Raw genomic sequence first — 268,868 nt, 5'->3', positions numbered from 1 at the left:
ATATATAAGGTGGCACAGCAGCTTGCAAAGTAAAAAAATATATATTTTGTTTATAATTGCAGTTGCCTGGGTGCCAGTGACTGTCAGGTCCACAGAGAGTGTACTGTGCCACTGCCCACCCACCACTGATATATAAGGTGGCACAGCAGCTTGCAAAGTAAAAAAATATATATTTTGTTTATAATTGCAGTTGCCTGGGTGCCAGTGACTGTCAGGTCCACAGAGAGTGTACTGTGCCACTGCCCACCCACCACTGATATATAAGGTGGCACAGCAGCTTGCAAAGTAAAAAAAAATATATTTTTTTTATAATTGCAGTTGCCTGGGTGCCAGTGACTGTCAGGCCCACAGAGTGTACTATACCCACTGCCCAACACTCCTATAGGGTGACACAGCACCTTGCACTCATAGTACAACACATTTAAAAAAAAAATGACAGGCAGAGGCAGGCCACCCCGCAAGGGCCGTCGTGGTCGTGGTGCTGTGATTTCCTTAGGCCGTAGAATAATGCCCAGTGTTCAGAGGCCACCACAGACCCTGAACTCAAAAAATTCTGAGGACATAGTTGACTGGCTTACACAGGACACCCAATCGTCTACAGCTTCCGCTCGGAACCTTAATGCACCATCCTCCTCCAGCTCAGCTTCGGGCACCTCTCAATTTACCACTCGCCAGCCCGCCGGCACCACCACCAACACTAGCACCACAGCCGCTTCACTTGATCCGTCAGAGGAGTTATTTTCACATCAGTTGGAAGAAATAAGTGATGCGCAACTATTAGTGTCAGAGGATGTAGATAACGGGGATATGTCTCAGTCAGGCAGCATTATACACATGGACGTACATTGTGATGATGATGGTGATGATGTTGTACCTGCTGCTGCTGCCTTTGCTGAGTTGTCAAGTGAAGCGGCTGATGATGACGATGTGTCTGTGGATGTCACCTGGGTGCCTGCTCGAAGAGCAGAAGAAGAGGGGGAAAGTTCAGATGGGGAGACAGAGAGGAGGAGGAGGAGACGAGTTGGAAGCAGGGGGAGGAGGTCATCGCAAGGAGCTAGTGGCGCAGTCAGACAGCATGTAGATTCGGCACCCGGGGTCAGCCAGACAGCACGCCAATCAACGCAAGCTGTTGCCACCACCAGAATGCCGTCCTTGCAAAGCTCAGCAGTGTGGCATTTTTTTTGTGTGTCTGCCTCTGATATCAGCGATGCCATTTGTAACCTGTGCCAAAAGAAACTGAGTCGTGGGAAGTCCAACACCCACCTAGATACAACTGCTTTGCGAAGGCACATGATCTCACATCACAAACGCCTATGGGATCAACACATGAGTAAAAGCAGCACACAAACTGAATGCCACCATCCTCCTCCTGGTCCAGCATCTTCAGCCACGTCAACCACTGCTGTCCTCCATGCCCCCTATCAACAACCCGCCCCTCCGCCTCTCACCTTCAGCAGTTCCTGCTCACCTGCCCACAGTCAGGTGTCTGTCAAGGAAATGTTTGAGCGTAAGAAGCCAATCTCACAGAGTCACCCCCTTGCCCGGCGTCTGACAGCTGGCTTGTCGGAACTCTTAGCCCGCCAGCTTTTACCATACAAGCTGGTGGAGTCTGAGGCCTTCAAAAAATTTGTCGCTATTGGGACACCGCAGTGGAAGGTACCCGGCCGAAATTATTTTTCACAAAAGGCAATCCCCAACCTGTACTCTATTGTGGAAAAGGAAATCATGTCACGTCTGGCACACAGTGTTGGGGCAAGGGTCCATCTGACCACTGATAGCTAGTCTGCAAAGCACGGTCAGGGCAGGTATATCACTTACACTGCGCATTGGGTAAACCTGCTGGCGGCTGCCAAGCATGGAATGCGTGGCTCTGCTGCAGAGGAGTTGGTGACACCGCCACGACTTGCAGGCAGGCCTGCTGCCACCTCCTCTACTCCTCCTACTCCATCCTCTTTGCTAACCTCCTCGGCTGAGTCCTCTTCTGCTGTTGCATCTTGCTCCGCACCAACTGCACCCCCCCAGCTCCCCAGGGGCTATTCCACATGCCGGATATGACAGTGTCACGCTGTCTTGGGGTTGACTTGCCTGAAAGCAGAGAGTCACACCGGACCAGCACTACTGTCCGCCCTGAACGCACAGGTGGATCAGTGGCTGACCCCGCACCAACTGGAGATCGGCAAAGTGGTGTGTGACAACGGAAGCAATTTGTTGGCGGCATTGAATTTGGGCAAGTTGACACATGTGCCGTGCATGGCACATGTGTTGAATCTGATTGTGCAACACTTTGTGCAGAAGTACCCAGGCTTACAGGACGTCCTCAAGCAGGCCAGGAAGGTGTGTGGCCATTTCAGGCGTTCCTACACAGCCATGGCGCACTTTGCAGATATTCAGCGGCGAAACAACATGCCAGTGAGGCGCTTGATTTGCGACAGCCCGACACGTTGGGATTCAACACTGCTAATGTTCGACCGCCTGCTCCAACAAGAAAAAGCGGTCAGCGAGTATTTGTATGACCGGGGTGCTAGGACAGCCTCTGCGGAGCTGGGTATTTTTTTCCACGTTACTGGACGCTCATGCGCAATGCCTGTAGGCTCATGCGTCCTTTTGAGGAGGTGACAAACCTAGTCAGTCGCACCGAAGGCACCATCAGCGACATCATCCCATATGTTTTTTTCCTGGAGCGTGCCCTGCGAAGAGTGCTGGATCAGGCCATAGATGAGCGTGAAGAGGAAGAGGAAGAGTTGTGGTCACCATCACCACCACCAGAAACAGCCTTACCATCGCTTGCTGGACCTGCGGCATAACTGGAAGAGGAGTCTGAGGAAGAGGAGTCAGAGGAGGAATGTGGCTTTGAGGAGGAGGAACACCAACCACAGCAGGCATCCCAGGGTGCTCGTTGTCACCTATCTGGTACCCGTGGCGTTGTACGTGGCTGGGGGGGAGAACACACCTTCAATGACATCAGTGAGGATGAGGAATTGGACATGAGTAGCTCGGCATCCAACCTTGTGCAAATGGGGTCTTTCATGCTGTCATGCCTGTTGAGGGACCCTCGTATAAAAAGGCTGAAGGAGAACTGGGTGGCCACGCTACTAGACCCCCGGTATAAGCAGAAAGTCTCTGATATGTTACCCAATTACAGGCAGTCGCAAAGGATGCAGAAGCTACAAAATAAGTTGAAAAGTATGCTTTACACAGCATATAAGGGTGATGTCACAGCACAACGGGAATCCAACAGGGGAAGAGGTGAAAGTAATCCTCCTCCTACCACCACAACCACGCCGGCAAGGACAGGACGCTTTACAGACGTCTTGTTGATGGAGGACATGCGGAGCTTTTTTAGTCCTACGCATCGCCACAGCCCTTCGGGGTCCACCCTGAGAGAACGACTCGACCGACAAGTAGCAGACTACCTTGCCTTAACTGCAGATATCGACACTCTGAGGAGCGATGAACCCCTTGACTACTGGGTGTGCAGGCTTGACCTGTGGCCTGAGCTATCCCAATTTGCCATTGAACTTCTGGCCTGCCCCGCTTCAAGTGTGCTGTCAGAAAGGACCTTCAGCGCAGCAGGAGGTATTGTCACTGAGAAGAGAAGTCGCCTAGGTCAAAAAAGTCTTGATTACCTCACGTTTATTAAGATGAATGAGGCATGGATCCCGAAGGGACTGACAGTGGGGGATGCATTTGACTAAAAAAGGCCTGGTGATGACTGAGATGCCTTGGGCTAAAAATGGTCCACACGCTGCTGTATTTAATCATTCTCTGCATGCCGGATGACTTACGTGACGTCTCCGCCACCAACTACGGTTCAAGCCGCAATGTTTTAGTTCACTTTCTGCCTTGAAAACCTCAATTTTTCAGGCCGCTGCTACAGCAGCGGCTGCAACAATACCTACTTTTTCATGCATGTGTACATGCCTAATTTTTCTGGCCTCTGGTGCTACACTGTGGCTGCAAAAAAACAAAAAAAAAGGCACATACATGTGTCAATTCCCCTTTGTGATCGTTACCTTGCCGTGGTGAAGGGGCTTGCGTATCACAATGAAGCGATCACCTCTAGGAGTGTGTTGGCACACCCCAGATGATAAGGTCGTTGCTTCATTGTGAACAGACCAAAAGCGATCTGCGGGATAATTTTTCATAGAAAAAACATTCATTTTCTTTCATTCTTTCTGCGGAGCTGGGTATTTTTTGGCCGCGTTACTAAATGCTCATGAACAATGGCTGTAGGCTCATGCGTCCTTTTGCGGAGGTGACAAACCTGGTGGTCAGTCGAACCCAAGGCAACATCATCGACCTCATCCCATATGCGTTTTTTCTGGAGCGTGCCCTGCGAAGAGTACTGGATCAGGCTGTAGATGAGCATGAAGAGGAAGAGTTGTGGTCCCCATCACCACCAGAAGCAGCCTTGTCGTTGTCAATTGCTGGACCTGTGGCAACGCAGAGAGAGGAGTCTGAAGAAGAGAAGTCAGAGGAGGAAGGTGGCTTTGAGGAGGTGGAATACCAGCCACAGCAGGCGTCCCAGGGGGCTTGTTCTCACCTTTCGGGGACCCTTGGTGTTGTACGTGGCTGGGTGGAGGAAGAGACCTTCAATGATGTCAGTGAGGACAAGGAACGGGACATGGCTAGCTTGGTTTTCCATCCGTCCAGCAGATCGGATCGGATGGGATTGGATGAGAACGGACAGACAGTCCATTCCCATCCAATTCCCCTATAGAGAACAGTGTGGAGACAGAGCAGCCATCCACCTCCTCAGCAGTGGCGGCCCGTGCATAGGGGGCACCAGGGCGCCGCCCCCCTGCCCCTAAAAAAAAGAAAAAAAAATTACAAAAAGAACAAATAAAGTTGGGAAAAAAAAATTGGGTTCGCAGGCATATGCGGTGGCACTGTTGGCTATGGGGGGGGGGGTGGGGTTTACATCCCAGAAGAGGCGCTGATTGACTGCCTTCTGGGGGCGTAACCTGGGCGCAAGTCATTGCGATTGGTCACCCCCACTTTCCTGATATCCTGGCTGTGATTGGTCCAGGCTCCAGCCTGGACCAATCATCATCCAGGACATCCGATTGCGACGCCGCTGACGTCGCAATGGGGGCGGTGCCGGTGCGTGCATCAGTCACTCACCGTCACCGCCCGGTCAGCTTCCCGCCGCCGAAGAGGAGTCCAGTCCTGAGAAGAAGCCGGCACCGGTGACCCGCCGCAGAAGAGGCCGAGAGGGAGAAGCGCCGGTTACCTTCCTGCCGCCCGAACGAAGAAGAGGAGAGGGAGAAGCCGCCGTGACTCACAGGTAAGTGCACTCTCAGTCGGGCACGCACGCATAGCTCTGCATTGGGGTACAGTACATGTATACTGGTGGTCACTGGAGGCACGCACGCATAGCTCTGCATTGGGGTACAGTACATGTATACTGGTGGTCACTGGAGGCACGCACGCATAGCTCTGCATTGGGGTACATGTATACTGGTGGTCACTGGAGGCACGCACGCATAGCTCTGCATTGGGGTACATGTATACTGGTGGTCACTGGAGGCACGCACGCATAGCTCTGCATTGGGGTACATGTATACTGGTGGTCACTGGAGGCACGCACGCATAGCTCTGCATTGGGGTACATGTATACTGGTGGTCACTGGAGGCACGCACGCATAGCTCTGCATTGGGGTACATGTATACTGGCTGCACTGGAGGCACACACGCATAGCTCTGCATTGGGGTACATGTATACTGGTGGTCACTGGAGGCACGCACGCATAGCTCTGCATTGGGGTACATGTATACTGGTGGTCACTGGAGGCACGCACGCATAGCTCTGCATTGGGGTACATGTATACTGGTGGTCACTGGAGGCACGCACGCATAGCTCTGCATTGGGGGACATGTATACTGGTGGTCACTGGAGGCACGCACGCATAGCTCTGCATTTGGGTACATGTATACTGGCTGCACTGGAGGCACGCACGCATAGCTCTGCATTGGGGTACATGTATACTGGTGGTCACTGGAGGCACGCACACATAGCTCTGCATTGGGGTACATGTATACTGGTGGTCACTGGAGGAACGCACGCATAGCTCTGCATTGGGGTACATGTATACTGGTGGTCACTGGAGGCACGCATGCATAGCTCTGCATTGGGGTACATGTATACTGGTGGTCACTGGAGGCACGCACGCATAGCTCTGCATTGGGGTACATGTATACTGGTGGTCACTGGAGGCACGCACGCATAGCTCTGCATTGGGGGACATGTATACTGGTGGTCACTGGAGGCACGCACGCATAGCTCTGCATTGGGGTACATGTATACTGGCTGCACTGGAGGCACGCACGCATAGCTCTGCATTGGGGTACATGTATAATGGTGGTCACTGGAGGCACGCACGCATAGCTCTGCATTGGGGTACATGTATACTGGTGATCACTGGAGGCACGCACGCATAGCTCTGCATTGGGGTACATGTATACTGGTGGTCACTGGAGGTACGCACGCATAGCTCTGCATTGGGGGACATGTATACTGGTGGTCACTGGAGGCACGCACGCATAGCTCTGCATTGGGGTACATATATACTGGCTGCACTTAAGGCACGCACGCATAGCTCTGCATTGGGGTACATGTATACTGGTGGTCACTGGAAGCACGCACGCATAGCTCTGCATTGGGGACATGTATACTGGAGGCACGCACGCATAGCTCTGCATTGGGGGCATGTATACTGGCTGCACTGGAGGCACGCACGCATAGCTCTGCATTTGGGGACATGTATACTGGTGGTCACTGGAGGCACGCACGCATAGCTCTGCATTGGGGGACATGTATACTAGCTGCACTAGAGGCACGCACGCATAGCTCTGCATTGGGGGACATGTATACTGGCTGCACTGGAGGCACACACGCATAGCTCTGCATTGGGGGACATGTATACTGGTGGTCACTGGCTGCACTGGAGGCACGCATGCATAGCTCTGCATTGGGGACATGTACGCTGGTGGTCACTGCATTGGAGGCACGCACGCATAGCTCTGCATTGGGGACATGTACACTGGTGGTCACTGCATTGGAGGCACGCACGCATAGCTCTGCATTGGGGACATGTACACTGGTCACTGCATTGGGGGGACATGTATGCTGGTCACTACATTGAAAGGGGGCATTTATATTGGTCACTATATTGAAGGGGGCATGTACTGTGGGGTTTGTGCTAGGGGCCTGTACTGTGGGGTTTGTGCTAGAGGGCCTGTACTGTGGGGTTTGTGCTAGAGGGCCTGTACTGTGGGGTTTATGCTAGAGGGCCTGTACTGTGGGGTTTATGCTAGAGGGCCTGTACTGTGGGGTATATGCTAGAGGGCCTGTACTGTGGGGTTTGTGCTTGAGTTGTTTGTGCTTGAGGGGTTTGTACTGTGGGGTTTGTGCCACTCTCAGTCCATGTATCCCATAATAGGATGTCTCTCACAGTATATCCCATAATAGGGACCCTGTTCCCTATTATGGGATATACTAGCACTGATGGACCCCTTAATATGTGATATATTGGGAGAATTGGTTCACGCAAGCAAAATACAGGGGACAAAATGGGTGGAGTCTACAAGGGGTGGGGCTTCTGAGAAATGGGAGGGGTCAAAATGGAAGGGTGGGGTCTTGCGCCCCCCCATCTTAAAACTTCACCAGCCGCCACTGCTCCTCAGCGGGGGATTGGCGGATCGATCCCCCGCTGAGATAAACGGAGTCCGCCGAAGGACTCCCTTGTGTGAAAGTGGCCTTAACCTGTATTGCTGGGTTCTCTTCAAAACACATATTCACCTGCACAGCGAACCCACTGTGATCTGCTGTTTGGGTGACATACATTGGGTCCTGTACCTCCATCTTGGTCTTTAGCTGGATGAGTGGGGGAGAGTTTAAATTGAAATAACTCTAAAGCAACAAAAATCAATGAAGATTTTAAAAGCAAGATAAAATAAAGGCAGATATTAGCCTTCTGAGATCTCTGTAAGTCAGGAGTGTGACCTGATATGCTTTTGTAAAACGTCTTTTCCCTTGGGGCGGTTCACACCACAAAAACGTCCTCAAGATCAGTTCCAGATTAGTTTCTGCATGCACGTTCTTGGCGCGTTTTGTTGCGTTTTTCATGCGTTTCCAGTTGCATTCCAGATGTTTTTTTTCTTCTTTTTACCTTTTTTTTCTCACTGTACAGGGGTCTGGTGCATTTGTGATGTGCTTGTGATGCATGTAGCTGAATTCCGATGTGTTTTGATGCATTTTACCTCATTATAGTACAGTTGCGTTGCAGTTACAATACGTGCAGAAAAAATGCAGCATGTTCTACTTTTTGTTTTGGAAGCGGAATGCACTGGAACTGCAAGCACTGGTGTGAACTATGCCATTAAATAACATATAACCTACTTTCTATGCGTTTTGGACTGGCCCGGTCATGCACTTCCACCTCGGAGGATGTATCTCCTGTTCTTCAGAATTATAGTCATAGCCCAAAATTGCGTTTTATCAGTTTCTTAGTGACCAATGATGTATGTCACTACAGTTTCTATACTGTATTGTATGGTTTTATATCTGTATCAATTACAACCTTAATAAAAACAATTGGAGAAGAAAAAAAATAAAAAGCACTGGAACGCATGTGGTGTGAATTAGCCCTAGACGCACTTCTCAGCAACCTAGAGGAGAGAACCAAATATGGAATGACTTACTTTATCTAGGTATATCCTAATCAATATTTACAAATATGAATACTCTTCACACCTTCTCCCCTAACCTGACGTGCTTCCATCCTAATATTCACCTAGGTACCACACTCCCTCTCTATTGACGGAGAATCAGAAATACGTTCCCTGCCAGAAAATCTTTCTTGAACATATACACCAACAAATTAAGGTATGAATATATACATTCTCCTTGTTAAAATTTCTGACACGATCCAACCTCAATATATAACAAGAAACATATACATATATATATATCTTTTTCAGAAGACCATACCAGTTACCCTTTGAACTTCAGTGCAACAGGCACATCTCCAACTATATATGCTGAGACAATTGCCATAAGGTAATTCTTTCTCGTACCTCTGCACTTTTCTCAAGATCATATCATCTATCCTTTTGAGTACATTAAAAATACTGATTCTCCCACATATACGTTCACACAGAGACAAGTGCGACCCCCCTTTGGGCATCCTCGCTGGGGCCACATTTGGGAAGACCCACACCCCCAGGGACCAAGAGGTGCATACATCGGCACTCAACACAGCGGAACCCCTTTTTCCTCTTTTTCTCTTTAGCAGCAGTGACTCACTTGTCACACCCCCAATAACCCACAGGTATAAAAAACTTTTATATCCAAATCTTATCTACAGGTATAACATTGAATGTTTGAGATCTATCTATATTGAAATTGACATAATCCTCTATGCAATTAATTTATACAATATCTATTATGTTATATAGGAAATCACAAATCTCCCCACTTTCAGACCTCTGAAGAAAGGCCTGCATGCCTGAAACGCGTCGGGTGGGAGGATTTCCTTCAAGTAACCAACATATACCCCTGAGTATATGCATCACCATTTTTTTCAGTTATTTATATATATTCTTTGAATATCACATCATTTATGCTTTCTGTACAAACTTATGCAACACTTCAGATCTATGTAAGATCTATTTTACTATTTGTTAATAAAATTATTTAACTTTTATACATTTGTGGAAGTGTATTTGCCGGTAAAGTCCCACACCCTAGGGGGACCCCCCATTCTGTTTGAATTAGCCCTAAGGTTAGGTTCATACAGATGGCAGTTTATATTGGTCTATGAAAAGTGATTCACAGTGGATCCATTTTCAGAAAGTAGTATAGCAGTGGCTTTTCGGGTGTTCAGGAAACAATGCTTGTCACATTTTCTTGCTTTTCTTTTTTTAGCCATACGGTGATATTGCATGCTTTGCTATTGACTTCAGGTGGTGAGTTAAATTTGCTGCCACTGTGAAGCAAGGCATCATGACTGTCACATGTGTGCAACCTCCTCTGGCTGGTTAGGCTTGTGGTGGGTGACACAGGGGAGTGGTAAAAATGTGGCCAACCTGCTCATTTTTCCTCCTGTGTAATGAGGCCTTGGTAGATACTAAGGAGTTAAACCCACTGACAATGATTTATATCATGGGAGTTCTATTGGTGGGAAATCTGTGTTTGAGATCCTGGGACAGCACACTTAGCTGTTCCTAAAAAACGAATGCTAGTAAGTAATGTGTAAGCCCATCCAAAACATTTCCCTTAATTTATATAGAGTTGGGAAGAATTAGAACCCCTGTCAGGTTTTACTACTTTCAAGGAGTCTTTTACAGAGATATCCCCTCACTTACTGTCATGGTGACAATGATTTCATCAGACAGGAAGTGATAGAAAGTCTGCATTTTATGAACACGATAAGGTGTCAGAACATGCAAAAGGGTATTTCAATTCTGGGTGTGTCCGCTGGACTACATCACCTGCTGGATTCTTATATCTCTTTGGGTTCCAGTAGCACCACCTGTCAAAATCACCCACTGAGTTCCATGGGGCTGCACCAAAACTGCAAGCCAAACTTGGTTCACAGTTGTGCAACAATCCCGCAATATAAAATTATGGCGAGGCTGCTGTTGCTTTGCCCTGCATTGATGGACACTGCGCTGGCGAGGCTGCATTAGGGGACACTGTGCTGGTGAGGCTGCATTGGGGGACATTGCGCTGGAGAGCCTGCAATGGGGAACACTGCGCTGGCGAGGCTGCATTGGGGGACACTGCGCTGGTGAGGTTGCATTGGGGGACACTGCGCTGGTGAGGCTGCATTGATGGACACTGCGCTGGCGAGGCTGCATTGGTGGACACTGCGCTGGCGAGGCTGCATTTATGAACACTGCGCTGATGAGACTGCATTTACGGGTACTGGTAAGACTGCATTTGATTAAAAATAAAAGTTCAATGCTGTTTATATTAATTTTAAGCTTTTTTCCTAAAATTTCCCTCCTAAATTTGAGGTGTGTGGTATACGCCGGTGCGTGTTATATGCCGATAAATACGGTAATTGGTATTGCTGAATCTTGGCCTCATTCCTCACATGACTGGGCTATTAATATTCCTGGCTCTGCTTTCTTTCAGAAAGACAGGGTAAAACGGAGGGGTGGTGATGTTTGTCTCTATGTGAGAAGTGATCTCAAAGCGAGTGTGAAAGATGACCTAGTTGATGGAGAGTGTGATGAGCAGTGGCGGCATGTGCATAGGGGGCGCCAGGGCGCTGCCCCCCCTAAAAAAAAGGAAAAGAAATTACAAAAAGAGCAATAAAGTTTTAAAAAAAAAATCGCGTTCGCCGGCCTATGTGGAGGCTGTGGGGGGGGGTGGGGTTTATGACCCAGAAGAGGCGCCGATTGGCTGCCTTCTGGGGGCGTAACCTGGGCGCAGGTCATAGCGCTAGGACACCCCCACTTTCGTGATATCCTGGCTGTGATTGGTCCAGTCTCCAGCCTGGACCAATCATAGAGGACATCCCGGGTGACGTTGCGTGGGGGGCGGTGCGTGCGTTAGTCACGCACCGCCCCGACGTCAGAGAAGAGGGCAGCGGGCGGCGGAGGAAGAACTGGAGAGGACGTCCGGTCTGGCGGAGCGCCAGGGAGTCGGGACGGTAACGAGCGGCGCGCATGGAGGACTCAGACTCGGAAGACAGCACCAGAGGTAAGTGAAGTCTCAGGGAGGAGGGGCATGCATGCACGCACACTGGTCTCTGCTGCATTGAAGGGGGCATATATACTGGTCTCTGCTGCATTGAAGGGGGGATATGTACTGGTCTCTGCTGCATTTAAGGGGGCATATATACTGGTCTCTGCTGCATTGAAGTGGGCATATATACTGGTCACTGTGCATTGAAGGGGGCATATATACTGGTCTCTGCTGCATTGAAGGGGGCATATATACTGGTCTCTGCTGCATTGAAGTGGGCATATATACTGGTCTCTGCTGCATTGAAGGGGGCATATATACTGGTCTCTGCTGCATTGAAGTGGGCATATATACTGGTCTCTGCTGCATTGAAGTGGGCATATATACTGGTCACTGCATTGAAGTGGGCATGTATACTGGTCACTGCATTGAAGGGGGCATGTATGTTGGTCACTACATTGAAGGGGGCATGTATACTGGTCACTACATTGAAGGGGGCATGTATACTGGTCACTGCATTGAAGGGGGCATGTACGCTGGTCACTGCATTGAAAGGGGGTCTGTACTGTGGGGTTTGTGCTAGGGGGCCTGTACTGTGGGGTTTGTGCTCGGGGGCCTGTACTGTGGGGTTTGTGCTAGGGGGCCTGTACTGTGGGGTTTGTGCTAGGGGGTTTGTGCTTGAGGGATTTGTGCTGGGGGGTCTGTACTGTGGGGTTTGTGCCACTCTCAGTCAGTGTATCCCATAATGGGGTGTCTCTCACAGTATATCCCATAATAGGGCCCCTGCTCCTTATTATGGGATATACTAGTACTGATGGACCCCTTAATATGTGATATATTGGGAGAATTTGTTCACACAAGCAAAATACAGGGGACAAAATGGGTGGAGTCTATAAGGGGTGGGGCTTCTTAGAAATGGGATGGGTCAAAATGGAAGGGCGGGTCTTGCGCCCCACCATCTTAAAACTTCACCAGCCGCCACTGGTGATGAGTCTGAAGCAGTATGGGTGAAAATGTACATGGGTGTGCATAATACAAAGATTATCATTGGAGTTTGTTATGGACCTCTCAGTATTAATGAGGAGGTGGAGACGCAGCTCTTGGCACAGATAGAAAGGGCTGCAAGGGCTGGGACAGTGATAATAATGAGGGATTTTAGCTACAAAGACATTGTCTGGAGTAATGGCACTGCTGGAACATTTAAAGGGCAAAAAATTATAAACCTATTACAGGACAATTTTATGGTACAGTTTATTGAGGCCCCCACTAGAAATGATGCTCTGTCTGACCTGGTAATCTCAAACCATGCAGAGCTTATTAACAATGTTCATATAAAAGAACATCTGGGTAGCAGTGACCATAATATGATTTATTTTAATGTTAGCTGTAAGCAAAAAATGCATACAGGAAATACAAAAACACTTAACTATAAGAGAGCAAATTTTCCAAGGATGAGGGCTGCTCCCCAGGATTTAGACTGGGAGGGAATATTGGCATCGATGAGCACAGAACAGAAATGTGAATTTTTCAAAAAGACTTTATGTAAACTCACTGCAAAGTATATTCCCATGGGTAATACGTTTAAAAGGCTAAAAATAAAACCTATGTGGCTCTCGGCCAAAGTTAAAAAAGATATAAATAAAAAGAAAAGAGCTTTTAAAAAATATACAAATGAGGGAACACCATCATTGTTTAATTGTTACAAAGAATATAACAGAATATGTAAAAAGGAAATCAGGGACGCAAAAATTCAAAATGAACGACAGATTGCAAAAGATAGTAGGACAAACCCCAAAATATTCCTCAAATATATTAACAGTAAAAAGGTTAGGTCTGAGCATGTAGGCCCTTTACAAAATAATCGAGAGTGGGTGACTGGGGACAAAGAAAAGGCAAATGTATTAAATACTTTCTTCAGCTCTGTGTATACAAAGGAGCATGGGGGAGCTCATGACCATAATGAGGATGGTATTGACACAGCCCCAAATGATCCACAATGGCTCAAAAGTGATATGGTCCAGAAATATTTAGACAGAATAAGGGTGGATAAAGCACCTGGACCAGATGGCATCCACCCACACATCGTAAAAGAATTGAGCGCTGTAATTTCTAAGCCTTTGTTTCTCATTTTTAGGGACACGTTAAGGACTGGAATAGTACCACTGGATTGGCGTAGGGCCAATGTGGTGCCTATATTTAAAAAGGGTTTGCCAAGTAACTATAGACCTGTTAGTTTAACTTCTATAGTCGGGAAGATATTGGAGAGTTTAATAAAAGACCACATAGATGAGTTCTTGCTGGAAAAAAAAATATTTTAAACAACAGACAGGATGGATTCATGAAAGACAGAAGTTGTCAAAGAAACCTGATTTCTTTTTATGAGGAGGTAAGTAAAACCTTGGACAGTGGCGTGGCTGTGGACGTACTATACTTGGATTTTGCAAAAGCATTTGACTCAGTTCTCCACACACGGCTAATGTGTAAGGTAAAGTCTACAGGCTTGGAAAGATCAGTTTGTAAATGGATAGAAAATTGGCTAAAAGATAGAATTCAGATAGTAGTGGTTAATGATTCTTGCTCTGAATGGTCTAAGGTTATCAGTGGTGTACCCCAAGGTTCAGTGTTGGGACCCTTACTTTTTAATATCTTTATAAATTATATATGGTCTGGGATTAAAAGTAGCATTTCAGTCTTTGCAGATGACACCAAGCTTTGCAGTGGAATAACTTCCTTACAGGATGTCTCCAATTTACAATCTGACCTCAATGCACTGTTTCATTGGGCAACTATGTGGCAAATGAGGTTTCTTGTATTAACAGAGGCATGGACTCCAGAGAGAGAGATGTAATTTTGCCCCTGTACAAATCATTAGGATATCGGGGAATTGTAGAAAGTGCAGAGAAGGGCAACCAAACTGATAGGAGGCATGGAGGACCTCAGCTATGAGGAAAGATTAGAGGAATTTAATTTATTCTCTCTTGAGAAGAGGAGATTAACCACTTCTGGACCGGAAGATTTTCCCCCTTAATGACCAGGCCATATTTTGCGATTCGGCACTGTGATACTTCAATGGACAATTGCGCGGTCGTGCGACGCTGTACTCAAATAAAACTGATGTCTATTTTTTTCCACAAATAGAGCTTTCTTTTGGTGGTACTTTGATCACCTCTGCAATTTTTATTTTTTGCGCTATAAACAAAAAATGAGCAACAATTCTGAAAAAAAAAACAACAATATTTAGAGGCTCTGTGATCATTCCAGAGAGAAGAACGGTCAGCTGTGTTTACAACAGCTGACCGTTCTTCTATCTCAGCCGGGAATGATCGATCGCGGATGGCAGGCGTCAATCGGAGCCACCTGCCCAGTGCATCTGAGTCCCCGCTGCCGAATGGGGGCGGGAGCACGCCGCCGGGAGCATGCGCGCTCGCCCCCTAGCTGCAGGCGCGCGACTGACGTAGGTCTACGTCAGTTCGCGCAGGAGAGCCGCACTGCCGCAGTAAAAAGGCGGCAGGCAGTCAGGAACTGGTTAAGGTGGGATATGATCAACATGTATAAATACATAAGAGGTCCATATAGTGAACTTGGTGTTGAGTTATTTACTTTAAGGCCAACGCAGAGGACAAGGGGGCACTCTTTACGTCTAGAGGAAAACAGATTTCGTCTCCAAATATGGAAAGATTTCTTCACCGTAAGAGCTGTGAAAATGTGGAATAGACTCCCTCCAGAGGTGGTTCTGGCTAGCTCACTAGATTGCTTTAAAAAAGGCCTGCATTCTTTCCTGGGTGTACATAATATAAATGGGTACTAATATTTATAGGTAAAGTTGATCCAGGGAATATCCCATTGCCTCTTGGGGGATCAGGGAGGATTTTTTCCCCTGCTGTAGCAAATTGGATCATGTTTTGCTGGTGTTTTTTCACCTTCCTCTGGATCAACAGCGGGTATAGGATTGTGTATATGGGATTGTATGGTTGGGTTTTCTTTCCAGTTTTTGGTTGAGCCAGATGGACTTGTGTCTTTTTTCAACCTGACTAACTTTGTAACCTACATGACTCTTATGCCTAGTACACACGCTGAGAAAATCAGAAGTAAAATACCACTTTCAAAGCGATCGTACGATAATCTAATCATTATTACACAGCACTTGAGAGGCGTTCACGGCATTTCATACAGAATTATCTGAAGGGACAAACATGTAAATTGTTCTCGTACGATACCAGAACGAACAATTTTCGTTTTTTCGGTATAGTATTCGTCCAAAACAATCAGAAGACCAAGACTTGAAAGTTAAAGAATAAATTAGAATACAATACAACACATTACATCACTTCCGAAGTTGTTACGAGTTTTTTTTTTGTACCTATAGTAACCTATTGGTTTTCGATTTGAGACTAGCATGCAAAAGAAAAAAAAAAAAAAACATGGACATTTGTCTGATATTCTTATTGTGTGTATGAGGCCATGTTACCTAAATGTGTTTAAAGCTGTTGCCTCAGTGTCAGGTGACAGTCATTTGCATTCACTGATGGAAAAGTGACTATCCAGGATCACGTCATTGTTTGCACTTATCGTCAGACAAGCAGGAAATTCCTTCTTTTAAGGTGTCTAACGTAGCATGCAGCATATGCAAAGAAGAGTAAGGGTGCACAATTTAGTGTTATTTTAGATACTGAAAAAATAAACAATTCATATTTGTTTCCATTGCTAGGAAGCATGATTGTAACCACCAATAAATATAATTTGATTTCAGCATTGAAGAATTGAAGTTGTGGACTCGTACCCATGGTGACTTTCTAACAGGTTGCATACTTCCCCAACAATTCAGTTGAAACATTTTTAAATTGTTCTATTCAGCGTGGGTTGGAGCGGTGCTTTGTTGTTAGAAAAAGGAATGGCATACACACTGCAGAAGATTAAAACATCTTAAAACCAGTTAAGCTCCAAAACTTTTTACACCCTTCATGACCAGGTCATTTTTGCTATTCAACACTGCTCTACTTTAACTGGCAACATTCATTCATGCAAAATTCTACTTAAATTAAATGTATATCTTTTTTTTTCACACAAATAGAGCTTTCTTTTTGTGGTATTTGATCACCACATTTTTTAATTATCATTACTTTCTGCTATAAAACATATCAAATTAAAAAAAAACAAAATGTCTTCATAAATTTTGACCAAAATGTATTCAGCTACATGTCTTTGCTTAAAAAAAAAAAAAAGAAATCCCAATAACTGCACATTAATTGGTTTGTGTGAAAGTTATAACGTCTACAAACTATGGGATATATACTGGAATTTTTATACTTGTAATAGTGGAGATCAAAGACTTATAGTGGGACTGTGATATTGCATCTGACAATCTGACACTAACTGACGCTGGGTGGGGAACTGACTAACTAGTGAAACTAATACAGTGATCAGTGATAATACTTTGCACTGTCACTGTAATAATGACACTGGCTGAGAAGGGGTTAACATCTCAAAGTAATTAAGGGGTTAAATATGTGCCTAATAAGTGTCAATGTGTGTAATGTGTGTAGCTTTTTACTAAAAATCTATTTGTTCCTTCTGTCTGCTTTACAGGGAGTGGAAACAAAAAGATTGTTCCCTCTGTACAGAGCCCTGTGTTGTTTGTCAATACAGGGCTGTGAGCTGTGATTGGACACAGCCCATCAGCAGGTCTCGCCATGAGTGATTGGCTGGGACCTGCTGACAAAATCCTGCTGTGTCCAATCACAATAGGATTTAGCGAGGGGGAGCCCTGAACCTGGTAGCAGGGAGCAACGTATAGGTACGTCACTGTGCCTGTAAGAGCCACCTATCTGCAGTACAATACGGGGGTGGTTAAACACTAAACTCTGATTTGAAAAATAAAATCCTATTGAAGTATGTATTCATAACTCAGAAAGGAACACCCTATTGCTCTCAGCCTCATTCATATCTCTGAATCCGAGTTCCCTTTTTTTTGCTGCTGTGATCCAACTTCCTGCTAGAGGGTGGCTACATATATTCTCTATATTCCCACTGTATGTAGGAACGTAGCCCTCTCTTGCTTGTACCTGAGATGGACTGTGGGATTTGCATACCTCCCAACTTTCTGAGATGGGAACATGGGACACCTTATAGCAAAATAATGTAGGCATAGAACACACCCCCTGCCATGCCACCCTAAAAAAATGATTAGTTAAACCAACAAGTTTTTGCCACTACTATTCCTTTATATTGGCTTTTGAAATTTACAAATGCAGCAATGTAGAAATTGGATGAAAGGTTTAGCACTGGGAAACACTTTTTGAAGGATAAACAGTGCATTTTATATACAATTATATAGATAAAACCATAATGAGGCACAAATGAGGAGGAAAGCGCGACAGAGGGACTTTGTTCTAAAAGCAAAGAAAACAAAAAAAGGGCGCACCGACCTAGCGCATTATCCTCAATAACAGGCTTTATTTGTGTAACATTAAAAAATGGCTACTCACAGACATAGATGAAAGTATATCATATCAAGCTGAATTGCTCAAATGTCCGGGTTAGTCCATGTAATCGTCCATAACCGATGAGATGACGTCTGACGCGTTTCGAGGCCTAGCCTCTTCCTCAGGTGGCTCTGAGGAAGAGGCTAGGCCTCGAAACGCGTCAGCCGTCATCTCATCGGTTATGGACGATTACATGGACTAACCCGGACATTTGAGCAATTCAGCTTGATATGATATACTTTCATCTATGTCTGTGAGTAGCCATTTTTTAATGTTACACAAATAAAGCCTGTTATTGAGGATATTGCGCTAGGTCGGTGCGCCCTTTTTTTGTTTTCTTTGCTTTTAGTACCGGTGGACTACCCCAGTCCGATATGGGCAGCAAGACCTTAGCCATCTGAGAAGCCAGGTGTGAGTCCCGTGAGGAGTGTGGTCGAGGGGCTTGGATACCAAGCGCAGGAGAAGGGTGGTCACACCTTATTGTTTTTTGGGACTTTGTTCTAAATCAGGGACAGTCCCTCAAAATCAGGGACAGTTGGGATTTATGGATTTGTAGTGTGCATATAGAAGTGAACGTGATCACAACTAACATGTACTTCTCTTTCCAAACAAACAGAATTGATGCGGGAAAAGGAGAGGAGTCTATGGAGGATGTTACAAAGAGTCAGAAAAACACAGTAAGAAATGATTTATGAACAATGGATTACAGGACCAATAAAAGCAATTTTAAACCCAAAAGCAAACATTTAGCATATTGGCCCAATTAGAGGGCGTAACATGTATAGGTGGGAGGAGCCGAAGCCTGTGACATCATATATCCATTTTTGTGTCAGCATGGTGAACTGATGTTTCTTACATGTCTGTTATCCCGTTTTTCCTGTGTTTTTAATTCAGTTTTTTTCTGCAATAAATGTGAAAAAAATGGAGAGCACTATGGTTTTCTGCTTTGTTTTATGATAACTTATGCGGAGGAATTAAAGTGTGAAGAGGGAAAGGTGGATATTTCACCCTTTGATGGGAGATAGAGAGATCTTGCTACATTCCCTATAGGAGGATTTTATTAAAGGCATATTTGACTCTGTATTAGGCTCAGATATTTGAAGTGAGAGAGCACTTCGCCTGTTGGTGGTGGTTCACCCAAAGCACAGCGAAGATAGAAGAATCGTCACGATTTCACAAGTGTTTTCACTATTCTTATGAAACTTTTTATAATTTTTGTTTTAATTATGTGCACAATATTTTGAGGTGTTTGAGAGTGTATATAATTGGGAGTGACACCAGAGTATAGTGATTACTTCATATTTAAAGTAATTATTGGTATTCATTTATTTGCATCTAAATACATATTTGTTGCCCTGCACTTTTTTATGTAATTTTGCAGCTTACATAATTCCTATATGTGATGGCTGCATTAGGCTGGCCATACATGGTTCAAATCTTGGACTGTTTAGCAGGAACCAGCCGAGATTCAAACTGTTAACCACTTTAGCCCCAGCCCTATTTCGGACACTTTTTGTTCACAAGTTAAAACCAGTATTTTTTCCTAGAAAACTACTTAGAACCCCCAAACATTATATATATTTTTTTAGCAAAGACTCTGGAGAATAAAATGTCGGTCATTGCAAAATTTTTTGTCACGCGGTATTTGCGCAGCGGTCTTTAAAACGCCATTTTTTTGGAAAAAATTTGAAAAATCACATTTCACTGCATTTAAAAAATACTAAACAGTAAAGTTAGCCCATTTTTTTTGTATATTGTGAAAGATGATGTCACGCCGAGTAAATAGATACCAAACATGTTACGGTTTAAAATTGCGCCCCCCCGTGGGATGGCGACAAACTACGGTCAATAGAGATCTCAATCTGCGACGCTTTAAATTTATTTAACGGTTACCAGTTTAGAGTTAGAGTGTAGCTCTTTTTTTTTAATTATTGCCCACGCTCTGGCGATCGCGGCGATACCTCACATGTGTGGTTTGAACAGCGATTTCATTTGCGGCTCGACTTGCGTATACGTTTTTTTTTGTGCGCGAGCTAACGGTGACGGGGACGGCTAAATTTTTTTTTTTTTCCTATTTATTTTTTCTTTTTTTTTAAACTTTATTACAGGTTTTTAAAAAAAAAAAAATCTGATCACTTTTATTGCTGTCACAAGCAATGTAAACATCCCTGGTGACAGCAATATGTCGTGACAGGTACTCTTTATGGAGGGATCGAGGGTCTAAAAGACCCTCGACCCCTCCACTACACTTCCCTGTATGCAAAACGCCGAAAACGGCATTTTTGCATACAGCCGTTTTTCAAATCTGCCGCCTTTTGCAGCACAGTAACCCGGACGTGACGTCATGGACGCCGCCTCCGGGTTACGTCATCGGAGACCCGATCGATGCCGTTTCCGGCATTCATCGGGACTCCATCCAGCCGGCGGACGTGCCGGCTGGGTGCTCGGGGCTCCCGGTGGGACGGTAGCCCCGAGCAAAGCCGCGGAAGGCGGCGGGAGGGGGGGGACGTCCCCTCCCGCCCCCCCGGGTAACGATCGAGCGGCTCCCGAGCCGCATCGATCGTTACCGACGGAAAGCCGACCGTCGGCTTCAAACAACGGTACCGGGATGATGCCTCTAGCTAGAGGCATCATCCCGGTATAACCCCGCAAAGTCTGATGACGTAGAGGTTACGTGACTGGTAGTAAAGTGGTTAATGGGCAGGCTGAATGTACCAAGCTTATTGATCGATCAACTTGGGTACAACCAGCCTGCTGAGTTCACTTCCGATTATTGCAAGGAGCTGTTATAGCCTCTAGCAATAATCACTGTCCTCTCCCGGCTGGGACAGCTTCCCCCACCCACCACCCTGCCAGGAGAAGACAATTGCCGATTCCCCTGTCAGCACTGTCTGTGTTGATGGGGGAATCCTGCTAATATCTTTTGTTGCAGGAAAGAAATTTGCACCGTGTATGAGCGGCCTTAGTTTACTTTTTTAGGCTTTCTTTTATGTTAACCTGGTAATCTGGCCAGTAAGTCTGCTGTTTTTTAGCAGAACAAGCTGTCCTGCAGAAGTAGCTATTTGAGAGTTGAGACAAACCATTTACTGCCCACAGGGTTACTTACAATGATGACCTTTTATTTATTTATGGAAAACCTTTATCCCAAAAGGAACAAAACTGTTGCTGTAACTGATTATAAAGTATTAGCTGGAGTTTGGCTTCAATTTAATGGTGTATCTAAATCTGCTAGTACATCTAACACTCCCCTCTCCCCAGATTAACAATGCTGCTGTCCAAAGATGTCTTCTTCATCCAGAGTTGGGGCACTCTAATACAGGAGGTGTGTTACTGCCAGATCACCAGGTTAGTAAAACGGAGTGAAAAAAGCCGAAAAACAAATGCATAGTTGCCAACACCAACATTTGAAAAAAAAATCCAGGGACACTTTGCAGCACAGCTATCAATTACTTACCACACCCACTTCACTGAAGCTCCGCCCACTCTGCATAATATATCTCCGCCTACTTAATATCAGACGATTGGGTCTACTCAATAAAGAGGGAATTACAGGAAATTGAAAAGGGAATTTTAAACCTAATGCCAAAGTAGCAGAGTTGGAATAATTCTCCCATTCAGCTGCACTACTTCTGCCTAAAGTTTAAAATTCTCATCACAATTCCCTGCAATTCTAAAGTGTGAAATGTGCTCAGGTGTGACCATACAAAAAAATGTAATATGTACTGTAAATATAAATAAAGTGCAAGGTGAAAAAAAGGATGATAAAACCTAATTATACTATCTGGTATAATTAGGTTTTAATGGCCCCAGACGGTGCCATTACGTAACTGCACATGCGCTCGCCCGGCCGAGCTTGTATGAGCTTTCCTGAGCCCGGCAGGCATCGGAATGGTGCATGCGCAGTTACGATGTCGGCCCGCAACAATTTTTTTTATGGGCAGCCCGATTGACGGGCGCTTGCAGGGACAATATAAATTACCCGGGACAGGCTCCTATTTGCAGAGACTGTCCCTGCAAAAACGGGACAGTTGGCAAGTATGCAAATGCGGCCAACACATCTAATGATTGGTAAGCTACGCTACAACATAATAAATTTTTGGTTTGGGGTTTAATACTGCTTTAAGTAGTGGATGTATATGGAAAAAAGGATATTGATTAGTGTCACTTATCATAAAGAAAAATTCACTCCAAAGGGCAAATATGTCCCCAGAAGCCAATATATACAGTCTCTCAGTTGGAAGTCACTTGAAGTGGAAAAGGCAGTTTTTTGTTTACTTAAAACATTTTTAAAGGCATTTTTTAATTAAAATAACAAACATACTCACCTGCTCTGTGTAATGGTATTTGCACAGATCATCTCTGAACCACCTTTCCTCGGGTCCCCATTCTGGTTCTTCTTCTGTGTCTGTCTCAACAGCAAGCCCTTGCTATGGGGGCAATCGTGTGGGCTTGATCCTGAGCCGGGCTGTGTTCGTCCATTGACACACACAACGTAGCTTGGCCCTGCCCCTGCACTTTGCTCACAGGGTTTGACTGACAGCAGTGGGAGCCAGTGGCTCCTGCTGCTCTCAGCCAAGCTTGTGAGAGTGGAGAGAGGGGAGAGAAAAACTGAAGCCAGGCACAGCGCTGGATCAATAAAGGACTCGGGTAAGCATTTGTGCGTGTGTTTTTTGTGGGGGGGGGGGGGGGGGTCACAGAAAAAGGCTAAATGTTTTCTTTACCTTAATGAAGGGAATGCATTAGGGTTAAAAAACATTTTATCTTTAGCACCAGATTTTCCTACTTAATGACCAGGCCATATTTAGCGATTTGGCACTACGTTATGTTAACGGACAATTGCGCTGTTGTGCGATGCTGTACCCAAAAAAAATCGCTGTCCTTTTTTTCCTTCAAATAGAGATTTCTTTTGATGGTATTTGATGACCTGTGTGATTTTTAATTTTTTTTTTGCGCTATAAACAAAAAAAGAGCGACAATTCTGGAAAAAAAACGAAAATTTAAATCAAATACCGTAATTTTCCTTTCCTGATGGACTCCATTGTAGCCTACGTGTGGGTTAGTCCCGCCTCCTCCTACCTCATAGGACCCCACTCCCATAAATTTCACTCTGCCCCAGAGACCATGTTCCATAAAAATAGCCTCCTCCGGCAGATGGGTGGGGACTCCAGCTGCCATGGAGTCCATCAGGAAAGGAAAATTACGGTAAGTATTTGATATAAATTTTCCGTTTTCCTGACAGACTCCATGGCAGCCTACGTGTGGGAAATAACTAGCCAAACACACCAGGGTGGGCAATCTGCTGTTCAAAAGAAATTTAATTTGCACCATCAACTGATAGTATCCGCAAACCAAAATCAACAGATGATAAAGAAGCTGGCTCGACACAATAATGAGCCATGTAAGTGTGAACTGAGGACCATGAGGCCGCTTTGCATACAACTTCAGGAGCCACATGACGAAACGCTGCCCAAGAAGTCGACATTCCTCTTGTAGAATGCGCTGTCACCGCCTCCGGGGGAGCCAACCCTTTAGCTCTATAGGCCCACTGAATGAACTGGACAATCCAAGATGCGATTGTTCTAGACAAAGCACGCAAGCCTTTATTCTTCCCATAGAACAGGACAAACAAATAATCCGAATGGCGGAAATGAGATGTGGCTTCCATATAGTTTCAGAATTTTCCCTACATCCAGTGGATGAGTCGCAGAGTCAGAGGATTTGAATGCTGGCAAGACAATTTACTGATTTTCATGAAAAATAGAGGATACTTTTGGATGCGAATCCAACATGGGAATACGAACCCCCCGATCCGGGAAAAACGTCAAAAAGGGTTCTTTGCATACCAAAGCTCCTAGCTCAGAGACCCTTTTTGCTGAGGTGACTGCCACCAGGAACACTACTATAAGAGACAATTCTTTGATGGAGAGCTGAACCAGGTTATCTTTTCTGAGGTCTGCAAAGAAATCCAGAACAAGTGGAAGATCCCACTTAGGGAATCTGGGCTTCCTTTGTGGTCTGAGCCTAGAAGCTCCTCTGAAAAATTGCCTCACTAGAGGATGCTTTGCCCAGGATGTTCCTGTGAAAGCCGAGATAGCTGACACTTGAACTCGAAGAGAACTGACTGATAAAGGCAGATCCAGGCCAGATTGTAGAAAACTCAAAATGTGTTGAACCTTTGGAGTGCCTTGCACATCCATATTTCCGGAGATATGAGACATGAACTTCTTCCATATCCTTTCGTAGACTCTATTTGTTCCAGCTCTTCTCGCATTCAACAGTGGGGAGATAGCTCCACTTGGACACCCTAATGCCTCCAGCCTTTCCCTTTCAAAAACCAGGCCATCAGGTGCAGATGGGCCGGGCAAGGGTGTAGCACCGTTCGCTGAGACAGGAGATCCTGCCTGGAAGGTAGTGGAACTGGCTCGCGAAAGCTCAGCTGTAGTAGCATCGGAAACCAGGGCCTGTTCGGCCAATATGGGGCTATCACAAGAGCCTCCACTTCTTCCGACCTGAGTCTCGTCAGGAATCGAAGGAGGACTGGAACTGGTGGGAAGGCGTAAGCCTTGTGAAACCTCCACTGCTCTGTTAGGGCATCCACCCCGAAAGCTTGTGGGCATTTAAATCTCGTGTAGTACTTCTCCAACTTGAAGTTGCATGGGGAAGCGAACAGATACACTTCCGGAAGGAACCCTAGGGATTTTAGCCACTGAAACACATTGGCATGAAGACTCCACTCATTGTTGTCCATGGAGACTCGTGATAGAAAATCCGCCTGGATGTTCTGTGTCCCTGGCAGATAAACCGCAGTGAGGTTGGATAAGTATTTCTGAGCCCAGACCATTATTGGCTCCACTTCTCTCAATAAAGAGTGACTGCGAGTTCCCCCTTGACGCTTTATATATGACACTGCCGTCGTATTGTCCAGCCTCAGGAGGACAGATGTTCCTACTGTAAGGTGATGAAATGCTTGGAGAGCTTGAAACGCTGCTCGAAGCTCCAGGATGTTCAAAACTTCCCTGTGTAACCGAGGATTCCATTTGCCCTGGGCTATCTCTGAGAGGCAATGAGCGCCCCAACCTGTGTTGCTTGCGTCCGTGGTTATCGTGACCCAAGAGATGGGAAGGATAGAATGGCAATTGAGTAGATTCCTCTTCTGCAACCACCACAGGAGACTGTCCCGCATTACTGGGGAAATCCAAATCAGATGATTCATGTCGCCTGAGCACCATTGGCGAAGAAATCCTGTTTGAAAAGGACGCATCCTCCATTGAGCCCATTTCACCATAGGTGTCGTGGCCACCATAGTACCTATTATTTTGAGGCACTGTGAGACCCGGAGATGAGATGATGACATGGCCAGCTGTACTCTGTCTCTGATAATGGGGATTTTCTCTAGAGGCAAGGAGATGGTGCCCTTTACTGTATTGAATTGAGCCCCGAGAAAGATAAGTGCCTGTGTGGGCTCCAGATGGCTCTTTCCAAGTTTAGCAACCAGCCGAACTCGAGAAGAGGCGCCGTGACTAGATCTCTGTGAACCAGGAGTTGCTCTCGATCTTGCGACAGAAGTAGTAAGCCGTCTAAATAATGGTGAAGACGCATTCCCTTGATTCTGATCAGGGCTACCACAGCCAATAAGAGTTTTGAAAATACTCGAGGAGATGTTGTGAGCCCGAATGGGAGACATGTAAACTGGAGATGGTGTTGATTCACAGCAAACCGCAGGTATTTCTGGAACTCTGTTGCTATAGGCACATGGAAATATGCATCCTTCAAGTCTATTGACACAAGCCAATCTCCTGGCTGTACCGCCTGGCGGATTGTCAATAGTGTCTCCATTTTGAATTTTTCCTTTTTTATAAAGGAGTTTAGATGTGTGAGGTCTATGACCGGTCTCCAGGAGCCGTTCTTCTTCATTACTAAGAAGAGTGAAGAATAGAGGCCTTGAAACCTTTCTTTGGCTGGTACTGGAACTACTGCGCCTTGAAGCAGCAGCACATCTACGTATGCCGAAAGGATTTGCCTTTTTTCTTCCGACCGTGGAAGAGCTGTGGGAACGAACTTGAGGATAGGTGGACTGCAGAACGACCAAGTGTGGCCTGTGGAGATTGTCCTGATGACCCAAAAATCTTTTATCGAGGCTGCCCAGGCGTGTTGAAACCAGAGAAGGCGAGCACCGACCTGAACCGTCTGGACAGGCCCAACATCAAAAGGACTTAGCCGCTTCCCGGCTACTAGAAGAGGCTCCTTTGGAAGCCTTTTGGTTTGAAGATGGATTTTTCCTCCATGTTTTCCGGAATTCATGACCAGGTCTGTAACTTCGAGCATCCTTCGCTCTATCCGAAGATTGTCTGGACTGTGTCCTTCTCTGACCCAGCAGGCGACGATCCTGCGGGAGGAACCCCGACTTACCGCCCGTGGCCCCCGAAATAGCGCTCTCCAGCTTGTTCCCGAACAAGGAAGACCCTTCGAATGGAATACGGCACCAAGCCTGCTTGGAGGAAGGATCAGCCAGCCAGGGGCGCAGCCATAGAGCCAATTTAGCTGTCACTGAAGAGAGCATGACCCGGGCCACCAGACGAATAATATCTAGGGAAGCCTCCCCCAGAAAAGAAGCCACCAGTCTGAGCTTATTCACTGCTGAAGCTCTGGCTACTTCTTCTGATACGGACCTTAGATCCGAATCCACCTCTATTGTCCAGGCCTCCATGGCCTTGGATAAAGCCGCAATGGCTAGGGCTGGCTCACAAGCCATTCCAGCAGACACATAAATCTTCTTAAGGTCAGTGTCGATTCTTCTTTCCAGCCCATCTTTAAAAGAAACTGTGTCTTTGAGTGGAAGAGTGACGTGCCTCGCTAATCTCATGAGGGCGGCGTCCACTAGGGGCGCTGACTCCAGGTGTTTCACATCCTCACTCTTGAATGGGTACATCCTGGAAACTTTGGATACCAGAGAATTTTTCCTCTCTGCACATCCCCACTCATCCGAGATAATTTCGCCCAGTTCACCTAAAAAGGGAAAGTTATGGCGCTCTTTCTTTACGTGCTTGAAGTACCTTCTTTGTTTAGATGGTGACTCTACTGGCTCCTCCCACTTTAGGGCTCCCTTAACTGCCTTAACCAGGGTAGGGGCCAAGGCAAAATCAAAGCCTGTGCCAGGAGTATCCGATTCTTCCTCACTATCCGAGGAGTTGAAGCCGGAAATGCTCTGCTGAGAAGGGCCGGGAGTACTGAGGCTATCCCTAACAGGGATGTCTGCCATACCAGCCGAGGGGCTACAGGTGCGGTCACCCTCCAGGTTTTGTAGGGATTCTTGGACCACCCGTCTAACCAGGGATTCCACCTGCTGGTTATCATTCCCCCTTTCTCTAGAGGCATGGGCAAAACATGCATCGCATATTGATTTGCCATCAGAAACACGTGCTGCACAACCCCAGCAAGATCTTCTATCAGGGTGTCCTTTGTGCTGATGCAACCGTGGAGCCTTCCCTGTGATGTTTGGTAGAAGACTTGTGGCGACTAGTGCCAGGAGATGTGTGATGACGTTGTGACCTGGTAAGGTCCTTATCTTTGCGTGCTTTAGTTTGTTTATCAGACCTAGAAGGGCTAAGAGACAGGGAAGAATTACCCCTTCTGCCCTAAATCCGAACCGTACAGGGATAGGTAAAAATAATACCACTCTTACCTGTAGAGTAAGGGTTGGCCACTGGGGGGCGATGAAGTATCCATACTGCTCTTAACAGGAAGACTGTAATAAACACAAGTTTAAGGAAGTGCTGCACACACCAGACAGCACACAGACATCCAGCAGGATTAAGCTTACCACTAGCAGAGACCGATCAAACACAGGGAAGCCGCCACATATGCCCGCAGTACAATCCCAATGTGATCCACTGTGACAGCAGTTTAAATCTGCCGCCAGATGATGACGTCACCGCCCCCCCCCCCCCTCGTGACAGACAGCATCCGTGCGCATGTGCGAGCACGAACAGCCACTCCACTGCGCCGGCACCGCCCCCAGACACCCAGCGGTGACCCGAAAGCTGCACTGGGACACAGGAAGAGTCGGGGCCTTAAGATGAAACGCACCTGTGTTCCAAAACACCGCAAGACAAAATACAAATACAAAAAAATGGCTGCCATACGTTACCAAGCACACTCCAAACCATGGTCAGACCTGGGACACCAAAACCTCCAGCGCATCGATTCGGGGTGTATTAATGGGCCTCCCGCTAGTAGCTAGGACGATTGGCCGTATTCAGCTTGCCCGCCAGTGGCCAGGCTTTATGCTTCTCCAATGCATGGGATTGCACACCCGTGTCCTACCCCGCTAGTAGCTAGGGCATACTGGACTCTTCAGGAATTCAGCCTGGAATCAATCGTGTAAATCACCAGGAAATAGACCGCAAAATCTTCATGAGGTAAGACTTGATATCCATCCAACAGGAGGAGGACAAAAAAGGAACATGGTCTCTGGGGCAGAGTGAAATTTATGGGAGTGGGGTCCTATGAGGTAGGAGGAGGCGGGACAAACCCACACGTAGGCTGCCATGGAGTCTGTCAGGAAAAAACAGTATTTTTCACGTTCTGCTATATGACATTCCCAAAAAAAAATTCAAAATCAAAATTTTTTAACATTGTAGGCCAATTTGTTTTCTGCTACATATTTTTGGTAAAAAAAAAAAATCGCAATCAGCGTATTCTGATTGGTTTGCGCAAAAGTTATCTCGTCTACTAACTACGGGAAAAAATTGTCATTTTTATTGTTTTTTTTTTTTTTTTTACTAGTAATGGCGGCGATCTGCAATTTTTATCAGGACTGCGACACAGATCGGACCCCTAACTGACATTTTTGACACATTTGGGGGTACCATTGACATTACTACAGTAATCAGTGCTAAACATATGCACTGTTACTGTAATAATGACACTGGCAGGGAAGGGGTTAGCACTCTAGGTGATCAAGGGGTTAAATGTGAGCCTAGGGGAGTGATTCTAACTGTGGGGGGGCCTGGCTTGTGAAATCACCATAGAGACCTGTAATCCTATATAGAAGGATCACAGTAGCTCTATGATCATTCCAGGCAGAAGAACGGCCAGCTGTGTTTACAACAGCTGACCGTTCTTCTCTCTCAGCGGTGGAACGATCGTGGGTGTCAGGCGGCCAATCTGAGCCGCCTGCCCCGTGCATCGGAGTCCCCTAGCTGCAGGCGCGCGACCGATGTAGGTCTACGTCGGTTTGCGCAGGAGAGCCACACTGCCACAGTAAAAAGGCGGCGAGCGGTCAGGAAGAGGTTAAATATATAAAGCATGTGTGGACACAATGCAAACAACAAGTTAAGTCTGTCAGTGACTTTAAAGCTATGCTTCAGTTCCTTTTACTGGAAATAAGGTGTTGGGAAATTCTGCTGTGAGGGTGACGCTTCCAGTTCACAGAGTTTACATCCTTGTCTCAGGTGACTGCGGACGTCTCCTCCCCTGAACACCACCAGTCAAAATTTTCCACTTCACATTAACAAAAGAACATTTTTTTTACTGGAAAATAAATTCCTGACAACAGGTGACAGTTTCATTATAACTAAACTGACAAAAAAAATCCTTTTTTTTCTTCATGAAAAAGATGTTAACCTGCTTCACTCTTCTGAAGAAAACATTAGCACACCCGCATGTGAAATCTACATTTTATGAATAATACTAATGCAAATATTGTAAAGAGGCCCGCAACTGTTTCAGGACAGGATCAGAGCTGCTTGTCATGTTAGGCCCCATCATGCACACGCCGACACGCAATGGGCAGGCCGCTATCCCAGCACTGTATATGCGTTTTTACAACATTTTTGCAACAGAGCAGTGTGAAAGCTGCCTAAAGGGCGATCGGCCAGGTATGGTATACAGGTGCGTCTCATAAAATTAGAATATCATTAAAAAGTAATTTATTTCAGTAATTCTATTCAAAAAGTGAAAATCATATATTTTATATACTAGATGCGTTACACACAGAGTGAAATATATTTTAGGCATTTTTCTTTTAACGACTTCAGGCCTGGAAGGTTTTACTCCCTTAATGACCAGGCCATTTTTTGCAAATCGGCACTGCGTTGTTTAGCTAACAATTACGCGGCCATGTGACGCTGTACCCAAATAAAATTAATGTCCTTTTTCTTTCACAAATAAAGCTTTCGTTTGGTGGTATTTGATCACCTCTGCGTTTTTAGATTTTGCGCTATAAACAAAAAAAAGCGTAAATTTTGAAAAAAAATTATTTTTCACTTTCTGCTATAAAACATTTCCAAAATAAATTAATAAATCTACATTTTTTTCGCAGTTTAAACCAATTTGTATTCTGCTACATATTTTTGATAAACAAAAATCCCAAAAGAGTGTATATTGTTGGTTTGCTCAAAAGTAATAGCAGTTACAAACTATGGGATAGATTTTTGGACTTTTTATGTTTTTTGCTGTTTTTATTAGTAATGGCGGCAATCAGCGATTTTTAGCGGGACTGCGACATTGCGGCGGACAAATCTGACACTTAGTGACACCTATAAAGTGATCAGTGCTAAATAATATGCACTGTAACTGTATAAATGACACTGCAGGGAAGGGGTTATCAAGGGGTAAGTGTGTGCCTAAATTGTGCTTACTAACTGTGGGGGGGGCTTTATGACAGGCACACAGAGATCGGTGTTTCAGCTTAGCTGAGACACACGACCTCACTGTGCCTGTGTGACAGGAGAGTCGCCTGCCTTTTTTACATAGGCAGACGGCTCTCCTGTCAGGTTCCCTAAAGATCGCAGGAGGCCGGCGGCAAACGCGCCCGCTTCTCCCGCGGTCTGGCTCCCGCTGTGTCTTATTAGACCACATGTCGGCAAGTGGTGAATTTTGATGATTATTGCTTACAGCTAGTGAAAATCCAAAATACAGTATCTCAGAAAACTAGAATATTACATAAGACCAATAAAAACAAGTATTTTAATACAGAAATGTTGGCTTTCTGAAAAGTATGTCCATGTACAGTATAGTATGCACTCATTACTTGGGTGGGGCTCCTTTAACATGAATTTCTGCTTAAATGCTGCGTGGTATGGAGGCGATCAGCCTGTGGCACTGCTGAGGTGGTATGGAAGCCCAAGTTGCTTTGATAGTGGGCTTCAGCTCATCTTCATTGTTGGGTCTGGTGTCTCTCATCTTCCTCTTGACAATACTCTACAGATTCTCTATGAGGTTTAGGTCAGGCTAGTTTGCTGGCCAATCAAGTGAAGTGATACCATGATTATTAAACCAGGTATTGGTTTACTTGGTAAAACTGTCTGTAAGCCATAATCATCAAAATTAAAAGAAATCATAAGCTGGAAATGTATCACTCTGTGTGTAGCACATCTATATATAGAATATATGAGTTTCACTTTTTGAATAGAATTACTGAAAATAAATTTACTTTTTGTGGTATTTTAATTTTCTGAGATGCATCTGTATATAGTACATCGTTATATTGGTCCAAGCTGAATCAATATGTAGCAGGTTTTCCAGGCATTGGGCCTGATGTGGGTCTGCCATTGTTACTGGTCTCACACCGAGGGTCGCAGCCCATGTGAGCTGCGACCCTCGGTGTGAGAACTGAGACATGGACAACTCCGGCATCTTTGTTTTGTTGTTTTAAGGGAATGGGAGAAGAGAATGAGTGGGATACTCCTTTAGGCTCAACTAAATACAACTTGGGACTTTCTCCGAAAAATGTCTGTTAACGCTGTCTTGAAGCCAGCCAATGCTCACTGACGCTCAGAACACACTGTGACTTGAAAGAAGTGGTAGATCCTCGACCTTGAGTCCAGAAGATCCAGGACTGTAGAACAATGAGCTACGAACACTGCTATACTGCAAAGTCACTAACTTCTTCCTCCAGCCTTGCACTGGCTTGAGGTAGACTGTTGTGGAATCCTGTATGGCTGCAACTCTCAACTAAGACACTGCACACTGTCTCTTCAGGACCAAAACTGCACGTGCCCCCTTTAACTCTTTAGGGTCCCCTGACTAGGTATCCCCTCTGTCACTTCAGGTTCCTCAACCCAGGTACCCCCTTTACAGCTAGCTGATATCTGGATCCTAGAACCTCTTCCGGAGTGGTCCCCTCTAACACTTCAGGCAGACCCCCAGGGGCAATCCTCAGTACTCACGACCTGTGTAGGCTTTCCTGGGACTGGACCCCTCTCGCTCCCTCTGCTGGTTCTCGGCGCACCGGATCCCCCCTCAGCTCAACTCAGCATTCTCTGGATTCTCAGGCAGCACCCGAGACATCCTCTTCCTCAAACAGGAGAAGAGACAGCAGTTCTCTCCCTCCTGGGACTCTGCTCCCACCAAAGACACCCAGTCACGCACTTCCCACAAACTTATACCCACTCCCAGAATCCCTTGCGGCATAATCTGCCTTCTGGGGTAGTTACAAGCCTGAATGTGTCCCCTGATTGGGTTTCCTCCACCGCCCTATGAGAAGCTTCTCACAGGGAACAGTCAGGAGACTCCCTTTTTAGCAGGCACACCTGGAAGCCATGACACCCTGGCAAAAACAAATCATGGCCCTGCTGTTAGGCAGACAAGGCCCACTATACATTTGCCTAGCAACTACCTGTAGGATGCTACAAATATAACTATGAAAAAATATACTATGCCAGGAATTCTCCTTGAATTTGTTAGTCAAGGCCAGTGGTCTCCAAACTGTGGCCCTGGCCAGATGCAGCCCCTTGCTTGTTCTTAAAGTGATCTTAAAGCCTTGTTTTTTTTTTTAATTTTAAAAATAACAAACATGTTATACTTACTATTTCTGTGCAGTAGTTTTGCAGGTCCCACGCCGGCGCTACTGGCTTCACCCTCCTGCCAGGTGCCTCTGACCCATGGCCCCATGGTTCTGTGTAACTATTCACACACGGAGCTGCAGCTCGGCCCTACCCCTCCATCTCCTGATTGGCTCACTGGCTGTGATAGACAGCAGCGGGAGCCAATAGCTTACTCGCTGTGATTGGCAGCAATGGAAGCCAATGGCTACTGCTGCTGCCAAAAGCCAATCAGGAGTGAGAGGCCCCGGAGAGGCAAGGCTGGCGAGAGGGGACTCAGGTAAATAATAGGGAGGTCTGGGGCACACAGAAGGTTTTTTACCTTCATGCGTAAAACCGGCCATTGGGGCGCTATTCCTTCCACTGGCACAAGACACTATTATGCCATCTGACACCAGCAATGGGGCTCCATTTCTCCCACTGACACTAACATTGAGGGATCATTTTTCCCACTGACACCAATAATGGGGCCTATAATACCAATGATGGGGCATTTTTCCTCCTCCTAATACTAAATGTGGCAATGTTTACTCCCACTGATGCCAGGAATATTTCCACTCACACTGGCCACAGTTGTTTAAAAAATTTGGAGACCCCTGGTCAAGACCATCTAAAACTGCTGGTCTAAGACTTCCCTCTCCCCAGACTGACAATGCGGTTGTCCAAAAGAGTCTGCTTTACTACTTCATCCAAAATGCAGACACCTTCATGCACACTAGCCTTAAAAAAACCTTTGACGTGCTTTTTTTCAACCTGTAAAAGCACCTCTATGTCCATGCACACATACTGTAGGCGTTTACAGGTATATTATAAATGAAGCATTTACAGGATGAAAAAAAACGCCATTACCAACTCGTTCAGGAGAGAAGCTTTTGAGCAGAAATAAAGGCTTGATGCACCTATAAGCATGTAAACACTTATAAACACGTCTTTAGGCATATTTGGGTGTTAGTGCATTCCAATGGCCAGAACAAATTATTATTCCCCACCTTATGGGAAACCGGGTACTCAGCCAAAAAATGCTGCTAAAAATACGAAAAAAACTGAACAGCATACACAATCCATTTTTTCCAATGTGATTGTGCCCGATCTACATTCAATTGGTCTGGAATAGCTCTCCTCTTCTCATCCACTAAAATCCATCTCCAGCTCACCTGTATTTACCATAAAAGAAAGAGAGGAAAGTGCCACATCGCATAAAACCATCAATATTTTATTATGGAAACAGTAAAAATACAATGTTATGTGCCTTGCCCAACACAAAGGATTACACGTTTCTATATACAGCAAACGCCTGCTCCAGCTGCGACCTCAGACTACAAATGGGGCATGCTAGTGCGGGATGATGTCACTCAATGGCTCCACCCTTGAGAGGAAGCTATTAGGTGGAGCCATTGTGTGACGTCATCCCGCACAAGCATTCCCCAATCCCAGGCTGAGGTCGCAGCTGGACCATATACACTATATTACCAGAAATAGTAGGATGCCTGCCTTCACACGCACATGACCTTTAACCCCTTGGGGCCTAAGCCTTTTTCTGACATATGTTCCTTACAAGTTAAAATCAGTATTTTGTGCTAAAAAATTACTTAGAAACCCCAAACATTATATATATATATATATATATATATATATATGTATTTTTAGCAGAGACCCTAGAGAATAAAATGGCAAACATTGCAATATTTTATGTCACACGGCATTTGCGTAGCAGTCTTTCAAATGCAATTTTATTGGAAGAAATACACTTTCATGAATTAAAAAAAATAGTAAACTTAGCCAAATTTTTTTTTGTATATTGTGAAAGATGGTGTTACCCCAAGTAAATAGATACCTAACATGTCATGCTTTAAAATTGCGCACACTCGTGGAATGGCGACAAACTACGGTACTTAAAAATCTGCATAGGCGATGAACACCGTTTACATATGCGAGCACGACTTGAGGGATTTTTTAGCAACTGCCGCTGCATTTGTCTTGTATTTGTTGTGCGAGGCTTTTCCACACTAAATAATATTTTGGTGAATAAAATCCATTAATGCCCAAATGCTTGACGTGTCTAAACGCGCCTAAAAAAAAGTGTGCAACATATGGCTTTAAGCATGTTTTTTAAGCTTCTTTCTCCTGACAGGAGTAAAAGGTGTTCAGAGGAGAAAATCAAACTCCCTGTATGCATGAGGCCTAAGACAGGATGTGTGTTACTGGCAGTATCACCAGGTGAAAAACCCTAAAAAAAAAACAAACAAAAGCAGACACCAAATCTGAGGATTGGTAAACTGCAATATTACAGAAAATTTCCTATCAAATACTTGCTGTCATTTTCCTTTCTTGATGGACTCCATGGCAGCATACGTTTGGGTTTAGTCCCGCCTCCTCTCCTACCCTATAGGACCATATGGCCACACTCCTATAATTTTTTGCTCAGAGTCAGAGGCCGTGTTCCATAACTAGCCTTCTCATGACACTGGGAGGGAACTCCTGCTGCCATGGAGTTCATTAGGAAAGGAAAATTATGGTAAGTACAGGTCCCTCTCAAAAAATTAGCATATTGTGATAAAGTTCATTATTTTCTGTAATGTACTGATAAACATTAGACTTTCATATATTTTAGATTCATTACACACAACTGAAGTAGCGCAAGCCTTTTATTGTTTTAATATTGATGATTTTGGCATACAGTTCATGAAAAAACAAAATTCCTATCTCAAGAAATTAGCATATTTCATCCGACCAATAAAAAAAAAGTTTTTTTAATACAAAAAAAGTCAACCTTCAAAAAATTATGTTCAGTTATGCACTCAATACTTGGTCGGGAATCCTTTTGCAGAAATTACTGTTTCAATGCGGCGTGGCATGGAGGCAATCAGCCTGTGGCACTGCTGAGGTGTTATGGAGGCCCAGGATGCTTCAATAGCGGCCTTGAGCTCATCCAGAGTGTTGGGTCTTGCGTCTCTCAACTTTCTCTTCACAACATCCCACAGATTCTCTATGGGGTTCAGGTCAGGACAGTTGGCAGGCCAATTGAGCACAGTAATACCATGGTCAGTAAACCATTTACCAGTGGTTTTGGCACTGTGAGCAGTTGCCAGGTCGTGCTGAAAAATGAAATCTTCATCTCCATAAAGCTTTTCAGCAGATGGAAGCATGAAGTGCTCCAAAATCGCCTCATAGCTAGCTGCATTGACCCTGCCCTTGATAAAACACAGTGGACCAACACCAGCAGCTGACATGGCACCCCAGACTATCACTGACTGTGGGTACTTGACACTGGACTTCAGGCATTTTAGCATTTCCCTCTCCCCAGTCTTCCTCCAGACTCTGGCACCTTGATTTCCGAATGACATGCAAAATTTGCTTTCATCCGAAAAAATTACTTTGGACCACTGAGCAACAGTCCAGTGCTGCTTCTCTGTAGCCCAGGTCAGGCGCTTCTGCCGCTGTTTCTGGTTCAAAAGTGGCTTGACCTGGGGAATGCGGCACCTGTAGCCCATTTCCTGCACACGCCTGTACACGGTGGCTCTAGATGTTTCTACTCCAGACTCAGTCCACTGATTCCGCAGGTCCCCCAAGGTCTGGAATTGGTCCTTCTCCACAATCTTCCTCAGGGTCCGGTCACCTCTTCTCGTTGCGCAGCGTTTTCTGCCACACTTTTTCCTTCCCACAGACTTCCCACTGAGGTGCCTTGATACAGCACTCTTTGAACAGCCTATTCGTTCAGAAATTTCTTTCTGTGTCTTACCCTCTTGCTTGAGGGTGTCAATGATGGCCTTCTGGACAGCAGTCAGGTTGGCAGTCTTACCCATCATTGCGGTTTTGAGTAATGAACCAGGCTGGGAGTTTTTAAAAGCCTCAGGAATCTTTTGCAGGTGTTTAGAGTTAATTAGTTGATTCAGATGATTAGGTCAATAGCTCGTTTAGAGAACCTTTTCATGATATACTAATTTTTTGAGATAGGAATTTTGGTTTTTCATGAGCTGTATGCCAAAATCATCAATATTAAAAAAATAAAAGGCTTGCACTACTTCAGTTGTGTGTAATGAATCTAAAATATATGAAAGTCTAATGTTTATCAGTACATTACAGAAAATAATGAATTTTATCACAATATGCTAATTTTTTGAGAGGGACCTGTATTTTATAGGAAATTCTCAGTTTTCCTGACAGACTCCATGGCAGCATAGGTATGGGAAATAACTAGCCATACACACCCGGGTGGGAAATTGCTGAACAAAAGAAAGGTTTAATTTACACCATCAACCAACAGGATTCGTAAACCAAAATTAACAGAAGATAAAGAAGCCGGCTCAACACAGTAATGGGCCATAAAGGTGTTAAAGCGGTAGTATCCCGCTTTTTTTTACTTTTACCTACAGGTAAGCCTATAATAAGGCTCAAGAAATGGGCAATTTTGGGACTTTAAGTGAGACACTGGCGAGCACTGCTCAGTGTCTCCATCCCTGTATGTAGTCAATTGAAAAGCAAGGGGGATAAATTAAGGTGTGTGGAAAACAGCCAGTCCCTAGTTTGAAGTACTTACCCACCAGTCTGCTAACAAACCAAATAAACCTGTCTAACAATATGGGTTAAAAACAGAAGTTTAGTTAACACACATTTGCAAATGCATGCGGAAGCTGCAAGGCCAACAACAAGGCATCCTGTGTATCTTGCAGAACCTAACACTAAATAACACTGCTCAACCTGAGTGTCTGAGTGTCTTCACAAAAGGAAGTACATGCTGCTAATAGATGGATGGGAAACAGATGGGATTGGAGACCACCCAATCCTCCCCCATCTGCTCCAATCCATGACTGGCAATGGAAAACGAATGGCTGTATAATAGCCATAGGGTGCAAACTAGATGTGATCAGCTGGGAAACACACACCCCCATCCCTTTGGTAAAGATGTTAAAGGCAAATGGGGACTTTGAGTGAGACACCCGCCTGTAAAGCAAGCGTCTCCATCCCTAGTAAGATACAAGAAATGGGCAATTTTGGGACTTTAAGTGAGACACTGGCGATCACTGCTCAGTGTCTCCATCCCTGTATGTAGTCAATTGAAAAGCAAGGGGGATAAATGAAGGTGTGTGGAAAACAGCCAGTCCCTAGTTTGAAGTACTTACTTGGTTTGTTAGCAGACTGGTGGGTAAGTACTTCAAACTAGGGACTGGCTGTTTTCCACACACCTTCATTTATCCCCTTGCTTTTCAAGAGCCTATAATAAGGCTTACCTGTAGGTACAATTAATATCTCCTAAACCGGCACGGTTTAGGAGATATTTGCAGTGCATGCAGCCGCTCACGAGAGCGGCGCATGCGCTCTGAAGGTCCGGCGGACCTTCAGCTTCCCTTGCTGGGAGCTTGCCGGAAAATCACTCCCGCACGCATGCGCCGGAGTGACGTCATCGCGGCTCCGGCCAATCACAGCGCCGGAGCCGCCGAACCCGGAAGAGACGGCAAGGGATCATGGCAGCGCCCGCAGCGATGTCCGGGGGTCCGTGTCGGGGCTTCGTTCTGAGGTAAGTAATACATAATGAGCTAGTATGCTATGCATACTAGCTCCTTATGCCTTTGTCTTGCAGGTTTTTTTTTTTTTGTTTGTGTTTTTGGGTTTACAACCGCTTTAATTGAAGATGAAGAGGCCGCTCTGCAAATCATTTCGGGAGCAACGTGCTGTGAGGCCGCCCATGATGTAGAAACACTTCTAGTTGAGTGTGCGGTCACCACCTCCAGAAACGCCAAGCCCTTCCCTTTATAGGCCCACTGAATAGACTGAACAATCCATGCTGCGATGGATCTGGATGAGGCACGCATTTCCCTGTTCTTCCCAAAAAAGAGCACAAACAGATGGTCAGACCCACGGAAGGAAGCTGTGGCTTACAGATACAGATATAGATGTTGGAATTAGCAAAAGACCTGAACGTAGGCAGGACAATCTCCTGGTTCTTGTGGAAGATGGATGTTACCTTAGGGTTCGAACCTAGCATAGAAATTAGCACTATCCAATTAGGGAAAAAGGTAAGGAATGGTTCTTTACATTCCAGGGCTCCTGTTTCAGAGACCCTGTTCGCTGACGTGCTGGCCACTAGGAGGACAGACTTAAGAGAGAGCTCTTTGGTAGAGATCCGCTTTACATGATCCAGCCCGATTTCTGAGAGAAAGTCTAGAACGAGTGGCAGGTCCCATTTGGGACACCTTGGCTTCCTCTAAGGCCTGAGATTAACTGTCCCCTTGAAGAACTAGCGGACGAGAGGATGTCTAGCTCAGGACACTCCAGTGAAGGCTGAAATAGCGGAGACCTGTACCCAGAGGGAGCTTACTGCCAAGGCCAAGTCAAGGCCTGATTGTAGGAAACCCAGGATATTCTGGACTGCCGGGTCGCTGCATGAACTAGCAGTGGCAGACATATATTCCGTAAACTTTGACCCTATCTTCTCATGGACCTTGTCCGTGCTTGCTCGCCTGGTGTTTATTAACATAGAGATACCCCATCTGGACAGCCCAGGGCCTCCAGCCTTCCCCTTTCAAGAAGCAGATGAGCCAGGCAGAGATGTAGCGCAGCCCCCTGAGACAGAAGGTCCGGCCTAAGAGGCAGAAGAACTGGATCCCGAAAGCTGAGCTGTCAGCAGGGGAAACCATGGCCTTTTTAGCCAGTATGGGATTTTTGCCACTATTTCCACTTCTTCTATCCTGAGTCTCAGCAGGAACCTGAGAATGACTGGAACTGGTGGAAAGGGGTAGGCCCTGTGAAACCTCCACTAATCCATCAGGGCATCTACCCCGAGGGCCTGGGAATACCGACACCTTGAGTAGTACCTCTCCAGTTTGTTGTTGAATAGGGAGGGGAACAGGTCGACCCCTGGGATGATTCCCAGGGACAGAACACACTCAAAGACTTCTAAATGGAGAACCCGCTCGTTGTTGTCCAACTGGATTCTGGACAGGAAGTCTGCTTGAATATTCTGGACTCCAGGGAGATAGACTGCCGATATGTTGGCCAGGTTCTTCTGAGCCCATGCAATAATTGGCTCCACTTCCCGTAACATAGAAAAGCTGCTGGTTCCCCCCTGCCTCTTTATGTAAAGAGTTAGGCTTGTAGTGCATTGAGTGCTGCTCGAAGCTCAAGAACGTTTGAGACTGCCATGGATGAAGAAACAGAAGGATACATCACCAAGGAGCACAGCACCTTCCTACGACCACATCTGGAAATGGGTAAATATTTTTGTGTGTGCGTTCAGGGCATTCTTGGGCCTCCTGCTAATAGCTGGGATATCCGGCCGGACTGCCGCTTCCATGCCAATGGCTAGGCTCCAGCTCTTCATGGCACCGCATCTATTGCCCTAGAACACCTTGCTAATAGCTAGGATTTGCTGGGCTCCAGGAGGGACATCTCCACTGGTGTCTGTCACCTGGTTGCGCATCAGTCGCTAGGATTGAGTCATGGACATCTTAAACAGAGGTAAAACCTCAACTGCTTGATCCTAGGAGAAGGACAAAAAAGGAACACGTCCTCTGACTCTGAGCAAAAATTTATGGGAGTGGGATCCTATAGAGTAGAAGAGGAGGCAGAGCTAAACCAATACATATGCTGCCATAGAGTATGTCAGGAAATTACATTTTTATTTTGGTTTTAATTTTGCCATTAACGCTGCTGCCAGACTCATCCACCTTACCAATTGCTCAGTGTCCGCTACTCCTCTCTGTCAAGCCCTCCACTGGCTTCCGCTCTACCCGCAAATTAAATTCAAAATACTAACAACATCTTACAAAGCCATCCACAGCTTAGCCCCCAGCTACATCACTAGCCTAGTCTCCCTCGTCACCTCCTCCCATGCTCGCCTCCAGGACTTTTCCAGAGCCTCTCCAATCCTATGGAACTCCTTACCCCAATCTGTCCGATTATCTCCTGCTATATTAGCTTTTAGACCAGCCTTTTTCAACCAGGGTGCCTTGAGGTTTCTTAAGGGGTGCCTTGGCAAAATACCTAAAAATTACCCAAAAATTGTATACAAGCCTGCAAGTGGATGAAGCCTGCGTTTTAGTTACACAAAGCCACCGGTTTTCATTGTGCACCATTACAACCTTCTAGCTGCATCCTAACGACTAATGACATCATCAGTCAATATGGAGGATGTCAGTCGACTACATAGCATCCTTGTTTGACCCTCCACTGCCCCTCTCCATCAGCCTCGGGGTCAGATTAGCTGAGTGATGGAGACAAATTAAGGGAGAAGAGAAACATTTTTATACTAGTCAGTATCAGTTTGCAAAAGTGTATTTGCTTTGGAAGAATAAATCCCCTCTAACGTTGGATGTCCAACTTGCTGCATTATGTAAAACTATCAGAATTGTTTTTACATTTTAGAATAGGGTGCCATGAGACTATCCATAATTTTTAAAGGGTACCTCGAGATTGTCCATAGTTTTTAAAGTGTGCCTCGAGATTGTCCATAATTTTTAAAGGGTGCCTTGACTGAAAAAAAGGTTGAGAAACACTGTTTTAGACGATCCCTGAAAACCCTCCTCTTCAGAGAAGCCTATCCTACCCACACCTAACAACTATACTTCCATTTTCTCCATCAGCCTATCTCCCACAGTAATTGCCCTTTGTTTCACTTCACCCCCCCTTCTAGATTGTAAGCTCTAACGAGCAGGGCCCTCTAGTTCCCCCTGTATTGAATTGTGTTGTAACTGTATTGTCTTCCCTCACATTGTAAAGCGCTGCGCAAACTTTTGGCGCTATATAAACCCTGTATAATAATAACCTGAATTCCAAGCACAAGATCTTTCTTTAAAAATATTACTCAAAACCTATAAACAGTATAAAGCCTCTTCTTATGCAATATGCACCTAATGCCTTTGCCGACCCAGATGGTTTTACAGTCGACCATTCCTTTCACTATAAATCAGTGTGCATGTTAGTATGAAAACATCTTTAATTCTATAGTTAAATATTTTTTTCTTTTACTTACTAGGGCTTGGCTGGATTTTCATTTTAGCTGTTGATTCAATATCTAAGTGGAAAATATGTAGCAATGTTGTCCCAATGTAATGTTATACCAATGTCAGCTTTTTTGCTTTTACGTTACAATATACAGTAGTAAAACACACCTAGCAAGGAAACCTTGTAAATGCTTATCTCAGCAAATCATAGTATGCGAAAGGTTCACTCGCGCTATAATACAAGGGTAGTCAGACGATGGACTGCCGCATGCACTGATCAGCAAATCCTAAGCCGAAAGACAACAGACAATAAAATAATGATGCCGCGCTGTGAAATGACAACTAATAACTGTTTTCCCAGGCTGGTTTGGGCACTTTAGTCCAAATTTTTTCTTGCATAATAAAGGTGATAAATAAATAAATTAATCCGTGACATAATGTACATATGACAATAAAGAAGTGTAAAAAACTAAATTTGAATAAACATCAAATAGTATACATCGAAATATATAAAAGTGCAATTAATCAAAAAGGCAAAAGATTGCAGTAAATTTGTAAACCATAAGCCAACACTCCAATCATCCATCCAGATTCAGGGGTGGGGAACCATTTTTCTGCCAAGGGCCATTTGGGTATTTTATAAAATCATTCGGGGGCCGTACAAAATTATCAACTTAAAAATGTGCATGTTATATTTGGTCAAACATTTAATTAAATCACCCCTAATGTGATGGCTGCAACTGCTTCTCTTTGGTGAGGTGTGTGATGTTAGCTGGTATTGATGATGTTGCTACTCGCAACTGGTTTTCCAGGTTTGCGTCGGTCAGTCTGGAGCGCACTCGACTTTGTGGTGGTAAGTTTTGAAAAGAACTGCTGGCGGGTACTGCTGGTGGGTACGTCTGGCTGGTACTGCTGTGGGTACTGTTGGCCCAGGCTGGTACTGCTGGCTTGTACTGTGCTGTGGGTACTGCTGGCTGGTACTGCTGTGGGTTCTGCTGGCTCAGGCTGGTACTGCTGTGGGTATTGCTGATTCAGGCTGGTACTGTGCTGTAGGTACTGCTGGCTGGTACTGCCTTGGGTGCTGCTGGCTCAGGCTGGTACTGCTTGCTTGTACTGTGCTGTGGGTACTGCTGGCTGGTACTGCTGTGGATCCTGCTGGCTCAGGCTGGTACTGCTGTGGGTATTGCTGATTCAGGCTGGTACTGTGCTATAGGTACTGCTGGCTGGTACTGCCTTGGGTACTGCTGGCTCAGGCTGGTACTGCTGGCTGGTACTGTGCTGTGGGTACTGCTGGCTGGTACTGCTGGCTCAGGCTGGTACTACTGGCTAGTACTGCTGGCTGGTACTGCTGGCTCAGGGTGGTACTGCTGGCTGGTACTGCTGTGGGTACTGCTCACTCAGGCTGGTACTGCTGGCTGGTACTGTTGTGGGTACTGCTGACTCTGGCTGGTACTGCTGTGGGTACTACTGGCTCTGGCTGGTTCTGCTGTGGGTACTGCTGGCTCTAGCTGGTACTGCTGTGGGTACTGCTGGTTCTGACTGCTACTGCTGGTTCTGGCTTATACTGCTGTGAGTACTGCTGGCTCTGGCTGGTACTGCTGTGAGTACTGCTGGCTCTGGCTGGTACTGCTGGTTCTGGCTGGTACTGCTGGCTCTGGCTGGTATTGCTAGTTCTGGCTGGTACTGCTGGCTCTGGCTGGTACTGCTGGCTCTGGCTGATACTGCTGTTTCTGGCAGGTACTGCTGGCTCTTGCTGGTACTGGCTGGTACTGCTGGCTCTGGCTGGTACTGCTGGTTCTGGCTGGTACTGCTGGTTCTGCCTGGTACTGCTGTGAGTACTGCTGGCTCTGGCTGGTACTGCTGGTTCTGGCTGGTATGCTGACTCTGGCTGGTACTGCTGGTTCTGGCTGGTACTGCTGTGTGTGTTGCTGGCGGGAAATGCTGGCTAGCAGTGGAGCCGCGCTGGAGGAAGAGGTGATGTTTCCTGTATTGGTCACAGGCGGAGTGCATTTAAAAATCACTCCGCCTGTGACTCACTCAGACTGTCAGAACGGAGCTGGAACTATACAGGAAGCATTGGCTCCGTTCTGACAGATCAGCTGAGAGACACAGACTCAGCTGCACGGGGGGCCGGACCAAATGACTTTGAGGGCCGCATACGGCCCCCGGGCCATAGGTTCCCCACCCCTGATCCAGAATCATGTAGAAACCATTAGGTGATCAATATGTGTCCATCAATTAAAGCATAAAAAGTGTATAAAAATGTCCATATAAAAAACAGTGGAATAGAGACTCTAGATGCAAGTCTGTGTAGAATCCAAACACCAAATAGAAAAGTGACTGATGTCTCAATTATCCAATGTGATGACACCTCTGTGTGTACTATTCCCTCACCTTACAGCTGTAAGGTTACAGCATAGGTAGATAATTTTTTAGCTGGATGGAGTTAACTCTCCAAGTGCCTCCAGGGGGGGCTGGGTTTCCTGGGGCGGCCTCGGCAGATGACCCTCTATGGTGGATGAAGCTTGGTCAACAGTGATCCGGTAGATAATCCGGATATCACCTCAATATGGATGGTGTAAAAAAAAAAAAAAAGGAAAGAAGGTTCCACATATTGTAATACTGTTTCCAGATTAATTTATTGTTTAAAGCAGCTAAAAACACTCACTTTTTGCAAGAGTAATACAGACATAAAATCCACGAGCTGCAAGCTCGTCCTCCAGCAACACTTCCAGTTTAGCCTATCAATCGGTCCTGACACATAGCGTCACGCCCACGTGACTTCACCAGGGAACCCAATATGCTTTTATTGATGGACACATATTGATCCCCTAATGGTTTCTACATGATTCTGGATGGATGATTGGAGTGTTGGCTTATGGTTTACCAATTTTTGATTTATTGCACTCACTTAGTGCACTTTATATATTTCGATGTATACTATTTGATGTTTATCAAATCATTTTTTACACTTTTTTTTTGCCCATATGTACATTATGTCACGGATGAATTTATTTATTTATCACCTTTATTATGCAAGAAAAAATTGGGACTAAAGTGCCCAAACCAGCCTGGGAAAACAACGGGGGGGCTAGGAAAGGGGGGAGGGGACTAAAGGGATTTTGGTGGTACCGTACAAATCACTGTAGATATTGATTAAAACATTATTTTATTAGAAAAAATATGAGGACATATTAAAATAATTATTGTATAAAAGATCTCTACATAGATAGGCCAGATAAAACAGAAAACTGTATTGGGGCCTTGCCCGACATGCTTCGCGGTTCAAATGCTGCTTCTTCAGGAGAGGAAGTTGGAGGAGAGATCAGAATCCCCCTATTAGGGATATATATATACAAAAAACAAACAAATCATCAAAAGATACAAATTTTCTACATTGCGAGCTCTTTAAATGGCGCGCAGTGTGACAGAAGAGCACCAGAAAAGCACCCATACCAAGTGTGACATGCAAGAGGGCGTGGGCAGAAAGTGTTCCCCCGGGGACGAATGCGGGAGTGAAACAAAAATTCAAAAATGACAAAGATGTTAGAAAAAATAATCACAAGATTATGTGTGTTTAAAGGGAATAATATAAAATAAAATAAAATAAATAAAATAAACATTTAGCTGTGTTGGCTCAGCCTGTTTCATTTACAGGTTTAGCCAACACAGCTAGATTTTTATTTTCTCTACTATAAAAAGTATATAGCTATATTATTTTTATATCTTTCAAACCCAGGAACAGCTCATTTGTTGAGCAATTATTTTTAATCACTGGATTACCCATTTACTGTGCTGAGGCTTTTTATCAAATCTCTGGCCGATACTACTTACCTCTGTGGTATTTGTGGTATGTATATAACAAGTGTAGTCCCACTATAGGAGTATAACACTGAGCACTTTATATTTAATCTAATCTGATTTTTTCCTGGTGTTTTCCTGATTTGGGGTTTGTTCCCTTTAAACACACATAATCTTATGATTATTATTTCTAACATCTTTGTCATTTTTGAATCTTTGTTTTACTCCCGCATTCATCCCCGGGGGAACACTTTCTGTCCATGCCCTCTTTCTAATAAAATAATGTTTTAATCAATATCTCCAGTGATTTGTACGGTACCAACAAAATCCCTTTAGCCCCCCCCCCTTTTCCAAACCCCCCTCCCCCTTCCCCCCCTGTTGTTTTCTTAGGCTGGTTTGGGCCCTTAAAGCCCCGTACACACGTACCGATCGTCGGCCGAACGATCGGCCGTCTTTTGTCCAGGGCTGTCGTGTCTGTTGAAAACTGCAAAAGACTGCACACGAATTTTGTCGGCCAACAACAGCCGACTGCAGAAGTGATGTCATGTGATGGTTAACTTTCCTTGTCTTTTTTCTTTTCTGAGCATGCCCAGTCTTGCTAATCGGCTGTCTGTCGGCCGAAATCTGTACTGACTGGCGAACAATCGGCCGTTCTGGTGTTGGCCAACAAAAATTGTAATGCCTGCACGACAGATTCTGTTCGGCCGAAAATGCGCTGTCGGCTGTCGGAAGCATCATACTAACAAGCCTTCAATCGGCCGATCGGTCGTCGGACGAATATTTACGGCCGACAATCGGTACGTGTGTACGGGGCATTAGTCCCAATTTTTTCTTGCATATTACCTTGGGATGAAGGTACCACTTTGCATAATTTTTCTATACTAAGACACAATCAAATTCCCTATCACCTTTACTAGTTGTCATTTGACAGCGCAGCACCATTATTTTATTTTCTGTTATCTCAACACAATTACCTTAACACACTTGACAAACATTTTAAAATATCTTTAATAAAATGAAAATTTCACTAAACGAGTGTTTTGTGGAAGAGATAAGGTAATCCTGGCATTACAATATAACTCAATACAGTGTAAGGGTTCCAGCACTCGACAAGGGGAAATGTTGGAAAATGTTCTGTAAATCAATGGTTGCAGACAATTAATGGGACCTGCTATCAGAATACAATGTCTTGGTGGAAATAATAAATAAAATAAAATAAAATTAACTGATTTCTTTATCCACAAACAAAGGAGGTGGATGGATGAATCCTCCCATCCACCTCCTTTGTTTGTGGATAGAAAAATCAGTTAATTTTTTTTAAAATTTTAGTCTGCCGCTGAATGGAAAAAATAACTTTAAGGCTCAGTTCACCATAGTGTGATTACTGATGTGATTTAAATCACACAGAATCACATAACAATGGAAGTCACATTGTTTTCAATGGTGCCCGGTCACATCAATGCAATTTAGCATGGTGCAAATTTTTAAAATGGTTTCTGTTCTTTTTTTTTTTCTTTTTTCAAATATGAATTTTATTCAGGATTTTCCAACAATGCATACATGTAACATTTCAGCATAAAAAGCCATCTCTATTACAATAATTATCATTACTTCCTTTTTTTTAATATCTTATTTATCCTATAATTCTGTATTTTTTCCCACTTTTTTTCCCCTTTCCCGTCCCACCCAAAAAAAAAAAAAAAAAATTCTGAACCCCTATGAACCACGGCTGTCGATTAGGAGAAGTCATCTTCTCCTCAGATCTATTCCTCCTAACTTATCCTATAACATATTATTACCCTCTTCAGAAACCATAAAGTGGTTCCATGGATCCCAAATTTTTTTGTGTTTCTCCTGTCTATTTTGTGAAAAAGCCATTAACTCTTCCATTCTTCTCATTTCTTCTACTCTATTTATCCATTCTGCTAATGCGGGTGGTTGTGTTTTCTTCCAGTTGCCTGGAATGCATGCTTTAGCCGCATTAACCAGGAAGGGGATGATAGAACTTTCATATCTCTTTACCGGTATATCTGATAGATGTAGCAAAAAAAAACCCGGGTCCTCCTCCACCCCATGTTCCGTGAATTTCTGTATAATATTCCTGACTCCCGCCCAGAATGGCTTTATTTCAGGACAGGACCAGAAGACATGGAACACCGTGCCTATTTCTTTCCTACATCTCCAGCAATTATTTGTTTCTCTCGGAAACCAAGTATGTATTTTCTTGGGTGTGATGTACCATCTTGTTATGACCTTATAATTTAGCTCCTGAATCTTCGTACATCTAGCTGTCTTAAAAGCAAGTTTCAATATCCTCTGGACCTGGTCCCCCGACAAATCGATTGCCAAATCTCTTGCCCACTTTCCCACCCACGGGAGCTGCGGTTGTTCCTCTGGATTTATTAACATATCATAGGCAACCGATAGTGTGCGTGATATATTCCCTGATTTTACACAGTAATTTTCAAATCTCGTTAGTTTTCTACCATAGCTACCCGGGTTTGATATTGAGACCAAGTAATGATGTAATTGGACCGCTTGCCAAAAGGATATATCAAATGGTCCGTTTCTATCCACCAATTGGTTTACTGTGGGCCATTTATTTTGTATTACAAAAGACGAGGCTTGTTCCTGCTTCATTTTCCTCAATGTTGGGAACTGTCTAGTATCTAGACCTGGGGTAAACTGGGGATTCCCCAGAATCGGGAACAAAGGTGACTCTTTCTCTGTCAATTTATTATATGTGCTTGGTTGTGTACATACTCGAAGTGTGTTGCCAATTATTGGGTGTTGTTTCAGGTCCTTAGGCAGGGATTCATAACACCACAAAGCCCTTTTTAGGTCTACTTCCGTTTGTGCCTGTTCAATTTGTATCCATACTTTATTTTCTGATTGATGCCACCAGTCTAGTACTCTGCTCACCTGAGCTGCCTGATAATATATGTAAACGTCAGGGATTGCCAACCCGCCCCTCTCCTTTGGCAAGGATAAAATTCTACGCGCTATTCTAGGTTTTTTATAAGACCATATATATTTCAGAAATAGGGAATGTGTTGCCTTAAAAAAGGCCCTTGGGACTTTCACTGGTAATGCTCTTATCAGGTAGAGGAATTTTGGTAAGATCATCATCTTTAATAGGTTACATTTACCAAACCAGGAATGCAACCCTCCCTGCCATTGTTCCAATAATTTCCTGGTCATATTCAACAAGGGTGGAAAATTTAAATCATAAACTTGTGATAACTTTGCCGGTATATATGTACCTAAATACTTTACTGCTTTGTCTTTCCATTTAAAGCAAAAATTGCTTTTCAACAGGTTAACTTGGGTCGCTGGCATCCCCACCCCCATTGCCTCTGATTTTCCATAATTAATCTTTAGATACGACATGGTCCTAAATTTTTTGAACTCCTGAATCAGGTTTGGCAACGAGATTCCCGGATTCGACAAAGAAAATAGAAGATCATCTGCATATGCAGCTATCTTGTATTGCCTTCCCTTTATTTTTATTCCTTCGATATCTTGGTTAAGTCTAACCCTACACAAGAAAGGTTCCACTGTCAGAGCAAATAGTAAGGGCGACAATGGGCAGCCCTGTCTTGTACCATTGCTTACCGGAAAAGCTTCTGACAGGAGCCCGTTAACTTTCACCCTTGCCGTTGGTTCTGTGTATACTCTCGCTATTCTATCCAGCATGACCTTTCCTAAGCCAATGTAACCAAGCACCGAGAACAAGAAGGGCCATCCCACTCGATCGAATGCCTTCTCGGCGTCCGTGCTCAGGACTACACAAGGGATTTTTTTTTCCTTCACTACTTGTAATATATTCAATATTCTTGTAGTATTATCTCTTGCTTCCCTCGATCTTAAGAAGCCAACCTGGTCTAGCTGCACTATGCTCGGGAGGGATCTTGCTAGTCTATTTGCTAAGATTTTAGTATACAGCCTTAGATCTACATTTAACAAAGATATGGGTCTATAACTACTACATTGTGCTGGGTCCTTCCCTTCTTTTAATATTAGTGAAATGTGAGCTGTAAGAGTGTCCCTGGACAGCTTACCCTCTACATCTGTTGCATTATACAATTTTTCCAAATAGGGACCTAAGATATGGATCAACGTCTGATAATAGCTTGTTGTCAGGCCATCCGGGCCAGGAGCCTTCCCCTGTTTCATTGTTTTTAGTGTTTGTTGTATCTCCTCAATGGTGATCTTAGTGTCTAGATATTCTCTATCTTCCTCCTTTAATTTGGGAAGTTGTGATTGAGCTAAATGACTTTCCATATCTTTTTGCCTAGGTGACGTTTCTTTTAAATTGTATAATGCAGTATAATAGTTTTCAAATTCCCCCAGTATTTGTGCTGGTAAGGATTTCTTAATACCTTTTGCTGTAGTTATATGGGGAATATATGACCTTGATTTCTGTCTTTGTATGGATCTAGCCAACACTTTTCCACATTTGTTACCAGATTCATAATTTAGCTTATGCCCTCTTTGTATTGCGGCCTTCGCTTTAAACTGCAGTAAGTCTGTAATTTGCCTTCTGACTGATTTTAATTCTGCTATTGTTTTGTCTACTGCGCTTTGTTTATGCTCTATCTCTAGGGTCGTAAGTTTTTCCACAAGTTGTGACAGCTGTTTATTCCTTTCCCTCTTAATACGTGAGCCGTGTTTAATAAGAATGCCTCTAACCACTGTCTTATGAGTCTCCCATAACGTTCCTATGCTACAACTAGGCAGATCATTTATCTCAAAAAAGGCTTTCATCTCTTCCTCTACTTCTTTTAATATCTCCTCTTTCTGTAATAAGCTCTCATTCAGCCTCCACATATTCCCCCTCTGAGTAGGGTTTATTCCTAGGCTATATATTAGCGTTATAGGTGCGTGATCGGACCACGTGATACTTTCTATTCCGGTTTCTTTCACTGCCTGAAGTTGCCCATGTGGTATAACAAAAAAAATCAATTCTGGAGTAATTCTTGTGTGGTATAGAGAAAAATGTGTAATCCTTTTCGGATGGATGTTGCAGGCGCCAAACCTCAATCAATTGGGCCTCATGTAAAGCTTTTAAAATCCTTTTATTCATTCCCCCTGTAAGTGTTGAGGACCCTGATGAAGTATCCATTTTTGGTGACATAGGAACATTAAAATCCCCACCTATAATTAGTTGGCCTTCCGTAAAATTTACCAGTTCACCTAAAGTTCTATATATGAACCTATCTTGTCGGTTATTCGGTGCGTACACCGTTGCCATTGTTACTTGTATATCGCCAAATAATCCTTTGACAAATAGGAACCTCCCCTCAGGGTCCCGAACACTATCTTGAAGGGTCCATGGAATCTCTTTTGCTATTAATATGGATACCCCCCTTGACTTCGATTTTGAATACGTAGAATGATATACATATGGGAAATGTTTATTTTTTAAAAAAGGTAGTTTATCTGTCCTGAAATGTGTCTCCTGTATGAAAGCCACACTGGTGCGCAAACGTCTCAAATCTGTCACTAGCATATGTCTTTTCTCTGGTACATTTAACCCTTTAACGTTATATGACACAATTTTTAAATCCTCCATCGACAGCCGTGGATCACTAAATACTCAAATAAAAAAAAAAAAAAAAAAAAAAAAGGAAAAACAAAAACCACCCCTCCCCTCTCCCTCTAATGACGTGTAAGAGATACCGGTCCTACCCTAAGGACCGCTTCTCTCACCCGTCACCTTGGATAAATATTTTATCCCTATTTCACACGGCACTTTATGGGTGCCCCCTGTGTGACTTTCTCCGTGGGTCGATATGCCCCGGAGTGTTCCCCTGCGGGCTCTCCCGCGCCCCCTCCCGCTCGATCTATCTTCGATCTTTTAATTTGTAAAGCCCAAGCCAATTTCCCCTCTCTCCAAGTAAAGCCTCCCCCTACCCCCGTCTCCCGCCTAGGGATACAAGCTATAATTACAACCTAGAGGGGGGGGGTAGAGAGCAGAGGAGTGGAGAGAGCAGAAGAAAGTAAAAAAAAAAAAAAAAGGGACTTAATATTCTAGGTCTGTGCAATCAAAATATAAGGGAGGTCCAAAAAAAAAAAAAAGGAACCATCCTTAAAGTGAGAAAAAAAAAAAAAAGGGACTTAATATTCTAGGTCTGTGCAATCAAAATATAAGGGAGGTCCAAAAAAAGGAACCATCCTTAAAGTGAGAGAAAAAAAAAAAAAAACCCCTCAACAAAAACGCAAAAAAGCAAAAAAAAAAAAAAAAAAAAAAATTTTTTCCTCCTCTCTCCCCCACCCTCCCCCCCCACCCATGGCAGGCAGAGGGCGGGGACACTTAACTGCCTCCCCCCTCTCTCTCCGCCCCCCCATACTATCTCCTCGTCCCCTCAATGTCCCCAAATCCCGATAAGTAACAGTTCATTTTACTCTCTTCCTCTTATTATCCTATATATAGGGGTTTCCCCCAGATCTCATCACATTTCCTCACCCCGCCCCCCCCCCCCTCCGTTAGGTGAGGGCAGTGGGAAATAGGCGAGAGTTGGTGGTGGAAAGGGGAGGGACCCCAGTGCCCGGCTAGAGCCGAGCCCGGGCTAGCCTTATAGCCTCAGGTGAAACCACCCTATACTTATGTCCGCCTCTGGTTTCCCTCTCCCTCTCCCTCCCACCCCCACCCACGTCCAACCCCCCTTCCCACTCCCTAAAAAGAAAAAGAAAACAGCAAAAAAGAAATACCACTAGATAAAAACATGACTATACAGCAGAATCTCTCAAGGCTCTTGCGCCAGCTGTTTAAAACAATATACTACAGATATTCAGAATATGTTAAATAATACAAATGTGCTAAGTCGCAGAGGGGGGGAAAGAGAAAAAAAAAAAAAAAAAGGGGGGAAAATTTTTATCTTATGTGATCAAAACACAGGGGAGGATCTAAAAAACCCCTCCTTCAAGTGCAGAAAAAAAAAAAAGGGGGGAAAATTTTTATCTTATGTGATCAAAACACAGGGGAGGATCTAAAAAACCCCTCCTTCAAGTGCAAAAAAAAAAAAAAAAAAAAAAGGAAAAATTTTTATCTTATGTGATCAAAACACAGGGGGGGATCTAAAAAAAACCCTCCTTCAAGTGCAAAAAAAAAAAGAAAAAAGGGAAAAATTTTTATCTTATGTGATCAAAACACAGGGGAGGATCTAAAAAACCCCTCCTTCAAGTGCAGAAAAAAAAAAAGGGAAAAATTTTTATCTTATGTGATCAAAACACAGGGGAGGATCTAAAAAACCCCTCCTTCAAGTGCAAAAAAAAAAAAAAAAAAAACAAAAAAAAAAGGGAAAAATTTTTATCTTATGTGATCAAAACACAGGGGAGGATCTAAAAAACCCCTCCTTCAAGTGCAAAAAAAAAAAAAAAAAACAAAGGGAGAAATTTTTATCTTATGTGATCCAAACACAGGGGAGGATCTAAAAAACCCCTCCTTCAAGTGCAAAAAAAAAAAAAAAAAGGGAAAAAAAAAAAAAAAGGGGGGGGGGGGAGGAAGTACAATTTTAAAGGGACATTGATCCTCCGAACATTCGGACAAAAATGAGGGACAAACCATAGTACTTAGAACACTCAGAGGAGTTCCCTAATTATTACAGTTATTCAGGGTCTACTCCTCTCTTTCTTATTCTCTCTTCTTGCTGTTGTGAAGACTCCGTGCCTCTTTCCCCCGGGATTCGACCTAACCAGTTTATCACCTCTATCGGGTCCGACTCTATGAATCGGAAAAAAGCCCCTCTATCTTGATAAGTTTTAAGGTTAAAGTAACGGCCATTTCTACTAAATGTCACGGAAAAGGGGAAACCCCATCTATATGTACCTTCCTCGCCAAATCTAGTAGGGGTCTTATAAGAGCTCTTCTCCGTAGCGTTCCTTTGGATAAGTCTGAATATATTTTCACTGGCATTCCTTCCACCAATAAATCCCTAGTTTCCCATGCTGCTCTCGATAAAAGTTCCTTATGCATATAGCGGTGTATCCTGCAAATCACATCTCTTGGTCTCATTAGATCTGTTCTTCTGGGGCCGGGGGCTCTGTGAATCCTCTCAATTTCAAAGTTTTCCGGGTATTTTTCCTTCAAAACTTGTTTAAAGATCCCTGTCGCTATTCCTTCCAGTTTTTCACTACTCACCGACTCCGGTATCTCCCGCAATCGCAGGTTACTGCGACGACTCCTATTCTCTATGTCCTCAAGTTGCAGTTGTATTATATCTTCCATTTCTCTCTGGATGTCACTTTTTGCCTCTAATGCTACAAGTCTTTCTTTTATCTGGCTTGTGGAGGCCTCCTGTTCTGCTAAATGAGTTTTAATTTTTTGTAAATCTTTTTTGACTCCTTGTAGTTCCTGACGCTGTTTTTCCTCCAGCCTAGTTATCATTTTTTCAATGTCAGCTTTTGTTGGTAAAACTTGTAGCATTTTTTTAAGTTCAGACATCTGTGTGGAAGTCTGTGTAGGGGTACTTGGAGCTGACGACTCTCCTTTTCTAGATCCTGGGCTATTTACACTATTCTCTGAATTCGGGGAAGTAAGCAAAGAGTTAGGCCGGTCGCTAGCTTCTGGGCTTACTGATGCCATTTTTGGGCCTTCGGCCGATTTCTGGCTGTTGGTAAAGAAACGACCAATTTCACCTTCCAGCTTGCTAGTATTTGTCTTTTCTGTATTTTTCCTTCCTTTCCTTCTCTTAGTGAGGGTCATCCTTTCCTTTCCTGTCTTTCTCTTATACTAGCCGTGTGAGGGCCTTTATTCTCTTGATATACCACCAAATAATTCTAGAAAGATCAATTTCTAGCCGCTAGAGTTTTAACCAGACTCTTTCAGATATTAGCCTATGTTGATTCATTCCCCTTCCATTTAAAGTGTAAAGCCCTTAACCGCAGTGACACTTAACATATTACTTTGCCTTAATTTCCACAGTACACAGATCACAGTACTCACGGGACCCGATCCCTCCCGAGGATCCAATTTTGCCAGCCGACTTTCTCCTGTCTGTTTTACTTATCCTCTTAGTGCTGCAGCTTTTAAAACGAGCTTGCCAGGGTTTTTAGAGGGGTCGTGTCTACCAGGGCACTGCAGCTCCTCTTGTGGTCCCTTCCAAGGTCCTCCTGGGGTCCGCCGCTGTAGATAGCCTCGAAGTTCCCCTTCCCTCCACTCTGCTGATAGTACCTGGCTGATCTGCCGGCGAGACCTTCCCGGTCTAGAGCCTTCCGTTTTGCGCCTCTAGGTCCCTTCACTACCAGGGCGGAGCTTGGTGGAAGCAGCAGGCGGATGACGGTGCCGTTCAGGGTTTACCGAACCCGCGGGGAAGCCCGCCGATCCGTTCCTCTTGACCCGCCCTCCACCGCTACCTCCTTTCTCCACTCGCTCCGTGGGACCTTCCTAGGAGAGCGGCTTGTCCGTGGCTTAGTAGACCGCTATCCCTCCTTGGCTGGCTGGCTTGGATTCAACCTCCATGTAAGATCGAGCAGGGAGAGGTGCACGCCACCGCTGAGAGCCTAGCTGAGCACACTCACATGGCTACTTCCGGGCACGCCCCATGGTTTCTGTTCTACTTTGATGCAAACCACTTTAAAGTAGCATCCAAGTTACACTACAAAATAGCACCGAAAGTGTCGGATCACAGCAGTGTAATCCTAGTCTTAACAAGTATTTCACTTCCTACACAGTGCTATTGTTAAAGTCTTGTACCAGCTGGCTCGGACACCAGATCTCCTCAATAGAGCTTGTAATGTGCTTGAGTTCAGGACTCATGTATGGGCATCAAATAAAAATGAGTGATGAATGCCAGGTTAATGACAGCCTTTGTTTGTATTTAGTGCATGTGCTGAGGAGAGTGGCAGGGGTAATAATAGTGTTGCACCAATACCTGCATTAGTGCTAATACTAAGCATTTGCACGCGTACTTGTACTTGTGCAAATGCTCCGATACTAAAACCGATTCCTTCGGGATGATGTGTGGGATTTCCCTTTCAAAATCCTGGTCTCGTTAAGGGATTGTCTGGTACAATATAAAATCGTTCACAGGGCCTATGTTACCCCCTCCCGCCTGCATAAAATGAATGCATCGCTTTCCCCAAAATGCTGGAGGTGTGATTATGATCCTGGAGATTTTATACATATCTTTTGGTCTTGCCCTGCTATCAGTAGTTATTGGTCATGTGTACTAGACATTATTGCTAATATTTTTGACATCCCCGTTCCCCTCTCTCCAAAAATGTGCTTACTGGGTCTGGTGGAAGACTTGATGCCGAGGGTGGCGGAGCGGACCCTGCTGGGTCTTTTACTGTTCTATGCCAGGAAAGCTATAGCCCTATGCTGGAAGAAATCGACTCCCCCCTACCCTACATTATGGAAGAAACCGGTTAATGCGGTACTCCCCCTCTATAAAGAAACCTATCTGCATAGGAGCTGCCCAAAGAAATATAACAGAGTCTGGGCTAAATGGTTAGCCAAACCCTCTACGGCGACCAAGGACTAACACAGGTTTGTCTTATCCGTAGACCAGGCCTCACAACCGTCTGCTTCTCCCATGTCGCTGTCTGACCCTGTTCGGCTGCTGCCTGACCACTTGCTTTCCCATGGAACATGAACCATAATCAGGTTTTTCCCTTTTTCTCTTATTTCATCACAAATTTTAAAAATGTGTGCATTATCCTTTTATTTTCTCACCTGATGCATACTTTTTGCAGCATTGCATTGTTTTCCTCAAATGTACCAATGTCAAAATATTTTTTTCCTTTGGTTGTGTGTATGTTTGTGTTAGTTTTGTTTCTTTTTGAAAACTTAATAAACAGAATTTGAAAAAAAAAAAAAAAAAAAAAACGATTTCTTCAGCCCCAGGTCAGATATACATGAATTGGGTGCATTTTGAACCACATTTAATTCTCATGACATGCGAACCTAAAGGGTTTTCTATAAAGCTGGTTCACATGCGTGCAGGCTGGCCGCAGTGCGATTTTAAAAAGAGTCTGGTATGATTTTCACCCTGTTAGGTGCGATTTCCAATGTCATTCACACAATGCGCATCTGAATTGCACCTAAACCTGAATGAAATTGCACTGTATGGGGCTTGAAATAGTGCTTGAAAAAGTATTGGTACTCGTCTTAAAAAACTGGTATCAGTGCAACCTCAGTTAAAAATACAGTAAAACCTTGGTTTGAGAGTAACTTGGTTTGAGAGCGCTTTGCAAGACAAGCACATTTTTTAAATAAATTTTGACTTGATATACAAGCGATGTCTTGATATACAAGTAGCGTCATGTCACAACTGGGTATAAAAGAGAAGAGAGGCGCCTCTAAGTGTTGCAATATGGTTACATTTAATGAAGGTTCAACATTTAGCAGCTCACATGGTTGATGATTAAAACAGGCACATCTAAGAATGCAGGCATCCGGGGTAAAGCTGTCCACATAGACCATCCTCCTCACTGCCATCTTCATCACACCCTTCCACGCTGCGCTCCACGAGCGATTCAAAGTCTCGCTTTCAGATCACTCTACTGCAGGGTAGTCTTCCAAATCACAATTGCAGACTGACATCGGTGAGAGCCAGTGGTTCAGAAGGTGGTTTATGTGGACAACTTTACCCCGGATGCCTGCATCCTTAGATGTGCCTCTTTAATCATCAACCATGTGAGTTGCTATATGTTGTACCTTCATTAAATGTCCCCATACTGCTACACTTAGAGGTGCCTCTCTTCTATTTTATACTCTGTAGCCCCTGCTGGATTTAGCTTCTAATCCCCTTCTGGAGGCGCCATTTGTGGATGGACATTTTATGATGACACAACCTATCACAATCTTTGTATATAGACTATAAACTGAAAGACTTATGAATAAATGGTTGTGGAACAAATCATCTGAGTTTCCATTATTTCTTATGGGAAAATTTGCTTTGATATAAGAGTGCTTTGGATTACAAGCATGTTTCCGGAACGAATTACGCTCGCAATCCAAGGTTTTACTGTATTCTTTTTATAATTTTCTGGTTTTGGCAACAGGACCTCTGTACTGGAAATCTTCAGCATAAGATTAAAAACAAGTCAAAAACGTGGCATTCCCTTTGGTTTGCCCAAAACAAATGATCTACTACACCAAAGCACCTCCCCTAAACCTGCAACCACTGCCTTGCTGCTATTTGTCTCTTAGTTGTACCTAAGGGATTTATATAAGGCTATGACTAATGGCCTAAACCTGAATGCCTAAGCTTGAGTGGCCAATCAGAACCTCTGCACACCCAGACCTGCCTTCACCTGCTACTGACACAACACAAGTTTTGCTGACTGCACTGCTCTTGCTCAGACTCAGTGGGGGGGCGTGTAAGAGCACTACAGAGAGGCCGCTGCTTACGTACAGATAGCAGATATCTTCTCTGCAGCAAGCTGGTGGGGGATAGACTGATTTATTCTGACTGTGGCTGAAGAACAACACCAAGCAGTAAGATTTCGCACACTATTTTTGTTTTATTTAAGTGATTTATTCAATTGGGCTTCAAAACATAAAACCAATAAAAGCATATCATCTAATTTCCAACATAATCAGTCACACAACAATAAAGTATAAAATTCATTACTGCATTAAAATATCTTAGTTTACAGGCAGTTGGCTATTAAGAGAAAATGTAAAAGTGTAGAAGTACATGATGTAATAAAAGGACATAAAGATTCCTTCCCATGAAAATGTAAATTGTATAATGCCCAGCAGGAAAAATGGGATATGGCTACACAAATATACAATAGCATGATCGTCTGATTTAGGAAAAAAAAATAATATATGCATATTAAAAGATTTGAAAATATTATATTACTTGATTGTCAAAGGTAAATGTCACTTTATGTGGGACTTGTGTATGCACTTTATTAAAAATCAGCCATAAAACACACATAAAATGTGACATCTCAGAACAAAACCGGTGTAAGCAGAAATGTGTCATCTTTCTGGACAAGACCGGTATAAGCAGAATTAGCAGCAGCATCAGTCTATGTGGATCTCCCAGTCAGCACAGACTTGCAGGGACAAGTTCTCCAGGCTCAGAAGACAGAGATGATTGTTGTACGTGAATTCCACCGTTTTCTTTCCTCCTAGATGGGAGCAAAAAAAGACATATGTAGACGTATGTAGACCCTTTGGAGGTATCTCACCAAAAATAAAAAAAATTTTGTTGCTAAGGATGCCTATAATCTGACTTGTATCTCAGTGCAGACCTCTGGGAAAATCAGTGAGCCAATCACACAAGCAGAAAATGATATCTCTGGGGGTGTTCCATACACCAGTGGTGCACAGAATGCCTCCAGGTTGCCATATTGCAATGTATACTACAGAAAATCACAGCACTACCGATTCAAAAAGGAAATCAATTGTATATGCTATATACCATATATATAAATTGGAGTCTTGGGTGGTCCTGTAGCACCACCCAGCTTGAAAAAAATTGGATTTTTGACTTACCATAAAATCCATTTCATTGACGGACACAGCTCCTGATATTCATAACCATTGGGTTATACTGCCCGCTTCGGGAGTAGGACACTAGGCAAAAAAGAATTCTGGCTACACCCAAAGGCAGTCTCAGGGGGCATATGTCCTCTCTCTGCTATAGCCACTCAGTTTTGTTACAAGCAGTGTAAGGCGAATTATAACTCCACAGAGAGGCGGGTGCTGTGTCTGTCAATGAACATCAGAGAAATGGATTTTTTCGGTAAGTCAAAAATCCCATTTCCTTTTTCGTTCATTGATGGACACAGCTCCCGATATTCATAACTATTGGGATGTCCCAAAGCAATGTTAAACATGAGGGGTAGGAACAATAAAAACATTCCCAAGTCTAAACATTAGCCAACCAGGCAACAGGAGCTCAACCAAACAACTGAAGTCCACCTGAAAAAAACAACTCAAAGAGGATCAGGTCCTCTTAAACAGTAACCTGCAAAACCTTGCGGCCAAAAGAAGCATCCGCAGATGTCAAAACATCCACTTTATAAAACTTTGTAAAAGTGTGCACCGGCAACCAGGTGGCCACCTTTGCAAACCTGCATCATTGACGCCTGATGATGGAAAGCCCCACAGGCATTAAGCGCCCTAGTAGAGTGCGCCTTGACAGGGAAAGGAGGAACCTGACCCCTGATGGAAAAGGCCTGAACCACTGTCTGTCTGATCCATCTGAAAATGTTTGTGGAGGAAATGGACAAACCTTTTCGAGGTCCATCCGTGAGCACAAAGAGAAAGTCTGAAAGAGAAAGTCTTAATGAAAAACTCCATAGCTGCCAGGTACACCCTAATTGCCCAGACCACATCCAAGGCATGCAAGGCAATTTCCTTCGGATGTTTAGGCCTGGGACACAGGGAAGCAACACAATGTTTTCATTAAAATGAAAATCAGAGACAACCTTTGGAAGGAAAGATGGACAGGGGCGAAGAACCACCTTATCCCTGTGAATCACCAGGTAAGGTGAACAACAGGATAACGCCCCCAGTTCCGACACCCTGTGTGCAGAGGTGATACCCACTAAAAAGGCCACCTCCTGGGACAGCGTAAGCAGGGGAATCTCCTGAATATAAGGGAGGCTTCTGTAGAGCTGAAAGTACCAAATTAGGATCCCAAGGCAGCAATGGAGCCCGCACTGGAAGAACCAAATGTTGGACACCCTGAAGAAAGGTACGCACCAGGGAGTGTGTGGCCAAATGTCGTTGTAAGAAGACGGCAAAAGCCAACACCTGGTCCTTGACGGTACTTAAGGCCAATTTCTGTTCAACCCCCAGTTGAAGGAAGGTCAAGATAAGAGCTACTGAGAAGGAGCGAGGAAGAACCCCAAGAGACTCACGCCACGCAATGTACGTCTTCCACATACGATGGTAGAGGTAGATTTCCTAGCTTCCAACAATGTAGGAATCAGCGACTCAGATAATCCTCTATCCTTCAGCACCTAGCGTTGAACAGCCAAGCGGTCAAAGCCAACGACTGTAAAGCAGGTTGGAAGATCGGTCCTAGGGACAGCAAATCCTCCATGAGAGGAAGCTGCCAAGTAATGTTGCACCAGATCAGCGTACGAGCGAGGCCAGTCAGGAGCGAAACAAGATGCCTGGAATCCCTTCTTCCTTGATCCTGTGTAGAAGTCTTGGCAGAAGCTTGAGAGGGGGGGTGTAAATCAGACAATACTGACCCCACAGGGCCACCAGCGCATCGGTGGCGTCCGCCAGAGGATCCCTTGACTGCTCCACAAACCTTTGCACCTTTCTATTGAGACAAGATGCCAACAGATCCACCTCAGGAATGCCCCACTGGAGACACAGCTGATGAAACACCTCCGGATGAAGGGAACACTCCCCATGGTCCAACGCTTGCTGACTAAGGTAACCCGCCTGACAATTTTCCACCCCAGGAATGTGTACGGGCAGACAGAGCTTTAACAAACTGTTCTGCCCACCTTAGCATGCCGGCTACCTCCAGAGCCACTAGGACACTTCTTGTGCCCCCTTGGTGATTAACATAAGCCACAGCCATGGCATTGCCTGATTGAATGCGCTCTGGTAAACCCTGAAGACGATCCATCCAAAGATCCAGACACAGTCTGATCACTCAGAGGTCCAAGACATTGATCGGAAGTCTGGACTCTTCCAGTGTCCAGATTCCCCTGAGCAGAATGCTTGCCGAGGACACCTCCCCAGCCGGACAGGCTGGCATCCATGGTGACCCCTGTCCAATACAAAGGAAGGAAGGAATTTCCCAGCCTAAGCGCCAAAGAACTAAGCCACCATATCATGGACTCCTTCGTGCCTTGACTCAGCCAGGTCTGATTGTCCAGAGACTGCGGAGTCTTGTCCCATTTTGTCAGAATTTCCCTTTGCAGGGACCTCGTATGGAACTGTGCAACGGAACCACCAACAGGCCCAGCACCCATATGCAAGTCCGGAGGGATGACCATTTGTTGTACAGCAGGAGGCGAATTACAGCCTGCAATTTCTGGAGTTTTTCCAGAGGAAGGAGCACTCTGGCTAAGGCCGAGTCCAGAGTCAGGACCAGATAGTCCAGCTTTGTGTACAGAACCAGAGCAGACTTCTGAAAATTCAGAAATCAGTCGAACTTCCACAGAGTTTGTATTGTGATCTCCAGGTTTTCCACCAGAGCAGAGGAAGACTCCACTCACAGAAGGAGATCGTCCAAGTGGCCCAGTACCGCGATCCCCTGTTGGTGTAGCAAAGCTAGCAGTGGAACTAACCCTTTTGTGGAGACCTGAGGAGCAATTGCGAGACCAAAGGGTAACGCCACAAACTGATAATGCTCCTCTCCCACAGCAAGACGGAGAAAACGTGACTGGCACATAATGCAATGTGAAAGTAGGCATCCTTGATATCAATAGAGGTGAGGAAATCCCCCTGACGCAGGGATGCCACCATCGTTCAAAGGGACTCCATTCTGAACATCTATACCCGCACAAAGCAATTTAGCGCCTTGAGGTCCAGGATTGAATGCACTTTTCTTTCATTCCTTGGAACTGTGAAGAGGTTTGAGTAAAAACCCTGAAAACATTCCGAAGTCAGAACCGGACACTCACTCCTTGAAGGAACAAGTCTTGTACTGCCCCAAGCAGTCCCTGGACCAGCTGGTCCACCAGCTAGGCAAAGGCAGAGGGCATCTGTTCCCTCTCTAGGTCACGGTGTAGGAGCTTAGCCCACTCGGTCAGAGTTTGCGACACTAGGGCAATAGTGACACCGGCCTAATTGCCGAACCAGCCAGAGTATACATAGTGTGAACCACAGCCTCCGCCTTCCAGTCAGCAGGATGCCCTAAAGGCCAGGGACTCTTCAACCGGAATCATGGTTGGCTTATTTAATCTGGAAACCAGGGTGTCCACCACCGGTGGCACATTCTACTTCTTAAGAGGGACTCCTCAAAGGGGTAACACCTATAAATGCGCTTAGGGACCCCACGGGGGCTCTTTGGTCATCCCCACTCTTTAGCGACAATTCTGTCAAAATCGGCAGGGAAAGGAAACACCTTTGAATGACGCCTCTTTGAATGGCTTGTGAGTATTTTTTTTTTAAAGTCTTTTAAAGTTTTTATTGTATTATGAACTTATTCACTTTTATTAATTTTTATTGGATATGTACAATTCATGGATATATATGAATGTTTGGATATTATTGCCCCTGATTACAGGCTCTCTATTGTCATGTCCCTTTAAGAAATAGTGAGGGGAGGAGCCGCTATATTGTTATATAAATGAGGGCAAAAGATCTCTGGGGTGTTGAGATCTGAAGAAGGAGGCTACGCCTCCGAAACGTTGTCCTTAGCAACCCCATGCAAGTCATGCTCTGGGTCCCGATCAGGGAGTCTCCCTCTGCTTAACCGCATTGTCATTTTCTCTGAGCGGCTACAGCATCCGGCTCCTGGAGGGTGTGTGGTGGCGGCTGGACCGTGCGCAGGCGCACCACATCAAGTCTCCTTGAGTAATCCGAGGCGGTTGGCTTAGCCATAGGATACTCACTGATCAGTGCAGGACGAACAGCTGAGCCACCGAGTCTAGGAGGAGAGAGCCCTGTAAACATCATCGGGGGATATTTATTTCCATGCATGACTTCCTATCTGTTTGTGAGTACCTGTTTTTTATGGCTTCTATTAACTTCAAATAAATGGTGTTACACTAGGGCGGTGTGCGCTCTGTTCCTTTATTTTTTGTATGACTTTAAAGCAGAGTTCCAGCCTGTACAAAAATCATTTAACCTCCCTGGCGGTATTCTCGAGTGTGGTTTGGGGTTAATTTTCAGTACCAAAAGTGGTAACCCCGAGCCACACTCGGGATTACCCCAGAATCACACTCACCTTCCCTGGGATTCCCCGCCGTCCTGCCGCTGTCCTGCCGCCGTCATCACACTCTCTCCCCGCTCTGTGCTCGGCCGATGCTGGCACCTGTCTTCTGGTTCCCTTCCCTGCGAGCGTTGCGACGCAGGGGGGGGGGGTGAAACCGGCAGCAAATTCAAAAAAGTAAATACACAAATGACATGATACAAAGCTGTGATCCTAACGGATTACACTGTATCATGCCATTTCACCACAGGATTTCCCCTGGTGACTTTTCCAGTGCCCTGTCTGTGCTTTTCCAGTGCTTTGTGCCTGGAAAATAGAGTATGACCATGGCGTCCAAAAAGCGTTTTTTTTTTGCACAAAAGCGCTTTTAGATGAACTGGAAAACAGCGACAGCGAAACTGAGTTACTTGAAGAACTGAGCGATAGCGATTCGTGGGAAAATTCGCCATCAGGTACAGAAAGTGATGACAGCGACAATTCTGAGAGTAACTCTTATTCGCTGTTTTCCAGTTTGTCTAAAATCGCTTTTGCGAAAAAAGAATGCTTTTTGGATGCCATGGTCGTTCTCAATTTTCCAGGCACAAAGAACTGGAAAAGCACAGGCAGGGCACTGGAAAAGTAAAAAATTGGGGGAGCAAACCCTGAACATGTATATCTAAAGCAGGTGCAGCTATGGACCAAGCGACATGTATATTAAAAAAGAATAGCGCAACCATGCAAAAGAAATGACTATCAAATATGGAGACAATCCATAAATAAAAATGGGGATTTAGTCCCACCATATGGCCATATCGTGCTCAAGCCCACCACTGCGTCAAAGTACCCCATTATCAGTGGGTCCTACACTATCCATAAAAAAGGGGTGAATCCAGCCTCTCTTACCCTTGGAGACAACACTCCTTGTTGGGAAGGTGTGCTAATGCACTACAGGGGACTCCTCCTATATCTACTTGATAGTGGACACCAATAGAGTACAGGTGTGTGTGGGGGATGGGATGCTCAACCTCAGAAGTCTGGTCAGACCGAATACATAATAAACAAGGAAAAAATTGGGGGAGCAAACCCTGAACATGTATATCTAAAGCCGGTGCAGCTATGGACCTCTCCAAGGGTAAGAGAGGCTGGATTCACCCCTTTTTTATGGATAGTGTAGGACCCACTGATAAATGGGGTACTTTGACACAATGGTGGGCTTGTGCACGATATGGCCATATGGTGGGACTAAATCCCCATTTTTATTTATGGATTGTCTCCATATTTGATAGTAATTTCTTTTGCATGGTTGCGCTATTCTTTTTTAATACACTGGAAAAGTCACCAGGTGAAATCCTGTGGTGAAATGGCATGATACAGTGTAATCTGTTAGGATCACAGCTTTGTATCATGTCATTTGGTGTATTTACATTTTTGAATTTGCTGCCGGTTCCACCCCCCTGCGTCGCAACGCTCGCAGGGAAGGGAACCGGAAGACAGGTGCCGGCATCAGCTGGGAGGACAGCGGGAGGATGGCTGGAGGACGGCGGGGGAGGACTGCGGGGATCGCAGGAGAAGGTGAGTTTTAAAATATAAAACAACAGATTTCCATGCAAAACAATGTACCGCTTTTAGCACAGAAATCTGTACAGAATCAGACCGCCAGGGAGGTTAAAGTCAGCAGCTACAAATACTTTAGCTGCTGACTTTTAATATAAGGACACTTACCTGTCCAGGGATCCCGCAATGTCGCACCCCAATCCGATCCTTCTATCGGCTCCGGGTGTAGGTCACCGCCATCTTCACTAAGGGAAACAGGAAGTGAAGCCTTTTTCCTACTGCGCATAAGCTTTCTGTCTTCTGGAACCTGTGTGTCTCCCAGAAGGCAGCGGGGGGGGGGGGGGGATAGTCACACAACGACGGGTATCAGCTCCCCCTGGAAAGGTGCCAAATGTGGCAGCGGGGGGGGGGGGGAGGAAGCAAACAAGCAGAGCTCTTCCTTTTGGGTGAGGTTCCCCTTTAAGTTCCATAGACATTAGGTATCCACTGTTCAATGCTTGTACTTTGGCAGCTATGATGGAAAGATTTGGGACTATTCCTGTTCCAGTGCAGGAGCTGCCTAGAACAATATAATAGACACGGGCATATTGTCTTTATACATCTGGTACAAAAACTTTTAATAACAAGGAAATGTTGTTCTATCATTACCAAGGGTTATGATTTATCTAATCAATAAATGTGGCATTTATGCTTGTTATTATGCATACAGGCGGTCCCCGGGTTACAAACAAGATAGGTTCTATAGGTTTGATCTTTGTATATAAGTTGAATTTGTTTGTAAGTCGGAACAGGTACATTTTTTAAGCGTAACTCCGGCCAAAAAATATTTTTTACGTTTTTTGGATAGCATAGGGAAGGGTTAACACCCCTGTAACATTTGTTGTGCTGTTTTTGCCCCTGTTCAGAAGGTTTCACCTCACTTTCTGTCCCTGTGACAATTGGAATTTTGAAAATTTTGGGTTGTCATGGAAACAAGGATTAGTGATAAAGCTTCAGTGAAAACACCTTTTTTCCCCATGAGAACTCTTACAGGAGTGAATTTCCCTTCCTATGGGTAGATTTTCTCTCACTTCCTGATGTCTCCCTCCATTTGTAAGTATGAGTTGTATGTAAGTTGGATGTATGTAACTCGGGGACTATCTGTACTGTCGGGGTTATTGGGGGTTGATTAAAATAATAATAGGTAAAAAGAAAAATGATTTTAAAAGCCTTGTATATTTCATATTATGCATAAGAGATTCTGAATGGTGCTGCCTGGCGTCCATCTTGTTTTCAGGGTGAAACAAAGTTCATATATACTTGTTAAACAAAATGTCTCTCACAGGCTTACAAAGGGTCTATGGTTTCAACAGAGATCTTTGTATTTCTATGTAATCGTAAATAAGATCCCTTTTGACATCTCGATCAGATAAAACTTAGTCAGTCTGACGCTATGTTAAGGGGGGATATCTCAGTCTGTCTATAAGTATATAACAATGGACAATACCCCAGTATATTCTAGCAGACATTTAAAGATGAACCATATAAGTTTTTATAGATACATTATCATATGTGAGAAGATATTAGCCATAATTATGTCATTATATTATGTAAGGCATATACATATATATTTAGGAATGTTATATCACATTTTGGGTTTATATTCTCAGTAATAATCTTACTTAGAATTCTTTTTCTAATAAGTGTAAGGACATATGTATCTCGTTACTAATTACCTCATTTCAGAGAAGTTTGTGTGTAGGTCTGGTGTAAGTTTTTATGACACTATAGATCTTCCTATCCTAGTCTGGATGTCTGACAGTTGTGTCACAAGTCAAATAAGTAATTGCTTTTCACTAGCCGACAGGTCAATAGGTCATCAGATAACAAATTGTTTTAATTATATTAAATACAAAATCTAATGAACGGTACAATACTGCCCTCTGGAGACGAAATACCAGGTGCAGTCTTGAGATAATTTGAGATATTCCAATATAAAAATATTATATTGTGTTAAATAATATAATTATTGAAATGGCATTACTTGCCAAGATGAATAATGGAAATACAGGTGGACATTTATGTATGTACTGGGAGTCTGGAGAAAGTTTTATGTTGTGTTATATGATTAATCTCACATATAGAGAAATCATTTAACTTTATTATCCAGTATGGGGTTAATTATCAAAAGAGGTGTGTCTCTGACCTCATCAGTTTAGGTATAGAATATCCCAACCAATTGGGATAATGTTTCATCCCTCTGGGTTTTACTTATGGTAATTTTTATAGCTCTTTGTTCTTACCATATAAAAGACCAACCCAGATATGAGAGAGGGGACACTTTACACTACTGACAACACACCTCACACTTACACCACACACGCTATTACATTTTTCAATAGACTCATGCAGACATACTCCCTGATCCACATCATTCATCTGAAACTTGAAGGGAATCCACCATCTTAAGAAAGGCATCCATCTTAGGACTCTGGTAACGATTTGAAGCTAGCGGCTATCTTAAGTGTGGTAATTATGCCTTGCTATGTTATTTGATTTTATTCAACAATTGTTTATTCCTTCCTTATATGTTTTATATTGCATACTTAAGGGTAATAAGATTACAATCCCAGTCGTATAATCCATAGTAGATTTTTCTCTAAAAAGCTGATTTTTGTTTTTATACATTTTTAGTAATATCAGATTCAGTGCATTATTTGCAATTTTAAGTCTTCCGTTTTGCATGGCTTATTCTCATTCCTTCTGCAGTGGAATGACTTTGGGCCGTGTGATTCGCAGACCATTGTAGTCTGTTTATATAGAACATTAATTTATGGCTTATACTATACCTGGGAAGAAATGGTAATCTTGCTTTTGTTTTGGTTTCACTTTCACTTTGTTTTAGTTTCACTTTCATTATTGAGCTAAACATGACATTGCATTGATTATTTGAAGTTAGTATTTTTCTGTAGAGTTATCTTTTTATGTCACTTCTTGTTTGATCATATATCGTGTTTGCATGTCTTGAGAATAAATATTTTTATATATATTCCACGCTGTAGACTGTACTCACTAAGATTGGTATATGCTTTTAAAAAGAAATTAATCAATTAAAAAGAATTCACGACATTGATTTATGGCAATAGGTGAAGACTCTCCTTTTTCACAGATCTTTGCTTATTAACCATAAATAAATACACTGCTATATTCAGAGCAGTATAAATATTCTGACATAAGTACGAGCGCAAGATATTTATTATTAAATATTCTTACATATAATGGAGGCCCCAGTGAGATAATTATTGATTTCTTACATATGCCAATCATAAATATTGATCAGGTGACATAATCAATAACTTTGAAAAAAAAAAATTTTTTTTTTTTTTTTTTTTTTGAATTTTTTTTTATTAATTATGAATGTAATAGAAATGCCTTATAATGCCTACAGCAGGTAATGTTCACACTGCAAACTCTGGCAAGGTGTGAGTCCCTAGTGGTAATGCCACAACCCCAGTGGATTTGGCACAGATTAGAAATGTGTGGAAACACCTCTCTGAGTCTGAAATGGTGGAATATGTAAATGCTTGTTAGAGTCATATATCAAAATCCTCAAACGTCGGGCCAATAAGGGCATCTGACATGGGTAGAGGACAACCTGTATGTATGAACTCACCAATAAGCTTATCTAACACCAAAGACATCAGGAAGTGTTATCACATACCTTTTGGTCATGGCTAATCTTACTGTATCTTTATGAGGAACTGCACCAGAAGGCTCAGCAAAAGGGAGTTTAGTAAAGTTTCAATCTCCACTCCAAATAAATGAGAGTATGAGATTAGGAACCTCCTTGAGCAGGTGAAAGTAACCTCTATTGGGACACATCAGTTAAGAGAATGTAGCGTGAAACTGCAAAATGAAGTAGAATTGTGGCAGAAGTTTTATCAAGTAAACTGTAATGGAAGTAACCATTTGAAAGTGAAATGTAAATGATTAATGCAATAATTAGGAAGTTTTGAGCAAGGAAAAATGTTTTCTAGCAAAAAGTTGCCGAGTAATCAGCAGTGGAAAATTTTGAAATTAAAAAAAAAAAAAAGTGTAACAGTTCAATTCATGACAGGAACTCATCAGTAAATACATAGCAGAGTTCCAAAAGGTCATGGTGTACATGCATAAGGGTAATGCTTAATTAGTCTTGCATTATAAAAATATGAAATAATTATTCATAGACCCAGGTATGATTCCCAGTCTGTTGATCATGACCCAGACAAGGGGGGGAATCAGGCAAAGAGTCCATGTCCTACCCCAGCCATATTCCTAATATAGGAGGGCAGAAATTGGGCAGCCATGCATAAATAGGTATGAGTCATATCAGGTCACTGCAAAAAGTCTAGCACCCCTAAAAAGACACCATACACCTCCAGAATTTAAAAAGTTTTAAAAAGAGTACTGTCCTGATTTTTGCTAATAAAAAAGGTCCTTAGACATTATTGATAATCTTGAGGTCTATGAAAACAACTTTCTGTGTTGTGCCTGCAGGATGTCATTTAAAAGTCAGCCCATAACAAAACTTTACTGCTGCTAGAGCTGTTATCTACAATTTAAAATGTACACAGCACCAAAGCCCCATTGAATTTTTTTTTCTGCTGTACTCAAAAGTGCTTAACACCCTTCAATGAAGGTCTGAGTACAACCATCTGAAATTTAAATCCCTATGTTTTGAGGCATTGCCCATGCACATAAAAATAATGTTTGGCAAAGGAGCAAGATATGCCACCTAGGCCCCAAGGGGAACACCGGATACCTTAAGGAGGACACCGGACATCCCATCAACAAGGGGGGGGGGGGACACCCACAAATAAATAGAGATTTGCCCCATCCTAGGGTTCCCCAAAATCCTCGGGAAGTTAGAGTGACATTAAGGCCCAGACCTCACGCCAGAACCGCGTAACTGGTTCTGATGGGGATCTGTCCCATCTGTCTGAACCCGAGAGACATAGGCACCGCAGGAGGCGGAGCCAATAATTTAACTCTGTAAAGGTTTTCAGCTGAGTAGAGGCCAAATTGAGCAGCTGATCACTTGATTCACTTTGGGCACTGCAGCCCAGAATTAAAATAAATTCCTTTTCAGGAACAAATCCTATGGCCAGCCAAGGGCCACAAAATCCTTAAATGCCCAAGTGGTAAGGAATCAGAAGGGATACACTGAATAGAGGCATAGGATACAGAGGTTCTAACACCTTTTTATCCCAGGTCACAGCATTGAGGATCCTGAAATCCCTGTCAGGGGGGATCTTGGTTGTGAGATACTAACTACCCTCCTATTTTTCAGTGGTCACTTCATCCCTCTGACTCAAACAGGTCGCTTAAAGCGGGCACATTTTGAAAAATCGCCAATGACGGTGATACCAAGGAGGATCAAAACCGTAATGACGTAATGCAGTCAAAAGGTTAAAGGTTGTATACGGTAACCAAGAAGGAATCCTCAATGCCAGGTAGTTTTATTGCCTACAATAAATTGCATTGATGCCCCATAGGGGGAGATATATATATATTTTTTTTTTTCCTAAGTAGTAGGTAAATTTTAACAAAATATTGTATCAATGTACAATTGTCCAATGTGTAGTATCCATGGCGATGAATACATCACCAGGTTAATGAGCCCCAGAAGTCAGTCGCCCTAGGAAAGGTCGCATATATAGTCTCACCTTCCCTGGTGGTCATATAAAGGACTGATCACACGGTGGATTAAAGGAGAACTCTGAGAAAGCTTAGGGTACCAACATCGCATTGAAATGTCAATTGATAAGAATGTATATTCATACTGTATGTTTCATCCAATAGGAGGAGATTAACCTCCCATGCCAGGTCGTTGATTGGTACAGACGGTGATGTTTGCCAAAGACACAGCGATCGGATGGGTCATCTCTCCCTAGAGCACAGCTCAGGACGGAACCCCTCATTGAATCGGATCCCTCTTCAGGAATCATGCTGCGAGATGCCCCAGATTCTTGTTGATGGAGAGGAAGATTGTTTCTACAGATCTTTGTGCATTTGATCCGAGGAAATCCCTTAAGAGGAATCACATTACCTCCTGTTTTCAGTTGAAGGTGATGTGAGAATGGTGCATTGCGCATGTGAGCAAAACCTCAGTCTAGGTGTATGACACTCTAGGCCATGCTGAAACCATTCATTATCCAACCAACATCCAAGGTTGAACGTCCAAACAGATTTCTCTGATTCCTGATTGCCAACATTGTTTTACTGCGCTTTGAATGGTAGTTGCCAATGCCATTGCAGCAGTTAATTTCTGTCTCCATTAACACTTTGCAAGCTGGAGATGCAGATTTCAAGGAACATTTGAGTTTCTTTACTAGGAGATCAGAAGTCAAAGAGACTAACAAGGAACAGTTGGTGACATAGCTAACATTGCAAAATCGCTACGAACTGATATTTTGAACTGATTTTTTTTTCTCAAATTTTTTTTTTACCGCTGTACTTAAGAGTTATGAACAATTCCCAATATGAACTATTCTCTTAAAAAAAAAAAGAGAACAAGACATTTTTTTTTTTCTTTTACTACTCCTTAAAAAGCTTTCTTTCCAGATAGGCCTAAGTTGCTCACTTGTCTACTGGGAAGAAAGGGGGGGGATATGTCGGGGTTATTGGGGGTTGATTAAAATAATAATAGGTAAAAAGAAAAATGATTTTAAAAGCCTTGTATATTTCATATTATGCATAAGAGATTCTGAATGGTGCTGCCTGGCGTCCATCTTGTTTTCAGGGTGAAACAAAGTTCATATATACTTGTTAAACAAAATGTCTCTCACAGGCTTACAAAGGGTCTATGGTTTCAACAGAGATCTTTGTATTTCTATGTAATCGTAAATAAGATCCCTTTTGACATCTCGATCAGATAAAACTTAGTCAGTCTGACGCTATGTTAAGGGGGGATATCTCAGTCTGTCTATAAGTATATAACAATGGACAATACCCCAGTATATTCTAGCAGACATTTAAAGATGAACCATATAAGTTTTTATAGATACATTATCATATGTGAGAAGATATTAGCCATAATTATGTCATTATATTATGTAAGGCATATACATATATATTTAGGAATGTTATATCACATTTTGGGTTTATATTCTCAGTAATAATCTTACTTAGAATTCTTTTTCTAATAAGTGTAAGGACATATGTATCTCGTTACTAATTACCTCATTTCAGAGAAGTTTGTGTGTAGGTCTGGTGTAAGTTTTTATGACACTATAGATCTTCCTATCCTAGTCTGGATGTCTGACAGTTGTGTCACAAGTCAAATAAGTAATTGCTTTTCACTAGCCGACAGGTCAATAGGTCATCAGATAACAAATTGTTTTAATTATATTAAATACAAAATCTAATGAACGGTACAATACTGCCCTCTGGAGACGAAATACCAGGTGCAGTCTTGAGATAATTTGAGATATTCCAATATAAAAATATTATATTGTGTTAAATAATATAATTATTGAAATGGCATTACTTGCCAAGATGAATAATGGAAATACAGGTGGACATTTATGTATGTACTGGGAGTCTGGAGAAAGTTTTATGTTGTGTTATATGATTAATCTCACATATAGAGAAATCATTTAACTTTATTATCCAGTATGGGGTTAATTATCAAAAGAGGTGTGTCTCTGACCTCATCAGTTTAGGTATAGAATATCCCAACCAATTGGGATAATGTTTCATCCCTCTGGGTTTTACTTATGGTAATTTTTATAGCTCTTTGTTCTTACCATATAAAAGACCAACCCAGATATGAGAGAGGGGACACTTTACACTACTGACAACACACCTCACACTTACACCACACACGCTATTACATTTTTCAATAGACTCATGCAGACATACTCCCTGATCCACATCATTCATCTGAAACTTGAAGGGAATCCACCATCTTAAGAAAGGCATCCATCTTAGGACTCTGGTAACGATTTGAAGCTAGCGGCTATCTTAAGTGTGGTAATTATGCCTTGCTATGTTATTTGATTTTATTCAACAATTGTTTATTCCTTCCTTATATGTTTTATATTGCATACTTAAGGGTAATAAGATTACAATCCCAGTCGTATAATCCATAGTAGATTTTTCTCTAAAAAGCTGATTTTTGTTTTTATACATTTTTAGTAATATCAGATTCAGTGCATTATTTGCAATTTTAAGTCTTCCGTTTTGCATGGCTTATTCTCATTCCTTCTGCAGTGGAATGACTTTGGGCCGTGTGATTCGCAGACCATTGTAGTCTGTTTATATAGAACATTAATTTATGGCTTATACTATACCTGGGAAGAAATGGTAATCTTGCTTTTGTTTTGGTTTCACTTTCACTTTGTTTTAGTTTCACTTTCATTATTGAGCTAAACATGACATTGCATTGATTATTTGAAGTTAGTATTTTTCTGTAGAGTTATCTTTTTATGTCACTTCTTGTTTGATCATATATCGTGTTTGCATGTCTTGAGAATAAATATTTTTATATATATTCCACGCTGTAGACTGTACTCACTAAGATTGGTATATGCTTTTAAAAAGAAATTAATCAATTAAAAAGAATTCACGACATTGATTTATGGCAATAGGTGAAGACTCTCCTTTTTCACAGATCTTTGCTTATTAACCATAAATAAATACACTGCTATATTCAGAGCAGTATAAATATTCTGACATAAGTACGAGCGCAAGATATTTATTATTAAATATTCTTACAGTACATATTTTAGACACCTGCCTCAGAATCCTGGGAAAACAGTTGGCGTGAAGTGGGATTTGCTAATGATTTGAGCTGGTAAATGACTAAATGGGATGTAGCCAGGTGAAGAAATCAATTCCGGCATGATTAAGGCTGATGGACTATCTCTTTAATTCCTGGATCTCTGTCAAGAGGATGGTGTGTAGGACTGTGGGAAATGTAGTCCCGAAGCGGGTGAAGACTGTGGATGACAGATTGGATTGAACTATACTCCCAGGGGGCTGTGAGTTCCGCGGGGACTGATGGGAAAGCCTATAAATTAGAGACGGGACCCAAGGTTCACTCTCTTACCTCGAGGACAGCATGCTGTGCGGACTGAGGGAAGAGCTGCTGCAGAGTGCAGAAAAGAAGAGGCCGCGGGCCTAGCAGGAGACACCTTGGAGAGGTGGCGTGTGTCACGGAGGAAGGTGACGGACTGAGCGCAGAGACACCGGAGAGAGGCGGCGTGTGTTACCGGGGGTAACCGGCCTGGTGTGGAGGACTGCTGAGCAAGGACACCAACGGATTGGGTGAGAGACATCTGATTACAGCAAACACTATAGTTTATAAATACAGTATCAGGCCTGTGACGCAGTATGAATACTGAGGGAACTTTTCTACTATACAACGGTTGCCAAAGGACGCCGCAGTTTGTAATAGTGCGTGGCGAACCAGAAGGCCTCAACTAAACACACGTCAGCCCTTAAACTGCATACATCTTAGACAGAGCCTGGATATTAATATTTCCTTTTCTCTGTTGGATTACAAATATTTCCCTTTCTCATACTGGATTACAAATATCATCCTTGGAATGATTAAAGAGTTTCACTGCCGGCGAAGATAAGCAAGGCCTTACTCAGGAGGAGACTCATATAATCCACAGAGAAGGGGGCCCCCTATAGGTGACAGAGTGTATTTTATTAGATTGTATTGCAATATAGTGTTAGAGCAGCTGAGCTAATTTATACTGAGTACATTATTCTTCAATAACCTGAGGATATTTGTTCATACCTGTTTGGTCACTCTCACATCTCTGAAGGAGGAATGATCTATTGTAGTAGCAACTAGTATATTATTCCTCAATCAAAGCAGTAATATATTTACATTTGTTTATTTGGGACTCTGAGTCTTGAGTCCCCTTTTTACATTGGGGTTTTGGGACTCAGAGGCTTAGTTTGGTTATCTTTACCTATATTTCCTGTTTGTGTTGAACTCACAATTGTTCATTTTCTGCTAAAAGACAGTAAAACTGATCTTTCATTAGTGAACCTTTGTTGTTGACTCACTATGTCAGAACCCATAGTGTCAGTCGGGTCGGAAGGGGCTCAGGGTCCAGGAAGTGAGGAGGATCTGAACACACTCAGCAACCCCTGTGGGGGTAGTGCTACAGGTAGACTTTAAAGCTGAACTCTGGGATCAGCAACTTTTGTCTAAATACAAGTCATGTGTATTATTTTTAAATTTTGGTGTGCTTTATATATTTCTTCCAGATCTGTACAATACAGTGCAAAGCCTTGCCTCTGTGTGAGAGCCTTCTGTAATAAAGACTCGAAATGCTGCTCTCCCTCCTAAAGCAGGGTGACTGGTCTTGGCTCCACCCCCTCCTGTAGGTATCTGCAGACAGCCTGTGGTGGGGCCTACTGGGCCCCTCCCTCAGCTCAGGCTTTGTACAGCACAGTAATGATGTCACTGCTACATTTACAAAGTAATATCTGGGTTTATAAAAGCATTTGATGCACACAAAATCATTTTATAGTCTTAGTAGCTATTGAGGAAAATATTTAATGAAAAGTTTTTGTTCCCATAGTTCAGTTTTAAGCCAAACAGTCAGAGGGCAAATATATAGTTTGGCTTTAAACTGAACTTTGGGAACAAAAACTTTCAATTAAATATTTTCCTCAATAGCTACTAAGAATATAAAAATAGTTTGTGTGCATCAAATGCTTTTATAAACCCAGTATATATATAGTTACAATATATTTTTATGAGATCTAGCCAACAGTAGGCTGTGATTCTGTATGTTGTTCTTGCACAGTCACATTGTATTATAGCATCACACAGCTCCACATGGTCTACCTTATGGTGTATTATATAACACAATATAAGAATAGCAGGCAGTCTTTGTTTTCAAAAAGTAGTATAAAACAACACATACACTATATTGTCGAAAGCATTGGTACGCCTGCTTTTACACGCACATGAATTATAATGGAATCCCAGTCTTAGTCCGTAGGATTCAATATTGAGTTGACCCACCCTTTGCAGCTATAACAGCTTCAACTCTTCCGGGAAGGCTGTCCACAATGTTTAGGAGTGTGTCTATGGGAATGTTTGACCATTCTTCCAGAAGTGCATTTGTGAGGCACTGATGTGGACGAGAAGGCCTGGCTCGCTGTCTCCACTTTGATAAATCTAAAAGGCGTTCTATCGGGTTGAGATCAAGACACTGTGCAGGCCAGTCAAGTTCCTCCACCCCAAACTTGCTCATCCATGTCTTTATGGACCTTGCTTTGTGCACTGGTCAAAGCCATTTGGTGTAGAGGGGATTATGGTGTGGGGTTATTTTTCAGGGGTTGGGCTTGGCCCCTTAGTTCCAGTGAAGGGAACATTTCAATCTCCCAACTTTGTGGAAACAGTTTGGGGATGGTCCCTTCCTGTTCCAACACGACTGCGCACCAGTGCACAAAGCAAGGTCCATAAAGACGCGAATGAGGGAGTTTGGGATGGAGGAACTTGACCAGCCCGATAGAACACCTTTGGGATGAATTAAAGGGGAGACTGCGAGCCAGGCCTTCTCGTCCAACATCAGTGCTTGACCTCACAGATGTGCTTCTGGAAGAATATACAAACATTCCCATAAACACACTCCTAAACTGTGTGGACAGCCTTACCAGAAGAGTTGAAGCTGTAGGGTGGGCCACTCAATATTGAAGTAAGACTGTGACGCCATTAAAGTTCATGTGTGTGTAAAGGCAGGCATCCCAATACTTTTTGATAAAATAGTGTACATGGCATCTAGTGGTATCATAAAATAGTAAAGAATAGAGTATGCAACACTAGAGATGCTTTGCAAGTAGTCACTAAATCCTTAAGCTGGTCATACATAGCTCCGTTTTTTTGTTCAGCCATTAGGCTGAATGAAAAAGATGTAATGGATTTCCCCATCCACACATTCGAGGTTAAATGGGGGAATCTTCCTTGCCTGCACAATTGCCTGCAACACTGATCAAGCGGCTTTTATTCAAAAGGGTGGTTGAACAGAAGTCGGTCAGTAGATCTTCTATTCAACTGCAGTGGCCATACATGGATCGAAATTTGGCAGGTCCCTGCTGAACCGGATGCATTTCCATTTATCTATGGCCACCTTTACACTGGATGTATCTGCTGTCTTTGCTTTTGATAAGATTGAGCATGTAAAAAGAAAGTGTGGCTGGAGTGTAAAGTAATATAGTGCCAATGCAAGTGCTGACTCCTCAAGTATGACACTGGGTTATGGGAGTGGAAATATTAAAAAAAAAAACAGGAGGGCACAGACAAGTCAAATTTCTAATCATAGAATCAATCAGAAGACTCTGTATTCATTCAACTTCAGATTTCTCATATACTTCCCAGCCCTGCCTGGCCTGTCCCTCTCCAGATGTGTATAACTCTAATGAAAGGTATCAATTTTAGACTGAAACTAGGTGGAGTGCAGAGGATTCCCTGCTTGGCATAAAGATTGAAGATTGCTGAGCTATATTTGTGACTCCCTGTATTGTCGTAATAGTGTGCTCACGTTGCATCCTCTTCCCTAAAGCCAAACTGAACTTTCAGCTTCAGTGTACTACATACATTCCAGTTGTATCATAACAAAATGTGTTCAATGTCCCTGCTGATCAAAGAGCTCTAGCTTTGACTTTAGCAGGGGGCTTGTGGGACCTTTTTATAGAGCCCACTGCTTCCATATAGAAAGCAAGGCTCCTTCTCTGCTGCATGCTTTTCTACTCAGAGGGCTGTGTATGTTTTCTGTTTCAATACATTTTTATTGAGCAATTACAAATAAGTACAGGCAATTGCCCTTCATACCTAAACCTTTTTCTGACGTTTGTTGCCTACAAGTTAAAATCCGTATTTTTTGCTAGAGAATTACTTAGAACTCCTAAACATTATATATATATATATATATATATATATATATATATATATATATATATATATATATATATATTTTAGCAGAAACCCTAGAGAATAAAATTGCGATTGGTGTAATATTTTGACTCACACAGTATTTGTGCAGCGGTCTTTCAAACTATTTTTTTGGAAAAGAAAATACTTTCATGAATGAGGAAAAAAAACAAAACAGTAAAATTAGCCCAATTTTTTGTATAATGTGAAAGATGCTGTTACACAGAGTAAATAAATACTTAACATGTCATGCTTTAAAATTGCGCACACAAGCACAAATTGCGTACATGCTTTAAAATTGGCGACAAACTACGGTACATAAAAATCTCCATAGGTGACGCTTTAAAATTTTCTACAGGTTATCAGTTTACAGTTACAGAGGAGGTCTTGTGCTAGAATTATTGCTCCCACTCTAACGATTGCGGTGATACCGCAAATGTGTGGTTTGAACACTATTTGCATTGCCGCAAACTTAGATGGGGCACTTTACATTTTTTTTTTGTTTGTTTTTTTACACTGTGCCAAATAAAAAAATTCGAATCACTTTCATTGCTGTCAGAAGAAATGTAAACACCTCTTGTGACAGTAATATACAGTGAAAGGTACTCTTTATGAAGGGATCTGGGGTCTATAAGACCCCAAATGCCTCCTTTGCACTTAAAAGCATTCAAAATGCCAAGTTTGGCTGCTTTGAATGCTGTCCTTTTTAAAATTTTGGTGCCTTTAGGTCTTCTGTAAACCAAAAGCGATGTCATGACATCACTTCCGGGTTACTAGATCCAAGACCAGATCGAAGCTGATTTCGACTTCTTTTGGGTCCCTGGCCAGCCGGCGGACGTACCAGCTGGTTGCTCGGGCCTCGGGGCAGGAGAGCCCGGCCAAGCTGCGAAAGGCGGCGGGAGGGGATACACCCTCTCATGCTGCTTGCGATAACAGCCGAGCGGCTTCATAGACACATCAGTTGTTATCCCAAAAAAGCCAACCTGGTTGATCCAAGCAAATTATAAATTCCTGAAAAGGTGGTACATGCTTCCGGTGAGAGTGGCGGCGTATTTTAGAGGGGCCTCTTCCTCTTGTTTTTGTATGTTTGTCCTGTGAATAGGAGGTTATGAGTAAGCACTAACTATAGCACGAAACTGTGATGATTTTATGGAACATTCAATAAAGGTTGAAGAAGTGCAGTGGATTCTGGATCCTCTGCAGATGTTTCCTATACTCGACTGAAAGGCTGTTTCCAACAAACCTTTGAGAAAAAGTAATAAATGTACATATTTTTGCAGGAAAAAAAATGTGCATTTATTATTTTTCCCCTCAGGAGCCTGCAAATAATTGCACCCCTTAACAATGGATCAGGGGTGCAATGTGAGGATCCTGCAGGCAAGCCTTGAAATGTTCAGGCTGTACCTCTGACGCAGGCTGACTGTTTACAAGCTGCAGGGCTTATGAATGAACTACAAGAGCGCTCATCAGTGCCATTGCAGTCCATTAAAAATTGCAAGCCGTCAGTCACAATGGCTGACGGTACTTATAGTCCTCTTATTCACATCACTATGAATGTACGAAGCAGCTGTGTTAGCAGAGCCCCCACAGCAGCGCTATTTTCAAAACGTGACAGTGAATGCAGGAAGAAGAACCCCCATCAGCTGTCATAGGGAGGGGGGGGGGGCGGATCAGGGGTGCAGGGGCAGGTCTGGAGCATGTTTAACAGGTAACATGCAATAAAAGGTGAGCTCATCCTTTGAAAAAAAAAAAGGAAAGATGCACAGCCACAAGTAGCATGTTGGGAGATGTAGAACTGTAGGAGGGCAGTTGTACTGTGTTAAAGCAGCGAAAGACTGCAAGTCCCAGGAGGCAACGAGAGGAGGAAGAGCAAAAGGAATTCAGACTGCCAGGGAAAATAAGGGCAGTTGGTGTTGGGATGAAGGAGAGAGCAGTCCTCTGTGACAGTGTGTCCAGCAGTCTGGGGCACCAGTCAGAGGTACAGTCTGTGCTTCACAATTGGGAACCAGAGTACAGCCGTGTCTTTTATGCTGTTGTGTGCTGCCAGAGAGAAAGGTAGCGAGTCTGTTCGCCACCATGAAAGAAAGTCGAGGGGCCCCTCCTGCACCTGCAACTAATGCTGTGTCACTGGATTGGTGAGGTGATTATTCACCTGCTATCTTTGCTGTGTGGCAAGAACTAAGTCTCCTAGAAACTAGCAAATCCCCATAGCCTCCATAGGTACACCTAAATTCTTCACAAATAGTTTGAAATAGAACTTCACGTTGCCTTCACATCCAAGGCAAACTTGCTTCCTTTGATTTAATATATGACCAAAGATCCACCTACCTTTGACTTCCTTATTACTCTACAGCCAATTCAAGGCCTATTTCTGTACTTTGCTAGATCTTCACTGGATGCAGGCTCATTACAAACTTGCATAAGTCCACCAACGTCATTGGGCCCCAGCAATAGCCAGTGAAACAAACAGCTCAAAGTACTTCCCTTTTTCTCATGCCCTATTTGCCCACGAACCACCTCCTGTGACCTATCTTCTGTCAGTCTGGCCTGTGGAGTTCTCCAGCAAGCCTTAGGCCTAGCATTGCCACCCATCTGCTTCTTAGTGCAGTATAGTTCTGGGGGTTTAGACATATTTATTACTTACTGCTAGTTGTTGCACCTCTGAAGACATCTTGCCGATGATGAAATGCGTTAGCTGGAATGCACGTCGTGACGTCACATGAGCTGGGTGGAACGCAAGCCGGAAGTGCCGCTCTCCACACCGTAGCTCACATATTTGACGGCGGTTTATCCGTTTTTACTTTTTTGTACTCGGTTTTACTTGTATTTGGACCCTGTAATGGCTTATTTGGATATTGTGCAATAAAATTACCTGTTTAAAAAAGGTTACTGCACTATCTGGACCTTCCCCTTCTTTTTGTATACATCCTTGATTGGAGGTGGATGGCAGGAGGAGCGTTGCTATAGGAGAAGGTATCCATCTGGAGAGAACGTATCCCGGCCCTGGGGGTCACCAAAGCTTTTATGGTCTTAGTGTCGTAAGGCACATAGGACCCAAGTGATCTGGTGAGTGTGAAATTCTTCTATTTTCTCACGGTGGAGCACAAGGAGTGACACCAGTGATAGAGTGGAAAACCTATCACGGAGCACCAAGCACTACTCACTGTGCAAATTATTTTGAACTTTTATCACTAAGAAGTCACATTATAAAATTTTTTTGCACATGAACTTTATGAAAATTTTGTGAGAGTATCTATATACCTCATGCACTGTCTATGAACTTGTATTTTTCCGTTAATAATTTATAACATTTTTGGTATTTATATGAATTTATATTTAAAGTGTATCATCTCTTAATATACCACTTATAATAGATCACAGGGATTTTTACACATTTTTTACATTTTTATGCACTTTAACAATTTTGATTATTTATAACGGTGTTAGGACTGTTATTTTCTGTATTATTTATTCAAGCAAGCGATATAGGTAATCCTATAATAACAGATTACTTCACATTTGAGCATGTGCACTTTACTATAGCAGCTTCAAACCACTTTTTATCTATTTATTTATTTAATTGATTAATTTCTAAATTATAGGTTTCTCCATTTGGCACGGGAGATATACTTAGTATATTGCATCCTTCAATTATAAGAATTGCATTGACCAATTGTATGGCAAAATAGTCTACTGAATATACAATAGTATATAACAATATGTACAAAACATGCATGACCCTGATTATGGTATTCTGCACTGATTTTTAACATGAAATTGTTTAAAGAGTATGCCCAGCCAAAAATCTCCCCTCACTTACTTTCACAGTGACAATGGTTTTACCAGACAGAAAGTGAAGAAAAATCTGCAACTGGAAAGCAGACAGCAATACAAAAGTGACAGAAATTCCAACTTTACCCTAATCCACTGAAAAAGGTTTTATTTCTCTCTATGTTGCTGTTGCAGACTTTCCCTTACTTCCTGTCCGGCACAACTGTTGCTATAGGCCAACAAGTGAGGGGAAATCGCTCTAATGCTGGCCATACAAATTTATATTTTTTATTCTGCCTTCAGGCTAAATTAAAAAAAAAAAAAAAAATCAGATTCCTCCATCCATGCTATACAACACTTCAACTCTGCCAGCTGCCAAAATACCAGAACAGCGGCTGCACCGGATTGGATACTGTTGCGGTTCGATTGACAATTTTCTACCCAGCTCCTTGGATTTTTCAATTAAAGGATTTCAGGCAACAGGGTGGCGACAGGGCTCCCCACTAAGCCACCCACCATACAAGTCTATAAGAATACAAAACCAGCAGAAACATGTCAAATGCAGGTGAGAAGGAGGTAAAATTCAGATCAAATGTACCTGTCAATCAATTCTGAAAGTGTCTCAAACTGATGTCAAATTGATGCCATCAACACAAGCCCAAATTAAGGCCCTAACAGAACCACAGAAAGCAGTAAAACCTGACAGAAGTTCTAACCCTTTCCCACCCTATCCAAAACTAAAAATGTAATTTATCAATATATCAATATTTAGGGTAAACATAAAGCATGGTCACAGAAAGAGAGTAAGATGTAGGACTTTTGAGGTGCTATTTCTTACTAAGTAATGTCATTATTACAGCTCTAGTAAAATATAGATATTTATTTATTAAAAATACACAAATCTGTAAAAACATCAAATTGTCACCATACAGAAACTGTAGAATTTTGAAATTGTTTTGAGTGTTTCAGCGCTTTTGTTTCAACATGTTTTGCCATACAGGCTTCTTCAGGAAAGAGTGTGGTACATTTAAGCTTCTCTTGAAAGTACGAAGCCTTCTAACAGATTTGGTGTAGAGCGTCTGTTTGTATGACTTGGTATGCCTGTCAAAGGGGGAACACCCCCATACGCTGAATCTCCCACAGGGAGAAGTATGAAAAACCAGACTTTATATTAGAATAAAGCTACACATAAGGGGAGGAAGGTTGTACGCTGAAGGCTTTAGATATCTCATAGAGATTTCTTGGAAACTTTAATGGGTTGAAGCTGAGCTTGATCTGTCCGAGGCACCAACATCCTCAAACATCCAGCCGGTCCCAAGGTCCCATTGAACCCAATTGATTCGCTGCAGACAGAATCCATTGGGTCCAATGGGACCTTGGGACCGGCTGGCTGTTTGAGGATGTTGGTGCCTCAGGCAGATCAAGCGCAGCACTGACCTATTAAAGTTTCCAAGAACTCTCTATGAGATATCTAAAGCCTCCAGCGGACACCCTTGCTCCCCTTATGTGTAGCTTTATTTGAATATAAAGTCTGGTTTTTCATACTCCTCCCTGTGGGAAATTTGGCATATGGGGTTTTTTTCCCCATTTGACAGACATACCAAGTCACACAAATAGAGGCTCTACACCTCACCTGTTAGAAGGCTTCGTCCTTTCAAGAGAAACTTGTACTGCGCGCTTTCCTGAAGAAGCCTGTATGGCGAAGCATGTAGAAACAAAAGCGCAGAAACACGCAAAACAACTTAAAAATACTAGTTTCTGTATGGTGGCAATTTAATGTGCTAATGTTTTTATTGATTTGTGTATTTTTGATAAGTAAATATCTATATTTAAAATAGCACCTCAAAAGCCCCGCATCTCACTCTCTTTCTGTTTCCAGTATAATGGGATGTTGGTGCCATGCTCCTAGTTAATAGTTTAATCCTGGCTTTGCCCTCATAACCAACAAAAATAAAGCATGATCACATTGCAACCCCCCGAATCATGGGGTGCGTGCGTCTTTTGCCAGAATGTTGTAAGAATTTGAATTTAGCATAGCTGTGTGTGTGCCCACACAGCCACATCATTCAGGACTGGGATTGTGTCCCTCGGGGCCAGCGGAGGAACTGTTTAAAACACAGCAGTGATCCCTCCTCCCTCTCCCTCCTGTAGTCCAGCCTCACTTCCTCCAGCACTACAACAGCAGGTCTAAATCTGAAATTGGTGGAAGATATTGAAGGAACCTGTGCAATGCATTTGAGACACACTGATTATGGGTGCAGTGCTCTGCAGACTGTAATGCAAAAAGTTAGTACATGAACATGAGATCAGTGTTGTTGCATTTATGTGAAAGACCAACTAAGTCTTTCATTTTGTTTGTGGTGGTCTGCCCTTTTTAATGATATAAGACTAGTGTATGCAGAAAGTGGTTTGTTTGTTGTTGAACTATTAATATAATTGTGATAAGAAAAAAAACTGCAGCCATTTAAAAAAAACAAAACAAAGCATCAGTAAATCCTTATTAATAGTACAGCGTTCTTACCGGAGCCATGTGCAGTGACTTTAGAAGGTGATTTCTTCAAACCTATTATATAAACTTTTTCCAGGATGCAATCCACTGTGTAATGGCCTTCTTTATCTGCAGAACTAAATAAAAATAAACATTCTAAGTCAGTTATAAGGTTTCTCAAACAAAAGGGCATTTGGCGGTTGTCTCCAGCAGTCCATTTAATACTGATCATTGAACCATTTCGTTGTCATTTTCCATTGTGAGTACACATACTAAAATGCACATTTTTAACATGAAAACACACTTTAAACCCCAATACAGTATATTTTTTCTGAAAGCAGAGACCCTGTAGAAATAAATGGCGGTAGCTGCAATTTCCTATGTCACATGATATTTCCACTCCTGAAATTCAAAACTACATATATACAAAAGCCTGTGATATTGATAACACTTAACTGTGGCAAAAATAAACTAGAACTAGACGAGGGTGCACTTCCCTATGCACCAAAAGGCCACTTAACTAGAACTTAATCTTTATTGTAAATCATAAAAAGGTATGTAATTGATCAATACCTATAGGATGAGGTCAACATGTATAAATACATAAGTGGTTCATATAGTGAACTTGGTGTTGAGTTATTTATTTTAAGGTCAACACAGAGGACAAGGGGGCACTCTTTACGTCTAGAGGAAAACAGATTTCGTCTCCAAATACGGAAACGTTTCTTCACCGTAAGAGCTGTGAAAATGTAGAATAGACTCCCTCCAGAGGTGGTTCTGGCTAGCTCACTAGATTGCTTTAAAAAAGGCCTGGATTCTTTCCTGGGCATACATAATATAAATGGGTGCTAATATTTATAGGTAAAGTTGATCCAGGGAATATCCGATTGTCTCTCGGGGGATCAGGAAGGAATTTTTTTTCCCCTGCTGTAGCAATTTTGATCATGCTTTGCTGGGGTTTTTTCGCCTTCATCTGGATCAACTGCGGGTATAGGATTGTGTATATGGGATTGTATGGTTGGGTTTTCTTTACTGTTTTTTTTGTTTTTTATTGGTTGAGCCACATGGACTTGTGTCTTTTCTTTTCATATATCATGGGACACAGAGCCATAAATCATAAAATATGGGTTACATAACCACCTATAGGTGAAGGACACTGGCAACTAATCAGAATTCATTACCCCCTATATAACCCCTCCCATACAGGAAGTTTTGTTTTTTCACCATTGTCTAAAAGGTGAAGATCACTGTGGAGAGGTGCTCCACATGTTTTTTATGTTTCAAGGAAAAAGAAAGAAGATTATGCTATCATACCCCAAACAAAGATCACTGGATCTAAGGGGTTAGCTATGGGATCCATCTAAAACAGTTAATGGACTAAAAGGATGGAACCCGAGCCTCGGGAAGCAGATACAAGGTTTTAGCAGATACGCTGTCCTTTTTAGGTGCTGGACTCTGGGATCCGGACCCTTGGAATACCAAACCCCAAAGGCGCTCCATGCAGGGTGCTCTTCAGGTCCAAGGCCGTGGCCCCTTTTATATAGGGGACCCAGTCCTTGAAGGTCTCTAAGACAATGCTCACCGTGAAGGGTGAAGATTGGATTCTTTCTTATAGCAGTTTTCTGCGGCAGGACTGGTGAGTCAATTTTATATTTTTACACAGCAAACAAAAACCTTAAAAGGTTAAAAATTGTAAATATTTTATGCACTGTTCCCTTTAATAAGATTACAGAGACGTGTGCCAAGTGTAATTCTGCTTGTAATTACATTGTAACAGGTTTATGCAAAGTATGTTTAAAGTATGTTTATTGTTACACTGTTTCTTATACTGAGCTGATCACCTGAAAAGTATTAGCTGTGACAAACAAGATTCAGCCTAAAATGCTCTCACCCCTATTTGTTTGTTGTGTTCACCCTGGCGCATAAGCGTTCGCACGGTCGCCTCTGCTGGATCGCCTGTCTATGGCATACGCCTATTCGCGCATGCGGGGGAATCTCTGCATTTAAGTACAGGCATACACAGTGTGGTGGGCGTGTTCTAACGCGATTTGGCGTGCACATGGACGCCATGCACCATGCCACACATGCATAAAAGGGCACGTTCTGCAAGCAATGTCTGCCCAAAAGAGGGTTGGAGGGAGCACAGTTGAAAAGGGCACAATGATGCCACCATCAGGCCCTGAAAGTCCTAGTCGTGCTTCCACTGTGTCTACTCCTCCTGATAAGCCAGAGGCAATTAGCCAATCTGAGCCATTACGGTTGTCAGGCATAGTAGCTACTCCGTGTACTTCTGCCACAGCCTATGTTACCAAGGACGATTTGGCATCAGCATTAGCCAGCTTAGAGGGTAGGATTGCTGACATGATTGCAGCACCACATGGAGGAAAGAAGCGGGTTAGATCCCCCTCTCCTGTGCCGCCCCCTGAAACAGTTCAGGATTGGGCAGAGGATGTGGAAGATGTAGTTGAGGGTGACCCTATAAAAGTCAAGCTGAAATTTCCACTTCCGGGGAGTCAGAGAAATCTCTATCAGCCTCTCAATCCCAGAGATTATTTATCCAGTCTCCGCTGAGATGGTCTGGGCTGAGTTTAAACTCCCGCCCTTAGAGACAACTGAAAACTCTTTCTCCTCCGTAGGCTCATTGCACCCTCCTCAGAGTCCTTGGTCATTTCCCATGCATCCACTCTTGGCTCAAGAAGTGTATAATGACTGGGATCATCCGGATAGGCTGTTTGTTCCTCCTAAAAGGTTTTCATTGTTATATCCTACGGAGGATAATTTTTCTAAGAGATGGAATGTTCCCACTGTGGATGCAGCCATTTCTTCGGTTAACAAGAATTTAACCTGTCCTGTGGATAATGCCAAGGTTTTTAAAGATCCAGCGGATAAAAAGTTGGAGTCTTTATTGAAAGTCTCCTTTGCAGTTGCAGGTTCTGCAGTACAACCAGCAGTAGCAGCCATAGGAGTGTGTCAGTCTTTGAAAGACCGCATAAAGCGAGTGGCCAAGCCAGTTTCTTCACAAGGAGAGTCTGTGGAAGATCTGTCAGATCTACCTCGCACTTTGTGTTTTGCAGTAGATGCTCTTACAGGCTCCATAAGACAAGAGTCTTTGCTCTGATGATAGAGCATATGCGCAGAATCCTTTGGTTAAAAAGCTGGTCTGCGGAATTACTATATAAAAAATTACTGGTTAGCTTCCCCTTCAGGGAGAACGCCTTTTTGGTGATGATCTGGATAAGTATATCCAAAAGATCTTGGGGGGGGGGGAGAGTATGTTGCTACCTGTAAAGAGGAAGAGCAGGCATCCTTCCTTTAAGACCCCAGCACACATAATACCAGTGCTTCTAGTTCCAGGCAGCGGCGATGGCCTCAACCGTCTGCATCCGGACCCAAGCCTTCGGGGCAAGGTCAAAAAAAGCCCTGGGCCCAGAGATCAGCCAAGTCTTCCTCAAAGCCCTCTTAGTGAAGGGGTGCCATCACTAGCCTGGGTGGGGGGAAGGCTCCTGCAGTTCTCAGGGGCATGGGTGGAGTAAATTCAAGACAACTGGGTTGTCGCCACCATTTCACAGGGATATAAGCTGGAATTTCGGGTGTTCCCGCATCTTCGGTTTGTGAGGTCAAGTATACCAACAGATCCCCTAAAAGAAAGATCTCTCTTTCAGGCATTGGACCAGCTGAGAACTCAGAGGGTGATAACTGAGGTTCCAGAAAACAAAAGGTTCAAGGGTTTTTACTCAAACCTATTTATAATGCCCAAACCAAACGGGGATTTGAGACCTATTTTGGATCTCAAGGCGCTGAATCAGTTTCTGAACGTTCATTCTTTCCACATGGAATCAATTCTTTCAGTCGTAGCCTCCCTGCAGGGAGAGGAATTTCTAGCATCCAAAGACATCAAGAATGCATATCTTCTTGGGAGGAATATTCCCTGATCTATGCCTTTCCTCCGGTACAGCTGATATCGCATTTGTTGCGCAGGATCCAGCTGGAGGGGAAACCAGTAATTCTGGTAGCTCCAGCTTGGCCGAGGAGGATTTGGTATGCACAAATCCAGAGGTTGGCAGTGACGAGGCCCTGGGTCCTTCCACTGCGTCCGGACTTGCTCTTTCAAGGTCCGATTTTACACCCTGCTATACAGTCTCTAAATTTGATGGCTTGGCTATTGAAGCCTTAATCTTGGAAGAGCAGGGTGTGTCTGGTCCCGCAGTTCATACACTGATAAAAGCCAGGAAGCCAGTCTCTAGAAATATTTATTACAGGGTCTGGAAATCCTACATTGCCTGGTGTGAAGCCAGGAAATGGCATCCCCGCACATATATTATCTGGAGAATCCTATCCTTCCTGCAAGCAGGGGTAGATATAAAATTAGCCCTGAACATAATTAAAGGGCAGATTTCAGCTTTTCCTGGAACTGATCACTTTCCATTTGTTGGTTCAAACCATCGTCTAATATTGTGTTTGCTTCCACCAGTGAAGCCACCATTGTGTCCTTGGGACTTAAATTTGGTGTGGGCAGTTTTGCAAAAACAGCCTTTTGAACCTCTGATTCTTTTGACCAAGAAACTGGTCTTTTTGATTGCGATACTTTGGCTAGAAGGGTGTCGGAACTAGCAGCACTTTCTTGTAAAGAGCCATTCTTGATATTTTATCAAGATAGGGTGATTTTACGTCCTCACCCAGATTTTTTGCTCAAGGTAGTGTCTGCCTTTCATTTGAATCAGGACATTATACTACCTTCTTTTTTTCCAGATCCTCACTCAGAAGAGGAAAAGGTATTGCATTCTCTTGATGTAATGCGTGCACTTCATTTTTTTGCAGGAAACAGCTCAGATTCGTCGGACAGAGAGCTTGTTTATGCTGCCAGAAGGGCCCAGAAAGGGGTTGGCAGCATCTAAATCTACAACTTCCTGTTGGATTCGCTAGGTTATTACCCAGGCGTATGGTTTAGTAGGAAAGGTTCCACCTTTTCCTGTAAATGCAGATTCTACTAGAGGAGTAGGTGCCTCTTGGGCACATCGTATATCAAGCCTCTATGGCTCATATTTGTGAGGCTGCGACCTGGTCGTCAGTGCATACGTTCACTCGTTTCTATAGAGTGGATGTTGGGACCAAGGAGGAGTCTGCTTTTGGCCGCACTGTACTGTGTAATCCTTCTGTTAAGGGTCAGATGGCGGTATTTTTTGGTGTCCCCCTCCCCTCAGATGCATTGCTTTGGGACGTCCCATATGTTATGATCGGGTCTCTGTGTCCCGCGATGTACGAAAAGAAAAATGAATTTTTAATCCATACTTACCTGTAAAATCCATTTCTTGAAGTACATCACGGGACACAGAGGTCCCTCCCCTCTTCTATGGGGTCTTTTATTGCTTGCTACAAAACGGAGGTACTTCCGGTGTGGGAAGGGTTATATAGGCGGTCATCAATTCTGATTGGTTGCCAGGGTCCTTCACCTTTAGGTGGCTATATAACCCACATGTTATGGTTTATGGCTCTGTGTCCAGTGATGTACTTCAAGAAATTGATTTTTCAGGTAAGTATGAATTAAAAATCAATTCATTTTTTTCAACCTGACTATGTAACTATATGTAATGCCATTGTATATGAATCAACGTTTTATCTCTATGTGGTAATATTAACATCTACCAAGTTTAAATGGTGAAACTTCTCTTGATATATACATATAGACAATATGAGGGTTATAATTTCCTCCTACATTCAATACAAAGGCTACAGACTGTTTAGAGGATAAATAAATATATATAGAGGTCTAATCACCAACTCCAACTGGTATAAAGAGATGGGGGTATATTTGTCTCTCCTCCCATCTACTGGCCATATATACAAATGAAATGAACAGAAAAAGAGAAAGTATACTAGTAAATATTGTCTTACTGAAGATGTGGGTTATCTGTCTTCCACCCTATGAAATTATCCATCTCTCAGATATGTAATACGGGTACTCTTATCCATGTGGACACAATTAACCACTGATGGACGAGCTCCATATATCACCAAATCCACAAAAAAGCTTCTCTCTTATTCAAGACTGCATTGCACAAGGTATATCTCACCCCACAAAAAAATAAAAATGGTGTGGAGGGGGAAAAGAACATGTCAGGACAAAAAATTAAATCTTGTAAACCTAAATGAAAATAAAGTCAGAAGGTGCTCCCAAAATCAAACCACCCAAACCTAACATGTTTCACTCTTCAAATAGTGCTTAGTCGGAGGTACAAAAAATACCATGTGACAGTCAGCTACTCTTGGTTGCTCATTTTCTTCACATTTCCTTGTTTTGTTTACCTCTGATGAAGCTCTATTTGAAGAGTGAAACATGTTAGGTTTGGGTGATTTGATTGTGGGAGCACCTTCTGACTTTATTTTCATTTAGGTTTACATGATTTAATTTTTGTCCTGACACGTTCTTTCCCCCTCCACACCATTTTTCTTTTTTGTGGGGTGAGATATGCCTTGTTTCAATGCAGTCTTCATTAAGAGAGAAGCATTTTTGTGGATATGGTGATATGTGGGGCTCATCTACAGTGGTTAATTGTGCCCACATGGATGAGTGTATCTGTATTACATATCATAGAGATAGCCCACATCTTTATTACTGTATATAGTCGAGTATAAGCCGACTTTTTCAGCATGTTTTTTATGCTGAAAAAGACCCCCTCGGCTTATACTCGAGTCACGGTCTCACTTACCTTCTCCCCGGTCAGTGTGCATGCGCCGCCACCGCTCGGTAAAGCCCGTACACGTTTGGCTATTCCCGGGCATTTTTAAATGTAAGGCAAAAAGGTAAGTAAGATTCCTCCGCAGCCCCTGCATCTCCTCAGGAGATGCAGTGCTGCGGGCATGGTACAGGAGATTTTCTTGTACCATGCCCGCAGCACTGCATCTCTTGTACCATGCCTGTACCATCTGTTTTGGGTCTCGTGGTGGTCCAGTTGGGTCCAGTAGCTGCTATATTTCCCACCCTAGGCTTATACTGGAGTCAATACTTTTTGTGGTAAAACTAGGTGCCTCGGCTTATATTCGGGTCAGCTTATACTCAAGTATATATGGTAAGACAGTATTTACTTGTATACTTTCTCTTTTTCAGTTCATCTCATTTGTAGATATGACCAATAGATGGGAGGAGTTACAAATATACCCCCATCTCTTTATACCAGTTGGTGTTGGTAAGTAAACCTTGAGTTTATATATCCTCTAAACCGATCTTTCTCAATCTTTTCAACACAGAGGAACCCTTGAAATACATTTCCGGTTTCAGGGACCCCCTGCTAAAAATGCTATATCTGCAACTCATGATACATTAGTGTGATGGTCTGTGGGAAGAATGCTCCTTACACTTGTGGTTATTGGGAAAATTTCTCCCCTACAGATAGCTAAAACGATGAATGGTGTCAGTGCGAACTTATCTGAGAAGCAAAAATTGCTCATTGTTCAAGGAATCCCCACAAACTTCTGGAGGAACCCTGGTTGAGAAACCCTCCTCTAAACAGTCTGGAGCCTTTGTATTGAATGTGGGAGGAGATTATAGCCCTCATATTGTCTATATGTATATATCAAGAGAAGTTTCACCATTTAAACTTGGTAGATGTTAATATTACCACATAATTGTTATGATTAATTACATACCTTTTATAATTTACAAAAAAGGTTAAGTTTTAGTTAAGTGGCCTTATGGTGCACAGGGAAGCGCACCCTCGTCTAGTTCTAGTATAATTCAAAACTGAGCCTGCGAAAGGATGCTTTTAAAGCCTTTACTGTGCACAAATTTAGAAATAATCATGAATGATGGTGCTAGAATTATTGCTCTCACTTCAGCATGAACAAAGATATCCAAAATGTGGGGCACAATCATAATTTTTGTATCATGCACACCAAACGTGTTTATAATTGTATGTGCGTGTAGGAGGCTTTAAAAAAAATGCTGGGAGTATTTAAAGTAGGTGTAAACCATATTCATGAAATTTTACCTGGGCACATATATTTGTACTGTTTACTTATCTCTCTCCAAAGCCCTAAGTCCAGTGTCTTTCTACTGCTCTGTGCCTCAATTATTAGCATGAAAACTTCAGAAAAGTTCTCCGCCACAGGAGATATAAGCAGCTGTGAATTTGTTTTGGGGTAGGTGCATAGAGATAGATTAGCAGAGGGCTGATCTATTTACAGCACAGCTCTGCATGTTTGTTTCTTCCTCTACCTATGTGGGGGGGGGGGCGAGTGACTTGCCTCCAATCAGCTGTCACACAGTGTATGCCAGGAATCCACACCCAGTGCTGGAACAGGAAGAAAAAAATTCTACCAAGATGTTCACTTTCTAAACAGCGCAGAAAGCTGAAGACAGTAGATATACAAAAAAAAATTGTGTTGGGCGATTTCTTACATCCCTGTGTATCATTTGAGGCTGTTCATATCACTGGGTATATGTGAGGGTTTACATCCACTTTAACCACTTGCCAACCAGCTGCTGTAGTTTTACTGCAGTAGGTCGGCTCTATTATGCAAAACTAAGTACCTGTACATCGCTTTGTGTAATAGACAGTGAAAGAGCCACTGGAGGCACGCACACATGCCAATTGGCCAGAGGGGGAGCCAGTCAGTGGGTCCGGCGGACGCGTTGTCTGCGGCCACCCGGAATCGCTCCCCATATAGACAGAACGGCGGTCTGCCTATGTAAACAAGGCAGACCACCATTCTGTCACAGATGAACACAGGGATCCTGTGTTCCATCTATTTAGGAACACAGGTCTCTGTTTTCATCTATCGAGTACATCCCCCACACAGATAGAAAGCACTCCCTAGGCGCACACTTAACCCTTTGATCGCCCCTGGTGTTAACTCCTTCCTTGCCAGTGTCATTAGTACAGTAACAGTGCATATTTTTAGCACTGATTACTGTAGTAATGTCACCGGTCTACCCAAAAGTGTCAGTTAGGTGTCCAATCTGTCGCGGCAATGTCGCAGTCCCGCTAAAAATCGCTACATATATCCCTATATATCCGTATATGTAGTTAACAAAATTCCAGTTAAATTGATACACTGCTTTGGGTGTAAAGCAATGAATGCACTCTTCAAATCCCTAAAGTCTTGCAGGCTTTTTAATAATAATTCACAAAGTAATAAAGCAGCCTTTACTTACAACCTTTACTTTTAACTTTGTGAATGCTGGTATACATGCACACACTGGATCTCCTTGCTGTTCTAGCCTACTGTAGTTAGTGGGACTTGTTGTCATTATGGAAATATGGAAACTTCCATTACTGAGGCCATCAAATGTCACCTGACAACTGCTGGCCTGTTAGCTCCCTGACCTGCCATAATGTCTTCCATTACTTTGGGGCCTACCAAAGTCACAAGACCAGTTCTCCTCCAATCATAGAGCTCCCTCTGCTACAATTAGTTGCGAAAACTCTGTAGGGCGCAGGCTCCACAGCACGGACTGCATTTTATGAACAGGCAAAATAATGTGGGCGGCAATGCATCTACCACAGCAAATTAAAAAGGAGAGCAAATAATATTATCTGCTTTCCATTATAAAAGGACAACTTAGTGTCAGGAAGTTAGCAGATAGCAACCGCAATGATGCTCAGACACAGCAAGCAAAAACACGTAACATATAAACACTATAAAAGCAAGTCTGCACAGTTATAATAATTAAAGACTGTACATTTTAGAATCCTGCAATAACTCAATGGTAATAAAAGTTCCCTTTAAAATAAACCTGTCACAATCCCAAGTCAAATCAAATGAGCTCTGTCCAACCCAGGTCAATTCCATGAACAAAACATAAATGAAGGAAAAATATTTTCAGTGAGGTTTTAAATCAAAATTATTGGAAAAACCAGAGATACAGGCAGGTGGATTTACAATATATGCACATTTCAAAATTTCCTGTAAAAGTCAAGCATCTGTCATCTCCATACTGGTCAGCAAGGCCACTCAATATATTGTAGATCTAACAGGAAGGGGTGCTGGAGATGGTATACAATGAAGCCAAGCTCAGCTTCCCTGGAAAAGTTGAGATTTGAATATATCTTCAGGTATAGATAAATCTGAATCTACCAATAGAATTGAAATGCAGTTTCAGCATATGAATTTATTTTAAACATATGTTCAGACTGATTTTCCCACATCTGTGACAAGTTTACTTAAACCTGTCGGTTAGCATTTAGTGAACACACCTCCCACAAGGGAACACTGGGATTAGTAATGAAACAGTTTGAAAGCTTTATTGAATACTTCAGTAAAGCAAATATTTAAAGTGCAAGTTCAGCAATAGATTACAAAAACTCTTTATGTTCAGCTTGTCAAAAAGATGTCTTAAAGGTGACTCAGTTACAGTGTTTAAATATATCCAACGCCAAACTGCTATTTGTCACATTAATGCTTTATCCTGAGGACTGTACAAAGGACATCAGCTGTATAAGGCAGAAAGAGGATTTTAACTTTCTGCCTTATACCTCATTTTTGGTGGGGGGTGGATGTAGCACCCTCCTAGGTAGGTGCTAGGAAAAAGCATATGGGTGGCCCTGTCTGTATATCAGTGGGGCCTGATTATTTAACTAGGCTGTCACATGCTTCCAGGTGTGACCTGTTGTGCCTAGGGAGTCTCCCCACTGTTTCCAATGAGGGCTCTTATTGGACAGTGGAGGAAACCTAGCCAATAGCACACCAGGGCTTATGGCTATCTCAGTGGGCAGAGTTTGTCGCAATGCACCCTGGGATGGGCCAGCATTAACCAGCGTCAACCGGCGTTGACTGGCATCTAGCCAGCGTCAAGCCAGTGCCAATCGGCATTTCTCAGTTGTCCCTAGCAAATTGTGTATAGTTGAGCCAAAGGAGTATCCCACTCATTCTCTTCTCCCATCCCAAGTTCTCAATAAATACAAAAAACCCCAAAGATACTGGACTGGTCATTGTCTCAGTGCTCACACTTGGAGAAACATGCACAAAGGTACTTTTGTTGCACCCGGTGGCAAAGGGGGACCCATATCCAGCAAAACAGCTGGGAATCCTGCTACATTTGGGGGCTCATGCAGGATTTCACCCTGGGTTACCAGGCTGGTTGCTAACGGCAATGGCCCCAACAGAAAGTCAAAACCTCAATTTTTGTGCCTGGGACTTTACTCCAAAACCCAAGACAAGTGTGAGGTCAGCTCTGCAGGAGACAGGGAGAGTGGGATGAAGATTGATGTGCACATGGAAGGTTGCCTGTGGCAATGGAAATGTTCCAGTCAAAACTGAAAAATGGCAGGAACCTTCCACTTCAGTTATGAGATGTACTCTGCTATCAAGTATTGGAGAGCAGGGAAGAGATGTATGTCAGTGAATAAAAGCTGCAGCTGCTTAACAGAGAAAGGTCCAGGAGTGGATGAAGAAAATGGCAGCCAGGGGCACGAAGAGCAAGGTGCCAGGGGCCAGGTGTGTGTGCAGGCTATATGAACTGATGTTGACCGTGCTTATGACAGCGGGACATTTGTTCTATACAGCAATTGTAGTGATACTGTGAAGATTGCAGTCGGCCATGCCAGGAGGGGCAGTGGGACTATCTTCGGAGACAGTATGATGGGCCTTACTTGCGCATGTTTCGGGGAGAGGACTGTTGACCGTGCATGTGACAGCGGGACAATTCTCTTGCCTGGCAAAGAGGGACAGCTGGCTACAGGAGAGGGAGGCGCAGCTGGGGCCCTATTGCAAGTAAGAAAAGTGGATGCATGTCTGGCAAGGGACATGGTCCGCTTTGCAGCAACTTCCCTGTGGGCTAGAGAGAGAGAGCATGGCATGGGAGGAGTTGCTGCAATGCGCGAGAAAGCGCGATCCAGAAGGCACTGCCTAGCAGGAGGAGCCACTGCCAAACAAGGAGTATGGGTGGAGATGTTGGTCGCGCCCAGCCAATCAGGAGTGACTAGGGGAGCCCATATAATACTCCCCCCCTTCGGGTGTGGCCGAGAGGGAGACACGTGCGAGGAGAAGCACCATGGAGTTTGGAGAGAAAAAGTGCGCAGCCATGATCGCTTCACCCACTGGCAAAGAACCTGCTGGGCAGATCCAGGAGCAGACCAGGAAGCCGAGCCCCACTTTCGTATAGGACACAGGCATACGGTTGGTGCCTGAAGGAAGACTGGCGCTGTGCACAGGAGGCGATTGGGATTACCTTAGCATGGTATGTCCTCAGTGTGAGAGAATCACTATGAAGGTGCAAGCGTGGAGTCAGTGTGGGCATTGCGGCTACCTGCTGCTGCTGGCGGAGAAGAGTGAAGGCCGGCCCAGGCAGATGTGTGTGGCTTGGGAGTCAGGGCTCACTCGGGAAGTGACAGGCACGGAGTCCAGGTTCCTCCGCGGAGCCGGGAGGGGCATGATAAGAGTGCTGATGAGGTTGGAGATCATGCAGACTGACAGTGGTCTAGCTTTGTCAGTACAGGGGACTCAGTCACTGGGAAGAGGGTGCATGCTAGCTCAGCAGGCCGGAAGGTGGCCAGAGGATGCACCGGAATCCACCGCAGGAGAAACGTCTGCCCCTGTTCTTATATCTCAGCAAAAAATGGCCCGCGGCCATCAAGGCCTCACTGACCAGTCGGAGTAGTGAGGAAGAAGCTGGGGTAATTAATGTGGGGTCTCCCTCCTTTCAGTATAAGTATGGATCTGTCGAGGAAGGGATTGATGATTGGAGATCCGAGGATGAAACGGAATGGGATTGGGGTTTTGAAGCTGGGAGCAGCTCACCAGGCCCTGTAACCAGTATTGTGCCTGATAAAGAGACTCAGGAGTCCATTGAAAGAGGGGAGCTGGCAGAAAAGTTAGGGTTTTGTGAGGCCTACACTAAAAGGGTCCCAGACCTCCCCCTCCTACAAACTATGCCCAGGCTCGGGGCCGAAATGAGGCATATAGCTCCCTGATCAAAAGAGAGGAGACCCCCTTTTAATTGCCTGGGAAAGGTAACAAGAAGGCCCTCCCCAGGCTTTCGCGAATGCAGCGATGGATGTAACGCAAGGTAGCTATGGAATATGGCTCTGATTATCCATACGCTCCTAGGAAGGTCATGTTGAACATAGAGGCCAAGATAGACTTCTGGTGTGATGAGGCCATTTGGGATTTTCTCTTTGTCCCTAAACCTTTTCGGGATTCATCCAGGACTGACCTCAAAGAGAAATTTGACACAGTAAAGATTCAGTGGCTGTATGGACAGTCAATATACATCGACCGGGTGGAAGTTCTTCGCCCTGATGGGTCGGGCCAGGCTTGGTCCATCTGAGCGGGACAGCCAGGGAGCCCTTGCCAGGGTCCCTCACCCAGAGTATTATATTTGGAAAAAGTTCAAAAAAATTGTACAACTGCAAGACTGAGCAAAGTAAGGCTGGCTAGCCATCATTTAAAAAAAAGTGTAATGCTGAAGTTCACAGTTATGGTTGCTGTTCAAGTATGGTTGGAATAAAATGTTGTTCTACAGACCGCTTGGGCCGTTGGGCCAGGGTCATAAAGAGGAACTCCAACTTCACAAGATCCGTTGGGCCAACGGGCCAGGATCTCTGGATTACAATTGTTGCTTAAGAAAGAACTGAATTAAAGCGGGTGACTGTCGCAGTGATGGGCGGTGCATCCAGGATGTTTGGTGGGGGGTGCTCTGAAAGACCCCTTACATTTCCCTGACTCAGCAGGACTGCAGGCCACTCAGACTCCAGTGGTTTGCCCTGTTTCCATCAGGAGAAGTATCGTGAGAGACAGCAGCAAGATGCTGTAATTGTCTTCTCCAAAGGACTCTGCAACTAGGTAGTCAGTGATAGGATACAGATTCCCCCAGGAGGAGGGGGACATTGGACCAGGCGTGTCAAGCACTGAATCGCAGAGGAGTCAGGGAATGGATTAAGAAGGATGCCCTTGCGAGGAGGGTCTTCTTACTCAACGGTTCAGGCAGATAGTCATGTGATGATATGTTTTGTGACATGTGACTAACTTTAATGTTTCCTTTACAGGTGGGCTCGCATTAGAGATAGCCAGTTAAGATGTGTAAATATGTTCCATCCTCACCAACGAAGTCAGGGGGGCCTGATCATTTAATTAGGCTGTCACATGCTTCCAGGTGTGACCTGTTGTGTCTAGGGAGTCTCCCCACTGTTTCCAATGAGGGCTCTTATTGGACAGTGGAGAAAACCTAGCCAATAGCACACCAGGGCTTATGGCTATCTCAGTGGGAGGAGTTTGCCGCAATGCACCCTGGGATGGCCTATAAGTCTGAGGGGAGCATGTGACAGGGCGTCTTTGGCGGGAAGCAGAGTCCCAGGAGGAGGGTGCCGGCTGTCTCTACTCCTGTCAGCGATAGTGAAGGTGTCCTGGGCAGTCGGCCTAGAGGACGAAGGTTGAGCTGGGCTGCAGAGAGGGATCCAGAGTGCTGTGAACCGAGTGGAGCTGCTGGGCAGAAGTTTTGGGGAAAAAAAGTGTAGTGAGTACTCAAGACCACCCAGGGGTCTGCCTAGGAGAGGGGACTACTCCAGAAGGTCAGAGGGATCCGGGAGCCAGCTAACCTGTGGAGAAGGCTTAAAGAAAGGGGGTGCCAGTGTCGAAGCCCTGAAGTTAAGTGAGAGAAAGAGGGTGCTGGTATGGGCCCTGAAGTGTTTAGCAGCACAGCAGTAGTACAAGTAGCTACCTCAGCAACGAGTGCTTAAAGGAGCTCAAAGAGGACTTCTTTATGCAAGAAAGCAGTCCAAAGTCAGTTTGGAGTCAACAGGCATCTAGCCAGCGTCAAGTCAGCGCCAATCGGCATTTCTCAGTTGTCCCTAGCAAATTGTGTATACTTGAGCCAAAGGAGTATGCCACGCATTCCCTTCTCCCATTCAAGTTCTCAATTAATACAAAAAAAAAACAAAGATACTGGACTGGTCATTGGCTCAGTGCTCACACTTGGAGTAACATACACAAAGGTACTTTTAATGCAACCGGTGACCCAGGGGGGCCCATATCCAGCAAAACGGCTGGGAATCCTCCTACATTAACATAAATTAAGAATGGTGTTTTTTGAAGTCAGTATTATGTGAAATCATATAAACCCTATACCACAGCGCAAAGACAGTGTTGATTACAATAAAATTGCAATAAGTATACCTCCATTACAATACAATAATGTGCACAAAACAATATCAGTGATGAGCATGTCTCTGTTAAATTGTCTATGTTTAAAATAGTGTCAAATCCCTCCAGTCAAACACCTTCAACGCCACCATTAAATGAGTGCAAATAAATCATGTAAAATCTCAAAATATTAAATAAATTGTCCATATATCAAAAAACAAGTGTCCAGTAAAAGTCAGTGAATATATATTAAACATGTATTACACTTTATATACTCTAATTAAGCATACTCTAGTAGAGTATATAAAATGTAATGAGGGGATTCTAAATATTTGGCTCTAAAGAAAAGCGTTTGCCCTTGAAACACCTAAGCCAATTTGGATCCTAGACGGCTTCTCTTTGGTCTTGGAACACTTTGGATTGAACTTCTCACTGTGCCTGGATCTAGTGGCTTGATGTGCTGTGAACCTACATGGTTTGTGAGTATATACATTTTTTATTGACTTGTAATAAAGTATCCATGGGATAATGCACTAGGCCTGTGTGCTTGTGGTGTTTGTCATTCTTGAAGTATTTAGGGAGGGCTGGAAAGAATGCATTAAAGAAAAAGTCCAGTCAAAGCCTAACTAATGTTAAACCTGCTCTTTGCCCCATTCTAAGACTATTCAGTCTAACTTTGTAAAGAAAAAATCAGTGTACTTACCTTTTCTACACCCAATCCGGTCCAGGCCCACACTAAGCTATCAGCTGCAGCTTCAGCGTGGAGGTGGGTGCAGGAGAGGCACTCGACAACGGAAGCCCCATAGTAAGTCTATGGGTGACATCACTTTCCAGGCATTTCTCAGGCATTGTTGGTCCTCTACTGCACAGAGCTTTCATCGCTGGAGACCGGATCGGGTGTCAAAAAGGTAAGTACAGCAATTTTTGCTTCACAGGGTTAGATAGAATAGTCTTACAATGTGGCAAAGAGCAGGTTTAGCATTAGTTAGCTTCTGACTGGACTTATCCTTTAAGGTAAAAAAACCTTTAAGCCCCGTACACACGTACCGATTGTCGGCCGACCGATCGGCTGTTTTTTGTCCAGTGTCATTTTGTAAAAGTGCTCAAGACTGCACACGAATTTTGTCAGCCAACGACAACCAACTTCAGAAGTGATGTCATGTGATGGTTTACTTTCCGTGTGTTTTTTCTTCTCTGAGCATGCCCAGTCTTGCTCATCTGGCTTTTGTCGGCCGAAATCTGTACTGACTGACGAACAATCGGCCGTTCTGGTGACGGGCAACAAAAATTTTATAGCATGCACACCAGGTTTTGTTCGGCCGAAAAGTCACAGTCGCTTGTCGGAAGCATCATACTAACAAGCCGACAATCGGCCGATCGGACGTTGGCCGAATATTTACGGCCGACAATCGGTACGTGTGTATGGGGCTTTAGTCTTTACAACCACTTGAACTGTCAAACTGACAGCTCAGTCCAGTGGATTGCACAGGAGGAGCACAAATCTCCCTGTTCAGCAAAGCTCTGCTATCAGTGACAGGTGCCTACTCCGCATCAGGTTAAACAGAAGGGAAAAAAAGGGGTAGGAGAAGAAAAGCAGCGCCACCTCAGTGTAGATTAAAAGGTTATTTATTACATAAAAACAACGTAGTAACTCACACAGAGGAAATCGTTGATCAGCAAATGGTAATAGTTCTTCTGCAACACTGCAGGGATGTTCGGGAAGTACACTGTGGCGGCCGTGGTCCTGGCTGTGCCGGTGGAGTCCGACACTTTCTGTGGTTCTGGCAGCGTTCAGTATCCAGGCTTACATCCAATAGTGGCAGGGGGGTGCTCGCGTTCGGAGCATGCGTGCTCCTTCCTCAGGCGATCAGGCGAGTGTTGCAGAAGAACTATTACCATTTGCTGATCAACGATTTCCTCTGTGTGAGTTACTACGTTGTTTTTATGTAATAAATAACCTTTTAATCTACACTGAGGTGGCGCTGCTTTTCTTCTCCTACCCCTTTTTGTCTGTTGCAGAGTCCCTCTAGCTCTGTATGAAGCCTGCAGCCACCTCCACCATCCATCTCCACTAACCCCAGGGATTGAACTATCCTGCATACTTCCTAAAAAGACTAACTACAGCCACAGTTGAAACTTTTTTCATAAGATCGAATGTACTTAACTCTTTCACTGGCGCAGGTCGAACATTGTGTATATGTACCTGTAAACAGAAGGGAAAACTGCTTTCATGGGCCTCTTCTGATTACATTGGAAGAGCTGCTCTCTCTATGTAAACTATAGAATAGAGCTGTTAGTCCGAATTACAAAAACAATTTGTACCAGAAACATAATTCTAGTGTCTTTATAATGAGGGAAAATTGCAGTATAAAAGTTTTACTAAGGCTGGCCATACATTATCCAATTTTCTTATTCAATTTCCTATAGATTTACCTTCAATTATGTAGTGCTTAGGTTTGACATCATATTCTATGGTATTGGTAAATTTAAAGGAAAATTGTACAAGAAAATGGTATAATGTATGGCCAGCCTTACTCTAAGACTTGTAGTTAATTTTTTAGTTAATCCAAATGAGTTTTTATTAACCCCTTCACTTTTAAAAATTGTGTTATTTGTAGATTTATTTATTTAATGTATTTGTAGAATTTCTTTATATAGTAAAGGGTTGTTTTGTGGCCTTTGGGGCCTTTTGAGTTGGAATTTAATACTCTAGATAAAACTGCTGGAGTTGGGAGAGACTGGTTATCAGTGTTATTTTCATTTTTTTAAGGTCACCACCTCATATGCAAGTATTGTTACCTTGAGCGCAGAACATTTCTTGAAAATGTAAATCTTCTATGACTGTACATGTGTTCATGCAGATACTGCAAGGAGTAGCCATCATCAATATACAGTTCCCCCACAGCTAATCCCTAAGAGTAAATGATAACCGAAAATTAGATTTCAGCTATTGTTAAGAAATAAAGCTGAGCATACCTGCAAAATAGTTAATATGTATGAAGCAGCAACAAACATGGAAGCCATTTTATTATAAGAAATCAAAAATCACTTTTTATATCTATTGGGTTCTAGCAGACTGAACAATATACAGTATATTACTCTACAGTGTTTATTTTAGCACAGTTAAAATCGTAACTGCCAAAATAAGTGTTTGTTACCCCAACATTTCATATTCCTGATATGTGTCTGCTGTGCCATGAGCTTGTATTAACAAGTATCCTGTTCTCTTTACATTGCTTCCTTTGTGTGAAATCTCTGGTGTTCCTGCCAGTCACTCTGCTTTCCTATTAAAAACTGACCACACTAAGCAGGAGGACACACCGTGGTAAGTTCCCTAGCTATGCTGGAAACTCAGCGTGCATTCCTCTGATTAGACTTGTTCTGACAAGCCCCCCCCCCCGCCCTGCACAGCCATTCACTAGAGGCTCAATGTACAGTTGCATCTTGTCCCCCAACTCTTATACAGCTGAGAGCAAATGGAATGTGATCATTTATTTAAAAGGGGAAAAGGGTATTTATATATATATTTTTTTTAAATCTATACACAGATGTTTTGCCTTTCATTCCTATTTTAAACTGAATGGGTTGTTTTACAAGGTGATCGAATACAACCATTTTATTTTACTTGCCAGGTATTTGTGAATAAAGGAAAATGATTAGAAAAAACACAAAGTCTGTCATCCTGCTATTATTTTAAATCCCTATTTTAAAAGTAAAAGCCTTATGACTGATACCCGTTTAAATGAAATATAGTTAAAATAAGTTATCCTAACTTGGTTTAAAACAAATTCTGCATATGCATTTTTTCTGCCCAAAACTCTATAAACAAAACCTGTTACAGGAAAATACCAGTTACTGTCTAAAAAAAAAACCCATATCACTGCAAATGACTCATGACAAATGAACATACTTTGCGATCCAGTGCAACGTGCAACTCATATGGAGAGCCCCCCATCCAAGCTGTGGATTTGCCAACTGTTGTGTGCATAGGGATAATGGAGCCGCCCCTCTGAAATACTGGAATCTGCAGATTTTGAAACAAAATTATGTACTCAATCTTTGGCATACATCATAATGGAAACCCATAACCACCATATGACCAATATGACTACAGTATATGCACAATATATTTTTCTATATCACTGACTCTTGAACATAATATAAATGTTTTATATATTATTACAATGTTTTCAAAGTGTCATCTATACTCACCTCTTCCAAAGTAACTGTCACTTTCTGTCTGTGAGACCCCTTAACAAGTGTGTATTTCCTGAAGTCATACCAGTACTGCAGAAAATAGAGAGTTAGCTAAAGAGAGGGCAGTGTCCAGGAAAAAATATTCAAGTATCCTAAATGAAAGTAAATTTGCCAATTCTTCCCATTCTAGGATATTTGGTTATTTGAACAAAATCTCTTTATCAATGTGAACACACAGTATATATGATTTATTGATTAGATCCAGTAAGAATTTACACTATACCTCCCTTGTGCCAGGAAAGAAAACATCAACGGACTTAACACCAGAGTCTAACACTGGGGCAACCAGTAGAGCATTACCTGGGAAAGAAAAAAAAAAATATATATATGGTATTTGTCTAATGCATAAATAGTTTATAGGACCTATGATTTGGTGCATTTTGAAAAAGTGAAATTGAATTTGAACAATATAAAGTCTTTCTGACTACCAGGTGTTTTATTCATAATATATTCATATCTTTACGTGAGCAGGCATTAACATTATAGCTATAAAGGATAAAATGTAATTTTTAACCATGGTATATTTCAAGTAGTCAAAGTGACCAGTTGGGAGAGTCCTTACATACACTGTATGTCCTAATATATACTGTATGTTCCATGGTGGGGAACCTGGAACTTGTATTATGCTGTCCTGTTCTTTACTTAGCCCTGGAGTTTTGAAGTGCCATCAGAGGTCATGGTTTCTGGCAGGGGGACCAGTACTAGTTAATCATATTGCTGACATTTGGGGGAAAATTTTCTAAAACCGGAGAGAGCAAAATCTGGAGAAGCTGTGCATGGTAGTCAATCAGCTCCTAATTTTAGCTTGTTCAATTAAGCTTTGACAAAAAAAAATGGTTCATAAGGTTACAACTGTGGAGGATGAGCTAATGGAAGAGTTAAAAGTTCAGTTGTTAGTTGGTAGTAGGATAGGCTTCCCTGAAGACCTGAGTTTTCAGGGATCGCCTAAGGGTGGCCAGAGAAGAAGATGGATTGACAAATTAAGCTAGAGAGTTCCACAGGATGGGAGAGGCTCTGGAAAAGTCCTAGAGACAAGCATGGAAGGAGGAGACTAGAGAGCTAGAGAACAGGAGGTCATGGGAGGCAAGGACAGTTTGGGTGATATTTAAACACAAGCTTGGTGGTGTAGCCTGGACAGAGTTGTGGGTGGCTTTGTATGTTGTTAGTATTTTGAATTTACCTGGGGAATCTGAAGCTAGTTGAGGGATTGGCAGAGAGGGGTGGTGGACACTGAGTGGTTGGTAAGGTAGAGGAGTTTGGCAGCAGAATTCATGATAGTATGAAGAGGGGTAGCCTATGTAGAGGTAGGCCTATGAGAAGGGAGTTGTAATAGTCATGGCCGGAGATAACAACGGACTGTATGAGTAGTTTGGTGGTTTCATTAATTAAAAAGAGATTTTAAAGAGGTGAAACCTACAAGGTTTTGACACAGATTGGATTTGGAGCAAAAAGGACAGGTTACAGTCTATGACTACACCGAGTACCATGGCGTAAGGGCAGCTACTGATAGTTGTATTACTGATCTTTATAGAAAAGTCAGAAAGGAGGGCATGACCCGGAGCCTTCAAGCAAGTTCCGGGCCAAGGATTTAGGGACAGAATTTGCTAATCGGTTTGGTGCATTCACAGCCGAGAGTTCTGTCTTGAAATGCAATACAGAGCTCTGTACACAGGGAGGGATCTGTCAGTTTCTCATCCCTGCAAAGGGACGTGACCAAGAAGCCGATTGTCACTCTGACAGAGCTTCAGCCTTTCTCTGTGGAGAAAGGAGAACCTTCCAGAAAAACAACCATCCATCTCTGCAGCACTCCACCAATCAGGGCTGTATGGTAGAGTGGCCAGACGGAAGACACTCTTCAGTAAAAGGCACATGACAGGCACTCCCGCCTGGAGTTTGCCAAAAGGCACCTGAAGGACTCTCAGACCAAGAGAAACAAAATTCTCTGGTCTGATGAAACAAAGATTGAACTCTTTGGCCTGAATGGCAAGCGTCATATCTGGAGGAAACCAGGCACCACTCGTCACCTGGCTAATACCATACATACAGTGAAGCATGGTGGTGGCAGCACCATGCTGCTGAGATTTTTTTAGCAGCAGGAACTGGAAGACTAGTCAGGATCGAGGGAAAATACTGCTCCAGAGCGCTCTGGACCTCACACTGAGGCGAAGGCTCATCTTTCAACAGGACAACGACCCTAAGCACACAGCCAAGATTACAAGGGAGTGGCTACTGGACAACTCTGATAATGTCCTTGAGTGGCCCAGACAGAGCCCAGACTTTAACCCGATTGAACATCCCTGGAGAGACCTGAAAATGACACAGACGCCAACCAACCTGATGGAGCTTAAGAGGTCTTGCAAAGAATGGGAGAAACTGTACATGGGATTTTTTAACTTTTTTATTTTTAATAAATTTGCAAGATTTCAAACACACTTCTTTAACATTGTCATTATGGGATATGGTTTGTAGAATTTTGAGGAAAATAATGAATTTAATTCATTTTGGAAAAAGGCTGTAACATAACAAAATGAAAAAAAAAGTGAATACTTTCCGGAAGCACCGTGTTTCCTATAACTAACTACTTCCACTTATCAATGAATAACATGTGCCAAATCGAGGCGTGTAGAAAACTTCCTAAAATAACCCCCCGTGTGTTTTTTCACAAAAAATTTGGCTTTGTCAGGGGTACTTTAAAGTGCACACCCAAAATACATTCCTCTATCATTTATCGATGATGCTCCACCCCGTCCATGCATGCACATTAGCATGGTACATGCTGGACGCATTTGCATTATTTGTTTTTGCCTAGCGGCAACCTCCCTTTTTCTTCTCTTTACATCCGCTATATAGGGGCTAGTTCTGAGGACAAATTCGCTTATATATAACTCCATATCCACTAACTATTCAAAGGGGTAAAAAATCCCATCACAAATTATTGTGAAGACCTAACACCTGATTGAAATGACTAGAGTTTTCACAAAAAATACATCTTTATCGTTTTACACATTTCCTTTCTATATTTACAATATCTTTTTTTTTTTTTTAGCATATGGGATCATGTAAAGAAAAAAAAATACCGGTATATTGTTTACTTGTTTTTTTGCCTTTTAAATTGTCAGGTAATATCCATTTGTTTATTTTTCTCAAAATAAATCTTTATGGGAAAAGGAAAGGCAAGGTAGCCCTTCATCCAGACCATTTAGGTTCTTGGAGTTTAGACAAATAATACCAATTCAAATCTGATTATATATTTTTTCAGGTTCCCTATCCTGGGTCCCAGCTTATGTTATTGCACTAGCCAAAATGTAAAACATCTGGGATCTTCTTGATGTATCTCTCGAACATAGTAAGCTACTGTATGTATTTATCCCTATTTTTGGAAACATCACTTACATGTTTCAATGCTCTGCGTCAAAATTGTCTCTAATTGTCAGTGGGAGGAAAAATAATGAGGGGGTGGCAAGCAGGCACGTATTGCGCTGCTCTGGAATTTAGGAATTACCTTAATTTCATCCACAATAATTTCCCAAAAATAGTTAAGTGTGATGGTGCTTTAAAAAGCATATTTTTTGTCCAGAAATAAAAGTAAAACTTGCTTTGGCCAGCAAAAGTAAATGGACAAGCTTTATAGGAAGTAGATATGAAGGGATTTAATGTAAGCAGATATTTCCTGAGAACCAGGCTCAATACAGTGAGTGCGGAGAGGAGGTGCATCATGTCGCCAATAGCCTTAGACAACTGATGCAAACATGTCTCGCGCACACCACGCACACTTGTGTGTTTGGAGAGACCAAACATCATTTGTAACTAATAGAGGATATTTTGTACTGATCCTTTCACTAATACACTTGCATATGGTTTGCCAGGGTCATGCTCAGATATGGGTCAGGTATGGATTTTTAGGGGGACCCCATGCCATTGTTTTTAAATTTTGGCATTGGGTTCCCCTCTAAAGCTATACCTGGTAATATACTCCTAAATTGTTTACCTTTGCTTTTACCTAATAGTTTCTGGAAATGATCATTTGGTGTTGATGGTTGAAAGTCAAATGCAGAGCAACTAATGCATAAATATGCAAAGAAAACTTTTAGACAAGGCTGTATTTTTATGTTTATGCACTAAACAGACATTCCCTTAGCCAGCCTCAAGGTGTGGCGCTATGTACAAAACAATTATGTCCATGGAACGGGGGATATAGTTGGTCCTAGAGGGTACAAAGAGTATAAATCCAGCCCTACTTGTACAAGGACCAGGAATGGTAAATGCTTAATTTGATATAAATTCCATTATAACATTTTTTAGAAATCTTACCTAGCATGTACTGACTTTCCACTGCAAAGACGTCTTGGTTTTTAAAAAATTCAACCCACAAAGGCCTGTTTGTAATTAAAGAAAAACAGAAATATTATTAACAGTCATTGTTGCTAGAAGAGAATTAAAGTCATTGTACTAGTATGCTTCCTCACCTCATTACAAGTTCAGCTGTGCGGTATGCCCTATAAAACAGCAGGTACCAATATGGAAGGAGAGTATAACGTTCCTGTATTGCTTTCCTGATTAAGAGAGTATTTTCTTCACCAAACAGCCAAGGCTCTCTGCGCTTGGTACCCTGCATAGCATGACCACGAAAGAAAGGCTGGAATGAGCCAGCCTGGTACCAACGGACCAGTAGTTCAGGATCTGGGTCTCCAACAAAACCGCCAACATCAGCTGTCAATTTAGCAAAGCAATACATTTTACATAATCCATTCTAAAAAGGATTATTACCCATAGGCTTCTCCATCTGCAAGCAGACTACAGAATGCCATGTACGTTACCTCCACAGAAGGCTATTCCTGTCACACTGAGACTGAGTAACATTGGTACAGAGATTTTTAAATACTCCCACTCTGCTTTGTTATCTCCTGTCCATACCGCACCTAAAGAAGATGAGGACATTTAAAAACTTTATTGATATTTAAATCAAATCTTTAACATGCTATCTAAAAAGATTTTAAGCATCTAAAAACACTGCAAAAGTATAAAGAATGTTCAATAATTGAATTCCAACTGCTCATTTTCAGTCCTCTGATGCCAGCACAATATTATAGTAACTCTTTTTTTAATCCAAATAACTCAATCACAATAACAGCAACATATAAATTACAAAATTCGGACATTATTACTGGTAGAAAGATGCTGAAACACAGGCACATTATTTAAGACATTTTCGCTGTCAAACATTGAGGAGCACATGAAGTTTTAAGCTGGGTATTCTACTGCCTCTAGGAGGATTGGACACTGGAAAACAAAAAAAGGAGGCCAGCCCAGGATAACTCCTCCAACTACCAGCATGCCTCAGTTATTTTGTTAGTGTCCTAGGAGAATGGATGGCTTTTTTTCAGCAACATATTTTTTACTATCACTCTTTTCTACTTTTATTTTTTTCCTAATTATGACTCTATATCTTTTCTCGAGCTTTGTCTTTAAATTGTAGCTATCCAGAGCAGTCATTTTTAACCTGGAATTTGGGGTACTGTATCTGGGCCCCACTGGACTGGAGGTTGCAGGGATAGCCTGTTAGTGATCTTCAGGCACTAGGTACCACATGGAATGCTTTCCAGACTTCGTCCTGGTAATAGCTGCAGAGCATTTTCCTGGTCCAGACCCACTGGCATTACCTTAGCGCTTGTCCTGTTTCTGAAGATTCACTTAGTGACTGGACCTGACAAGCTGAGCACCTTAAAATACCGTATTTGCATAGTTCGATGGGCACTCTTATTCCCTGTTCCTGATGGTTTTTGCCACAGAAGGGTTAATGCTGTGGGACTAAATGCTGACATCATCTTGTGGGTGGAATGTCATGCATGCATTGCCATAAGGGTTGAGGAGGCATGCCCCCACTGCTGCTCCTGCTGGCATAAGCTAAATTAAACTTTGATCTTTGATTTATTCCTACTACACACCTACAACCTACATTGACATTGGTCACCTCCTGCCATCCAACTGTCATTTGGCTGCTCAAAGACCAGGCCCCTTTTTTCAACTTGGCACTGCATGACTTTAAATGACAATTGCGCGGTCATGCAATGCTGTACCCAAACAATTTACGTCCTTTTTTTCCCCACAAACAGAGCTTTCTTTTGGTGGTATTTGATCACCTCTGCGCTTTTTATTTTTTGCGATATTAATAAAAAAAGAGCAAAAATTTTGAGAAGAAATGACAATGTCCCCAATGTCTGCAAAACACTCAACATGCCTCTCAGCAAATAGCTTGGAGTGTCTACTTTGCAAAATAGGGTCACTTGGGGGGGTTTTGTGCTATCTTGGCATTTCATGGCCTTCAAAACTGTGATAGTAGTAAAGAGTGAATTCAACAATTTACGCACTTGAAAGCCTGAAGGTGGTGATTGATTTTCGGGGTCCTGTACGTGGCTAGACTGCAAAATAGTCTCACACATGGGGTATCCCCATACTCAGGAGAAGCAGCAGAATGTATTTTGGGGTTTCATTTCACATATACCCATGGCATGTGTGAGCAATATATCATTTAGTGACAACTTTGTGTAAAAAAACAAAAAAAAAAATTTCCCGAAACTTGTGGCAAAATATTAAATATTCCATAGACTCACCATGCCTCTCAGCAAATAGCTTGGAGTGTCTACTATGCAAAATGGGGTCATTTGGGGGGGTTTTGTACTATCTTGAACTTTCAGGGCCTCTGAAACTGTGACAGGTAGTGCGGAGGTGAAATGCACAATTTTTTCGCCATTAGAAAACCTGAAGGTGGTGATTGGCTTTCGGGGTTCCGTACACAGCTAGGCTCCCAAAACATCTCACACATGGTATCCCTGTACCCAGGAGAAGCAGCAGAATGTATTTTGGGGTGTCATTTCAGATATACCCATGGCACGCGTGAGCAATATATCATTTAGTGACAAGTTTGTTTAAAAAAGATATATAAAATACTCCATGGACTCAGCAAATAGTTTTGGGTGTCTACTTTTAAAAAGGGGGTCATTTGGGGGGGTGTTTGAACTGTCCCGGCATTTTATGCTCAATCTTATCCACACATCACCCACTCTTCTAACCACTTGAAAACCAAGCCTTTTCTGTGACTTTTTGTTTACACGAAAAAATAAATTTTTTTTTACTAGAAAATTACTTTGAACCCCCAAACATTAGATATTTTTTTAAAGCAGAGGCCCTATAGAACAAAACGGTGGATGTTGCAAATTTTTTTGTCACACGGTATTTGCGCACAGATTTTCCAAACGCAATTTCTGTGGAAAAAATAATTTTTTTTAAAATTGAATGCACAAATACACTATATAATTCCAAATTGTTTGGTAAAATTTAAAAGATGATCTTATGCCGAGTACATAGATACCAAACATGACATGCTTTAAAAATTGCGCACGCCTGTGCAGCCGCAACAAACTATGTACATTTTTAAAAGCCTTTAAAAGTCTTTACAGGTTACCACTTTAGACTTACAGAGGAGGTCTACTGCAAGAATTACTGCCCTCGACCTGGCGTTCACGGCGATACCTCACATGCATGCTGCAATTGCGGTTTACATATGACACTAGACCAACGCTTGCGTGCGCCTTTGTGCACAAACACGGGGGAACAGGAGGGCTTATTTTTTTTTTTTTTTTGCTTTTTTATGTTATTTTGACACCTTTGCTTTAATTTTTTCTTTTTTTATCATTTTTATTGTTATCACAGTGAGTTTAAATATCCCCTATAATAGCAATCTGTAGTGACAGGTACTCATTTTAAAAAAAATTGGGGTATTTTAGACTCTAGATCTCTCCTCTGGCCTTAACGCATCTGACCACACCAAAATTGGTGTGATAAAATGCTTTCCCATTTTCCCAATGACGCTGTTTATTTCTGGCGAAACAGAAGTCATGAAATGCTTGTAGCTTCCGGTATCTTAGGCCATAGAGATGATTGGAGCCATTCTAGTCTCCAATCAGCTCTATGGTTAGATAATTGAACCACCGGCTGCACTCTCTGGTTAACCGGTGGTAAAGGAGAGCTTGAGAAAAATCAGGGAAGGCAGCGGAAGGTGGCGGAGTCCCCTCCCACTGCTTGTAAAAGCAGTCTAGCGGCCAATCATCTGCTAGGATTGCTTTTACATGTAAGCCGACCACTGGCTATAAAAAAAACGATACCTAGATGATGCCTAAATCTGCAGGCATCATCCTGGTATAACCACTCAAAGTCCAGCAACGTACCAGTACATTGCTGGTCCTTGTTTGGCATATAGTGTAGTTTTTTTTTTTTCATGCAGCCTGTGGGCTGAACAAAAATAAAAGAACCTATCAGAAATCTCTGCAAGAAAATTGTGTAGTATACCCACCATTAACCACCCAAACATCCAAACCCACTTCTTAATGGCGGGTATACATGCCAAAATTCCATGTATACCTAATGGTATTTTAACTGTGGTAGTGAAATCACCTACAAAAATAATAGGGTATGTGGTAATCCGTTATGGGCCTCAGAGATGCCGAAGCAGATATTATGTCTAGCTACACAATTGTGTATGATAACACAATTAGAAGGCTAGAGAAAAAAGCATGGAGTAACCGTTGGGTGAGTATACAGATACGAAAAAACAAAAATTGTGGGAGTGGCCCAAAATGGAGCACTCCCACGGAAAACCAACTAAGGATACTCGAGCAAAAAATATAATGTAAAAAATTAAATTTTATTTAGGCACTTATGCCTGTGAGAATACGAAAATAGGACTCAATACAGGGCAATGGAGGAACACACTGCTTAGACACTTGTTAAAAAACATACAATAAAAAGTGGCATGAAACACATGTAAAGAATGGGACTGGAGCGTGTCAAATCGTTAATGAGAAAGAAAACCAATGGATTATCTGGAGTAGTGGATACACCTAAATGAGAAAATAACAATCAGATAATGGTTCCAATAACTCGTGTATGACCTAACATACCAACAGACATGTATCGAACATGTGGTCGGTACACTTGCCAGGTGGTATGTAATGACCTCTATGGATGCATCCGATAGCACAGTAAATGAACGTACTCCTGTGTAAATTAATGGGAATTAATAGCTCACTAGTGCTAAATGAACCTCACGGTGTGTCCGTGTAGGTGTATGTATGAGGCACAAGGAAGTCCTGCAGTCCTCTCAAAGGGAAGGAATAAGCTTCACTGCAAAAAAAGGGGACAAAGGGTAGGTCTCAAGGAGTTGATGGAGGAGTGTGCTACTCGGCTGCTGGAGTCCAGTAGAGCTCCGGATCCGCTGCTGCATGTACCGATTAAGTGACGATGTCCTCATGCAGAAAACTGAGGTACAGCCAACACGGGGAAATGTTCCACTGGTATAACAGTAAAGGCAGCTTTACCTGCAGATGTTGTGGGGGTATGCGGTCCGGCTGTGCTCTAGATGGGATCCATGGAGGTATAGAGCTCCGTCCCAGTCCTGTTGTACTGTGCAGACCGGTCCGCTGTCTTCTCCGGAGCGGCGTTCAACCCGGTTATCGGCTACCACGGCATAGAGGATCCAGTTGCTTCCTGGTATGAGTGAAAGACGTCACTTCCGGTAGGTACGATCCGCCGGGTGCCTAGTAAGGGGAACAGCCGCTGACAGTAGCCAAAGAGATGGCGAGCAATATGGACTATGCTGCACAGGGGGACACAGTGTAAGATGCCACAACGCCAACGCTGACGCGTTTCACCGACGAGCAGTCGGTTTCTTCAGAGCTCAGTACATTGCTGGTCCTTGTTTGGCATATAGTGTAGTTTTTTTTTTTTTCATGCAGCCTGTGGGCTGAACAAAAATAAAAGAACCTATCAGAAATCTCTGCAAGAAAATTGTGTAGTATACCCACCATTAACCACCCAAACATCCAAACCCACTTCTTAATGGCGGGTATACATGCCAAAATTCCATGTATACCTAATGGTATTTTAACTGTGGTAGTGAAATCACCTACAACAGCGCTGCCATCAGAGGTATCCATATATGCTGAGCGCAAACGCTGTTTGTGTCAGAATATATAAAATCAGTGTGGTAGCCGATGAGTGTAACTGCAAAGCAAACTGGTTAACAATAGAATGAAAAACAAACAAAGTCCTTTAAAAGTACAGTAGGAAGAGTAGAAGAACAGAAAAATAACTCAAACGACAACTGTTTTTGGCTTGTGTCGTGCTGTACCCTACACTAAAACTCCACCAGTGTGTGGTAGCGACGGAAACAGTCCCCGATGCAGAGACCGGACAGTCGGGACAATAATAGCGGGTGTCACGCCTAAATCCGCGCCTGCTACAGAAACAACATCTTCTTTGGGGGTATCTTTGGGTAGGGGTACTCGGGAGGACTTGTGGAAAGTGCCTCTCATGCAGCCGGCTCACTGCATCTGGAAGGGGAAGTTGGGCAGGAGCACCTCCTGGATACAGGTTGGCTCCGATGATCTCTTCCTGGAATTCTCTGAAGGATCAAGTTCATCCTCATTCTTTGTATAGCACAAAGGCGTTCAGCATAGCCAATTGGAATAAATAAACAGGCACTTTTTTGTACCAGCGTCTGGCTTTACGGGCTACTAAGTATGGCGCCAAAAGCTGGTCATTAAGGTCCACCCCTCCCATATTAAGATTATAGTCGTGGACACAGAGGGGTTTCTCCATAACACCAGTTGCCGTAGTAATTTCAAATGTCGTGTCTGCGTGAAGGGAGGACAGAACGAAAACATTCCGTGTATCCCTCCACTTCACTGCAAGCAATTTGGCCATTTTCAAGTAGGCTCTCTCCCCAAGATTAAGACGGGAATTTACAAGCCGTTGGGGGAAGCCCCGGCGATTAGGTCACACGGTGCTACATGCTCCAATTTGTAATTCGAGCAGGTGAATAAATAGTGACACGCTTGAATAAAAATTATCCACGTACAAATGGTACCCCTTTCCGAATAAGGGTGATACCAAGTCCCATACTATCTTGCCGCTGCTCCCTATGTAGTCTGGGCAGTTGGGGGGCTCCATAGTGCTATCTTTTCCCTTGTAAACCTGGAAACTAACTGTATAGCCTGTGGCCCTGTCACAGAGCTTATACAGCTTGACCCTGTATCTGGCACGCTTGCTGGGGAAATACTGTTTCATAGCAAGGCGGCCAGCTTCAACAGCACTTATGGGAATCGCCACGTCACCAAGTGATACTGCAGTGCTGGTTGTTCTAGGTCCAGGTGTACTAGGCCGCTGGTGCTCGCCAGATCACCAGAAGGCTGAGTGGCACTAGTACCGACACTCTGCTCCATACGAGCACGCTGCTATCTCTGCACCTCTTCAACTCCAGAATGGGGTCGGGTACGCCTGGTTCTAACAGGGACCCATCCGTCGTCGGAGCTGTCTGTCAGGGAGCCACTGCTTTCTTCAGGTTCGTATATTGACCCTGATTCTGCCAGTGATGCTTCCCCATCGCTTTCATCTGACATGGTCAATATACTGTAGGCCTCTGCACTACTGTACCACTGTTTGGTCATTTTAGCAACTAAATTTACTGGTACAGTAGTGTGACTCACAGGTAAAAAAGCATCTGGTTGTCAAGGACTATTTCAACTGCTAGTGCTAGCAGGGATCATGCCTGACTCTGCTAACACAGCGGTTTTGTGTGATTTGTGTTTATTGGAAGTGACAGTAATCTATTGATTACTACACTTGCCTGGGTGGGGTGGGCGGAGGGGCTAAATGCAGGTGCTGGCAGGAATCAGTGCTGATCGTGCAAACACCGCGTTTTGGGAACCCTAAACTATTGGGAACGCTAGTATAGTTCTGATCAGATCAGATATTAATCTGTTCAAACACTATACTAGTAATGGAGGTGTATGTATGTGTGTGTGTATGTGGTACTCAAGGGGTTAACTAATATTTCTAAATATGCGCCGGGGATCTGCGCTATCCTAGACTGACGCTAACTAATGTCACCTGTGACACTAATAATAGTGATCAGAAAAAAAACTGTACACTATAAAAGTGACACGGTGACAGGGCAATGAAGGGGTTAACTGGAGGTGATCAGGGGGTTTATCTTTATTGGGGGGGGGGGGGTGGCGGGCACCCTAAACCTACTTGGGACAGAAATGTACTCGCTAGCGCTAACTCAAGTCACAATCACACTAATACAAAATACATTAAAACACTATATTACCTGTATATTAGTGTGCAATGTGACAGAAGGGAAGGGGTTAACTGGGGGTGATCAGAGGGGGATCAGGGGGTTAAATCTTTATTGGTATATAGGTATATAGGAATACAGGTATATAGGAAACTGCTATATACTGTATACAGTGTGTGTTGTGACAGGGGGTGTAGGGGTTAACTGGGGGTGATCAGGGGTTAAATGTGCCTAGCTTATGTGTGTGTGGGTGTGTTGGTGCAGTACTCACAGTTCAGATCCGCTCTCTCCTCTCGATGAATCCAAAAAGGATTTGGGGAGGAGAGAGAAGGTCTATTCTGTGCCTGTGTTTACATTGCACAGGCACTGACAGTATCTGATTGGGCAGGACCGATCAACAGGTCCAGGCCAAAAATCATTGGCCTGGACCTGATGAGTGATGACTGATCAGTTCTGAACCCAATCAGATAATCAGCGGGGCCAGGGGCGCGCGCCCCAGAGCGGCAGGGGCGAGCGACGTAGGTCTACGTTACTTTGCCTGCAAGCAGCTGAGTGCCGCAGTAAATCAACGTTAAGTGGTCTGAAAAAAGGGGACAGCTAACAAATTGAGAATAGATCGAGAGGTACAAGTATCCACGTCCCAATTAAATGTAGAAAGGGAAGACGAATGGGCCAGGGGGACTTTTAAAGGGATACTGTCATCAGGACAAATAGCAAAAAATCAAACATATATGTAAAAAATGAACAAATTTTATTATACAAAACCAAAAAGAAGAAGGAAGGGAAACATTAAAAGTAATTATTATCGTGTTGACAAAACACCAATAATATTACAGCATACAGAGCAATTGAAAATAGTCATACAGTACATACAACATAAAGGCTCAGGAGAGCCAAATATCCACAGAGGGCTGGTGTAGATCACGCTGTCCACTGCAGACCTGTGCCAGAGATGGTAAGACTGGTGGGTCTGGTGTGTTGGACCCGGGTGTCTATACCTAAACCCAGCCCGACATGTTTCGCGGGTAACCGCTTCCTCAGGGGCAAATAACGTGGGTATGTATATCAACAATTGCTACTACAATATTAAGAAAGAACAAAATCAGTACATATCTATTTAGAAAACATATCGCACAATAAATCTGATAATAGTAGGTCAAAACAAAGGTGAGCGCCAACTAACATATAACCCACCTGTGTATAGCCGGTTCTAAAAGCAAATGGAGACCTAGGGGATCATGACTGGGACAAGTACCCCCACGGCGGACATGGGAGCAGTCCAAGCCAGATAGGGGTCCAAACCAAGACGTTTGAGATGACTGTATTCTGGATAATGAAAATATATAATCAAAATTGGATAATTGGATTAGATGCTTGTATATGTCAACTCCATGGTGGGAGGAGGACTTACCAAAATAACAGTATACTTATGTACGTCCCCTGTAATGTCTCATGACAGAGCTAGGGGGTGGCTGCTGGAATAGCCAGGACTGGTGAATGGAAGATTGGGTCGATATCAGGACCAACAGACCCTGTGTCCATAAGGAAAACAGAAAACGCAGTGTTTAAGTGTTTAGTTAAGAACCAATGCGTGAACGCAAAAGAGGAAATAGAAAGAAGGATGAACCCATCTCTGTGATTAGAGGATATCATATAAGCACGTCATGCTGCAAGTAGGCCAGCAAACAAACACCAAAACCAAGTGCACACATCACCAAAAGTGAATAAATGAGAAAAGGAAGTGAGGGCAAAATGGTTACAAAAAAGTGGCATGAAGCAGTGATGGAAGTCAGAAAATGGAAAATTGTACTCATTAAGCTCTATTTTGCTCTACTCATTGCACTCTCCATTGCCTAATTGATTCAACTACCACTACCCTTTGAGATGTCCAGGCTCTTGGTATTCACCCCTCTGGTTTGTCTTCGCTGTCCATACTCCTCTCTCACATTTCCATTTTCTGACTTCCATCACTGCTTCATGCCACTTTTTTGTAACCATTTTGCCCTCACTTCCTTTTCTCATTTATTCACTTTTGGTGATGTGTGCACTTGGTTTTGGTGTTTGTTTGCTGGCCTACTTGCAGCATGACGTGCTTATATGATATCCTCTAATCACCGAGATGGGTTCATCCTTCTTTCTATTTCCTCTTTTGCGTTCACGCATTGGTTCTTAACTAAACACTTAAACACTGCGTTTTCTGTTTTCCTTATGGACACAGGGTCTGTTGGTCCTGATATCGACCCAATCTTCCATTCACCAGTCCTGGCTATTCCAGCAGCCACCCCCTAGCTCTGTCATGAGACATTACAGGGGACGTACATAAGTATACTGTTATTTTGGTAAGTCCTCCTCCCACCATGGAGTTGACATATACAAGCATCTAATCCAATTATCCAATTTTGATTATATATTTTCATTATCCAGAATACAGTCATCTCAAACGTCTTGGTTTGGACCCCTATCTGGCTTGGACTGCTCCCATGTCCGCCGTGGGGGTACTTGTCCCAGTCGTGATCCCCTAGGTCTCCATTTGCTTTTAGAACCGGCTATACACAGGTGGGTTATATGTTAGTTGGCGCTCACCTTTGTTTTGACCTACTATTATCAGATTTATTGTGTGATATGTTTTCTAAATAGATATGTACTGATTTTGTTCTTTCTTAATATTGTAGTAGCAATTGTTGATATACATACCCACGTTATTTGCCCCTGAGGAAGCGGTTACCCGCGAAACATGTCGGGCTGGGTTTAGGTATAGACACCCGGGTCCAACACACCAGACCCACCAGTCTTACCATCTCTGGCACAGGTCTGCAGTGGACAGCGTGATCTACACCAGCCCTCTGTGGATATTTGGCTCTCCTGAGCCTTTATGTTGTATGTACTGTATGACTATTTTCAATTGCTCTGTATGCTGTAATATTATTGGTGTTTTGTCAACACGATAATAATTACTTTTAATGTTTCCCTTCCTTCTTCTTTTTGGTTTTGTATAATAAAATTTGTTCATTTTTTACATATATGTTTGATTTTTTGCTATTTGTCCTGATGACAGTATCCCTTTAAAAGTCCCCCTGGCCCATTCGTCTTCCCTTTCTAACGTTAGGTGGTCGGCAAGTGGTTAAGGACCCAACCAAAAAGCAGTTGGAAACCCTTTTTACAGACAGAGCTGTGTTCTCATTGGCAGGCCCTGCCTTGTACCTAATATTGGCTTTGAATTTACTTTCTCAAACCATGTCTAACTGGTTGAAATCCTTTAAAAAAGAGATAGTCACTGCTGCCATTGACTCCTTGCTTACTGAACATGTGGAACAGATGGGTGTATTGGGAAACATCAGCTGAAATTTAATAGGTTTGCTGAAAGTCTTCTGTATCATTTCCCACTATGACAGACATGTTCTTGACTGTCCAGACATTACAATAATTTGGATGTAATATAAAGCTAGGTTGCGCTAAATTGTGATATAGTGACAGAGAATGTCAAAAAACACAATGACTGATGTTATAACCACAAATGAATGTCCTCATAAATATCAAGGGTAATGTCCAAATATCAGACGTAGTCCAAAATCCGGAATCCCAAAGTCAAAGATAGAATAGGCCACCAATTATGTAGTCTCCTTACCAGATAAAGAGAAAGAATTCGCCCAAAAAATCCCAGAAGTGTATTGAATCCAACAGCCTCAGATCAGCGAGCTCATGGTTGTCTCAATGTTGGGTGGCAATTACATGTAGAAAGAAATTAAAGGCTTCCATAGCATAATACTGTTTGGCATTGATACAAATCACCCTAAGGAGTGCACACCATCACCAAAGCCAACCAGACACAAGATTGAAAGTGAAGGCACCGACACCCTTAAGTCCCAAATGCTTACCAGATATCAGGTATGAAGGGCAAAAGAAAGAATGACACACGGAAGCCAACAGAAGTCAGAAGAACCACTCCCAACACCACTGCCTCTTACCAAATATTGATAAAGTGTGAGCCAAAAATCCCATGGATGATCCTCAAGACGCTATGATAGCGGCTTCTCCCGACTCTCCACTGCACGCTGTGGCATTGTACTAAGAGGGACTTGGAGTGATTGTTTATGCCAGCTGTCCGTCTTGAGGATCATCCATGGGATTTTGGACTACGTCTGATATTTGGACATTACCCTTGATATTTATGAGGACATTCATTTGTGGTTATAACATCAGTCATTGTGTTTTTTGACATTCTCTGTCACTATATCACAATTTAGCGCAACTTAGCTTTATATTACGTTTTTTTGTTGTTTGTCACAATTTAAGTTGCTGCTGGATCTCATTAGTTAGCGCAGTTATATTCTTTTGTATAATAATTTGGATGGATTCTGACGCTTCAGAAATTATCACTGAAACTAACTTACTATTTTGAGTATTGAGGTTTCAAGCTTATGGTCTCAAAGATTGGGTTCTACTCTTTTCTGTAATTGTCCACTCTACTAGATCTAGATTTTTTTAAATCAAGCAGCTATTTCTCAGGTTTGCGAGGCTACTACCTGGTTTTCGGTTCACGTTCTTTAAAGAGGAACTTTACCCATAACAACTTGAAAAAAATAATGTTCTTTTGCAAGGAACATACATTCCACATTAACCACTTAAGCCCCGGAGGATTTGGCTGCTAAAAGACCAGGGGGTATTTTGCGATTCGGCACTGCGTGACTTTAACAGACAATTGCGCGGTCGTGCGACGCTGTACCTAAACGAATTTGACGTCCTTTTTTTCCCACAAACAGAGCTTTCTTTTGGTGGTATTTGATCACCTATGCGATTTTTTGATCACGCGCTATAAACAAAAAAAGAGCGTCAATTTTGCAAAAATAACAATATTTTTCAAATTTTTTTATATGAAATTCCCCCCAAAAAAAAAAGTAAAAATCAAAATTTTTAACATTTTCGGCCAATTTGTTTTATGCTACCTATGTTTGGTAAAAAAAATCGCAAAAAGCGTATTTTGATTGGTTGGCGCAAAAGTTATCGCGTTTACTAACAAAGGGAAAGATTTTTGTCATTTTTGTTGTTTTTTTTTAACGCGTAATGGCGGCGATCTGCGATTTTTTTGCGGTACTGCGACATTGCGGCGGACAGATCGGACCCTTGACTGACATTTTTGACACTTTTGGGGTTACCAGTGACATTTCTACAGTAATCAGTGTTATACATATGCACTGTTACTGTAAAAATACACTGGCAGTGAAGGGGTTAACTTTATTTGAGAGGGAGGGGTTGTGTGTGTCCCTAGGGGCGTGATTCTAACTGTGATTGGCTGTGGCTTGAGGTGTAGGGACACTGATCAACGGTCCTACATAGTAGAACCGTATGATCAGGGTTTCTACACAGGGAGAACTGACAGGCAGCTTGTTTACACAAGCTGCCTGCCTTTCTCCCTCTCCCCCGCCGATCACCGAGTGACCGATGTCCGCCGGTCACACGCGCGGGGGGGCCCGTGACCACGCTTGCTCCCCAGACCCTCCCAGGCTAGTGACGTTTATATACGTCACTTTGCCTTTGAGGGGCTGACCGCCGCAGTATATTTACTTGCGGCGGTCAGCAAGTGGTTAATAATTATGCTACAAAAATGAGTGTGTGCTGTAGATTGCATCCAGCATTGTTCCTGTTTCTTCTTGCTAGAGGCTGCCATTTTACTGAAGCCCTGAGCAGCAGTAAATCTTTGGGCAGTTAGCTGATCAGCCTCTACATTTTCGGCACAGTGCCAAATAATAGAAAGCAATTGAGCATGTGCAGAGCAGGGTAAGATAGTGTATTACTGGATTTTAATTAGTATAGGCACTTATTTTTACTGTTTTGCGTAGCTATACCTACAAGGGCCAGCATAAAGTAATCTAAGTTAATTTTCTCATTAAAGTGCCACTTTATGTTTTACCAGGTAGACATTCTGGCCTCATCTGATGCTATCTTAGGGCGTAAAGTCTTTTTTAGGCATTTCTTGGTGCTTCAGACAGTTACCAGACCTGTTTTTTTTTTTATTAGCATGTGTTTTCTGTGTCACCTACCCCTCAATTGGGCTACTTTTAGATGTTCCAAAGGTATAAGACTTAATAGACAAGAAAGGTAATGGGATTTTTATACTCTCTGTAAAGTCTTTTTTCATGGAGTGCATTGATAGACACAGGTGCCATCCCTCTGTGCTTATGTCCATGCTCTAGGTTCTGCTTTTCTACAAAACTGTGGCATGCTGGTAGTGGGAGTTGTTATCCTGGGCTGACTTACAGTTTATTTTGTCTGTGTCCGATCCCCTGAAGGCATCATTATAAATTAAGATCCTAAAGGTTTAATACTTCCTGTGACCTTCAAAGGACTCCATAAAACAGGATTTTAGCCTATTTAACCACTTGCCTACTGGGCACTTTTACCCCATTCCTGCCCAGGCCAATTTTCAGCTTTCAGCGCTCTCACGCTTTGAATGACAATTGCGCGGTCATGCTACACTGTACCCATATGAAATTTTTATCATTTTTTTCACACAAATAGAGCTTTCTTTTGGTGGTATTTAATAACCTCTGGGTTTTTTATTTCTTACAAAAAAAAAGAAAAAAGACAGAAAATTTTGAAAAAAAAAAGTTTTTCTTACCCTGATTACCCTGATTACATTCCTCTGTGTCCCCTTACCGCTGATCGGCTCTCCTCTTCCTCACACTGCAGTCTCTGTGTGAGGAAGGAGAGCTGGCGATGAGAGATGATCTCATATGTTTACATTTGAGATCATCTCTCATTGCATGGTCCGATCACGTGGTAAATGGCCGCTGTGATTGGCCATTCACCACGATCTGTGATTGGCTGTGTCCAAGGGACACAGCCGACACAGATTTTCCCCAATGCGCGCTCGCGGGGGCTAGCGGGGAGCCTGTTACTGGGAGGCCGTATAAAGACGGCCTCCCGGAAATTAGAGCCCGCGCTGTAGCCGTGTTTCGGCTATAGCGTGGGCGGAAGGTGGTTAAGGGCCAGCATAATATTCAAAACTAAGAAGCTGTGTTTGAGCATTGCACAACCATAAATAAATTCTCATTTTGTATTTAATATGCCTGGTAGAGACATAGCCAAAAAGACTTGCAGCTGTAATTGCAGCAAAAGGTGGTTTTACAAAGTATTGACTCGGGGGGGGGGGGGGGGGCTGAATACAAATGTACGCCATACTTTTCACATATTTATTTGTAAAAAAATTTTAAAAACATTTATCATTTTCCTTCCACTACACAATTTTGTTTCACTTTGTGTTGGTCTATCACAGCCCTTTTCAACCAGGGTGCCTTGAGGTTTCTTCAGGATTGCCGTAGCAAAATGCCTAAAAATTTCCCAAAAAATGTATACAAGGCAGCGGGTGGATGAAGCCTGTCTTTTAGTTACACAAAGCCACAGGTTTTCATTATGCACCATTACAACCTGCCTGCATATCATCCTTGTTTGACCCTCCCCTGCCCCTCTCCATCAGCATTGGGGTCACATTAGCTGAGTGATGGAGAAAAACTGAGGGAGAAGAGAAACATTGGAACACTAGTCAGTACCAATTTGCAAAAGTGTATTTGCTTTGGAAGAATAAATCCCCTCTATAACATTGGGTGTCCTACTTGTGAATGTTGCTGCATTATGTAAAACAATTAGAATAGGTTTTAAATTGTAGAATGGGGTGCCTCAAGACTATCCATTATTTTTAAAGGGTGCTTTGACCGAAAAAAAGGTGAGAAACACTGGTCTATCACACAAAATCCCAAAAAATAAATTTATGTTTTTGGTTGTAACTAGTGTTGAGCGAACACGGACTGTATTATTCGTGTTCGTACCGAATAATTGGATTTTTTGTACCCGAACACGGACACGGACACTTTACTGTATGTTCGGGTAAAAATCCGTGTTCGGTCGTTTTATTTCCGGGTTTTGCATGCTTTGGCGCTCTTTTCATGGCGGGCTTTCAACAGCCAATCAACAATCGTTTAACTGGTGTGCCTTAAGCCATCCCAGCCATGCCTGCAAATGTCTTAGTAGCTGTGATTGGCCGTCTGAAGCATGTGACCAAGTCTTTATAAGTTCGAGGCAGCCGCCGCAGCAGCGTCATTCTGCTGCTTAGCTAAGGGACAGAGCACACATCAATGTGCTGGCTGCTGATTAGGGAAAGATAGGCAGGAAAAAACCATTTGTGTCCGGATAGAATTGAGGGACAGGTCGGAGTGTTTAGGCAGGGCGAGTTGTAGGCATTTTAGGGATAGAGTCTGCTGAATTATAGGGTCAGTGTCTTCTACAAACTACAATCGATATTGCTGTGTGGGGGGTGGGGTGAATCTGCACTCAATCCTGATCTACGATCTCTTCTCAATCCTGTTAGGGACAGAGTCTGCTGAATTTTAGGGAAACTGTGTTCTACAAACTACAATCGATATTGCTGTGTGGTGTGGGATTGGAGATAGGCAGGTGTCAGTGATCCACATCCATTTTTCTGTGTGTGAGCTGCAGTGAACACAATCTTTTTGGGCTGCAGTGAACACAATCTTTTTGGGCTGCAGTGAACACAATCTTTTTGGGCTGCAGTGAACACAATCTTTTTGGGCTGCAGTGAACACAATCTTTTTGGGGTGCAGTGAACAAAATCTTTTTGGGGTGCAGTGAACACAATCCTTTTTGGTGTGCAGTGAACACAATCTTTGTGGGGTGCAGTGAACAAAATCCTTTGTGGGGTGCAGTGAACACAATCTTTTTGGGGTGCAGTGAACAAAATCCTTTTTGGGGTGCAGTGAACAACATCCTTTTTGGGGTGCAGTGAACACAATCTTTTTGGGGTGCAGTGAACAAAATCCTTTGTGGGGTGCAGTGAACACAATCTTTTTGGGGTGCAGTGAACACAATCTTTTTGGGGTGGAGTGAACAACATCCTTTTTGGGGTGCAGTGAACAAAATCCTTTTTGGGGTGCAGTGAACAAAATCATTTTTGGGGTGCAGTGAACACAATCTTTTTGGGGTGCAGTGAACACAATCTTTGTGGGGTGCAGTGAACACAATCTTTTTGGGGTGGAGTGAACAACATCCTTTTTGGGGTGCAGTGAACAACATCCTTTTTGGGGTGCAGTGAACACAATCTTTGTGGGGTGCAGTGAACACAATCTTTTTGGGGTGGAGTGAACAAAATCATTTTTGGGGTGCAGTGAACAACATCCTTTTTGGGGTGCAGTGATCAAAATCCTTTTTGGGGTGCAGTGAACACAATCTTTTTGGGGTGCAGTGAACAAAATCCTTTGTGGGGTGCAGTGAACAGAATCTTTGTGGGGTGCAGTGAACACAATCTTTGGGGGGGGTACAGTGAACACAATCTTTTTGGGGTGCAGTGAACACAATCTTTGTGGGGTACAGTGAACAGAATCTTTGTGGGGTGCAGTGAACACAATCTTTGGGGGGTACAGTGAACACAATCTTTTTGGGGTGCAGTGAACACAATCTTTGGGGGGTACAGTGAACACAATCTTTTTGGGGTGCAGTGAACACAATCTTTGTGGGGTGCAGTGAACACAATCTTTGGGGGGGTACAGTGAACACAATCTTTTTGGGGTGCAGTGAACAACATCCTTTTAGGGTGCAGTGAACACAATCTTTGTGGGGTGCAGTGAACAACATCCTTTTAGGGTGCAGTGAACACAATCTTTGTGGGGTACAGTGAACAGAATCTTTGTGGGGTGCAGTGAACACAATCTTTGGGGGGTACAGTGAACACAATCTTTGTGAGGTGCAGTGAACACAATCTTTGTGGGGTGCAGTGAACACAATCATTGTGGGGTGCAGTGAACTCAATCTTTGTGGGGTACAGTGAACACAATCTCATACTTCTGAAGATTTGAGGGTGCTGCCTGTTCCATACTCCCCCTACTCCTCATCTAGCCTTTTAGGGGTACAAACAATAGTAATTGGGGCCTAGTGTGGTTGTGTACGTGTGATATACATACACTTTTTTTGGATCATATTTTCTATTCCGCTATTTAATCAAAAACCTTTGGGGATCAGTTAAATTGGGGGATAGTCTGTGTTGGTACGTGTGAGAGAGATCCACCTTTCCAAGTTGTTGGGGTTCATCTCATACTTCTGAAGGTTTGAGGGTGCTGCCTGTTCCATACTCCCCCTACTCCTAGCCTTTTAGGGGTACAAACAATAGTAATTGGGGCCTAGTGTGGTTGTGTACGTGTGATATACATACACTTTTTTTGGATCATATTTTCTATTCCGCTATTTAATCAAAAACCTTTGGGGATCAGTTAAATTGGGGGATAGTCTGTGTTGGTACGTGTGAGAGAGATCCACCTTTCCAAGTTGTTGGGGTTCATCTCATACTTCTGAAGGTTTGAGGGTGCTGCCTGTTCCATACTCCCCCTACTCCTCATCTAGCCTTTTAGGGGTACAAACAATAGTAATTGGGGCCTAGTGTGGTTGTGTACGTGTGATATACATACACTTTTTTTGGATCATATTTTCTATTCCGCTATTTAATCAAAAACCTTTGGGGATCAGTTAAATTGGGGGATAGTCTGTGTTGGTACGTGTGAGAGAGATCCACCTTTCCAAGTTTTTGGGGTTCATCTCATACTTCTGAAGATTTGAGGGTGCTGCATGTTCCATACTCCTCTTCCTCATCCTCCCTTTAGGGTAGGAAAAAATTTAATCGGGCCTAGTCTGTGTTTGTACGTGTGAGATACACAGTTTTTTATCCTATTCCGCTATTCAATACACACCCTTTTGGTGTAAAAAACATTAAATTGCGGCATAGTTTGCATATTTGACATTTGCATATATTGTGCCTTGTTGCGCTGTTTTGGGTACTCCACCAACATGGCCAGTGGCAATGACGCCATTCTCAGCTTAACTATCCCACTTCTATGCCTCCTTGAAAAAACAATTTGGGCGATGATGGAAGAGGATGTGGCACAGGATGAGGAGGAGGAGGAGGAGGATGAAGAGGTAACATTTCAAAGGCTTTCAGGGCAGTCATTCGCAAGGGGCTCCGAGGGTGGGTTCCTGCACACACAAACGCCAGGGACACAATTGTCCAGCAGGGGCACAGTTCTGGAGGATGAGGAGGATGAGGAGGAGGAGGAGCTGGAGGAGGAGATGGAACCATGTTCACAGCAGGGTGGCACCCAGGCCAGCTCATGGCCATCACTGGTGCGTGGCTGGGGGGATACAGAGGACACGGACGATACACCTCCCACAGAGGACAGCCTTTCGTCGCCTCTGGGCAGCCTGGCACACATGAGCGATTACATGCTGCAGTGTCTCCACAACGACCGCCGAGTTGCCCACATTCTAACTTGTGCTGATTACTGGGTGGCCACGCTGCTGGATCCCCGTTACAAGGACAACGTACCGTCCTTAATTCACTCACTGGAGCGCGATCGCAAGATGCGCGAGTACAAGCGCACGCTGGTAGACGCCATGCTGCTGGCATTCCCATCTGACAGCGGGGCCACAGTGGAAGCACAAGGCAGAGGAGGAGGAGGAGGAGGTCGCCAACGCAACCAGGGCACCGCCAGCACCTCAGAAGGCAGGGTTAGCATGGCCGAAATGTGGAAAAGCTTTGTCAGCACGCCACAACAAACAGCAGCACCAGCAGCTCAGATGGAACGTCTTAGCAGGAGGCAGCATTTTACCAACATGGTGGAGCAGTATGTGTGCACACGCCTACATGTAGTGAATGATGGGTCTGCCCCCTTCAACTTCTGGGTCTCCAAATTGGGCACATGGCCTGAGCTTGCCCTTTACGCCTTGGAGGTGCTGGCGTGCCCTGCAGCCAGTGTATTATCTGAACGGGTATTTAGCACGGCTGGGGGCGTTATAACAGACAAGCGCAGCCGCCTGTCCAGAGACAATGTGGACAAGCTCACGTTCATTAAAATGAACCAGGCATGGATCCCACGGGACTTTTCCGTACCTTATGCAGAATAGCAATGGATACCGACCTTACCCACCCATTGTTCCATTTTTGCTCTTTCTCACTCTTTTGGGGTGTACCCTCATTTAAAATTTTTGAAAAGAAGCAGTGTTGGCTACCTCGTCCTCCTCCTCAGGGCCAGATTAATGTAGGGGCTATTGGAGCTGCAGCTCCAGGCCCCTACCTTTTATATAGGCCCCGGGTTGGCCATATTCACTGTTACCGCTCTTCTGTCACTTGTAAACACAGAAGTCTGGCTTCTATGCTCGCTTCCCCAGGCAGCACCCTCAGAACCTCCCCACACAGCGTGAAGGCCGGACAAGGAGGGACAGTTGGCGATGCATGGATGTGTTTATGGGCTTCAGAGACAGCATCCCATGTTGAATTAGGCATGCATGGCTGCACCCTTCCTCCTCTGGGTGCATGGCAAGGCACGGCCCTTAAGGCCCTTCAAAATCCTCAGCACCAAGCCCATGATGCTGTTAATCCGGCCCTGGTCCTCCTCCACCGCCGCTTCCACCTACACCGCCCATAGGTGTGCGCAGCCTATTGCATTAAGGTGTGCACCCCAAAGTTGAAATACACATGCATGTGTTTGCCAGCAGGGAGAGTAATGTATCGGGGCCATGTACCTGTAGGCAAGGAGAAATAGAGCAGAGCAGGTCCCAGGGAGATCTTTCCCATCTCCTCACTGGCAATGCTATGTGCCCTAGGTGATTAGGGTGTGCCCAGGCACACCCAGCACACCCTGTGCGCACGCCTATGTCACCGCCACATCCACCACCACCTCAACCTCCCTCCTACTCCATATGGGCCTCGTCCTTCAGAGATGAAGAAGAACATTGTTTTATTTTTCTGTTTTTTTTTGTTGTTTTAAGTTATTTCCCTATCCACATTTGTTTGCAGAGCACTTGCCATGCTCTTAATTACGTTTTGCTGCCATTTGCAGCACTCTAGCCCTTTCCTTTGGTGTTTTAGAGCCATTTTAGTGCCTTAAAGTTCGGGTCCCCATTGACTTCAATGGGGTTCGGTGTCCGGGAAAAGTTCGGTAAAAGTCCGGGACACGGACCCGGACTTTTTTTTAAAGTTCGGCCGAACCCGTCGAACACGGACATCTAGGTGTCCGCTCAACCCTAGTTGTAACATGACAAAATGTGGGAAATTTCAAGGGGTATGAAAACTCTTTCAAGGCACTGTACCTCCCAGCTGTTCCAAATTTTTTTAACCTGACTGTCTGTACTTAGGATTTATCTTCTACAATTTTCCCCAGCTAAGGGTTTGCAACTAATCTATACATTATTTCCAGCATTACCTTAAATCAAATCTTTTTCTTTTTTTTTTGATAAAACAGTTTGGTGAAAAAAAAATCACAAAAACTCACCATAACGCTGTGATCCAGCAAAGAAAGATCTTGTCAGCACAAAGGGTCTTTCCTTCCCTCCAGACCGCTGAATTAGGCCCTCTGAAGTGGACATTTGCTGTAAATTAGTGAAACAACATCTATTTTACATTAAAGTAATACTCAGATTATTTTAATATACAACCCCAATTCCAAAAAAGTTGGGATGCTGTGTAAAACCTACATAAAAACAGAATGCAATGATTTATTTCACAATAGCTAACATATCAAATGTTTAAACGAATAACATTTACCATTTTAACCCCTTCATGCCTAAGCCTTTTTCTGACACTTGTTGCTTACAAGTTAAAATCAGTATTTTTTGCTAGGAAATTACTTGGAACCCCCAAACATATATATATATGCAGGTCACTGCAGTTTTGGGGGATCGAAAAAGTGGAGAAGCATTGGAGGAGGAGACAACTTTATTAGACAGTTGAGCAAAAGGGAATCGCATTGGATTTTTGAGGCCAAAGTTTTGGTACCAAGGGGGTTAAACGTTGAGTTTGATCTCAATTGTTTTATCAGTGACAAATGAATTTAGGAATATTTTTAGTACACTGAGACCCCTTTTTATTCCCTTGCACACTTCCCTTTATATATATATATATATTATATATTTTTTTTATATTATTTTTTTAGATTTTTTATACAGTATTTTTTATACAATATTTTATATATCGTAAAATATGTTGTATATCAAACTGTATTTATATACGGTATATTCTATTGGCTTTAAGCAATCTATCAGCTTTAATCATTTCATATTTTTAACATCTCTGATTTTTATATTTGTTTTAGTATTGAGTCTACAGTATGTGGTTACGTAATCTTATGGGGTGAGACCGTGTTTTATGGTATCAATCTATATTGATGTCTCCCAGGGGGATATTCATTGGTTAGGAGCTATTTTGTCAGTCAATCAATAATTTTAAAATGTATTTTTATTTATGTATTTTTATTATCCATTATTGTATCTAATTATTAAAAGTTTATATTAGTGATTCCTAATGCGGTATGACTCATGTTGGCAGATATGTGTTGGTGTTTTGATGTGTGCAGGATCCTATATATTTTTTCACAGGCGCTGTTTAATTTCACAGATCATTGGTTGTGGTTCCTTTTGGGGCCATGATCCCTGTTTTGTTGCCACTGGTGTCTCGCAGGTCGGTCCACGTCATTTCCCCTGTTTGTTTGACGTATGGGCGGGTAGAGTGACAGGTTTGCACTGCTTTGCTTCCTGTTGACAATGGAGAGCGTTGGGTTACTATAGGGGCGGGTAACACGTCACATCCCTTGTCCACGTACTAATTGACGATCAGGGAGACAGGTGTTCCGTGAGAATTACCTACCCCATAAGAAAAACCTACCCTCGTCACTTCCGGCCAGGAACAGCTGAGCAGCGCAGCAGTGCGCATGCTCCCAGCCCCGGATACGTAATGGAACAGATGAGGAGCTGACTAGTGCGCATGTGCACTAGTATGAAATGATCACGGTGTACCGTGGAAAAAACCTACCCACGCGGCGGTCACATTAAAACAGCTGTGCTGCAATACGAGTCATCTCCGCTCCTGTCCCTGTCACTTCCCTGATCTGGGCTAGTAAATATAAAAGCGGCTCTCGGCTCTGTGATTTATCTTTTCATACAGCCGCCACCGCTTTTATATTTACTAGCCCAGATCAGGGAAGTGACATGGATAGGAGTGGAGATGACTCATATTGCAGCACAGCTGTTTTAATGTAACCGCCGCGTTACACACACTGCCGTGCACCGGAAGTGACGAGGGTAGGTTTTTCTCACAGGGTAGGTAATTCTCACGGAACAGCTCGCTCTGCTCCGCCTCCTGTTTACAGAGGGAAGCGTCAGGTCGTCATGGAGATGCGGCGGGTGGATGAAAGCAGTATTTTTGTACCTCCTGGTCCCTTTTCACGGAGGGAGTGGGGATTATAAACGTATCTCTGGTATCATTAATGAGCTCTGGATATTTATTATTAGACCAATTATTACACTTCCTGGTACCATGACTAGTGGATGCACTGATTGGCCCAGAGGAAAAAGGGAGGAGTCTAATCACTATATCAATCAGTGGACGGTGTGTCAGCCTTACCCCTGCTGAAGAAGTCGTGGATTTGACGTAACGCGTACGGGGGAGAAGCCTGCACACGCTGTAGCACCCATTATCACTGCCCATGCCTGCACTGGCTGAGTGCCAGCCCATGTAAGTGTTTTGCTGTATTTTTACCCCAATAAATTAGTTGTAACAGAGAGCATTAGATCGCTGTATTTATTTTATACATGTACCTAATCGTGACGGTGGAGAGATGACTATGAGGAGGTGACAGCCCTATCCCCTTCACTGTGTCATTGACACTGCGGGTCTGGCCATTATATCCTTCCTGAAGCACCTTCATCCAGAGGGAGGACAGGAGGAAGCAACCTATCCATACCTAACAGCACCTGCACGTGCATAAAGCAGGTTTGGCTCATTATAATTTGTGAGCCAAACCAGGAGGTGAGCGGCCAGCATTACCATTAATGCACCAAGTCACTTTATGATATTGAAGCACCAGCACTTGGTAACTTGATATCAGCACAGCATAGAAGAAATTACCCACCTTTTTACAGACTTTTGCACTATATATTTTTTTTGATTAATTCCCACTTGTGAATGCTTATGTTTGATCAATAGATATATTTATTAGCACAAGCACTTTTTTTTTCAGAGCTCTGAGGACATCACCGGAAGTGACGAAACGCGTCAGCTTGGACCGCATAGCGTCGTTGCGTCACGTAGGTGGAGCGCAAGCCGGTAGCCAGCTCACTATTCCACGAGGAGGACATGCAGCCCGCACCGCTGACCACCAGTGACACTGTCTACCTACCTATTATTGCTTTAACCCAGATATTGGGTAAATAAACTGCTTTTCAACTAAATTACTACACTATTTGGAGCATTCTTTCTCCCTCCCTACTGCATCTGGCTGTTTACATTGGAGCCTAAGGAGCCATTACCAGCCCATAGGACAACGCTTAGAGGGAATCCGTTTAGCCCAGGGGGCTTACAAGCTCGAATGGTCCTAGTGCCATATGGCATTTAGGACCCACTACATCTGGTAAGTGGCCCAACTTATTATTCACTTGGGACCAGAATCTGCTGAGATTTAATCAATCAAGCCTGAGCACATGCACTTTTTTGAAGATTCAATTTCACTAAGGACATTCATATATGGTTTTGAGCACAAAAGTCACTGTTTACTCTGGACTTTATATTTTTTAATACTAATTGTGATTCATTTATTTACTCCACATTTTATATATATTTTTAACCAAACACCCATGCACTTTATGACACTGTTTTTATTGAATAATTGATGATCCACAGTATATATATATAATTTTATTAACTTATGACATAATTTGTATATTTAATCACTTCTATCTGAATGGATATTGCTATCCATTAACTTGTACCACAGCAAGCGCTGTTTTTTGGTCCTCCAGACCATTCACCTACAATGTGTATTATTTGCCTCATTTGATCAGGAGTAGGGATGGGCAAATGGTTCTGCCCGAACATGAGTTTGGGCCGAATATTTGCCTGTTCGGCCCTTTCACCGAACACCTTAATTTGCAGAGTATTTGCCCAGACAAACACCCAGCAATGCACAGAGTGCTGCACAGTGCATTCTGCTCCCTGATTGGGCAAAGCTTTGCCCAGTCAGGGTGCAGTGTAAACTGGTTGTAAAGGAGGGGGCCGATGAGTCATCAACTGACAGCAGAAAAAAAAAGTGCCGGTAAACAAAATAAAGAAAAAAACCTGCATGCCCCCCCCCCCCCCCCCCACAGTCCATACCAGGCCCTACGGGTCTGGTATTGATATTAAGGGTAATCCCAGGCCAAAATGTAAAAAAACAACAGTGTGAGGTCCCACCCACAATTCATACCAGACTCTTATCTGAGCATGCAGCCCGACAGGTCATGAAAGGGTAGGAGACGAGCACATCCCCCTTCTGAACCACCCTCCCAAAGCACCTTGCCCCTCAATCCTGGGCTGCGGTTGTGGGAGTTTGCGGGCAGGGGGCCTATTGGAATCTGGAACCCCCTTTAACAAGGGGGCCCCCAGATCCCGCTTCCCCCCTCTATGTGAATAGGGATCGGGTACATCGTACCCCTATCCATTCACCAAAAAAGTCCTTTATTAAAATATAAAAAAATAGTGTCCCTCAATGTAAATCCATCTTCAAATACAAGGCTGTCAAAGTACAGAGCGGACAGGCGGCAGGATGCCTGCCAGAAGGTGAGGGCGTTTAAATTTTTTTTACTCTTCGGGTCCGGCAGGCGTCGTAAATGACGATGGATTTACATAGAGGAAGACTATTTTTTTTATTTTTTAATAAAGGACTTGTCAAAAACTGTTTCTTGTGGTTATTACTTTTTGACACTTTTTCGTCAGAGACTCCCCTGCCCCAAAGCCCCCCCCCCCTTTTGAGGGCATGTGGCTTGGTATGGTTCAGGAGGGGAGGCGATTGCGCATCCCCTCCCCTTTCCTGACCTCCCAGGCTGCATGCCATTTTTTTCTTTATTTTTTCAATAGTCATGACTTGACTAATTTTTTTTTCTTTAGAAATGTAATTTTTGCTGTAGCATGTTTTATGCATGCTACAGATGCATCACTTTACGGGCGACCATTGAGGGGACCCCCTAGGCCCTATATTTAAAGGAATTTTTCAGTTTTATTGTTGCACTTTAAGCATAATTAAAATCACTGCTCTTGAAAAAGATTTTTATTGATGTTCCCCAGGGCAGTATCCAGACCCCCATACCCGTTTTATGGTCAATTACTTGCATATAAGCCTTCAAAATAGGCACTTTTGATTTTTCCTGTTCGGCTCTCATAGATTTCAATGGGGTTCGCCGTTCAGGTTAGAACATTTCACAGCAGAACTCCCAAAAAGGGGTCTGTTCGGCCCATCTCTAATTAGGAGCTTGTCTACGTGGGGCAAAGCCCACATAATCTGGGTGTATATAGCAGGATAAAAAGGTATTTAGCCTGGTGGCTAGTATTGTGGTGAAAATTTTCAGGTCCACATTTATGAGAGAGATGAGCATGTAGTTTGTACAGTCACCATGGTCTTTCCCCAGTTTTTGTGTAACATGTATAAATGCTTTATTTTCATGGGGGGGGGGGGGGGGCAGCGTTGGCTGGTCTGTATTGTGATAAAGAATGAACATAAATTGGGGGACAGAATTTCCAGATATTTCCTGTAATAATGTTCAGAGAAGCCATCTGGGCCCCACATGCTCCTGAGTAGGGATGGGCCAAACATTCTGTTCGGGAATTCTGCTGCAAAATGTTCGGGAGTTCTGCTGCAAAATGTTCTAACCCGAACGGGGAACCCCATTGAAGTCTACGGGAGCCGAACAGGAAAAATCAAGTGCCCATTTTGAAGGCTTCTATGCAAGTAACTGACCATAAAAGGGGTATTGTCTGGGTTCTGCCCTGAGGAACAGGTATCAATAAATTATAATTTTTTTTTTTTTTTAAAGATGTTTTTTTTTCATTAGCAGCAATATTAATTATGCTTAAAGTGCAACAATAAAAATGAAAAATTCCTTTAAATATAGGGCCTGGGGGGGGGGGGGGTCCCCTCAATGTGCCTGGGCTAAAGCTTTTAATTGCTGATTTTATTTTATGTTCAGTGAATTCACTTTCCATCAATTCCATACAGGCTGTCTACAGTTTGGGTGATGGAATATCTTGTAAAAAAACTGTCCGCCCGTGTTGCCGAAAAAGCCTCCAGGTTAGCGCAGAGTTTAGATTAAAAATAAAAGAATTCACGTAACATAAGCTGTGGATTATGGGTTTGGTGACCGTTTTGTCAGTGTAATTTAGGTAGGGTCAGGTTGTAACTCCTAGGAGTATATTTTCTAGCCAATAACGTGGTAGATTTATCTCCCATGAAGTAATAGTGATGTCTGGACCATCAAATGTGTTTCTAAGCTTTGGTGGTAAGACTTAAATTTAAGGAGGTACAAGTCATATCTATTTTCTGTCTGAGATCAACATGTGGAGATGTACGTTGTTCTCCTATTAGCTGTTTCAATTCTTCCTCTTTTTACGTTTTATGCTGGCTTCCCTATTTTGTTTGGTTCATGATGCCAATTTAATTAATTTTCCCTGAGGGCTTTTCTTTTTAACTTTCCCCAATATGGAGAAAAAGAAATCAGAAATATGTGTCACTGTCACCATCAAGAATCACATGGGCTTTAGCACATTTACAAAAATAAAACATACAGCTATTAGTACATAAATCTTTAGTTAAAAAACATTGTAGCATTAGGAGTGGCTGGCTTAGTAATGTCCCAAGAAGATATACAAATATTCTGCAGACGATAATAAAGCAGGCAGAATGCTGTCATGTGTTACGAGCACTCTTATAGTCGCTGGATAATGAGCAAACTACTCTGCAGAGCTACTGATGAAGTTCATGTAGTGAGGAATAACGTCTTCTTTTAAGTCGAATAAAATTGGTACAAAAAGCTTAATAGAAAAGCTTGTGGAACACTAATGGGTATATAAAGCATGAAAGAGACAGCTGGCAATAACAGGAGATTAGCATTAATGGCTTTATCTTCCTCACACTAATGTGACTGCAAACATGGAAATAAAAACAAAAGAGGAGGCAATCTGATGGCTTAGATCAGTTTGTTAGTAATTTACGCTCACAGCACATTTCAGGAACTTTACCCCTTTTAATCCTTGTCAAAAGTATTGTCCACAAAACATGTTGCACATAGTGAATATATACTCAAGTTTGACCAAGTAGAGTGCTTCATTATGTCTTTGTTAGGGATCTCGTGTAGCGGGTACTCATTCCCATGCAGCAGATTCTCATTCTTAAGCGCATTTGCAGAATCATGAGCATAGAAGCCTAACAAGATGAGCAAGGAATAAAATTCACACACGGATGCAGAAAGCGACAGGGTCCAATTTAATACCTGATTATGTGGAAAAGATTCGGTCCCGAGGAGAATTCTTGGGAGCACAAAGCAAACCTTCATGCCCAGAGACATTTACAGGCTTTTTACCGTGCTCACCCTGAAAACATGGTTCAGTTGGGCATCCAGAGGCTGTCCTTAACGAGGGGGCATGTATAAATACATATGTGTGTGCACGCATCCACAGATTGTGGCGCCCAGTAGCCTATTTAAACTGAGATTCTGCCTGGCCTCAGTGCTGGATTGTCTTCAGCTATGGTTCCTGTGTTCCTGGTTCTTGAAAGTCTGCTAACCTTGTTCCTCACCTGGCTACGTCTAGCGCTCTTGGATCACCCCTGCCTGTTATGTCTGCTGCTTACTTGTTACCAACCTCGGATTGGATTTCTGACTACGTCTCTTCTTCCTGATTTGGTACCCCGCTGCCAGCACGTTACCGACTTCTGCCTGTTCCTGACCTTGAACCTGATCCTGACCCTGCACCTGCCTGCCTGGCTGCTGCTGAACATGGCTTAAGACTAGACTCCATACTACCACTGGAAGAACTCCTGTGTCTCAAAGTTTCAGCTCACTACTACAACTTCATGGCACCTGTGCCCTTCCAATGCCCTAGTAGTCCCTGTCTCCACTACCAGGGGTGCTTGGGCAGGAATTGCGCAAGAGGCCACCCTCAACATTTCGGGCTCCACAGTCAGGAAGGTGACAGTTTTTCATTCAATGGTATACCCACTGAAAGCACTGGACCTGCAGTAGATGCCAGTAGTTCACTTATTTCTCAACTTCCTTTAAAGCCACACTCAAGCCTGCTGCCTGCCCCAGAAACACCCACCCCACCCCCACCTCTCTCTTTCTAATTGCTGCAATTAAAAATGCCCTTTTTACTGATGTAAATCTGTGGTCATGTGAAGTTTCAGTGCTGTGACTTTCATCTTCTTCTTAGTAAAGTAGGTGGGTTGTCCTTTAGGCGTCCACTTGACTGTCTATATGACATGTATGCCTCCCATTGACTGTCCAGTGGCAGTATCCTCTCTGGATCCAGAAAAAGTATCTTGGTGATCAGAAAAAAAGGCCATCGGGGATGGGCCAGGCACATCTGCAATGCAGGATTACTGGTCCCCCACACCCAGAAACAGTGAGTAATACTTTGCTTCACAAACTTTGCTTTCTTAAAAAAAAAACACAGGTATGGCAGAGGAGGGAGGTTGAGTTTTGCACAGGGGGGTTTTACACTGAAATTTCACAGCAGTGTTTTTAGACAAAAGAAATGGCGCCTCCTAAATATAGCAATTATTAATCACCATGCAGCCGCCGTCAATTTTGGGAATTACCCAAAATAAATGGCTATATGTTTGGTGGTGTTGATTAATGTGCATATACAAAAACGCAGTAATTAATATACTTGTGCTTTAAATCATTGGAAAATATTATAAATCAGCAGAAAATGTTCATCTGAATATTGTGAAAATCAATACATTAAAATAATATACACATGTATATAAAGAAAAAAATGAACAGTTTGTTTCCTAAGAAGACAATTGGATATCTTCTACACCTCATGCTTAAATGTGCTCTATATTCCCGTCACACACATGCTCATTAGTGATGATCCTTCACCTTTGTTTAAGGGGGCCACTCACGGATCCGGGCCACCAAGACCCCCACAGCTTGATAAATAAAAAATGGTCACAGCCTAAGACTCCCGTCTTTAAAAACAATCACCTCAATCAAAATAGCCACGACTTAGGCACATAGGTGTGCTTTTTCTTTAAATATTGGATCAGGCTCCAAACCATCAGAATTGCATAAGCATATTGCATAAGCAATTGCAAAAAGCATAAGGCATATAATCGTGCAATATGTTTATTAAAATATCTTATGTTGTAATAAAATGATTCATAGAACACTCACATTTAGTTGTGCCTTCAAGCGGCACCCACTGGTAAACGTTTAGGTCGGCAGTAATCAGCGCCGTCCACACTATGGACCGCGCTGCGTATCACCAGCGTTCCACCGAGAACCGGAAGTTTACGAAACTGGAAGTATCACCGCTGCAGACCTCAATGTATTTCATCAGAAAGGACTCATCAGGACTTCATACAGCGGCCATATTTGCGGTTTGAAATATACCCCTTGCTCACTTATGATTGGTCCGTTGGTTTATCACTCACGTTCTTGGTCTAGCATGTGTTGTTTTTCGGTTTGTTTTATAGAAAATCAGTTACCAATTAGTATTTTGTGGGATGATATCTCCCGTTTCACATACTCTGGTTCACTAATAACATATATTGAAAAACTTTACAACATCAATTATAAAATATTATCTTATACCAATCTTACTCCTTGATTTCTATTTGCTGTCAATAATATACCCCAGTATACCCATCTAGTGGTGTCCCTCTAGTGGTTCATAATGGGTATTATAATCAGGAAAACATTGCAGAAGATACTAAGTAAATATATAAATAAACCAAAAATTAAAAAAATATAAAATGTAGATATTTTGCCCAGGTGTGCTATTCAAATCATATTGATCTGGCTGTCAATTTAATATACCATTAGCTGTATATATTGGGATAGATGGCCCTTCTGGTATTATAAACAGCAATCCATATCTACATATTTTGTGCAAATATGGGCTTGTCACATCTGTTAGTGGCACAGAAGACTGGCAAAGGTAGGAGGGGGCAACGTGGGACATGTTTTTAAAAGAGTGCTCAAGGACTGCAAATAATGATGTTTTGCATTATTTTGGGAGCAGAAAACCTGAAAGCAAATGCTCCAAAAAAACATAAGACCCGCCAACGATCTTCTCCTGCCCAGGACAATCGGCATCAGACGGAGTCCTCCACAGGGTGGCTTTCATGCTCCCCAAGCACCCCATGTGGCACTGGCTCCCATGCGTTAGTCAGCATGATAGGAAATGCCTCGGCCAGCTCAGAGTGCATTTTGGGCCTGCATGCAGCTGCAGTGGCAGAGAAATGAGAATGCACAGATGGCCCACAAGGATGTGGATGTGCAAAATTCTAAGTCCTATTGAGGAGGCTATAGCAGAAAGTACACTGCAGATGCCTTACCAGTGCAAAAGCATGCAGATATATTCCCAAGACCCTTCTTTTCTCATGACAGAGCATAAAGCGCTCGTTAAGGAAGGATGGCAGAGACCCCACCAGAGGACCAATTTACAGTAACAGGTTCTCTAAGCTTTTCCAAACAAGATGGCTGATGCATGTTTATGCACTGCACTTCCAGGAGTGAATGTTACCCTCTAAAGTCTGGCGCATCAAGTATCTATGCCTTTTTATAACTCAGTTGCCTTTACAGAATACTTTATTAATCCCAGAGAGAAATTGGGAAATTGTTGAAGATCCTATGGATGGGAAAGTGGACTTGTTAATACCAGATGCAGTCCAGTATGTTTTTATTCTGCAGCAAGAATGCATGGACAGTGTTAAATTGGGATCCCAATGACCTAGTTTACACCAGTGCAGTGCATTCTAGCACAGTCAACAAAGTAAAAAATGCTACATTGTTTCTGTATTAAACACATCTGGAAAGTGGTAAAACGCATTAAGAACGCATGGGAATGCATCAAAAACACTCATGCAGAAACACATCTGAAACGCAGAAATTGTGGTGATTTGGCCATCAGGCTTGTAGAAAATCTATACAGTGACAGTTTTTTCCTGTCAACCAGCAACATCGTTCACGTCAACATATAAACTGTTTAGAAATGGCAAAAAAAACAAGACCGGAAACTGCAAGATTTGGCACAGTTTCTGGAGGAGTTGAACCTGGCAGATGGCTTCTGGTTGATGCATTGATAGACCTAGTACAAGCCTGGCATACTCAGTCGCAGCCATAAGAGCATTGTGATTACTCCATTGGAGGGCAGATATAAAGTCCACACAAGCCTTCAACATTTCCTATAGTGGGAGGTTATTGTTTGGTCAAACACTGAACAATGCAATTAAGCGAATGACCGGAAGAAAAGTCGGGACTGTGGCAACAGACTAGTAAGAGGAGGCAGCCAACTTTCACTTAAGCCTATTGAACTTCAGAAGGGTGCAGGAGGCCAAGTCTTATAGGACAGGCCATAGCTTTAACAGATCACAGTGGAGGTGCCTCAAATTTACTTTTTACATGAAATCAAGTCCAGAGCAAGTTGCTAAGATGGCTGAAAGGTCTTTTGAAGGTGCGCTGGAGGTCTGAGTGAAGTTGATGATTGTAGCCTCCTTCTGGAGGATTTAGACGACAATCCTCAAAGACCAGTGGGTCCAAAAGACAGGTGGGAGTACAATGGAGTATTTCAAAGTTGACCAGTGAATCCATTTCATTTATGGCCAACAGATCTCAGAAGAGAAAATGTTTTCAAGATTATGCTTAAGAATTTCTACTGCTACAAGAACACCATGCCAGGGATGCCAAAGACAGAATCATCTGGATGCTTTTCTCCCCAGTTTTCTAGTACATAAGGCCAGAGCCTTCTGGTCGATTTCAGTTTTAAGGAATAGAATATGCACATACACACCAAGAGGTTCAAGATGGGGGCCATGCAGACAGTCACAGGGATAGTTCAGCTGGAGGACCAGTTAGTGGCTAGTCAAGGCCGAGCACAAGAGGCATGTGGGATTTGCGGAGGCCAGATGTCACCTCCAGTTCAAGTGTTTGCCTTTTACAGAACTGGCACAGCCCCAGAAATCTTTTGAAAATCTTGTTGGCAGTGGTTATACCTTGGGCCAGGTGGCACATAAGAGCGTTTCAATTTGCCTTCTTTAGTCTATGAGCTGGGCTGTCTATGGATCAGAAAATCTTTGTGCCTATACAAATTCAGCAAGAACTGGAATTTTGGACATCGTCATTGTACTTCTTTCGGGGCATGCCTCTCAGCCCAGGAGATAGGATGATTCTGATGGCAAATCCCAGTATTTGGGGCTGGGGATTACACATTCTGAGGAAACAGGTGGAATGCAGACTCCCCAATTATCTGGAACTGAAAGAAACCTTTTCTAGCATTGCAAGCCTTTCAGTATCTACTTCAAAGGGGCCTGAGTCACCTGCCCAGGTGACACCAGAAGCCTTTTCCTGTTACATCTTGCAACAGAATCTTTTTGCTGGGCAGAGAGCCACTTACAGCCAGTTAATGTTGGCCTTCTTGCCAGGAAAGCAAAATAAACTACCTGTTAGGTTAGGCAAAATATTTTACAAGTGTCTCAAACCAATATTGGCCCAATGAGGCTTTCCAGCAGTAGTTCGCGGGGAGACTCCACTGAACATGCAGCTTCAGATTTTTGCAACAGGATACAAATGCAAAGATTCCGTCATACAAGATAGGTTCACAGTACCATGGAATTTTACGTTTGATCTTTGTCTCTCTCCGGTGTCCTTGAATATAAAGATGCTTCTGAAAATTTGAACAGAACAAGTCCATGCCATATAGGTCATTTCCACCTACCGAGAAGGCCTTTGCTTACACTGCTCCTTAGATGTCATCAGCACCACCAAACCCGTTTCAAGTCAAATTAAATCTTTTATGGCAAGGTCAGTGACAACAACCTAATCCAATGAGAGGCTAAAGAATAGGCCAGACTAGAGGTGCAGAGATTCTCATCCAAGCTTGCTCAGACCTTGGTGTCCAGAAGATCATCCGTAAATGCTACATATGAGAGGATATGAAATAAGTTTGTTTTGTTTGCTCAGCAAAAGCTTTCTTTGCTGTGTTCCCTGCTCTAGCCAATATCCTGGATATTTTACAGTCAGCGCTAGAGATCGGTCTGACATATAGCTCCATTTAAGGTACAAATATTTACCTTCTCTTTCACAGGCTTCAGACGGGTGGAAGAGCCAGTTACCAGATGCTTTTTGCAGGCGACAATCTATATTTGACCTTGAAGGAGATCCTTGTTCCCTCTGTGGGACTTAGGCTTGGATCTGAGAGCACTGGGGCTGGCACCCTTTGTTCCAATGGATTCATTTCCATTAAAATTCCTCACAGAAAAACAATTTCTTCTGCCAGCAACTACTTCAGACAGAAGGATGTTGAAGATTGCAACACTTTTCCTGCAAGGGCCCTTTTGTGTCTTTTCTTTTTTTTACCAGAGATAGTGATACTATCTCAATCTCCAAAGTTACATTTTAAAGTGATATCCAGTTTCCAGTAAAACTGGGAAGTAGTCCCTCTGAGTTTTCGCACAAGAGTCATTGGATGCACAGCAGGAAGACTTCAGTTCCTTACACATAGTCAAGTTGCTGTCAACTTGGCCAAAGAGGAAAGTGGACAATCTTTTCATTTAGCCATCAGGTTCTCAAGAGTCATCCACTGTTGGATTTCCAGGGTGATTACATTGGTATGCAGGAATAGGTCTTTCTACTCTGAAACAGTTGCAAGCTTAATTGACTAAAGGGGCAGTAGCCTTTGGGGCAGTTGTGCCAGGATTTCTTGGAGGATCTATGTAAGGCTGCTAGCTTGAAGTTCTTGTGCGGCCTTCATTTAACCTTACAAACGAGATGTGCAATCAGCAAGTTTGGGACAAGAGGGATCAATTCTTTTTGGCTTTAACAGCGTTTCTTTGAGTGTCTTTTTTTCATGGGTTCTCTTCCACCCTATATTCAGCTAGGGTATAACCCGATGTGTGCTGATGTGAGGTGGGCCAGGAAAACGGAAAATTGTTATCATACTTACCTTAATTTTCCTTTCCTGGCCTACTATCCTCAAGTCAGCACAGGACTCCCTCCCTAGTAGCCTGTCGCAGGCTAAGTTATAGAACACTTCAGTTGGGGGAGGGGCTGTCTTTTATTTAGCTAGGAAGAGGTGGTCCTGTGGGCTCCAGAGGAGGTGTTAACCCATTGTGTGCTGATGTGAGGATAGGCCAAGAAAGGAAAATTACGTTAGCTATTATTATTATTTATTTCAGGTACTTATATAGCGCTGTCAATTTACGCAGCGCTTTACATATACATTGCACATTCACATCAGTCCCTGCCCTCAAGGAACTTACAATCTAAGGTCCCGAACTCACATACATACACAGTAGGGCCAATTTTTTTTATACAGGATCCAATTAACCTACCAGCATGTCTTTGGAGTGTTTGAGGAAACCGCAGTGCCCGGAGAAAACCTACACAGGCACAGGGAAAACATGCAAACTCCAGGCAGGGAGTGTTGTTGGGATTCGAACCAGCGACCCTCTTGCTGCTAGGTGAATGTGCTAACCACTACACCACTGTGCCGCCCAATATGATAACAATTTTTCGTTATACAAACATCTAGTGGTTTTGCCCACATATCTTATTCCATATGGGCACACCAATAGATATACAACATATTTCGTGGTACAGATAATAAACTTTTTTATGTTATAGATTCTTCCGTCTGTTGATGTGACTGTTTCTACTTTTCTTTTTATGTTATAAATTCTTCCATCAGTTGATGTGAATGTTTTTACTTTTCTTTTTTTGTTTAGAGTAGTTCTACATCCTTGACAATTACCGCATCTATAGAACCCACCCCTTTGTAGGAATGTGGTTCCTTTTTTTTTCGGGGGGGGGGGGGGGTTGACTACATTTCTAGCTATCAAATTTCATGAGGCCTGGTGCCCATTTATAAATAAAAATGGTTTTAGTTGGAAGCATATCCCTAAGGGTATTATCCCTTAGTAGAATAGGCCAATACGTTTTAAAACACTTTTCTACTTGTTTATATTGTAAATTGAATCCCATGATGAATGTAATTTCTTTGCTAGTAACTTTTTTGAGTTTATCTTGTAATAGATCATCCCGCTTGATATTATTCACTATATCCCTACTTTTTATCAATTATTTTTTAATTCCCTTTTTTGGAGGAATCTATCGATCAATATTCCCGTCTGATGGATATAGTCCTCTTCCTTATTGCAATTTCGGCCATACATGATGTGAATTTCTTTCCTGCAACCATGGGTTGCAGGAAAGAAATTTGCACGATTCCCCCATCAACACAGATAGTGCTGACAGGGAATCCCTCCTGATGAGCAATTGTCTGCTCATGGCAGGGGGAAGTCGTCGCCGCCAGGAGCAAACAGTGATTATCGCTAGCGGCTGAAGCAGCTACTAGCGATAGTCGCAAGAGAATCCGACAGGCTAGTTGTACCCAAGTTTTTGATCAATCAACTTAGTGCACGCAGCCTGCCCATTAACAGTTTGAATCTCAGTTGGCTCCTGCTGAGCCGGCTGAGGTTTGAACCGTGTATGGCCGGCCATATTTCCAGGGCTATACAATGACATTGCCATTACAGATCCAACTATAACTAACTACACATTTCGAACAGGTGACCAGGGTTTTCTTTTTTAATTTTGTTTAACCAAGCAAATAAGAAAAAAGCAAATGTGAAAAATACTGTAGTCCATAGTAATATATAAATTTACCTTTCACTAATCTGCCTGCAGTAAAAATCAAATTGATTTGCATCGGATACATAACTTTTTAGCAAAATCTTCTTAAACCTGTATAGCACTTAATATAAAAAAAAAAGATGATGCACAAAAAATAAAATTTTCGATACTGAATAGCTTGTCACGCCAGAGACCTAAAAAGAGCAATACACAGCAATACACAAAACAAGGATTTCTAGAAATGTTATGATATAGCCAAGTGGGATTGCAAAGACAATACTGGAGCTTTCTAATGCATTTAAACTGTAAGTACAATTATATTTTAAATATATTATAAAGCCTTCCTACACGTCAAGACAAGGACTACATGGCTATTGTAGATGGTTATGGTATGATGGTTTAAGCAAACATATATTCAGAAAAATGTGCAGGTTTCCATTGCAAAAAAACACTAGTTCCCTGGCTGTGTGAAAAAAGGATACAATGGTTTCAATTCAGTTGTCTGTAAACTTCTTCAAATCAGTTCTAACTTCACTTTCTACAAAAGTTTTTTTATGTTTTTGATATAACACAGAAACCATAAAGTCATAGTCAGGTTAGAAGGAATTTACATTTATAATATATTTAGATAGAAATAGCTAGAATTCTGCTATAAGTGCTTATAGGAAAGCACAAGATCACAGAAAAAGTGTAATCTGCCATCTAGTGGCTACCTAAATAATCACTATAGCTGTGAACTAGTATAGGAATAGGAATACAGCCACTGGCTTTTAATTTTGCTAGATTTACACATCCTATCTCTGCTATCTGTCTTTTAGCTAGCTGTATTGTTTAGTAAATGCCTAGGCTGCTGGTTGTCCTGAATGGCACTGAGTTTTTGATGCAGCAACAGATGTGTTAAAGGCAGTAAGCACTGAGGTATTCATGTTTTGTAGATCTATGCTACACTCCTCATTGCAGTAATGAAATTATTTTAGTTGCTCCCACTCTGAAGCTGTTCCACCTCCCAATTAGGATGGTTGGTGGCCTTACTGGCCCATAGGAATGTGCAGAAGAGAATAGGGTAACCATTGACACTATCAGGAAGAGCCAGGCAAAGCTAGCAATCTTTATTGTAATGCTGCAGCCTGGTTAGTACATTCAGCATAGTAGCTAATGGAATAATGAATAGAACTTAGCACAAGCGTAGTATTCCCTGGATGAAGTTAACAGGTCACTGACTGAGTTTATTTGTTGTCTAGATGTGGGAAATGTATCTTTTTATACCGGAAGTAGGTATTACATGTTACTTAAAGCGGAGTTCCGGCCACAAAAATATTTTTTCAATAAATATTCCCCCTGGGACAGTCAGGGCTAGTACATTCCACCATGGATAGCCTCTGTACTGTCCCGGGTCGCACTTACCTTTTAGAAGAAATACTTACCTTGAAAATTTCTTCTCCAGCGCTGCCATCTCGGATGTGGGCAGCTGAAGCCAGCGTGTCCTCTTCTGCGTCCTCTTCCGTGTCCTCTTCTCCCAGAATGCGCCTGCACCGGCCCCGCTCGTCACTTCCGGCATGCCCAGAAACTGTTTAGCAGGGAATGACGCACCCGCATCGGAACTGACGAGCGGGGCTGGTGCAGGCGTATTGATTCCTGGGCAGCTCCCAGGAATCAATGCAAAAAGGAAGTGACGCCGCGGGCCGCGGCAGCAGAGGGAGGAAGTGGAAGAAAGGTGAGTATATTTTTCTTCAATAACAAGGTAAGTAAACAAAAAAAAAAAATCGTAACTATCCATTTATTTTTCAGGTGACCATAAGCAAGCGGTTGGCCCAAAAATGTCGATTTTGTGGCCGGAACTCCGTTTTAAAGCGGAGCTCCACCCAAAATAGGAAGCTCTGCTTATCTGTCTCCTTCCCCCTCCGCTGCCACGTTTGACACGTTTTAAGGGGGGAGGGGGGAAGGCGTACCTGGTTTTGACAGGTACCTGCTCCCATTTCCAGCTCACTTCGCCAAGGCGATATGCGCATGCACAGTAAGTAACTGCTGTCAAGCCACAAGGCTTCACTGCTGGGTTCCCTTAGCTAAGATGGCGGCGCCAACACCATTAGAGCCAATTCAAGAGTCGGCTCAGGTGAAGACACTACTGGATGCTTGGACAGGTAAGTTCCCTAGTATTAAAAGTCAGCAGCTACAGTATTTGCAGCTGCTGACTTTTAATTTTTGGAGGGGGGGTCCGGAAATCCGATTTAATTACAACTTTAAGCCATGTTTAGGTTAAAGGAGATAAGGGAGAGTACTATCCTAAACAAAAAGCCAACACTACCCTGTCTTTACTCTAGTTATTGTGGGATGTGGCGCAATGAAAATACCACAGACATGACGTTTTTAGGATTTTTTTGGCAATAATAAAGCAATTAGTTGCTAACTTTCATCCTCAAAACCTGCAGGAAAGGGAGCAGTTAGACATGTGCACAGCAGAAAAATTAGTTTAGTTTTGGATCCGTTTGTGAAGTTAATAATTTTTTTTCCGTCATTTTCGTTATGTTAGAATAAATGGATTTTTGTAAAATCTTACCGTAAAATCCTTTTCTCTTAGCTCATTGACAGACGTAGTCCTCGGTGATACAGCACCTTCGGGTTATGTTGCCTCCACAGGAGCAGGACTAGACAGGAAATTAAAATGCTCTGGCCACACCCTAGGGGCAGTCCCAGAGGGTATATCCTCTCTCTCTCTGCCTCAGCAAATCAGTTATGTCAAAAAGCAGTCTTTAGAGATTTTAACCCAACCCAACTCCAAAACAGAGGGGCGGGGACTACGTCTGTCAATGAGCTAAGAGAAAAGGATTTTACGGTAAGATTTTACAAAAATCCATTTTTCTCTATCGCTCATTGACAGACGTAGTCCTCGGTGATACAGCACCTTCGGGACGTCCCAGAGCAGTATCACAAATGAGGGGTGGGAAAATGGAAATCAAATCCCAATCTAGAAGGCCCAACCGGTGCCAACTAGAAGTTTACAATGCTCATCCTTAATGATGAGACTCAACAAAAAAGAAATTTTTCAAACAGAAAAAAACTCTCGAGGTAGACCACCGGTCTCCTCAAATTGCGGCCTGCAAAACCTTGCGGCCAAATGAGGCATCCGCCGATGCCGTCACATCAATTTTATAGAATTTTGTAAAGGTATGTACCGACGACCAGGTGGCCGCCTTACATACCTGGACCACTGACGCCTGATGGCGAAAGGCCCAGGAAGTACTGAGCGCTCGAGTGGAATGCGCCCTAACAGGGAACGGAGGACTCTGACCCTTAATAGAATAAGCCTGTACCACCGTCTGTCTAATCCATTTGGCAATGGTCGCGGCAGATGCAGGCAAACCCTTTCTGGGGCCATCCGTGATCACAAAAAGTGAATCCGTCTTACGGAATGATTCCGTAGCTTTCAGGTATACTCTGATTGCCCGAACCACATCCAAGGAATGCAACGCATGTTCCCGATGATGTTTGGGCTGAGGACACAAGGAAGGTAGTACAATATCTTCATTCAGATGAAAATCTGAAACCACCTTAGGAAGAAAGGATGGCTTAGGATGAAGTACTACCTTATCCCTATGAATCACTAGGTATGGGGACTAGCATGATAATGCAGCCAGTTCTGACACCCTGCGAGCAGAAGTGATAGCCACCAAGAAGGCCACCTTCTGGGATAAAGTAAACAAGGGAATCTCCCTGATGTTTTCAAAGGGAGGTTTCTGTAGAACCGACAAAACTAAATTAAGATCCCAGGGCGGTAAGGGCGCGCGGACTGGTGGAGCCAGGTGCCGCACCCCCTGGATGAAATTCCGCACCAAGGACTTGGTAGCTAAAGGTTTCTGAAAGAAGATTGCTAATGCTGAAACTTGACCCTTGATGGTGCTCAAGGCTAGCTTCTGCTCAACCCCTTGTTGCAAAAAAGCCAATATTCGAGTCACCGAATAGGTACGTGGAGGAAATCCTAAAGATTCGCACCACGCAATATAAGTCTTCCATGTGTGATAATAGACCTTGCTGGAAGTCGCTTTCCTTGCTTTAATAAGGGTAGGAATGACTGAAGCTGACAAACCTCTGTCCTTCAGTACTTGGGTCTCAATGGCCAGGCCATTAAAACCAGCGACTGTAAAGCACGATGGTAAATTGGTCCTTGAGACCACAGACACTCCCTGAGACGAAGTTCCCACGGAACGTCTGTGACTAGCCTGTCCAAGTCGGCCAGGCCGGCTTGACGAGGCCAGCCTAGAATTTCTAGGACCACTGGTGCTGACTGGATCTGAACCAGGCGTCCCTAGAGCTATCTGGCCCCGACCATCCGAGAAAGTCTGGTCGTTTTCTGTTCCCACACATTTATCAGATACCTGATTGCTATCAGGAAGGGTGATCTTTTCTGGTTGAACCTCAGGGACCGAAGTCATCCGGCTAGAGGCTTCTTGGCCTGTCTGGTCAACCAGATCCGATTCCTGTGGGGAATAGAGACTAATCTTAGGAAAAGGTAAAGGAAAAGATCTATTCAGGGAACGGTGACTACCGCTCCCTGTAGTACTTAAATGTTGGAAGGGAAGAATCGCACCGGTAGTAGTAGTTGATGCTCGATCTAATGTCCTGAATACCGGTGAAAACGTCCCCCCACCCTCAAACCGGGTGGGGGCGCACCTTCAGGCTGTGTACTCCTTTGCTTCGGGTTTGGCTGAGTTGGTCCTCTGTTTGTCCGACCAGCCTTTCTTGAACCCTCCTGGAGGAGTCTTGCCTTTCCCGCTTGTTTCAGCCGGGCGTGCGAACCCTTTATGGGCGGTAAAGAAAGGTCCTCGCTTGTTGCGAGGTCCCTTAGTTTTAGCAGGCTGTGGCAAAAAAGTGCTCTTGCCCCCAGTGGCATCCTAAATGATTTCATCTAGGGTGGCCCCAAATAGACGATTCCCCTGAAAGGGGAGATTCGTCAAGGTCTTTTTGGAACCTAGGTCAGCTGACCAGCATTTTAATCACAGCACACGTCTGAGGATTACCGCTGACATAGATGCATGCCCTAATAGGGGAGTAGTGTCCAAGGCTGCGTCACAGATAAACTGTAGCCCTTGTATAATCTGTTCCATCAAATCAGATGTTTCCTGGGGAATATCTTTTCCCCTAAGGTCTTGGCGTACCAATCTCGCCCATTCCGTAAGTGTCTGGGAAACTAGACCAATAACAATTACTGGTCTAAATGCTGACCCTATCAGAGAGAAGATGGTGCGGGACTCTGCTTCCATCTTTCGATCCACCGGATCCTTAAAGGACGAAGTGTCCTCCACTGGGATAACCGTGGCTTTATTCAGCCTGGAAATAGGTGGATCCACCACTGGTGGTACCGTCCATTTCTTAATGATGGATTCCTCAAACGGATAGCGTCTAGCAATACGCTTGGAAATAGTAAAGGTACGTTTAGAATGCTCCCATTCTCCTTTAATCTTATTACCAAAACACTTGGGTACAGGAAAAACCTTCACCGTTTTGATGGGCTTGTTAGTACCAAAAGGAATCTCTGTATCAGTTGCTTCTGCCGGTAAAACCTCAAGTTTTAAGGTTTCCTGCACTGCCACAACTAGTGCGTCCACCAATGCTTCTTCCTGAATTATAGCGGGAGAAGAAACGTCCAGTAACTTCCCGGATAATATAATTCAAAAATAAAAAACTTTTTTTTTTTTTTTTCACAGACCCCCAGCGCCACAAAAGCCCCTTAGTGTTACCTGCTAGGGATCCCTATCGATCGAGAGAGAGAGAGAGAGTTAGACCCCCAGGCTCACCACTTGATGCTCAGAGTTTAACTGCAACAGGTTACAGCGCTGTCTTGACAAACAGGAAGTCTTTTGGCTGGCTGCCCAGGAAGAAAGGAGGCGGCTCCGCCCCTCTGCATGCCTTCCGGCGCCTCCCCTAGCTCCACGAGGTGTTTGGATCACCTCAAACATGGCCGCCCCCATGCTGGAGACACGAGGCTACGCCAAAATGGCGGCTCATGCAATCCAGCAAAAAAAAATGGCGGCGGCCTGTACCAAATAGCGGTGTGCTGCAGGGCACACAACACTATCTCTGCATGGGGATTTTTGGCGTGGTTGGCGGTACCGGCCCTGGCGGACCTCATGGCCGTTCGGAAGGCCTGCTATAGCTGGAGATTTGACTAGGAAGGCAGTCTACATGTCCGTGGCTTCTGACTGGTAGGTACCTTATTCTTATCACAGTAAGATTCCCAGACTGCCACTGATTACAATCTTTTAAACATGTATACAATTAGATTGTTAGCTCCCAAACCAAGCCTCCTGGCTTTTTGCACATAAAATCACACTCAAAGTAGGGGGATCTGTGCCCTGTTATAGGATAGAGGGGGACTCTATCTTACCATACAGAGAGGGGCCCGCGTTCACCACAAGACCCGTCAGGGGGAAAAGGGGGAACATACTACTCACCATACCGGAACCAGGCGGGCACCAACTCCTGACAGTACCCCTCTCCACCGGGGCGGGAGGGCTGTCGACCAATACGGACGCCGTGACTCATGGTCTTTGGCGTTTCAGCGAGACGTTTAACTCGCGGGGTCAGTCCCTTAATGGGACTTTGTCGCGGCCGACCCAGCGCGGAGCTATGGCCTGCACGCGCTCGTAGGCTGAACTGGGGTGACCACCGGATCTCAACATCCAGCCCGTCGCCCAGTTCAGCTTTCTTGCTTGAAGATCTCACAGGAACACTGGAGAAAAAAGCTGTCTAAAAAATCTTTTTAAGGAAAAAAAAAAAAAAATCTTGCCAGGACCGAAGATCCCAGCAAGGTATCTAGGTCCTTACTCCTAACTAGACAGAAAATAACTGATTTGCTGAGGCAGAGAGAGAGAGGATATACCCTCTGGGACTGCCCCTAGGGTGTGGCCAGAGCATTTTAATTTCCTGTCTAGTCCTGCTCCTGTGGAGGCAACATAACCCGAAGGTGCTGTATCACCGAGGACTACGTCTGTCAATGAGCGATAGAGAAAATTTGTTTTCTGAACTTTTATCGTAAATTCTGAATTTGTTTTTCTTATATTCTGATTCAGTTAGTATAATTGTTGTTTTCTAATCGATTTGAATTTAGAAAGACTGTTATATTCATCCTATTCTATTCTATATTGTATTCTTATCATCATCTTATTTCACTTTTTTATCTTACTGTAGTTATTGCAATATGTTTCCATTTCAAATCCATTTTTGAATTTTTTTTATTTAAATTCATTTTGGAATTTTCAGAATTTGAATTCGAAATTTCGTCATTATAATTTTTTGGGGAATTACTGCAATCAGTTACTATTATGATTCGGAAATTCAGATACATCCAAATCTCCGAAAGAAAATTTACATCCGAAAAACAAAACAAAACACACATGTCTAGAAGCAGTATGTAATCTGACTAGTAAACAAACAGCACCATTTTCCTTTGTTCCATGTCCTATTATTTAAACCTGTATTAAACCCAAAGACAAACATTTAATATATTGCAGCTTACCAATTTTTAGGTGTGATGGCTGTATTAGCTTTCTTTTTTTCATTTGGTGATCTGGCGAGTAAGTCTGTTGTTTTTCAAAAGAACAAGCTCTCTTGCAGATGCAGCAGTTACAGAGATGAGATAACCCATTTACAACTGACAGTGGTTCTTGCAATGATCAGCTTTTATTTATTAATTTATGTAAAACCTTTATACCAAAACGTTGCTGTAACTAATTATAAAGTATTAGCTGGAGTTTGGTTTCAATTTGTTAGTGTATCTAAATCTGATAGTACATCTAACACTCCCCTCCTTCCAGATTAACAATGCTGCTGTCTAAAGGGGCCCCTGTGCTCCTTTTTCCAGAGGGGAGATACTGTAATACAGGAGGTGTTACTGGCCAGAGGGAAAAAAGCCTAAAAAAAAAAACACTAATGCAGCCACCACATCTAGTGATTGCTAAACTAAACTATACTATACTATACAGTATTACATTTTTGGTTTTGGGTTTAATACTGCTTTAACAACTTTAAGACCACCTGCTGCACATTTAATGCGGCAGGCTGGCTCTCCTGCACAAACCGACGTAGCCCTACGTCGGTCGTGCACGTGGTGCTGGGGGGCCATTGCGCGATTGTTGCCAGGCACCCGCGGCCATCGTTCCCCGCTGAGAGACGACGGTCAGCTGTTGTAAACACAGCTGACCGTTCTTCTCTCTGAAATGATCACAGAGCGCCTGTGATTCTTGTATATAGGATCACAGGTCTCTGTGGTCATTTCACAAGCTCATCCACCATACAGTTAGAAAAACACCCCCCCCCCCCACACACACACAGGCTCACACTTAATCGTTTGATCACCCACTAGGTTAACCCCTTCCCTGCTAATATCATTATTACCATAACAGTGCATATTTTTAGCAATGATTACTGTCGTAACGTCACTGGATCCCCAAAAGTGTAAAAAATGTCAGGGGTATGATCTGTCATCCGCAATGTCGCAGTCACGCTAAAAATCGCAGATCGCTTCCATTACTCGTAAAAAAAATAAATAAATAAATAAAAATGACATAAATCTTTCCCCTAGTTTATAGATGCGATACCTTTTGCGCAAACCAATCAAAATACGCTTATTACGATTTTTTTTTTACCAGAAATATGTAGCAGAATACAAATTGGCCTAAGGCCCTGTTCACACTGGGGCGACGCTAGTTCCCGGGGCGACCTCTCGGAGCGGCCGGCACGGACTTCATAACATTGAAGTCTATGCAGGTCGCTCCGGGTCGCCCCAAAGAAGCTCCGGACCCTTTTTCTAAGTCGGAGCGACTTGTGTCGCTCCTATTAGAACGGGTCCATAGCTTCTCTATGGAAGGTGACCTAAGGCGACCTGTCAGGCGACCAGGTCGCCTGACAGGTCGCCCCTGTGTGAACGGGGGCTAAAAGGATGAAAAAAACTGATTGTTATTTTTTGGGAATGTTATATAGTAGAATGTGAAAAATATTGTTTTTTTTTTCAGAATTGTCGCTCTTTTTTTGTTTATAGCACAAAAAATAAAAAACACACAGGTGATCAAACACCACCAAAGGAAAGCTCTATTTGTGGGAAAAAAGGACATCAATTATATTTCGGTACAGTGTCGCATGATTGCGCAAATTTCTGTTAAAATAACGCAGTGCCGAATCACAAAAAAATGGCCTGGTCATTAAAGGGCAAATCCTTGTGGTCCAAAAGAGGTTAATACAGTAAAACCTTGGATTGCGAGCATAATTCGTTCTGGAAACATGCTTGTAATCCAAAGCACTCTTATATCAAAGCAAATTTCCCCATAAGAAATAATGGAAACTCAGATGATTCGTTCCACAAGTCCTTCGGTTTATAGTCTATATACAAAGATTATAGCAATGTGATAGGTTGTGTAACCATAAAATGTCCATCCACAATATGCAGCCTTCCCAAGGGGATTAGAAGCAAAATCTAGCAGAGCTACAGAATATAAGAGAGATGAGAGGAGCCTCTAAGTGTAGCAATATGGTTACATTTAATAAAGGTTCAACATTTAGCAACTCACATGGTTGATGATTAAAAGAGGCACATCTAAGTATGCAGGCATCTGGGGTAAAGCTGTCCACATAGACCATCTTCTGAACCACCAGCTCTCACCACTGTCAGTCTGCAATTGTGACCGGGAAGAATAGCCTGCAGTAGAGTGATCTGAAAGTGAGGCTTTGAATCACTCGTGGAGTGCAGCGGGGAAGGGATGATGAAGATGGCTGTGCAGAAGATGGTCTATGTGGACAGCTTTACCCCGGATGCCTGCATACTTAGATGTGCCTGTTTTAATCATCAACCATGTGAGTTGCTAAATATTGAACCTTCATTAAATGTAACCATATTGCTACACTTTAGAGGCTCCTTTTTTTTTTTTTTTTTTATACATGACGCTACTTGTATATCAAGACATCACTTGTATATCAAGTCAAAATTAATTAAAAAAATTTGCTTGTCTTGCAAAGCGCTCTCAAACCAAGTTACTCTCAAACCAAGGTTTTACTGTACATGTGTCTTTAAGAGTGTTGTATGTTTTGCTGGTTTAATGTTTATCAGTTCCCCTGCTTGGCACTGCCTTGCTTACCTGGTAGAATCCGTAGAGATTATGAAGATCCCTGTGTTCCCATCCCTGGTGGTGTACAGCATCTTTTGGCATGGTCATCTCGGGAGCATCAAACACAGAGGGCTCATTCATGTCATTCCACACAAATAAGATATCTGTTGCATTCTGCAAGACATAGCAGTGTTTATAGATATTGCAATGTTCATTTCTTAAAATGGAGAAGAGAAAAAAGTCATTGCTCAATGCAATTTCTGAAATGGGGGGGGGGGGGGGGGTTGCAAGTGGCAATGGTACCTTTTTCATTTTACTTCAAGTTTTATAACAGAAGATAAATAGAGTAATGACTGAAAAATAGCAACCAAACATAAAGCATTTTATAAGACGGCAAGGTAGCCATTTTGCTAGCTAGAAAAAAAAAATGGAATTGATGGTTCAGGGTTCTGGGTAAGAAAAGAATACCGGTAAAAGGAATGTTATGCTATAAATGTTATAATATGTTAACAGTCACTTGCAGAAATGTCAACTTCTTATTAGTAGTGCCATAAAAAATGGAGATATTTAGCAAAAATGTGTCCATAAACACTGCTGACAGCACTCAGATCCCTTGCACACAATACAAACTCCATAACTGAAATGTAATAAAACATTTTACTTTCAATACTTTTTTATTTAAAGAATTTTAAAAATACAAGTACAAAAATTATCATACAAACGTCGAAGGATGGGTGCGCCCTCAAATCATGGGCCAGCCCGTCTCTGTCAAGTGACATATAAACAGTAAAAATAAAGAGGGTTTGTAGGACTTTAAATGGGGTGCATGTAAACATGCACCTCCATCCCTAAATCTGGAAATAAGAAATGGGGGGGGGGGTGGAAGAAAGAGTAAAAGAACCACTCCTGACAGGCAGAGCCTGCCAAATAAAGCATGGGTGTAGAGCTCACTTATTAGAAATACCCATTTACATCATTCAGAATAAGGCACAACTACACAAATGTGTGCTATTAAAGAACAACTCAGGTATTATCCTTGCTGTACTGAAAAATGGGGTATCATAATGTCATGCAATGTTCCCACAATAAAACATTTTAACCAATTCTGCTCTCACAACCTTATAGAAAAGAGAATTTTTTACATTTCAGCTAGAGGTGCACCAAATGGAAAATTTGGTGCCGAAACCAAAACCAAAAATGCAGGATACACTGGCCCATAAACCAAAACCGAAAATGACAGTTAAAAAAAAAAAAAAATATATATATATATATATATATATATATATATATTATAATAAATATATGGTAAAAGGCGCTGGTAATCTCTAAAGTGCTGTGTATGCATCCATACACAGCACTTTAGAGATTACCAGCGCCTTTTACCATATATTTATTATCTATTTATTGTTATATTAACAATTAAAAGGGCAGCAGGTTCAAATATCTTTTAAATAGGGCTGGGCGCCTTCACAATCTTTTTTAATATATATATATATATATATATATACAGTGGGTACGGAAAGTATTCAGACCCCCTTTAAATTTTTCACTCTTTGTTATATTGCAGCCATTTGCTAAAATCATTTAAGTTCATTCTTCTTCCTCATGAATGTACACATAGCACCCCATATTGACGGAAAAACACAGAATTGTTGACATTGTTGCAGATTTATTAAAAAAGAAAAACTGAAATATCACATGGTCCTAAGTATTCAGACCCTTTGCTGTGACACTCATATATTTAACTCAGGTGCTTTCCATTTCTTCTGATCATCCTTGAGATGGTTCTACACCTTCATTTGAGTCCAGCTGTGTTTGATTATACTGATTGGACTTGATTAGGAAAGCCACACACCTGTCTATATAAGACCTTCCAGATCACAATGCATGTCAGAGCAAATGAGAATCATGAGGTCAAAGGAACTGCCTGAAGAGCTCAGAGACAGAATTGTGGCAAGGCACAGATCTGGCCAAGGTTACAAAAAGATTTCTGCTGCACTTAAGGTTCCTAAGAGCACAGTGGCCTCCATAATCCTCAAATGGAAGACGTTTGGGACGACCAGAACCCTTCCTAGAGCTGGCCGTCCGGCCAAACTGAGCTATCGGGGGAGAAGAGCCTTGGTGAGAGAGGTAAAGAAGAACCCAAAGATCACTGTGGCTGAGCTCCAGAGATGCAGTCAGGAGATGGGAGAAAGTTGTAGAAAGTCAACCATCACTGCAGCCCTCCACCAGTCGGGGCTTTATGGCAGAGTGGCCCGACGGAAGCCTCTCCTCAGTGTAAGACACATGAAAGCCCGCATGGAGTTTGCTAAAAAACACCTGAAGGACTCCAAGATGGTGAGAAATAAGATTCTCTGGTCTGATGAGACCAAAATAGAACTTTTTGGCCTTAATTCTAAGCGGTATGTGTGGAGAAAATCAGGCACTGCTCATCACCTGTCCAATACAGTCCCAACAGTGAAGCATGGTGGTGGCAGCATCATGCTGTGGGGGTGTTTTTCAGCTGCAGGGACAGGACGACTGGTTGCAATCGAGGAAAAGATGAATGCGGCCAAGTACAGGGATATCCTGGACAAAAACCTTCTCCTTGGGGGTGCTCTGGACCTCAGACTGGGCCGAAGGTTTACCTTCCAACAAGACAATGACCCTAAGCACACAGCTAAAATAACAAAGGAGTGGCTTCACAACAACTCCGTGACTGTTCTTGAATGGCCCAGCCAGAGCCCTGACTTAAACCCAATTGAGCATCTCTGGAGAGACCTAAAAATGGCTGTCCACCAACGTTTACCATCCAACCTGACAGAACTGGAGAGGATCTGCAAGGAGGAATGGCAGAGGATCCCCAAATCCAGGTGTGAAAGACTTGTTGCATCTTTCCCAAAAAGACTCCTGGCTGTATTAGATCAAAAGGGGGCTTCTACTAAATACTGAGCAAAGGGTCTGAATACTTAGGACCATGTGATATTTCAGTTTTTCTTTTTTAATAAATCTGCAACAATGTCAACAATTCTGTGTTTTTCTGTCAGTATGGGGTGCTATGTGTACATTCATGAGGAAGAAGAATGAACTTAAATGATTTTAGCAAATGGCTGCAATATAACAAAGAGTGAAAAATTTAAGGGGGTCTGAATACTTTCCGTACCCACTGTATATATTCTATAATTGTTATATTGTAATATATTTATAAATGTGTATTATATTAGATTTTTTAAATATTATTATGAATTTAAATGAATATGAATATGAATTTATTGTCTGCCATTATCGCCACCTTTAAAAAAAACTCAAGAAAAATGCATCCCTATCCCTATGCAATTCTATGAACAGTATGTTTTCACACTGGCCCATTGTTCTTCCTTTGTGGTGTTAAGGCTGCATGCAACCCCTCGGCAAATTATTACACGACAATTGTGGCAGAACCGCACCGCAGTTTTAGGTGTGACTGAAATGAATGGCATCTCAAATGTGCGTTCTACGATTTGTCATGCTCGCATTAAAATCGTGGGCAGAATCGCAGCAAATCTGCCTGCAATTCAAAACGCTGAGGTTGTAAATGCAGCCTAAAAATCTTGCTGCATTTTTGGTCAGTTAAAAAAAAAATGGCACCAAAAATGCAACTCCCCGTTGAAATGCATTGAAAACGCAGCAAGAACGCATCAATAACGTACCGGTGTTATGTTTTTGATGCGGTTTTTGAATCACATGACCTAGGAAAAACATGCATAAGCGTTTTTGGTGCCATTATCGGCATCTTTTTCCTCTATCAGCAAAATGCAGAAAACACATTTTTCGGCCGATATTTTTGGGACCCAGAAATATCAGTGCATCTCTAGTTTCAGCTATGGGCCTAATGATTTGGAAATAGCTTTGATATTACATAATATTGTTATACATTTTTTCTAGGGACAAACAAAGATTTCTTTCTGTGATATTGCATTTCAAATTTATTTTGTTTTATTGGAATCTATAGACAATGTTATGTAACAGATCTAAGAAAAAAATATATTTTTTTCTATTTAGACCAGTGTTAGTAAATGCAATGTAGCAATAAGGTTGTTATTTTGTATTTCTGTGATGTATGGCTAGAATTGTGAACTCCCTAGGCTGTTTACATGTATGGTGGCAGTGTGACCCCTAAAAAGGGTCAGGGAGCCGTCTGGTATTCACAATGCATCCAGCAAGTGGTAATGGACTTTGCTGCAGGATGGCTCCCAAGTTGCAGTCCTCAGACACACCCGCATAGACAGCAACTCGCCTCGAAAAGAAGGGAAGTACAGAATCGAAAGATTATCTAAAAACAGGAACAGCTTGAAGGTCAGGGCAGGCAGTGATCAAGTGTGGTCAGAAACAAGGCAAAGGTCAATAACTGGAGAGACAAAATAGAAAGGTAGTATGGCAGGTTGGGTGGGGACTAGTTATGAAGCTAGCTATATTAATCAGCAGGTGAAACCTATAGCTTCCAGTCCTGTGCAGCAATAAGATAAACCACGTATTTGTAGAACTTTAAGTAACAGATCAGTTTTGCCACTGATCCTTAATAAGCAGCTGCAGCCGACAAGGGTGTCCGGGAGGAGGGCAGCAGGGGAAAAAGAATATGGAAGTATACTCCTACTGTTCTCCCTTCCAAAGGCTGTCGTCAAGTCTGACAATATATGAAAAATGCTTTATAGTTTTGTGGATTGGTTTAGTAAAAATGAAACTCAACGTTTATATAATGGAGGTATTTGAAACCACTTCTGTTAATAATTTAAGTTTTTATTGATGATGGATGGAATGACGTCCCAAAGCAGTGTTAAACATGAGGGGTGGGAAAACAGCAGAAAAAAATTCCCAAGGCTAACCATAGCCAACCAGGTAATATGGAGCTCACCAAAAACAAATGGAGCTCATCTGAAAAAAAAAAACAATACACCCTCAAAGAGAACCAGGTCCTCTAAACAGCAGCCTGCAAAAACTTGTAGCCAAAAGGAGCATCCGCAGATGCTAACACATCCACTTTATAAAACTTTGTAAAGTATGCACAGACGACCCAATGGCTGCAAACCTGCATCACTGATGTCTGACAAAGGAAAGCCCAGGAGGCACAAAGCGCCCAAGTAGAGTGTCTGCTAACAGGGAAAGGAGGAACCTGACCCCTAAATGAATAGGCCTGAATCACTGTCTGTCTGATCCACCTGGAAATGGTCACAGCAGAAACAGTCCAACCGTGAGTATAAATAGTGAGTCTAACTTCCTAAAAGACTCGGTAGCTGCCAGGTACACCCTGATTGCCCGAACCACATCCAGGGAATGCAGAGCAATTTCCTTAGGATGTTTAGGCCTGGGACATAGGAAAGGCAACACAATGTCTTCATTCAAATAGAAATCAGAGACGACCTTTCGAAGGAACAACAGACAGGGACGAAGAACCAGCTTAGCTCTGCACACCAACAGGTAAGGTGAACAACAAGACAACGCCGCCAGCTCCAACACCCTGCACGCAGAAGTAATAGCCACCAAAAAGGCCACCTTCTGGGACAACGTAAGCAGGGGAACCTCCCAATATTTTCGAAAGGAGATTCCTGGATAACTGACCACACCAATTTGAGGACCAACATCGCTAATAGAGACCGCACTGGAGGAACCAAGTGTCGAGCTCCCTGGATAAAGTACATACCAAGGAAAGTATGGCCAATGGACATTGAAAGAAAACCGCCAAAGCCAAAACCTGGCCCCTGATGGTACTCAAGGCCAGGTTCTGCTCAACACCCCGTTTGAGGAAAGCCAAGAACCGAGGAGCATCAAAAAGGAGAGAGGGAGAACCCAAAAAGACTCACACCACGCAATGTACGTCTTCCAAATACGATGGTAGATCTTCCTAGGGGTAAATTTTCTAACCTTTAACAGCATAGGAATCACAAATTCAGACAAACCTCTACCTTTCAGCACCTGGTTTTCAATAGGCACGCTGTTAAAAACCAGTGACTGTAAAGCAGGATGGAAGATCGGTCATTGAGACAGCAGATCTTCCCTGAGAGGAAGTCTCCAAGGAGCTTCGGCAACCATCTGGACCAGACTGGTGTACCAAGACCAACGAGGACAGTCTAGAGCCACCAGAAAGACCGGAATCCCTTGCTGCCTTGATCCTGCACAGGAATCTTGGCAGAAGTTTGAGAGGGTAAAGGCATAAATCAGACAATACTGACACCAAGGAGCCACTAATGTGTCTGCGGCATCGGCCAGAGAATCCCGAGACTATGCCACAAACCTCTGTACCTTCCATGGAATGTGTACAGCAGAGAGGGCTGGAAAGATCATTCTGCACACCTTAGAATGCCAGCTACTTCCCGATCCATCAGGACACTCCTTGTGCCCCTATGGTGATTGACATAGGCCACGGGCGTGGCATTTTCCAATTGAATTAATACCGGGCACCCCTGAAGATGATTTGTCCAATGATCCAGAAAAAAGTCTGATTGCTTGGAGTTCCAGTACATTGATCAGCAGTCTGGACTCTTCCTGAGCCCAAACCCCCCAAGCACAAGCTGTGCCGAGGATGCCTCCCTACCTGGACACACTGGCATCCATGGTGACAAACGCCCAGTACAGGGGGAGAACGATTTCCCTGTCAAAGTGCCGGAGAACAAAGCCACCTCTAGAGACTGTGGATTCTTTTTCTATTTCACCAGAATCTCCTTTTGCAGAGATCTCGTGTGGGACTGTGCAAACGGAACCGCCTCAATGGTAGACACCATCAGGCCCAGCACCCGCATGCAAGCCCGGAGGGATGACCATCTGCTGGACAGCAGAACCTGAATTTGCTCCTACAATTTCTGGACTTTTTCCAGAGGAAGCAACACGCTGGCCGAAACCACCCAGATAGTCCAGTTTTGTGGACGGAACCAGAGCAGACTTCTGAAGGTTCAGCATCCAACCGAACTCCCTCAGAGATCCTAGAATAATCTCCAAGGTGTCCATCAGAGCAGTTGGAGACTTTGCTTGCAGAAGCCAATCATCCAGGTACCCAAGTACCGCAATCCCCTGCTAACGCAACAATGCTAGCACCGGGGCCTACACCTTGTGAAAACCTGAGGAGCGGAGGTGAGACCAAAGATTAACGCCACAAACTGACAATGCTCCTCGCCCACGGCAAAGCGGAGGAAGCGCTGGTGACCGGCACATATTGGAATGTGAAGGTAGGCATCCTTAAAGTCGATATAAGCGAGAAAATCCCCCAGATGCAGGGATGCCACTACCGTGTGAATGGACTCCATTCTGAACTTCGTTACCTGCACAGACCAGTTTAGCACCTTTGAGGTCCAGAATTGGATGTACCTTGCCTTCCTTCCAGGGAACCGTAAACCTGTATGAGTAAAACCCCTGAAAACATTCCGAAGCCAGAAACGGGACAATCACCGCATGAAGTAACAAGTCTTGCACTGCCTCAAAGTGACCCCGTAAGTGATCTGGGCAAAAGGGCAGGTTGGAAGGGAAGAACTTTTCCGGCGGAAAAGACTGAAACTCGATCTTGTAGCCCGGACCGAATTACTTCTTGGACCCACTTGACTTGTACCAGAGAGGTGCACGGATCCGGAAATCAGCGAAGACGTCCCACCACCCCAGATACCTGTGAGGGCGTCCCTTCATACAGAGGAAGCCTTGTCCGCAGATCTGGGAGAGATCCTCCTGACTTGCCAGACCAGGTCCTCTTGGAACCTTTGGGGGAGGCCCTGAAGGACTTTTATCCCTTGAGAGACAAAAAAGGAAAAAATAAATTACAAAGACGAAAAAAAAATCCATTTAAAAGGAAAAAAAAATTGCCAGGACCAGAGATCCCAGCAAGGAACTAGGTCTCCTGACTAGGCAGAAAAAACTGAGTGCCTATACCTTAGTGTGGGTGTATACCCCCTGGGACTGCCCATAGGCGTAGTCAAGCTTTTTCCTGCCTAGTGTCCTTCTCTTGTAGGGGGCAGTAAAACCCCATGGTTAAGAAGAATCAGGAGCGGCGTTCGTCAATGAACGAAAGACAAATCTCTATAATTGAGCCACAGACAGCAGTGAAAATCGGACAGAGGTTCTTAATATTTCCCACTCAATCTAAAGCTATAGAAGAAAAAAGTTTTGGTTGGAGACACACTCTAAATAAAGTAAAGCTGGCCATACACTGATTCAAATCTGTTCAGGTCAGCAGAGACCAGACAAATTTCAATTGATGTGTGGCGGTCCCCACATGTTGGAAAACTTTTCTTAATCTGCGGCTGCAGCCAATTGCCTGGGGCTGCTGATCAGTCTAATCTGACAGCTCCGGGTGCCGCTGTCAGAATACAATGCCCTGGCAGGGGAATTTCTCAATCCTGCTGGGTCAACCAAAAAAAAAAAAAAGTGTATGGCCAGATTTAAAGGCTAAGTTCACGAAAACGAAAAACAAATGCACGTTTTTTTTTTTGCAGGTGAAAAAAATGAGCATTTATTATATTTTAATAATATTTTAATTTATATAAGGAGCCTGCAAGGCATTGAGCTCGTGATCAGTAGATCGCAGGTATTAACCTCCTACAGACTCTAAGGATAGCTGTCTGCCCATACATTCCATATGGGCAGGCAGTTACTTGTGAGAAGAAATATTAGTGTTTGATCACCTTTTCATTTTCTTTGAAAAGGTAAATATGCGTTTTAAGCACAAACTGCTAAATGATCCAAACAATACCTATGTCAAAACATTGCATCTGAGTATGGACAACAGATGACTGCAACAGACTTAATAGCCAATGGCCCCCGCTGCTCTGGGCCTTTAAATGAGGTAGAAAGTCAAGAGAGCCGCTGCTATCATGCACATCGCTGGATTGAGATCCTGGTCAGTTATGTATAAGGGGTGGGCTGAGGGGGAGCTGCATTCATTTTAGCTAAATAAAAAAAAACCTTCAACCTTTAGAACCAATTTAAATGCTGCTTGGTCAGAGAGACTGAATAAATGGAAATATTGTTCCTAATAGCAACCACTTGCCGACCGCCAGCAGTACATATACTGTGGCAAGTTGGCTCTTTTGCGTGAAACTATGTACCTGTGGGAGCGCGCGCACGCTGAGTGGCCGGATAGGGAGCCAATCAGCGGGTCCAGCGGACGTGATGTATGTCGGCCAACTGCGATTGCTCCCCAGAGAGACAGAACGGTGGGCTGCGGATGTAAACAAGGCAGATCGCCATTCTGTCAGAGATGAACACAGTGATCTTGTGTTCCTGCTATTTATGAACACGGATCTCTGTGTTCATCTAGTGATTCCATTCCCTACACCGTTAGAAAGCATTCCCTAGGGACACACGTAACCCTTTGATCGCCCCCGGTGTCAACTCCTTCCCTGACAGTGTCATTAGTACAGTAACAGTGCATATTTTTAGCACCGATTACTGTAGTAATGTCACTGGTCCCCTCAAAGTGTCAAAAGTGTCAGTTATTAGGTGTCCGATCTGTCCGCTGCAATGTCCCACTAAAAATCGCTGATCGCCGCCATTACTAGTAAAAACAAATGCCATAAATCTGTCTCCTAGTTTATAGACGCGATAACTTTTGCGCAAACCAATCAATATACACTTATTGGGATAATTTGTTTATCAAAAATATGTAGCAGAATACATATTGGCCTAAAATGATGAAAAACGTAGGTTTTTTTAATTTTTTTATTGGATGTGTTTTTTAGCAGAAAGTTAATAATATTGTTTTTTTTTTTTTTAAATTGTCGCTCTTTTTTTGTTTATAGCGCAAAAAAATAAAAAAACACAGAGGTGAATAAATACCAGCAAAAGAAAGCTCTATCTGTGAAAGAAAAGGACATCAATTTTATCTAGGTACAGCGTTGCCTGGCCTGGTCATTAAGGGGGTAAAACCTTACGGTCCAGAAGTGGTTAACTTACTTTGTATTTATCAAGTGAAAACTGAGACGAATACCACTCTCGTGCAGCAGGATTTGTAAAGTCTATGTAGCTGGAGACACCTGAGAACAGACAAAACAAATTAGTGGGTGATTCCCAGGCTATGTACATGGCATTCCACATGACGTGCTGTTTTTTAAAATTTCCTGACATTGCTAAACAACATTATACAGTAGATGGAGTTTTCATATGCTAAGCTGACAAAAGAATAAAGTATACTGTATGTAAACCCAATCACCAAAACCTTGTATAATATACATGTTGATGTAACTTCAAAAGTTGTTTTTAATTTTTTTTTTTTTTATTGAAAATTGAAAAAAAAAAAAGTGTAGTTTTATTGTAGTTTATTGTCATCAAGTTCCTTGCTCAGGTACTTACTATAAAAGCATGACAATGCTCTTTTCTTGTCTCCCAAACTGTCACCCTCAAACAAAGCATGTACTGTTTTAGATCAGTAGTTACCTATGGAAATGATACCGGTTTATTGATACATAATAAAGTGCTGCGCCATTACGAAAATGTGCATCAAATATAAGTCAAGTGGAGTAAAATAAAACAAAAATTCTTGCAAATACAACATGTGAATCAATAAACAATTTTAAATAAACAATATAGACGATATTTAATCAAATATAAAAAATAAGGCCAAACAATGAATACATAAAAATATGCAATCGGTTAATAATGCATGGATGTAAATATCAAAAAATTCTCAACTCCATTAAATCCAAAAGTGCATTGTGCATACATAAATGGAATACTTGTGATCACAAAATTATAATTAAATACAGTATTATGCAAACGTTTTAGACAGGTGTAAAGAAATGCTGTTAAGTAAGAATGGTATTAAAAAAAATATATATTTTAATTGTTTATTAATAATAATTTGCAAAATGCAAAGCAAGCAAACAGAAGAAAAATCGAAATCAAATCAATATTTGGTGTGACTATCAAACCAGCATCAATTCTTACACTTGCACACTTTGTACACCTGCACAAAGGCAGGGATTTTGGAGGATTAGAGTCAGGTGTATGATTAATCATTGTTCCAAGAAGCCGTTAATGATCATCAACTGCATATGTGGGCTAAAACACAGTCATTAACTGAAACAGAAACAGCTGTGTAAGAGGCTTAAAACTGGATGAGGAACAGCCAAAGTCTGCAACTAAGGTGGGGTTGAGGAAGACAGTTTCATGTCATATTTCATAAATCATGGCAAGAGTGAGCCCAGCAACAAGATTCAAGGTTATACTGCATCAGCAAGGTCTCTCCTAGGCAAAGATTTTAAATCAAACTGTGGTTTCAAGTGCTGTTCAAGCACTTTTGAAGAAGCACAAAGAAACAGGCAACGCTGAGGACCGTAGACACAGTGGTCGGCCAGGGAACCTGAATGTAGTAGATAAAAGACTCATCAGGCTTACTTCCCTTCAACATCGTAAATGCCCAGCAGTGCCATCAGCACAGAACTGACGGAAACCAGTGGGACGGACACCCATCTACTGTCCAGAGAGGACTGGCCAGAAGTGGTCTTCATTTTGCGGGCAAGAAGATATATCTCTGACATGTAAACAAGGCTAAGTGATGCAACTATGCAATAAAACATTGGAACTAGGGTGCAGAAAAATGGCAGCAAGTTCTCTGGACTAATGAGTCAAAATTTTTTGTTGATATTTGGCTGTAGCAGGAGGCAGTTGTTTGTTTACTGAATGGTTGGAGAGTGGTACAACAATGAGGCCCCGTTCACATAGGGGTGACGCTACTTCACACCGCGACCTCCGAGGTCTATGGCGGTCGCCTCCTGGTCGCCCCAAAGAAGCTCCGTACCCTTTTTCTAGGTCGGACCGACTTGTGTCTCTCCTATTAGAACGGGTCCGCAGCTTCCCTATGGGAGGCAACCTGCGGCGACCTGTGAGGCGACCAGGTCGCCTCACAGGTCGCCCTAGTGTGAACCGGGACTTAGTGTCTGCAGGCAACAGTGAGGCATGGTGGAGGTTCCTTGCATGTTTGGGGCTGCATTTCTGCAAATGAAGTTGGAGATTTGGTCAGGATCAATTATGTCCTCAATGCTGAGAAATACAGGCAGATCCATCATGCCACACCATCAGGGAAGCGTGTGATTGGCCCCAAATTTATTCTGCAACAGGACAATGACCCCAAACACACAGCCAATGTAATTAAAACTATCTTCAGTGTAAAGAAAGAGCCCTTATCTCAGCATTATCAAGTCTGTCTGGAATTAAATGAAGAGGCAGAAGGATTTGAGGGAGCCCACATCCACAGAAGATCTGTGGTTAGTTCTCAAATATGTTTGGAACAACCTACCTGCCGAGTTCCTTTAAAAACTGTGTGCTTGGCTGCCTGGAATGGATGAATAAATAAGTTTGACTCTCTCTGGGAGCCCTAGTCTACTTGGATTGTGGATTGATACTGTAACACACAATGTATATCTACCCTGTTTCCCTGAAAATAAGCCCTACCCTGAAAATAAGACCTAGCAATATTTTCGGGAATGTCTGCAATAAAAGCCCTACCCTGAAAATAAGCCCTAGTTAAAGTTGTTGTAAAAACATGAAATCTATTTTGTAAAAAGATTATACAATGTGCAGTGTGTCTCCTTTTTGTAACTTTATTGTGGCAAATACCTTATTTACAGCGCTGCTGGGCGCTCACGTGACCCGCCGGAGATCTTCTCCTCTCCTCCCGGCTGGGGTCAGCTGCCACTCCCTCTTCAGTGCTCAGAGCGGGGAAAAAGAGCTTCGGCGGGTCACGTGAGCACCCAGCAGTGCGGTAAATAAGGTATTTGCCACAATAAAGTTACAAAAAGGAGACACACTACTGCACATTATATAATCTTTTTACAAAACCGATACATCATTTTACGATACGTTAACCATTGTTTATTTTTGGGATTACAGAATGTCATAATGCTGACTCCTGAGCTGATAGGGGGAGAGAGGGAGAGAAGACAGAGGACACAGGAACTTTTTTAAAAAACATTTTATTGTTTTATTCCAGGTGTTTTAGAACACAGAGAGGGGTAAATAAATAAATAAGACATCCCCTGAAAATAAGCCCTAGTGTGTTTTTTGTAGCCAAAATTATTATAAGACCCGGTCTTATTTTCGGGAAAACACGGTAAACTGTTATGGATCATATGGTAATATAGGACTTGGTAAACTGTGGTACAGACTGCTGTGCCAATCTCTGTATTTCTCTCTGCTATTAATGTTCCACTATTACCATCATTTTTTATGTATCTGCCTAGGGCGGTTTGTTTGTATCTTGCCTAAAACCCAATAAAGAGTTAATGACAAAAAAAACTGTGTGCAAATGTACCTAGAAGAATTGATGCTGTTTTGAATGCAAAAGGTGGTCATAATAATAATTAACACTTCTAATTCTGAAAGCATTCTTAATTTACAGTATTATTTTCATACCTTTTCCCGGGTCCCATGCCAGGGATTCTGGCTCCTTCCCCTTGACCAGTGCCCCCAATAGCAAGCCGCTTACTATGAGGCACTGGTGCATGCTCGCTCCCGAGTTCTGATCTATGCGTCCATAATACACAAAGAGCCACAGCTCAACCCTGCCCCTTGCTCTCTCCTCATTGGCTCACTGGGTGTGATTGACAATGTCTCAGCCAATGAAGAGAGAGGGACCTCCTGTGCACATCACTGGATCGAGAGGGGATTAGGTGAGTTTTAGGAAGGTTGTGAGGGGAGCAGCAAATGGAAGGTTTTTACCTTCAGCATAGAATGCATGAAGGTAAAAAAAAAACTTCAGCCTTTACAACCACTTTAAAATGATATAAGGCCTTATTACAGCATCTTCCCTTCAAGCTGGGAACAGCTCCTGCAGGATGTTAATCATCTCCAATCTTCCCTTTCCATAATGTCTTCTCACAGAAGAATGAGAATATTTTGATATTTACACCTTTGCATTATTAATTGATTAAACGCAGCATATGTATTCATTCATTTGTTTCACTTATTTATTTTATATTATTTAATATTGATATTTATTGTATTGATGATTTAGTTACATCTTGTACAGTGCCGTGCAAAAGTATTCGCCCCCCTTGAACTTTTCTACCTTTTGCCACATTTCAGGCATCAAACATAAAGATATAAAACTGTAATTTTTTTGTGAAGAATCAACAACAAGTGGGACGCAATTGTGAAGTGGAACAAAATTTATTGGATATTTCAAACTTTTTTAACAAATAAAAAACTGAAAAATTGGGCAAAATGATTCAACCCCCTTAAGTTAATACTTTGTTGCGCCACCTTTTGCTGCGATTACAGCTGTAAGTCGCTTGGGGTATGTCTCTATCAGTTTTGCACATCAAGAGACTGAAATTTTTGCCCATTTCTCCTTTCAAAACAGCTCGAGCTCAGTGAGGTTGGATGGAGAGCGTTTGTGAACAGCAGTTTTCAGTTCTTTCCACAGATTCTCGATTGGATTCAGGTCTGGACTTTGACTTGGCCATTCTAACATCTGGATATGTTTATTTGTGAACCATTCCATTGTAGATTTTGCTTTATGTTTTGGATCATTGTCTTGTTGGAAGACAAATCTCCGTCCCAGTCTCAGGTCTTTTGCAGACTCCAACAGGTTTTCTTCCAGAATGGTCCTGTATTTGGCTCCATCCATCTTCCCATCAATTTTAACCATCTTCCCTGTCCCTGATGAAGAAAAGCAGGCCCAAACCATGATGCTGCCACCACCATGTTTGACAGTGGGGATGGTGTGTTCAGGGTGATGAGCTGTGTTGCTTTTTCGCCAAACATAATGTTTTGCATTGTTGCCAAAAAGTTCGATTTTGGTTTCATCTGACCAGAGCACCTTCTTCCACATGTTTGGTGTGTCTCCCAGGTGGCTTGTGGCAAAATTTAAACAACACTTTTTATGGATATCTTTAAGAAATGGCTTTCTTCTTGCCACTCTTCCATAAAGGCCAGATTTGTGCAGTATACGACTGATTGTTGTCCTATGGACAGAGTCTCCCACCTCAGCTGTAGATCTCTGCAGTTCATCCAGAGTGATCATGGGCCTCTTGGCTGCATCTCTGATCAGTCTTCTCCTTGTATGAGCTGAAAGTTTAGAGGGACGGCCAGGTCTTCATAGATTTGCAGTGGTCTGATACTCCTTCCATTTCAATATTATCGCTTGCACAGTGCTCCTTGGGATGTTTAAAGCTTGGGAAATCTTTTTGTATCCAAATCCGGCTTTAAACTTCTCCACAACAGTATCTCGGACCTGCCTGGTGTGTTCCTTGTTCTTCATGATGCTCTCTGCGCATTAAACGGACCTCTGAGACTATCACAGTGCAGGTGCATTTATACGGAGACTTGATTACACACAGGTGGATTCTATTTATCATCATTAGTCATTTAGATCAACATTGGATCATTCAGAGATCCTCACTGAACTTCTGGAGAGAGTTTGCTGCACTGAAAGTAAAGAGGCTGAATAATTTTGCACGCCCAATTTTTCAGTTTTTTATTTGTTAACAAAGTATGAAATATCCAATAAATTTCGTTCCACTTCATGATTGTGTCCCACTTGTTGATTCTTCACAAAAAAATTACAGTTTTATATCTTCATGTTTGAAGCCTGAAATGTGGCAAAAGGTCGCAAAGTTCAAGGGGGCCGAATACTTTCGCAAGGCACTGTATTTGCTGGCATTTTTGTTTTATGTTACTACAACTTAGGTTTTACATGACTGAAGATGCACACTTTAGCAATAGCAGAGCACATTATTATATGCACATTACCTGGATGATTTATATAATTGTGGTGCTAGCAATTTATTTCTATAGAGGTGAGATCGGTGCAAAAGTATTATTAAAGTAGACTTCTAGGCTAGAACTAAACATACTTAAAATGGTTCCCACCCCATCTTCTAACACCTCTACCAACTACCCTGTAGAAGGAAAATCCATATACTCACCTATTCTTAGGGTGATCTGGTCCAATCACGTGATCGGCTCCCAGCAGCAGGCCTCAGTGTAGGGGAGGGACGGCTGACAACGGATGTACCATAGTAAGTTTTAGGGTGATGTCATCCTTCATGCATTCCATCTGCTGTCGGCACTCTCTCCTCTTCCCTGAAGCTGGCTGCTGGGGAGACCACATGACCAGACTGGTGAGCTCTGAGAAAAGGCAAGTATGTGCACCTTATCTTTACTGGGTGGTTAGTAGGTGTTAGAAGGGGGGTGGGAGCAGTTTTAGGCTTAGATAGTTCTAGCCTTCAATTCCAGAAAAAATGTATGTATTTAGTAATGATTGTATTGGTTTTATATCCTGAACAGATTAGGGGGTATAAAAATGTATCTTGCAATGTATGTGTTAAGCTCATCTCACAATAAGTGTTAAGGTAGGTGGTACTGTATATCTAATTCATTAAGCAGTGAATTTAAAGGGTAACTCCAGTTTTATGGGGGGAAAAAAATTGCAAATAAAGAAAAAACAATATAGCGTATACAATTGCGACACAAATCATATTGTAATATGCTGACTTCCATCATCCAATTGTGTTTTTTTACTTTTTTTTTCACCATATTCCCTAAACAAATGGAAATTTGCTTGCAAAGTAAGCAGCCTGTTTGCCTTTAGTAAATCAACCCCAGTGTGTGATCTACTTTTTTGTTTTCATTTTGATGTTGTCAAGACTGGAGAGGAGCCTAAATATGCACATTGTGAAGGTCTGTTTTTTTTTTTTTTTCTGAGCCAACCTGAAGCAGTTGTTGTTAATATATACTATACGTAGGAAGAAACAAAATGCCATGCAGCCATTTGTCATTACAGCATGGGTATTTACAGTGCCTTGAAAAAGTATTCATGCCCTCATGTCATGTTACAACCAAAAACCTAAATGTATTTTATTGGGGTTTTATATGATAGACCAACACAAAGTGGCACATAATTGTAAAGTGGAAGGAAAATGATAAATGGTTTTCAAAATTATTTAGAAATAAATATCTGAAAAGTGTGGCATTCATTTGTATTCAGCCCCCATGAGTCAATGCTTCGTAGAACCATCTTTCACTGTAATTACAGCTGCAAGTCTTTTTATGTTTGTCTTAGGGATGCACCAATCCGACTTTTTTGGACCCGATACCAATACCGATATCTGGCGTTGTGAAATCGTCAATACCGATACCGGAACCGATCCGGAGCTACACACAAAGCATGCGGCTGCAGTACAGAACAAAGCCGCTGCTTCATGTGTACGGTTCCTCCATTCACAGGCGGAGTGCATCTGATATCACTCCGCCTGTGAGCCGGTCCTATACAGGAAGTATACTGCACCTAGTAAGGGATGACTGAGCCATTACCAAGCAAAAACCGGTTCGGCCAGTGGATCGGTCAATGTTACCGATCCCCCGATCCATCTAAAATGGCCATATCGGCGCCGATATCCGATCCGAATATCGAATCAGTGCATCCCTAGTTTGTCTCTACCAGCTTTGCACATCTAGAGAGTGAAATGTTTGCCCATTTCTCAAGCTCTATCAGATGGGATGGAGAGCATCTGTGAACAGCAAATTTCAAGTCTTGCCACAGATTCTCAATAGGATTTAGGTTTGGACTTTGACTGGGCCATTCTATCACCTGAATATGCTTTGATCTTTTCTAAACCATTCCATTGTAGCTCTGGCTGTATGTTCAGGGTCGTTGTCCTGCTGGGAGGGGAACCTCCACCCCAGTCTCAAGTCTTTTGCAGACTCTAACAGGTTTTCTTCCAAGAATGCCCTGTATTTGGCTCCATCCACCTTTTCATCAACTCCGACCAACTTCCCTGTCCCTGCTTAAGAAAAGCATTCCTACAACATGATGCTGCCACCACCATGTTTCATGGTGGGGATGGTGTGTTCAGGGTGATTTGCAGTTTTCGTTTTACACATAGCATTTTGCTTTTAGGCCAAAAAGTTCAATTTTGGTCTCATCTGACCGGAGCACCTTCTTCCACATGTTTGATGTGTCCCCACATGGCTTCTTACAAAATGCAAATGGGACTTCTTATGGCTTTCTTTCAACAATGGCTTTTCTCTTGACACTCTTCCAAAAAGGCCAGATTTTTGGAGTGAATAACTAATAGTTGTCCAATGGACAGATTCTCTCACCTGAGCTATGGGTCTCGACAGCTCCTCCAGAGTTACCACAGGCCTATTGCCTGCTTCTCTGATTAATGCTCTTCTTGCCCCGCCTGTCAGTATATGTGGACAGCCATGTCTTGGTAGGTTTGCAGTTGTGCCATACTCTTTCCATTTTTTCATTTTCATCTTTCCATTGATGGATTGAAAGGTGCTTCGTGAGATGTTCAAAGCTTGGAATATTTTTTTTATAACCTAACTCTGCTTTAAACTTCTCCACAACTTTATATTGGCCTGTCTGGTGTGTTCCTTGGCCCTTTTGGTGCTGTTTGTTCCCTAAGGTTCTCTAACAAAACTCTGGGGGCTTCACAGAACAGCTCTATTTATACTGAGATTAAATTACACACAGGTGGACTCTATTTACTAATAAGATGACTTCTGAAGGCAACTGGTTCTACTAGAATTTAGTTAGGGGTATCAAAGTAAAGGGGGCTGAATACAAATGCATGCCATACTTTTCAAACATTTATCTGTAAAAAAAAATTTAAATCATTTATCATTTTTCTTTCACTTCACAATTATGTGCTATATTGTGCTGGTCTATCACATAAAATCCCAATAAAATACATTTACCGTATATACTCGAGTATAAGCCGAGTTTTTCAGCACATTTGTTTGTGCTGAAAACGTCCCCCTCGGCTTATACTCGAGTCAACAAAAAAAAAAGTTCCAGGCCGCTCCGACGTGTTTAAGATTTAAAAATGGCCGCGCCCGGCGTATACATGTCACCGCGCATGCGCTGCCACCGCTCGGGACAGGCCGGGAATAGCCGAACGTATACCAGCTTTCCCGAGCTGCGGCGGCGCGTGCGCAATGACGTGTCGGCGCCGGGCGGCGCCATTTTTAAAATGGAGGCGCCTCTGGAACAGGTAACTGAAACACAGCCGCACTAGTATGCCGCAACCCCGCATCCTCTTGCACCATGCTTGCCACCCTGAATTCTCCTGTACATGCCAGCCACACTGCATTCTCCTGTACCATGCTTGCCACCCTGAATTTTCCTGTACCATGCCAGCCACACTGCATTCTCCTGTACCATGCCAGCCACACTGCATTCTCCTGTACCATGCCAGCCACCCTGCATTCTCCTGTACCATGCCAGCCACCCTGCATTCTCCTGTACCATGCCAGCCACCCTGCATTCTCCTGTACCATGCCTTCCAACCTGCATTCTCCTGTACCATGCCTGCCACCCTGCATTCTCCTGTACCATGCCTGTCACCCTGCATTCTCCTGTACCATGCCAGCCACCCTGCATTCTCCTGTACCATGCCTGCCACCCTGCATTCTCCTGTACCATGCCCGCCACCCTGCATTCTCACCCTAGGCTTATACTCGAGTCAATCATTTTTCCCATCTTTTTGTGGTAAAAGTAGGGGCCTCGGCTTATACTCGGGTTGGCTTTTACTCGAGTATATACGGTACATTTTTGGTTGTAAAATGACAAAATGTGGAACATTTCAAGGGGTATGAATACTTTTTCAAGGCACTGTATATGGTATCCAATGCAGTCATAGCTGGAGTGCATGCATGTAGATAGGAAGAGGTTGAAAATAGGCAGTAGTAGTTTAGAAATTATGGGAAAACATATATCCTATTTTATATCTAAAAATAGCAACTGGTCTCAACACTCCAGAAATAGCAGCTACTGCATCTATTACAGTACATGATAGAATAGTTGGACGTTACATTGTGGGAATGGCTGGGTGATATATCTTCTACTGGCTGCCTAGGTGCCATAAGGCCGATATCTGATATTTTGTATGTATTGCTATTCTATTGCTGTGGTAACTGACATTCTGCTGTAAAATGATTGCAGAAAATGTACTGTATATCTCTGTGCTTTATAAATTAGCTATATTATGAAGTTCTACTAGCATATGTTAGTATCTATATATATTTTTTTTCTGTACCTGTAACCCCACTGTTGGGGAGATTGTACGGGGGGATTGGTTTGTGGTAGGGATAGACCGATATGTTTTTTTCAGGGCCGATACCAATATTTTGGTCACAACGTATCAGTATCGGCCAATATGGGCCGATATTTTGTACATTTAAAGTATCAAAAAGTAAGGACAATTTTTGACACAAATCTGGTACTGAACATGTTAATTTTTGTTTAATGTTTAATGGCTGGCTGTCTGGCACCCTGTGGTGGATGGCTTTCTGGTTGGCACCCTGTGGTAGGTGGGTGGCTGGCACAGGGGCTGTGGGCGGCTGGCTGGTACAGTGCCTGTGGGTGGATGGCTGGTAAAGGGCCTGTGGCTGGCTGGTACAGGGCCTGTGGGTGGCTGGCTGGTACAGGGCCTGAGGGTGGCTGGCTGGTACAGGGCCTGAGGGTGGCTGGCTGACTCGCTGGTACAGTGCCTCTGGCTGACTGGCTGGTACAGTGCGTGTGGGTGATTGGCTGGCACCGGGCTGCTGTGGGTGGGTGTATGGCTGTCATACACTCCCGCGAGACTAGTCCCAAAGGAGAGGGAGGCGGCCTAAGAAGGCAGAATGACGTCACAAAAATATCAGCAATATCGGCCAGTTCCGGGGGCGATACCGATATATCGGGGAAAGTGCATATCGGCCCCTGATATATCGGCATTGCCGATAATCGGTCTATCCCTAGTTTGTGGAAGAAAAAAATGATGGTTTCTTTTTTGTGAGCAGTTTTAAAATGTCAATAAAATGTATCTGATTTAAAAAAAATGGCAACTGTTTCTAATACACATTGCTTCAGCAAAATTTACTTAAGTCAAATAGACTGTGCACTCATTTTCCCCAGAGCTTATTGAATGTGGTGAAGCTTCAGTTTGTAAAGAATACCCAATCAGATGCAAGAAATTAAAAAAACAAAAAAAAAAAAACAAAACATAATTTTTGCTTGCGAATGTTTGGATGATGGAAATCAGCAACTGATGCATGATGCAAATGAACATGCATTGTGAAGTCTATTTGCCTTTATTAAACCAACCCATAAATGTCTTTCAGTTAGGGTTTATATGTATTCTATATAAAAAAGTTGGATAGAAAAGTTGTAGTAGATTTTAGGTTTTTGCAGATCACATATATGAGGACAGGCAAGACATTGCAAGACTATCTGCACACCTACTTACAACATAAGTCAAATTACACAACAAATACAATTACCAGAAAGACCAAAGGCACCATGTATCACATTTTGTACAATTAAGCTTACAGAATAATTGAAGGGCTACCTGCAGCAATCAATCAGATTCCAACAGCCATCTCTTTAGTAAAGCACAAAAAAGAAAACTAATGGTTAAACATATGGGTTAAAGCAGCACCTTTTTATTTTATTCCCTGGCGTATTGAACAAAGCAATGAAAAGAGCAATGGGGATGTATTGTGGTTTTCAAAAATCAATCAAAAATTATATGTAACAGGATCTTAGTACAGTAAATTTGAGGAATGACAAGTCACTTTTCACAAAACATTGCACCTAGTTTGGCTATTAGATGGCAAATGTCTCATCAGGATCTGCCTGTCTGATATGCATCTGATATGCACTGTCTGATATCTGCCTGTCTGATATGCATCACCTTGAAACCACAACCAGCAGATTGATAGTAAATGAAATACATATTGCATTTTTTTTTTTTTTCTAGAAATAGAGAAATTTTGCCACAACACACTTGGAAATGTGTGTGCAATAAGCAGTTTTTCTGATGGTTGGATTTCTCTTTATTGCCCTCTAGGAAATTCCTACACATCCTGATCCTCATTCAATCATTATAAGAGATGCTGCAACCGGGCACATAACTTGAAATTATAGTTACCGGTATATGCATGTACCGTAGGGAAAGTCTATTGAACAAGCCTGCACATTCTTAGACTGCATAATATATCATTGATTTAAAAATTCTGCTGGATAAAAAAATCTTTTCATGGTAATGTCTTATAGTAGTTAGTCTTAGACTTTGTGCAGGAGAGTCTTTTCCCAGGTTACACTAACAGGAATGTAAAGACAATATTGCTAATCCTTAGTATTTCTATGGCTGTTCTTGAACTTACCAATGGACCTACAATCAATGTCAATGCAGGCTATAAAACTGAGACAGTCTAGATTTTTCATACTTTCTTTATACATAGCACTTCACATGAAGTATATACTTCTAACCTGGCCAGCAGGAGCCTTCAAAATTCTGGATTTCTCGGTCTTTAACAAAGTAGCCTCTTTCTTTGGCCTCCGCATACAGAGTGTAGTTTGGATCAACTTTAATGTGCGGGTCAGAGATCACAACCAGCTGAGAACAAGAGAGACATTATGTCAGGGGACTGTAAGCGGAAGATAAATCAGAGCTAGGACTAAATATAATGTTTCTGATATTAGAATAGTGGTGACCTGTTTTTTTTAAATGTTAGTAAGATTTTTTGAAAGTCTAACATGCATACTGTGATCTGGTCACTTAGTTCCAACACCTAAAACTTGCTGCCTTTAGAATTCAAGCTGTTATTGATCACTCCCACTGAGCACTGTAGGTGACACTTTTTTATTTGCACCAAGTTAATTTTTCAGGGCAGGCTTTTGAAGGTCTATTTTCTTCTTCTTGGTCCAAACAGACCCTTGTGTACGAGTACAGCTTGGACCAAGAAGAAGGGGATGGACCTACAAATGCCTTTCCTGAAAAAGAAACTCTTGGTGAAAATAAAACGTATATCGTACAGTATTCACCTAAGCTGTTATCCATTATGCTGAGACTAAGAGAATGAGGTACTTGCACCTTTTTGAATCCAATTCATTTTTAATTACTGTATCTATTCATGATTTAAGTGCCTTCATCTCCCATTACACTGCAGAGCGTTAGAAATACAAGATTCAGATTGGGTAATGCACATAATTCTAATACATTACAAGTACAATACTGTAATGCTTTATGGCATGAACAAATAAAGGCACACAAATCTACAGTAGGAGATAGAGCCCTATCTGTATGAGATGCGATTCTACAGACCCATTGGAGTATGCACTAAAAATAAACAGCTCAATGGGATTGATTTACTAATGCGGGAGAGTGCAAAATCTGGTGCAGCTGTGCATGGTAGCCAATCAACTTCTTACTTCAGCTTGTTGAATTAAGCTTTGACAAAAAACCTGGAAGCCGATTGGTTTCTGTGCAGAGCTGCACCAGATTTTGCACTAAACAGTTTTAGTAAATCAACCCTAGGAATTTACTGGCCTAAAGCTGAATTCCAGGTATGTTTTTTGTATAGGTACATTGGTCCAGCTTGGACCATTGTAAGCATACATAATCCATTCCTGGCTGATCCCTGTGGAAGTGGAGAATTATTGTAAAAAACACTACTACTACAGTGATCCTTGCTATCTTCCACATCAGATGCCGAGTAGCTGCCCTGCTGCATAGTAACCAAAAGATGTTGCTTGCTCAGCACAGGTGCCATTTACAGAACGCCTTGCATTGCTCTCAAATAATGCACAGCATTCTCTGTTAGGATGAGGTGGAATTTGTGATGTCACCTTCCCACCCTAAACCTCATTCAATTACAATTGCTTTGCATTCGTTGAGAAAAATACAAGTCATTTTCTGATTGGCAACCGTTGCAAGTGAGTGAAAACTTGTGGTTAATATGCAGCAGGGCAGCCGCTCATCTTGGGAGCAAAAAAGACATTGGGGATCACTGTAGTAGTGGCAGCTACTACAGTAATTCTCCATTTTCACAGGGACTGGACAGGTATGGAATATGCATACCTACCTTAGTCCAACCTGTAACCAATGTAACTTTAAACAACAAAAAAAACAAAACATGCCTGAAATTCAGCTTCAATTTTACTTTGTTTAAAATGCATGACAGTATAGAAATTTAGTCAGCAAAGAGTGACTATAGAAACACCAGGATGAATGCTGTTATACCTGAAGGGTTTCACATGTACTGTTAAGCCTAGAACACACGCAACGATTATCGGGCCGACCGATCGTCCGTCTTTTGTCCAGAGTGGTGTTTTGTTGGTTATTATGTGCCTAGACTGCACACGAATTTTCTCGCCCAACAAAAATCTACTTCAGAAGTGAGTTCATGTGTTGGTTTGCTTTCTTTGTGTCCTTTCTTCTCTGAGCATGCCCAGTCTTGCTCATAAGATTTTTCCCTGTCGAAATCTGTACTGACAGCACGAAAAAGTGGCCGTGTTTTGACGGCGGACAAAAATTTTATAGCCTGCACACCAGAATTTTTTCGGCCGAAAAGTCGGAGTCGGTTGTCGGAAGCATCATACTAACAAGCCGAAAATCGGCAGATCGGTCGTCGGACGAAAATTCCCGACTGATTTTCGACGCGTGTGTACGAGGCTTAACTTTAACGTTGTTCCAGACCAGAGTCCTGTGTCTCTCACAACACGGAGAATATAACAAATACGTCACTCACCATCTCCTATTGTCCTATTGCTATGCACAGATCTGTACTTAATTCTATAAACCACACTGCTTCTCTTATAAACCCCGCTGCTTCTCTGGAGCTACATAAGATATATGTATGTATTTCTATAAAGCAAATTACGCTGCTTCTCTGGTGCTACATACGATTTATATGACAGGAAGGCTTATAAGAGTTGCCTTGCAAAATACTCTATTCCTTTACTTGCCATATACTAGTACACATATATTTGTACCTTTCGCCTTTTCTCCCGCAGTTTCTCTTGCATCTTTACAGGGTCAGGAAAGCTGTCAGGGTCCCAGGTAAAATACCTCTTTCCATCAGTGTGCTCAATATCCAACCAGATAACATCATAGGGAATGTTGTGCTCATCAAACCCCGAATCCACAGCTTCAACATCTGCCTCATCTTCATAATTCCAGCGACACTGATGATAACCAAGTGAGAAGAGTGGAGGAAGTATCTGGGTACCTGTCATTACAAAGCTCTATTACAACCATACAGGACAGAGCAGGTGAGTAAATAGAAATGTAATCCATAAGTAATCACCTGTTAACTGTGCATACTGGTTAAAAACATTTTGAGGGGTAGGTCCCAGTAAAAGGAAGACATCCACTATCCCGCTCTCAGACATCCATCTGATGTCCATTTTGGGTACCGCCTTTTGCTTTCGTTTATCTGGAGAATTCGATTGCAAGAGCGACTGGCAATATATTGAAAACAGGACAGTTTCAGTGGTTAAGCTATGGCTAGTATGGTTTTACACAAAAGGTAACAAATTATTGAGTATAAGGAAAGAAAAAGAGAGCGCCCATCTGTCCTAGAGTAATACTGTTTATTAAAACACACAGTTAAAACTCTCACAAGTTGCACTCACATTTGTAAGCCTTTTAAACAGGCATGTGGTTCAAAGTGTTCCCATCTCCTGGATTATCACTGTAAGATGCACCAAGGGTTATCCAGCCACCCTGAGGCCAGATGACAGCTCACAGGCTGCTAATCCGACACTGTGGCGTGCATGATGAACTGCGAATGCGCCCGGACCAGCTGATGCTGCACATCAATTTGGAAGACAGCAGCACAAAGGAAGGTGGATGAGATGGGAGTGCTAAATCAGCATGTAGGGTTGCTATGCTGATGTGTTTCAGAGGTGTGGCCTCCTTTATAAAGTTTTTTCTTTTCACTTTCAGTTTATAGTCAAAGGCTTGTGTACACCTGACTATCAATCTAACTTATATAAGCTTGCTGGTCATCCAGTTCTAAAGGGCATTAACATGGATTTTGTACCCCTTTGATGATATAACAAACTCAGCTCTCCAAAGAAGGCTTTCCACAAGATTTTGGAGAGTATCTGTGGAAAATTGCTCTAATTCACTTGCATTTGCGAGGTCAAGTGCTAATATTTGATGAGAAAACGAGGCTCACAATCAGCAATCCAATTTATGGCAAAGGTATTCAGTAGGTCAGGGCTCTGTGCAGGCCACTTGAGTTCCTCCACAAAAATCACTTGCCAACAGAAATACATATACAGTATCTCACAAAAGTGAGTACACCCCTCACATTTTTGTAAATATTTTATTATATCTTTTAATGTGACAACACTGAGGAAATGACACTTTACTGCTACAATGTAAAGTAGTGAGTGTACAGCTTGTATAACAGTGTAAATTTGCTGTCCCCTCTTAATACACAGCTATTAATGTCTATAATGCTGGCAGCAAAAGTGAGTACACCCCTAAGATAAAATGTCCAAATTGGGCCCAAAGTGTCAATATTTTGTGTGGCCACCATTATTTTCCAGCACTGCCTTAACTCTCTTGGGCATAGAGTTCACCAGAGCTTCACAGGTTGCCACTGGAGTCCTCTTCCACTCCTCCATGATGACATCAGGGAGCTGGTGGATGTCTGAGACCTTGCACTCCTCAACCTTCCTTTCGAGGATGCCCCTCAGATGTTCAGTAGGGTTTGGGTCTGGAGACATGCTTGGCCATTCCATCACCTTTACCCTCAGCTTCTTTAGCAAGGCAATGGTTGTCTTGGAGGTGTGTTTGGGGCCATTATCATGTTGGAATACTGCCCTGTGGCCCAGTCTCCGAAGGGAGAGGATCATGCTCTGCTTCTGTATGTCTCAGTACATGTTGGCATTTATGGTTCCCTCAATGAACAGTAGCTCCCCAGTGCTGGCAGTACTCATGCAGCCCCAGACCATGACACTCCCATCACCATGCTTGACTGTAGGCAAGACACACCTGTCTTTGTACACATCACCTGGTTGCCGCCACACATGCTTGACACCATCTGGACCAAATAAGTTCATCTTGGTCTCATCAGACCACAGGGTATGGTTCCAGTAATCCATGTCCTTAGTCTACAGCAAACTGTTTGCAGGCTTTCTCGTGCATCATCTTTAGAAGAGGCTTCATTCTGGGATGACAGCCATGCAGACCAATTTGATGCAATGTGCGGTGTATGGTCTGAGCACTGAAAGGCTGACCCCCCACCCCTTCAACCTCTGCAGAAATGCTGGCAGCACTCAACTTCTTTGGTCGACCATGGTGAGGCCTGTTCTGAGTGGAACCTGCCCTGTTAAACAGCTGTATGGTCTTGGCCACCGTGCTGCAGCTCAGTTTCAGGGTATTGGCAATCTTCTTATAGCCTAGGCCATCTTTATGTAGAGCAACAATTCTTTTTTTAGATCCTCAGAGAGTTCTTTGCCATGAGGTGCCATGTTGAACTTCCAGTGACCAGTATGAGAGAGTGAGAGTGATAACACCAAATTTAATACACCTGCTCCCCATTCAAACCTGAGACCATGTAACACTATTGAGTCACTTGACACTGGGGTGGAAAAATGGCTAATTGGGCCCAATTTGGACATTTTCACTTAAGGGTGTACTCACTTTTGTTGCCAGCGGTTTAGACATTATTGGCTGTGTGTTGAGTTATTTTGAGGGGGCAGCAAATTTACACTGTTATACAAGCTGTACACTCACTACTTTACATTGTAACAAAGTGTAATTTCTTCAGTGTTGTCACATGAAAAGATGTAGTAAAATATTTACAAAAATGTGCGGGTTGCTAGTGGTTTACAGGGTTTATGGCTGAAGCTATTAGCCATAACCTTGGCATTGGTTTTTTTCAGCCGCCGGCCGGCTTTCTCTTGAAAGCATTCCGAGTGGCTCGCCAGTGTTTTTCAGGTTTACCAATTTCACTGGCATTGCATGAGAAATGATCCGACGGTGCAGCTGGCTGGTCACAGAGGCGATAAAAGACTAGACGTCTCTATGGCCTTTACATCATGATGTCACTTCCGGTCCAGGGTGGAAGTAAACATTTTTTTTTTAACTGCTTCCTGCCCTCATTACTGTAAAATGATGGATGAGCGGGAACCCTATTGTTCTGGGAGGACATCAAATTACATCTTTCTGAGAACAGACCGGCCTGATGCCAGTCTACTGGCCTGGTGCCAGTAACGTGATCGCTGTGACCAATCACAGCAGACCACATGACAGTTGTAAACAATTAATAGTTTCCTTTCATGTCATTCATTGTATACAATTGTGTTGCTAGCAGTGATTGGTCACAGTGCTCACATGGTAGACAAGACCAATCACAGCCTATTTGTACCATGTGATTAGCTGTGGCCAATCACAGCTAATCACAATAATACACAGTGTCTACACACTGTAATTCAGTAAAAATATGTGATTATAGCAGTGAATTGCACTACTATAAGCAATCATAGTATGCAAAAAAAAAATAATAATAATCCTGATCAACTCCCCAGAGTGGTACAGTGTTACTATGGTAACGCTGTATTGCTCTGGTCAGAAATATTTTTGAAAAATTAAAAAAAAGATTTTTATTTTATTTTTATTTTTTTACATACTGTCACCAGTCAGTGTTTCTGTATATGTATATGATGATGCTGTGTTGCACTAGTGACGGTATGTAAAAATATTTTTTAAAAATGTGAAAACTATTTTCTTTTCTTCATTTACCAAACAATTTAAACTTAAAAAAACATGCCATGTCTCTTACTAAATACCTCACACTGTCTACTTTCCATAAAGGTTATTTGGGGGGTATTTGTACTGTCCTGGCCTTTTTGGGTCTTAAGAAATTAAATAGGCAATCAGTACATCAGGACTGATCGATTTTAATATATATATATATATATATATATATATATATATATTGTGACAGGAAGTCAGGTAAATCTGTGGATGTTGTCACAGACAGGAGATACATGTCTGCTTGGTTTAGACAGTTCACCAATTACTATAGGGTGTCGGCTGAAAAGGTAGCCAGGACGGCTTAAGGAAGTTGAAAGGCCTTCAGCTGTTCAGAATGAGGAAGTTAAGGCTTCTATAATTTGTCCAGAGGAAGTCTATTGATTGCTGCCTCCTGACGCCGTGTGGGTAGAGGAGGACAGTCAGATGGGTGCCCCCTGAAGCTGTGTGAGCATGGGAGGGGAAGACCTCCTGGAGCGATGTGGGCCGAGGAGGGTAAAAAGTGTGAAGACTACTCAAGGTGAGGTCTTGGATTGTTTCTATGTGAAAAGAAACCAATGGACATTTGTTGTGTGAAGAGAAAAAACATGGACTATTGAGTGTCTGCTGTAGGATCAGCAAAGTCTGCCCAACAGTAGGTTGGGGACAGACTCCCTAGGTAGGTTCCTGTGTGTGAGAAGGTAGCCGCCCACAGTGGCAAGGATTTATTTTGTGTTTTATTTTATTTTGATGTTTTTGAAGCTTGCACTTGTGTGACGAAAATTGCAAGAATAAAACCTTACACTGTTGTTTTCAACCACTTCTCGGCTATCTCCCTATGTAACGAACCCCCCCCAAGGGGTCATCCGACCACACCCGCCACCGAGCTAATCCCCTCACAATATATATATATATATATATACACAAACACCATAGTTTGTAGACTCTATAACTTTTCTACAGACTAAATAATATACACTGATTTGGGTTATTTTCTGCAAAGAAATGAGGCAGAATATGTTTTGGCCTAAATGTATGAAGAAAGATTACTGTGTTTTTTTCAAAATGTTCGACCCCTTTTCATTTATTTAGCAAAAAGAAGAAAAAAAAAAAACAGTGGTAATTAAATAATATGATAAAAATGTACATTGTTGCATGACCGCACAATTGTCATTCAAAGTGCGACAGCACTAAAAGCTGAAAATTGGCCTGGGCAGGAAGTTGGTAAAAATGCCTGGTATTGAAGTGGGTAAAGCAAAAGATCAAAAAAATGGTTTTGATTGTTTACTTTTAAAGGTAAAGGAGAGATCTGGGGTCTTTTTGATCCCAAATCTCTCCATAAAGAGGACCTGTCATCTTTATTTCTTTTACAAGGGATGTTTACATTCCTTGTAATGGGAGTAAAAGTGATCAAAAAATAAATAAAATAAAGGGACAATGTAAAAATAAAAAAGAAAAGAAAAAAGAAAAAAAAAATGTTAAGAATCCCCATCCATCTTTGCTTCCGCACAGAAGTGAATGCATATGTAATTTGCACACCCATATGTATACGATGTTGGCACCACGCATGTGAGGTATCATTGCAAAAATTAGAGTGAGAGCAATAATTCTAGTGCTAGACCTCCTCTGTAACTCTAAACAGGTAGTCTGTAAAAGGTCGCATATGGAGATTTTCAAGTACTGTAGTTTGTCGTCATTCCACGAGTGTGCGCAATTGTAAAGCGTGACATGTTAGGTATCTATTTATTCAGCGTAACAACATCTTTCATATTATACAAAAAAAATCAGGGCATTTATTGTGTTTTGTTTTGTTTTTTAATTAATTCACAATTTTAAAAAATGTTTGAAAAACTGCTGTGCAAATATTGTGTGACATAAAAAATTGCAACGATTGCCATTTTGTTCCCTAGGGTGTCATGCCTCCAGCATAAGTAAGTAATTAATTCTATTGGAACTAGTAATACCAATCTTGTCCACAAGATGCCACTGTGACATAGACTGTTATGCAGTACTTTATGGTATTTCCTGTTTTCTATTGCTGGACATTAGTTCCACCCCTCTCTGAGAGAATCTCCATTTTAGATCACCTTGTGACACAGCCAGACAGCATCTGAGGTTCCTGTGGGAAGATTCCTGAACCCCCCTTTGAAGCATCGCTGGTATGCTCAGAACTGTCAGTTATATACTCAATGCATATGTTTGTTAATGTTTGTACACTGATTGTATGCCTTTATCTGTTTATTTGCAGTTTCACCTGACTCTCTATTCACAATCCTATTCGCATATCCGTTCTGACTTGTAACCTGTTCATGTGACCACTATTCTATCTCTGGAATAAAGCCTTAAGTTACAAAAGGACTGGTTATTGCAGGATTAAAGGTTTAGCTGTATGTTGAGCTGCACACGCCTGGGGCATACGTGTAGTGAGAACAGAACACTAGGGTGTCTGCTAAAAAACAAAATATGTATATAATGTTTGGTGGTTGTAACTAGTAATTGTCTAGCAATAAATACTGATTTAAACTTGTAAAGAAAAAGTGCCAGAAAAGGCTTGGTCTTACAGCAGTTAAACTTGTCAAACCGTGTCTTTATGGAACTGGCTTAGTGCACAGGGGCACAGTCATGCTCAAACAAAAAGGACCTTCCTCAAACTGTTGAGACAAGACTGAAAGTGCTCAGTTAATTACCATATCTTTATTATCAGTAGCATTAAACAGCACCCTTCACTGGAAATACCTGAACTTAATTACTTGTAGGAGCGTCTGTGGCCACATAGTGAATAAATCATAAGTAAGGCACCTATGGTGTCTTTGCTTTCATTAATAGGAGCAAATAAGGTTGAACATTTTGTTCAGTTTTGGGACTTATCAGCTACCTGGTTTTCAGGCTTTGTTCTTAACGTGTATCCCTTTGATTTAAAGGGTAACTCCACTTTTGTGGTGAAAAAAGCAAATAAAAATAAATATACCATATATATATATTTGCTACACAAGTCATATTGTAATTGAATATTATTAGAAATGACCTTTCCTTTTTAATCTGCAGCTCTGTAATTTTCTGTAAAATTCAATGCAATATGGCAATCTGGAGGCATTCTGTACACGGATTGTGTACGGAACACCTCCCAGAAACATAATTTCCTGCTTGTGTGATTGGCTCACTGATTTTCAAAGAAGTCTGCACTAAGATACAAGTCATAGTTTGGGCATCCTCTGCAACTAAAATTTCATTTTTGGTGAGATAATCCCAAAACGAAAATCGGGTTTAAAGGGACTGATAATTATAATGTCACTATCATTCATATTCACTTTGCACATGGACACAGACAGCTATTACTTCAAAATAAAAAAAGGTAGGAATCTGCCACAAAGTTTGTTAACATCCTTGCAATGTACATAGATCACCCAGAGGGGAATGTTTTTCCTCAATGAAAGTGGAGTTAATCTTTAATTCCAAAGACAAACTAATACCCTTATGTTTTTTAGGAAATATAATCTAGTTGGTCTGTTAGGAATTGTCACTCTCACTCATCCTTCCCTTTCCTGCCTATCTTCAAAATTCTGTCCTTGTTTTTGATCACTCGCCCCATACTGGTTCTTCTAAAGCTGCCAACAAATATTAAAATATAATTGTACAATCTCCTTTAAATTGACCAGACATTATGTAGTGCTAGTGCCTGCCTGCTTTCATATAAATTTAGTAGATTTTTTTAAATAGGCCCTATCTAAAAAAAAATACTAGATTGTTTTTGAAAAATATAAATGGGATTGATCAGACAATACAATCAAATTGTAACGTGTGTGGCCAGTGTGAATCAGAATTTCTCAAACCTGTCTTCAAGTCTCAGCAACACTGTGCTCTTTGAGGGTAATCTCAAACACGCATGATAATTAGCATCTCAACAAAGGGATTTAGCTGCTTGTGTTGATACCTACAAAACATTTACCTTTTCTTAAACCAGAAAATATTTTTCTAAATATACACTTACATATTGAGAACATTTTTTTTCCACACAGATTCAGACCCTAGGATCATCAGTTCAGTGTGGATTTTGTGCAATGGAATTTTCTTGAAATTAAAAAAGACATGGTCAGACCTGAAGGAATTTGAAGAAAGGTTGGCAGAACACAACACTAAATAAAAAAACTGTCAGAGGCCCAATTTGGGCTACGCAATGTCCAACTTTGTAACGTAAAGCTAGAATGGTCCCTCCTTCACAATGATCATATATGCCTCATCTCTACATATTACTCATTGCTCCTGGATAAACAATCCCCACACCTTCTCAAACTACAATCCTGCTAGCTAAGTAATATTCCTGATCTTTCAGATGAAAATTGGCAGGAACTGTTTAACTCCCACCCTAGCATGTAAATTTCGGGCAGGGATGGGCTTATGCAGTTACATTTGCATAGGGTGTTCTACGTCTATTCACAATGCATAAACGGGATACCCCTACATGCCACAAATGTGAAAGGGAATCGAGTGACTTCATACACATGGTCTAGGGTTGTGACCGTTTTGGTCTCAGGTCACATTGTTTATTTCCACTTTTAATTTACCTAATGTGTGTTGCCTTAAATGGTACCTCCTTGACATTTTTGGGAATCTAGATTCACCTCTGCAACCAAACATTTTCTTTGTCTTCTTTTTTTTATGCCAGGAAGATGATTGTCCTATATTGGGCCCTTACTGAGGATTTACATATTGGTATATGGAAAAAACTGATCAACCAAAGCCTGCTCCTTTATAAGCTGACATATGAGGCCAGGGGATGTCCCAGAAAATTTTACAAGATCAGGGGTCTTTGACTGGATACCCACGATACCAGGTGACACTGGGGTTGAAGTCATATAAAATACATTATGGCTGTAAAGAAATGTCTTAATGTAATACAAGCCATAGTCTTACCTGTAAGGCAGCTTTGGAATGGATTTCTACTAATGTTTCCGAGGCATTGAGCCAGAAGATGCCACAAGTGTATGATGGTTTGTGTGCCAACAGTAAAGGTACAGATCCATACGTGCCCATTTTATCATAGACAGGGTATCCAAACACATCCAAATTGTAGAGCTGGTATGTCTCATTTTCTCTAACAGTGAGAGAGAAAACAGGAGTGATGTTATATTGTGCAATACAAGCAAGTAGATACAGGGGCGAAAATATTTATTTGATCCCCTGCAGATTTTGTAAGTTTGCCCACTTGCAAAAAAATGAAGAGTTTATCATTGTTATCATAGGTGTATTTTAAATGATGGAGTCAGAATATCAACCAAAAAAACACATGATACAAATGTTATAAACTGAGTTGCAGTTCAGTGAGTAAAATAAGGTAATGATCCCTAACCAACCAAAAATAATTCCTGCTCCCGCAGACTGGCTATAGTATGTGCTCATGTGGTACACAGATTAGTCCTGTCAATTTAGGAAGGTGCTCCTAACGGCAACTCATTATGTGTATAAAAGACACCTGTCCACAGAATCTCTTTCTTACATTCACACCTCACCATCATGGGCCAGACCAAAGAGCTGTCAAAGGATGTCACGGACAAGATTGTAGACCTGCACAAGGCTGGAATGGGCTACAAGACCATCAGAAGGAAGCTTGATGAGAAGGAGACAACTGTTGGAGTGAATATTTGCAAATTAAAGAAATAAAAAATAACCATCAATAGCCCTCAGTCTGGAGCTTCATGCATGATTTGGCTCATGGGGTAGAATGATCACGAAAAAAGTAAGGGATCACCCCAAAACTACAAGGGAGGAGTTTGTGAAAGATTTCAAGGCAGTTGGGACCATAGTCACCAAACAAACCATTGGTAACACCATACACCGCCATGGAATGAAATCCTGCAGTGCCCACAAGGTCCCCCCTCCTCGAAAAGACACATCTACAGGCCTGTCTGAAGTTTGCCAATGAACATCTAAATGATTGGGAAAAAGTGATGTGGTCAGATTAGAAAAAATTGAGCTCTTTGGCATGAACTAGACTTGCCATGTTTGGAGGAAGAGAAATGCTGACTATGACCCTATAAACACAATCCCTACAGTCAAGCACGGAGCTGGAAAAATTATGCTTTGGGGCTGTTTCTCTGCTAAAGGTATAGGCCGACTTTGCCGCATTGAAGGACCAATGGACAGGGCAATGTATTGTAAAATCTTGGATGAGAACCTTCTTCTCTCACATACAACACTGAAGATGAGTCGTGGATGGTCTTCCAGCATTACAATGACCCGAAACATACCACCAAGGCAACAAAGGAGTGGCTCAAGAAGAAACACATTAAGGTCATGGAGTGGCCTAATAGAAAAATAGTGCAGCGCAATCCTAGTGGTAAAATTATAAAATCATGCAGAGTCCCAGTGTTAATAGGTGTCCATATAAACAGATAAAAGTCTCCAGTGTAAAGTGGTCCTAGGGCAATTCCATAAGGTGCTTGTCTCCACGAGTGCTCATGCAATCCCACCACCTGTTCACACTGCCGCTCACCTTAACAAAGAGACCCTACAGGGTCAACAAGCATTTCATCTCAAAATCAAAGCATCCTCACACTTTCTTCCTTAAGCGTAGTAAATGATTACACCTCCGATGCACTGTCAGCTCCTCAAACAATGTTACCAATATGTGTAGGAGACAAGAAAAAACGATCTAATGCTCTCTGTATGCAATCAAGCACTCTTTAATCCATATAAGAAAACAACTCACATTTTTGAAGAAAATAACAGCGCATATCTGCAGAGTTTGCAAGCAGGCGTGCATCAGGTCCACCAACCCGGAAGAGTGAGAGGCGGCCGCGGGTCACGTGACATCCCTCGTACGCGTTACGTCCGTGAAAATAAGCGGGACTTCTTCAGCAAGGGTCACGTACCATACTGCGGACCCGTCTTTTATGACAATATGATCACTTTGTTAAGGTGAGCGGCAGTGTGAACAGGTGGTGGGATTGCATGAGCACTCGTGGAGACAAGCACCTTATGGAATTGCCCTAGGACCACTTTACACTGGAGACTTTTATCTGTTTATATGGACACCTATTAACACTGGGACTCTGCATGATTTTATAATTTTACCACTAGGATTGCGCTGCACTATTTTTCTATTATGTATTCAGAAGGTGTTTTGGAGATATTGCCCTTGAGTGCTTAGCTGCTGGTCCATTTATTAGTGGTGTGTACAAGAGTCCAGCGCTGAATATTTCTTTTTATTTGATTCATGGAGTGGCCTAGCCAGTCTCCAGACCTCAATCTCAAATTTATGGAGGAAGCTGAAAATTCGAATTGCCAAGTGACAGCCAAGAAACCCTAAGGAATTAGAGAAGATCTTTAAAGAGTGGACCAAAATCCCTTCTAAGATGTGTGCAAACCCAGTTACCAACCACAAGAAAAGTCTTACCTCTGTGCTTGCCAACAAGGGTTTCTCCACCAAGTACTGAGTCATGTTTTGCTTGGGGATCAAATACTGATTTAACTCACTGTATCAAGTGTTTTTTCTGGATTTTTGGTTGATATTCTGTCTCTATCATTTAAAATACACCTATGATATAAATGATAGACCCTTCATTTCTTTGTAAGTGGGCAAACTTACAAAATCTGCAGGGGATCAAATAATTATTTTCCACACTGTATATATATTTATGTACACCAACCTGAGTTTATCAGAGCCATGTGCACATCTGATTTACCTTCTTGCTTAGGATCATTGTATGACCCTCTACATTCACTCATTTGTGATTTGCTGCCTAGGAACAAAAGCATGCAGGCAGATTTATGACACTTCCCAGACTTTCCTGATCTGCATACATGTTCTTGGACAGTAACTCAGAAAGTACTAAAGACAGTGGGCAGTATGACAGTTAGGCAGTTCATATTTGAGGAAGGGATTCAGCAATGGCAGCTCTGTATTTTGCTTATTTTGGTAAGGGTGTAGGTAGGGTATTTGTTCACCTTTGCATTTTTTTCTCATAAGGTGAAATTACACTTTAAAGAAAAATCTGATTATCAAAAACAGATTGTAATGCTCCAACATACAGTACATTCTGTTCTTAAAGACAGCATGCTGATGTATTCACTGAAAACTCTTTTTATCCTCCCCCTCTATCCTTTTATTGAATATGTCTTTATTCATCTTGTAAACTAAGATGGGTGATGTAGTAGAGAGGGTCTAAGGAATATCTTCAGGAGCTCCTGTGTCCAGACCCACATGAAGAACCTATAGTTCATTATTAAACTGCTAAACATCTGATGTCATGACACTTACACCAGCCGATAAAAAGTTTTAAGTGTCCCCGCCCTCAACACCCTCCATCGTAAAGTGTATCTGAACCCTACAACAAAAATGTAATATATTGCAGCTTACCAGTTCTTGGATAACAAGGTTGGGAAGCGCTTAGAGGGTTGGCAGAGACATGTGACTGAATGGTAACCAATAAAGGGTTTATTGTGTAGATATCTTACAACAAATACAGCGAGCATATAAAAAGAAGCACCCCCCTTTAAAATAATCACATGTTGCTGCTTTGCAGCCTGAAATGAAGACAGACACAGTTTTTTGTTTTATCTAGCTTTATTTACTCAGTGCAACTTATAATATCTAAGTGAAAGATAGAACACTAACGTCATAAAAAAATTAAAAAATTAAAAAACCGAATCACTGAGTTAAAAAAGGATCACCCCCTCCTAAAAATGACTTGTAAATTTAATCAGGTGTAATTTATCATCTTCTCAATGGCATACAAAGCCATTTGACTTTCAACTGTGATCACTTGTAGACATTTTGATTAGCTCAGCATGAAAAGAGCTTTCCTGGTACATTTCAGTCCCTGATAGTGCAACTGAAGCAAACAATCAACTACGGGTGTAAAGACATTGTTAAAATATCCCCAGGAAAAAGTTGTGGACAGGCACAAGTTAAGAGCGGGCAGAATAGTAGCATGCATAAGGAAGGGGATATATTCCAAAGACAAAACTATAATCCTTCCACTTTATAACGCACTGGTCCGACCACATCTGGAGTATTCTGTCCAGTTCTGGTCACCAGTCCTCAGAAGGGATGTGTTGGAGCTGGAGAGAGTACAGAGAAGGGCAACAAAACCTATTAGGGGATTAGAGGACATTAATTACGAAGAGCGTTTGGAGGTGCTTGATTTATTTTCCCTGAAGAAGAGACGCCTGAGAGGGGACATGATAGCAATTTAAAAATACCTCAACGGTGACCAAAGCATTTAAAAAAAAAACATTTAGTCGCAAGGAATACATGAGGACACAAGGCCATATAATGCGACTGGAGGAGAACCGTTTTAACCTCAGGCTACGGAGGGGGTTCTTTACAGTAAGGGCTACAAGACTGTGGAATTCTCTGCCACAAATGGTAGTAACTGCGGGAAGTATGGCTACTTTTAAAAGACTCTTGGCCATACATCTCAAGGACATGAACATTCAGGGGTATGGGAAATGATTCACACCAACACAGGTTGAACTGGATGGACTATTGTCTTTATTCAACCTTAACTACTATGTTACTATGTTACTAAGAGATGGATACAAAAAAATTCAAAGGCTTTATCAATGCCTAGAAGCACAGTGAAGTCTATTATTAAGAAGTGGAAAGTATTTGGTACAACACAGACCATCCCTGGATCAGGACCTCGCTCCAAACTGGATGAAAGAGCCAGGAGGAAACTTGTCAGAGAGGCTAGAGGCTACCAAGAGGCCTACAGCAACTTTGAAGCAGTTGCAGGAATTTAGGACAAAGAGTGGTCATTGTGTGCATGTGACAACAATATCACAAATTCTCTACAAATGTGGCTGCAAGAAAAAAAAAACACTCCTCAAGAAAGGCTACATGCAGTCATGACTGAGCTGTGCCAAAACACACCTTGAAGATTCTGAGGCCACATAGAAAAAGGTGTTATGGTCAGAGGTGACTAAAATTGAATTATTTGGCCTCAGAACCAAACGATATGTCTGGCGAAAATCCAATACAGCTCACCATCCAAATAATACCATTCTTACAGTAAAGCATGGAGGTGGTAAAATCCTGTTATAGGGGTGTTTTTCTGCAGCAGGGACTGGAGCATTTGTCAGGATAGAAGGAGAAATGGATGGGGCAAAATACTGTCAAATTCTTGTGGAAAATTTGCTGCCCTCTACCAAAAAGTTCAAGGAAAGGCGTGTTTGGGACTTTGCGTGAAGCACATGGTGCTGAAGTCTCAGTGCTTCCATCCCTAATCTATACAAAAGAAAATAAAAGAGGTTGGGACTTTAAATGAGGTGCATGTGAGACTGTAAGTAAATAGTGTGGATAAACCACATAGAGTAATCATATGTACAAACTACAGAGGGCTGAATTCAAAAACACCCCGTAAATTAAAGTGAAAAAATGATGCAGCAGGCTAGTCTATTTTTCTGAAATTTCATTGCAGCAACTCAAAATGGTAAAAATCGTCCTGACAATGTGGGGGCATGCTCCTAATGAGATGTTGGATGGTGTTCTGGGGTATTTCCTCCCAGATTTGGACCAGGGCATCACTGAGCTCCTGAGCACTGAGGTGAAACCTGGCAGCATTGGATGGACTGAAACATAATGTCCCAGAGGTTTTCTATTGGATTTAAGTCAGGCGAGCGTGGGGGCCATTCAGTGGTATCAATTCCTTCATCCTCCAGGAACTGGTTGCATACTCTTGCTACATGAGGCCGGGCATTGTTGGGCACTAGGAGGAAACCAGCGTTGGGTCTGACAATGGGTCCAAGGATTTCAACACGATACCTAATGGCAGTCAGGGTGCCATTGTCTAGCCTGTTGAGGTCTGTGTGTCCCCCCATGGATATGTCTCCCCAGGCCATCACTGACCCACCACCAAACCGGTCATGTTGAAGGATTTTACAAACAGCTTAACATTCTCCATGGCTTCTCCAGACCCTTTTACAACTGTCACATGTGCTCAGGGTAAACCTGCTCTCATCTGTGAAAAGCACAGGGCGCCAGTGGCGGACCTGCCAATTCTGGTGTTCAATGGCAAATGCCAATCAAGCTCCACGGTGCCGGGCAGTGAGCACAGGGCCCACTAAAAGGCATTGGGACCTCAGGCCACCTTTATGAAGTCTGTTTCTGATTGTTTGGTCAGAGACACTCACACCAGTGGCATGCTTCGAGGTAAATTTGTAAGGCTCTGGCAGTGCTCATCCTGTTCCTCCTTGCATAAAGGAGCAGATACTGGTCCTGCTGATGGGTTAAGGACCTTCTACGTCCCTGTCCAGCTCTCTTACAGTAACTGCCAGTCTCCTTGAATCTCCTTCATGCTCTTCAGACTGTGCTGGGAGACACTGCAAACCTTCTGGCAATGGCACGTATTGATGTGACATCCTGGAGTTGGACAGCCTGTGCTTTTTCTATAGGGTCCAGGTATTGGCTCATGCTACCTGTAGTGACACTAATTCTAACCAAATGCTGCAGAACTAGTGAAAAACAGTCAGAAAAGATGAGTAGGGAAAAAAGTGTGAGAAGCCACCACCTGTAAAACCTTTCCTGTTTTGGAGGTTGTCTCGTTGTTGCCCATCTAGTGCACCTGTTGTGAATTTCATTAACACCAAAGCAGCTGAAACTGATTAACAATACCCTCTGCTAGTTAACTGACCAAATCAATATCCCAGGAGTTTAACTGACCTAAAGCTATACCCTAATTAAAAAGCGTTCCTTTAATTTTTTTGAGCAGTGTATAAGTAGAGTCATGTATCAATACATATAAAGATAGTAATGTTGAGAGCATATTTTATTTAACAGCCTCATCAACAAAGTATGGAAAAGTACATTATTGCAGTGATTCGTACATGTGATAAAAACATTGCAATGATTAAATCGGATCATAACACACTATATAGCATGTGAACACTAGATTGAGGGATGGTACAGTAGGTACATTAGGGAAGGGTATTCTTTCACTTAGGTGGGCGTTTTTCTCTTCCCCCCTCCCCTATTGTTGTTCAAATCATTAGATTACAACTTCATCTCTATATTTTTTTTTTTACAGTTACATACATTGCACCTGCTCCTGATGAAGTGGAATTACTCCATGAAACACGTCGAGCCTTCTAGGATGCCATCGTTACAATCAAGTGTATAAATGTTTTCTATTCTATATGAAATTTCTGTCCATCAATAATTTCATTGTATTTTTTTATAATGTACCTACTGTACCAGCTCTCAATTGAATGTTCACATGCTACAGTGTGTTATGATCTGGTTTAATCATTAAGGCAATGTTTTTATCACATGTACAAATTCTGTACTTTTCAGTACTTTGTTGATGAGGCTGTTCAATAAAATCTGCTCTCAACATAACAATTTTTATATGTATTGATACATGACAATACTTATATATACATATGATTACTCTATGTGGTTTATCAGCACTATTTACCTACTGTCTCACACGCACCACATTTAAAGTCCTACCCTCTTTTATTTTCTTCTGCCATAAAATTGTCAATGGGAAGAAGGTTTACCTTCCAACATGACAATGAGCCAAAGCACATAGCAAAAATGTCCACACCGTGGTCGAAGGAGAAAAAGGCGAATGTCCTTGAGTGGCCTAGTCAAAGCCCAGACTTAAACCCCATTGAGAATCTGTGGAATGACTTGAAAACTGCAGTCCACCAATGGTCACCATCAAATGTAACTGAACTTGAAAAGTTCTGCAAAGAAGAGTGGGCAAATATTGCAAAGTCTAGATGTGCAAAGTTAGTAGAGAAATACCAACAGACTAAAGTTTGCAATTACAGCAAAAGGTAGTTCAACAAAATACTGACACAAGGGGGTGATCCTTTTTCTAACTCAGTAAATCTGTTTTTGAATTTTTTTATTTATTTCTGACATATTGGTGTTATATCTTTCACTTGGATGTTATAATACAGCTGGATAAAACAAAAACTTTGTCTATCCTCATTTCAGGCTGCAAAGCAACAAAATGTGATTATTTTAAAGGTAAAGGGGGTGATTCTTTTCTATACCCACTGCAGATTTCTAAGGGATGATCCTGGGGTTATTGGATCCTGAAGACACTTTAAGTAGTAGGCGGCCAGCTGTCAGAGTAGAAGACAGCTCTTTAGGCAGACATAGGGAAAAGAACAGCAGCGCCAATGTAAGTGTAGTAAAAAAAATAGCACCAAGTTTAATAGGAGGTAAAACACTCACAGGATATGCAAAATCTTGCATGATTTCAAATATCCTGTGAGTGTTTTAGCTCCTATTAAACTTGGTGCTATTTTTTTTTATTACACTTAGATTGTTCTTTCCCCTATACCAGTCCTTGGATGTAGGTGCATTAGTTTTCCTTTTTTTAGTTTTATTTTCATCAGGTGATCTTTCCAATAATGCACTTACTGCCCTAGGATGACAAGGCCTACTCACTCTACTGTATCTATTGAGAGGAACTGCTGTCACCCTAGAACAGAAAGTATGTTAAGACTACAAAACACCTCCCTCTTCCATAAGATAAGGGGACGCGTCCTGCAGTTAGCAAAGGTGGGCTGAGCAGGGCTGATAAGACAACTTTGGATTTCAATTCAGAATTGTCAACTCACATTTCTGGAAGATTGAGCTGGAATTTTTCTGTGCTTGCAGCATTTTTCTGTGCTTGCAGCATATGGGAAATATGCATGTATTGGGGAGATATACAGAAAATGTTTTCAATCATGGTTTTTTAAATTGATCAATGTCAGGTGGCTACAAATGTCCCCACGTGTTTGATTTCAGATGGTTTTTACAAGACAAATTCATTTTTTAAACATTCTGATTTTTCCAGCTTACCCTGTGTCTTTGAGGCAGTGGATATCTGCATGTTCTGGCAGTCCGTAAACATTTTCAAACCCATACAAGGTAAAATCCAGCCCCACAGAAGAGGGACCTGAGAAGATACGAACTGTGGTAAGATGAACTGTAACACAAGCCACAATAATAATAAAATAAATAACTCCAACCTACCATTGGCTTTAATGTCTACAAAATCTCCAAACTTTTCTTTCCAGAGTCCAAATACATCCTGCTGAAATGGAAATCATGATATTTCAGGCCAGAGTATAGAAGACAATTAAACTAAATACAGTTGAAGTTCTTAAAGTTCTAACTTTCTAGTGAAAGTCAGTAACTGGGAACTAGTATATATTTGTCAGATATGCTGCCTCTTTATTTGAACACGCTTCTTCCAGATTATTAGCTAAGTAAATAGTAGAAGTAGTGGAAGAGGAATAAGGATGACAGCCCTGGAGCCTGCAACAAGGCAGCAATGGCAGCCCCATATTTCTGTCTTGACAGTTGATGGGTGTGCTTGGTGATTGGCTGCTCAGCAATCCAATGTTGCCTCATGAGGACAAAAAGAACTTCCTTTACCTTTGTGTAAGCTTGAGGACGCTACTTATAGCGACGCTACTTATACTTATTGCTTCCAAAGATTACCTAGTAAGCATTTTCAGCTGTGAAGACTGACATTAGCATGAAGTTGCAATAACCAAATAATCAATTCAGCCAAGCGCTCACTCCGAAGGGTAAGACTGGTGTGCTGCTCTCCTCAGGCGGGGAACTCCAACTGGGATACATATAGGAAAGAGAAGGAGGCGCAACACCTAGTGCATTACCCGTGGTCACCATATAAAATATTTCATTAAAATCCCAAATGCATACTCACAGACAGGAAGAATGTAAAGTCTCATTAAAAGATTCCACCACACATGGAATGGAACATGTCCTGTAATGAGACCGCTAACGTGTTTCGGGAGTCAAGCTCCCTTCATCAGAGCTCAATGCGATTTTACATTCTTCCTGTCTGTGAGTATGCATTCGGCATTTTAATAAAATATTTTATATGGTGACCACGGGTAATGCACTAGGTGTTGCACCTCCTTCTCTTTCCTATATTAGCATGAAGTTGTCAATGCAAAGCAAAGGTTCACCAGAAGTATTAAGTATCTTCTCTGCAATTTCTAAAACTAAAAAATTACTCTTAAAATTCAATACACATTGAAGGCTTCCTTTAAAACTGTACTAGGTGTACAAGGTGTTTTCCTCCAAATGCCTCCCCATTAAAAAATCTTGGATTTAAAATAACGAAAGACCACCCAAATCCTGTCACATTCCTTCTATGTATATAACTTGTGTCACTCCAAAATATTTTTTCATAATTCTTTGTTTCCAAATAAACTAATCTAAATCCTATAAGAAATCTGCAAACAAAAATGTCTCTATCTCTATCATAATTAAACCAATAATTCTGTATGGTCCCATGGTAACTGATAATCCCTTTATCACCAATGCATTGGCTCCATGACTGATCCCTTCATCACTGTGCCAACGGTTCCGTTAATCCCATTGGCATTATTGCTGGGGATGATTGTCCTATTGCCATGCCCTATTCTTCTGGCACTACTGTACTACTACTGCCAACCCTTCCGTTATCATGGCAATGTTGCTAGGAACAATTCCTCCATCTCCATGGCTGATCCCTCTATGCTGTGACTGTGCCCCTTGAGGCAGTGGATAATAACAACAGCACCATTACTTTCAAACGTAGCCTGGAATGCAAAAGATTGGATAGTAGACAGACACACAAAAAATCATTTTCAAGTGTGTTATCTGAAATATCAGAACAATGTACCTCTGACTTATCTGGCTGCACCTTTGTGTCTGTCTCTGCTGGTTCTCTGTAAAAAACAAACACAGAAACAATAAAGGTGATGAGTTTATTACACCAAAATGGGTTACCATAAAGAATGTCACTACGAGCTGAAGAACAATGTACTGTATTTATTTTATATATGGGTGGTAATGAATAAAATAAATTTAAGGCCCCTTTTACACAGAAAGTCCGTCAGTCGGACTCCATTTTTCTCAGCGAGGGATCGATCCGCCGTTCCCCCGCTTAGCAGGCGTATGGCAGTTCTGTCTCCGCTCTCTGTGCGGAGACAGGGCTGTCAGATCCCCACTGTTCTCTATGGGGGAATCGGATGGGAACGGACCGCCTGTCCGTTCTCATCCGATCCGATCCAATCCGCTGGACGGATGGAAAATAGGGTTTCCATCCGTCCAGATTTGACGGATCGGATGTCAGCAGACATGTCTCCGCTGACATCTGATGCCCCATAGAGATACATAAGGCATCCGTTCAGATCCACCAAAAAAACAGACAGGCGGATCTGAACGGTCCGCCTGTGTGAAAGGGGCCTTAACGTTAAAATGCTACTTAGTAATCAAGCTGTATTTAGAAAAAAAAGGCTGCTATGGGAAACACTTTCTCTTCTAGTTTTCCATTTTATAGAAGAGTAAAAGTGATTGTAAAGTCTCGTTATTTTTTTTTTTTAAAGATAACAAACATGTTACACTTACCTGCTCTGTGCAGTTGATTTTGTACAGAGCAGCCCGGATCCCCCTCTTCTTGTTCCAACTCCTGGCCCCTCCCTCTTATTGAGTGCCCCCAAAGCAAGGAGCTTGCTATGGGGGCACCTGAGCCAAGCTGCAGCTCTGTGTGTTCATTCAGACACAGAGCTGCCATTTGGCCCCGCCCCCTCTCTCCTAATTGGCTCACTGAATTTGACTGACAGCTGCAGGAGCCAATGGCGCCACGGCTGTATCTCAGCCAGTCAGGAGGGAGAGTCCCAGAACGGCCGAGGGACTTGTGGACATCGCTAGACAGAGAGGAGGCACAGGTAAGTATTAGGGGTGCTGGGGGGGGGGATGGGGGGCTACTACACACAGAAGGCATTAAGATAAAATAAAAAAACCCTTCTGACTTTACAACTCATTTAAAGTAGAGCTGTGGGCAAAACTTTTTTTTAATTTTGGATACGGCAAGGGAGAGTTATAACCCCTGTCAGATGTTTTTTTGCCATCTGCGGCCCGTTGTGAAAATCCCTTCACTTCCTGTCCCATAGTCAAACAAGAAGTAAGAGGAAATCCCTGAAAATTAAAGGAATTCCTTGGGGACCCCTAAGTCACCAGGACTATTGTCCCCATTGGAAGATTTCCTCAATATTACTTTTCTGGGGACAACCCAAAATTTGGGATTTTCTTTTCACTTTCAATGATAATAGTAAACCGGGAAAATAGAGGAGGTGAATATCCCTAATGGGGGCACAGACAGCAATAAAAACTGACAGGTGTTCTAACCCCTCTCCACTCTATCCAAAGCTAAAAAAAAAAAACGTTTGCCTTTAGTCATACTTTAAGCTTAAGGCCCATACCCACGATCCGAAAATCGGACGAAGAATACCGCTTTCGAAGTGATCGTACGCTATTCGGATCGTTAATACAGAGCTTTCGAGGGCTGATCATGATAGTTCAATCGATATTATACAATCAGACAAGCACTAAAATTTTTCACGTACGATACCACATCGCACGATTTTTATTTAACCAGCACAGTTGTCGTCTGAAAATACAATAAAAATATACTACAAAAAAATGTTTGCCTTTAAGGCCCGTACACACGTACCGATCGTCGGCATACAAACGTCGGTGGACGAAGGATCTGCCGATTGTACGCGTGTTAGTATGGTGCCTCCGACAGATGTCTGCGCACAATCCGCGGACAAAAGTCTTTCGTGCAAACATGAAAATATTTGTATGCCGACACCAGAACGGACGATTGTTCGCCTGTCAGTACACAATTCGGCCGACAGACCGCAGATTTGCAAGACTGGGCATGCTCAGAAAATAGAAAACACAGGGAAAGTTAACCATTACATGACATCACTTCTGCAGTCGGCGGACAAAATTCTTGTGCTGTCCTTGTGCTGTCTTTGCACTTTTCAGCAGACACCGACATCCCGGGGAGAAAAGAGGAACATTTGTAAGCCGACCATCGGTACGTGTGTACGGGGCTTTAGTCATACTTTAAGCTTAAGGCCCATACCCACGATCCGAAAATCGGACGAAGAATACCGCTTTCGAAGTGATCGTGCGCTATTCGGATCGTTAATACAGAGCTTTCGAGGGCTGATCATGATAGTTCAATCGATATTATACAATCAGACAAGCACTAAAATTTTTCACGTACAATACCACATCGCACGATTTTTATTTAACCAGCACAGTTGTCGTCTGAAAATACAATAAAAATATACTACAACACATGACATCACTTACGAGAATTTTTGTAATTTTTGCAAGCTCTTCATGTTCAATATGCGACTAGCATGGAAAAGAAAAATGGACGATCTGTCGTTCGATTTTCAGATCGTGTGTATGGGGCATTACTAAAACGTTAGATGGTTGTGTAAAGTTCCAAATGTTAAAATATTTGTTTGACTACACATATAACTAAAGTATGCCTGTAAAGCCCCATACACACAATCAGATTATCGAATGATCTGTCGTCCGTTTTTTGTGGCATGCTAGTCTGATGTGGAAAGTGAAGAGGTTATTTTCATACGAATTTTCCCGTACGACAGAATTCTACTTCAGAAGTGATGTCATGTGTTGGATTGCTTTGTATGTGTTCTTTCGTCTCTGAGCATGCCTAGTCTTGCTCTTAAGATGTTTTTCCGTCAAAATCTGTACTAATGAGATGAAAATCGGACGTTGTATTACGGACAACAAAAATTTTATAGCCTGCACATCAGGATTTTGGCAGCCGAAAAGTCGGAGTTGGCTGTCGAAAGCACCGTACTAACAGATCGGTCGTCGGATGAATTTTCCCTACAGATTTTCTTATCGTGTGTACGGGTAGCAGCGTTCAGATACACAGGGCAATGCCCTAATGTCAGGGGAAACAATGCGTTTATTACTATTTTTCCCAAGATCATATCAGCTGCTACCCAGAGAAACCTAAGTTACCTAAGTTAAAAAAATAGGCATGATTAATCACTGATTGAAGTCTAAAGTTGGCCATACACAAGTAGATGTTCAAACGAACAATCATACGAGTATTTGCATGAAAATTCATAGGAACATTGCTAGTACATTCGATGACTTGAAGAATATCATTCTTAAGTACTTCAGAATTTCATTTGATTTTAACATTTGATTTTAGAACAAATGGGAGTTGGAAACCACATGCATTGTTAGAAATTTTTTGTTCCCATCCTGCTCCTTCGAATTTTCTCATTACTGCTGTTATAAATTAACAATAATTTGACGCAACTAAAAATGACAAAACTTGACAAATGTTCCTGAAACAGAAATTTTCCAAGGGAATTTTACCAGTGTATGGCAAACTTTAGGATTTTGTTTAACCAGTAACGGACCGCCCGCTGCAGTTGTACTGCGGCAGGCAGCCGCTCCTGCGCGAACTGACGTAGGGGTACGTCGGTCGCACGCCTGGTGCTGGGGGGGGAGGGGGAGCGAGCGCGCGCTACAGGTGGTGCCGGGGATGCCGATGCACGGGGCCGGCCACCTGCGATTGCTCCCCGATGAGAGAGGACAGACAGCTTTTGTAAACACAGCTGACCGTTCTTCTCTATAGGATCACAGGTCTCTATGGTCATTTCAAAACCCCAACCCCCCACAGTTAATAAACATGCCCCTAGGCTAACATTTAACCCCTTGATCCCCAACTAGGTTAACCCCTTCCCTGCCAACGTCATTAGTACAGTAACAGTGCATATTTTTAGCACTGATTACTGTAGTAATGTCACTGATCTCCCCAAAAGTGTCAAAAATGTCAGTTAGGGGTCCGATCTGTCCGCTGCAATGTCGCAGTCCCGCTGAAAATTGCAGATCACCGCGATTACTAGAAAAAAATAAATGAAAATGACATAAATCTTTCCCGTAGTTTTTAGACGCGATAACTTTTGTGCAAACCAATCAAAATATATTATTGGGATTTTTTTTTTACCAAATATATGTAGGAGAATACAAGTTGGCCTAAAAAGATGAAAATATGTGATTTTTCAATTTTTTTGTTGGGAATATTATATAGCAGAATGTGAAAAATATTGTTTTTTTTTTCAGAATTGTCGCACTTTTTTGTTTGTAGCGCAAAAAATAAAAATCAAACAGGTGAACAAATACCACCAAAAGAAAGCTCTATTTGTGGGAAAAAAGGACATACATTTTATTTCGGTACAGCGTTGCATGACCGCGCAATTTTCCGTTAACCACTTGCCGGCCGCCGTCCGACTATATACGGTGGCGGTCAGCCCCTCACAGGCAAAGTGACGTACCGGTACGTCACTAGCCTGTGAGCCAATAGGGGGCGAGCGCGCGCTGCCGGAGGCGCGCCCCCGCTCATTCCCTAAGCAGCCCACGCGTGTGACCGGCGGACCCGATGTCCGCCGGTCACTTGCGATCGTCGGGTGGAGAGGGAGAAAGGCAGGTGGCTAATGTAAACACAGCCGCCTGTCATTCTCCCCTGTGTAAAAGCACAGATCACTCGGTCCTGCTATGTAAGACCGTTGATCTGTGCTGTTACACAAACAGCCACATCCAATCACAGTTAGAAGCACGCCCCTAGGGACACACTTAACCCCTCCCTCTCCAATAAAGTTAACCCCTTCCCTCCCAGTGTCATTTTTACAGTAAGGGCTCTTTCACACTGGCGATCCGATCAGATCCGCCTGTCAGTTTTTTAGGCGGATCTGATCGGAACCTTCATGCAGCTCTATGGGGAAGCGGATGTCAGCGGAGACACCTCCGCTGACACCCGCTGCCATCCGTATCTGATCCTGTCCGTGAAATCTGGACGGATGGAGACCCTATTTTTCCATCCGTTCAGTGATCGGATCAGATCGGATGAGAGCGGACAGGCGGTCCGCTCTCATCCGATCCCCCAAAGGGCAGCGGGGGCTGAGACAACTCCCTCTCCGCTCTGCAAGCAGAGACGGAGCTGTCATCCGCCGGCTCAGCGGGGATCGTGGATCAATCCCCGCTGAGCAACACAGATCCGCCTACGGAGGCGGACCGTGTGAAAGAGGCCTAACAGTGCATATTTATAGCACTGATTACTGTAGTAATGTCACTGGTACCCCCAAAAGTGTCAAAAATGTCAGTCAAGGGTCCGATCTGTCCACAGCAATGTCGCAGTCCCGCAAAAAAAAAAATCGCAGATCGCTGCCATAACTCGTTAAAAAAAAAACAATAAAAGTGACAAAAATCTTTCCCTTAGATGGTAAACGCAATAACTTTTGCGCAAACCAATCAAAATAAGCTTTTTGCGATTTTTTTTTACCAAACATATGTAGCAGAAAACAAATTGTCCTAAAATGTTAAAAAATTTTGATTTTTACATTTTCTTGGGGGAAATTTCATATAAAAAAATGTGAAAAATATTGTTATTTTTGCAAAATTGTCGCTCTTTTTTTGTTTATAGCGCATGATCAAAAAATCGCACAGGTGATCAAATACCACCAAAAGAAATCTCTGTTTGTGGGGAAAAAAGGACGTCAATTTCATTTGGGTACAGCGTCGCCAGCCGCGCAATTGTCCGCTAAAATCACGCAGTGCCGAATCACAAAATAGGCCCTGGTCAGGAAGGGGGTAAAATCTTCCGGGGCTTAAGTGATTAAAGTAACGCATTGCCGAATCGCAAAAAATGGCCTGGTCATTAAGGGGCAAATCCTTCCGGTCCAAAACTGGCTAAGGTGACCTCTTTCTGAAAAATAATAGCTGCCTGGCTATGTCTGATTTCAAAAAAGAGTCACTGACAAAATGATAGCCATCTGAAGTTCTGTGTTTGGGGCACAAACTTTTAAATGATGACAGCACTGCTATCACACGGGACCAAGTAGGGCAGAATATTTTGTTATGTTAATTTATCTTAATAAGCTAGGGAAGGTATATTCTCCACACAGTCAGTTATAGTAAGTGACATGCAATTAATAGAATAGGAGGTTAGTATATCTCTGCCACTTTAAGGCTCCGTTCACATGTCAGCGTATGATCACGGGCAGAACCGCCGCGGTTCCGCCCGCGATCCGGAGATTTATTGAAAATCGCGGGACGCCTAGCATTGTCCGTTGATTTGCAATAGCCCCCCAAACACCGAGCGATGTTGCCGCGATTTACGCCTGCCGAATCGCGGCAACATCGTGCAAACAAAATCGCGGGACGCAATACACTCCAAAATAGTACAAGAGCTTCTTTGGAGCGTATTGCGTCCCGCGATTTTGTTTGCGCGATGTTGCCGCGATTCGGCGGGCGTAAATCGCGGCAACATCGCTCGGCGTTTGGGGGGCTATTGCAAATCAACGGGCAACGCTAGGCGTCCCGCGATTTGCAATAAATCTCCGGATCGCGGGCGGAACCGCGGCGGTTCTGCCCGCGATCATACGCTGACATGTGAACGGAGCCTTAGGCTTCAGGAGAAATGATGGTATATAATATATATGTGTACAAATAATTATACAGCGCTGTATAATTATTTGTACACATGTTTTTCCAATAATTGTTTTGGATGCACAGCAGCTGCACATCAATTATTTATTCACACACATAATTATCTTTATTTATATGTAGGTGTATAGCGCTGTTATAAGTTTGTTTTTCTCATATAATATATATGTTTGTTGTATGTGTGCTGATCACCCAGAGCTTACTTTAAGGCTCCGTTCACATGTCAGCGTATGATCGCGGGCAGAACCGCCGCTGTTCCGCCCGCGATCCGGAGATTTATTGCAAATCGCGGGACGCCTAGCGTTGCCCGTTGATTTGCAATAGCCCCCCAAACGCCGAGCGATGTTGCCGCGATTTACGCCCACCGAATCGCAGCAACATCGCGCAAACAAAATCGCGGGACGCAATACGCTCCAAAGAAGCTCTTGTACTTTTTTGGAGCGTATTGCGTCCCGCGATTTTGTTTGCGCGATGTTGCCGCGATTCGGCGGGCGTAAATAGCGGCAACATCGCTCGGCGTTTGGGGGGCTATTGCAAATCAACGGGCAACGCTAGGCGTCCCGCGATTTGCAATAAATCTCCGGATCGCGGGCGGAACCGCGGCGGTTCTGCCCGCGATCATACGCTGACATGTGAACGGAGCCTAATAAGAACAACAGTTACAATTGTAGTGACTCAGCCTACAAAAACAGTCATTTGTGCACACTGTCCAGAGCAGAGCAATTTTTACAGCATAGTAAACCGTGTCAGACTTGGGTAAAATGCTCTATTTGGCTACAAAAGGTTGGTGTACTTTTATCATTATCAACATATATTACAATATCCATACTGTATATTAAAAAAAAACTTCCCTTCCACTGATTTTGTACCTTTTTTCTGGTGGTAGTCGTAGATGTTCAAAATACAAAAAGCCCTGAGAGTTTATTCCAATAAGTGCCTTGTCTTCCTGTGTCACCATAATAGAAAATGGCTGGGAAGTGATATGGACCTTGCTTGTGCCACGTGGGTGCTCGAGAACCACAGTTCCAGTCTCCTGCAGCAAGATATTGAACCTGATGGAAAATTACATTTATTCATTTAGAATACAAAAGAGCCATCAGAGCGAGCCAGAAAGAGTGTTGCCAACATCCCTGTATGAAATAGAAAGGAAAAATAGTAACCCTCAAATACTCTATGGGACTTTAGAGGCAACTTGGAAGATCAGCAAAAAATGTATGTAAAAATATATGTTAAAAACATAGTTTTATTGCATCATTAGGTATAAAAGCAACAATACAAATGAATAAAAATAGGTCATCCAGATTTAACAGCCATCTAAATGAAGCAATGTACATATGGTGATATTATCTTCTCTACTTCTCCAATGTGAGAAGGTCACACATTTTATAATTTCATCCAAGATGGCAGCATATCATACAGTTGTTGATAATATAAAAGCAGAATTCACTTGCCAGGTAGGAGATATCCCCAAGCGCCCCTATATCCATATCTAATTCCATTTCCATATCCCTGTACATTGCGTTGAAACAAATTTAACATTTTTTTGAGCTTATCTTCACTCTCCACTAGGGATGGGCCAAACACACCCCTGTTCGGTTTGCAGCAGAACTCCCGAACAAAATAATTATGTTTTAAAAATAAAATGTAAAAATAAATGTTCTAACCTGAATGGCGAACCGCATTGAAGTCTATAGAAGCCGAACAGGAAAAAATCAAAAGTGCCCATTCTAAGGGCTTATATGTAAGTAATTGGCCCAAAAAGTGGTATGGGGGTCTGGGTACTGCCCTGGGGGACATGTATCAATAAAAATTAAAAAAAAAAATTGTAAAAATTATTGTTTTTCAGGAGCAGTGATTTTAATGATGCCAAAAGTGCAACATTAAAAATGTAAAATTGTTTTAAATATAGTGCCTGGGGTCCCCTTATTGTGCCTGTATAGTGGCGCAGCTGTAGCATGTATAGATCTTGCTACAGCAAAAATTACATTTCTAAAGAAAAAAGAAACTAGTCAAATCGCATTTAAAATGACTCGATGCTACAATTGCCGACATCCGGCTTTTGAAAAAATAAAGAAAAAGCCAGCGTGGAATCCCCCCCCCCCCCCCCCCCAGTCCATACCAGGCCCAGATTTTAAGTGGAACCACACGCCAGAAAAAAGAAAACGGCGTGGGTCCCCCCCCCCCAAAATCCATTCTAGACCCTTATCCAGGCATGCAGCCTGGCAGGTTAGGAAAGGGGAGGGGATGGACACTATATCTAAAGGATTTCTTTTTTTTCTTTTTTTAACCAGAACTTTTTTTTTTTTTAGCTGTCAGTGGGGAAACAGAGTGACAGCTGATGACTCATCGTTGTAAAAGGACACCGCTGCCGGCTTCCCGGACACGCACCTTAACAACCAGCTTATACTGTGCCCTGACTGAGCAAAGCTTTGCCCAATCAGGGCGCAGCATTGCTGGGTGTTCCTCAGGGCGAACACCCTGCAAATTTAGGTGTTCAGCAAACGGCCGAACAGGCAAATGTTAGACCTGAACTCATGCTTGGGCCGAACCGTACACCCATCCCTACTCTCCACTGACACCACCAACTGTGGAAGGAAATTCCTTACCGTCCTAACAGTAAAGAATCCCTTACGCAGTTTAAGATTGAAAGAGGAAGTAAACCCCCCCCCAAAAAAAAAAAAATGAAAAAAGAAAAAACCCTGTAAGACAAAGGCATAATGAGCTAGTTTGCATCGCATACTAGCTCATTCTGAAATACTTACCTTAGAACGAATCTCCTGCAGTGCCGCCCGCTCAGCGACAGGATGGCCGACATGTTCGGCCATCCTGCTTCCTGGTTCGAGTCCTTCAGCCATGGTGCCCGTTCCTTCATGCAGCCGATGACGTCATCGGCTGCATTAAAAGTAAATATCTCCTAAACAGTGCAAGTTTAGGATATATTTGCAGTATCTATAGGTAAGCTTTATTAAAGGCTTACCTATTGGTACAAGTTATAAGAGAGGATTTACAACCTCTTGAACTGTTTTTCGTCCAACCTCGTTGTGTGGCCGCGTGTCTTCTTTAGGGACCTAAGATTAAAAAGTTTCCTCCCAATGCTAGAGTCACCATTCAAGGATTTGTATATTGCTTTCATACTACCTATGAAACAGACCGCGCTACACCACATTCAAACTAAAAAAGATAACAGAAGCATCCTCTTCATGTATAAATACAGTGCCTTGCGAAAGTATTCGGCCCCCTTGAACTTTGCAACCTTTTGCCACATTTCAGGCTTCAAACATAAAGATATAAAACTGTAATTTTTTGTGAAGAATCAACAACAAGTGGGACACAATCATGAAGTGGAACGAAATTTATTGGATATTTCAAACTTTATTAACAAATAAAAAACTGAAAAATTGGGCGTGCAAAATTATTCAGCCCCTTTACTTTCAGTGCAGCAAACTGTCTCCAGAAGTTCAGTGAGGATCTCTGAATGATCCAATGTTGACCTAAATGACTAATGATGATAAAAAGAATCCACCTGTGTGTAATCAAGTCTCCGTCTAAATGCACCTGCACTGTGATAGTCTCAGAGGTCCGTTTAAAGCGCAGAGAGCATCATGAAGAACAAGGAACACACCAGGTAGGTCCGAGATACTGTTGTGGAGAAGTTTAAAGCCGGATTTGGATACAAAAAGATTTCCCAAGCTTTAAACATCCCAAGGAGCACTGTGCAAGCGATAATATTGAAATGGAAGGAGTATCAGACCACTGCAAATCTACGAAGACCTGGCCGTCCCTCTAAACTTTCAGCTCATACAAGGAGAAGACTGATCAGAGATGCAGCCAAGAGGCCCATGATCACTCTGGATGAACTGCAGAGATCTACAGCTGAGGAGGGAGACTCTGTCCATAGGACAACAATCAGTCGTATACTGCACAAATCTGGCCTTTATGGAAGAGTGGCAAGAAGAAAGCCATTTCTTAAAGATATCCATAAAAAGTGTCGTTTAAAGTTTGCCACAAGCCACCTGGGAGACACACCAAACATGTGGAAGAAGGTGCTCTGGTCAGATGAAACCAAAATCGAACTTTTTGGCAACAATGCAAAACGTTATGTTTGGTGTAAAAGCAACACAGCTCATCACCCTGAACACACCATCCCCACTGTCAAACATGGTGGTGGCAGCATCATGGTTTGGGCCTGCTTTTCTTCAGCAGGGACAGCGAAGATGGTTAAAATTGTTGGGAAAATGGATGGAGTCAAATACAGGACCATTCTGGAAGAAAACCTGATGGAGTCTGCAAAAGACCTGAGACTGGGACAGAGATTTGTCTTCCAACAAGACAATGATCCAAAACATAAAGCAAAATCTACAATGGAATGGTTCACAAATAAACATATCCAGGTGTTAGAATGGCCAAGTCAAAGTCCAGACCTGAATCAAATCGAGAATCTGTGGAAAGAACTGAAAACTGCTGTTCACAAACGCTCACCATCCAACCTCACTGAGCTTGAGCTGTTTTGCAAGGAGGAATGGGAACAAATTTCAGTCTCTCGATGTGAAAAACTGATAGAGACATACCCCAAGCGACTTACAGCTGTAATCGCAGCAAAAGGTGGCGCTACAAAGTATTAACTTAAGGGGGCTGAATAATTTTGCACACCCAATTTTTCAGTTTTTTATTTGTTAAAAAAGTATGAAATGTCCAATAAATTTCATTCCACTTCATGATTGTGTCCCACTTGTTGTTGATTCTTCACAAAAAATTACAGTTTTATATCTTTATGTTTGAAGCCTGAAATGTGGCAAAAGTTTGAAAAGTTCAAGGGGGCCAAATACTTTCGCAAGACACTGTAAACTCTAAATTATAGCACAATTAAAACACAGTCTTTGTGCTATCGATACTCAGGAGAACAGCAAGATGTAGAGTACAGTTCAGTCAGATGTAACAAATAAGTCGTTAATGATAGAACTCCCCACAGATGGAAACAATCACTGCACCAGCTTATTCATAGGGGACAACTGCTAGCACTCAGCAACTATTGACATGTCACCACTTGTGATTACCGCCACACTAGCCTTTTACCTTGAGATGTTGACCTACTTAATATTTTGGTCAAAAAGCACTTTTCCCATATATAGGGGACAATATTTAGTTCAATGGTGGTCCCAAAGGATATCCTCCTTAGGTATGTTCGGTGTATCGCCACATGCATTCAAGATATAATAGGAGAAATCATAGTGCTTTCCATACAGCAATCATTTATTTATATAAAATAAGAATTGCACAGTTGCTGAGTGCTAGCAGTTTTCCCCTATGAATAACGCCCCTTTCACACACTCCATCCGTCGGACGGAATCCGTTTATCTCAGCGGGGGATCGATCCGGCGATCCCCCGCTGAGCAGGAGGATAACAGCTGTTCTCCCCGCTGTGTGCAGAGACACAGCTGTCAGTTCCCCATGCATCTCTATGGGGGAATCGGATGGGAACGGACCGTCTGTCCGTTGTCATCCGATCCCATCCGATCCAATACGCTGGACAGATCGAATGTCAGCGGACATGTCTCCGCTGACATCCGATGCCCCATAGAGATGCATGGGGTGACCGTTCAGATCTGCCAAAAAACTGACAGGTGGATCTGAATGGTCCGCCTGTGTGAAAGGGGCCTAAGGCCCCTTTCACACATAAAGACCGTTCATTTCATCAGTTCAGTCACTTTTTTTGTCATCAGTTTTTTTCAGTCAACATCAGTTTTTCATCCTTCGTCATCAGTTTGGCATTCGTTTTTCATCCATTGTCATCTGTTTTCATCCATTTTTCATCCTTTTTCATCAGTTTTTCATTCCTTGTCATCCATTTTTCATCCGTTGTGATCTGTTTTCATCTGTTTTTCGTCTGTTTTCTTCCGTTGTCATCTGTTTTTCATCCGTTTTTCATCCGTTGTCATCTGTTTTTCATCCGTTTTTCATCCGTTGTCATCCATTTTTCATCCAGTTTCATCCGTTTTCATCCGTTGTCATTCATTTTTATCCATTTTTCATTGGTTGTCATCGGTTGCCATTTTTCTATCATCTGTTTTCATCCGATCCGTTTTTTTTAACGGATGAAAAATAGGGCTTTCATCTGTTCAAAAAAACAGATGTTGTCAGAAGCGAATTAAAACGGATGTAAATGAATGATCATCCATTTACATCCGTATTTCCATAGGAATGCATTTATGTCCGTTTTTCATCCGTCAAGGGATGGATGAAAAACAGACAAACCGACAGCAAGTGTGAAAGGGGCCTAAGGTGGTGCAGTGATTGTTTCCACCTGTGGGGAGTACTATTATTAAAGGCTTGCTGACTGCCCCATAGCAGATTTCCTGCTACAGAGTGGCCGCGCTGTACAGAATCACGTACATACATGTGATTCTGCACTTCCAAGTTTTGGGCGCCGCCGGTGGCTCGCTCCCGCTGTGATTTTACCTGCGGAGCTGATGTCTGCCAGGACGTGACGATCATTCAGTACACTGACAGAATGCCAGTCTGCTTATGCAAACAAGACAGATTGTCATTCTGTCAGTACAGAAGAAATGGATCCTGTGTTTCTGTAAAGCAGAAACACTGATTCATGTCTTCCACTAGTAAAAGCACCTACCCCATTACACTGAAACATTAGCTAGGCCCAAAGTTAACCCTTTGATCGCCCCTGATGTAACCCCTTCCCTGCCAGTTTCATTAGTAGAGTGATTACTGTAATAATGTCATTGGTCCCCAAAAAAAGTGTCAAAAGTGTCAGTTAGGGCTCTTTCACACGGTCTGCCTCCGTAGGCGGATCCGTGTTGCTCAGCGGGGATCAATCCGTGATCCCCGCTGAGCCGGCGGATGACAGCTCCGTCTCCGCTTGCAGAGCGGAGAGGGAGGTGTCTCAGCCCCCACTGCCCTCTATGGGGGATCGGATGAGAGCGGACCGCCTGTCCGCTCTCATCCGATCCGATTACTGAACGGATGGAAAAATAGGGTTTCCATCCGTCCAGATTTCACGGACAGGATCGGATGCGGATGGCAGCGGGTGTCAGCGGAGGTCCTCCGCTGACACCCGCTGCCCCATAGAGCTGCATGGAGGATCCGATCAGATCAGATCCGCCTAAAAAACTGACAGGCGGATCTGATCGGACCGCCCGTGTGAAAGAGCCCTTAGGTGTCCGATTTGCCAGCCACAATGTTGCAGTCCTGCTATAAGTCGTTAAACGCTGCCATAACTAGGAAAAAAAATATCCTATAGTTTGTAGAAGTTATAACTTTTGCACAAACCAATCAATATACGCTTTTTGGGATTTTTTTTACCAAAAACATGTAGCAGAACACAAATTGGCCTAAACTGATGAAGAAATTCGTTTTTTTGTTTTTTACATTTTTTATTGGAGGTGTTTTAGAGCAGAAAGTAAAAAATATTTGTTTGTTTTTTTTCAAAATTGTTGGTCGTTCATTGTTTCTAGCGGAAAAAAAAATTAAAAAAGCAGAGGTGATCAAATACAGCCAAAAGAAATCTCTATTTGTGGGAAAAAATGGACACACATTTTTTCTGGGTACAGAGACGCATGACAGCGCAATTGTCAGTTAAAGTAACGCATTGCCGTATCGCAACAAATAGCCTGGTTAAGAAGGGGGGTAAATCTTCTGGAGGTGAAGTGGTCAAGAACTTATTTGATACATCTAACTGAACTGTACTCTACATCTTGCTGTTCTCCTGAGTAGCGAAAACACAGAGATTTTTGTTTCAATTGTGCTTTCATTTGGAGTTTGGCCCCTTTCTTACATACGAACCATTAATTTCTTCAGTTCACTCACGTCAAAATGGATGCAGTATTTATCAGTTTTTCATAAATTTTTCATTAATTTTCATCTGTTTTTTCATCCGTTAATACATTGGTAGTGGATGGAAAAAAAACGGATGAAAAAACAAATGAAAAATGGATGAAAAACGGATGAAAATGAATGAAAAATGAATGAAAAACGGATGAAAAACGGACTGTTTGTCAGTTTACATCCATTTTTCTTCCGATTCGTTTTTTTTTTTTTTAACGGAAGAAAAATAGGGCTTTCATCCGTTCAAAAAAACGGATATTGAAGGATGCGGATGAAAACGGATGTTACATAGTTACATAGTTACATAGTTAGTGAGGCTGAAAAAAGACACAAGTCCATCCAGTTCAACCTATGTGTGTGTGTCCGCTTTTAACCGTACATTGTATACCCCTGTATGTTGTGGTCTTTAAGGTGTCCATCCAATAGTTTTTTGAAACTATCAATGCTCCCCGTTGATGATCATCCGTTATCATCCGTTTTTCCATAGAGATGCATTGATGTACGTTTTTCATCCATCAACGGATGAATGAAAAACGGACAAACAGTCCATATGTGTGAAAGGGGCCTTTATTTATTTATTTATTATGATGCTTCTGTTATCTTTTTTAGTTTGAATATGGTGTAGAGCGGTCTGTTTTATTAGTAGTATGGTTTGTATTATGTGATGTGGGAATATAGGACCTGGTGGCAATACCACAGATAGTTTAATTACGGTAACCCTTATTCATTACACGACTGCGCTTGAGCTAAACATCTATTATATTGCTATCATATCCTCTCTTAAGCATCTCTTCACCAGGGAGAAAACGTTAGCATGGCTTCAACGTATACGCTAAGCTGAATAGGTATATTTTCAATTTGCAAACTGAACTTTCACTTGGCGTGCTGAATGAAGAAGAGGCATGTTGACCTTCAATCATCCAACCAAACATCCTGTTTTTTAAAAATGTCCTTACACATGATTGGGTAATCTTTTCACAGAGACTATTAACTTATGATGGCCATAAGCTTTACAAAAAATCATTCAAACTTATTTTCGAAAAACGAACACTCGGCCGTGACAGCGAACGATCGTGCCATCATGTAATGACCGATAAATCGTTCGATGGACATAAATGAATCAGTTTTTTGTTCCTCTTTTCACATATACCTAGTGCAAGCAGTCGAGAAACAAATTAACCTTTCAATTTATCATTCGTTGGCAGAACATTTCCGTCTGAAATACGTCTTTGATAACGCCCAAAGGGGAGGGCGAAACGCGTTGACACAATTTCCGGCTTACGGTCACCGCTACGTCACTTCCGGTTGCAGTGGAACGCACGCCGGGACCAAGGGCACATCCCGAGTGCATACCGCAGCCCGGAAGTTATACCAGATCCGCATCCTTTTTATCTACAAGCCTGATTTTATTCTACAAAATGTGAGCGTTACTCTATGTGCAATATTAATAAAAGTTACATTACGGAGTTACACTATTGTGAGTTTTTTTCCCTTTATATATATATATATATATATGCATACCGGGCTATTATATTCATTGGGAACTACAAATACCAGACCTCCAAGGATTTTCCACCAGGTTCCTTACTGGGACACAAGCTCCTTTTGACCCTCTTAGCTATACAGCCCAGGGGTCATTTGAGTCTGGGAAGTTGAACATCCAAAGGGGGAGGATTGGCACATCCCACTGCACTGGATTGCTGGCATGATTTTGCACTTTTTTCCTGGCTCTTTTGGATTTCTTTAAACACTTGCTGATTGCACTATATATATATATTTATTGGACTGTCACGTTGAACTATTTCACATTTTTATTAGTATGATACCCTGACAAGGGGTATCCCATATGTTTTCTCTTTTCGCAATTTTTGCACATGGTTTGCACGTTGTACTTTATGATCATTTATAATTACTTGGTGTGATTATTTGTCAGTATTGTATTGTTATATCACATACCTTTTTGCGCTGTGTATTGGCACTTTGGAAATTTTCTAAACTTGTCTATCGTTTTTTTCGGCTCAGAAACGTCACAACCGATTATGGCTTTGTGCCGATTAACTGGCCAAAAAATGAAAGAACTGTCCAAATTACTGAATTTCGGCCGATTTTTCATATATGTGTATGGCTAGCATTACTTTCACTTAATTTCCAAAGCCAAGTGAAAACTCATCTTGTAAAGTGAACATGCTCTACTCCTTTAGTTTATTACCTTCATTGAATTAGCTCTAGGACAGGTCATACATTGTACAATAAGTTATAAGTAACGCTCAAGTTTTTGATCATTGCATTTGATAACTGGGCTATTCTTATCTCCTGGAAAGCAATTTTTTGGTTGTTAAAAAAATCTCACTGCACACAGGGCCCATTTGTTCCTTGATCTATGGAGGAGAGGGAAAGAATACAGTAAATAGTATCACACAGGCACAGCACAGTCTACTAGTCCAGCAGGACCTGGCATGGAAGGATTATACTTTAAAGGTATTCATTCTGACCTTTCAGTAGTTGGCTCCTTAACCAAAACATCAGGCACTTCATATCTCGGCTTTAGAGGTGAAAGCTCTTTAATTTTAATTCTAAAGATATTGCCCTCCACTGCAATGACTTGAAGTTGCAAGGGAACCTAAAAGAGAGGAGATGAATGAAATCAGAATATTGGATCAGACAAGTAAATCAGTCATAGATTTTACTATACTATCCTGACACTGAAGATGTTCTTATAACTAAAACTTTTTATAAAATCAAAGCAAGTTGTTTAAAACTTGCAAGCAGGTCAGAAAGATTTATTTTACATTTTACTGCTAAGAAGACTGTAAGCTTTATTTCATATCAAAGCACAAAGAGTAATGGTGCGCCACAACCGACAGGACCATTAAACACAACACAGGTCAGTGGAAGGGCCATAAAAGAAAAGAAGGCCGCTAACAGTTGGTGCAGTCACTTTATGTATTGTTGGCAGAGATGTATAGTAACTAAGTAGAACTACTTCACGACTGTACTTAAGTACCAAAAGGCGGTATCTGTACTTTCCTAGAGTAGATTTTTTTTCTCCTACTTCCACTTTTACTTCACTACATTTTCTCAATGAATTGAATACTTCTACTCCGATTTTTTTTTTTTGTGCTGCATAGTTACTCGTTACAATTATAAAAATTACCACTGCCAGAACAGTAGATGGCAGGTTTCATGAAGCTCAAAACGTGTATTATCAGCGCATACGAAAATAAAAGCTACTGTATACATAAATAAAAGCTGCATTTGAAATAATAAAAAACAATATGATGTTCAAACTTTTGACTTCTTTCTTTAATAACTACATAACACAGTACTTGTACTTTTACTTTCAGTACTTGAGTAGCAAAATTTTTTAAAAAAACTACTTGCAATACTTAAGTACAAAAAATGTTGAATACTTTAGTACTTCTACTCAAGTCACTTTTTGATCGAGCACTTGTACTTTTACTCAAGTATGGGTTTCGAGTACTTTATACAACTCTGGTTGTTGGTAAGGGAGTATATGGGAAATTAATCATAATAGCCATTAATATAAAAAGATTGTGTAATATCGTTTAATATCTATGTTATCAGATTTTGGAAATATTAACGTACAAAAGACAAATGTCTGCAATGAACCAGAAAGGTACAAACATATCTGTAACAGGCAAACATAGGCATACCCGTACATGTAAGTGCTTTACAGTGAGATCAGTAGAAACCATAACAATTTGGTCATAGTATATCGAAGAAAGAGGAAGAACAAATGTGCTCATAGCAGAAGCTAACCAAATACACAGGACTTTAATTAACTTAAAGCTATACTCCGATTAAAAAGTGTTCCTTTAATTCTTTTGAGCAGTGTATATTTAAAAGAGTGGTGCTTGCATCACTCTTGTTAATTCCTCCCAGAGCATCAGACCTCTTTGTTCTATTAGAGTCCCTTCTCCTGTACCAATCCAGGAGAGATGGAAGGTGTTGAGTACCTGGAAATGAGTATATACTGTATATATATATATATAGCTTGCAATTGCAGATGACAAGTATAGGTTGGGCCAGGTGTGTATTACACCTCACATATAATAAAGCTAGCCTTAACCGCTTGCCGACCGCCCACAGTATATTTACTGCGGCAGTCAGCCCCTCCTGGGCAAAGCCTAGTAGTAATACGTCACTCGCCCAGGAGCCTGCAGGGGGTGAGCGCGCGCCGCCGGAGGCGCTCTTCCACCCCCGCTCGTTCACGGGCATCCCCGCGCGAGTGAACGGCGGCTCCGATGTCCGCCGGCCATTCGCAATCTCCCGCTGGAGAGGGAGAAAGGCAGGCGGCTGATATTAACACAGCCGTCTGTCATTCTCCCTGATGTAAGAACAGAGATCATACAATCCTGCTATGTAGGATTGTATGTCTCTGTGGTTACATCACAAGCCATGCCCCTTTACAGTTAGAATCACGCCCCTAGCGACACACTTAACCCCTTTATCACTAATAAAGTTAACCCCTTCCCTGCCAGTGTAATTTTTACAGTAACAGTGCATATGTATAGCACTGATTACTGTAGTAATGTCACTGGTACTCCCAAAAGTGTAAAAAATGTCAGTCAAGGGTCTGATCTGTCCGCCGCAATGTCGCAGTCCTGCAAACAAATCGCAGATCGCCGCCATTACTAGTTAAAAAAAAAAAAAACAATAAAAATGACATAAATCTTTCCCTTAGTTAGTAAACGCAAAAACTTTTGCGCAAACCAATCAAAATACGCTTATTGCGATTTTTTTTAACCAAAAATATGTAGCAGAAAACTGGCCTAAAATGTTAAAAAATGTTGATTTTTACATTTTTTTGGGGGGAATTTCATATAAAAAAATGTGAAAAATATTGTTATTTTTTCAAAATTGACACTCTTTTTTTGTTTATAGCGCAAAAAATAAAAATCGCACAGGTGATCAAATACCACCAAAAGAAAGCTCTGTTTGTGGGAAAAAAAGGACACCGATTTCATTTGGGTACAGCATCGCACGACCGCGCAATTGTCCGTTAAATTCACGCAGTGCCGAATCGCAAAATAGGCCCTGGTCTTTGAGCAGGAAAATCCTCCGGGGCTTAAGTGGTTAAAAATGGTGAAATGACATTTTTTCCTATTCAATGCCAAAAATGATCAGTGGGGTCAGAGGTAGAAGCTAGAGAATTTTTCCAGTTTGTCCACATTTTTTGTACTGTGCAAAAGATTTCTTTTACCATTTACTGATCTTTGTCAAAATTCTCTAAAATAATCAAATTAGCAGCTGATACTTTAGACTGGGGTTTCTCAACCTTTTTTAAGTCAAGGCACCCTTTAACCACTTAAGCCCCAGAAGATTTTACCCCCTTCCTGACCAGGGCCTATTTTGCGATTCGGCACTGCGTGACTTTAACAGACAATTGCGCAGTCATGCGACGCTGTACCACAAACAGAGCTTTCTTTTGGTGGTATTCGATCGCCTGTGCGATTTTTTGATCATGCGCTATAAACAAAAAAAGAGCGACAATTTTGCAAAAATAACAATATTTTTCACATTTTTTTTATATGAAATTCCCCCGCAAAAAAATGTAAAAATCAAAATTTTTTAACATTTTAGGCCAATTTGTTTTATGCTACATATGTTTGGTAAAAAAAAATCGCAAAAAGCGTATTTTGATTTTTGTCATTTTTGTTGTTTTTTTTTTTAACGCGCAATGGCGGCGATCTGCAATTTTTTTGTGGGACTGCGACATTGCGGCGGACAGATCGGACCCTTGACTGACATTTGTGACACTTTTGGGGGTACCAGTGACATTACTACAGTAATCAGTGCTATACATATGCACTGTTACTGTAAAATTACACTGGCAGTGAAGGGGTTAACTTTTTTTGAGAGGGAGGGGTTAAGTGTGTCCCTAGGGGCGTGTTTTTAACTGTGATTGGCTGTGGCTTGAGGTGTAAGAACAGTGATCAACGGTCCTACATAGTAGAACCGTATGATCATTATTTTTACACAGGGAAGAATGACAGGCGGCTTGTTTACGTTAGCCGCCTGCCTTTCTCCCGGTGTAACGGACGATCAGGTCCGTCCGGCACACGCGCGGGGGGGGTCCGTCACCAAGCGGGAGCGCGCATCCGGCGGAGCGAGCTCGCTCTCCAGAGCCGTACAGGCTAGCGACGTACCGATACGTCACTTTGCCTGTGAGGGGCTGACCGCCGCAGTATATGTACTTGCGGCGGTCGGCAAGTGGTTAAAATGATGCTACAACCTTCTATGACATCACTGCTTGATGAAGAGGACCTCAGTCGCCTGCATAGTGTCTTTGTTTGCCCCTCTGCGTCAGCACTGGGGTCACATTAGCTGAGTTAGGGAGAGAAACTGAGGGAGAAGAGAAACATTTGAATACTAGTCAGTACCAGTGTGCAAAGGTGTATTTACTTTGGAAGAATAAATCACCTCTAACATAGAGTGTCATATGTGTCTGGATGCTGTTGCACTATGTAAAAATTAATTTTTTACATTTTAGAATGGGGAGCCTCGAGAGTGTGCATCATTTTAACCACTTGCCGACCGCCGCAAGTACATATACTGCGGCGGTCAGCCCCTCACAGGCAAAGTGACGTATCGGTACGTCGCTAGCCTGTGAGGCTCTGGGGAGCGAGCTCGCTCCGCCAGATGCGCGCTCCCGCTTGGTCACGGACCCCCCGCGCGTGTGCCGGACGGACCTGATCGTCCGTTACACCGGGAGAAAGGCAGGCGGCTAACGTAAACAAGCCGCCTGTCATTCTTCCCTGTGTAAAAATAATGATCATACGGTTCTACTATGTAGGACCGTTGATCACTGTTCTTACACCTCAAGCCACAGCCAATCACAGTTAAAAACACGCCCCTAGGGACACACTTAACCCCTCCCTCTCAAAAAAAGTTAACCCCTTCACTGCCAGTGTAATTTTACAGTAACAGTGCATATGTATAGCACTGATTACTGTAGTAATGTCACTGGTACCCCCAAAAGTGTCAAAAATGTCAGTCAAGGGTCCGATCTGTCCGCCCCAATGTCGCAGTCCCACAAAAAAATTGCAGATCGCCGCCATTGCGCGTTAAAAAAAAAAAAACAACAAAAATGACAAAAATCAAAATACGCTTTTTGCGATTTTTTTTTACCAAACATATGTAGCATAAAACAAATTGGCCTAAAATGTTAAAAAATTTTGATTTTTACATTTTTTTGGGGGGGAATTTCATATAAAAAAAATGTGAAAAATATTGTTATTTTTGCAAAATTGTCGCTCTTTTTTTGTTTATAGCGCATGATCAAAAAATCGCACAGGCGATCGAATACCACCAAAAGAAAGCTCTGTTTGTGGTACAGCGTTGCATGACTGCGCAATTGTCTGTTAAAGTCACGCAGTGCCGAATCGCAAAATAGGCCCTGGTCAGGAAGGGGGTAAAATCTTCTGGGGCTTAAGTGGTTAAAGGGTGCCTTGACTTAAAAAAGGTTGAGAAACCCCAGTCTAAAGTATCAGCTGCTAATTTGATTATTTTAGAGAATTTTGACAAAGATCAGTAAATGGTAAAAGAAATCTTTTGCACAGTACAAAAAATGTGGACAAACTGGAAAAATTCTCTAGCTTCTACCTCTGACCCCACTGATCATTTTTGGCATTGAATAGGAAAAAATGTCATTTCACCATTTTTAACCACTTAAGCCCCGGAGGATTTTCCTGCTCAAAGACCAGGGCCTATTTTGCGATTCGGCACTGCGTGAATTTAACGGACAATTGCGCGGTCGTGCGATGCTGTACCCAAATGAAATTGGTGTCCTTTTTTTCCCACAAACAGAGCTTTCTTTTGGTGGTATTTGATCACCTGTGCGATTTTTATTTTTTGCGCTATAAACAAAAAAAGAGTGTCAATTTTGAAAAAATAACAATATTTTTCACATTTTTTTATATGAAATTCCCCCCAAAAAAATGTAAAAATCAAAATTTTTTAACATTTTAGGCCAGTTTTCTGCTACACATTTTTGGTTAAAAAAATCGCAATAAGCGTATTTTGATTGGTTTGCGTAAAAGTTTTTGCGTTTACTAACTAAGGGAAAGATTTATGTCATTTTTATTGTTTTTTTTTTTCAACTAGTAATGGCGGCGATCTGCGATTTGTTTGCAGGACTGCGACATTGCGGCGGACAGATCGGACCCTTGACTGACATTTTTTACACTTTTGGGAGTACCAGTGACATTACTACAGTAATCAGTGCTATACATATGGACTGTTACTGTAAAAATTACAATGGCAGGGAAGGGGTTAACTTTATTAGTGATAAAGGGGTTAAGTGTGTCCCTAGGGGCGTGATTCTAACTGTAAAGGGGCATGGCTTGTGATGTAACCACAGAGACATACAATCCTACATAGCAGGATTGTATGATCTCTGTTCTTACATCAGGGAGAATGACAGACGGCTGTGTTTATATCAGCCGCCTGCCTTTCTCCCTCTCCAGCGGGAGATTGCGAATGGCCGGCGGACATCGGAGCCGCCGGTCACTCGCGCGGGGATGCCCGTGAACGAGCGGGGGTGGAAGCGCGCCTCCGGCGGCGCGCGCTCACCCCCTGCAGGCTCCTGGGCGAGTGACGTATTACTACTAGGCTTTGCCCAGGAGGGGCTGACTGCCGCAGTAAATATACTGTGGGCGGTCGGCAAGCGGTTAAGGCTAGCTTTATTATATGTGAGGTGTAATACACACCTGGCCCAACCTATACTTGTCATCTGCAATTGCAAGCTATATATATATATACAGTATATACTCATTTCCAGGTACTCAACACCTTCCATCTCTCCTGGATTGGTACAGGAGAAGGGACTCTAATAGAACAAAGAGGTCTGATGCTCTGGGAGGAATTAACAAGAGTGATGCAAGCGCCACTCTTTTAAATATACACTGCTCAAAAGAATTAAAGGAACACTTTTTAATCGGAGTATAGCTTTAAGTTAATTAAAGTCCTGGGATATTGATCTGGTCAGTTAAGTAGCAGAGGGGGTTGTTATTCAGTTTCAGCTGCTTTTCTATTAATGAAATTAACAACAGGGGCACTAGATGGGCAACGATGGGATGACCTCCAAAACAGAATGGTTTTACAGGTGGAGGCCACTAAATTTTTTTTCCCAACTCATCTTTTCTGACAGTTTTTCACTAGTTTTGCATTTGGCTAGGGTCAGTGTCACTACTGGTAGCATGAGGAAATACCTAGACCCTATAGAGGTTGCACAGGCAGTCCAACTCCTCCAGGATGGCATATAAATACGTGCCTTTGCCAGAAAGTTTGCTGTGTCTCCCACCACAGTCTCAAGAGCATGGAGGAGATTCCAGGAGACAGGCAGTTACTCTAGGGAGAGCTGGACAGGGCAAAAGAAGGTCCCTAACCCATCAGCAGGACCGGTATCTGCTCCTTTGTGTAAGGAAGAATAGGATGAGCACTGCCAGAGCCCTACAAACTGACCTCCAGCAGGCCACTGGTGTGAAAGTCTCTGACAATACAATCAAAAACAGACTTCAGGAGGGTGGCCTGAGGGCCCAATGTTCTCTAGTGGGCCCTGTGCTCTCTGCCCGGCACCATGGAGCTTGATTGGCATTTGCCATTGAATACCAGAATTGGCAGGTCAGTCACTGGTGCCCTGTGCCTTTCACGGATGAGAGCAGGCTCATCCTGAGCACATATGACAGACGTAAAAGGGTCTGGAGAAGCCTTGGAGAACATTTTGCTGCATGTAACATTGTTCAGCATGACCGGTTTGGTGGTGGGCCAGTGATGGTCTGAGGAGGCATATCCATGGAGGGACGCACAAACCTCTACAGGCTAGATAATGGAACCCTGACTGCCCTTAGGTATTGGGATGAAATCCTTGGACTCATTGTCAGACCCTACACTGGTACAGTGGGTCCTGGGTTCCTCCTGGTGCATAACAATGCCTGGGCTCATGTGGTGAGAGTATGCTGCCAGTTCCTGGAGGATGAAGGAATGGATACCAGGCTCCCCTCACCTAAATCCAATAGAACACCTCTGGGACATTATGTTTTAGTTCATCTGACACCACCAGGTTGCACCTAAGTCTGTTCAGGAGCTCAGTGATGCCGTGGTCCAGATCTGGGAAGAAATACCCCAGGACACCATCAATTGTCTCTAAAGGAGCATGTCCAGACTTTGTCAGGCATGCATACAAGCACGTGGGGGCCATACAAACTACTGAGTACCATTTTGAGTAGCTGCAATTAAATTTCAGCAAAATGGACTAGCCTGCTTCTTCATTTTTTCACTTTGATTTTCGGAATGTCTTTGAATTCAGCCCTCTGTAGGTAAATCATTTTCATTTCCATTAAAGATGTGGAATCCTTTTGTTCATAACACATTACCCAGTCCATATCAGTATAGATATCCAGCATGATATTTTCCTCCATTGAGGTCTGATGTGTTTTCAAAGTTTTCCTTTAATTTTTTTGAGCAGCGTATAAAACGGAGTAGATGCTGCTTCTAATTAACAAAATGGGTGCAAATGGGTGATCAGTTCCCTGTTCTGCTGTGTCTGACAGACACAGCACAGAGAAAGGATAGCTGGAGCTGCATGGTCTCTCTGCTGTCCCTGATCCCGCTCAGTTTAGAGTGGGAGGGAGGAGTGGGGTTGTTCACTCTGCATGCTGTCCTCCTGTAGTCTTATCACTACATCACAAGAGAGAGGGATGTGAGCTGCCAAGTGACAGCTCACACCCCCTGTGACAATGTCATACCTGGCAGGAATCTGTTGCAGTTTTCTATGTGGAAAACTGCTGTATTCCCTCTGCTAATTAGGAGCAGACATGCTAGTTTCTATTTCCCTCTAAAATAGAAACTGGTGCAGGCGGAGCAGATTGACACTGGTTTCCACTTGGTATGGCTCCATACATGGAGTGAAAATGTGTTGACAGGGGAATCCCTCCCACCGAGCCACTGTATTCTGTGGGGAAAACATCAAATAATCTGTAATCTGTGAGCTGCCATGTAGCCAGATGACACAACTAAACATTTAGAAATGCTCCAGGGTTTACAGTCTAGCAATCAACATTTTCTAGAAAGAACTGACCTTTGTGTCCTGATGAACTAGGTTAAGTGTAGCAATGCCATTCTCAGTTTTGAGGGTGTCCAACTGAGCCAAATATGGCGACTTGTCTGGGTGAAGAAGTTTCTGCCTCCTGCATGTGAAAGTGGAACAATACAATAAAGCCAGCGTTGTGTTAATAATATAAAGGGAAAGAAAACAGAACAATCTGTCTGGGGTTTTATTCCTCTATCTATAAATATAAATGAAGTTGTAAGATTCTGCTATAAGGTATGTTCTATATGTGCTGTTATGTGCTATACACTTACAGCTTGGTGATCATGGATTAAATACATTTACTGCCAAGTAATTACAGATTTATTTTGTAATATTTTTACTTCTAGAATATACCTGTAAAATCCAATCTGGCTGCATGTCTTAAATTTGCTCTTGTCCTCAAGCAGTACCCTAGAAATAAAAGAAAATAGCACTTTCATACACAATTTCACACACATCCCACTGACATCTCCAGTCACCAAATGTTTTCCCTTGCAGAGGTATTGGGTATTATAAAAAGGGATTAAGGCAGTTTAGACACGTGCAATTCCTTTCGGTTCAAATGTAAATTCGGATTAATTTTTGGTTTTTTGGAGACTCGGGTGTGTCTGAATCTCCAAATGAATTAGTATCAAATTTTGTTGAAATTCGTTTAGTTTATTCGTTTTCTAACGAATTCCAAATACTTGGAACAATTTGAATTTGGAACGGTTCGAAAAATGATCTACCGATTTTAATTCTGTTTGAAGAATAGCTGGTTGTTAAGGAGCGAGCCAGGAAGTCGGCCGCAGCATCCTTAACAACCACTGACTCATCAGCTGTCAGCGGGCTTCCCAACTGAGAGCTGAGATGTAAACAAAAGAATCCCGGCAATAGAAAATTCAGGTGAAGAGACAAGAACTCACTGCTCAAGGTGGTGTAATTGCCTGATGACTCACACCGGTGCACGCGTTTCACACACTGACTGTGTGCTTAATCATTACAAAGAAAAATAAATATAACATCTCAATATATACACACACAATAGAAAATTCAGGAAAAAAAAAACAGCGTGGGGTTGAATGAGCGCCCCCCCTCACCCGAAAGCACCTTGATGAGGACAAGGGCCTCTTCCCCAAAACCCTGGGCTGTGGTTGTGGGGGTCTGTGGGTGGAGGGCTTATCGGAATCTGGAAGCCCCCTTTAACAAGGGGGCCCCCAGATCCCAGGTTCCCCCCTCCCCCCATGTGAATGAGTATGGGGTACCCATTCACCAAAAAAGTGTAAAATGTGAATGGATTGGGTGGGGGGACCCAACACTGTTTTCTTTCTGAATTTCCTATTGCCAGCATTCTTTTATTTACATTTCAGCTCTCAGACTGCTGACAGCTGACGAGTCATCGGTTGTTAAGGAAGCAGGGGCTAGCTTCTTGGCCCGCTCCTTAACGCAGAATTTGAATTGGTTGATCATTTTTTGACCGATCCTAATTCAAATCGTTCTGAAAATTTGGAATTCATTAGAAAATGAATAAACAAAACTAAATTGAACGAGAAATTAACGAATCCTGAAACAAATCAGCAAAATTGAATTAGTAACATAACGAATCTATCCGAAAGGAAACAAAACAACTTTTTCCATTCTGCACATGTCTAAGGCAGTTACTCAAAGTACAAAGGTAATTTGGCTTTATTCTACTCCTTGTATGTTAGAGGGAAGTAACAACCTTGTGCTGGCAGTCACCTAGCTGGTACAGAAGGACTTGGGAAGGAACAGCACTATTCTGTCACTGGCCATACACTTATAGATTATTTTTGTCCATCCTGTGGGTTAAATAAAAGAAACCGAACAGATTCCTCCATCCATGCTAAACAACACGGATGGATGATTCTCCCCTGCTGGCTTTTGTGGGCCTGTGGCCATCAGACTATCCGACCAGCAGCTGCATTTGATTTGATGCAGGTGCTGTTCGGCTTAAAGCCCCTTTCACACATACGGACCGTTCAGATCCCCCTGTCACTTTTTCAGGTGGATCTGAACGGGTGCCCCATGTATCTCTATGGGGCAGCGGATGTCAGCGGAGACATGTCCGCTGACATCCGATCCTGTCTGTCAAATCCGGACGGATGGAAACCCTATTTTCCATCCGTCTGGCGGATCGGATGAGAATGGACAGGCGGTCCGTTCTCATGCGATTCCCCCATAGAGGACAGCAGGGATCTGACATCTCCCTCTCCGCACACAGAGCGGAGACGGAGCTGTCATCCGCCTGCTCAGCAGGGATCGGCGGATCGATCCCCAACTGAGCAGAACAGAGCCGTGTGAAAGGGACCTTAAGTTTTCTACCTGGCTCCTTCGACCTGGGTGATGCTGACAGCGGCACCCATGACTCGAATTTAAGCTGTGTCTGGTCGCCATAAAATTAATTATATGGTTCATTGACTAGTGTATTAGAAAATGTAAACGTCTTCTACATACTTTAAACAATGAGAAGGGAATCATCATGGCCATTGTGCCTTTCAGATTTTTTCTTTTTTACGTAATCGAAAGAATATAAAAAACTGCTGATAAAATGTAACAGCAGAAAACTGTTTAAAATGTACACCATACACAACTCAAACCTAAATTGACTTTACAAATTATATTAAAACAAGAATAGTATATTATTAAATCAATTTGCTACTTTCAATTGCATCAAGACTAACGCATGGACTATGAACTGTCAGTTAAGATATCAAAGGTCAAACTTGAACGATAAATGGGTTGAAATGTATTACAAAAATAAACTGTACATTTTCTCAGGTTTAGAAGTAAGTTCACATGTACCATGTGATCTACTTACCCTTCAAGAGGATCCTCTGCCTGAACAGTAAGGTTGGGGGCTGATTCCTGGGAACTCATGGCTCTGTCTAGAGATTCTCCTTTTCCTGGTTTTCTATCCTTATATGCTACAGCTGATGGTATGACACCTAGTGGACAATATTGTTATTATTGTTTATTTATAACTTATTAAAAAATGAAATTATAATCAAAAACACAAAAAATTTCTCCACACAGCCTATTTCTTCCCAACGCAAAGCAGCTAGCACAAATATGTGTTTCACTCACTTACACACTGAAAAAATTCATACAAAAATGTACAATAAATATCATCTCAAATGTAAAAATACATTTATACTGGGCACAAATGTACACAGCCAGACACGTTTGTCATAAATTCCAAAAACCTATTAAATTCTAGGCTCTTATGAGCAGTGCCCTCCTAACCCTCTTTTATTTTATTGTATTATCTACTTAATGTCTCCCTTTATATTGTAAAGCACTGTGCAGACTGTTGGTGCCATTTAAGTCCAGCATAATAATCAGCTAACCTTTTTCCCTGTAATGAGGAGAGTTGAATACAGATAGAACAAAAGAGAAGGCCAATAGGTCATTGTGTAACCCAGGATGATGAAATCCAAAATGTAACTAAACTGGCTGGGTGACTGCTGAGTGGGGATCATATTCACTAGGCTTGTCAGCTCCATCTAGTGGCCATAATGTGGTATTTTCCAAATTTAAAATTAAAACAAAAATGTGCAATATTAATCAACAATTATAACGTGTCTCTTGCGTAACAACAGATATCAAAAATCAGTTCCTCATCCCCACTAATGTGATCTAACATATATCAGTGTTATATACAGTCCCTTTAATTCAGCATTAGATATCAAATATTTGACCAATAATCAGAAATTGTCAAGTGTTCCAGAGCAGGCCGAAAAAGACGATGACCTTCACCTTCACAACTACTTGTGAGAAAAATATTTGTGCTCACTAAAGATTTGGACCTCTAAATTTTAGGAGGTCACAGTCGCACTACAATTTCAAGGGACATCACTATAGTGCGATTGTGACCTCACATGGGTTTATTCCTCTACCCATATATTATAGATGGACCTTAACCTCTGTTAACATCTGAGAGATTTGTCCTTTGCTTCTTGAAGCACAACAGTGCTGAAAATAAAGTTTCCCATTATATTAATTGCTGCGTGTTCACACCTGAGCATGAGCTTTTTTTGGGCGGAATAGTGCATTTTTGGCCCCAAAGATTTCAATAGGAGCACCTTTAACCACTTAAGCCCCAGCCCTATTTCGGACACTTTTTGTTTACAAGTTAAAACCAGTATTTTTTCCTAGAAAACTACTCAGAACCCCCAAATATTATATATTTTTTTTAGCAAAGACTCTGGAGAATAAAATGGCAGTCATTGCAATATTTTTTGTCACGCGGTATTTGCGCAGCGGTCTTTAAAACCCCATTTTTTTGGAAAATTTTTGAAAAATCACATTTCACTGCATTTAAAAAATACTAAACAGTAAAGTTAGCCCATTTTTTTTGTATATTGTGAAATATGATGTCACGCCGAGTAAATAGATACTCAACATGTTACGGTTTAAAATTGCGTGCACCCGTGGAATGGCGACAAACCACGGTCAATAGAAATCTCAATAGGCGATGCTTTAAATTTTTTTAACGATTACCAGTTTAGAGTTAGAGTGTAGCTCTTTTTTTTTAAATTATTGCTCACGCTCTTATTACAGTTTTTAAAAAAAAATAAAAAATCTGATCACTTTTATTGCTGTCACAAGCAATGTAAACATCCCTTGTGACACCAATATGCAGTGACAGGTACTCTTTATGGAGGGATCGAGGGTCTAAAAGACCCTCCACCCCTCCACTACACTTCCATGTATGCAAAACGCCGAAAACTGAGTTTTTGCATACAGCCATTTTTTAAATTTGCTGCCTTTTGCCGCACAGTAACCCGGAAGTGACGTCATGGACGCCGCCTCCGGGTTACGTCATCGGAGACCCGATCAAAGCCATTTCCGGCTTTGATCGGGACTCCATCCAGCCGGCGGACGTCCCGGCTAAAGTCCCGTTAAAAGTCACTGAAGGCGGCGGGAGGGGGGGGACGTCCCCTCCCGCTCACCCGGGTAACGATCAAGCGGCTCCTGAGCCGCATCGGTCGTTACAGACGGAAAGCAGACCGTTGGCACTAAACCACAGTACTGGGATGATGCCTCTAGCTAGAGGCATCATCCCGGGATAACCCCGCAAAGTTACCTGACGTATATATACGTCAGTTTGCGGTAAGTGATTAAATGTATGACAAAGCTGTTTTGCCAACCCCCAATTACTGCCTTTACTGACAAAACATGAAAAATTCAGTCCAGATGAGAGCCACATTCACCCCAGACTCCTCAATGATCCAAAACACACTGCAAAAGCAACCCAGGAGCTTTTGAAGGAAAAGAAGTTGAATATTCTGTAATGGCCGAGTCAATCACCCGATCTCAACCCAAATTGCATTTCACTTTCTGAAGGCAAAACTAAAGACAGAAAGACCCACAAACAAAGAACAACTGAAGACAGCTGCAGTTAGAGCCAGGCAAAGCATCAGAAAGGAGGAAACCAAGTCTTTAGTAATGGCCATGGGTTCCAGACTTCAGGCAGTCATTGCCAGTAAATAGAGATGAGCTCGGGCATGTTTGAGTTCCTACGTGCCCGATCCCGCCAGGAAGCTGGCACTGCACTCCGCTAATCACAGGCAGTGATACATTTCCCCTTCTGTGCAGCTGTGGATCTGGAAATGTCTCACTGCCTGTGATTAGCGGAGTGCAGTGTCGGCTTCCTGGCGGGATCGGGCACATGCAAACTCGAACACACCTGAGCTCATACCTGCCAGTAAAGGATGCTCAACAAAATATTAAAAATTAACATTATTTATGATTATATTCATTTGTCCAATTACATTTGAGCCTCTGAAAATGGGGGGAATGTGTATAAAAATGGTTGCAGTTCCTAAAATTTGTACTTGATATTTTTGTTCAACCCCTTGAAATAAAGCTGAAAGTCTGCACTTCAAATTCATTAAAATTGTTTTTTTTTTTTATTTTATTCTGGTGGCATACAGAGCCAAAAGTATGAAAATTGTGCCTGTCTCCAAATAGATACTGACCCAGGGCTTTTTTACAGCTGGAACTTGGTGGAACTCAGTTCCTCCACCTCTGGCTCAGGCGCTCTGTTCCCTGTTCACCACTATTACTAGTAAACACAAGTCCGGCTTCTGTGTTTACAAGTGACAGAGGCAGAGACACCTACAGTGTGTGGGGAGGTATTAGAGAAGAAAAAGAGTGAAAGTGAGATGTGCATCTGTGGAAGAAGGCTTAACTCTGAATTTTGTGTGTAACACCCCCAACCCCCCCAACTCTGCACTCTGTACTTACTATCAGGGCCGGGACAAGGGGTGGGCGGAAGGGACGGCTGCCCTGGGCACTGTGGTATATGTGAGGTGAGGGGGCACCACAAGGAGATTGGGGGGAGATTCATGTTGGAAGGTGGAATTTGGGGGCAGCAGGAGGTAAGTATTGCTTTAGGAGAGGAAGTTTGGGAGTGGTGATTTAGGGGGATTTGTGTTAGGAAGGGGGGTGGGGGAAGAAGGTTTGTGCTAGATGGGGGGATTTGGGGGGAATTTCTGCTGGGAGGGGGAAATTTGAAGTGGGGGAGAGAAGATGTGTAAAAGGAGGGCGCAATATAGGGGTAAAGGATTTGTGGTGGGGGGGTACATTTTCTTGGGGGGTGGGGGCATTTGAGCCAAGGGGATTTGGTGAATGAGGGGGGGGGGTATTTCAGCAGGGGGGCGATTTTGTACTTGGAGGGGGGGGGGATTTATGCTAAGGGTGTAATCATGCAGATTAATGCTCAGTGTTTTTGTGGGGGGATTTTTGCTGAAACATGATGCTCATACATCTTTGGGGGGGGGTTGTTTAGCATGTTCGCCCTGGGCTCTAGATGACCTTATCCCAGCACTGCTTACTATGTACTGTACTATGCCTTCCTGGTATTTAATGCCCCTTTAAGACCCTTCCACTGTTAGTGAAATTTGACCACACCCACTATTTGATGCGGTTTGAAGGGTCTGTTTGTAGGTGGGGAAGGAAGGCTTTGGGGGGGGGGGGTCGTGATTGAATCCCTGCCCCTATTTCATGAGAAGAAAAGCCCTGTACGGACCTAACTGGCACACCATGCTGCCCGATCCAAGGCCTAGCTCAGCAGTTCTCTAATTGGCTGGCTCTGGAACTGCACATGTGAAGTTCAGAGTTGTCTACATGGAGATTTTTTGAGGGCACTTTTCTCCTGTAGACATTCATGGACAGGAGACAAGAGCCTGTAATTTACAAACTGTCTGTAAATTTATGGACAGTTGGCCATACTGCTCTGCTGTCCATGGTCGGCTGTTGGCTTTGACAGTTTCTGGTGGGATAGCTCAGGCGGGTTCAGACTTGTGTCCAAACACACCTGAGCTCATCCCTAATAACCATCAGTCTTCTCCTCCTAGCAACCTCTGTGAACTAAATGGACGATTCAGGAGTGTCCATGCTGGATGTGGAGACTTTCATCCATCTGCTGAGTACCCACAAGAATCTCTAAGACCCCATTGTTGCCCATTACAACAATCATGGCAACCAGCAGAGGGACTGGGCAACGACATGGCAAATGAGGTTTAACGTAGAGAAGTGTAAGGTTTTGCACTTGGGGACTAAAAACATAAAAGCACAATACACGTTAGGAGGGGAACCCTTGGGGGAATCAAAAATGGAGAAAGATCTGGGAGTCTTGGTAGATGATAGACTAAGCAATAGCATGCAATGTCAAGCGGCAGCTGCCAAAGCAGGCAGAATATTAGCATGCATAAAGAAGGGGATGTATTCCAGAGATAAGACTATAATCCTACCACTTTATAAAACTCTGGTCCGACCGCATCTGGAGTATTCCGTCCAGTTCTGGTCGCCAGTCCTCAGGAGGGATGTGTTGGAGCTGGAGAGAGTCCAGAGAAGGGCAACTAAACTAATTAGGGGATTGGAGGACCTTAATTATAAGGAGCGTCTGCAATCGCTTGATTTATTCTCCCTGGAGAAGAGACATCTGAGGGGGGACATGATAGCAATTTATAAATATCTCAATGGTGATCTCAGCATAGAAAAAAAGTTATTCAGTCGGAAGGATTGCATGAGGACTCGAGGGCATACAATGCGATTAGAAGAGAAGCGTTTTAACCTCAGGCAACGAGGGGGGTTCTTTACTGTTAGGGCTACAAGATTGTGGAATTCTCTACCACAAGAGGTGGTTTCTGCGGGTAGTATGGTGGCTTTCATAAGACTCTTAGACGTACATCTTAAGGATCAGAACATTCAGGGGTATGCAAGATGATTACAGCCACACACACCTACACAGGTTGAACTGGATGGACTATTGTCTTTATTCAACCTCACCTACTATGTAACTAAGTATGTAACTATAACTGGGAAGAAACGGGCATGTCGGAAATGGTTTAAGAGTAGTGATGTCGCGAACCTAAAATTCGCCGTTCGCGAACGGCGAACGCGAACATCGGCAAATGTTCGCGAACCGGCGAACCGGGCGAACCGCCATAGACTTCAATAGGCAGGCGAATTTTAAAACACACAGGGACTCTTTCTGGCCACAATAGTGATGGAAAAGTTGTTTCAAGGGGACTAACACCTGGACTGTGGCATGCCGGAGAGGGATCACGCAAAAAAAAGTTCTTAAAAATTATAATTTTTTGATAGAGAGCCAATTATTGGAAAAATTAAAAAAAAATAAAAATAAAAAATTTCTTTGGATTTAGCATCTGGCGGGTCTAAAAAGTGTACCTGTGAAGTTTCAGCTCTGTAGCATGTCCAGAACCCCTAAAAAACAGCATTTTTCTTATATTTTCAGGAATATGGCTTCTCTGCGGCTGGCTTTTTCTCTTGCAGGCATTTATCAGGCATTTTTTTAGGCAGGCATGTCATTTTTTGTATTTAGTGTCTGGGGGGTCTAAAAAGTGTACCTGTCAATTTTCAGCTCTGTAGCATGTCCAGAACCCCTAAAAAACAGCATTTTTCTTATATTTTCAGGAATATGGCTTCTCTGCGGCTGGCTTTTTCTCTTGCAGGCATTTAGCGGGCATTTTTTTAGGCAGGCATGTCATTTTTTGTATTTAGTGTCTGGGGGGTCTAAAAAGTGTACCTGTCAAGTTTCAGCTCTGTAGCATGTCCAGAATCCCTAAAAAACAGCATTTTTCTTATATTTTCAGGAATATGGCTTCTCTGCGGCTGGCTTTTTCTCTTGCAGGCATTTAGCGGGCATTTTTTTAGGCAGGCATGTCATTTTTTGTATTTAGTGTCTGGGGGGTCTAAAAAGTGTACCTGTCAATTTTCAGCTCTGTAGCATGTCCAGAACCCCTAAAAAACAGCATTTTTCTTATATTTTCAGGAATACGGCTTCTCTGCGGCTGGCTTTTTCTCTTGCAGGCATTTAGCGGGCATTTTTTTAGGCAGGCATGTCATTTTTTGTATTTAGTGTCTGGGGGGTCTAAAAAGTGTACCTGTCAAGTTTCAGCTCTGTAGCATGTCCAGAACCCCTAAAAAACAGCATTTTTATTATATTTTCAGTAATACGGCTTCTCTGCGGCTGGCTTTTTCTCTTGCAGGCATTTATCGGGCATTTTTTTAGGCAGGCATGTCATTTTTTGTATTTAGTGTCTGGGGGGTCTAAAAAGTGTACCTGTCAAGTTTCAGCTCTGTAGCATGTCCAGAACCCCTAAAAAACAGCATTTTTCTTATATTTTCAGTAATACGGCTTCTCTGCGGCTGTCTTTTTCTCTTGCAGGCATTTATCGGGCATTTTTTTAGGCAGGCATGTCATTTTTTGTATTTAGTGTCTGGGGGTCTAAAAAGTGTACCTGTCAAGTTTCAGCTCTGTAGCATGTCCAGAACCCCTAAAAAACAGCATTTTTCTTATATTTTCAGTAATATGGCTTCTCTGCGGCTGGCTTTTTCTCTTGCAGGCATTTATCGGGCATTTTTTTAGGCAGGCATGTCATTTTTTGTATTTAGTGTCTGGGGGGTCTAAAAAGTGTACCTGTCAAGTTTCAGCTCTGTAGCATGTCCAGAACCCCTAAAAAACAGCATTTTTCTTATATTTTCAGGAATACGGCTTCTCTGCGGCTGGCTTTTTCTCTTGCAGGCATTTATCGGGCATTTTTTTAGGCAGGCATGTCATTTTTTGTATTTAGTGTCTGGGGGGTCTAAAAAGTGTACCTGTCAAGTTTCAGCTCTGTAGCATGTCCAGAACCCCTAAAAAACAGCATTTTTCTTATATTTTCAGGAATACGGCTTCTCTGCGGCTGGCTTTTTCTCTTGCAGGCATTTATCGGGCATTTTTTTAGGCAGGCATGTCATTTTTTGTATTTAGTGTCTGGGGGGTCTAAAAAGTGTACCTGTCAAGTTTCAGCTCTGTAGTATGTCCACAACCCAAAAAAAACATCATTTTTCTTATGATTTTTAGTAGAAAACTAATGCAGTGTCTTTCCAGCTGTCTTTTTTTCTTTCTGGCAAGCTGAAATATGATATGCCAAGGCAAACATGCCTATCAGTTGAGCTATGACACAGACAACACTGCACACATGGGGAAATATGTAAAACAAAAAACAGGAAAAGGAAATTAGGTGACGGTCACAAAACATGATATTGTGATTGGCCAAATAAAAAGTCACCTCGCGATGAGGTCGCGCCAAAGTCGCGCTAAGTCGCGCCAAAGTCGCACTGGAAGCGACGCTACTTTAGTGGTAGCGGCAGTGTAAACCAGCACTAAAACATCCAGTGTGTGAATACGATCAGGTATGATGTTTTATCGGTCAAGTAGTGTAAGGGTTACGCCCGTCGCCCGCTTCACAGTGACAGACCAAACTCTGACAGACCAAACTCCCCGTTTAACAGTCAGTCAGTCCATTTGCACAACCGCAAACTCCCAATTTGCACAAGGTTGGATACCAAGCTAGCCATGTCCCGTTCCTTGTCCTCACTGACATCATTGAAGGTCTCTTCCTCCACCCAGCCACATACAACACCAAGGGTCCCCGAAAGGTGAGAACAAGCCCCCTGGGACGCCTGCTGTGGCTGGTATTCCACCTCCTCAAAGCCACCTTCCTCCTCTGACTTCTCTTCTTCAGACTCCTCTCTCTGCGTTGCCACAGGTCCAGCAATTGACAACGACAAGGCTGCTTCTGGTGGTGATGAGGACCACAACTCTTCCTCTTCATGCTCATCTACAGCCTGATCCAGTACTCTTCGCAGGGCACGCTCCAGAAAAAACGCATATGGGATGAGGTCGATGATGTTGCCTTGGGTTCGACTGACCACCAGGGTTGTCATCTCCGCAAAAGGACGCATGAGCCTACAGCCATTGTTCATGAGCATTCAGTAACGCGGCCAAAAAATACCCAGCTCCGCAGAAAGAATGAAAGAAAATGAATGTTTTTTTTTATGAAAAATTATCCTGCGGATCGCTTTTGGTCTGTACACAATGAAGCAACGACCTTATCATCTGGGGTGTGCCAACACAATCCTAGAGGTGATCGCTTCATTGTGATACGCAAGCCCCTTCACCACGACAAGGTAACGATCACGAAGGGGAATTGACACATGTATGTGCCTTTTTTTTTGTTTTTTGTTTTTTTGCAGCCACAGTGTAGCACCAGAGGCCAGAAAAATTAGGCATGTACACATGCATGAAAAAGTAGGTATTGTTGCAGCCGCTGCTGTAGCAGCGGCCTGAAAAATTGAGGTTTTAAGGCAGAAAGTGCACTAAAACATTGCGGCTTGAACCGTAGTTGGTGGCGGAGACGTCACGTAAGTCATCCGGCATGCAGAGAATGATTATATACAGCAGCGTGTGGACCATTTTTAGGCCAAGGCATCTCAGTCATCACCAGGCCTTTTTTAGTCAAATGCATCCCCCACTGTCAGTCCCTTCGGGATCCATGCCTCATTCATCTTAATAAACGTGAGGTAATCAAGACTTTTTTGACCTAGGCGACTTCTCTTCTCAGTGACAATACCTCCTGCTGCGCTGAAGGTCCTTTCTGACAGCACACTTGAAGCGGGGCAGGCCAGAAGTTCAATGGCAAACTGGGATAGCTCAGGCCACAGGTCAAGCCTGCACACCCAGTAGTCAAGGGGTTCATCGCTCCTCAGAGTGTCGATATCTGCAGTTAAGGCAAGGTAGTCTGCTACCTGTCGGTCGAGTCGTTCTCTGAGGGTGGACCCCGAAGGGCTGTGGCGATGCATAGGACTAAAAAAGCTCCGCATGTCCTCCATCAACAAGACGTCTGTAAAGCGTCCTGTCCTTGCCGGCGTGGTTGTGGTGGTAGGAGGAGGATTACTTTCACCTCTTCCCCTGTTGGATTCCCGTTGTGCTGTGACATCACCCTTATACGCTGTGTAAAGCATAGTTTTTAACTTATTTTGTAGCTGCTGCATCCTTTGCGACTGCCGGTAATTGGGTAACATATCACAGACTTTCTGCTTATACCGGGGGTCTAGTAGCGTGGCCACCCAGTACAGGTCGTTCTCCTTCAGCCTTTTTATACGAGGGTCTCTCAACAGGCATGACAGCATGAAAGACCCCATTTGCACAAGGTTGGATGCCGAGCTACTCATGTCCAATTCCTCGTCCTCACTGATGTCATTGAAGGTGTGTTCTTCCCCCCAGCCACGTACAACACCACGGGTACCAGATAGGTGACAACGAGCACCCTGGGATGCCTGCTGTGGTTGGTGTTCCTCCTCCTCAAAGCCACATTCCTCCTCTGACTCCTCTTCCTCACACTCCTCTTCCAGTGTTGCCGCAGGTCCAGCAATCGATGGTAAGGCTGTTTCTGGTGGTGGTGATGGTGACCACAACTCTTCCTCTTCCTCTTCACGCTCATCTACGGCCTGATCCAGCACTCTTCGCAGGGCACGCTCCAGGAAAAAAACATATGGGATGATGTCGCTGATGGTGCCTTCAGTGCGACTCACTAGGTTTGTCACCTCCTCAAAAGGACGCATGAGCCTACAGGCATTGCGCATGAGCGTCCAGTAGCGTGGCAAAAAAATACCCAGCTCCGCAGAGGCTGTCCTAGCACCCCGGTCATACAAATACTCGTTGACCGCTTTTTCTTGTTGGAGCAGGCGGTCGAACATTAGCAGTGTTGAATTCCAACGTGTCGGGCTGTCGCAAATCAAGCGCCTCACTGGCATGTTGTTTCGCCGCTGAATATCTGCAAAGTGCGCCATGGCCGTGTAGGAACGCCTGAAATGGCCACACACCTTCCTGGCCTGCTTGAGGACGTCCTGTAAGCCTGGGTACTTCTGCACAAAACGTTGCACAATCAGATTCAACACATGTGCCATGCACGGCACATGTGTCAACTTGCCCAAATTCAATGCCGCCAACAAATTGCTCCCGTTGTCACACACCACTTTGCCGATCTCCAGTTGGTGCGGGGTCAGCCACTGATCCACCTGTGCATTCAGGGCGGACAGTAGTGCTGGTCCGGTGTGACTCTCTGCTTTCAGGCAAGTCAACCCCAAGACAGCGTGACACTGTCGTATCCGGCATGTGGAATAGCCCCTGGGGAGCTGGGGGGGTGCAGTTGGTGTGGAGCAAGACGCAACAGCAGAAGAGGACTCAGCCGAGGAGGTTAGCAAAGAGGATGGAGTAGGAGGAGTAGAGGAGGTGGCAGCAGGCCTGCCTGCAAGTCGTGGCGGTGTCACCAACTCCTCTGCAGCAGAGCCACGCATTCCATGCTTGGCAGCCGCCAGCAGGTTTACCCAATGCGCAGTGTACGTTATATACCTGCCCTGACCGTGCTTTGCAGACCAGCTATCAGTGGTCAGATGGACCCTTGCCCCAACACTGTGTGCCAGACGTGACATGATTTCCTTTTCCACAATAGAGTACAGGTTGGGGATTGCCTTTTGTGAAAAATAATTTTGGCCGGGTACCTTCCACTGCGGTGTCCCAATAGCGACAAATTTTTTGAAGGCCTCAGACTCCACCAGCTTGTATGGTAAAAGCTGGCGGGCTAAGAGTTCCGACAAGCCAGCTGTCAGACGCCGGGCAAGGGGGTGACTCTGCGAGATTGGCTTTTTACGCTCAAACATTTCCTTCACAGACACCTGACTGTGGGCAGGTGACGAGCAGGAACTGCTGAAGGTGAGAGGCGGAGGGGCGGGTTGTTGATAGGGGGCATGGAGGACAGCAGTGGTTGACGTGGCTGAAGATGCTGGACCAGGAGGAGGATGGTGGCTTTCAGTTTGTGTGCTGCTTTTACTCATGTGTTGATCCCATAGGCGTTTGTGATGTGAGATCATGTGCCTTCGCAAAGCAGTTGTACCTAGGTGGGTGTTGGACTTCCCACGACTCAGTTTCTTTTGGCACAGGTTACAAATGGCATCGCTGATATCAGAGGCAGACACACAAAAAAAATGCCACACTGCTGAGCTTTGCAAGGACGGCATTCTGGTGGTGGCAACAGCTTGCGTTGATTGGCGTGCTGTCTGGCTGACCCCGGGTGCCGAATCTACATGCTGTCTGACTGCGCCACTAGCTCCTTGCGATGACCTCCTCCCCCTGCTTCCAACTCGTCTCCTCCTCCTCTCTGTCTCCCCATCTGAACTTTCCCCCTCTTCTTCTGCTCTTCGAGCAGGCACCCAGGTGACATCCACAGACACATCGTCATCATCAGCCGCTTCACTTGACAACTCAGCAAAGGCAGCAGCAGCAGGTACAACATCATCATCATCACAATGTACGTCCATGTGTATAATGCTGCCTGACTGAGACATATCCCCGTTATCTACATCCTCTGGCACTAATAGTTGCGCATCACTTATTTCTTCAAACTGATGTGAAAATAACTCCTCTGACGGATCAAGTGAAGCGGCTGTGGTGCTAGTGTTGGTGGTGGTGCCGGCGGGCTGGCGAGTGGTAAATTGAGAGGTGCCCGAAGCTGAGCTGGAGGAGGATGGTGCATTAGGGTTCCGAGCGGAAGCTGTAGACGATTGGGTGTCCTGTGTAAGCCAGTCAACTATGGCCTCAGAATTTTTTGAGTTCAGGGTCTGTGGTGGCCTCTGAACACTGGGCATTATTCTAGGGCCTAAGGAAATCACAGCACCACGACCACGACGGCCCTTGCGGGGTGGCCTGCCTCTGCCTGTCATTTTTTTTTTAATGTGTTGTTACTGTTGTACTATGAGTGCAAGCTGCTGTGCCACCTTATATATCAGTGGTGGGTGGGCAGTGGCACAGTACACTCTCTGTGGACCTGACAGCAGTCACTGGCACCCAGGCAACTGCAATTTAAAAAAATATATATATTTTTTTTACTTTGCAAGCTGCTGTGCCACCTTATATATCAGTGGTGGGTGTGCAGTGGCACAGTACACTCTCTGTGGACCTGACAGCAGTCACTGGCACCCAGGCAACTGCAATTTAAAAAAATATATATATTTTTTTTACTTTGCAAGCTGCTGTGCCACCTTATATATCAGTGGTGGGTGGGCAGTGGCACAGTACACTCTCTGTGGACCTGACAGCAGTCACTGGCACCCAGGCAACTGCAATTTAAAAAAATATATATATTTTTTTTACTTTGCAAGCTGCTGTGCCACCTTATATATCAGTGGTGGGTGGGCAGTGGCACAGTACACTCTCTGTGGACCTGACAGCAGTCACTGGCACCCAGGCAACTGCAATTTAAAAAAATATATATATTTTTTTTACTTTGCAAGCTGCTGTGCCACCTTATATATCAGTGGTGGGTGGGCACACAGTGGCACTGCAGTGGGCACAGTACACTCTGTGGACCTGACAGTCACTGGCAGCCCAGGCAACTGCAATAATAAAAAATATTTTTTTTTTCAATTTATTGCAACAAGATGCTGTGCCAACGTATATATATCAGTGGTGGGCAGTGCACTGCAGTGGGTACAGTGCACTCTGTGGACCTGACACAGCACTCACTGCAATTATGACAGAGGAAAAAAAAATATTTTTTAAAATGCCAGGTACTGTGCCTGTGCCACCCGAAATGAGTGTGGTGTGCACACAGTACAGTCTGTGGTGGGTCTGTGGCCTCTCACACACAGCGGGCAGGCAACTGCAGTGTACAATAGATATATATAGATATATATATAAAGAAAAAAATCTATTACCTTACCAGCCCTTAAAAGGGCTTTTGGGGACACTATATATATATGTATATATATAAATAAAAAAATCCTCAATTACCAGCCCTTAAAAGGGCTTTTGGGGACGCTAGGTATATATATATATATATATATATATATATATATATATATATATATATATATATATATATAAAAAAAAAAAACACAAATACCAGCCCTTAGAAGGGCTTTTTGGGGTGCTGATATTACAGCAGTAGTGGACCAAGAACACTGCAAGACCAGGAACACTGACTAACTGTCCCTAGCTTAACAGCAGCAGCAGCAGCAGCTCTCTCCCTACTCCCACTACACACACTGCTTCAGAATGATCTAAGATGGATGCTGCCCTTGCTTATTTATAGGAGGTGGGAGGGTGTGGGAGGGAGGTATGCTGATTGGCTGGAAATGTGTCTGCTGACTATAAAGTTCAGGGTCAAAGTTTGCCTCAATGATGTCTTATGGGGGGCGGACCGAACATCGCATATGTTCGCCGGCAGCGGCGAACGCGAACATGCTAAGTTCGCCGGGAACTGTTCGCCGGCGAACAGTTCTATACATCTCTATTTAAGAGCTCCAACATCACACACAATTACTGGGAGAAGATACAAGGACGATGACCACATAAGAAATGACAGATGATACTGCTCTCCATTGGTCAAAACACTTGGTTGATCCAGATGGACTTGTGTCTTTACAACCTATGTAAATATGTAGCTATGTAAGAACAAAGTTGCCTGAAAACTCATGAAAAAAGTTTCAAAGCTGACCTTTCATTTGGTAAATAAAAATGCTTCAAAATTGCCTGAAAATGCTCAAGAGTAAAATCCAGCATTAAAATGGCACCCATGATTAAGCCCTGAAAAGGGCGAAACGCGTCTGAGGGATTCTCTACAGGTGGCTATCATTTATTCATATCATTCACATTCATACAACAGGGAGTCAGTGTCTGTGTGCAGACGGCCGCCATTTTCTTGAAGTCTGCTGGAGCCTGACAGGCCGATCCTATCTGTCTTGCCCTAGTCTTTTCACATGCTGATCCTACTGGCACAGGTTTGGGGGGCGGCCCAGTGATATGATTTGCATTGTTTTGGAACACTTATTAGTTCTCATTAAAGTGGAACTTCACTTAAAACCAGAAGTTCCGCTCATCCTCTTCCTCCTTCCCCTCTGTATTATTAGGAACTTTGGACTCCGGACTGGGTGTCCCATTTATTAAAAGTCACCAAATCATAGCATTAAAAAATGCCTGAAGTTCTTATTTTAACACCCCCCCTCCCCCCCGCCCCTTTCTTCTTTCCTATGTTCTACATGTAAACCCCTATTTATTCATTTTGTTTTATAGCACTGTATGAAAAATACTCAAATGATTTGACTTGTAATAAATGTCACTCTAGGGGAGTTTTACCAAATCTGATGCATTTAGAATCTGGTGCAGCTGTGCAAAGTAACCAATCAGCTTCTAACTTCAACTTATTAAGCAAAGCTTTGACAATAAAACCTGGAAGCTGATTGGTTACTGTGCACAGCTGCACCAGATTTAGTAACACCTCCCACTGTTTTGTACCAGAAATAGAATGTGTCCATCTTTAGCCAATGACATTTGGCAAGTTTAGTGGGGGAGGGGCATGCAGTGTGAACTGTCAGTAGTAGAATATGGGGACACTGGGAAGGCACATAGTCCTGTGATTGATACTGGGGGCACTGGCCTGACACTGATCCTGCAATCAGGAGAAATCTGTGAACTCTGACCCGGACACAGAGCTCTGTATTCAGTGCACACCAATGGGCGCCGAGCCAATCAGCTCTACCTCTGTCCCCGGTGTTCCCCTCCTATGGTGTCACCGGAAGTGGCCTTCCCCCCTTGCCCTCTATGTCCCTGTCAGGAGGTCTGGCCCGGTGGGGGATGGGTGCAGTCAGTACAATGAGGACACACATGTGACACACACACAGTAGTCTTGTGTTTACCTCCCCCAATCACTGGGTTCCGGGTCACGTGACGGTGATGTTGCAGGAAGTGACACGCTGGACCCGGTTCCGGTGTCGGGATGGCGCTGACAGGGAGGTGGCGGTGTAGCTGGCTGTGTGTGACCCTCATAGTGACCGGATCGTTCCTTCTCAGCCGGGCGGAGAACGCCGAACCTTCCCTATGGAGGGTCCCCCTGTCCCCGGTGAGTGCGGCCTATATATATCCTGTATACACGTCATCCCATTCATATACTACACTGTGTATACACGTCATCCCATTCATATATACTACACTGTGTATACACGTCACCCCTCTGTATATACTACACTGTGTATACACGTCATCCCATTCATATACTACACTGTGTATACACGTTACCCCTCCATATATACTACACTGTGTATACACGTTACCCCTCCATATATACTACACTGTGTATACACATCACTCCTCCATATATACTACACTGTGTATACACGTCACCCCTCCATATATACTACACTATGTATACACGTCACCCCTCCATATATACTACACTGTGTATACACGTCACTCCTCCATATACTACACTGTGTATACACATCACCCCTCTGTATATACTACACTGTGTATACACATCACCCCTCTGTATATACTACACTGTGTATACACGTCACCCCTCTGTATATACTACACTGTGTATACACGTCACCCCTCTGTATATACTACACTGTGTATACACGTCACCCCTCCGTATATACTACACTGTGTATACACGTCACCCCTCCGTATATACTACACTGTGTATACACGTCATCCCTCTGTATATACTACACTGTGTATACACGTCACCCCTCCGTATATACTACACTGTGTATACACATCATCCCTCTGTATATACTACACTGTGTATACACGTCACCCCTCCGTATATACTACACTGTGTATACACGTCACCCCTCCGTATATACTACACTGTGTATACACATCATCCCTCTGTATATACTACACTGTGTATACACGTCACCCCTCCGTATATACTACACTGTGTATACACATCATCCCTCTGTATATACTACACTGTGTATACACATCATCCCTCTGTATATACTACACTGTGTATACACGTCACCCCTCCGTATATACTACACTGTGTATACACATCATCCCTCTGTATATACTACACTGTGTATACACGTCACCCCTCCGTATATACTACACTGTGTATACACGTCACCCCTCTGTATATACTACACTGTGTATACACGTCACCCCATTCATATATACTACACTGTTTATACACGTCACCCCTCCGTATATACTACACTGTGTATACACGTCACCCCTCCATATATACTACACTGTGTATACACATCATCCCTCCATATATACTACACTGTGTATACACATCATCCCTCCATATATACTACACTGTGTATACACGTCACCCCTCCATATATACTACACTGTGTATACACGTCACCCCTCCATATATACTACACTGTGTATACACGTCACCCCTCCATATATACTACACTGTGTATACACGTCACCCCTCCATATATACTACACTGTGTATACACGTCACCCCTCCATATATACTACACTGTGTATACACGTCACCTCTCTGTATATACTGCACTGTGTATACACGTCACCCCTCCATATATACTATACTGTGTATACACGTCATCCCTCCATATACACTACACTGTATACACGTCACCTCTCTGTATATACTGCACTGTGTATACACGTCATCCCTCCATATACTACACTGTGTATACACGTCATCCCTCCATATACTACACTGTGTATACACGTCATCCCTCCATATATACTACACTGTATACACGTCACCTCTCTGTATATACTGCACTGTGTATACACGTTACCCCTCCATATACTACACTGTGTACACACGTCATATTAATCGGAGTATACAGAGACCTCTTCATATACTGCACTGAGTATGCAGGATCTAGTAACTGTTACGATTGAACCTTACAATCATACAGTCTGTTCTTTAACGATATTTGCATGCAATAAACCACCCAGAGTTAAAGCGAAACTAAACCCTTCTATCATTTTCAGCCAAGAAAGCTGCCATCTGTTTGATCTGTAACTGCCATATTGCTGCACATGTGATCAGTTATGACACCAGCTGTTTGACAGTTTGATTGAGAACATAACCAGTGTGACAGTTCGATTTCTGGGCATTCCAGAAATGTAACTGTTTTTTTAAACTGTTAAATTGCTGGCTTGAGTTCCACTTTAACCACTTTTGGACTGCCCACCATTGCTACTTTGACGTTCAATACCGGAGTTATGGCAATACCTAGCTGCCATAACCCCCGTATTTTTCTACACGGCCGGCGGTCCTCTTTTCAGTAACGGGAAAAATGATCCGATCCTTTGTGGGGCTGGGCAGGAAGTCGAGTCAGGGCAAGATGGCCCCCACTCAACTCTATGCCCTTGGAGGACAGTAGCGACATCAGACGTCGCTTCCACCAAACAGGCTTAACCACTTATGCCCCGGAAGATTTTACCCCCTTCCTGACCAAGGCCCTTTTTTGCGATTCGGCACTGTGTGACTTTAAGAGCCGGTCTACACTAGCGCGACTTGTCAGCCTGACAAGTCGCGGTCGATTGACCGCTACAGGACCTGTTCTAATAGGAGCGACACAAGTCGCTCCGACTTAGAAAAAGGGTCCTGTACTACTTCGGGGCGACCTCGGAGCGACTGGCATAGACTTCCATTATGTGAAGTCCATGCAAGTTGCTCCGAAGTCGTGGTGCATGGGAATGCACAAATTGCCCCCGAAGTAGTACAGAGTCGTGTCGCCCCAGTGTGAACCGACTCTAACAGACAATTGCGCGGTCGTGCGACGCTGTACCCAAATTAAATTGGCGTCCTTTTTTTCCCACAAACAGAGCTTTCTTTTGGTGGCATTTGATCACCTGTGCGATTTTTGTTTTTTGGGCTATAGATTAAAAAAGAGTGACAGTTTTGAAAAAATAACAATATTTTTCACATTTTTTTTATATGAAATTCCCCAAAAAAATTTTAAAAATTTTTTTAACATTTTTTGGCCAATTTGTTTTCTGCTACATATGTTAGGTAAAAAAAATCGCAATAAGCGTATTTTGATTGGTTTGCGCAAAAGTTATTGCGTTTACTAACTAAGGGAAAGATTTTTGTCATTTTTGGTGTTTTTTTTTTAAACGAGTAATTTTTTTTTTTTTTTTTTGCGGGACTGCAACATTGCGGTGGACAGATCGGACCCTTGACTGACATTGTTGACACTTTCGGGGGTACCAGTGACATTACTACAGTAATCAGTGCTATACATATGCAGGGAAGGGGTTAACTTTATTGGAGAGGCAGGGGTTAAATGTGTCCCTAGGGGCGTGCTTCTTACTGTAAAGGGGTGTGGCTTTTCATGTAACCACAGAGACATATGATCCTAAATAGCAGGATCGTATAATCTCTGCAGTTACAGCAGGGAGAATGACAGGCGGCTTATATCAGCCGCCTGCCTTTCTCCCTCTGCAGCGGACGATCGCTGGTGGCCGGCGGACATCCGAGCCGCCAGTCACTCGCGCTGGAATGTCCGTGAACAAGCGGGGGCGGGAGCACGCCTCCGGTGGCGTGCACTCGCCCCCTATTGGCTCGCAGGCGAGTGACATATATATACGTCACTTTGCCCAGGAGGGGCTGGCCGCCGCCGTATATAGTCGTGCGGCGGTCGGCAAGGGGTTAAAGGGCCATTTTTTTTTTTTATTTAAAAAAAAAAATGAAAATTTTCTTTCATTCATCGACAGACACAGCTTCATATCTTCATTGACCGATGGGTTATGCTGCTCTTAGGAGTAGGACACTAGGCGGAAATGGGTTGAAAAAGCTTGACTACGCCTATAGGGCAGTCCCAGGGGGTATACTCCCACTTCCTGCTATAGGATCTCAGTTTTTTTCTGCCTAGTCAGGAGTAAGGACCTAGTTCCTTGCTGGGATCTCTGATCCTGGCATTTTTTCCTTTTTTAACTGAACTTTTCCCTTTTTGTTGTTTGTTCTTCTGCAATCAAGTCTGTTCCAGTGAGGCCTACAATCAACTGCCGGACTGGGTGACGCACAGGATATCCTAGAGCCTAATGCCCCATACACACGTGCAGATTATCTGCAGACTTTTGTCTGCAGACTTACCAAAACCATATAATATGAGGTCAAACCTAAACACTTTCAATTTGTATGCAATCCGGCAGGCCCTTGCACTACATAGAAAAGGTAAGTCTGCAGACAAATGTCTGCAGATAATCTGCACGTGTGTACGGGGCATTATGGTCTCCCCAGTCTGGCCAGCAAGTGCGTGCAAACCACAGCTCCGCGCTAGGTTGGCCACGACATAGCCCCACAGGGCGGGGGCTGGGTTGTGAGCAGACTTGTATAAAGTACTTGAAATTTCTACTTGAGTAAAAGTACAAGTGTTCGATCAAAAAGTGACTTGAGTAGAAGTGGAAGTGCTCGCAGAAAAAGTTACTTAAGTAGAAGTACTAAAGTATTCAACATTTTTTTTACTTAAGTATTGCAAGTAGTTTTTTCAAAAAATTTGCTACTTAAGTACTAAAAGTAAAAAGTACCAGTAGTTTTGAAAAAAAATTTCTACTCAAGTACTGAAAGTAGAAGTACAAGTACTGTGTTATGTAGTTATTAAAGAAAGAAGTCAAAAGTTTGAACATCATATCGTTTTTTATTATTTCAAATGATTTATTCAAATGATTAACCTGTGTTTGTTAGTAGTTTCTTGATGCACTTTAAGCGCTGTAGCACCATTTATTTGTTTGTTTCATATTTTCTTTTTATTGGAAAGATTTGGTATAGCAGCTTTTATTATACACAGCCTTTATTTTCGTATGCGCTGATTTACAAATGACATTATACACATTTTTTTGAGCTTTATGCAACCTGCCATCTACTGTTCTGGCAGTGGTAATTTTTTTAAAAGTAACGAGTAACTATGCAGCACAAAAAAAAATACTTGAGTAGAAGTATCGAAATCATCGAAAAAATGTAGTGAAGTAAAAGTAGAAGTAGGAGAAAAAAATTCTACTCTAGGAAAGTACAGATACCGCATTTCGGTACTTAAGTACAGTACTTAAGTAGTTCTACTTCATTACTATACATCTCTGGTTGTGAGTGAAACACCCCACGAGGACACACATGACGGGGTCGCAGCGTACCTTTGGCCCACAGCACCCCCCGTTTCGAGATGGGGAGGTGACCTGCCCGGAGTGGTGCCCGCCTAGTTCCAAAGGTGTGGTGAGTAGAGTCCCCCCCTCTCCCTTGGGAAAATTTGGGGTGGATGCAGGCTCCTCCCTGGGTTGGTAGGCCCTCCCATAGTTCCTTCCTACCCAGATGCAACCCCCCCTCACTAGCGGGGTTACCCCTACACTAGCACCCCCCCCGCTCCCATTCTGGGATGATTGAGAAATGTTACTGTTTTAAACTGTTGAATTGTTTCTCTCTGTGGTATTGGTGAGCTGTGGCTGGAGGGAGGAAGGGAATGCGCTGACCGCTGCTCCACTTGCCTTTTTGTGTGACATTTTCCCGGGGGGGGGTGCACCTTGCTGCTGACAGTAGTCGCGTGACGCCGTCGCCATTTTCAGGTGGCCTCATACAGGGGATCAGGCGGCCATGTTTTTGGAGTTCCTATACTGTATAGCAGCGGGCATTTTCTTGAAGCCAGAATGGAGCAGTTCTCAGCTGGGGGGGCCTCTATTGACAGCTCAGCCCTTTCCTCTTTCCTGTTGATCGGCGTGCAGCAGGCTGTTGGTGCTTTTATCTCCCTATAAGTCGGTTGGTGGTGAGTTCCTGGGGTGATATATCTCCCTTTTTCTGCTATTACAGCACTGCTGGGACCTTTAGTGCCTCCGGTGCAGTGGTGGGGTTTTTTCACAGCGTTTTTACATTACTTTTACTGGCGGTCCCCAGGGTACCATGGAGCCCCTAGAACACATGTCACCACCTGACCCACTCTCAGAAACTGCAGGACCCTCTGGGTCTTAGTCTGCCCTAGCAGCCATGACGGGGGTCCTGCAGTAATTGGTGTTAAAAGTGGTCATGGTTCTCCAATAGAGACCTAGTAAAAAGCACGCCTTCACCTGCTTCCTCAGACTCTGAGGCTGAATTGGCAGCCGCGAGTCACCCCACGGGGTCTCCGTCCGCGCACTTTGAGTGCTCTGACAGTGAGGATGATTCCTCTTCCACTACATCTGCACTTGTGGAGGCGGGAAACTTTAAAAATGGAAGACACAGCTAATGCTGCGTTGGCAGTGCAATTTGGCACCTGCAGACCATCCAAGGTGACTAAGGTGTTCCCCTTTCCTGCCTATTTCGATGAGATTGCCGCTAGTCAGTGGGGGTCCCCAAAACACATTCCTAAGCGTTTCGCTAGGAGGTATCCATTTGAGGAGTCCCTCTTAAAGAAACTGACAGTTCCACCGGTGGTGGATTCTCAGGTTTCTAGGTTAAATAAAGTCACGTTGCTGCCAGTGGAGGACACTCTGTCCTTTAAAGACCCTGTAGATCAGTGATGGCGAACCTTGGCACCCCAGATGTTTTGGAACTACATTTCCCATGATGCTCAACTACACTGCAGAGTGCATGAGCATCATGGGAAATGTAGTTCCAAAACTTCTGGGGTGCCAAGGTTTGCCATCACTGCTGTAGAGATTCAGCTTTCCTATATTTTTACTGTGGCAGGTTCAATCTTGAGGCTGGTGTTTGCCATAACCTTGGTCTCTCAGACCTTAACGGAATGGGCTAAACTTTTGCTTCAGGATTTGGAAGGGGGTCAGCGTCCTCCATAGCTGGGGGACCAGTTAAAACAGGCGCTACAGTATATTTGGACGCAAACCCTTTAGTCTGCAGGATGTTGGTGACAGCGGTGACTCTGTGCCGCATGATCTGATTGAAATGCTGGTCTGCGGACCAGGCTTCCAAAAAGATGCTGACGGATCTCCCCTTCCTGGGGGGACCGCTTATACAGAGCATCCGTGGAAGAGATCATAAAAGGTCTCACTTGGAGGCAAGAGCACCATGCTCAGAGAGCCTCGCTGCAAACATGGTCCTGTCTTCTTGCCCCACAAGTGGCCCTTTCGTCATGCAGGATGGCAGGACAAGGGGTCTAAATCCTCCCGTACCTTCTTGGGAGGTTCCAAGAGACCCTAGGTTGGTAAGTCCACGGCGGATGCTACTGGCCCCGCAGACAAGCCCTGCTCTGCCTGAAGGGAGGCCCTCACCCATTAATGGGAGTTTGGGTCCTTGCCCCCGGCAAGGTTCTTTCCTTCCAACCTGCGCCTGTCCCTGGATCGGCTTCAGGGCCTCCTCAGGGCGGTTCAGGATCTGCTGTCACAAGGAGTCATTGCACCAGTCCCAGAGTCAAAACGTTTTCAGGGGTTTTATTCAAACCTATTTACTGTTCCCAGGAAGGAGGGCAAGGTCTGCCCAGTCTTGGACCTCAAGGCCCTGAACCGCTTTGTGCGGGTTCAGAAATTGAGAATGGAGTCCATTTGCACGCTAGTGGTTTCCCTTCATCAAGGGGATTTTCTGGCCTCTATCGATATCAAAGACACTTACCCTCATATCCCAATATATGTCGGGCGGGGAGCACTATAAATTTGTGGCGTTAGCTTTTGGTTTCGCCTCAGCTTCTCAGGTGTTCACAAAAGTGTTGGCTCCGGTGTTAACCTTACTCAGGCAGAGGGGGATCACAGTACTGGGGTACCTGGACGATTTCCTTTGAGAGCAAAGTCTCTCCGTCTGTCCTGCAGGAAGATCTAAACATCATGGTGTGAACTCTGAATTCTCAGAAATCAGCTCCAACAAGCTGGACTACCTGGGTCTGCCTCTTGAGTCAGCCTCAGCTCGGGTGTTTCTCCAGAAACAAAGCTGCTGAAAATGTAGCAGGTTATTTGGCTCTTGTTAAAACCCTTGAAAAAACCCCAGGAGTGTAGACAGTAGGGATCGCCCGATATCGGTTTTTCGTTGTCGATACCGATATTTTGGCCATTGCATATCGGTATCGGCCGATATTTTGTACATCCAATGTCAGAGTCTGAGACTAGTCTCGTCTTCCTCCAACCATTAGGTGGCGATGCTCATGTAAGGGTAAAATTATGTCACATAGCATTATTCCGTTTACAAATGTTATTGAATATGCCACTCACATATGTATAAATTAAAGATATAAGCAATTCCACATTAGCAGATCTGCTGGCAGATCGGTATCTCTCACCCACTTGCCCTAAGTGATGCCCGGGTGATACCGTTCCATTCGGGATCCACTCAATACTGCTCTGTGTTTCACCGGCTCAATCTCCCACCCACCCGATCCGTCTCTCACCCACTTGCTGTAAGTGACACCTGGGTGATACCGCTCTGTCCGGCATACGATCTTGCAGGTCACGTGGGTGGTCACACCTGGTGTGACCAATGAGATCGTCATCGTATGCTGGATGGAGCGGTATCACCCGGGTGTCACTTACGGCAAGTGGGTGAGAGATGGAACGGTATCGGGTGTGTGGGAGATAGAGCGGGTGAGACAGAGCAGTATTGAGTGGATGCCGAACGGAGCGGTATCACCCGGGTATCGCTTACCGCAAGTGGGTGAGAGATACGGATCTGCTAATATCTTTAATTACTAAGGGGTCTGTACTAGGTGGGAGGGCTTACTGAGGGGTCTGTACTGGAAGGGGGGCTTACTAAGTGGTCTGTACTGTACAAACCACTTAGTAAGCCCCCCTCCCAGTACAGACCCTCCAGTAAGCCCTCCCACCCAGTACAGACCCCTTAGTAAGCCCCCCCTCCCAGTGCAGACCCCTCAGTAAGCCCTCCCACCTAGTACAGGGCTTACTGTGGGGTTTGCACTGGGAGGGGGGGCTTACTAAGTGGTCTATACTGGGTGGGAGGGCTTACTGAGGGGCTGTACTGGGAGGGGGGGCTTACTTAGTGGTCTGTACTGTGTGGGAGGGCTTACTGAGGGGTCTGCACTGGAAGGGGGGCTTACTAAGTGGTCTGTACTGTACATACCACTTAGTAAGCCCCCCTCCCAGTACACTAGTACAGACCCCTCAGTAAGCCCTCCAACCTAGTACAGACCCCTTAGTAAGCCCCCCCTCCCAGTGCAGACCCCTCAGTAAGCCCTCCCACCCAGTACAGACTGTACTAGGTGGGAGGGCTTACTGGGGGGGCTTACTAAGGGGTCTGTAGTGGGTGGGAGGGCTTACTGGGGGGTCTGTACTGGGAGGGGGGCTTACTAAGTGGTCTGTACTGTACAGACCACTTAGTAAGCCCCCCCTCCCAGTACAGACCCCCCAGTAAGCCCTCCCACCTAGTACAGGCCATTACAAGCCGGTGTAGCGCCGCACATGTGACATGTCTAAGTAGCTGGGTGATCGGGGAGGATGGCGAATGTGTTGCGGCAGAAGCTGTGGCAGTACAGGCAGTACAGGGAGTACAGGGGTGCTGGAGACGGTCAGCGCTCACCTCTTGTCTTCGACGGAGCCCGGCGGGGGAATTTCACCCGGCCGGCAATGCTTCAAGCGGCGCGGCGGCCGGCCAGGGGGCGTGTGACGTCACGCGTTGACGCGTCGACGCTTTTCACGCACGTCGACGATTTTTTGTAGTCGACGCGCCGTGGCAGCCCTATATGTGACATAATTTTACCCTTACATGAGCAATATTTGGAATATCTGCAATATTGGCCAGTTCCTGGGCCGATACAGATATATCGGCAAAAGTCAATATCTGCCCCCAATATATCCGCTGTGCCGATAATCGGTCGATCCCTAGTAGGCATACTTCATGTTTCAGGGTAAGCCCCTTCTTCAGGTCTAAAGCCTTTGGATTATCTACTGTGAAGCACCTATTGTTTATAAACTAAGACTTTTGTACTTCAGTTTTGCAAGCACGTTTTTTTGCCTGGCTGGGGGTAGCGCTTTTTATCCCACTTTGTTGCTTGTAAAGTCTTTTCTTCCCCTGTACTGGACGGTGGTCTCCACAGACGCCAACCTGTTTGGATGGGGAGGTGTCCTGGACACGGAATCAGCCCAGGGTGTCTGGTCTCGGGAGGAGTACTGTCTGCCGATCAACATCCTTGAAATTCGGGCGATCAGGCTTTGCCTGTCTCAGTGGACGGTTCGTCTGCAGGGATGTCCGGTAAGGATTCAATCGGACAATGCCATCGTGGTGGCATTTGTCCATCATCAAGGGGGCACCAAAAGTGCCCTAGCGGCCAAAGAAGTGGCTGGCATCCTGAGGTGGGCAGAACGATATGTTCCAGCCCTCTCTGCTATGCATATTCTAAGGGTGGAGAATTGGCAGGCGGATTACCTCAGTCGGCAGGCCCTGAGTCCGGGTGAATGGTCCCTCCACAGAGACAACTGTGTCTCTGGTGGGGGACCCATGATGTGGACTTGTTAGCCTCGCGCATCAAACGGAAGGTTCCGAGATTTGTGGCAAGGTCCCGAGACCCTAATGCAGACGCTCTGGTGGCCCCCTTGGGGACAGTATCGCCTAATATATGCTTTTCCTCCGCTACAGCTTCTGCCGAGACTGGTTTCACCGGTCTTAGTATGCAGGCCTGGTAAGACTGATAGCCGCTGCTCCGTGGCGACTTCCTCTCAGAGAAGATCTCTTGTCTCAAGCACTGATCTTCCACCCTCCTTTACAGTTACTGGCTTTAACAGCCTGGCTATTGAAAGCCAGGTACTGAAGGACAGGGGGTTATCTGATTCAGTGCTTCCTACTCTGTTGAAAGCTAGGAAATCTACTTCTTGGAAAAGTTACTATCAGGTTTGCAAGGTGTACATTGCTTGGTGTGAGTCTCTGGGGGGGGGGGGGGGGGACATGGCCATGGGCACCATCAAGGGCCAGATTTCCAGCCTTGGCAATTTTCTTCCAAAGGCCGTGGGCCACAATTTCCTTGGTCCACACCTTCGTGCAGGGGGTTTGCCACTTGGCTCCTCCGGTACTGTCCCTGGTGCCCCCGGGGGACCTTAATCTGGTATTGTCGGTTCTTCAAAAACCGCCCTTTGAAAATATTCGTGAGATTTCTCTGCTTATCTTGTCACAGAAAGTGGCTTTCTTGGTAGCTATTCTGCACACAGGGTCTCTGACATGGCTGCATTGTCCTGTCAGTCACCTTACCTGGTGGTTCACAGGGACAAAGCAGTGCTACGTCCCTGTCAATCGTTCCTTCCTGAGCTTGTTTTGGAATTCCACTTAAATGAAGACATTGTGTTGCCTTCGTTGTGACCTAAGCCAAAACATCCAAAAGAAATTGCCTTGCATTCCTTGTATGTGGTTCGAGCCATTAGGGTGTACCTGGCGGCGACTGAGTCTATTCGCAAGTCGGATTCCTTATTTGCCCTTATGGATGGTTTCCGTAAGGGGCAGGCCGCATCTGCTGCGACTATTTCCAAATAGATCAGGCAGACGGTGGTGCATGCCTATTCCTTTAGGCTCCTCCTTTCCCTGTTAAGGCGCATTCTACAAGGGCTCTTAGTGCCTCCTGGGCCTTCCGTCATCAGGTGTCAGTGGTCCAGGTTTGCAAAACGGCCACCTGGTCGCCTGTACACACATTGATAAAGTTTTACAAGGTGGATGTTTTCGCGTCTGCAGATGCTGCTTTTGGCCACAAAGTTTTGCAGGCCCCTGTTGCAGAGGCTTCTGCCTCTTGAGGGTGTAATTTTCTTGGTAGGTGAGGCCCAGTTGTTCCTAGTTGAGCTCTTTGGTTACCAGGTTGGCTTTGTTAAGCCCTGTGGGGAATTCTGTTTTTTTTTTTTTTCCTACCCCTCATTTTGACACTGCTTTGGGACGTCCCATCGGTCAATGAAGATATGAAGCTATGCCGTCAATGAAAACTGGATTTTTTTCTTACCGTAAAATCCTTTTCTCAGATGTTCATTGACGGACACAGCACCCACCCCTCTGTGGAGTTGGGTTATGCATTCCTCTGACACTGCTTGTTAAAAAACTGACATCCTAATCCTATAGCAGGAAGTGGGAGTATACCCCTAGGACTGCCCTATAGGAGCAACATAACCCATCGGTCAATGAAGATATGAAGCTGTGTCCGTCAATAAACATCTGAGAAAAGGATTTTACAATAAGACAACAATTCATTTTAGTGTAGATGTGAGATCTGAGGTCTTTTTGACCAAAGAATTCATTAAAGAAGACCTGTCCTGCTTATTTCTATTACAAGGGGTGTTTACATTCCTTGTAATAGGAATAAAAGTGATCATTTTTTTAACGGGACATTGTAAAAATAAAAAGTTAAATAAATAAAAAAAAATTTTTAAAGCGCCCCGTCCCCCGGAGCTCGCTCGCGCAGAAGCGAACGCCTACGCAAGTTCCGCCTCCATACGTAAACTGTGTTTAACCGCTTGCTGCCCGCCCGCCGTCATATGACGGCGGAGCGACCATTATCCTGGGCCGCCGTCATATGACAGCGGCACTTTAAGCAGGGCAGGCGGGCGATCGCGTGCGCGCCGCCCTGCACTGCCGGTGTCGGGGTGTCCCCGGGACACCCCCCGTCACCGGCAGGGGGGAAACAGCCAATGGGCGTGGCTGTTTCCCACGTGATCGGCTGTGTTCCAATGACACAGCCGATCACAATGAAGGCGCCCACAAGATGACCGCGCATGCGCGATCGGGAGCGCGCAGCGCGGTCATGTCGGTGGCACTGTGTTCCGTAGGAACACAGCTGTCACCGGCGGTAGTAAACAGTCACTGACAGTGACTGTTTACTATGTGATCGGCTGTGAATCCATTCACAGCCGATCACAAAATGTAAACAAAGAGCAGTAACTGACTGTTACTAGCTCTTCTCTCCTCATACAGTTTCCAGTGTGAGGGGAGAAGAGCTAGAAATAGTGAGTTACTGCTCTGTACACATGTCACAAAGTAAAAATCACACTAATAAAGGTCCCCACACAGTCCTCAGCCCCCCCAAATGTCACCTGTCACCCAACAGTCACCTCATCAGTGCCCAGAAATTGACACCCATAACGTTCACATGTGAGCGTAGCGATCGCAGGCAGAATCACTGCGATTCTGCCCGCGATCCGGAAATCATTGCAAATCGCGGGACGCCTGTGCGTTGCCCCTGATTTGCAATAGCACCCCAAACGCTGTGCGATGTTGCTGCGATTTCCGCCTGCCGAATCGCGGTAACATCGCACAAACATCGCATGACGCCCAAAAAAGGTACAAGAGTTTCTTTGGAGCGTCATGCGTTGTTTGCGCGATGTTACCGCGATTCGGCAGGCGGAAATCGCAGCAACATCGCACAGCGTTTGGGGTGCTATAGCAAATCACAGGCAAAGCACAGGCGCCCCGCAATTTGCAATGATTTCTGAATCGCGGGCAGAATCGCAATGATTCTGCCCGTGATCGATACGCTCACATGTGAACATAGCCTAAAGTTCACCGGTCACCAGAGACTACCATTAGAACCGCCGTGCACCATCGCCCGTCACCTGTCACCCATCAGTGACCATCGCCCGTCACCTGTCACCCCATCAATCACCGTCACCTGTCACCCCATCAATCACCGTCACCTGTCACCCCATCAGTCATCGTCACCTGTCACCCCATCAGTCATCGTCACCTGTCACCCCATCAGTCATCGTCACCTGTCACCCCATCAGTCATCGTCACCTGTCACCCCATCAGTCATCGTCACCTGTCACCCCATCAGTGATTGTCACTTGTCACCCCATCAATCATCGTCACATGTCACCCCATCAGTGATTGTCATCTGTCACCCCATCAATCATCGTCACCTGTCACCCCATCAATCATCATCACCTGTCACCTCATCAGTCATCGTCACCTGTCACCCCATCAGTCATCGTCACCTGTCACCCCATCAGTCATCGTCACCTGTCACCCCATCAGTCATCGTCACCTGTTTGCCATATACATGCAATCACTTACTGACCGCCTAACGACTATATGCGTCGGCCATTAAAAGCTAAATACTGGGGTTATGGCAGCAGATAGCCCCCATAACCCCGGTATTTTTTGAAACGGCGGACGGTCGGCTTTCAGATAAGGGTGGTCCCAGTGGCGGATTCGCCGCGGAATTACCCTTACGGTGCAGGGGAAGAGGTGCACCCCCCCCCTCCTGCCGCGTCCCAGATGTTTTCCCAGCTTACCGGACCCGCCGGCTGCGGGGAAAACTATCCGGTCCCGGATCCTCAGAGACAGGAAGTCGAGTGAGGGCAAGATGGCCCTCATTCAACTCTATGGTCTTGGAGGACCGGAGCTACGTCAAAAGACGTTGCCTAGCAACCGGTTTAAAGGGCCGCTTTTTTTTTTTGCTTTTTTTTTTTTTTCCTCTTTCAACAATTTTTTTTTTTTTTTTTCTTTTTTAGTGTAGTTGTGAGGTGTGAGGTCTTTTTGACTCCAGATCTCACAATAAAGAGGACCTGTCATGCCTATTTCGATTACAAGGGATGTTTACATTCCTTGTAATAGGAATAAAAATGATCAAAACATTTTTTTTTTTTTTAAACTGTGTAAAAATAAAAAAAATAATAAATAAAATAGGAAAAAAAAAAAAAAAAAAATTAAAGCGCCCTGTCCCCGTTAGCTCGCGCGCAGAAGCAAACGCATACGCAAGTCACGCCCACATATGTAAACGGTGTTCAAACCATACATGTGAGGTATCGCCGCGATCGTTAGAGCGAGTGCAATAATTTGAGCCCTAGACCTCCTCTGTAACTCTAAGCTAGTAACCTGCAGAAATTTTTAAAATGTTGCCTATGGGGATTTTTAAGTACCAATGTTTGGCGCCATTCTGTGAGCATGCGCAATTTTGAAGCATGACATGTTGGGTATCTAATTACTCGGCGTAACATTATCTTTCACATTATGGAAAAAAATTGGGCTAAATTTACTGTTTTCTTATTTTTTAGTTCAAAAAAGTGAATTTTTTCAAAAAAATCGCATTTGGAAGACTGCTGCGCAAATATGGTGTGATAAAAAATATTGCAACGATCTCCATTTTATTCTCTAGGGTCTCTGCTAAAAAAAAAATATATAATGTTTGGGGGTTCAAAGTAGTTTTCTAGCAAAAAAAATGATTTTAGCTTGTAAACACCAAGTGTCAAAAATAGGCCAAGTCTTAAAGTGGATAAATGGACAACTTTGTGTAAAGCGCTACTTGGATGTGAGGCCTATGTATGTGGCCAGGCTGTGAAAAAGTGTTACACATGTGGTATCGCCATACTCAGGAGGAATAGCAGAATGTATTTTGGGGTGCAAGTTTTGCTATGTACATGCGATGTGTTAGAAATATTGCATAAATGGACAGCTTTGTGTAAAAAAAATGTGTTTTCATTTTCTTTCCACATTTTCCAAAAACTTGTGGAAAAAAATGACCTATTCAAAAGACTCATTATGCCTCAAAAATTATACGTTGGGCTGTTTGCTTTCCAAAATGGGGTCATTTTATGGGGGTTTCCATTGTCCTGGTGCTCCAGGGCCTTCAAAAGTGCGATAGGTTGTCAGGAAATGATATGTGTAATTTGTGCTCCTAGAATGCCGGACGCTGCTACTTGGATGTTAGGCCTCTGTATATGGCCAGGCTGTGATAAAGTCTCACACATGTGGTATCGCCATACTCAGGAGGAGTAGTAGAATGTGTTTTGGGGTGTAGTTGCAAGTATACATGTGCTGTGTGAGAGAAATAACCTGTTAATACGGCAATTTGTAAAAAAAAAAAAAAATAAAAAAAAATAAATCTTCATTTTGCAAAGCATTGTGGGAAAAAATTACAACTTCAAAAAACGAATCATGCCCCTTATTAAATACCTTGGAATGTCTACTTTCCAAAAAGGGGTCATTTGGGGGGTATTTGTACTTTCCTGACCTTTTAGTGTCTCAAGAAATGAGATAGGCCTTCAGTACATCAGGTGTGATCAAGTGTGATCAATTTTCAATGAATAGCACCATAACTTGTGGACTCTATAACTTTCACAAAGACCAAATAATATACACTTATTTGGGTTTTTTTTACCAAAGATAAGTAGCAGTATAAATTTTGGCCAAAATTTGTAAAGAAAAATGACTAATTTGCAAAATTTTATGACAGAAACAAAGAAAAATGCGTTTTTTCACGATTATTCTTTTTTTATTTATAGCACAAAAAATAAAAAACCCAGTATTGATCAAATACCATCAAAAGAAAGCTCTATTTGTGTGAAAAAAAGGACACAATTTTTGTATGGGTACAGTGTTGCATGACTGAGTAATTCTCAGTCAAAGTGTGAGAGCGCTGAAAGCTGAAAATCGGTCTGGGCAGGAAGGGGGTGAAAGTGCACTGTAGGCAAGTGGTTAAACTACACATGTGAGGTATCGCCATGATCGTTAGCAATAATTCTAGCGTTAGACCTCCTTTGTAACTCTAAACTGGTAACCTGTAGAAATTTTTTTCACATTATAGAAAAATTGTGCAAACTTTACTGGTTTCTTATTTTTTAATTAAAAAAGTGTATTTTTTCCAAAAAATTTGCGTTTGTAAGACCGGTGCGCAAATACCATGTGACATAAAGTATTGCAACGATCTCAATTTTATTCTCTAGTGTCCCTGCTAAAAAAAAAAAATGATATAATGTTTGGGGGTCCTAAGTAATTTTCTAGCATAAAATACTGAATGTAACTTATAAACAAGTGTCAGAAATAGGCCTGGTCCTCAAGTGGGTATATCTTATCTTGTACACATTTTTGTGGAATGATTTTGTGGAGCGCTCGGTAAATACGGCATAAACCTGTCCTTCACAAAAAAGGAAACAAAAACATTTGTTAAATAAGGTGTGCTCTAGGAATTTGGTATTACCTAAAAGTAGCTGGTTGTTAGAGACGGCACCTGCTGACGTCCTTGACAACCAATGACTCATCGGCCACTGACCGCAAAATGTATAACAAAAAAGCTAATGGATTTTGGCGGGAACCTCCTGCTGAAAATAATAAGATTGGCATGAGGTCCCCCCCTCAAATTTTTGACCAGCCTCATATCCAAGCATGCAGACCAGTAATGGGGCGGTGGGGAAGACGACGTGCGGAACCTCATACCTAAACCATCATAGGCCACATGCCCTCAACAAAGCACCCTATCCCCATTTTGATGAGATGAGGACAAGGGTCTCTTCCCCATAAACCTTGTCTGGTAGTTGTGGGGGTGCAGGGAATAACATATTGAAATCTGGAAACCCGCTTTAACAAGGGGGACCCCAGATCCCTGCACCTTTGTCAATTGTATGGGGTACATTGTACCTCTACTTATTCTCCAGAAAAAAAAATGTGTAAAAATAGCAGACAGTTTTTGACAAGTCCTTTATTAGAAAAAAAATCCCTTGATGTAGATCCTTCTTTGATCATGCTGAATGCTACCTGCATGAGAAAAAATCCTGCTACTGCCGATGCTTGGCTCCCACCAACTGGTACGCCGCTTCCTCCCCCCCCCGCTTAAATAAACCATGGGGGTGGGGTCAATTATGTCATAAAGGGAATGGCCACATGGTGACTTTATTGACTGGGGCAAAGTCAATGATGTTTCCAGTAGCCCCCACCTATGTGACTTCATTGACCCTGTCCTGTTCAGTTATGTCACTTGGTGTCCACGCCACCTTGTGATGTCATTGACCCCGACCCATGGTTTACTTAAGCGGCAGGGGGAAGTGGCATATTAGTCATGGGGAACCAAGCATTTGAAGCGGCGGGTTTCTTCTTTCTCATCAGAAGTACTTGCCTTGCAATTCTCGTAAAAAACATAAATTGCTGTTTTTATCCTCCCCCCCCCCCCCCCCCCCCTCAAACCCATTGTTAAAGGTGTCTGCCAGATGCCTCTTCCTTTCCGTAAACGCCTAAATGTGACTGTTGGTGCTTAGGGAAGAGCTGTCATGGAAAGATGACTCAGGGTAGTCATATTGTGCCCACATATCTGATAGCTCTCTAGTAACTGGAGTCTGATCGGCTTTACACTCTGCTGTGCTATTATTGTCAATTTACTCACTTTTTTTTTTTATTTTTTTAGAATGGTACAAATTTCACCTTTGGGAAGATCCTGTTTAATGACTCTATCATATTTCTTAATGGTAAGTTTAAAATCGAATTATTATGATGTAAGGCTGAGGACTTTCTCTGATACACCTGAAAGGCCTTGCATAGTTGATTGTTTAGATTTACAAGATACATTATTTTAGTTTCATTCGTTGACAGAGATCGCTTTTTCTATTCTTTGTGATTTTGTGATACTGCCACCTGCAGGAGTAGGACACTAGGTGGAAAACAAAAAAGCTCAGCCTAGTTAGGAAAGAGGACCTAATGTTCCCTGTTGGGATTTAGTTTCCCACTTTTTCCATGCTTTTCCTCAGAAGAAATAATTTTTATTTATGTCTATTATTGTCTATCAAGCTACGGGCTGGATAATATAGATTGCAGCAGTCTACCCAGTGTCAGCCATCAAGCATATGTAGTTCTTGCTTCATGTGGTTTTGAATGCTCTTTATGTTCTTCTGGACCTGGAGATAGTCTTTCAACCTCAATAAATGTTCTTGTACCATTTTTCTGCCTGGAGTTCCTGGGTCTGGTTCTGCCCACTAGAAGCTTCAATCCCACATTTGATTCTTGTGCTCACACACCTGAGCATTAAATTGTTTTAGCATGATGTAAGTTCTGGGTCTCTTTTAGGGCAGCCCCCTATGCACACTATACTGGAGTTATTTAAGAAGTCTCCATACTTCCTAGACAGGTAGATCAGGCTTGGTCTTCTATCCAGGGCTTCTCTACTTTGGTGTCTTTGCTTACTACCGCTGAGTTCTGGGCATCCTTTCTCTCCCTTCACTGTAAACCATGACAATGAATGCCAGGTTAATGAGCTGGGAAGGTGTGCCGAGTCACCTCTCTGCTCAGTCTTTCACCTTAAGAGGAAATTCATCATGATGATTGTGGCTGCAATGCTTTACAGGTTCCTACAATAAATAAATAAATGCACATTTTCTTTTTTACCTACAAAAAAAGTACATTTTATTATTTTATTTTTTTTTTCTTTGTAAGGGTGAGCTTATCCTTAAAAACCACTCTCAGCTCTCCGTGTGGTCCGCCCCCACTCAGATACAATAGAGATGCTAGTCAGTGCCAGGCAGCCAGTGAGGAGAGAGTGTGGGTCAGACTGGATTAGGAGGTGTGAATCCCCACCCTGTCATTCATCATTGAGGTGCTTTACTAATAGGAAACACTTTGGACACAATGTTTTCTATTCAGCTGGAAAACACAGTACATAAATTAGAGGGCCCCATTCACAAAAGTGTTTTAATCTCCATGAGGGGGAAAGTTTGAGCATCGGGGAGGCACGCTCTACTTTTTTTAACCTTTAGGGCACTGTATTGATCTTTTGAGGGTTTGCAGGGAGATATTTTGAAGAGTATATGTGTGAAGATGTGAAAGCATTGCTTTTTAATACCTTCTCACGTCTGAGAGGTAAAGATGCAGCTTGCAAGGTTACAGCGTGTATACAATTTACTATATAACAATGTAGCGTAAATTTAAGGAAATAACTTTTTTTTTTTTTTTTTTTTTTTATAAATTCAATGTTTATTGAGGAGAGAAAGGCATACAAATCAACAAATGCAGTGAATTGAAATACAGCCGAACATCAAGAAAACAGCGTAACAGGGGGCATAAATCATGTAAACATAGCCGTATGCGATAAATGATAACACACAGTGCATCAGAGTATGTCTCAGGATGGCAGGCTCCCAGGGAGAACCACACCCCTACCGGCATCTAACACATGGCCGTCATACAGAAGTGAGGAGGGCATCCCACGGGGTCAGCCAATCCGACAAACCACAAAAAAGCATTAGTGTCATGTATGCCTTACAGGAACGAGAGGAATTTTCAGAGAGAACAGGTATAGGAAGGATAGATCAAAGATCAGGAAGTGCCACGAAGGAAGAAGGGAAGAGAGCGAGGGGGGGGGGGGGAGGAAGGACAGGACAAACAAGGAAATAAAGTTTTTAACACTTCCATTACTATATTCTTGATGTGGAGGAGATGCAAAGGTTGGTAGCATGTCTTGTCATAAATATGTGACTAGAAACTTTTTAAAGATGCACAAAACCAAAGGTGTCTGTGCACCCTCTAGGGCCTGTTCACACTATAACACCCCAATTTAACGCATGGGCTGATTTCAGTTTCACTGGGTGATGTGCTGAAGCAGTTACATTTTTTTCCCCCAACTCTAAGAGTGTATAAATGTACACTCTATTCAAGTCTCCGCACAGCAGCGTGGTGTGGTGACCTTTGCTTCCATTTGATGGGCTGCAGAAAAAGGCAGCATCTCTGCATTTTTCCACACCCCATATCACTAAAGCATTGTAGTGTGAATGGGGCACATAGGAAACAATTGCGCACTAGCAGTGACCTGCTTTGTTTTTGTGCAGAAAAGCCCAGGTCCCTGCTTATAGTGTGAACGAGTCCTTAGAGCAGTGTCTGTCAACATAAGAGATATAGAGGAAAACTGCGACCCCCCCCCCGATATCAACCATGGGGCTACACATCAGTATACATAATAGTGCTAAAGATGGTTGGAGACTGCAGATTTACTGGAAGAAATGGCCTGAATTTACGGTCAAGCTACAGTTGTGGTTGGAGACTAGAGACAGTCTGAATTTGAGGACATGTTCCATGACCCTGCCAATACACCCTTTACAAAACCATCACTTCCACTGCTGACTTACGGGGTCCAGTTGCTGAATGACAGGCACCAAAAGGGTACAGTTTTGGGTACCAGGGTTCTACAGTTGGACGTACGATCCTTCAAACTGTTCCTGAGAAATATACTTTGCTTTGTTTTCTCACACTTCTCTGTTTTCTTTTAGTGGAAGGTAAGCAGAGTCCCTGCAGCAATTTTACAATTACCTGGTACCTGCGACATTGCAACTGTTACAATGAAATCTCTGGCATTGGGGTAAGTAACGCAGGGGTTACTTGATGGTACTGAAACAAAGGAGTAGTTCAAGGCAATCAGCAAAATTCTTTAGTAAGCCACTGATGCTTTCTTGGTGGGAGTGGGACTGCAGCAAATTTGTGGCTGGTCTGTGAACATATTCAGAGGGTGGTATGGTATTACAACCTTTTAACATACACAAAAGTGAAAATGTATTTGCCCCGTCCTGATTTTTTATTTTTTTGCATAGTAATTTTAATACTATGCAAAGATAACCCGAGTAAATACAAAAATGCAGTTTTTAAATGATGATTTCATTTATTAAGGCAAAAAAAAGCTGTCCAAACCTGCCTGGCCCTATGTGAGAAAGTAATTACCCCCCCCCTTGCTAGATCATGAATGAAATGTGATTAACAACATATTTTGAGTTAAATTTCACTTGCCACATCCAGGCCTGAATACTGCCAGACCTAAACAATCTCAAAAAGCAACACATCATGCCGCCATCTAAAGAAATCCAAGAACAGATGAGAAACACAGTAATTGACAAGTATCAGTCTGGAGTCCCAAAGCCATTTCTAAGGCTTTGGGACTCCAGCGAACCACCGTGAGAGCCATGATACAGAAATAAAGAAAACACAAAACAGTGCTGAATCTTCCCAAGAGCGGCCAGCCTACCACAACTACTCATCCAGGAGGCCATAAAAGAACCCAGAACAACATCTAAAGAACTGCAGGCCTCACTTGCCAAAGTTAGGGTCAGTGTTCATGCTTCAACAATAAGAAAGAGACTGGGCAAAAATGGCATCCATGAGAGTTCCAAGGCAAAAGCCACTGCTGACCAAAAAGAACACACACTCGTCTTACATTTGCCAAAAAAACATTGAGTATCCCCAAGACTTATGGGCAAATATTCTGTGGACTGGTGAGACAAAAGTTGAACTTTTTGGAAGGTGTGCATCCCGTTACACCTGGCGTAAAACTAACACAGCATTTCATAAAAATAACATCATCCCAACAGTCAAACATGGTGGTGGTAGTGTGATGGTCTGGGGCTGGTTTGCAGCTTCAGGACCCAAGCGACTTGCAAAAATGATTGGAACCATGAATTCTGCACCTTTGCTAGAAAATCCTGAAGGAGAATGTCCAGCCATCAGTTTGTGACCTCAAGCTCACACACGCTTAAGATATGCAGCAGGACAATGATTCTAAACACACCAGCAAGTCCACCTCTGAATGGCCCAAAAAAAACTAAATTAAGGTTTTGGAGTGGCCTAATCAAAGTCCAGACCTAAATTCAATTGAGATGCTGTGGCATGACCTTAAACAGCCCATTCCTTCTGGAAAACCCTCCAATGTGGCTGAATTAAAACAATTCTGCGAAGAAGAGTGGGCCAAATTTCCTCCACAACGATGTAAAATGACTCCTTGGCAGAAATCTTTGAGGCTTGATTGCAGTTGTTGCCGGCACAACAAGTGATTAGGTTTAGGGGGCAAATAATTTATCACATAGGGCCAGGGAGGTTTGGGGAGCTTCTTACTCTTAAATAAAATCTCCATTTTGGCTCGATTCACACCTATGCATGTTGCTTTTGAGCATTTCTGTAGTACTTTTTGCTGTGCTTTCCACGTTTTTTACCGCAATTTGCATTTTGCGATTTTTACTTGTTTAATTTTTGGAAAATTTGTTGTTGAGCAGATTTAAAAATGCAAATCGTGGCAAAATCTCGGTAAAAATGCAATACTTGCGTTTTGGATGCAGCTTAATTTATGCCCATTACATGCAAAACGCTGCTTTTTGCAGGGGAAAAAAGTCCCTGACCCTTTCCAAAAATGAAGAGGCACAAAAATGCATTAATATGAACGTGTTCCATAGGAACCCATGTTAAAAAAAAATGCAATGCAATGCTGCAAAAAGCATAAAAAACGCGTTTGTGTGAATCCAGCCTTAAAAACTGCATTTTGTATTTAATTGGGTTATCTTTTGTGTAATTTTAAAATTTGATTTGAATCATTTAAGTGTGACAAATATGCAAAAAAAAAAAAAAAATCAGAAAGGGGGCAAATACTTCTTCATAGGCACTGTATATTAAATATGCTTGCCATAATATCAGTTGTTCCTCAAAACTCCCTTCTTGTACAAAATGTTGTTTCTGTTTGAATGATGGGCTGTCTCTGAAATCTGAATACGTTGGGAACTCCAGGTGGATGTATTGGATGGCACAGAAGTTATTGGCTCTCCACATGCCCCCTTTTATGTTGCATAGTAAAGTTGATGGAACAGAGGGAGAGGCATTTCTGCACACTTCTTCCTTCTGAAAACCTCCTACTGGTCTATTATGCTGTGCCCACTGTCAGGTGGTATAGAAGCGTGTTCAAGAGCCTCCTTGGACTCGGGGCCAGGTAACAGCGATATGGCTGCAAGCTCAATATGTACTGCTTGACAGTGACCACCATTTTAAAGCTGCTGTCATCGCCCTGTATGACTGGAGAAGTATACTGTAGAAATGTGGACTTCTTGCAGCAGATTTTACATATTTTTTTAAAGTTTACCTTTTAGTAACTTTACAAGGTTGCACAACTGAATTCCTTATATGTTGTAATTAGATTTTCTATAAAAACTACCATTTGAAATTAAAGAGCAGTCCTTGAGCTTCAGACAGATTGTTTTACTTGGTGAGGTGAGGCAGGAAGGCAGAAGTATACCCTTAGACCACATTTACACTTGCGAATGGGCCCAACCAGGGCTTTTTTTCTTAGTGAATAGGTTCAGGAACACTTCTCTTTTAAGTCACCCTTCGTCTCTGCCCCTTACCCACCTCCAAGAACCGTTCCTTGGTTTCCGCCCCTTACCCACCTCCCAATACCGCCCCTTTTAGAGAATAGAGACCCAAGTATTATTTTGTGGTGCCAAGTATTTTGGATGGAATTTGTTAATGATCACAAGAAAGACAGTAAAATAGATCTAGCATCAATGGACACTCCAACGACAATAGATCCACCCCAGCAACAATATACTCCCATCAGCCATCATTAATAGACCCTCCAGCAGCCAGAAACAAAGACCCCTCCCAGCAACAATTGACCCCCTGCAACATAAGATTAACCCCCAGCAACAATAGATACCTACCAGCAACAATAGACCCCCTGCAAAAATAGATCCCTTCCAGCAACAAAAGGTTCCTCAGTAGCCAGCATCAATAGACCCCTTCCTCTACAGTACCTCCCTCCCAGCAACAACTGACCCCCAGCAACATACATTACATACAGTACATGCATTCAGTTCTGGAGGTGCCGAAACTGCGTTCTCCCGCATTCCCGCTGAAAAAAAGCCCTGGGCCCAACACTGGTTACCAGCGAGAACCCCAACGAGGGTTCCTGACGATTAGCTGTGGAAGACTGCCTCATAGAAAGCAATGGGAGGCTATTGACTCCCACAGCTAATCTTGGCCACTTGCATGTAATCGCTCATGAAGCATTCACCTGTTAGTGATCGGCCCTGGACGTACCATCTGGTGGCACTTAATCAAAAATAGACAGTTTTTCATTTTGCAAATATGCATAGAAAAGAATGGTATTTGTGGTATTTGTTGTCCGTGTCCTGTTAGCCCTTTTTCACACCGACCCCCCCCTTGTATTTTGCTTTTTCTAAACTCAGCACAGATTGATATGGGAAATGTAGTGTTTTATTTAATGGCTATGCAAAATGTACATGTGTTTACATATGTTTGTTCACATGCATTAAGTTTGTTTTACATGCGTGTCATAAGTAACTGATCTTCCCCTGGATGCACTAATTCCCATTTTTTTAGAACGCAGTTTTTCCAAACACTAAATGAACCTGTACTTAGGTAAGCCTACAGTGTGCGTTCTACAATTTAAAATAATTACTTTTGCATTTAGAAACGTCCTATAATATTGTTGTCTTTACTAGATGTTCTAGCCACTGCTTGGACATCATTCATCTCTTTTCATCCTATAACCAATAAATATAATTGCGACAGAAGTGTCCTATAAATGCATATAATCACATTTATGTCATTGCCCATGTGAGTGTGGCATAATGGAGATTTACCCTCATTACCTGTCTCCGAGACATAACAGGAAGTGAGGGGACATCGTCTAAACATGAGGGGAAAGCCCCTCTAAGCAAGTTGTGCTCAACAGTACACTGGTATCAATTCAGTCCAGAGGTTCTAACGCTTTCCTGCTCTATCCAAAACTAATAAAAAAAATTTAGCCATACAGATACAGTATAAAATTGGGGATATTGCTGCGCTAAAATATAAGGATAAAAACATACAAAGGTAAAATACAATAAAAAGTCAACAGACTGAACGAAAGCAGCCGACACCTGACCTAGAATCAGAAATACCAGATCTAAAAAGCAATGAAAATGGATATGGTGCAGCGCTTACTGTATACAGATACAGTAAAATGAGACACAAGGATTTCAGTGACAAATGCCCTTTTATTGCTAAATAAACAACTGCCTTTTACAAGTCCCAGATGTGTCAGTTTTTAGCTTTCTTCTTTTTTTTTTTTTTTTTAACAGGAGGATCATATCAAGAATTATTTTGATAATCCCGACATAGTAATTCGTCCTGGCCTGACGGGGTCTTATACCAAGCAATCAAGTCAAGTGTCATCCTGTGTGACAAAGCCTCAGGTACAAATTCTATTTTTAATATTACTTCATGCACAATATGTAGCTGGGGCATATTTATTCTCTCCTCTGCATTGTTGTTAATAAACCATGGTGGTAATCAGTAATAACCTTTTAAGTGATTGTAAGGGCAGTAGTTTTTTATATCTTAATGCATTGTATGCATTAAGATAAAAAGCCTTCTGTGTGCAGCAGCCCCCCCCCCCCCCCCCCTAATACTTACCTGACGTCCTTTTAGATCCAGCGATGTTGCAGGAGTGTCTCGGCTGCTCAGGGACTCCCCTCCTCATTGGCTGAGACAGCAGCTTGGTGCCATTGGCATGTGAACCTCCAAAATGCAAAGTATTTTGTGAATAGACAGCAGAGAGTAGGGACAGGTAGGGCAGTTGTGTAGAGCGCATTTTGCTGTCAGAGCGCCAAGATGGCATACGTTTCATTGGACTTAATCCCCTGTAAACCAGCATATTTAAAAAAATGTTAATAAAAGCCTTCCGTGATTGTACAAGAAGAGAGGCAGGCAGAGAGTCTGCAAAAGAGACCCTAAGGTTTAGTGTCAGCTCCCAAGAAAGTATAGTAATAGTGCCAAGTATAAATGTAAATAAAAGAGCAAGGTCCACAAGGTGGCATACACCTCCTTGGTCTTGTCCCCTTATAAACCAGCATATTTGTAAAGTAATGCAGTTCCTGGAGTTCTGCTTTAAAATCAACCTAAAATACTCTACCTTTCCCAGATACATCCCTACCTCCATATTGTGGCCTCCTGCAATTTTGCATTTTTCTATAATAAAATTGTCTGCACTGGCAACATCTGCAAATTAGATCCTCTTATACTGTTTTTTGGGACTGCGTGCTATAGCCAAAGATGATGTGGAAGGGGTTCCATAGCAGT

At 43.0% G+C, this 268,868-nt stretch overlaps 1 protein-coding gene across 3 annotated transcripts; it reads right to left on the bottom strand.

Annotated features, from left to right (window-relative positions):
• Positions 1-58,634: 58,634 nt before the first annotated feature.
• GANC (glucosidase alpha, neutral C) lies at positions 58,635-242,510 on the bottom strand. Of its 3 annotated transcripts, none has more exons than XM_082242918.1 (25): positions 242,314-242,510; positions 227,084-227,210; positions 224,620-224,676; positions 224,254-224,362; positions 215,645-215,772; positions 206,183-206,365; positions 198,643-198,688; positions 196,977-197,037; positions 196,803-196,899; positions 187,910-188,090; positions 179,556-179,709; positions 179,242-179,477; positions 176,737-176,863; positions 164,430-164,509; positions 154,572-154,715; positions 129,066-129,162; positions 108,422-108,523; positions 108,071-108,314; positions 107,916-107,980; positions 103,828-103,904; positions 103,560-103,634; positions 103,258-103,371; positions 102,147-102,259; positions 84,306-84,409; positions 58,635-58,834 (listed from the first exon to the last, which is right to left on the bottom strand). In XM_082242918.1, exons 1-25 carry the CDS (start codon positions 242,441-242,443, stop codon positions 58,728-58,730), a joined length of 2,958 nt encoding a protein of 985 aa, XP_082099044.1. In that variant the 5' UTR covers positions 242,444-242,510; the 3' UTR covers positions 58,635-58,727. The 3 variants fall into 3 exon arrangements, with proteins under 3 accessions (XP_082099044.1, XP_082099045.1, XP_082099046.1); XM_082242919.1 differs by having other exon boundaries at positions 196,977-197,034; XM_082242920.1 differs by lacking the exons at positions 164,430-164,509; positions 176,737-176,863.
• Between the last annotated feature and the right edge of the window lie 26,358 nt (positions 242,511-268,868).

The sequence above is a fragment of the Pelophylax lessonae genome, assembly GCF_965119305.1.
Source record: "Pelophylax lessonae genome assembly, chromosome: 13".
Taxonomy (NCBI): domain Eukaryota; kingdom Metazoa; phylum Chordata; class Amphibia; order Anura; family Ranidae; genus Pelophylax; species Pelophylax lessonae.
Note: the sequence above shows the minus strand (reverse complement) of the source record. Positions and strands in the feature narration are given on the sequence as shown.

What these genes read in the sequence shown, in the direction of transcription:
- GANC (XM_082242918.1), bottom strand. Translation starts at nt 242,443, where the DNA reads ATGAGGGTCACACACAGCCAGCTACACCGCCACCTCCCTGTCAGCGCC. An exon ending in TCTTTCCTGGCACAAGGGAG is followed by an intron (nt 103,635 to 103,827) that starts GTATAGTGTAAA and finishes TATTTTCTGCAG; the next exon opens with TACTGGTATGACTTCAGGAA. An exon ending in ACGTTGCACTGGATCGCAAA is followed by an intron (nt 102,260 to 103,257) that starts GTATGTTCATTT and finishes ATTTACTCTTAG; the next exon opens with GGATTAGCTGTGGGGGAACT.